Genomic DNA, 288,358 nt, shown 5'->3' with positions numbered 1-288,358 from the left:
CCCCCAGCCGAAAGGAAAGGCAGCAGAAGACCCTTCTCTCTACTATACTGCCTACTTAGAACAAAATGCAAACACAATGACTAAGTTTTTACAAAGTAGCAAATGTCACACACACAACTTTTTGGTGGATTCCACACCTTGGATGCACAGCAGTACGACAGCGGCAACTTGCGATCCCAGGCGACAGTTTCAACGGCACAAACTTCCCTCACTCTCACTCGTCACGGCCAGTAGCTTATGGCCCCCTTCTTCTCAGGATCCTCTCCCTCTCATGGCGTTAATTCCTCTCCCTCTCTTCTTCTCAGTCTGCGTAACCCTCTGACCTGGCAACTGTAGCGTCACGGCTCCTTACTCCTTTTCTTTCACGGCCAGCAATTTACGGCCCCCCCAATCAGCAGCGTAACGCTCTTTCGTCCACCTCCTTTTTCCTCTACGGCAGCATCAGCAGTGTGATAGCTTCCCTCCTCCTAGTCTCCTCCCACAAGATTTTATAGCTGAGGGGAGGGGATCCTCCCTCCCCCACGCAGTTCAATGCATGGGATTCACCCCCCTTATGGCATCCAGCAAGGATGCTCAGTCATCCTTGCTATGCCCCTCTCCTCCAGCATGACTATTGGTTGGGGGAGAGAGGGATAATTTTTTAAAAATTTGCCATTATTCCTAAAATTTATCCTTTTGGCCTCCTAAGAGGAGGTTCATATGAAGAATGTGTTTTTTTAGGAATCGGAATTATTACAATTTTAGTGGAAGAGAAGTAATTGAAAGTAAGGACATCACGACCATGAAATTCTTTCACAGGGTTTGACAAACTTGATAGCACACATGATGAATGTAATGAATAAAGTGTTCATGAAATTCATACCATATCTTATTATGCCTCTTTTAGTTGATGTAGGGATCAAGGACTGGGCATAGGATGAGAATAATGAAGAATTGGATGCTCACATGAGAGTTTGTTGCAAAACATATAGCTAATTGTGAGAAGATATTAGCAAGCTTAGAAGAAGTGCACTTGACTATTTTAGGGCACAAATCTACGTTTGGAGTTGAGGATGTCTTCTTTCATTATAGTTGTCTAGGAAACATTATAGGTTAGAGAGGAGAGTTGGATGCATATGAGCTCATGAACTCTTTGGTCCGTTGGGAATTAAACTTGCATCGAGTTCAACATATAATCTTGAAGGTAATGAGAAGAGTCATAGGAGCACCTGCCTATCATTAAAGCACTACCAAATTCATGTAGAGGAAGAATAAAGGAGTGGCCTTGTTTATTGCCATAAGATTTATGGGGCTAACAAGATGAGTAGTAACTAGGTACATGCCTATTAAATTGATGTATGGACAATAGCCCATCATGTCTATTGAAAAGGTGGATGGAGGGCTCAATAGATAGAAAAATAGGAGACATTGAGAAAATAATGTAGATATTGCAGGCCAGCAACACTTCAGAGTAAGAAAAGGTTTGATAAGAGGTACAAAGTCATACCAAATGCAATACATGAAGATGATTGGGTGTTGATCTATGATAGCGACTTAGAGAATCATCCTAGCACTATTGGAAAGGCCTCTAAATGGTGATTTGTTCCATATCTTATCTATTTACTCATTGCATTGGATGGGATAGCATTGAGAGTTCCTATTGTGGGAAATCAAATCAAGATCTTCAAGAGATGTGAGGCTCATGAAAATGAGGTACATAGATTGGAGAAAGGTACTACTCATGTTAGTGATAAAGAGGAGGTGAGGATGAAACAAAGGTGAAGGATGAGGGCTTTGAACTTGTAGAAGCATGACAGTTTTGCACATGGCAAAGGATGTGCAACTTTAGAGGGGGTGGATATCAATTTTATATCCATAATATGAAGACATATGATATCCAATAACTTTATATATTTACGATTCTATACACAAGACATGACAAGGCAAGCTATAAGAGATCTAGAGATATTGACAAGTTCATACTCAATGGTTTTATAACATTTTACTCATAAGTAATGAGATTTAACTAAAGAGTAGAAGAAAATTTCAAATAATTTTTTGACTATCAATAAGAAGGCATGTGATCGTATGTAGGGGGTACGTAGGAAACTTATGGGACTTTCTTGTAGGGTGGAAAGGGAGAAAAATAGAGAAAAGGGAACATCATTTCAACAAAACTTGTAGGGAAAAATAGGGAAGATCTAGCCTAGAAAAAATGTGGAGAAGAAGGGGGTTGAAAACTCATGCAAGTTGGAGGCTTTGGTGAAGAGAAACATGGTTGAACACTCCTAGACCTTCAAGGTAGGATCTAGGGCAACAAATGAGTGAGTTTATAGCTCAAATAAGCTATGGAAGACATGGTAAATTAGAGTATTGAGACTACATATTAGTGTTCGAAATTTTCAACACAAATATTTGAACACAAGGATCAATATCAAATGCATATGCTTATCTACAGTGAGTATATGCTTAAATTATATGAATAACCCTATTTAGGGTGTTTTTGGGGCAATGTAAAAGAAGTTTTTTATGCTTTATCGTAATAATAAAATAGGGCTAAATTTATATAAGTTGACCCTTATAGAATTTTCTTAAGATTCAAAGCTTACCATCACTTACTTTTATGCTTGATTGATGGTTGTAACTAGCTGCTACAAATTTATATAAGTTGACCCTTATAGAATTTTCTTAAGATTCAAAGCTTACCATCACTTACTTTTATGCTTGATTGATGGTTGTAACTAGCTACTACAAATTTATATAAGTTGACCCTTATAGAATTTTCTTAAGATTCAAAGCTTACCATCACTTACTTTTATGCTTGATTGATGGTTGTAACTAGCTACTACATATTTTCTTGGATTACAGATGATATTTGAAGCTTTCGTGGTTGCATAAATCCTATGGATAGTACTGTTCTAATCTCCTCTTATTGTTGGCCTATTGAGTTTGAGTTGATCAATTACCTCAACAATCATTGTGTTGATAATGCACTATTGTACTAGCCAAGAATACAAAGGCTCGGCTTTAGATTCATTGAGTGTGTATTTTTTTGCTTCTTTCTTTCTTCTTCATCTCTTGAACCAACACTCTCTACACCCTTATTTTTGAAACCCCTATGGTTTTGACTTTCATCCCTTTATCACGTGACAACGAATTCCTTCTAGTGGATCTCTTGTCACTATTGGTCAATAGTTTTCTTACCTTACACTAATCTTTTATAAGTTCTTTCAAGAATCTTACGGTGGGGGGACTTGCTTGAGCTATTGTGCCAAACACACACCATACACATAAGAGAAAACTCACTCAAGAACACAAGAAGAGAGATGGAAGCCAAAACTTTTTTTTGCTAGTTTTTTCTTCTTTTCTCATACACAATACAATGTACACAAAGTATAGATAAGATAGAACATAAAGGAATGTAGCCTAGTAAGTCAAACACTACATAACTAGCTATACTAATCAACTAGTGCTATATATATGCCAGTTGAAGGTAGGTGTAATAAACTAAATATAATAAGTGATAAGTCATTGGCCATGTGAGGATCATAATGATTACTAATGTGCTAAGTGTAGACGTACAGACCCATCTAGCTAGGTGGTCCATCATGAATGTATGCATGTGTTGAGCTTGCCATCTCAACACTCCCCCTCAAGCTCAACTGTATCTCTGCAACACTAAGTCAGCTTCAAAACTTTCGAAGCTTCTCTGCACCCAATGCCTTTGTAAAAATTTTAGCTATATGATCTTTTGTGCTGACATATACTAAGTAAATCTCTTCTGTAAGTATCTTCTCTCTCACAAAGTAGTAGTGCATCTCAATGTATTTTGTGCTAGCATGAAACACTAGGTTCCTAGCTAGCTATATGATCTTTTGTGCTGACATATACTAAGTAAATCTCTTCTGTAAGTATCTTCTCTCTCACAAAGTAGTAGTGCATCTCAATGTATTTTGTGCTAGCATGAAACACTAGGTTCCTAGCTAGCTATATGTTGCTTATGTTATCATAGTGAGTGACAATTGGACTATCTCCCTACACATCCAAATCACCCAATAACTTTTTGTAGTTATACCACCTCACATGCTGCCATAGCAATACCTCTATACTCAACCTCTATACTACTCAATAAAGCAACTCCAAGTTGCTTTTGCTGCTCCATGTAAGCGCTGTACTACTAAGGAAAAACATGAATCCAATGTTAGATCTTTTGTCTCATATGCTACCACCCCAATATGTATCTATGTATCCAAACACTTGTACATACTTACCTTCCTCATTAAAAAATCCATAATCTAAATTGGACTTCACATATCTCAAAAGGTGTTTAACTGCATCCAAATGAGGCTTTCTACGCATCTACATAAACTAGTTGACAAGGTCAATACCATAGCTCCAGTCTGGATATGTGATAGTCATGTAGATCAAACTCCCTATTATCCTCATGAACATAGTAGGATCTTCTATCTTATCCTCGATATCAAAACTCAACTTCACATTTTGCTCCAATGGTACTGAAAGAGGCTTAAATATCATCATACCATACTTGGATAACATATCTCAAGTAAATTACTCATGAATATATGTGTGCATCACATGGGTTCAAAATAAGGTATGTTGGAAATACAATTTTTATGCATTTTTTACCTATAAAAGAGTATAATATGAATGGGTTATTTATAGATTGAATAGAAAAGGGTTATGTTTTATTGAAGAAAGTTTTACAAATAAGGATATTTATAAATAGGCATTGAACGCACATGATGTAGAGGATATACATATAGTAACTTCCCCTAGTAACATATCTAAGCCATATTGCCTTTGGGATGGCCATATACCATCATCACATCTAATCACCTCAATACCAAGAAAGTATCTTAGCTTACTCAAATCCTTCATCTCAAACTTCCTCTTCAAAAGTTTCTTAACTTCAACGATCCCATTATCATTGTCACATGCAATAATCAAGTCATCCACATAGATGACTATGATGACCAAACCTCCATGTCCCTTTCTCACATAAAGTGAGTGATCAACATCAAAAATATAGAATTGAATATTGACAAGATACTCTCTGATCGAGTCAGACCATCCTCTAGGTGCTTACTTCTACCCATAGAGCATCTTATTAACCCACACACATATGTGGGATACTCTAAATTCTCATAAGTTGCTAGCTATTTTTCTTCGTTTTTTCCATGTGAATGTTGGTTTTTTTCCTCCTGAACATCTCGTTCATGTTTTCTATCATGTTCTTCTAGTCAACACGCCCACTCTTCCTTTTTGGGATACGTCAATTAAAGGCCTAGATATTTTCGAAAGAATTTTCTATGTGTTTTTCATATTATTGTGTCTGCATGTCCACGTGAACGCCTAGTTTTTTCCTTGAAATGCATGCAATGATGCCTTTTACAAGAGGAGGGTTTGTATTGAGGTGGAATTGTCAACATAATTCAATTAGCTACTCATCACGAGAGGAAGGAACAGAACAAGACAACCTTGATAGTGAGTTGTTGTATTAGTGTATTATATTTTAAGGTGGTGGCATGTTTTTTTAGCAAACAAAATCCTTAAGTCTTGTAAGAAAATAGAAAATGTAAGGAAAAGCATTTTATCTTTTTAAAACATGCATCATGTTGAGAGGTGGAAAAAACTATATAAACCCTTAAAGGGTTAGAATAGGGGAGCCCTGCCCTTTTTTTTGGGCTTAAGTCTTGATTGAAAAGAGAAGAGAGCAACATAAGAATTAAGTTGGATTGTAGAAAGGAAAGTTTCTTTTTTTGGTAGTACATATACCATTTGAATCTTTGAGCTTTGTGAAAATGACATCTTATGGACTTTGGAATATATGGACAAATTGAGGTAAGATTTTATGACATGGGTACTTTTTATTGCTTTGTGTGTTATATTCTATGTCTATAGGAGTCAACATTGTCTTTGGTTGTTAGATTTCGTCTTTGAATAAATTGAATAAATATATTGGCAGTCCTTATCTTCTTTTTGGGGGCTTGTGTGAGAGGATTATCTTTGAACACCATTCACAAAATAATGGGAGCTGACTTAAGTATTCCTATGCAATGCAAATGTTTCTTACAAATTACATCCTTTCATACATTTTCACCACATGAATCATCACCATATTGTGTTGAGAGGTGGAAAAAACTATATAAATCCTTAAAGGGTTAGAATACGGGGGCTCTTCTTTTTTTTCTCTTCAAGTCTTGATTGAGTCTTTGAACTTTGTGGATGTGACAAGTCTTATGGATTTTCGAATATATTGACAAATTGAGACAAGATTTTATGACATGGGTATTTATTATTCCTTTTTTGTGTGTGTTGTATTCTACATTTATGGGAGGCAACATTGTCGTTGGTTAACTTGTATCTGAAACAATTATTATTTTTAGATTCTATTTTTGAACAAAGTCAATAAATATGTTGGCACTCCTTATCTTCTTGTTTTCGGGTTGTATGAGAGGATTATCTTTGAACACCACTGGTGAAACATCTTTTTTGTTGGCCCTACTAAGAAGAAGTGCTAAAAATTGACTTTGTTTGAGATTTTTTGAATCGTTGTGCTTAAGACCATTTTCTAATGGTTAATTATTTTGTCAAAAACCCTCCCTAGAATGTACCCAACTTTTGGCCAAAACTAGAAACCTATAAGAAAAAAGAAAACCAAACCATAGAATTTTCCACCCTAGAATACACCAAACTTTGGGATCCTTGGAATACATAATTAGACCCAAGAGAGAAAGCACCCAAAATATTAAAATAAAACATTTTGTGGAAAATTTACAAGGAGAGGTGAGAATAAAATTAGAAATTAAAGAGCAAAGCACTTTTGAAGAAGCAATAATGTTAGCAATAGAAAAAGAGAGAAAATTTGAGAATATAAAAAAGAGAGAACCATGTAGAACACCAAACATAAAAAATAGGCACCAAACCTATCAAACGGGAGGGAGAAATTTTTTAGATTTTAGTGAGAGAACATGCAAAATTAGGTCTAGAAATTGAGGACGAATTGACTTGGCAAATGCAAAACATGAGGTTAGGAGCATTGAGGGGAAGAGCCTGGGGAAGAGAGAGTAGGGGACTTGTAGGACAACTAATCAAGAAAATATGAGACGAGAAAGAGGAGGAAATAGAAGATGATATTTTAGAGGACCATCAATTTGTTATTCCTATGGGGAGATAGGTTACATAAGCAAAAATTAGTTGAACCCACCAAGAGCAGGAGGGGATATGTATCATTTACCTCAAAATCTTACCAATAGATAGAACAATTATGGAATAGAAATTAAAGACCTTACTTCTTCTCAAACACCAAAGTCAATGGAAGAAGAAAAAGGAAAGACTACCATAAATTGTATCCTTGTTGAAAAAAAGGGTGAGGAAAACAAAACGGTAGATGTGATACCAACAATCAAAAGGAGGAGAAATGTAGAGAGAGATGAACTTGAGACTAGTAAGGTTGATGAAGAAAGAGAAAGAAAATTTTAAAAAGGGGAAAAGAACAAAGGAGAAAAAAAAAACTAGAAAAAAATATCATGCTTCTAATGCCCCTTTAGGAGAAAGGAAAAGTGACTATGATCTAAGCTAGGATTATGTAGGTAGAAAAGTAGATATAACATTTGCTCAGTTGATGGAGTTGTGTCCGAGGATGAGAGGATAGTCGACAAAAATAGTAAATCCAAAAGAGAGAGAAAGAAGAAAATGAACATTAAGAATTTTGAGTGTAGAGGAGTTACTTGATATTTGTCTTATGGTTGATGTCTAGTATAAAAATCAAAATATAGGAGAGGCGTATATTGATGGAGGAGTACGAGCTAGTATAATTTCGACTTCAAATAATTGCAGGATCAAGATTTTGAATCAGGCTTGCAAATCATGCTAAAGTAAAATGTACATGAATCATTGAGAATGTGGAGGTCAAGGTGTATGAAGTAGCTATAAAAATAACTCGTCATTTTATGCTAGCTTGTTTGGGTGCTTTTTACTTATCCCAGAACACCATATTGGGGAATATGGGAATTTCCCATAAGTTTGGGACACGTGGTCAAATCTTTGGATTTATCATAACTTAAACACTATAAATCCAAATTGAGCGCTCTATAGCTCAATAGATTCCATTTTTCAAGCGCTTTCCAATGATAGGTCACATCATATGGTTTTGAGAAACTTATGGGCATGTTATCCGGGTGCCACCTTTTTAGTATTCAAAAAATGGGAATTGGGAGATTCCCAAACTCACTAATATTGTGTTCCAGGTGGAACTTTGCTTAGAAAAGCAAGCACAATATGGGATTGGGGAAGAGGAATAATCACGATTTATAACTATAGAGAAATAGAAAAGAAGTTTGATATGGCTTTAAGAAAGGAAGTGGTGAATGAGGATGATAGTCAAGAAGAAGAAGAGAAAGAAAGTGATAGTTCTGAGGAAGATAAAAGTGAGGATGAGAGTTCAGAAAGTGACTCAACCCCAAAGGTTTCATCAATTTAAATAGAGAAAGTGAATGGAAACAAAATCCTTAAACACCAAAGAGAAGCCAATAATACATTTTTGTCGATCAATAAATTTGAGAGTATATGCATTTTTAAAAAAAGATAGAATACTTCTTTCAATAAAAGAAAAATGACTTTTACTTTTGCTAAACGATGAAGAATTATCATATGAAGAAGAACTTTCAAATAATATAGAAAAAGAAAATATAAGAGTTCAAGTTATAAAAATAGAAAAGGAAGAAGTTCAAGAGAGCATTATGATTAGAGGAGATGAAGAAGGGAAACTAGAGGAATTAGGAAAATTGATGAAACGACCTCAAGTTTCAGCACAAAAAAGAGATTTGTTGGAGAAAATGTTGATTCTTGACTTGATTGAAGGAGAGAAAAAATAATACCAAATAGTTATCAATAAATATTGAAATCTCTTTGTAACCACTTACACAGAAATCAAAGGTCTACAAGTGGAACTTAAGGAAGATGCAAAGCCAATTTGCAAAAACTAAATCCCTTGGCTTTGGAACAAATATTTGTTTTGAAATAAGAGATCAAACTTATTGCAATTAAGATCTATTTATGCTATTGAGCATTCTGAATAGGTAAGCACAATAGTCATAACACCAAAGAAAACTAGAGGTTGGCAAATTTGTGTAAACTATAAACTTCTAAATGTAGTCACAAAGAGAGTTTATTATGCATTTCCTCTCATTGATGAGATTTTAGATTCGATTGTGGGATATGAAAGGTGTAATGTTTGTGATAGCTATTCAGTATACTTTCAATTACCCATTACTCCTCAAAATAAGAGGAAAATAACTTTTATAACACCTTGGTGATTTTTTTGAATAGAGTTCTACCTTTTGGACTCAATAATAGGCTAGCATGGTTTCAAGGGAGGGTAAATGAAGTGCGAGCTCCTTTCCTAGGGAATTTTGTGAGAGATTTCATTGATGATATCTGTGTACATAGTACAAGACTTGAACATTATGAAAAGCTAAATAAAGTGTTCACAAGAATAGATGATTATGATTGTCAATTAAATTCAAAAAAATTGTAAGATAGCTCAATCAAAAGTGAAACTTCTTTGTCATGTGGTTTTCAAAAATAGAATTGAGCTTGATCTTCAAAATGTTAAAGCTCTGGTTACCTTAATATCACCTACAAATAAAAAGGAGTTTATGACATTCATAAGATAAGAGAAGGATCCGCTACAAGGATACGGAGGCATAGCGATGGCACTTTCTGACGCAACTTAGTGGCATCGCTATTTGCGTCAAAAATGTGACGTAAATTGCGATGCAAATAGTGACGGTACTCAGACTAAAAAACCTCTGGTCGAAATCCGAGCGTGTTATTTTGCGAAAGAGAGAAAGAGAGGAAATGAGAGAGAAAGAGAGGAAATGAGAGAGGGAGAGGAAGAGAGAAAAGGAAAGAAGGAACGAGAGAGAGAGGGAGAAAACATTAAACATAATAGGGAAAGAGAGAAAGAGAGGGAGAGGGAGGAAGGGAGGGAGAGAGGGAGGGAGGGAGGGAGAGGTTGTTGTTATTGTTGTTATTGTGGTAGTCATAGTAGTGGTAGTGGTAGTGGTAGTGGTAGTGGTAGTGGTAGTGGTAGTGGTAGTGGTAGTGGTTGTTGTTTAATTTCTTATTTTCTTGTTTATTGTTGTTGTGGTAGTGGTAGTAGTAGTAGTGGTAGTGGTAGTGATAGTAGTACTTGTTGTTGTTTAATTTCTTCTTTTCTTGTTTGTTGTTGCTGTGGTAGTTGTAGTGGTGGTTCGAGTCGTGATTGTAGTAGTAGCACTAGTAGTAGTAATAGTAGTTTTCTTGTTTGTTGTTATTGTAGTTGTAGTAGTTTTTTTTTCTTTTTTTGTTTATTATTGTTTAGTTTTCTTTGTTGTTGTTGTAGTAGTAGTAGTAGTAGTAGTAGTAGTAGTAGTAGTAGTAGTAGTAGTAGTAGTAGTAGTAGTAGTAGTAGTTTTTTCTTCTTTTCTTGTTTGTAGTAGTAGTAGTTGTTGTTGTTGTTGTAGTAGTAGTAGTAATAGTAGTAGTACTTGTTATTGTTTTTTCTTCTTTTCTTGTTTATTGTAGTGGTAGTGGTAGTGGTAGTGGTAGTGGTAGTGGTAGTGGTAGTGGTAGTGGTAGTGGTAGTGGTAGTGGTTTGTTGTTGTGGTAGTTGTAATCGTAGTCGTAGTCATCGTAGTCGTGCTTGTAGCAGTAGTAGTAGTAGTTTTCTTGTTTGTTGTTATTGTTGTAGTAGTAGTTTTTTTTCTTTTCTTGTTTATTGTTGTTTAGTTTTCTTTTTTTCTTTTTTTTGTAGTAGTTGTAGTAGTAGTAGTAGTTATTTCTTCTTTTCTTGTTTGTTGTTATTGTAGTAGTAGTAGTTGTTGTTGTTGTTGTTGTTTTTTATTCTTTTCTTATTTATTGTGATGGTAGTGGTAGTAGTAGTGGTAGTGGTAGTGGTAGAGAGAGAGAGAGATGTTTTGTTAAAGGAAATTGATAGTAGAGAGAGAAAGAGATGTTTTATTAAAGGAAATGAGAGAGGGAGAGGAAGAGAAAAAGAAATAAGGAACGAGAGAGAGAGAGAATAAACATACAACATAATAAAGAAAGAGAAAAAGAGAGAGAGATGGAAGGAGAGAAGATAATGAATGAATTAAAAAACAAAGAGAGAGTGGTAGCGAGGTCCAATGAGGTCCAGTGCAATACCACGAGACAAGAAACACTCCGACATACGTTAATTTGTGGGTGGGTGGAGACTTTACATACGGTAAATTTTTTGAGTTACAAGAGAAGAAATCACTTTTCAAACAATTTAAGAAAGAAAAAAAGATTGATAACAAAAACAAATTATTTGTCGTAACATAGACCAAAGCAAAAATGATGAAGGTTGTGATGTTCAAGATCGTGAGGCGTATCTTAATCAGCGTGTCCCATGTCCTTACTCTCAATGTAAGCTGTCAATTAGACAAAAATTTTGACTGTCTATAAAACACGTACAATGCTTCGGTGAGTTTCAATCTGAGATCATTGATCAAGCGATCTCAGATTTTGAGCAAATGGTAAGAAAAGTGTATATCAATCATGCATTGTACTCGCAACCTAATTAAATACCATATACAAAAACATTGTATGTGGCTGGAAAATTTTCTATCCATGGAGGTGATGTCTCATCCCAAGGAGGAGTGCACCCTTTGTGGCCAGTTAGAAGAGTTCGTGGGCGTGCGATGGATGGAGTGCCTGAGCCAATCCACCACTTGGAAGGTACTACCCAATCTATACCGTCAATACCAGAGGAGACAAGCAGCCTTCCAAACTTACCTAAAACCTTGGAGCCTGAGATGGAGGCAATGACCAGTGCATTGCTGCCCATGGATGTCGATACTTCTGATCTGCTTAGAGAGGAAGTATCCATACCATTATATGATGGGTTCTGAGTATGTCGCCTGAAGATACTGCTTACACTACAACAAAAAGGCTCCATAGATGTGCTTATAGACACAATATTTGAATTGTGTTTAAAAATATCGGGCACATTTATTACCGCATCTACAAGAGTGTCTAAAATTTCACGTCTACAAGTGCGCTTATAGTGAAAACTACACACACATATAGACGCGAAAACAGACACAAATATAGACACGGCTATTGATGCACTTCATAAATATATAATCATATTTATAAAAAATTAGATATATTCATATTCTGCATCTATAGAGGCATGCAACTGCGCGTCTAAAAAGACGTGTACTCTGTAATTTTTTGACGATTATAGACGCGTATTTTTCCTGAAATTTAGACACGCGAATAGACGCGCAAAACAGAGTATGAAAAAAAAAACAAAGAGCCACATGCTCTCTGGTTTTTTTTTCCCCATCAAATTTTATGCTTAGGAAAAATAGAGAAAGATTATTATACTGAAAGCAAAAGAATGTGGAGAGCCAAAGTCCATATATTGATAATAACACATGATGAGTATACTATGCTGAAACATTTGTACATATTTCGAAGATTTTTGTACTGAAAACAAAACAATGTAGAACACAAAATTTCATATATAAAGATGAAATGTTTTTACATGACGAGTTTTAGTGCTTGTGACCTCAAGCATGGTCATGGTCGCAAGTAGTAACTGAAAGTAATACATATCAAAAATGAAAACTACAAGGCCAAGGGGAGGCATGCATGCACAGGGCTCCTCTACATCTCCTCAGAAGAGACATCATCATCGCTACCACCACCGCTGCCGCTGCCGCCACTGCTACTGCTAGTCCCCCCTTCGCTATCCTTGACTGCATCAGGGTTCGCCTACACAAAGGATTAAGGTATATGAATACCATTACAAACAATAAATTAGAGTTACCTATACTTTTCATGTAAAAAATAAAACATACCTCTTCTAGCTATGGAATCCTCATGGCACAATTGTATTACTCCTCCGTGATCAATCCATCCTCGTAGAAATGCTACCAAGTGGACTGGTTATGACCTGGAATGGTAGCCTACCTCTCTAGGAGTAGGCATCCTACCAATGATATGATACTACAAAACAATTTTAACATACAACGTATTAGAACACACTACATAATGAATTGAAATAAATTACAAATTTTAATTTAAAATAATAAAATAAATAATACTTACAAACTCAGCCTCCCATGACTCCCTACCACCCAATCCATAATGCGACAATCCCATGGTTGCCATCTCGATACGTTGCGCCTCTGTATGTTGGCGACTTATCCTTTTCTCTATTGCTCTCTTCTTGGCCTCTTTCCGCTCCCTATGGTGGAAATTGGGTGGTTGGCCATATCCAGGGCGCCCCTACTCTTGTCTCTGCAGTGACTCCTTGGCGCATGTCATAAGTGAGGCCTCTTGTTATGAAGCACGTTTCTCACTTTTGACCATCCCCAATCATCTGAGAATCATGAATTCTCGGGATTAGGGTACCTTCTATATACTGCCCTTAGCACCTCTTTCCACAAACTAATTTTTTGGTGCTTGAAGAAAATCATATAATCTTTGTATGTGGCATACACGACACTCCTCAAGTAGGCTATCACTTCCCTCCCCTTGAGGGTTATGCAAGATACCACCAACATCTGTGACAGAGTAGTACATTTGTGGAGGCTCACCTCTCTCATTTCCTAGTGAGGGTGATCGAAAGCCACCTCCTAGGCAACCCCCACAAAGCCCTCGACCTCCTCGTCCTCCCGCATGACTCTCCCTCCTCCCTCGACGGGCACTACCCTCTACCTCACTCGGTGCACGTGCTTCTGCAGATGCACTAGAGGTGTACCAAGGTTTGGTGTTTGTGCGGCAGTGCTAGGAAAAGATGTGATAGGTGTCCTGGACATGACACTAAAAACCTCCTCTCATTGGGAGGGCGACCAAGATAATTGGTCATCTCCCCCATGAATTGCTCCTTGTTCGGAAAACCTCTAAAAAAACTACTAACACCTCTAGAAAGCTCCGCCAACATGTTGTTCATGCGTTTCAACTCAGGATCAGTGCTAAAAGATCCAGGGTTCCAAATCTACACAAGCAAAAATCCATTACTACCTGCGTCACCTGCGTCTATACCAGTGTCTATACCTGCGTATGTTAGCGCATCCATATACGCATCTAAAAATGCGTCTAGACTGTCAGCTAGATGCGCCTACAGACGCGTAAAGTCAAACCATATTTTTCCAAACTGTTATAAAAAATGCGCAAAAAACCTCCATAGATTGTCTGAAGCATATAAAGAGCGAGAGAGAGAGAGAGAGAGAGAGAGAGAGAGAGAGAGAGAGAGAGAGAGAGAGAGAGAGAGAGAGAGAGAGAGAGAGAGAGAGAAACAGACAAAGAGAAAGCAAAGAAGATTAAGAGAGAGAAGAAGAACTCACCTTCTTTGCTTGTTCCGACAGGTGGCGGCTAGGTTGTAAGCTCCTTGTCCTCCTCCTCCCTTCCCTTGGTAGGTTGCTTGATTCTTCTTCTCTTCCTTGTTGTTTGGCTCTTGTTCTTTACTCGTCGTCGCTGGCTCTTCCTTCCTCCTCTTTTTACTCTTATTTTCTTCCCTCATTGCCTTCATGAAGTGATAGATAGACATGATTAGTGATGTCGATCTTGAACTATAGAAAACACACAAAAAACATAGGAAAGTACTGGTTTGAAAAGAAAGCCACAACTTTTTTTAAAAAAAATTATATTCGCGTGGCGCATCTGTAAGTGTGTGTAATTGCATGTCTATATGCGTAAATAAAACATATTACACGCACTGATAGACGCGCAATTACAATTAAACTTATTAAAATGCTAGCTTATGGTTGTTTTTGGATCAACATGACTTTCCTAATATCTCAATATCAAAATGTTTGTCTCCATGCAGTTGTAAGTATCAAAATATTTAGGGAATATGACATATATGCCAAATGAAATCATGTTGTCCTTATGATTCAGGTGTAATTATGTCGTCATCTTCTACTAGTATGGGACATGCTGAGTCAACAAATAGTATATCCTCCACTGAAGACAAGACATTGCATCTTCACAATCGAGACGCTTGGCTATGACGGAAAATCAAATGCATGTGTGATCGTTGTCAAGGATGTTTTTTCGAGCATCTCGAATCACAATGTCACACCTCAGCATGTACGGAGAGTGGGATCAAGAAAAAGACCCAGTAATTTTTACTACTTTATTTGCACAAATATTATTGGTCTATGTTGCGTCTTCACCATTAAACAAAACCTCATTTTTTTAATTGAGGAGGATGCAGTACCACATCCTCAAATGGTCTCTCCAGGGAGTCGAGAGGTTGCGAAGTGTCAACGCGAAGAGGCAAAGTCCTCAAGAAGAGTAGAGACTAATGATGATGATAACAGCCCTCTTCAAATGCCCCATCAAGTTTTTGAGGAAGAGATTTTGGATAACATTGTGCATGATTTATTTTCCCATGAGGTTTGGGGGGAGGGTGCCACTAGAGAGACAGATGACCCGCTTCACATAGCATCGAAAACTCCATTGTACGAAGGTTACACATACTCCGTTCTATGTGCATCTCTCGAGATACTAAACTTACAAACCATTTATGGATGGAGTAATGCTAGCTTGAATGCATTATTGAAGTATATATTATTTGATATTAATTCATGAATGCTTCTAGATAATATTCGCGGTTTGTTAACTCTGTTTGCACAATATATGCAGGTTATTGTCACAAATGCTTCCAAATGGAAATAAATTACCAACTAGAAGGGAGCAAGCAAGGTGTTTCTTGACATCTCTTGGAGGTCTCAATTACGTTAAAATCCATGCATGTGTCAATGATTGCATCTTATTTCGTGGGGATCATGCATCTGCACGATAGTGTCCTATTTGTGGTGAACCAAGATACAACCAGGAGATGAAATCAATGGATGTGCCTCGTAAGGTTTTGCGACATTTTCCTATTATTCCACGTATTCAACTTATATTTAAGTGTGAATCTATTGCAAGAATCATGTCATGGCATGCTAGTTACCATTCAAGTGATGGAAAATAGAGAATTTATTTAGACACACCAGCTTGGCAACACGTAGACAATTTTTGGCCTACTTTCAAAGAAGAGCCCAGAAATTTGAGATTTTGTCTAGGATTAGATTGAATAAATCTATTTGGCATCAAAAGCACCTCATATAGTGTATGGCTAGTGGTATTGGTGAACTATAATATCCCTTCGGCCATGGCAATAAAAAAAGGACATGTAATGCTGTCCCTTTTGATTCCTGGAAAACACAAAGTAAAAAACATGGACGTTTACTCCTTTGATCGAGGAGCTAGAAATGCTATGAAGAGGTATTGAGGTGCAAGATGCGAGTGTATCATTGTCCTCTAGAGATTTCACTTTAAAGGACATGTTGTTGTGGACCATGCATGACTTTTCAGGCTATGGAGAGTATTCAGGTAATTGCGTACTCTATTTTATTCATTATTACCCTTAATCAAATATATGTCATCATTAACCCACTTGTTTCTATAGGTTTAACTACATCAGGATATCATGCATGTCCAATTTGCGGTCCCTATCTAGTTTCTTCTAAACCGACACGCTTGAAGAAGGTTATCTATGACAATCATCATCGTTTTCTTCCTATTGACCTCCCCAAATATACAGCCCCAAATAATGGAAGAACTCCACAATCTCTAACCATTCAAGATTGGAAGGACACTTGGACACACGCCAATGATCATCCTCCACTGGGCATGAGCCAATAACTAGTTTACTTCTTTTGTTTGTCTTTAAATTACACTCCATTATGAGAACAAGAAATAATATGTTGTTTGTGCCTTAGATTCTCTATATTTTTACGTCTCCCATATTGGACTGAACTTAAGATCAATCACCTGTTGGACCCCATGCATATATTCAAGAATGTTGCCTCTACATTATGGGATCACTTAATCGGGGCTCGTGATTCTGTCAATGTAAGGGAGGAATAACGTAGCATTGGATGTATGAGACGAGCTCGGCCACGTATCCAACCCAGAGAAAAGATTGAGTTACCGCGTGCACCTTGGATGTTGTCAAAAGTTGGTGAAGCAGCAGATATGTAGCTTTAAAACTTCCACTGGATATATGAGATGCCTCAAGGGAGCCTTCATAAAGAAAAAGAAAAGAGGTGTGGAGCAACTATCCGGTTTGAAGTCTCACAATTGGCACAAAATGATTCAGGTAAGGATTTTCATAGCCATAAATATATTAATTAGTGGAGTAACTATGTAGACTAATTAACAATGTGTGAATATTTACATACAGTTCATCCTTCTTGCTAGCATATCCCATTGTGTTTTAAAAGATGTGTGTGATATCATTTACAAGATGGGTGAGCTCGCAAGGTATGTATACTTTATACTTATTGTCTTTCATAACAATAGCAAGTTCATAACTGATTTTAGTTTACATATTACGTACATCACGTAGTAAACCCGCTTGAATTTATGGACAAAACTAATCATCATTCTCAATTTCATGTTGGTAGATTTGTGAGTTTGAAGGAAATCGATCCAAATACATTGCAAGAGGCTCGAGTATTGTTCATTGAGGTGGCTTTTTTGGTGGAGGAAACTTTTCCTCATTCCATTTTGACTACTCAAGTACACTTACTCGTACATCTGATTGATGAGATCACAATTTGTGGGGTAGTTCATGCAAGGTGGATGTTTTTTCTAGAGTGCTTTATGAAAACCCTAAAAGATTTTGTAAGGAAAAATGCACGGCCCGAGGGAAGCATGGCTGAGGGTTGGTTATTGCAATCATCCCTTGTACAAATCTCTGAATATCTTGCTAAAGTGGACCCCTCTTTACCACAACTATGGAAAGATGATGAAGATTTGAGGATGACCTCTATAATACCTCAAGGAAAAGGAAGGAGCAAAGTGCTAATGAAAGAGGAACTTCGTAAGTTAAATGTATTTTGTGTGCTTAACAGCGAAGTAATGAGCAAATGGGTGACACTATATAAAGAAGCAAGGGCAAGAAAAGTAAGCAAAAGGCAAGCATTTCGTGCTAGGCATGGACGTAATGTCCCATATCCAGAACATTTAAGTGCGCTTTCACGTTATATTAATATAGATTTGCTACATGAAGAAATGGAGAAGATGGAAAAAGAGGAGGCGATGGATATATCGCAAGAGGAGTGGTAATACGCACGAGGTTGCTTATCAAAGGTGAGACATACTTATAATTAAATTATCTTTAGTTATATATGATATAATAATTTCACATGTTTCATCTTTAACTAAATCATTAGTATGATCTCAACAATGCACTACTAGTGCACATTGTTCAATGCTATTTGGTGTGAAGGCAAACATTTTCGAACTCAACATATAGATGATAAAAGAAATACCCAAGATTGTGGTATCCTTGCAAACTTCCAGGATACCAATGGCACCATGGAAAGTTATTGTGGCTTGATCTAAGATATTTTGAAGCTTGACTTTAGGCAATTTTTTATATATGTACTAGATGTGAAGTGGTTTAAAGAATTAGTAACAACGGGTGAGCATGGCACAATGAGACGTCATCCAAGTGGTATTGTAGTGATTGACTCTACAAAATTTCACCAAGGCAAGAATGACACATTCGTACTACCTCAACAATGCGAGCAGGTATATTAGAAGCTATTTATTTTCATATATATTAGTTCTTGATACACTCTCAAAATACAATAAATATCTAAGTTACTTACTTTTTATTTTTTAAATGCAGGTTGTGTATCACCCAATGGTAAACAATAACCGATGGTGGCACGTCATCCCCATATCTAATCGTTCAAAACAAATATATGGCAATGCTACCAACATAGAGATAGTTGATGACAATCCAATAATCAATGATTATGTACGTGATGATGCCACAATCGATGATATACATGATGCAGTGCAAGATGATCTCCACGAGGATGTTCAAGGAAGCGCAGAAGAGGATAACAATATGGTTGCAGATGATGATGAAGAAATTGAGCATAGCAATACATCTGATAGTGGGATAGACTTATTTGTTTCATTGCCTATTGGTTACATAGATCTAAAGGTACATAGTCTAGCAAGGGCCGATCTCATTGAAGATGAGATTGATCATTCATTGTAGCATATAATTAGCTTTGAATGATTGGATGTATATTTGTAATACTCAGAAACAACTAAAATATCAATTAAGAGTCATTTACTTTTGTGATACATATAACATTTGTTGTGTTATAGTATTAGAATTGAATGCGCACATCCAAAGAACAATGCACCAAGATGCACAAAGAAGTACAATTGGGTAAGCTATATTAGACCACAAAGAAGTAAAGTTGGTAATGTATTCCAAAAAATACTAGCTGTTAAGATGTTTAATCATATTTAGGGACTTTATGAGAAATGAAAAATCTGTGCGTTTATTTTTGCATCTATAAGCGCGTTTAAAAATGCGGGTATATAGATGCGTTTTTTGCGTTTATATACTAGCACCAATAGACGCGCTGATAAATGTGCCCGCTATTTTGCGTGTACAATGCGCGTCCATAGGGCCTTTCTCTTGTAGTGTTGCACCCTTAAGTCTGCAAGCAAAATACGGGTGGAGTGATGCGAGTGTGACCAAGTTATTCAGGTACCTTATACGTACACTTCATTGATTTCTTTTCGGTACTATCATTAAAAACATTTGTACTTTTTCAAGGTGTTTTATGATTTTTTTTCAGGTTACTAAAGTATCATATATTACCACTCACAAATACCATGCCTAAGTCTCGTAATGATGTGTGACATATTTTACGAAAGGTTGGCATGGACTACAATAGTATCCATACATGTATTAACGATTGCATACTATTTCGAGGAGAATATGAGACTATGGAGACATGTCCAAAGTGTGGTGCTCACAGGTATTGATAGTACTTGCAAGGGAAAACCATTCCTCAAAAAGTTCTTAGACACTTTTCGCTTATCCCCAATATAAATCACATGTTTCGTATGTTCGACATGACAAGCTTGACAACATGGCATGTGCAGAATAGGTCCACAGATGGAGTTCAACGAATATCAGCAGATTCACGTGCATAGAGCCACATTGACTCTACCTTCCCACGCTTTGCCTAAGAGCGAGCCAAGGAATCTTTAGCTTGGTCTTGCTATGGATGGCGTGAACCCATTCGGTCTGCGCTCAACTTCTTACAGTGTGTGGCCTATAGTCCTTGTCAACTACAATATCCCTCCATGGCTTTTTACAAAGAAAGTACATCTCATCCTTAGCTTGCTCATTCCAAGCCGCTACAAAGTCAAAAATATAGACATGTATCTTCGTCCATTAGTCGATGAGCTTAAGATTTTGTGGGAGGAGGGGGTCACTGTGCAAGATATGAGCAAGTGCAATGGTCGACAGTCCGCTAATATTCGAGTCATTCTCATGTGGATCTCCAGCACAGGTAATATCTATCATAGCTCGTTCAAGTTTGTATTCATTGGATAGAGATGTTGGGACAGGTCTCGTTACCTCAGGTTATTATGCATGTCCATTGTGTGGGCCACAATTAGACTCCCAAAGGTCACGAACCATGAAGAAGATGGTATATCCAGGACACGTTGCTTTCTTGCCAGAGGGTCATAAACTCAAGGAAGGTTTTCTTGGATGACCTCCAACACGTATGAATGCCCAAAGTTGGTATGAGCTGAAAATGGTCCACACAGAGTCACATCCAAATGGAATGCGACGGTTCTCAGTTTTCTATGAGTTACCATATTGGACCTACTTAAGATCCAACCACTTACTGGATCCCATGCATATTTTCAAGAATGTGGGCAGCTTGCTATAGGACCACATCACAGGAAAGAGAGACACTATAGGGACATGAATGGATTTGAAGGAGGTAGGCAAAATGGAGGCACTTTGGCTGGAGTCGATTGTGCTGATGGTCGCTTGCAGCTACCTCGCGCTCCTTGGGTTTGGTCCACTAAAGAAGAGCGCATTTTGAAGAAAATAGTCAAGTCTATTTGCACTCTGACAGGTATGATGCATTCTCTCAGGTCCACGTTTTCTAAAGATGACCAATTATCAAGGCTAAAATTCCATGATTGGCATAAGATATGTTAGGTTTGTACTACAAATGGATTGTAAGTGGCCTGCGTATTTTGCTATTTGGAGTGTAGTCGTTGTTTATAATGCTTCCTCATTTGTGGCAGTTTATACTACCGATCACGATCGCAAGATGCCTTACCCCAAAAATATACGAGGCGGTTTACAGGTTGTCGACTTTAGTGCAATGGATCTCACAGAAGGAGATTAAGAAGTCCTCTAATGAATCCGCAAGGCGAGAAGCAATGGAGATGGTTTGTCTCTTTGATAAATACCTGCCTACTAGCATGCTCATGATATAAATCCACCTTATTGTGCATCTTGTAGATGAAGTGGAGATTGCTAGACCTGTCCATACGTGATGGATGTTCTTCTTGGAGCACTTCATGAAAACCTTGAAATGCTTTATGCAACAACAAGCTCGGCCAGAAGATTGCATGGATGAAGGTTGGTTGGTATCTGAGGCGTTAGTGAATATTTCATAATGACTACCAATGGTGGATTCAGACAACAATATGCTATGGTCACTGAAGGACGATGATAGACTGACCGTAGATGTGGTGGTTGGAAATGAGGTAGAAAAAAGAATGGATGCTGCAATGGAGGAGAAAGTGAATCACTTTTGTATATTGCACCATGCCTCTATGGAGACGTGACTCGCTAGGTACTAGCAAGCTAGGAAAAATCAAGAGGAAGCATGATCTGAATTTCAACGTAGTATGCACCATCGACCGATTCGATGTCCCGAGAGCATGGATGAGATACCACGGTTTATGTCAACACGATGGTTGCATGGAGTTTTGACCATAGCGTCTCGCGAAGGGGCGGAGGTCTCAACCGAGTAGTGGAAATTCTCGAGGGAATGTAGTCCAAAGGTGATGATATATTTAGGGTTTATCGTATCTATATTTTATATTCGACAACTAATTGAGTGTTTCAATGTACAATACTAAATATATAGTGCGGCATGGTCACGTGGGCAGTATTTCCACGTGGAGCGTATTGACAAAATGCACTCCACAATAGATTGTGGTATCATGGCAAGGTTCGAGCAAGAGAGCCGAGGACAAGCAACGGATCAAAACACGATTATAGATGAGATGGAGTATTTTGGAAACTTGCAAAGTATTGTCACAATGGATTACCATAGCTTCTCCATGATCCTATCCGATGTGCAGTGGTTCAAAGTGGTACTTGAAAGAGCTAGTGTAATAGTTCGATGAGGTCCATCTGGATTTCTCGAAATAGATTTCGAAAAAAAATGAACGTATTTGCACGACACGTTTGTGTTGCCGGCCCATTGTGAACACGTGCATGAACTCATGTGTTTTTTAATTGTATTACGATGTGGTACATGTCATAATAGTATAATCTCTCTTGTACATAATTGTGAACAGGTAATGTTCTATCCAAACCCCCGACAACCTTGATGGTGGTACGTTATACCTTCAGCTCTCTGAAGTGCAAGAGTATATTATCAGAGCAATGTTCGGAGAATAGATGAAGACAGTATGCAAATAGAGGGGTCGATATTGCAAGGGCTGGAGGCCACTAAAAGCTTGGAGTATGTAGAGGAGCCATCATCGAGTAAAAATGATGGAAATACAGGAGTCCAAGAATTCTTTGAGAACGAGGTGGACTCATCCTTTTCTGGTGACATGTCTATCCACCTTCCAATGTATGAGGAGTTGTGTGAGGAGATTGACATGGGACCATAGGGTACTTCATACTTGGAGCATCCACCTACTCAATTCGTTGACGAATTACTTATAATGGTCCATAAGATATGCATTTTAAGTAAGATCATTTTTTTAAGACTTATATTACCATGCTTTGTATGATTTATATTGATTATGCTAACATCAGTTTTTGTACGTTGTCGTCGCGTTAAGAGTTGAAGGTCTACCACCGGGGCTTTTAGTGCAGAAGAAGAGTTTAGGATTCAAGATTCGGGAAGGGAAAATGGATTGGGGTTTAATAAGATCGGGATTTAGAAATGATTTAAGTACGGAAGAAGAGTTCAAGCCTTTTCACTATGTACTTAGCATACATGAACAGAAGGAATAAGACTTACTTGATTACATCAAATGCCTCTGGATACATACATCATATCATAAAGGATATTTTCAGATTCTCAATTCATTTATGAATGTCAAATGCAAGCTCTAATGGCATTTATTTCAAGTACATAGATGGATTTCAACCCTTTGCTTCAAGTATATTGTTGATAGATTCAAATGCATCCATGATTTGGGCCAAAGATACATGAAATGAATTGAAAAAGTATAATTTTAGCTTCAGCCCTGTTTTAAAACAGAAAATTCCAGCCCATAACCAAGTTCAAAATGAGTGCATTGTTAGATATGATCAATGCCCCACCCTCATTAGGTGCTACCAATGATCCATGGTGCTCAAAGTTGTAAGGCCCCCATTATGAGGAGAAGCCAAGTGTGAGCCCGGACATTGGTGGAGTCCTGACTTGTATATCAAATGAGGTCTATGTGACCGGATGGCAAAAAGGTGACCATTGTGGGTCTAATCTTTGGGTTAGACGGAGAGGTTAAGTTGGTAGAAACTCGAGGCACATTGCATTGAGTTGCGTGGTAAGGGAGTTAAAAGGGGCCCCTATTGTGGGGTCCGGGGGCTGCGGAAGCGGCCCCTGGCTGGGGGGTCCCAGGGGGGACCAGCAGCCCCCTTGGCGGGGGTCCGGGGGCAGCGCCCCTGGCCCGATAGTAAAGGGAATATTCCCTAGAATATTCCCTGGCCGACTAGTGGAGGCTCATATGGTAGGTCGGTCAGCAGGCCAACCTAACGACCTTCGCAGGCTATAAAATCTAAACCCCTTCGTATCCCTAAAACACTAATCTTTCACCCAATCATAGTTGTTGTTCCAGCTAGCCTTAAGCTCTTCACCTATCTTCTGTCTAGATCGCCATCTAAGCTTCACACAGTGGAAGCGCACGGGTGGACAGAGCCATCTTTGTATCAGTTGTTTGAAGTTAAAGAATTTATTGATTCTCCTCTTATCTGTTGTTTACTCTCTATCTCTTTCTCAGATTCTGTTCGCTACGCCGTGTAATATTTTACATGGTATCAGAGCCCAGGGGGCTCTAGAGATTGGAGAGCGTGCAAGAGGCAACGGCTTCAGCAGAAAAGAGAAACTATGTCGACTTCTGGAAGCGGTGCAGGAGGTGGTGTTGCTATACCGGCTATTCAAACACTGAGGATTCGTCCACCAACCTTCAGCGAAGGCAAGTTAGATGGTACAAAATACACCTTGTGGAAGCTCAAAATTACAACTATCCTTGATTCTTATGAGCTTCTGGAGACCGTGCTGGGGACTGACGCAGAACCATAGCCTACCCCCGACCCATCAAATCCTAGTGTGATGATTCCTCTGAATGCAGATCTTCTACGAGCTTGGAAACGAAGGAATGCAGATGCATTGTGTGCCTTAGTTACAAGCTGTTCTGACAGTGTTTTGACTTTGATTCAGCATATAACCAAAGCGTCAGAGGCTTGGAATGTGCTAAGGAGTCAGTATGAAACACGAAACCAAACAAGGATTCAAAACTTGGAGAATCAACTAACAGCGGAGAAGTTTGCTGAAGGAGAGACGGTTGAAGCATTCCTCACTCGGATTAAGAGTCTACGCGACCAGATGGTTGGCGCTGGGATACAAAAGACTAGCGAAGAGCTAGCTCGGAGGTGTCTTCGGATTTGTCCACAAAAGTTTGATGGACTAGTAACTGCCCTTAATACTCAGGTGAGACCTCAAGCTTTGACTTTTGAGGAGTTTTGTGCATTATTAATGGAGGAGGAGTTGAGGCTGAAAGCTCGAGAAGGAAGCAACAATGGAGATGCTGCATTCTCTGTCAATGCAAAAGGCAAAGGTTTCTCCTCCACCAAAAATGATGGTGACAAAAAGAAGAATGGCGGCAAGAAGAAGTTTCAAGGAGAGTGCTTCTACTGCAAGAAGAAAGGACATGCAATTGCAGATTGTCGTGTCAAGAAGGCAGATGAAAAGAATGGTACCCTTAAAAGTAAAGGGAAAGAGACAGCCAATACGGCTGAAGCAGAGTTGGAATTATTCATGGCGACCATTGAGGAAGTGTGCTCCTCGGAGCAAGAAGAATCTACCACTGACTCATGGGTGTTGGATAGTGGGGCCTCCCGTCACATGACCAACAAGAAAGGTCTATACAATTCTATGCAGCCTCTACAAGAATCCATCACTGTGACGGTTGGAAATGATGCTAAATGCCCTGCTGCGGGCACATGTACTATTTTTTTTGTTGCTGCAAATGGTGAAGTCAAAAAGCTTTCAAATGTGTTGTATGTTCCTGAAATCAGGAGAAATCTCTTATCAGTTGCTGCCATAACTGATCTTGGTCATGAAGTGAGGTTCAAGAAGACAGGTGCAGAAATTATTGATAGTGCTGGCACAATTGTTGGCAAAGGAGAAAGAAGGAACAACCTGTATGAGCTAAGTGCTCTTACAGCCACCGCTGGAGTGGGCACAAGTAAGCTTTGGCATGAAAGGTTTGGACACATCGGATTTGCAGTATTGAAGGAGATGCAAAAGCAAGGTATGGTTGCTCACCTACCTACAATAACTGAATTGAAGGAACCATGTGAAGCTTGTATGATGGGCAAGCAATAGAGAAAGGCATTTCCACAAGAAAGCAAGAATAGAACACAGGCTCCTCTAGAGTTGGTGCATGCTGACTTGTGTGGTAAGATGCCTACACAGGCCTTCGGGGGATCTTCTTATTTTATGTTGATTGTCGACGACTACAGTAGGAAGATGTGGGTGTACTTCTTTCATGATAAGGCTCAAGCTTTTGGTAAGTTTAAAGAATGGCTAATACTTGCTGAGAATGAAACAGGGAAAAGTGTGAAGAAATTTAGAACAGATGGTGGTGGTGAGTTCAACTCAAAGGAGTTTGAAGGCTTTTGCAAGAGCAAAGGGATCAAGCGTCAATTGACGACGCCTCACACACCTCAGCAGAACGGTGTTGTGGAACGCAGGAATCGCACCATTGTGGAGATGGCAAGATGCATGCTAAAGGGCAAGGGATTGCCTAACCATTTTTGGGCTGAAGCTGTTAATACTGCAGTCTACATTCTAAATCGGAGCTATACAAAGGCTCTCAAGGGAAAAACACCTCATGAGGCTTACACTGGTAAGAAACCATCTGTCTCACATTTCAGAATTTTTGGATGTGAATGTTATGCACATATTCCAGATGAGAAGAGAAACAAGTTACAACCAAAAAGCAGAAAATGTATCTTCTTGGGTTATAGTGATGAGTAGAAGGCTTACAAATTATATGACCAAGAGGCAAAGAAGATCATCGCGAGCCGTGATGTTGTGTTCAAGGAGGAGCCGCATACAGTGGAGGAGGAGAAGGCAAGCTCTTTCACTTTATCATCAAGCGAAGAAGTAGTCCACTATGAACCTGTCCCGAGAGCTATCCCTATCCTTAAGGAGGAGGAAGCATCATCTTCAGATGATGAGGAAAAAGTTCACCAACCTGACATCACCCCACCGGAAAAGCCATTGCCGCGCTGGGTGAAGCAGCTCTATGACCACAATAATCCTATGCCTGCATCTGTTGAGGAGAAGGCAGACGGACCAAGGAGGTCTCAGAGAATAGAGGAGCAAAGGAGGGCTTCTGCTCACATAGTCAATATGGCCTTGATGGTTGAGATTATGAGAGAAGTAAAGGAGCCAACTGACTTAGAAGAAGCACTTGCAGATCCATCATGGAAGGATGCTATGCAGGCGGAGTATGACAGCATAATGAAGAATGACACTTGGGAGCTAGTGGATTGACTAGCAAAGCGAAAGATTATTGGTACCAAGTGGATCTGGAAGGTAAAGTACAAGGCTGATGGTACCTTAGAAAAGTACAAAGCTAGACTGGTTGCCCAAGGATTTTCACAAGTTGAAGGGTTTGATTTTCAAGAATCATTTGCCCCAATTGCCAGAATGACCACTATTCGCACAGTACTTGCAGTGGCTGCCCACAAGAAGTGGCCAGTGTACCAAATGGATGTTAAGTCAGCGTTCTTAAATGGTGACCTCAAGGAGGAGGTGTACGTGGCTCAGCCACAGGGTTTGAGGCCCCCCATTCTAAGAACAAAGTGTGTAAACTGAAGAAGGCATTGTATGGGCTGAAACAAGCCCCCAGAGCATGGTACCAGCGGATAGATAGGTTCTTTTTAAACCTAAACTTCAAAAGATGTGCCTCAGATGCTAACTTGTATGTTTACAGGGATGGTAAAAAGACTGTAGTGATTGTCCTATATGTGGACGACCTTCTTATTACATGTGACTATGAAGATATGATCAACCAAACTCGAAAGGCTTTGAGTTCTGAGTTTGAAATGACAGACTTGGGCTTGCTACACTATTGTTTGGGGATTGAAGTTTGGCAAGAGCCAGGAAAGATCTTCATCTCTCAGAAGAAGTATGCATGGGAGATCTTGAAGGCATTTGGCATGACCGAGTGCAAGGAGATAGCTACACCTATGGAGGTGAATGCAAAGTTATCCGTCGAGGATACATCAGCACTAGCAGACATTGGGAGGTATAGGAGGTTGGTCGGCAGTCTGATCTACTTGTGTAATACCAGACCAGATATCAGTTTTGCTGTTGGTGTTTTGAGCAGGTTCTCAAACAAACCTCATGAGAGTCATTGGAAGGCTGGGATGCGGGTGCTCAGATACTTGAAGAAAACTCTTGACTATGGTATCACATACAGTTTCAGAACTTCTCTTGTGGGGAACTGTGACTCAGATTGGGCAGGAGAGATTGATTCCAGGAAGTCAGTTTCTGGTTATTGTTTCTCTTTGGGTTCAGGAATTTTCTCTTGGATTAGTAAGAAGCAACCAACAGTGGCATTGTCTTCTACCGAAGCAGAGTACAAGGCAGCTTGTTTTGCTGCATGTGAGGCCGTATGGTTGAGAAGGATTCTATGGCATATGGGAGTGCAGGATGAAGAATCAACTGTGCTGAGATGTGACAATCAGAGTTGCATCGCCATTGCCAAAAATCCAGTGTTTCATGCATGCAACAAACATATAGAGATCCAGTATCACTATGTGCGTGATTTGATGGAGGATGGGATAGTGGAATTGGTCTACTGTCCAACAGAGGAGAATGGAGCAGATATCTTCACCAAAGCACTTACGAAGGATCTGCTTCAAGTTCATCTTCAGAGACTCGGCATTGGGCCAAGGAGATAGTTCACCTATGGGTGGACATTGAGGGGGGGTGTTAGATATGATCAATGCCCCACCCTCATTAGGTGCTACCAATGATCCATGGTGCTCAAAGTTGTAAGGCCCCCATTATGAGGAGAAGCCAAGTGTGAGCCCGGACATTGGTGGAGTCCTGACTTGTATATCAGATGAGGTCTATGTGACCGGATGGCAAAAAGGTGACCATTGTGGGTCTAATCTTTGGGTTAGACGGAGAGGTTAAGTTGGTAGCAACTCGAGGCACATTGCATTGAGTTGCGGGGGGGGCCAGCGGCCCCCCTGGCGGGGGTCTAGGGGCAGCGCCCCCGGCCTGATGGTAAAGGGAATATTCCCTGGAATATTCCTTGGCCGACTAGTGGAGGCTCATATGGTAGGTCGGTCAGCAGGCCGACCTAACGACCTTCGCAGGCTATAAAAGCTAAACCCCTTCGTAGCCCTAAAACACTAATCTTTCACCCAGTCAGAGTTGTTGTTCCAGCTAGCCTTAAGCTCTTCACCTATCTTCTGTCTAGATCGCCATCTAAGCTTCACACAGTGGAAGCGCACGGGTGGACAGAGCCATCTTTGTATCAGTTGTTTGAAGTTAAAGAATTTACTGATTCTCCTCTTATCTGTTGTGTACTCTCTATCTCTTTCTCAGATTCTGTTCGCTGCGCCGTGTAATATTTTACACGCATAAACTCAAGAGGAAGCACTTCTAATCATTCATGAACAATGTCCTGAAGAAAAGAGGTCATTTCCTTCCATTGCAACCATTAAAAAACCCATTTTTGCTCATAAAAATGGACCATAACAGTGGGCTGCCCTGTTTATGATTGGTTATTTCAGCCCATAACAGCCCATAAGTCTTCAATATCCTCACCCTTTGCTTGCCTCAAAGTCACTCAAGTACTTGGGTACAAGTCGGGCTTCATTGGACCAAGAATAAGGTAAACAAAATGAGAGAAGTCGTGCATAAGAGCAGGCTGAAATCTCTTCTCTCAGATTTCCCTCTTTTATAGACTGTTTCAGCATGCATTTTCGTCAGACCAAAGAGGCAAAGAAGTGGAGCTCTCACCATGTTTACATCTTCAGTAGTTGGGCCTATTGTTCTTCAGTTTGCATGCTTCATTTCATACACCATAGCTCCAGCTCTCTCTAGTTTGCCTGAGACAGTGCAGCCCGCATTTTGTGCCGAAAAACGCGGGCTGCTCCCTGCTCAGTCCTTGGTCACTTTTTGACCAGCCTAGGTCACTTGCTGGTCACTTAAGTCTGTTACTCCTGGTCCCATGTGGACTTAGTGGACTTTTGGCAGTTTTTGGCATCTTTCTTGGGTTCTGACCATATTTTTGTACCTGAATTAATGTGATTTATCCTACAGACTGTCAATTCCTTCCAGATGACCAAGTTATAGGTTCCCATAGACTTATTTTTTATAAATATACATGGTATAAAAATTATATGCTAAATACAAAAGAACTTGTATAACTAAGGTGGTTATTGGATAACAATGTCTGAATTTTGTATGCAAATTTTCTCATATAACTTTCAGTGAAGCTCTTCTGTGTTCATAAGAATCCCATGATTTATATTATGAACAGTAAACTCTTTGACATTCACCCCCTCCTAACCTGCACATCCTCTGGCATGTGCCATTTCATAAGATTACAGGTCAAGGAGGGTCTTCTTCTTCATCTTCATTCTCTAAGTCTTTTTCCTGCATGTCTTCAAGTAGAGGACTTATATTTAAGTCATCAAGTTCATAAGTTAAAGATTCTCTTCGTTTGAAGAGTTTGATTTGTTTCCCAGCTATTGAAATCTTTATCATGGTCCCATCCATTTCAGCCAAAGAGTAAGTAGTATTATTATGTACTACTTTTACAACATATGGTCCAAACCATCGCTTCCTCCTCTATAACTTTGGGTAGGGAATCTCCTTGGACCAAAATTAGGACTAGAATATCTAGGATTTGGGCTGATATCTTGGGTTGCCATATTGGATTCTAGCAGGTTGAACCTTGCTTCGTCATCTTTCTGGATCTTTCATACATCTCCTTCAAATAGTAGATATTCTCTATGCAATTCTTTCTTAGGCACTATGAATAGAAGGCTCTAACCAGTCTATATAGTGATTACAAAGACTTCTCAAACCCTTCTACGAGTACTTCAAGAGAAGAAAATTTGAAGGACTATTTGTCCAATTCAATTGCAAGCGTCGAGAAAGAGTTGATGGATGTGACTATAGAATAATTATAGACACTAGAAGTGAATACCGCTAGCATATCTAGTATTGTAGGAGGTGGAAGAGATGTGATGCAATCAAACACATGGTACAAAAAGTACCATCAAGCAGAACATTTAGCCACTAGATGTACCCAAAAAACCAACTATAGCAATACTTTGAGAGATACAAGGGATTTTGTGATTGACAATCCATTATTACTGCAACCATTTCCAATGGCCAAAGGCATACGAGCCCAGATTAGAACATAACATTCCATGTGTACATTGATGCATCGAAGTTTGCCCTGGGTGTTGTTTTGTGCCAGCTTGGTGAACACAATCTTGACTATTTGGTGAGCTTTGCTAGTAGACAACTCACGAATACAGAGATGAACTACTCCAGAACAGAGAAGGAAGGCCTAGCCATGGTAAAAACAAGGGAGCCACGCAAGAATTAAATTGATTGCAGAAAAAACAATTTCTTTTTTTAGTAGTGTCTTATGTGAGTCACTATGATGCAAAACAAATTGAGATTAAAGCGTAGACACTCAATATCGCTTTAATGTGACCAAGTGATGAAGGCTAGAAGATTTGACTGTCTCTTGACTTGATTTGCTCCATCAGAATGTCAAACAAACATAAAACCCCAAGCGCTCTGCCGTAGCCTTTCTGATGGTCTCTATGACCAAGTGATATAGGCTAGAAAATATCTCGAGCAGACCTAAAGCTACAAGCACTTTTTTAAAGCATTTCCATGGGTCACTATGACGCAAATAAGGATCTACTGTAAGGTGTTTATACCCTATATCGCTTTATTGTGATCAAAGCCTTGGGTCACTATGACCCGAAAAGGGATCCAATGGAACGTGCTTGCACCCCTTGTCGCTTTGTTGTGATCAAGTGATATAGGCTAGAAGATGACTATCTCTAGAGGTTGCATGCTCTTCCCTAAAGGCCTCTCTATGGTGGGTCACTACGACGCGAATAAGAATAATATGTAAGGTGTTTACACCCAATATCATTTTACTGTGACCAAATGATAATAAATGATAAAGGTGTTTTTAAGCCTTTTTGTGGGTCACCATGACCCGATAAAGGATCAAATGGAGCGTGTTTGCACCCCATATCACTTTAGTGTGACCAAGTGATATAGGCGAGAAGATATATTGAACAAACACCTAAGGCACCGGCGGTTACTATGACGCAAATACGAATCTAATGCAAGGTTTTTATGCCCCATATCGTGTTGTGTTATCGTGACTCGAGAGCAGGCATCTAATGCAAGGTGTTACACCCCATATGGCTTTATGTTTACGAAGTGATACAGACCTAAGGGACTATGATTCTATAGACATCACCAGACGGTTGAGACCCCAGACTAGACGTCGAGTCAGAATGACACGAAAGAGGATACATACAGAAGGCTGACTTATCTATTTGCTTTGATGTGACTTATTCTAGATTTTTTCGTGGAAATCTGATTGCTTTGTTATGTGTAGACGCCCCAAAGAAAGTCAGCCCCGACGAAGGCAAAATACTTTGCTAGCTCAAAATCAAACAAAACACCACGCTGCGGTAAAGAGGCAAAGATACATTGCCCACAGGTCTATGTTGGCAGAGCTTCGCAGGATAGACAAGCACATGCAGTCTGCGATTTCTAGGCTGCCTTTCCAGAGAGTCGTGAGGCAGATCGCGACAGAGTTTCACATTAAGTTGCCGTGGCCGTGGACTCCATCTGCCCTTCTGTGTCTCCAGGAAGCTCTGGAGGATTGGCTTGTGGAGTTTTTTGAAGACACATATTTTCTGGCGGCTCATGCTCACAGGGTCACTATATTGCCAAAGCACTTCAACACCCTCCGCTTAATTCGTTACAAGCATAACCGATTTTTTGAGCCAGTTTTGTCAGGTGATAAAAAAATGTTTGAGATTTTAACTCTACCGCCTCTCCATCCTCGCCGTGCAGCTCAAGACCGAGCCCCAGTAAGGCACGACAGAAATACACGCGGCTCACAAAGAGAGAAAACCAAGAGAGAGGATGCTCCTATAATCACTGAAGTTCTTGTTGAGGATGTTCCTGCTGAGGATGTTTCTGAAGCGCCGCCAACTGTTGACAACCATCAGGAAGGAACATTACGAGATAGACAAACAACAATCCAGGAGCAAGAAGCTGTGAACTCGATCGCACTCAATAAATACACTATGTCCAATCGAATAAGAGTTGCCTTCATCATCGCAGGAGAGAGAGAAGTGGAGACTCTTAGAAGAGAAGACCTCGATGTCTTCAGGAATGGTAACAACATGATGACAAATATGGCAGTGAAAGTTGTTCTCTGGCGAGTTTTTTGTGTCACTATGACCCATTACTATTGACCCGTTACGTTGTATTTCGTACAATATGAGAATGTAATCCTTAATGACCCATCACCTTGTTTTTCTCTTAGGATGATAATATCTGAGCTGAACGCGGAATTACAAAACCAGATAGTGTTGCTGGACCCTATTGTGTCGTCCTACTTGCGAAACCCTCAAATGTCGTACTTGGTATTTGTCCAAGCACATTCAGGGTTCCTTTGACGTTTAATGCATGGTGACACCAGATTGGTTATTCTCTCATATCACCAGAAGTAAGTTGGGATTTCTTGTGATCTTGGCCAAATTATTGGTTTCTCTTGTTTGACATGATATAATTTTGTAGTGAGCACTTGAGCATAGCTGTCTATGATATCCAAACGAGCATTTGCTACTATTCCAATTCAGTTGTTGGTTACCATGGTCAAGTTAGATAGTACGTAAAACAGTATACCTCTTGCAATTATCTATTTTTGTTTCAAATGGCTTATCTGAAAAAAAAAATTCAGTGCCATCCAAAAGCTTGTGCATTGCATAGAGCTTATACTTTTTGAGTCTAATTTGGTGAATCGCATCACGAATAGGAGAGTAAAGGTTAGCCCCCAGTATGATGGTATCTCGTGTGGGTGGAGAGTCTGCTTAAATGCAATACTTTTGGTGAAGTCAATTTTTGACATCCAGGTATTCTTTTATCTCTATTATCAATCCAAAATATTTTCAACATGCAAGACATCATGAACGAAGCTCAAAGGCGTTTCTGCATGCAGGATCCTCTAGATATTGCCAATTACACTGATCTTGATCTAAACGAGTTCAGAGTCAGTTGGACACCAAAGCTAGTGACCGCTATCCGAGAACGCATAGCAAAAGAGGTGGCAATGGCCTCTACTTGGGAACAACAACAACTTGACCGGATACGGAGAACAAACGAGGAGAATGAAGCCAACCTGCGAGACTTTCATAGGGCTAGAGAAATTTTTGTGTAGAGTCAAAGAGAAGTAGACGAGTGGGTTGAGAGTGGAAGAGGATCCCAGAACGAAGATCAATGAGTACACTTGTAATTTATTGGCACTTGGAAGCCACTTCTTGATTATATTGTACTCAAAGGTGTTATCACTTGATTTTAATGTGCTCAAATTTTTAGTGATTTGAGTTTGCAATGTGTTTCAAATGGCAAGCTGATCAAATGGATGACCTTTTCCTAATCATATGCTATTTCACCATTTTGTACATCGTCAACAACCTCATTGCGCACCCACATACATCCAATCCTTAATCGATTTTGCCTCCACATAGTATGCCTTTCTCTTGCAAAAGAGTTTCTGTAAATTGAACGCTTGCGAGCGAACCTATCTATAGCTGCTACATCGACCACATGAGCTGCTAACTGTGCTTTCTTTTGAAAACGTATCTCCAGTCTTCTATACCACCATTGCAACAATTGAATCATAGGGTTACTAGTAGCGTTATGTGAACTTCCATCTTCAGTAGGTACCTGTATGCCTCGTCCACCTCCATGATTAGTAGCCCTTTGAAAACCACAACGTGCTTGCCAATGAGACTTCTCCATCCCTTGAGTAGACCATATTGCTAGACTATCCTCTTTTGCAAAGTATGGTCCATGTACCTTTAGGATGTGCATGTACGGGGTGATATTATGAGCCCCCAACCATCTACCATTGCATTGTAGAAAGCATCAATAGTATTTTTGTAATCGTCGCCATCACTTGGTCCAAAAAATAATTTTTGCAGTAAGAGGGCAAGCGAGTTTAGTTCTAACCATGCACGAGCTTTTGCTATGCATGTTACACCATTGTTTTTGTCCAGTCTGGTACTACATAATGGACTTTCTTTCATCCATCAAATCTTTGTGCAAATCTAGTGGTAACCTCATCTTGCTCATCACGTGGCGCAGCGAGAAATTTTCTTGCCTTTGCACCACCAAAACAAGGTTTGCATGATGGTATGTCACCTGTAGCACCAGACTTTTTTTCATCCTTCTTTATGTGCACATTGCCGCCATGCAATCCAATTTCCGACAATACTTTCTCCAATTCCTTGCAAGTTTTTTCTGATTCCTCTTTAGGCTACATGGTGTAAGCAAAGCAAATGTATGCATGCACAATTTTTTCCACTATACGCACAAAGCCATGTAGTGTACAAAAGTGAACCCTCGCTAATGGTATAGGAAGAATGGGATTCCAATTCGCATCCTTCGGCACCCAGTCGCCACCGACCTTTATCCTACCATTGCGTGATGGAGCAACATTGTTTCCAGTACCACTATCCCATACATTTCTACCTGAACTCTCTTTTGTCCGACCATGCATGCAATACAAAATGGAAATTTGGCATTTGCAGCATTAGAGACACCGTACATGCACTTTAAAGTTTTCAAGTCTCCTACAAGATGCCACTCCACATTAAAATCTCCATAGCCATCCACATGTAGAATCTCACCATTACTTTGTCTCCTGATAATCTCAGGAATTTCAGTCAAGTTGAAGAAAGCCTTAAGAATAGCATGATCTTATTTTGCCACTTCAAACGCAGCTAGCCACCATATATCATTTTCTGATTGGACACTGAAATATTTTGGGTCTTTTGGAGTTACACGAGGATCCAAAGCTCTGTTCATTAAAGTTAAACTAACACGCTCCATTTTTTTACCTTTGACAATCTCACTCTCATCTAGCTTTATCGCAAACTTTAGAATCCCATTGCATTCCTCATGCGTGATGTCATAGAATTGAACCATTGTGGATTGTAGCCTCTCCAAACGTAGCACAAAATTGTTTCTTTCATGCAACTAAAACCGTACTTCCTTCAATCTATTAGCACTTTGATTTGACAGTGTTCCTAAGCTGTCATCTGAAGGCCCCTTTGCATTTGTCATTGGTCTACTCCTTGCACCTAGCTGTCTAGATGTGATACCGCATCTTGGATTTTGATTGGGGGCCTCGTTAATAGGTACATAATACACATGGCTATAAGTGATGTGATATGGCTCACCAATGCGCTCTAGAATTTTAGTGTTTAGGAGTTTGCGAGCTTGTCTCACTTAAATGGCTTTGGCAATGGCAAAACCCTCTTACATGCAAACACTTTTGAAAAACCTGCATCCAATTGCTTGTAGATCATAGCATAAGACTTGGTACTTAATCCAATCTGATCACATATACCTTGTGCATCCAAGGATGTGAAGCTAGCGCCAACTTGTTCTACGCAATCCCTCTTAATGTCATCTGAAATTGTCTTGAACTTTCCAGATTGGAGCGCCAATTTGACCATATTTTTTGTCAATACATTTGCAATGCATAGGCTCACCTTATCACCATTAAGCACATCCACATTAAACTTCTTGCATGTCTTAATACGTAGCTTTCATTGTCCACCGCCAACAACTAAATTTTCTAAGGGCTTTAACTTGCGCACTTGGTCTCTAAGCCCAAAAGGTGTATGGTCTCTTCTAGTCCTTAGATTTTGCTCCAAGCATTGTATACTCTGTGTAAGCTCTATATTCTGAATTGTCATGTCGTGAATGACATCCTGCAAACCTTGACACTCTGTTGCCTTCATATCACGTTCAACCTTCAGGTCTACTATCTCACAGTCCTTTTGACGTAGCATTCTTTGCATGTGCATATAAATTTGTTAGGACTGGTTTCCAAGTCTGCACAAGTAGCCCCATAGACCATTTGTACCCTCACAAACATATTTCAAAAATGATGTGAGCCTCAAAAATCGAGGCGGCAACTCTAAAAGAGCATCTACAGGATAAATAGACCCGTAGATCCACAAATCAATATTTTTAGCTCACATTGGACATTGCAACTCCATAGCTTGCTGAATTGCAGGTTGATCTTCTTTAGAGGTACATGTTCTCTTGAACAAGGGAGCGTACTCCTCATCGAGCTGTAGATGTATATCACGTTTCATTCTTTAGATGTAGAAGATGTATGCAAGTTGAAGCTCAAGGCCTGAGAGAGAGAGACAGAGAGACAAACACACACACACGCACACACACACATGCATACAAAGGATAGGAGGAGGGAGAGAGAGAGACCCACACACATGTACAAAGAGGACAAGGAAAAGGATATGGAGGGTGTTTTTGAATTTTCGAGAGTGACTGTGGTCCCGAAATCTTCTCTTTTTGTACTTTTAGAGCATAACTCTTACACATTCGGCCTTGAAGTTTAACTACAGCTGCCATGCCAATAAAGAGACAATTCTTTATTTTATTATATTTTAGAATCTTTTTTAAGAGAGAAAGTGAAGAGAGAGAGTGCCTTACATGGCCCTTTTTGGGTCCAAATTTTTCCTAATGTTTTTTGACATATTGAAAGTAAGAGGAAGGTAGGTCCAACTAGATCTCAAAGTAACTTCAACTTATTTCCACAAATATATCAAGTTAAAACCCTTTTATAATTATATTTTAGTATTTTCTTTTTAAAAATGCTTGAATAAAGATAATAGACTATCCCTATTGTTGAAGGTTTGACCACTAGTTTTGACAGCCAAACCCAACATTTTTGTCCATATAGCTTACCCATATTAACTCTTTCCTTATTCATTGAAAGTTTGACCTCTAATTTCAACCAATGTCAAATCCAACATTTTAATCCACATTGGCTCTTTTCTTATTCATTATTTAAGCATGAAAGATAAGTAGCCATTTATTGACCCATCCTTCCCCTAATGATGTTGATGCTTTTCAAACCAAGTTTCCCTAAGACCAACTCAAGGTCTTGGAAGCAACAGCTTCCCAAGAGGCCACTCGTCCCAATGATGTCATTGTGCATATACCTTTGACTGTGTTTTTTCACAAATTGGTCTAACAATCTAAGCCTCAAAACCTTAAAGTGTTAAAGACATCCAATCTAACCAATTCACGCAACCATCATAGTTAGGTACCACTTTGTTACCACATGTTTGGCTTACACCAACAACACTAGAGAGAGAGGAGAGGGAAGAAAACATTTGCCATGGAACAATGTAAATTACAACTTTGATCTCATTGAGCCCAATTTTTGGCTTTCGATGTGAAGCACAAGCTTAGAATTAACAACGATCTTACTTGAATAAATATTTATACAAAACAAGGCTTGACTTTTTTGAGATCTATTATGTAGTACTTTTTCATCTTTTTGTCTTGGTCTTTATTTTTGTTGACCAACACTCCCTCATGCTCACTTCACATGTATTGTACGATCAACATGCATTGCACAATATTGAGTTTCATATTGTGTGAAAATTCAAGAGAATCTCATGTTGGATTTTGATACTTAGTAGACCCTAAGGTGAATAATATGTATAATTTGTTGTTCATAAATAATACATGCATTACAATTCTCTATAACCTATAGTTATTTATACTCATCCTGTTGTGGCAATGGTTGGTTTGGGGAGTGTAGCATAGGCTTTGAACTAACCATGATCTAGCTTGTCCAAACCATGAACTAACCATGATCTAGCACAGGCTTTGAACTAACCATGATCTAGCTTGTGCAAATAGTTGTAAGAAAACAAACATGAGAACAATTATTGAAAGCCTACTAAACCTCTTTGTCTTTACTTTCTTTTTGCTAACATTACCCCATGCATTACCCAAGGGGGCTAGCTTAGTTAGAAGAGGGTTGGACTTGCATCACGAAGGTGGTGGGTTCAACCCCCACTAAGCGCCCTTGGAAAGTACCTGCAGAACCCTTTGTTGGGGGAGGTATTGCCAAAAAAAAAAAACCTTGCCCCATGAATACTTCAAGCTCGATCTTCAAAATCACGTAATCTTCTTATCGCCTATACACATGTATCTTACACTTTTTGCATCATCAAAAATTTAATTTGCAAGATTTGGTAGAAGGCTCGAAGAACCCCTTCTTGGATTTTGTTTTTAAGAAGAATCTAGGCTAGTGATATGTATGATCTTCTATTGGCAAATAATTTTAGTATGGGGATTCTTGGAAATGTACACTTATACATGCTTTGTTGCAAAGTGAGAGCATCTAGGCACAAAAAGGGCGACAAGAACACTACTTGCAAGCATGCCTCTTGCAAGAGTGCTACACGCGCACACGCATACACACACACACACAAGAAAGAAACAAAGAGGGAGAGAGACGAATGACAAACAAGAACATACAATCGAGATAAAGGTTACTCCCCTTCACATTAGTCCATGAGAGAACGCCCCTAGACACTTATGTGAACTTATTTTTTAGATAATTGAGAGCCTACAATGACAATAGTCTTTTAAATAGAGGGTTCATGTTGTGCACGCGTTTGTAGTCTCATTTAAACCTAGTGGTTTCTCAACCACCCCAAAAAAAATTTCAGTACCTCTTTAATTAGGTTTTCCATATGTACACGTTACACTTGTCCATTCTAGAATCACTCCTAACAGAAAGATTAAGTGGTGGTTGAGACTTGTAAAAGATTTAGACATTGCCCTAGCAATCAAATATAACCGAGTCGGTGTCAACAAAGATCTGATATCTAAGTCAATTAGGTGTTCCTCACTCACCACTTCCCTGCACCAAGAGGCAGTTGACTGTTAGTGAAACCCTCTACCTTGTTGCCACATCAGCAGAAGAGAGTGAGAGACCAAGACCTTGTACATTCTTGTAAGGTAGCACGGACTCTCGGAAGGAAGATAGAATGCTGCAAGGTTTGAGATGGTCAAGGATGGATTTGTATTCCTCAAGATGGTACAACGAATAGAAGCTTTGCCTGTCAATTTAACGTGCAGGGAGAGCTTTTAAAGATCATAGGCATCACAGACGAGGAGGCCAATGGCACTTTGAACTGCTGACAGTAGCAACTAATGAAGAAGATCTCATATCTCCATTTCGAACTACTGGAGTAGCAACTAATGGAGACGATCTCATATCTCCACTGCATAAATCCAAAAAAAGTAGCTTACGCATAATAGATCTTTCAAGTTATCAAGTGTAAACCTGAGATCTGTTTCAATGTGCATCCTCTCATACCAGCAATGTCGTTTCATGTTTGAACTCTTTATTGCATTCATCAAAAGTAAACCAAGTAGCTGCCAGTCTTGTTGTACTTTGCAGCGAAGGTCTTTCCCTCTAGAGTAGGTTGGGAAAACGCACATTGGTGCGCACCAAGAACTAAACCATAAATGAAAGATGACCTGAAAGGAAAACCCTGCTTAGTGTAAGAAGCAGGCCTTCTGATTTTCCAACAAGTGAGCCTATGGTATAAATCGCTCACCTGACCGCATCTATAAGCTTCGTGGCTATGCCTCGTCTCCGGTCTGGTTTGCTCACCCACAAGGCCATGATGCCGCAAACTGCAACAACTGAGGATTTTGTACAGAATGTGGAACTTTCAGCAACAGGAGTTGCTAAAGTTCTTTTGCATCTCTTGTTATGTGTTTTCTCTCTTTGAAATTTAACATCTCCAAACACCAAAGTTCTTGAATCACCTCCCAACTCGAAGCTTCTTTTTGTGCATAGGGATAATTCAGTACTATCCGTAGAGCACCTCCTCACTGTCAGTAGTGTGGGGTTACAATTGCCTTCTTTAGGGGCCAAGCCATCGTAGGCCTCAAATGACTGTAAGTCTTGTCTGCTATCCAACTGAGAATCACCAGAACTTAAGGAGACCTTCATCGCCTTGAATGATGATACAGGATAAGCTTGACTAATGCTTTCTGTTACAGCACATCCAGCCACCTTCTTCAAAGATACATACATATACACCCGTTCATTCAACTCTCTCTCTCTCTCTCTCTCTCTCTCTCTCTCTCTCTCTCTCTCTCTCTCTCTCTCTCTCTCTCTCTCTCTCTCTCTCTCTCTCTCTCTCTCTCTCTCTCTCTCTCTCTCTCTCTCTCTCTCTCTCTCTCTCTCTCTCTCTCTCTCTCTCTCTCTCTCTCTCTCTCTCTCTCTCTCTCTCTCTCTCTCTCTCTCTCTCTCTCTCTCTCTCTCTCTCTTTCTGCCCACCCCTCTCCCCTGCCCCGACTTGCACCCTCCCTGCCTCTATGCCCTTCTGCCTTGCCCTTGCCGTCACACCCTCCCCTCCCTACATACACACACACACTTTTTTTTGTAAATGTCTTTGATCAATTTACAAAGGGGACACCTCAAGATGAGAAAAACCAATCAAAAAGTCATATACAAACAGAAGAATACAGAAGTGTTCCCATGGGATAAGGGTTTAGAAACAGTCAAAGAAAATCATGTAAGCATCAAAGGAGATATCTCCAGCCTCATAAGCATAGTGTGACAAATGACCAAGCAACAATTTGAAGAAGTGATAAGGATCAGCAAGTGAACGACAAAAAATCTTCAAGTTACGATGGTGCCATAATGCCCATAAAGCCCAAAATCTGACCCAACTGAAGAAGACCTCAAACTAAGTGTGCTCAGGCTAAGGTTGGAGCACTCCAAAAAACCAAACTCGTCTATGAAAAGTTGTTGAGGGGAAACAAAGTCGAAGAGCATCCAAGAGATGGTGATAAAAGTTGTGAGGGTGAGACCACTACCAAAGCAAGTGTACTACAAATTCCTCAACAGCATTGCATCGAGCACATAAAAAGGTTGTAATATGTCATGCATGCAAAAAACGACCAACTAGTAGAGCACCCACAAATATCACCATAGAAAAATATGCTCCTTCAATGGCAAGTGATTCTTCCAGATCCAAGATAGCGTTTATTTCCACCACATATGAGATTTTTGAAGTGACCACAAGTGATTGCCATGCTACACTATCCACACATCAAATTGTAAGAATGCATATTTCCACCACAAATGAGATTTGTGAAGCAACCACAAGTGATTGCCATGCTGCACTATCCACTCATCAGATTGTAAGAATGCATATACATTTGCAAACGACATGAAAGAAAAACTGATCGTCAAAAGGTGCCAATCTAGCAAGCGGAAATCCATCATGCATGGAGGTATTGAGGGTGATACAACAAGCATGGATTGAATTTCCTTCCAAGCCGATTGATAATGAGGTCCTAACCAAAGCGTTGAGCCGCATCATGAAAGGAAAGAAATGCCCATCACAATCAGCCACATTAGAAATCTGGCACAATCCTGTTTGAGAACGAAAGTATGCCTAGTGAGGACTTAGAAGAGCGTTGAGCCAGAGTAGACGAAAAGACTCTACTCTAGTGGATACTCTCCAATCAGCAATCAAGAAGCACATAGGCAACCAGGAATATGACCTTCAAGTTTGCCGAACATAGCTTCCCAATATGATGGATGCCAGCGATGACCAAAAGCAAGCATGACAATATGATCACATAAACAGGAGAACATGAGAGTCCAAGGTTGCTATTGGGCGACCAAAACTCGCAATAACATAGCTTTCCTAGCATAAACATTTTGCTGCAAATCCAAGATATTCAACCCTCCAAGACGTTTAGGAGTACATAGCTTGTTCATAGAAAAAGCCTCAGGCCCTTGAGATGAGTGACATGATACACTTTAATCGTTGTTGTAGCCAAGATAAAAGGGGTAGATAACACTGCATGAATGCAATCAAGATGCTTTGAACAATTCTAAGGTGTACATGTAATGGCCAGGTAGAGAATTTCCAGTAATGTAATTTGGATTGCAAACATTGTCACACCCAATCAAATTTGAGATTAGCAAGTACACTCCAACCGAGCGGATATCCCACGTGACGCACCAAAGTGTGGAGGGAGATAATTTCATCCAGCCATAATAATATGTGCCATTCATAATTATTAAGAGAGCAACTCGGATTTGATGAGATTCACACACACACACACACACACACACACACACACACACACACACACACACACACACACACACACACACACACACACACACACACACACACACACACACACACACACACACACACACACACACACACACACACACACACACACACGTTATGACATAAAAACATGCCGCACCTTTTTGTCAAAACATGTGACACAAAAACATGCCATATGTTCATATGTTTTTGTCTCCTTTTGTTTTTTGGGCCTCCTCTCCTCCCATACTCCAGTCTCCACCTCCTTTTATCCCTTTTCCCCTTGCCTGCATGCTCTCCTTTTGGGCAGTTTAATGAGAGTCGAGACATATAAATAGCCCCAAATCATCCTACATGGCCTTTCTTGAGGAAAACAAGAAGAACCTCCACACACAAATCTCCATGCTATAAGCATCTTTGCCTCTCTCCCATCAAGAGAGAAAGACGAGATAGTCGAGGCAGACATGGAGGCCGTTAAAGCAGAGATCACTAAGGTGATCATCATGGAAAGCCTCGACGAGCAATTGAAGCCAAAAAGAATGGATAGGTGGAGGTGGTCAAGAAGAACATCCAGACGGAAGTCAAAGAGGAAACACAGAAATAAGTGGTACTCGTGGTACACAACACCCTTGAAGAAGAGAAGGTGAGGCAAGCCCGATGTTGTCAATCAACACCATTATAAAGAAGTGCTACAATATCAAGGATTGCACGAAGCTATGCAAGAAGCTCAACTAAAAAGACGAAGAGATTCCTACTTTTAAGGCAAGATGAGTAGGGAAGGATTTTATCAAAAAGAGGGTCGTAACCTCCAATTTCCCAAATCAAGAGTCAGACACCACCTTCCTACATAAGAGGGCCATCTTGAAAAGACTCAACGGGTCCCCCAAATACCTCAACGATGACCTTACCATGATGCAAGTGGCACACCGACAAGCATGTATACAAAGAATATACAAAGCGCATAAGGAGGAGGGAAAAGCCTTATAAAAGGATGGCCGGGTCATCGCCAAGGGTTGGACCTTCACATAGGGACCTACGGCCTACGGAACACACGAGGAGATCCACAATGTGGTTTGAAACTACAAGGAAAATCTATGGATAGTGGACATGCCTAGAGAGAATTGAGGAGTTGATGAGCATATGAGATTTCATTCTATTGACAAATACACATGAGAATCTGAAAAGGAGCTTGCATAAGATCCAAGGATTCCAATGGCAATCTTTGTATGGGGGATGTAAACACCAGTACACTACATGAGGATCGGAAGGGATGGCTATACTTTTTAGACAGGGACTCCAAAGGAGGATACACATTGTTGCACGAAACCCACAAGCCTGCTACCTTTTTGGATCTGCTCTGGGCTATCACGAGACACGATCATCTATATTCTCTTTTCTACTTCGCCCACTCAAGCTCCAAACTTGTACTACCAAAATGGAGAGGGATGGGGAAGAAAGACTATCCCCATATGCATGCTAGTCTGATGAGACTATGGAGAATTCTACATTGGGGAAAGTCCTAGGAGACTTCAATGCCAAGACATGCAATGATGAGTGCAAGGCATGATATAGAGGATCCAGTCGCATTACACGCCATGCAAGAAGAGGCTACCATTAAAGACTCAACAAACACAACTCGGATCATAAAGTATAGTCATCCTTTGCTCACATTAGGCTCTCAACATCATTTGGCTATTTATAATGGGATGGCCAATGGCCCACTTCAGGGGGGCTAACATGCATACCACATGGAGTTGCAATCTGGGGGGATGGGGGACACCATGGACAACATCATGGGATCCAAAGAGACCACCACCTCATTAGCTCCTTCACCATCTCGCCCATACCTATTGGAGCCGACCACACTTATCTTTGCACTCTTCCTCACTAGAGACGCCACACCATCCACATCCACAACATCCACCCCACATACCACAATTCATTTCACACATGAGCTAGCCCTCTTATACTCAATGTAGGTCAAGAAGGGACTCCTCTTACTACACCCCTCTATACCACTACCCATGCAAACCACCCACATCACATCTATCCTTCAAATGTCAGGCATTAGCTCTTTCTCGAACACCATCGATAGTACAAGCCACCCCCCCCCCAAAAAAAGACTATGTGCCATAGAATTGCCGGTATCATGAAGAGTGCAAAGACCTTTATTGCTGGCTATTTGCACATTAGGGCCCTTAGAGAGATTACCGAGAGCATAGGCCAAACTCCAAATGATGAGACTCACACACCATAAGCAACGAGCTTTCAAGAAGGCAGAGGAGTTAGACCTATACTATCTATTAATGAACATGAACATAGCCACAACATGGCACATGCCACACCCTTCAAGAGCCACAACCGACTACCTCTACTAAGGATATACCTTCATAAGTTCAGAGAAATTCAAGCTTACAAATTATAGAAATGAAATGAAGAAACACACACACACACACACACACACACACACACACACACACACACACACACACACACACACACACACACACACACACACACACACACACACACACACACACACACACACACACACACACACACACACACACACACACACACACACACACACACACACACACACACACACACACACACACACACACACACACACACACACACACACACACACACACACACACACACACACACACACACACAAACACACACACACACACAAAAGAGCAAAGCATTACAATCAAAGAGGAAAAAAAAAGAAACAAATTTAAGAACAAAAAAAAAACAAAATTCAAGTGAAATTTGAAGAGAAAAACTAACCAAAAAAACCAAAAACAAAAATAAAAGAAAAACAAAACAAAAAACCGGCTCAGCCATTGATTCCACAACTACTTGGACCTCGACCCATAAGCTCTTCCTTCTTCATAGCACATATGGTCGAGAAGGATATCTGCTAGAACATATACCTAGATAAATCTGGGAAAAGCCCAAATTCACCCATGAGAGAACAATGCAGTTGCAAGCTCATGACTGTCAACCACAAGACTATGTAATCATCAACTTCATTATGCATAGTATTTAGAACATACTACGTCATCCCCACTAACGTCGTCAATGCCCAATAGTGGGTGTAGAACTTAGTATAAATATATGCTCCCACACACTGACACACTCCACACACACACAAGAGCACATACTCATAAAAAGCTTTGCGAACTGAGTTTCTGTCATTGCTCTAGAGATGTAGGGCAGACTCAGCCATAATCAAGCCTAGCACAAACAAATGCATATTGATAGAAAGAATTACACCAACAAAAGCATAGTTGATAGGGCTAAGCACCTATCAACAAGTCGCAACTCAGACGAAGATTTCACCTTGTAAAATCTGCATGTCCGCTAATACGACTCAAACATATACCTAGATGAATCTGGGAAAAGCCCAAATTCACCCATAATAGAACAATGCAGTTACAAGCTCATGACTATCAACCAAAAGACTATGTGACCATCAACTTCATTATGCATAGTATTGACAACATACTACGTCATCCCCACTAACATCGTCAATGCCCAATAGTGGGTGTAGAACTTAGTATAAATATATGCTCCCACACACACACACACACACAAGAGCACATACTCATAAAAAGATCTGTGAACTGAGTTTCTGTCATTGCTCTAGAGATGCAGGGCAGACTCAGCCATAATGAAGCCTAGCACAAACAAATGCATTATGATAGAAAGAATTACACCAACAAAAACATAGTTGATAGGGCTAAGCACCCATCAACAGGTCACAACTCGGACGAAGATTTCACATTGTTAAATCTGCATGTCCGCTAATATGACTAGAACATATACCTAGATGAATCTGGGAAAAGCCCAAATTCACACATAAGATAACAATGCAGTAACAAGCTCATGACTGTCAACCACAAGACCATGTAACCATCAACTTCATTATGCATAGTATCGACAACATAGTCATATAGCAATTTCACAAGCCAAACTGCTTCATATGCTGCTAAGGCTGTACTCCTATATTCTGCTTCTATACTAGATAAAGCAACGATCAACTGCTTCTTACTACTCCAACTAATCATATTGTTTCCCAAACTCAAAGCATAACTAGTGGTTGACCTCCTATCATAGAGAGAACTAGCCCAATCAACATTGGTATAACCTATCAAGTTGAATGATTTTCCATGCTTATAAAACATCCCATAATCAGTAGTATCTTTCATGTACTACATATCCTCTTGATTGCATCTAAGTGTGGCTTATGAGGTTTCTGCATAAATTGGCTAATCAGCACCACTGCATAACTCAAGTCAGCATGTGTAATAGTATTTGGGCGCATACACAACACAAGCGGCACACATAGTCAAGTGAAGGCACATGTGAATATACACAATTAGCAAGTTGAGCGCGCAGGTCGTCATCATCAATGCATCAAATTTGCATTGCCATTAGAATGGCAAGAATAAGCAATGATAGCATCTGGAAATCAATTGTGCACACATGGTAAGGCGTGCTCAAGCAAGTCATATTACTGTACTGTGTGTGTAACTGACTTGAGCACACAAAGATTGTGTGTGTGAGAGCTACTAGACAGCTGCACAATGAAAATTACAAAATCACAATACTGTTATAAGCCTCACAGGAATGCTCATTGACAGCTAGGAGTGCAGACACGTGCCCAAACACAAACATGAAGTCTAGGCAAGCACCACATATACTCGCTAGTAGTAGATACATATGCAAATCAGTGAAGATATATGAGCATTGGGACTTGGGATCCATATATATACCTTGTGCACACATAACTAATTAACAATTTCATCACTAATCTAAGGGAGATAGAAAACCATTGCAAGACTTGCAATGATGACCCCAGCAATCTATAAGCCCAAAAATAGCATCAATATTCTCTATTAGGCATTAAGCCCTGAGTAGTGCAATCAAGATTTGAGAAATTTGAGGGAACCTTGCTACTGGTGGAGCTCATGGTGGTTGAGTTAGTGTCGGTGATGGCTTGTGGAGTTTGCACTCCCATTGGCAAGATACTCAATCTAAAAAAGTAAAGAACAAAGTGAAATCACATTATGCCAATGAAAGAAATCCACTCACTTTGTAAATCATTGATTATTCTTGGATCTCGTTGTTGAGTATGCTTTGACATTTGGATGCCCATCGTATGGCCTTGATTTTGTTGCCGAACGATATATTCCAACATTTGATGCTTCTCAAAATTGATACAATAAATGTTCTTACTTCCAATGGGAGTTTAGTGCATTTAAATTGATGCATCTTGGTGCTCTTTTGAGAGTGAATCAATCATTCTCTTGAGACCGATTATTCCACAGGGATTCTTGTGCATTGCCTCTTGTTTATGCGCACTCACAAACTCGTGTACATTGAGTTGCGGATACTACCTACATATGTCTTTGTGGAGCTTATTTTGGCTAGATTTTGTCAGTCATGCGGTTGTTTCTAAGACTCAATCTGAAAAAGCCCTTTTTGAGACTATGGCTAGCCATAAAGAGTCTGTTGAACCTTTTAGAGGGCCCTGCATGATCTTTTCTTTGAGCTGGGGTGTTCTCGGAAGTATGAGACACCTTTGGTGATACAAGTCATTGGAGTTCCCCTCTTTGTATCCTCGCCATAGGCCATGTATGCCAGTGATCTATAGGTCCTTGTGACGTCTAGTTGGCAATTTTGACAGTTTATGCTCATCGGTGATAGTTTTATGCTATTTGCTATTGCTTTTAAACTTTCTTGTGAGTTTATGCACTTAAAAACCACACTTTTGACTTAAGTTTTGACTCATTGTACAAAGGAGACTCTGTCAAATTTTTCTCACGAGTCATCTAGTCTCTCTTTTGGTAGACACATTTGTTTTTTAGCTGAATTTTACATGGAGATTTTACTCTCCATACAAAGGAGACTCTCTCAAAATTTTTCCAAAATCTCACCATAAATCCTAGTATCATAATCTTGCATTAAAGCATGGCTGGCTCATTTGAGAAGGACTCTTACATCAAGAAATTCAATGGTACAAATTTCACAATATAAAAGCAGAGAATGCTAGATGTTCTTGTCAACAAAGGTCTCTTAAGCACCTTTGGAAAGAGTGCAAAGAAGATGCCTATACGGATGACCAGTGGGAAGATCTCGATGCTAGAGCTATGGCCACTATTTGTTTGCATTTGCGAGAGTCCATTTTCTTCACAATTATGAACAAGACTACTGCTAAGGAGTTATGGGAGTCTCTATGCTCAGCTTGGGATGGCAAAACAACTTCTAATAAATTTTTCTTGATAAAGAAACTTATGAAGCTAAATATGCATGAAAGCAGCAATGTGAGTGCTCATTTAAATGAGTTTAATAGCATTTTCTCATAGCTCACATCAAAGGGACTAAATTTCAATGACAAAATGAAAGCCATTTTCTTGCTATGCTCTTTGCCCTCATTGTGGGATACCTTTTGTACAACCACTAGTGACTTCACACATGGCATGACTCTTTCTTTTGGTGATATTACTAGTGCGCTTCTTATTGAAAAGATTCGGTGTCAATCTCTTCATGCTAGTGATCATGGTGATGTGTATACTACTAGAAGTGATAGATAGAGGCAAAGAGGTCGTAGTCATGATCATAGTAGATCACAGGATTACAAGAATGTTTGTGGCAAGAGTCGTAGGTGTGACATGAAGAATATAGAATACCATTACGACCATAAAAACGGCCATATAAAGAGAGACTTTTGCTTGTTGAAAAGAGAGAAAGAAAAGTCTATTGCAAAGTCTAACAATCCCAAGAGCAACGTAAAGATTGAGGAGCTCAATGTAGTTGAATCTCCACCTATAAAAATTATTTTTGATGCACCACAGGCGTCAGATGTGTTGATCATTACTTCAAATATAAATTTTGATGCATTATTGGCTCTTGATGAGTGCTATGCACAAAATTGGATCATAGACTCAAGCGCAAGATTTCATGTGACTCCTCATAAGGAGTAGTTCTCCACCTATATGCCTACACATGGTTCTGTAAAGCTTGGAGATGCCTATCAGCTTGATGTTTGTGTTATTGGAGACATGAAGCTTTGCATGGCAAATGGGACTAAATTTAGGCTTAAAAATGTCAAACAAACTTGCTAAAAGTTTGATGTCTATAGGCCACCTTGATGATCTTGGATACATTACAGTGTTTGGCTATAGATCATGGGTGATTTGCAAAGGTAATTTGGTCATCATGAAGGGCCCAAAATATGGCTCATTGTACACCATGTTTGTCTCTCATGTTCGAGAAAATTCTATCTATGTAGCGAGCTGCCTTCTACTGAGTTGTGGCATAGCCGGCTAGGTGATATGAGTTATAAGGAAATGAAACAAATCCAACTTTTGGGCTATTTAGATGTCTTACCCTATAGTGATTTTTCTCTTTGTGAGTATTGCATATATGGCAAATAAAATAGGATGTCCTCTAGATTTAGTGCATAGCAATCTATGCGGGCCTATGCTGCATAAGTCTCTAGGGGGGGCGTTATATTTCCTTATGATCATAAGTGATTCTACTTGAAAGGTGTGGATCTACCTCTTGAAGAGGCAAGACAAAGAGGTGTTTAATACTTTTCAAAACTTCCTTGCTATGGTAAAGAACCAGTCAGGCGAGAAGCTCAAGGTCTTGCGCATTGACAATAGGGAAGAGTACACTTCTTCAGAATTCAAGAATTTCTATAGCAAATGGGGTATTAAACATGAGTACCCCTTACACACCTACTCAGAATGGTGTTGTTGAGCTTATAAATTGCAGAATTCAAGAATGGGTTACATCTATGCTATCGATGGCAAATTTACTGTCAAAGTTTTGGGGGGAAGCTGTAATGACAGCAGTGCACATTATTAATCAACGACCACCTACTAGTACACCATTGAATTTCAAGATTTTGCAGGAGATGTGGATTGGCAAGAAGCCAGATTATGAGAGATTATGTGTATTTGGGTGTGAGGCCTTCCTATATGTTCCAAAAGATTTGCACCAAAAGATTTGCATAAAAAATTGGATCCCAAATCACACAAATGCATCTTCATTGGATATGGTGTAGACAGAGAGATGGGATATCATCTCTAGCATCCAAAATATGGCCGAGTCATTCATAGCTCACAAGTCATTTGTAATGAATCCAAAACGCACAAAAAGCCCATCAAAAAAGAGGTGAAATATCATCGAGTTATATTTGAAGATGTAATGCCTCTTGATTTTAAACAAACAACTCAGTCTACTAGTGATATGCTTGAGACTAGTAGTGCTCCAAAGAGAGTAGAGTCTAGCAATTAGGCACTAAGGAGATCTACATGTATATCTCATGCCCCTGAGAGCATTTTTATCCAAGACTATTTGCTAGTCACTGACTGCAGAGAACCCACTTGCGATGATGAAGTTATTCAGATGGATGATAGTGGCAAGTGGGAGTAGGTCATGGAATCTAAGTATAACTCTATAATGGCCAATGAAACTTGGGAATTGATAGAGTTGCCAGAGGGCAAGCACGCCTTACTTTGCAAATGTGTTTCTATGAAAAAATCTATAGTTGAAGATCCCGAGCCTAAGTATAAGGCTAAATTGGTTGCTAAAGGTTTCAAGCAAAAGAAAGGCACGATTTTGATGGGATCTTCTCTGCAGTAGTCAAGATGACTACTTTGCACCTTGTGCTTGGATTAGTAGCCACAGAGGACATGGAGCTTGTCCAATCGGATGTGAAGATCACTTTTCTTCATGGGGATCTTGATGAGAATGTCTACATGAAATAGCTAGAGGGTTTTGAAACTAAACCTGAAAAACCTCTGCGTACGCATTGTTTTCTACACTAAAAAAGGCATTTTATGGCCTAAAGCAAGGTTCAAGGTAGTGATATAAAAAATTTGATACATATATGCGATCCCAAGAATATGAACGGAGCCAAGAAGATCATTTCTTATACACTCACAAGCTCAATGACAATTCGATTACCATCTTGATACTCTATGTAGATGATATGCTTATTGCCAAGAAGTCTAAAGATGACATTGAAATGCTGAAAAAGTTCCTTAGCACTCAATTTTCCATGAAATATTTGGCCATGCGAACCACTTTCTTGGTATGCGCATCAAGAGAGCGTGATAGTGTGGTATACTTGAATTTTCTCAAGAAAAGTATATCCACAAGGTCTTGCAACATTTTAATATGCATGGGGGGAAGGCTTGATTGAGTGCCCCAATGCAAGCATATGCAAAACTTAACAAGAGGGATGTTCCCAAATCTAATGCTGAGAAAGAGAAAATGGCTAAGGTGCAATACTTTCCAGTTGTGTGCAATTTAATGTATGCCATGGTAGCCACAAGGGCAGACATCACATTTGTAGTGGGAGTGGTTAGCAAATTTATGGCAAATCTTGGCAAGAAACATTGGGATGCAGTGAAGCTTGTGATGAGATAACTAAAAGGTACATCAAGCAAGTGCTTACACTTTGGAAATAGTGTTGCGTCCATCATGGGTTACACAATGCAGATTATGCGGGTTGTGTGGTGTAGAAATCCACATCTGGATATGTATTTCTCTTTGCTGGAGCAGCCGTTTTGTGGAGATTATGTCTCCAAGATTGCACTTTGTCTTCCACTACACAACCTGAGTACATTGACACATCGGGAGCTAGCAAAGAAGCTGTGTGGTTAGCTCATCTAGTGAGAGACCTGGTGGTTCAAACTCCAATGTCGCATTGTGATAGCAAGAGTGCTATAGCATTAGCTACCAAGAATCATGTGTTTCATTCCAAATCAAAACACATGGAGGTAAGATATCATGCCATACATGATATATTGGCTAACAAGCATGTTGAGCTGGTTAAGGTTCACACTGGTAACAACCCTACATATGCTTTTACTAAGAACCTATCCTCATAGCGGTTTCCACATTGCATAGATAGATATGATGGGTATAGGGTGAAGCTTCTTGGCACTTTACCATTGTATATATCCACTTGGTCCACATTGGCCTTCAAGTGGGAGATTGTTAGGACTGATTGATGGCTAACTCATGGAACCTATACACTAACTCATATTATCATTATTATTGGTTCAGTAGAAGAATAAGGAAGCTCTCTATGATTTATAGAGTGTAGCTTCCCCCAAACCCTAGGTGTGCTCCCTCTCTCGCTCGCTCTCTCTCTCTCTCTCTCCTCTCCACACACACGCATGACTCATTGCTCACATCGAGTAATTTATAGTATGCTATGAGTATATAAGTGCAACAAACTAGCTAGGAGCTTTTTTGCCCATCCTAGAGTTTGTTTACACATACTCAAGCAAGGTAACTATACATTTTTTATATATTTACCTTCATGCTATAGCAAATTAAGGATTTTTAGAATGATTAAAAATTTTACTCATCATTGGTTGTCTAAGAAGCTTATGCTTGGTAATCAACGCTTAGTAATCCAAGATACTTTCAAGGAAAATTATTAAGGGTTTCCGACATGATACTAACCAAGTATCTATTTTGTTGCCATATGCAAGAGCCTTTCATGGCATAACAAATTGACCTCTCAAAGATCACCTAGATCAAATGGTCCCTAGGGAGAGATTATAAAAAAGTTTCTATGTTGTTTTCTTCGAGGGGAGAGTAATGTCAAGACACATGTCCTAAGGGCTAAGAGTCTAAGGCAAGGTGAGCAAGGGCTTGGATTGCTACAAGTCATGGAAACAAGACTTATGGTAAGGGGCTTCTAAAAATAGGCACCCAAAAGAGTCTATATAAGAAGATGGTTTATTTGCCTTGGCCTCTTATATATGCCATGCAAGATAAGCAAAAATGATGAAAAGGCAACATGCATATTTCAAATAATAAAATAACTTCTACTTTTGTCATTGTTATCTTCATTACTAACAGCTTTGCCAACACAACAAATCAATGAAAGCCATCAAAAGCTTCTTGTCTATGATACCAAAATGATAACAATTTAACTTGAGAAAGGTTGATTTGTATCGAGTCCTTTGTCATTATCAATGGTAAAAAATTGAATATCCTCTTTAACTATTTACTTGCTTTTACTTACTCTTACAATCAAAAGTCTAATATTTCCAAGCAATCGCATGTAAATTTCCCAACAATAATGGCTTGGTAGCATTGCGAGACCTTTTCAAGTGCAACCTAGAGTAAATACTACTCCTCATGGAGTAGGGGGCTCTTAGAGAGTGGACGGGACCCCATATGGTGTCCCTCTTCCTCTCTCTCTTGTCTCAACTTTGGTGTTTCCTCTCAACACTAAGACTAAAGAACTTAAAAGAAGTGTATATTTGTCTCTAACTTGTGTGAAGCCACCCTTTTTGGCATAGTTAATAACAATTCTATTGTACCTAATAGTGAGATGGGCAAAGCTCCCCATCTCATCTACTTTGTGTAGTGCAATGTCAATCACACTTATAAGTCAAAGATCAATAAGCCCAAGTTTGACCTTGTCCATCTTTGTAGCTCCAAAGCAAATCCCTCAAGTTGAGCCCTCATGGCCATGTATGAAGACCTAATAGGAGGTGATACAAACTATGAAGAACAACTTTGACATGCTAAGCTTTGTGAGAGGGCTCACATCCTACCACATATGAGTATGTACACATTGTATGTGCCGATTGCACATGTTTGTTTGAATGAGGTTGGCCACCTCTCCTCCATTCGTGCATGCTTTTATGTGAATAGAGGGCAGGTAGGTCTCAAAGGCCTCAATAGGAGCCCTCCCCAAACAGGCACTTCAAGCTCAAACATAGAAGAGGAGGTGCCCCGAGCTAGCTCCTTTCTGCATTTCACTAGCCCTACTCTCTTGCTTCAGTCCCCTCGCCTTCTCATGTTCTCTTTTGCTTTAGTGCTAGCTTGACCTTCAATAAAGTAATGTATTCTTCTCATCCCTCATCAAAGTAAGTTATCCTTTGTCTGCCTTTGTTGTGCATTTTCTATGAGCAGACATTCTCATACTAGATTTTGAAAAAAGGCCTATCCTTGCAATCAATATTTGTATTTGGTCATGCCCTTTGTGAACTTTCATGTTTGTTGTCTACTATAACATACAACGAGCATGTGCAAATATGTGTGTGAATAGATTGTGTGTATATAAGCTTTCATTCGTGCATGTACATGCACATGTGGAATGGTTTGCACAAAACATCCCTATGGAAATTGGCCCGTGGAGATTTGAAAGTATTGAACATGATTTGAGTTTTTTCTTATTGCAGGTTGAATTCCCTACTGCAAGCATGAATTGATGTGATGTAGCAGGTTAGCAATTCATCTCATAGGGTGGTTTTCTTACTTTGAACTTAGGTTGGTTTCACAGTGGACGGTAGCAGCCATGTCCAAAGGAGCATATCACTTTGTTGTCATATAACCATTGGCTTGCATTGGGAAATGTATTTTTGGGTCTACCTCGTCTTTAGGCGAGCCCCCCCCCCCCCCCCCCTTGGAAGCCCACCTCTACCGAGGCTAAAAAGTGAAATTAGAGGTCCACATTGGACTAAAACTCGCACGCGTCCAATACCAACCTACCACGATCTAAGTTCACCACCCCACCAATTCCTGTATCATACCCTACCATCACCTTGTGTGAAACCTTAAGCAAGTGGCACGAAAAGCAGGCATGTCTATCGCCGCCGTGTTGTGAAACCACCCTTAGGGTGGAAGACTCAACTTATGGAGGAGAACTCACGTGCAAAACTATGTGAACCAATCTCGTTAAGCATGAGAAAGTAGATAATGAAAATGTTCTCTCTCTCTCTTACACTTTCCTCTTTCCCTTTCTTGACTTTTGCGTGGCTATGTATGTTGTGCTCTCATTTGCAAAGCGCACTCATACATCTTCTACCTACCTAGCCTTCCTCAAATTCCTCACGTTTTCACTCTCTTTTTTTTGGCCATCCCTGTGAATAGAGAGAGCCTAAGAATGTGCAATTTTGTGAAGGAGTTCCGTGGAATTTAGGGCCGATTCACAAGACGGTGGCGGCACATGAGCCTGTGTTCTCTGCTGCCTGTCTACCATTTCACAAGAGGCGATGGAAATCAGGTACACAATGCCACCACAATCCTAAACATGGCTCACGTTAGCGCTCTGTCCAATTTCGATTGGATTTCGAACTCCTTTCAGGCAACATAGCCAAGCTTTTGAGCGGGGGTTTGCCAAGGGCATAGTAGGTCCGCAGATACTGTGCAAAAAAAAAGACCAATGCAGCTTGTCAAGAAGCTTGTGCTCCCAACACAACCTTCTAACTGCACCTACATAGTGGAGCTAGTTGACGGCAAAGGTACATAAGTGTGGGATTAAGTGATTGGCCTTCCATTTCAGATCTAGTCCTAGGTGGAGAGATTGGATTGGTCATGTCTTGATTGCTTCAACCTTAGTAGGATCCATTCCAACATTGTCTTTTGAAACAATATGCCTAAGGAAGTGAATTTCGTATCAAAGGAATTCATTCTTCTTGCCGTTATGAGCAATGTTTGCTTTGATCTCATTGAATACTATTGCCAAATGCTCTCTTGGCTCTATCTATTTCTTTGAAAAGACCATCATATCATCAAAGAATGTGCCAACAAAGTTTCCATGTGAATGAAATATTCTGTCCATTCGTAAGTCTAGATGGCATAACCAAAACTTCAAGAAGTCTAAACGAAGTTCGGAACACAATCTTATGAACATCCTCAAGCTTAATTCTTATATGATGATAAGATTTATCTTGCTAATATTATAAGCTCCCTCTAATCTATCTAGAATATCATCAATTCTCCGTATTGAGAATGTGTTCATAATGGTAGTCTTGTTCAACACATGGTAATCAATGCACACGCATCAAGAGCCATCCTTTTTCTACACTAACAAGATTGAAGAACAAAATGGTGATGAACTTGGTTGAATTAGTCCGTTCTCTATCAACTTGTTGGCCTAAGTCCTAATCTCCTTTGTTAAACTGCACTGACCCTATATGGAGATCTATTTGGTGGACACCATCTTGGCACTAAATCAATGCTATGATCCTCATGTCTCTTTGGTGGTAACTTACCAGGAAGTGATTCATAAGAACATTCACCAAAAGACTTTGGAAACTCTGTCCGATCTTTATTTAGTGCAGATACATCAGTTTCGACTTCACTATCTTTAAGCTTTATAGCAAGAACATGTTCACAAAAGTATGATTCTTTATTACCGTGGAAATAGCAGAAGCTAAAGCTAACTATTGGAACATACTCACCATGAAATTTGACATGCAAAATGTGAGTCTTTCTGCTTTGTACAAGAGTGATTTTTCTATTAAAGGTGTCCAAAACACCATGAACAGTGTGTATTCTAGGCATATGCAACATATTATCATCCTCTTCCAAAACATGATAAACAATGTGCATTCTAGGCATGAACAATGTGCATTCGAGGCATACACAACATATTTTTCTATTAAAGGTGTCCAAAACACCATGAACAGTGTGCCTTCTAGGCATACGCAACATATTATTATCCTCTTTCAGTGGCATAATATAAAACTCTTGGCTATCCACATAACTTGGAATGTGAATGGAGAGTTTTCCAATGATGGGAGTTTGGGGCTCACCATGGCGAGGACATGTGATTCGTGCCTCATGCATTGGTCCCATCTTTTCTACCCTTATAGACAGCCTAGCTATCAATTCTATAGTAAAGAAATCAGCATGAGCTACAACATTAAAGAACACTTAAGTTGTCTAATATATGATCTTATCCCAAGCTTTGCACAATTCATTGGACTCTCTACTTACATTTTTTGCAATCATATTTGGAACAAGTCCAATTCTTGGCTTTGGCTTTTTACCCTTTCTATCTTGTTTATCTTCTACATCCCTATTTTGCTTATGGGAACGATTCTTTGTAATATGTCCTTTTTCATGACAAAGAAAGCAGTTTCCTTCATCTCTCATGATCTTCAAATCATTAGGAGGCTTCTTTCCTTTTAAATTTCTTAAACTTTAGCTTACTTTTGTAACAATCTTGTTTGTTTAATCATTGCTAGCCTTATAAGACTACCCGGTAGTATTCTAATTTCTTTATTGGTCATCTTACATACTTTTTAGCTTTACTTGCATTACTCTTCTTACATGGAGAGAATGTGCCACTAGAATCTCTCCTAGAAGTCAAGGATCTTTTCACATTCCTATGTGTCATTGTCTCCTCTCCTAGCCTATTAGATACCTGTCTCCCTCTTTCGTTCCTCTCTTGAGTCCTTGCAAAATTCTCCCTATGTCTATCTTTAAAAAATGCCCCTTTCTACACGCTATTCGCTACAATAGCACTTTGTCTTACTAACATAATCTTTGAGTTCGTTAGGTAGATTGCAACAATACCTCTCTATGTTCTATATCTGATATGATAATGACATGCGTCTAAATAAGGGAACTCAAAACAGAGCTTTCAAAGACATTTGATTATACTCCTATAGAATGTTACAATTCTTTGAGTCCAATTCATTTCAAGGGGTGTATACATCAATTTCAAAAGTATTTATAAGCCATTACGTGGCAAACATATGCTTGAACTAAACTCGAGAGGTGGATACTAGATACAAATCCTTGCATTTGCAAGGTGAAATCTTCGTCCAAGTTGCAACCTGTTGATAGGTGCTTAGCCCTATCAACTGTGTTTTTGATGGTGTAATTCTTTCTATCATAATGCATTTGTTTGTGCTAGGCTTCATTATGGCTAAGTCTACCCTGCATCTCTAGAGCAATGATAGAAACTCAGTTCGCAGAGCTTTTTATGAGTATGTGCTCTTGTGTGTGTGTGTGTGGAGTGTGTGTGTGTGGGAGCATATATTTATACTAAGTTCTACACCCACTATTGGGCACTAATGACATTAGTGGGGATGATGTAGTATGTTGTCAATACTATGCATAATGAAGTTGATGGTTACATAGTCTTGTGGTTGACAGTCATGAGCTTGTAACTGCATTGTTCTCTTATGGGTGAATTTGGGCTTTTCTCGGATTCATCTAGGTATATGTTCTAGTCGTATTAGTAGACATGCGGATTTCACAAGGTGAAATCTTCGTCCGAGTTGCGACCTGTTGATAGGTGCTTAGCCCTATCAACTATGTTTTTATTGGTGTAATTGTTTCTATCATAATGCATTTGTTTGTGCTAGGCTTGATTATGGCTGAGTCTGCCCTGCATCTCTAGAGCAATGACAGAAACTAAGTTCACAAAGCTTTTTATGAGTATGTGCTCTTGTGTGTGTGTGTGTGTGTGTGTGTGTGTGTGTGTGTGTGTGTGTGTGTGGGAGCATATATTTATACTAAGTTCTACACCCACTATTGGGCACTAACGACGTTAGTGGGGATGACCTAGTATGTTGTCAATACTATGCATAATGAAGTTGATGGTTACATAGTCTTCTGGTTGACAGTCATGAGCTTGTAATTGCATTGTTCTCTTATGGATGAATTTGGGCTTTTCCCGGATTCATCCAAGTATATGTTCTAGTCGTATTAGCGGACATGCGGATTTCACAAGGTGAAATCTTCGTCCAAGTTGCAACCTGTTGATAGGTGCTTAGCCCTATCAACTGTGTTTTTGATGGTGTAATTCTTTCTATCATAATGCATTTGTTTGTGCTAGGCTTCATTATGGCTAAGTCTACCCTGCATCTCTAGAGCAATGATAGAAACTCAGTTCGCAGAGCTTTTTATGAGTATGTGCTCTTGTGTGTGTGTGTGTGGAGTGTGTGTGTGTGTGGGAGCATATATTTATACTAAGTTCTACACCCACTATTGGGCACTAATGACATTAGTGGGGATGATGTAGTATGTTGTCAATACTATGCATAATGAAGTTGATGGTTACATAGTCTTGTGGTTGACAGTCATGAGCTTGTAACTGCATTGTTTTCTTATGGGTGAATTTGGGCTTTTCCCAGATTCATCTAGGTATATGTTCTAGTCGTATTAGCGGACATGCAGATTTAACAAGGTGAAATCTTTGTCTAAGTTGCGACCTATTGCTAGGTGCTTAGCCCTATCAACTATGTTTTTGTTGGTGTAATTCTTTCTATCATAATGCATTTAGTTGTGCTAGGCTTCATTATGGCTGAGTCTCCCCTGCATCTCTAGAGCAATGACAGAAACTCAGTTCACAGAGCTTTTTACAAGTATGTGCTCTTGTGCGCGTGTGTGTGGAGTGCATGTGTATGGGAGCATATATTTATACTAAGTTCTACACCCACTATTGGGCAATGACAACGTAACTGGGGATGAAGTAGTATGTTGTCAATACTATGCATAATGAAGTTGATGGTTACATAGTCTTGTCATTGAGAGTTATGAGCTTGTAACTGCATTGCCCTCTTATGGCTGAATTTGGAATTTTCCCAGATTCATCTAGGTATATGTTCTAGTCGTATTAGCAGACATAAGGTGAAATCCTCGTCTGAGTTGTGACCTGTTGATAGGTGCTTAGCCCTATCAACTATGTTTTTGTTGGTGTAATTCTTTCTATCATAATGAATTTGTTTGTGCTAGGCTTCCTTATGGCTGAGTTTGCCCTGCATCTCTAGAGCAATGCTAGAAACTCAGTTCGTAGAGCTTTTTATGACTATGTGCTCTTGTGTGTGTGTGTGTGGCGTGTGTGTGTGTGGGAGCGTATATTTATACTAAGTTCTACACCCACTATTGGACACTGACGACGTTAATGGGGATGACGTAGTATCTTGTCAATACTATGCATAATGAAGTTGATGGTTACATAGTCTTGTGGTTAATTGTCATGAGCTTTGTTTATGGGTGAATTTATGCGTTTCCCAGATTCATCTAGCTATACGTTCTAGTCGTATTAGCGGACATGCAGATTTCACAAGGTGAAATCTTCGTCCGAGTTGTGACCTGTTGATAGGTGCTTAGCCCTATCAACTATGTTTTTGTTGGTGTAATTCTTTCTATCATAATGCATTTGTTTGTGGTAGGCTTCATTATGGTTGAGTCTGCCCTACATCTCTAGAGCAATGACAAAAACTCAATTCGCAGAGAATTTTACCACTATGTGCTCTTGTGCGTGTGTGTGTGTGGAGTGTGTGTGTCTGGGAGCATATATTTATACAGAGTTCTACACCCACTATTGGGCACTGATGACATTAGTGGGGATGACCTAGTATGTTGTCAATACTATGTATAATGAAGTTTATGGTTACATAGTCTTGTGGTTGATAGTCATGAGCTTGTAACTGCATTGTTCTCTGATGGGTGAATTCAGGCTTTTCCCAGATTCATCTAGGTATATGTTCTAGTCCTATTAGCGGACATGCGGATTTCACAAGGTGGAATCTTCGTTCGAGTTGTGACCTGTTGATAGGTGCTTAGCCCTATCAACTATGTTTTTGTTGGTATAATTCTTTCTATCATAACGCTTTTGTTTGTGCTAGGCTTCATTATGGCTGAGTCAGCGCTGCATCTCTAGAGCAATGACAGAAACTCAATTCGCAGAGCTTTTTATGAGTATGTGCTCGTGTGTGTGTGTGTGGAGTGTATGTGTGTGGAAGCATATATTTATACTAAGTTCTACACCCACTATTCGGCACTGATGACATTAGTGTGGATAACGTAGTATGTTGTCAATACTATGCATTAATGAAGTTGATGGTTACATAGTCTTCTGGTTGACAGTCATGAGCTTAAAACTGCATTGTGGTCTTATGGGTGAATTTGGGCTTTTCCCGGATTCATCTAGGTATATGTTCTAGTCATATTAGCGGACATGAAGATTTCACAAGGTGAAATCTTTGTCCGAGTTGCGACCTGTTGATAGGTGCTTAGCCCCATCAACTATGTTTTTGTTGATGTAATTCCTTCTATCATAAAGCATTTGTTTGTGCTAGGCTTCATTATGGCTGAGTTTGACATGCATCTCTACAGCAATGCAGAAAGTCCGTTCGCAGAGCTTTTTATGAGTATGTGCTCTTGTGTGTGTGTGTGGGAGCATATATTTATCCTAAGTTCTACGCCCACTATTGGACTCTGATGACGTTAATGGGGATGATGTAGTATCTTGTCAATACTATGCATAATAAAGTTGATGGTTACATAGTCTTGTGGGTGACAGTCATGAGCTTGTAACTACATTGTTCTCTAATGGGTGAATTTGGGCTTTTCCCAGATTCATCTAGGTATATGTTCTACTCGTATTAGCGGACATGCAGATTTCACAAGGTGAAATCTTCGTCCGAGTTGCGACTTGTTGATAGGTGCTTAGCCCTATCAACTATGTTTTTGTTGGTGTAATTCTTTCTATCAAAATGCATTTGTTTGTGCTAGGCTTCATTATGATTGAGTCTGCCCTGCATCTTTAGAGAAATGGCAGAAACTCAATTCGCAGAGCTTTTTATGAGTATGTGCTCTTGTGTGTGTGTGTGTGTGTGTGTGGGAGCATATATTTATACTAAGTTCTACACCCACTATTGGACACTAACGACGTTAGTGGGGATTACGTAGTATGTTGTCAATACTATGCATAATGAAGCTGATGGTTACATAGTCTTATGGTTGACAGTCATGAGCTTGTAACTGCATTGTTCTCTTATGGGTTTATTTGGGCTTTTCCCAGATTCATCTAGGTATATGTTCTAGTCGTATTAGCGGACATGCGGATTTCACAAGGTGAAATCTTCGTCCGAGTTGCAACCTGTTGATAGGTGCTTAGCCCTATCAACTTTGTTTTTGTTGGTGTAATTCTTTCTATCATAATGCATTTGTTTGTGCTAGGCTTCATTATGGTTGAGTGTGCCCTGCATCTCTAGAGCAAAGATAGAATCTCAGTTTGCAGAGCTATTTATGAGTATGTGCTCTTGTGTGCGTGTGTGTGGAGTGTGTGTGTGTGCCTGCATATATTTATACTAAGTTCTACACCTAGTATTGGGCACTGACGACGTTAGTGGGGATGACGTAGTATGTTGTCAATACTATGCATAATGAAATTGATGGTTACATAGTCTTGTGGTTGACGGTCATGAGCTTGTAGCTGTATTGTTCTCTTATGCGTGAATTTCGACTTTTTCCAGATTCATCTAGGTATATGTTCTAGTTGTATTAGCGGACATGCAAATTTCACAAGGTGAAATCTTCGTCCAAGTTGTGACCTGCTGATAGGTGCTTAGCCATATCAACTATGTTTTTGTTGGTGTAATTCTTTCTATCATAATGCATTTGTTTGTGCTAGGTTTCATTATGGCTGAGTCTCCCCTGCATCTCTAATGCAATGACAGAAAGTCAGTTCAGAGAGCTTTTTATGAGTATGTGCTCTTGTGTGTGTGTGTGTGTGTGTGTGGGAGCATATATTTATACTAAGTTCTACACCCACTATTGGGCACTAACGACGTTAGTGGGGATGACGTAGTATGTTGTCAATACTATGCATAACGAAGTTGATGGTTACACTCTTGTGGTTGAGAGTCATGAGCTTGTAACTGCAGTGTTCTCATATGGGTGAATTTGGGCTTTTCCTAGATTCATCTAGGTATACGTTCTAGTCGTATTAGCAGACATGCGGAATTCACAAGGTGAAATCTTCATCCAATTTGCGACCTGTTGATAGGTGCTTAGCCCTCTCAACTATCTTTTTGTTGGTGTAATTCTTTCTATCATAATGCATTTGTTTGTGCTAGGCTTCATTATGGCTGAGTTTGCCCCGCATCACTAGAGCAATGGCAGAAACTCACTTCGCCAAGCTTTTTATGAGTATGTGCTTGTGTGTGTGTGTGTGGAGTGTGTGTGTGTGGAAGCATATATTTTTACTAAGTTCTACACCCACTATTCGGCACTGATGACGTTAGTGGGGATACTGTAGTATGTTTTCAATATTATGCATAATGAAGTTGATGGTTACATAGTCTTCTAGTTGCCAATCATGAGCTTGTAACTGCATTGTTCTCTTATGGGTGAATTTGGGCTTTTCCCAGATTCATCTAGGTATATGTTCTAGTCATAGTAGCGGACATGCAGATTTCACAAGGTGAAATCTTCGTCCGAGTTGCAACCTGTTGATAGGTGCTTAGCCCTATCAACTATGCTTTTGTTGGGGTAACTATTTCTATCATAATGCATTTGTTTGTGCTAGCCTTCATTATGGCTGACTTTGACCTGCATCTCTAGAGCAATAACAGAAAGTCAGTTCGGAGAGATTTTTATGAGTATATGCTCTAGTGTGTGTGTGTGGAATGTGTGTGTGTGGGAGCATATATTTATACTAAGTTCTGCACCCACCATTGGACACTGACGACGTTAGTGGGGATGACGTAGTATGTTGTCAATACTATGCATAATGACGTTGATGGTTACATAGTGTTGTGGTCGACGGTCATGAGCTCGTAACTGCATTGTTCTCTTATGGGTGAATTTGGGCTTTTCCGACATTCATGTAGGTATATGTTCTAGTCATTTTAGGGGACATGCAGATTTCACAAGGTGAAATCTTTGTCCGAGTTGCGACCTTTTGATAGGTGCTTAGCCATGTCAACTATGTTTTTGTTAGTGTAATTCTTTCTATCATAATGCATTTGTTTGTGCTAGGCTTCATTATGTCTGAGTCTGCCCTCCATCTCTAGAGCAATGACAGAAACTCAGTTTGTAGAGCTTTTTATGAGTATGTGCTCTTGTGTGTGTGTGTGTGTGTGTGTGTGGGAGCATATATTTATACTAAGTGTTAGTGGGGATGTTAGTGGGGATGACGTAGTATGTTGTCAATACTATGCATAATGACGTTGATGGTTACATAGTGTTGTGGTTGGCAGTCATGAGCTTGTAGTTGTATTGTTCTCTTATCGGTGAATTTCGGCCTTTTCCAGATTCATCTAGGTATATGATCTAGTTGTATTAGCGGACATGCAGATTTCACAAGGTGAAATCTTCGTCCCGGTTGCGACCTGCTGATAGGTGCTTAGCCCTGTCAACTATGTTTTTGTTGGTGTAATTCTTTCTATCATAATGAATTTGTTTGTGCTAGGCTTCATTATGTCTGAGTCTGCCCTCCATCTCTAGAGCAATGACAGAAACTCAGTTCGTAGAGCTTTTTATGAGTATGTGCTCTTGTGTGTGTGTGTGTGTGTGTGTGGGAGCATATATTTATACTAAGTTCTACACCCACTATTGGACACTGACGACGTTAGTGTGGATGATGTAGTATGTTGTCGATACTATGCATAATGAAGTTGATGGTTGCATAGTCTTGTGGTTGACAGTCATGAGCTTGTAACTGCATTGTTCTCTTATGGGTTTATTTGGGCTTTTCCCAGATTCATCTAGGTATATGTTCTAGTCGTATTAGCGGACATGCGGATTTCGCAAGGTGAAATCTTCGTCCGAGTTGCAACCTGTTGATAGGTGCTTAGCCCTATCAACTTTGTTTTTGTTGGTGTAATTCTTTCTATCATAATGTATTTGTTTGTGCTAGGCTTCGTTATGGCTGAGTTTGCCCTGCATCACTAGAGCAATGACAGAAACCCACTTCGCCGAGCTTTTTATAAGTATGTGCTTGTGTGTGTGTGTGTGTGGAGTGTGTGTGTGTGGAAGCATATATTTATACTAAGTTCTACACCCAGTATTCGGCACTGATGACGTTAGTGGGGATACTGTAGTATGTTTTCAATGTTATGCATAACGAAGTTGATGGTTACATAGTCTTTTGGTTGCCAATCATGAGCTTGTAACTGCATTGTTCTTTGATGGGTGAATTTGGGCTTTTCCCAGATTCATCTAGGTATATGTTCTAGTCATATTACCGGACATGCAGATTTTACAAGGTGAAATCTTTGTCTGAGTTGCAACCTCTTGATAGGTGCTTAGCCCTATGAACTATGTTTTTGTTGGTGTAGTTCTTTCTATCAAAATGCATTTGTTTATGCTAGGCTTGATTATGGCTGAGTCTGCCCTACATCTCTAGAGCAATGATAGAAACTCAGTTCGGAGAGCTTTTTATGAGTATGTGCTCTTGTGCGTGTGTGTGTGTGTGTGTGGCAGCATATATTTATACTAAGTTCTACACCCACTATTGGGCACTGACGAAGTTAGTGGGGATGGCGTAGTATGTTGTCAATACTATGCATAATGAAGTTGATGGTTACATAGTCTTGTGGTCGACGGTCATGAGCTCGTAACTGCATTGTTCTCTTATGGGTGAATTTGGGCTTTTCCGACATTCATGTAGGTATATGTTCTAGTCATTTTAGGGGACATGCAGATTTCACAAGGTGAAATCTTTGTCCGAGTTGCGACCTTTTGATAGGTGCTTAGCCATGTCAACTATGTTTTTGTTAGTGTAATTCTTTCTATCATAATGCATTTGTTTGTGCTAGGCTTGATTATGGCTGAGTCTGCCCTTCATCTCTAGAGGAATGACAGAAACTCAGTTCACAGAGCTTTTTATGAGTATTTTGCTCTTGTGTGTGTGTGTGTGGAGTGTGTGTGTGGCAGCATATATTTATACTAAGTTCTACAGCTAGTATTGGGCACTGACGACGTTAGTGGGGATGATGTAGTATGTTGTCAATACTATGCATTAATGAAGTTGATGGTTACATAGTCTTCTGGTTCACAGTTAGGAGCTTAAAATTGCATTGTTCTCTTATGGGTGAATTTGGGCTTTTCCCGGATTCATCTAGGTATATAATCTAGTCATATTAGCGGACATGAAGATTTCACAAGGTGAAATCTTCGTCCGAGTTGCGACCTGTTGATAGGTGCTTAGCCCTATCAACTATGTTTTTGTTGATGTAATTCCTTCTATCATAAGGCATTTGTTTGTGCTAGGCTTCATTATGGCTGAGTTTGACTTGCATCTCTACAGCAATGCAGAAACTCAGTTCGCAGAGCTTTTTATGAGTACGTGCTCTTGTGTGTGTGTGTGGGAGCATATATTTATCCTAAGTTCTACGCCCACTATTGGACACTGATGGCATTAATGGGGATGATGTAGTATCTTGTCAATACTATGCATAATAAAGTTGATGGTTACATAGTCTTGTGCTTGTCAGTCATGAGCTTGTAACTACATTGTTCTCTAATGGGTGAATTTGGGCTTTTCCCAGATTCATGTAGGTATATGTTCTAGTCGTATTAGCGGACGTGCAGATTTCACAAGGTGAAATCTACGTCCGAGTTGCGACTTGTTGATAGGTGCTTAGCCCTATCAACTATGTTTTTGTTGGTGTAATTCTTTCTATCAAAATGCATTTGTTTGTGCTAGGCTTCATTATGGTTGAGTCAACCCTGCATCTTTAGAGAAATGGCAAAAACTCAGTTCGCAGAGCTTTTTATGAGTACGTGCTCTTATGTGTGTGTGTGTGTGTGTGTGTGGGAGCATATATTTATACTAAGTTCTACACCCACTATTGGGCACTGACGACGTTAGTGGGGATAAAATAGTATGTTGTCAATACTATGCATAATGAAGTTGATGGTTACATAGTCTTGTGGTTGACAATCTTGAGCTTGTAACTGCATTGTTCTCTTATGGGTTTATTTGGGCTTTTCCCAGATTCATCTAGGTATATGTTCTAGTCGTATTAGCGGACATGCGGATTTCACAAGGTGAAATCTTCGTCCGAGTTGCAACCTGTTGATAGGTGCTTAGCCCTATCAACTTTGTTTTTGTTGGTGTAATTCTTTCTATCATAATGCATTTGTTTGTGCTAGGCTTCATTATGGTTGAGTGTGCCCTGCATCTCTAGAGCAAAGATAGAATCTCAGTTCGCAGAGCTATTTATGAGTATGTGCTCTTGTGTGCGTGTGTGTGGAGTGTGTGTGTGTGCCTGCATATATTTATACTAAGTTCTACACCTAGTATTGGGCACTGACGACGTTAGTGGGGATGACGTAGTATGTTGTCAATACTATGCATAATGAAATTGATGGTTACATAGTCTTGTGGTTGACGGTCATGAGCTTGTAGCTGTATTGTTCTCTTATGCGTGAATTTCGGCTTTTTCCAGATTCATCTAGGTATATGTTCTAGTTGTATTAGCGGACATGCAAATTTCACAAGGTGAAATCTTCGTCCAAGTTGTGACCTGCTGATAGGTGCTTAGCCATATCAACTATGTTTTTGTTGGTGTAATTCTTTCTATCATAATGCATTTGTTTGTGCTAGGTTTCATTATGGCTGAGTCTCCCCTGCATCTCTAATGCAATGACAGAAAGTCAGTTCAGAGAGCTTTTTATGAGTATGTGCTCTTGTGTGTGTGTGTGTGTGTGTGTGGGAGCATATATTTATACTAAGTTCTACACCCACTATTGGGCACTAACGACGTTAGTGGGGATGACGTAGTATGTTGTCAATACTATGCATAACGAAGTTGATGGTTACAGTCTTGTGGTTGAGAGTCATGAGCTTGTAACTGCAGTGTTCTCATATGGGTGAATTTGGGCTTTTCCTAGATTCATCTAGGTATACGTTCTAGTCGTATTAGCAGACATGCGGATTTCACAAGGTGAAATCTTCATCCAATTTGCGACGTGTTGATAGGTGCTTAGCCCTATCAACTATCTTTTTGTTGGTGTAATTCTTTCTATCATAATGCATTTGTTTGTGCTAGGCTTCATTATGGCTGAGTTTGCCCCGCATCACTAGAGCAATGGCAGAAACTCACTTCGCCAAGCTTTTTATGAGTATGTGCTTGTGTGTGTGTGTGTGGAGTGTGTGTGTGTGGAAGCATATATTTTTACTAAGTTCTACACCCACTATTCGGCACTGATGACGTTAGTGGGGATACTGTAGTATGTTTTCAATATTATGCATAATGAAGTTGATGGTTACATAGTCTTCTAGTTGCCAATCATGAGCTTGTAACTGCATTGTTCTCTTATGGGTGAATTTGGGCTTTTCCCAGATTCATCTAGGTATATGTTCTAGTCATAGTAGCGGACATGTAGATTTCACAAGGTGAAATCTTCGTCCGAGTTGCAACCTGTTGATAGGTGCTTAGCCCTATCAACTATGTTTTTGTTGGGGTAACTATTTCTATCATAATGCATTTGTTTGTGCTAGCCTTCATTATGGCTGACTTTGACCTGCATCTCTAGAGCAATAACAGAAAGTCAGTTCGGAGAGATTTTTATGAGTATATGCTCTAGTGTGTGTGTGTGGAATGTGTGTGTGTGGGAGCATATATTTATACTAAGTTCTGCACCCACCATTGGACACTGACGACGTTAGTGGGGATGACGTAGTATGTTGTCAATACTATGCATAATGACGTTGATGGTTACATAGTGTTGTGGTTGGCAGTCATGAGCTTGTAGTTGTATTGTTCTCTTATCGGTGAATTTCGGCCTTTTCCAGATTCATCTAGGTATATGATCTAGTTGTATTAGCGGACATGCAGATTTCACAAGGTGAAATCTTCGTCCCGGTTGCGACCTGCTGATAGGTGCTTAGCCCTGTCAACTATGTTTTTGTTGGTGTAATTCTTTCTATCATAATGAATTTGTTTGTGCTAGGCTTCATTATGTCTGAGTCTGCCCTCCATCTCTAGAGCAATGACAGAAACTCAGTTCGTAGAGCTTTTTATGAGTATGTGCTCTTGTGTGTGTGTGTGTGTGTGTGTGGGAGCATATATTTATACTAAGTTCTACACCCACTATTGGACACTGACGACGTTAGTGTGGATGATGTAGTATGTTGTCGATACTATGCATAATGAAGTTGATGGTTGCATAGTCTTGTGGTTGACAGTCATGAGCTTGTAACTGCATTGTTCTCTTATGGGTTTATTTGGGCTTTTCCCAGATTCATCTAGGTATATGTTCTAGTCGTATTAGCGGACATGCGGATTTCGCAAGGTGAAATCTTCGTCCGAGTTGCAACCTGTTGATAGGTGCTTAGCCCTATCAACTTTGTTTTTGTTGGTGTAATTCTTTCTATCATAATGTATTTGTTTGTGCTAGGCTTCGTTATGGCTGAGTTTGCCCTGCATCACTAGAGCAATGACAGAAACCCACTTCGCCGAGCTTTTTATAAGTATGTGCTTGTGTGTGTGTGTGTGTGGAGTGTGTGTGTGTGGAAGCATATATTTATACTAAGTTCTACACCCAGTATTCGGCACTGATGACGTTAGTGGGGATACTGTAGTATGTTTTCAATGTTATGCATAACGAAGTTGATGGTTACATAGTCTTTTGGTTGCCAATCATGAGCTTGTAACTGCATTGTTCTTTGATGGGTGAATTTGGGCTTTTCCCAGATTCATCTAGGTATATGTTCTAGTCATATTACCGGACATGCAGATTTTACAAGGTGAAATCTTTGTCTGAGTTGCAACCTCTTGATAGGTGCTTAGCCCTATGAACTATGTTTTTCTTGGTGTAGTTCTTTCTATCAAAATGCATTTGTTTATGCTAGGCTTGATTATGGCTGAGTCTGCCCTACATCTCTAGAGCAATGATAGAAACTCAGTTCGGAGAGCTTTTTATGAGTATGTGCTCTTGTGCGTGTGTGTGTGTGTGTGTGGCAGCATATATTTATACTAAGTTCTACACCCACTATTGGGCACTGACGAAGTTAGTGGGGATGGCGTAGTATGTTGTCAATACTATGCATAATGAAGTTGATGGTTACATAGTCTTGTGGTCGACGGTCATGAGCTCGTAACTGCATTGTTCTCTTATGGGTGAATTTGGGCTTTTCCGACATTCATGTAGGTATATGTTCTAGTCATTTTAGGGGACATGCAGATTTCACAAGGTGAAATCTTTGTCCGAGTTGCGACCTTTTGATAGGTGCTTAGCCATGTCAACTATGTTTTTGTTAGTGTAATTCTTTCTATCATAATGCATTTGTTTGTGCTAGGCTTGATTATGGCTGAGTCTGCCCTTCATCTCTAGAGGAATGACAGAAACTCAGTTCACAGAGCTTTTTATGAGTATTTTGCTCTTGTGTGTGTGTGTGTGGAGTGTGTGTGTGGCAGCATATATTTATACTAAGTTCTACAGCTAGTATTGGGCACTGACGACGTTAGTGGGGATGATGTAGTATGTTGTCAATACTATGCATTAATGAAGTTGATGGTTACATAGTCTTCTGGTTCACAGTTAGGAGCTTAAAATTGCATTGTTCTCTTATGGGTGAATTTGGGCTTTTCCCGGATTCATCTAGGTATATAATCTAGTCATATTAGCGGACATGAAGATTTCACAAGGTGAAATCTTCGTCCGAGTTGCGACCTGTTGATAGGTGCTTAGCCCTATCAACTATGTTTTTGTTGATGTAATTCCTTCTATCATAAGGCATTTGTTTGTGCTAGGCTTCATTATGGCTGAGTTTGACTTGCATCTCTACAGCAATGCAGAAACTCAGTTCGCAGAGCTTTTTATGAGTACGTGCTCTTGTGTGTGTGTGTGGGAGCATATATTTATCCTAAGTTCTACGCCCACTATTGGACACTGATGGCATTAATGGGGATGATGTAGTATCTTGTCAATACTATGCATAATAAAGTTGATGGTTACATAGTCTTGTGCTTGTCAGTCATGAGCTTGTAACTACATTGTTCTCTAATGGGTGAATTTGGGCTTTTCCCAGATTCATGTAGGTATATGTTCTAGTCGTATTAGCGGACGTGCAGATTTCACAAGGTGAAATCTACGTCCGAGTTGCGACTTGTTGATAGGTGCTTAGCCCTATCAACTATGTTTTTGTTGGTGTAATTCTTTCTATCAAAATGCATTTGTTTGTGCTAGGCTTCATTATGGTTGAGTCAACCCTGCATCTTTAGAGAAATGGCAAAAACTCAGTTCGCAGAGCTTTTTATGAGTACGTGCTCTTATGTGTGTGTGTGTGTGTGTGTGTGGGAGCATATATTTATACTAAGTTCTACACCCACTATTGGGCACTGACGACGTTAGTGGGGATAAAATAGTATGTTGTCAATACTATGCATAATGAAGTTGATGGTTACATAGTCTTGTGGTTGACAATCTTGAGCTTGTAACTGCATTGTTCTCTTATGGGTTTATTTGGGCTTTTCCCAGATTCATCTAGGTATATGTTCTAGTCGTATTAGCGGACATGCGGATTTCACAAGGTGAAATCTTCGTCCGAGTTGCAACCTGTTGATAGGTGCTTAGCCCTATCAACTTTGTTTTTGTGGGTGTAATTCTTTCTATCATAATGCATTTGTTTGTGCTAGGCTTCATTATGGTTGAGTGTGCCCTGCATCTCTAGAGCAAAGATAGAATCTCAGTTCGCAGAGCTATTTATGAGTATGTGCTCTTGTGTGCGTGTGTGTGGAGTGTGTGTGTGTGCCTGCATATATTTATACTAAGTTCTACACCTAGTATTGGGCACTGACGACGTTAGTGGGGATGACGTAGTATGTTGTCAATACTATGCATAATGAAATTGATGGTTACATAGTCTTGTGGTTGACGGTCATGAGCTTGTAGCTGTATTGTTCTCTTATGCGTGAATTTCGGCTTTTTCCAGATTCATCTAGGTATATGTTCTAGTTGTATTAGCGGACATGCAAATTTCACAAGGTGAAATCTTCGTCCAAGTTGTGACCTGCTGATAGGTGCTTAGCCATATCAACTATGTTTTTGTTGGTGTAATTCTTTCTATCATAATGCATTTGTTTGTGCTAGGTTTCATTATGGCTGAGTCTCCCCTGCATCTCTAATGCAATGACAGAAAGTCAGTTCAGAGAGCTTTTTATGAGTATGTGCTCTTGTGTGTGTGTGTGTGTGTGTGTGGGAGCATATATTTATACTAAGTTCTACACCCACTATTGGGCACTAACGACGTTAGTGGGGATGACGTAGTATGTTGTCAATACTATGCATAACGAAGTTGATGGTTACAGTCTTGTGGTTGAGAGTCATGAGCTTGTAACTGCAGTGTTCTCATATGGGTGAATTTGGGCTTTTCCTAGATTCATCTAGGTATACGTTCTAGTCGTATTAGCAGACATGCGGATTTCACAAGGTGAAATCTTCATCCAATTTGCGACGTGTTGATAGGTGCTTAGCCCTATCAACTATCTTTTTGTTGGTGTAATTCTTTCTATCATAATGCATTTGTTTGTGCTAGGCTTCATTATGGCTGAGTTTGCCCCGCATCACTAGAGCAATGGCAGAAACTCACTTCGCCAAGCTTTTTATGAGTATGTGCTTGTGTGTGTGTGTGTGGAGTGTGTGTGTGTGGAAGCATATATTTTTACTAAGTTCTACACCCACTATTCGGCACTGATGACGTTAGTGGGGATACTGTAGTATGTTTTCAATATTATGCATAATGAAGTTGATGGTTACATAGTCTTCTAGTTGCCAATCATGAGCTTGTAACTGCATTGTTCTCTTATGGGTGAATTTGGGCTTTTCCCAGATTCATCTAGGTATATGTTCTAGTCATAGTAGCGGACATGTAGATTTCACAAGGTGAAATCTTCGTCCGAGTTGCAACCTGTTGATAGGTGCTTAGCCCTATCAACTATGTTTTTGTTGGGGTAACTATTTCTATCATAATGCATTTGTTTGTGCTAGCCTTCATTATGGCTGACTTTGACCTGCATCTCTAGAGCAATAACAGAAAGTCAGTTCGGAGAGATTTTTATGAGTATATGCTCTAGTGTGTGTGTGTGGAATGTGTGTGTGTGGGAGCATATATTTATACTAAGTTCTGCACCCACCATTGGACACTGACGACGTTAGTGGGGATGACGTAGTATGTTGTCAATACTATGCATAATGACGTTGATGGTTACATAGTGTTGTGGTCGACGGTCATGAGCTCGTAACTGCATTGTTCTCTTACGGGTGAATTTGGGCTTTTCCGACATTCATGTAGGTATATGTTCTAGTCATTTTAGGGGACATGCAGATTTCACAAGGTGAAATCTTCGTCCCGGTTGCGACCTGCTGATAGGTGCTTAGCCCTATCAACTATGTTTTTGTTGGTGTAATTCTTTCTATCATAATGAATTTGTTTGTGCTAGGCTTCATTATGTCTGAGTCTGCCCTCCATCTCTAGAGCAATGACAGAAACTCAGTTTGTAGAGCTTTTTATGAGTATGTGCTCTTGTGTGTGTGTGTGTGTGTGTGTGTGTGGGAGCATATATTTATACTAAGTTCTACACCCACTATTGGACACTGACGACGTTAGTGTGGATGATGTAGTATGTTGTCGATACTATGCATAATGAAGTTGATGGTTGCATAGTCTTGTGGTTGACAGTCATGAGCTTGTAACTGCATTGTTCTCTTATGGGTTTATTTGGGCTTTTCCCAGATTCATCTAGGTATATGTTCTAGTCGTATTAGCGGACATGCGGATTTCGCAAGGTGAAATCTTCGTCCGAGTTGCAACCTGTTGATAGGTGCTTAGCCCTATCAACTTTGTTTTTGTTGGTGTAATTCTTTCTATCATAATGTATTTGTTTGTGCTAGGCTTCGTTATGGCTGAGTTTGCCCTGCATCACTAGAGCAATGACAGAAACCCACTTCGCCGAGCTTTTTATAAGTATGTGCTTGTGTGTGTGTGTGTGTGGAGTGTGTGTGTGTGGAAGCATATATTTATACTAAGTTCTACACCCAGTATTCGGCACTGATGACGTTAGTGGGGATACTGTAGTATGTTTTCAATGTTATGCATAACGAAGTTGATGGTTACATAGTCTTTTGGTTGCCAATCATGAGCTTGTAACTGCATTGTTCTTTGATGGGTGAATTTGGGCTTTTCCCAGATTCATCTAGGTATATGTTCTAGTCATATTACCGGACATGCAGATTTTACAAGGTGAAATCTTTGTCTGAGTTGCAACCTCTTGATAGGTGCTTAGCCCTATGAACTATGTTTTTCTTGGTGTAGTTCTTTCTATCAAAATGCATTTGTTTATGCTAGGCTTGATTATGGCTGAGTCTGCCCTACATCTCTAGAGCAATGATAGAAACTCAGTTCGGAGAGCTTTTTATGAGTATGTGCTCTTGTGCGTGTGTGTGTGTGTGTGTGGCAGCATATATTTATACTAAGTTCTACACCCACTATTGGGCACTGACGAAGTTAGTGGGGATGGCGTAGTATGTTGTCAATACTATGCATAATGAAGTTGATGGTTACATAGTCTTGTGGTCGACGGTCATGAGCTCGTAACTGCATTGTTCTCTTATGGGTGAATTTGGGCTTTTCCGACATTCATGTAGGTATATGTTCTAGTCATTTTAGGGGACATGCAGATTTCACAAGGTGAAATCTTTGTCCGAGTTGCGACCTTTTGATAGGTGCTTAGCCATGTCAACTATGTTTTTGTTAGTGTAATTCTTTCTATCATAATGCATTTGTTTGTGCTAGGCTTGATTATGGCTGAGTCTGCCCTTCATCTCTAGAGGAATGACAGAAACTCAGTTCACAGAGCTTTTTATGAGTATTTTGCTCTTGTGTGTGTGTGTGTGGAGTGTGTGTGTGGCAGCATATATTTATACTAAGTTCTACAGCTAGTATTGGGCACTGACGACGTTAGTGGGGATGATGTAGTATGTTGTCAATACTATGCATTAATGAAGTTGATGGTTACATAGTCTTCTGGTTCACAGTTAGGAGCTTAAAATTGCATTGTTCTCTTATGGGTGAATTTGGGCTTTTCCCGGATTCATCTAGGTATATAATCTAGTCATATTAGCGGACATGAAGATTTCACAAGGTGAAATCTTCGTCCGAGTTGCGACCTGTTGATAGGTGCTTAGCCCTATCAACTATGTTTTTGTTGATGTAATTCCTTCTATCATAAGGCATTTGTTTGTGCTAGGCTTCATTATGGCTGAGTTTGACTTGCATCTCTACAGCAATGCAGAAACTCAGTTCGCAGAGCTTTTTATGAGTACGTGCTCTTGTGTGTGTGTGTGGGAGCATATATTTATCCTAAGTTCTACGCCCACTATTGGACACTGATGGCATTAATGGGGATGATGTAGTATCTTGTCAATACTATGCATAATAAAGTTGATGGTTACATAGTCTTGTGCTTGTCAGTCATGAGCTTGTAACTACATTGTTCTCTAATGGGTGAATTTGGGCTTTTCCCAGATTCATGTAGGTATATGTTCTAGTCGTATTAGCGGACGTGCAGATTTCACAAGGTGAAATCTACGTCCGAGTTGCGACTTGTTGATAGGTGCTTAGCCCTATCAACTATGTTTTTGTTGGTGTAATTCTTTCTATCAAAATGCATTTGTTTGTGCTAGGCTTCATTATGGTTGAGTCAACCCTGCATCTTTAGAGAAATGGCAAAAACTCAGTTCGCAGAGCTTTTTATGAGTACGTGCTCTTATGTGTGTGTGTGTGTGTGTGTGTGGGAGCATATATTTATACTAAGTTCTACACCCACTATTGGGCACTGACGACGTTAGTGGGGATAAAATAGTATGTTGTCAATACTATGCATAATGAAGTTGATGGTTACATAGTCTTGTGGTTGACAATCTTGAGCTTGTAACTGCATTGTTCTCTTATGGGTTTATTTGGGCTTTTCCCAGATTCATCTAGGTATATGTTCTAGTCGTATTAGCGGACATGCGGATTTCACAAGGTGAAATCTTCGTCCGAGTTGCAACCTGTTGATAGGTGCTTAGCCCTATCAACTTTGTTTTTGTTGGTGTAATTCTTTCTATCATAATGCATTTGTTTGTGCTAGGCTTCATTATGGTTGAGTGTGCCCTGCATCTCTAGAGCAAAGATAGAATCTCAGTTCGCAGAGCTATTTATGAGTATGTGCTCTTGTGTGCGTGTGTGTGGAGTGTGTGTGTGTGCCTGCATATATTTATACTAAGTTCTACACCTAGTATTGGGCACTGACGACGTTAGTGGGGATGACGTAGTATGTTGTCAATACTATGCATAATGAAATTGATGGTTACATAGTCTTGTGGTTGACGGTCATGAGCTTGTAGCTGTATTGTTCTCTTATGCGTGAATTTCGGCTTTTTCCAGATTCATCTAGGTATATGTTCTAGTTGTATTAGCGGACATGCAAATTTCACAAGGTGAAATCTTCGTCCAAGTTGTGACCTGCTGATAGGTGCTTAGCCATATCAACTATGTTTTTGTTGGTGTAATTCTTTCTATCATAATGCATTTGTTTGTGCTAGGTTTCATTATGGCTGAGTCTCCCCTGCATCTCTAATGCAATGACAGAAAGTCAGTTCAGAGAGCTTTTTATGAGTATGTGCTCTTGTGTGTGTGTGTGTGTGTGTGTGGGAGCATATATTTATACTAAGTTCTACACCCACTATTGGGCACTAACGACGTTAGTGGGGATGACGTAGTATGTTGTCAATACTATGCATAACGAAGTTGATGGTTACAGTCTTGTGGTTGAGAGTCATGAGCTTGTAACTGCAGTGTTCTCATATGGGTGAATTTGGGCTTTTCCTAGATTCATCTAGGTATACGTTCTAGTCGTATTAGCAGACATGCGGATTTCACAAGGTGAAATCTTCATCCAATTTGCGACGTGTTGATAGGTGCTTAGCCCTATCAACTATCTTTTTGTTGGTGTAATTCTTTCTATCATAATGCATTTGTTTGTGCTAGGCTTCATTATGGCTGAGTTTGCCCCGCATCACTAGAGCAATGGCAGAAACTCACTTCGCCAAGCTTTTTATGAGTATGTGCTTGTGTGTGTGTGTGTGGAGTGTGTGTGTGTGGAAGCATATATTTTTACTAAGTTCTACACCCACTATTCGGCACTGATGACGTTAGTGGGGATACTGTAGTATGTTTTCAATATTATGCATAATGAAGTTGATGGTTACATAGTCTTCTAGTTGCCAATCATGAGCTTGTAACTGCATTGTTCTCTTATGGGTGAATTTGGGCTTTTCCCAGATTCATCTAGGTATATGTTCTAGTCATAGTAGCGGACATGTAGATTTCACAAGGTGAAATCTTCGTCCGAGTTGCAACCTGTTGATAGGTGCTTAGCCCTATCAACTATGTTTTTGTTGGGGTAACTATTTCTATCATAATGCATTTGTTTGTGCTAGCCTTCATTATGGCTGACTTTGACCTGCATCTCTAGAGCAATAACAGAAAGTCAGTTCGGAGAGATTTTTATGAGTATATGCTCTAGTGTGTGTGTGTGGAATGTGTGTGTGTGGGAGCATATATTTATACTAAGTTCTGCACCCACCATTGGACACTGACGACGTTAGTGGGGATGACGTAGTATGTTGTCAATACTATGCATAATGACGTTGATGGTTACATAGTGTTGTGGTCGACGGTCATGAGCTCGTAACTGCATTGTTCTCTTACGGGTGAATTTGGGCTTTTCCGACATTCATGTAGGTATATGTTCTAGTCATTTTAGGGGACATGCAGATTTCACAAGGTGAAATCTTCGTCCCGGTTGCGACCTGCTGATAGGTGCTTAGCCCTATCAACTATGTTTTTGTTGGTGTAATTCTTTCTATCATAATGAATTTGTTTGTGCTAGGCTTCATTATGTCTGAGTCTGCCCTCCATCTCTAGAGCAATGACAGAAACTCAGTTTGTAGAGCTTTTTATGAGTATGTGCTCTTGTGTGTGTGTGTGTGTGTGTGTGTGTGGGAGCATATATTTATACTAAGTTCTACACCCACTATTGGACACTGACGACGTTAGTGTGGATGATGTAGTATGTTGTCGATACTATGCATAATGAAGTTGATGGTTGCATAGTCTTGTGGTTGACAGTCATGAGCTTGTAACTGCATTGTTCTCTTATGGGTTTATTTGGGCTTTTCCCAGATTCATCTAGGTATATGTTCTAGTCGTATTAGCGGACATGCGGATTTCGCAAGGTGAAATCTTCGTCCGAGTTGCAACCTGTTGATAGGTGCTTAGCCCTATCAACTTTGTTTTTGTTGGTGTAATTCTTTCTATCATAATGTATTTGTTTGTGCTAGGCTTCGTTATGGCTGAGTTTGCCCTGCATCACTAGAGCAATGACAGAAACCCACTTCGCCGAGCTTTTTATAAGTATGTGCTTGTGTGTGTGTGTGTGTGGAGTGTGTGTGTGTGGAAGCATATATTTATACTAAGTTCTACACCCAGTATTCGGCACTGATGACGTTAGTGGGGATACTGTAGTATGTTTTCAATGTTATGCATAACGAAGTTGATGGTTACATAGTCTTTTGGTTGCCAATCATGAGCTTGTAACTGCATTGTTCTTTGATGGGTGAATTTGGGCTTTTCCCAGATTCATCTAGGTATATGTTCTAGTCATATTACCGGACATGCAGATTTTACAAGGTGAAATCTTTGTCTGAGTTGCAACCTCTTGATAGGTGCTTAGCCCTATGAACTATGTTTTTCTTGGTGTAGTTCTTTCTATCAAAATGCATTTGTTTATGCTAGGCTTGATTATGGCTGAGTCTGCCCTACATCTCTAGAGCAATGATAGAAACTCAGTTCGGAGAGCTTTTTATGAGTATGTGCTCTTGTGCGTGTGTGTGTGTGTGTGTGGCAGCATATATTTATACTAAGTTCTACACCCACTATTGGGCACTGACGAAGTTAGTGGGGATGGCGTAGTATGTTGTCAATACTATGCATAATGAAGTTGATGGTTACATAGTCTTGTGGTCGACGGTCATGAGCTCGTAACTGCATTGTTCTCTTATGGGTGAATTTGGGCTTTTCCGACATTCATGTAGGTATATGTTCTAGTCATTTTAGGGGACATGCAGATTTCACAAGGTGAAATCTTTGTCCGAGTTGCGACCTTTTGATAGGTGCTTAGCCATGTCAACTATGTTTTTGTTAGTGTAATTCTTTCTATCATAATGCATTTGTTTGTGCTAGGCTTGATTATGGCTGAGTCTGCCCTTCATCTCTAGAGGAATGACAGAAACTCAGTTCACAGAGCTTTTTATGAGTATTTTGCTCTTGTGTGTGTGTGTGTGGAGTGTGTGTGTGGCAGCATATATTTATACTAAGTTCTACAGCTAGTATTGGGCACTGACGACGTTAGTGGGGATGATGTAGTATGTTGTCAATACTATGCATTAATGAAGTTGATGGTTACATAGTCTTCTGGTTCACAGTTAGGAGCTTAAAATTGCATTGTTCTCTTATGGGTGAATTTGGGCTTTTCCCGGATTCATCTAGGTATATAATCTAGTCATATTAGCGGACATGAAGATTTCACAAGGTGAAATCTTCGTCCGAGTTGCGACCTGTTGATAGGTGCTTAGCCCTATCAACTATGTTTTTGTTGATGTAATTCCTTCTATCATAAGGCATTTGTTTGTGCTAGGCTTCATTATGGCTGAGTTTGACTTGCATCTCTACAGCAATGCAGAAACTCAGTTCGCAGAGCTTTTTATGAGTACGTGCTCTTGTGTGTGTGTGTGGGAGCATATATTTATCCTAAGTTCTACGCCCACTATTGGACACTGATGGCATTAATGGGGATGATGTAGTATCTTGTCAATACTATGCATAATAAAGTTGATGGTTACATAGTCTTGTGCTTGTCAGTCATGAGCTTGTAACTACATTGTTCTCTAATGGGTGAATTTGGGCTTTTCCCAGATTCATGTAGGTATATGTTCTAGTCGTATTAGCGGACGTGCAGATTTCACAAGGTGAAATCTACGTCCGAGTTGCGACTTGTTGATAGGTGCTTAGCCCTATCAACTATGTTTTTGTTGGTGTAATTCTTTCTATCAAAATGCATTTGTTTGTGCTAGGCTTCATTATGGTTGAGTCAACCCTGCATCTTTAGAGAAATGGCAAAAACTCAGTTCGCAGAGCTTTTTATGAGTACGTGCTCTTATGTGTGTGTGTGTGTGTGTGTGTGGGAGCATATATTTATACTAAGTTCTACACCCACTATTGGGCACTGACGACGTTAGTGGGGATAAAATAGTATGTTGTCAATACTATGCATAATGAAGTTGATGGTTACATAGTCTTGTGGTTGACAATCTTGAGCTTGTAACTGCATTGTTCTCTTATGGGTTTATTTGGGCTTTTCCCAGATTCATCTAGGTATATGTTCTAGTCGTATTAGCGGACATGCGGATTTCACAAGGTGAAATCTTCGTCCGAGTTGCAACCTGTTGATAGGTGCTTAGCCCTATCAACTTTGTTTTTGTTGGTGTAATTCTTTCTATCATAATGCATTTGTTTGTGCTAGGCTTCATTATGGTTGAGTGTGCCCTGCATCTCTAGAGCAAAGATAGAATCTCAGTTCGCAGAGCTATTTATGAGTATGTGCTCTTGTGTGCGTGTGTGTGGAGTGTGTGTGTGTGCCTGCATATATTTATACTAAGTTCTACACCTAGTATTGGGCACTGACGACGTTAGTGGGGATGACGTAGTATGTTGTCAATACTATGCATAATGAAATTGATGGTTACATAGTCTTGTGGTTGACGGTCATGAGCTTGTAGCTGTATTGTTCTCTTATGCGTGAATTTCGGCTTTTTCCAGATTCATCTAGGTATATGTTCTAGTTGTATTAGCGGACATGCAAATTTCACAAGGTGAAATCTTCGTCCAAGTTGTGACCTGCTGATAGGTGCTTAGCCATATCAACTATGTTTTTGTTGGTGTAATTCTTTCTATCATAATGCATTTGTTTGTGCTAGGTTTCATTATGGCTGAGTCTCCCCTGCATCTCTAATGCAATGACAGAAAGTCAGTTCAGAGAGCTTTTTATGAGTATGTGCTCTTGTGTGTGTGTGTGTGTGTGTGTGGGAGCATATATTTATACTAAGTTCTACACCCACTATTGGGCACTAACGACGTTAGTGGGGATGACGTAGTATGTTGTCAATACTATGCATAACGAAGTTGATGGTTACAGTCTTGTGGTTGAGAGTCATGAGCTTGTAACTGCAGTGTTCTCATATGGGTGAATTTGGGCTTTTCCTAGATTCATCTAGGTATACGTTCTAGTCGTATTAGCAGACATGCGGATTTCACAAGGTGAAATCTTCATCCAATTTGCGACGTGTTGATAGGTGCTTAGCCCTATCAACTATCTTTTTGTTGGTGTAATTCTTTCTATCATAATGCATTTGTTTGTGCTAGGCTTCATTATGGCTGAGTTTGCCCCGCATCACTAGAGCAATGGCAGAAACTCACTTCGCCAAGCTTTTTATGAGTATGTGCTTGTGTGTGTGTGTGTGGAGTGTGTGTGTGTGGAAGCATATATTTTTACTAAGTTCTACACCCACTATTCGGCACTGATGACGTTAGTGGGGATACTGTAGTATGTTTTCAATATTATGCATAATGAAGTTGATGGTTACATAGTCTTCTAGTTGCCAATCATGAGCTTGTAACTGCATTGTTCTCTTATGGGTGAATTTGGGCTTTTCCCAGATTCATCTAGGTATATGTTCTAGTCATAGTAGCGGACATGTAGATTTCACAAGGTGAAATCTTCGTCCGAGTTGCAACCTGTTGATAGGTGCTTAGCCCTATCAACTATGTTTTTGTTGGGGTAACTATTTCTATCATAATGCATTTGTTTGTGCTAGCCTTCATTATGGCTGACTTTGACCTGCATCTCTAGAGCAATAACAGAAAGTCAGTTCGGAGAGATTTTTATGAGTATATGCTCTAGTGTGTGTGTGTGGAATGTGTGTGTGTGGGAGCATATATTTATACTAAGTTCTGCACCCACCATTGGACACTGACGACGTTAGTGGGGATGACGTAGTATGTTGTCAATACTATGCATAATGACGTTGATGGTTACATAGTGTTGTGGTCGACGGTCATGAGCTCGTAACTGCATTGTTCTCTTACGGGTGAATTTGGGCTTTTCCGACATTCATGTAGGTATATGTTCTAGTCATTTTAGGGGACATGCAGATTTCACAAGGTGAAATCTTCGTCCCGGTTGCGACCTGCTGATAGGTGCTTAGCCCTATCAACTATGTTTTTGTTGGTGTAATTCTTTCTATCATAATGAATTTGTTTGTGCTAGGCTTCATTATGTCTGAGTCTGCCCTCCATCTCTAGAGCAATGACAGAAACTCAGTTTGTAGAGCTTTTTATGAGTATGTGCTCTTGTGTGTGTGTGTGTGTGTGTGTGTGGGAGCATATATTTATACTAAGTTCTACACCCACTATTGGACACTGACGACGTTAGTGTGGATGATGTAGTATGTTGTCGATACTATGCATAATGAAGTTGATGGTTGCATAGTCTTGTGGTTGACAGTCATGAGCTTGTAACTGCATTGTTCTCTTATGGGTTTATTTGGGCTTTTCCCAGATTCATCTAGGTATATGTTCTAGTCGTATTAGCGGACATGCGGATTTCGCAAGGTGAAATCTTCGTCCGAGTTGCAACCTGTTGATAGGTGCTTAGCCCTATCAACTTTGTTTTTGTTGGTGTAATTCTTTCTATCATAATGTATTTGTTTGTGCTAGGCTTCGTTATGGCTGAGTTTGCCCTGCATCACTAGAGCAATGACAGAAACCCACTTCGCCGAGCTTTTTATAAGTATGTGCTTGTGTGTGTGTGTGTGTGGAGTGTGTGTGTGTGGAAGCATATATTTATACTAAGTTCTACACCCAGTATTCGGCACTGATGACGTTAGTGGGGATACTGTAGTATGTTTTCAATGTTATGCATAACGAAGTTGATGGTTACATAGTCTTTTGGTTGCCAATCATGAGCTTGTAACTGCATTGTTCTTTGATGGGTGAATTTGGGCTTTTCCCAGATTCATCTAGGTATATGTTCTAGTCATATTACCGGACATGCAGATTTTACAAGGTGAAATCTTTGTCTGAGTTGCAACCTCTTGATAGGTGCTTAGCCCTATGAACTATGTTTTTCTTGGTGTAGTTCTTTCTATCAAAATGCATTTGTTTATGCTAGGCTTGATTATGGCTGAGTCTGCCCTACATCTCTAGAGCAATGATAGAAACTCAGTTCGGAGAGCTTTTTATGAGTATGTGCTCTTGTGCGTGTGTGTGTGTGTGTGTGGCAGCATATATTTATACTAAGTTCTACACCCACTATTGGGCACTGACGAAGTTAGTGGGGATGGCGTAGTATGTTGTCAATACTATGCATAATGAAGTTGATGGTTACATAGTCTTGTGGTCGACGGTCATGAGCTCGTAACTGCATTGTTCTCTTATGGGTGAATTTGGGCTTTTCCGACATTCATGTAGGTATATGTTCTAGTCATTTTAGGGGACATGCAGATTTCACAAGGTGAAATCTTTGTCCGAGTTGCGACCTTTTGATAGGTGCTTAGCCATGTCAACTATGTTTTTGTTAGTGTAATTCTTTCTATCATAATGCATTTGTTTGTGCTAGGCTTGATTATGGCTGAGTCTGCCCTTCATCTCTAGAGGAATGACAGAAACTCAGTTCACAGAGCTTTTTATGAGTATTTTGCTCTTGTGTGTGTGTGTGTGGAGTGTGTGTGTGGCAGCATATATTTATACTAAGTTCTACAGCTAGTATTGGGCACTGACGACGTTAGTGGGGATGATGTAGTATGTTGTCAATACTATGCATTAATGAAGTTGATGGTTACATAGTCTTCTGGTTCACAGTTAGGAGCTTAAAATTGCATTGTTCTCTTATGGGTGAATTTGGGCTTTTCCCGGATTCATCTAGGTATATAATCTAGTCATATTAGCGGACATGAAGATTTCACAAGGTGAAATCTTCGTCCGAGTTGCGACCTGTTGATAGGTGCTTAGCCCTATCAACTATGTTTTTGTTGATGTAATTCCTTCTATCATAAGGCATTTGTTTGTGCTAGGCTTCATTATGGCTGAGTTTGACTTGCATCTCTACAGCAATGCAGAAACTCAGTTCGCAGAGCTTTTTATGAGTACGTGCTCTTGTGTGTGTGTGTGGGAGCATATATTTATCCTAAGTTCTACGCCCACTATTGGACACTGATGGCATTAATGGGGATGATGTAGTATCTTGTCAATACTATGCATAATAAAGTTGATGGTTACATAGTCTTGTGCTTGTCAGTCATGAGCTTGTAACTACATTGTTCTCTAATGGGTGAATTTGGGCTTTTCCCAGATTCATGTAGGTATATGTTCTAGTCGTATTAGCGGACGTGCAGATTTCACAAGGTGAAATCTACGTCCGAGTTGCGACTTGTTGATAGGTGCTTAGCCCTATCAACTATGTTTTTGTTGGTGTAATTCTTTCTATCAAAATGCATTTGTTTGTGCTAGGCTTCATTATGGTTGAGTCAACCCTGCATCTTTAGAGAAATGGCAAAAACTCAGTTCGCAGAGCTTTTTATGAGTACGTGCTCTTATGTGTGTGTGTGTGTGTGTGTGTGGGAGCATATATTTATACTAAGTTCTACACCCACTATTGGGCACTGACGACGTTAGTGGGGATAAAATAGTATGTTGTCAATACTATGCATAATGAAGTTGATGGTTACATAGTCTTGTGGTTGACAATCTTGAGCTTGTAACTGCATTGTTCTCTTATGGGTTTATTTGGGCTTTTCCCAGATTCATCTAGGTATATGTTCTAGTCGTATTAGCGGACATGCGGATTTCACAAGGTGAAATCTTCGTCCGAGTTGCAACCTGTTGATAGGTGCTTAGCCCTATCAACTTTGTTTTTGTTGGTGTAATTCTTTCTATCATAATGCATTTGTTTGTGCTAGGCTTCATTATGGTTGAGTGTGCCCTGCATCTCTAGAGCAAAGATAGAATCTCAGTTCGCAGAGCTATTTATGAGTATGTGCTCTTGTGTGCGTGTGTGTGGAGTGTGTGTGTGTGCCTGCATATATTTATACTAAGTTCTACACCTAGTATTGGGCACTGACGACGTTAGTGGGGATGACGTAGTATGTTGTCAATACTATGCATAATGAAATTGATGGTTACATAGTCTTGTGGTTGACGGTCATGAGCTTGTAGCTGTATTGTTCTCTTATGCGTGAATTTCGGCTTTTTCCAGATTCATCTAGGTATATGTTCTAGTTGTATTAGCGGACATGCAAATTTCACAAGGTGAAATCTTCATCCAAGTTGTGACCTGCTGATAGGTGCTTAGCCATATCAACTATGTTTTTGTTGGTGTAATTCTTTCTATCATAATGCATTTGTTTGTGCTAGGTTTCATTATGGCTGAGTCTCCCCTGCATCTCTAATGCAATGACAGAAAGTCAGTTCAGAGAGCTTTTTATGAGTATGTGCTCTTGTGTGTGTGTGTGTGTGTGTGTGGGAGCATATATTTATACTAAGTTCTACACCCACTATTGGGCACTAACGACGTTAGTGGGGATGACGTAGTATGTTGTCAATACTATGCATAACGAAGTTGATGGTTACAGTCTTGTGGTTGAGAGTCATGAGCTTGTAACTGCAGTGTTCTCATATGGGTGAATTTGGGCTTTTCCTAGATTCATCTAGGTATACGTTCTAGTCGTATTAGCAGACATGCGGATTTCACAAGGTGAAATCTTCATCCAATTTGCGACGTGTTGATAGGTGCTTAGCCCTATCAACTATCTTTTTGTTGGTGTAATTCTTTCTATCATAATGCATTTGTTTGTGCTAGGCTTCATTATGGCTGAGTTTGCCCCGCATCACTAGAGCAATGGCAGAAACTCACTTCGCCAAGCTTTTTATGAGTATGTGCTTGTGTGTGTGTGTGTGGAGTGTGTGTGTGTGGAAGCATATATTTTTACTAAGTTCTACACCCACTATTCGGCACTGATGACGTTAGTGGGGATACTGTAGTATGTTTTCAATATTATGCATAATGAAGTTGATGGTTACATAGTCTTCTAGTTGCCAATCATGAGCTTGTAACTGCATTGTTCTCTTATGGGTGAATTTGGGCTTTTCCCAGATTCATCTAGGTATATGTTCTAGTCATAGTAGCGGACATGTAGATTTCACAAGGTGAAATCTTCGTCCGAGTTGCAACCTGTTGATAGGTGCTTAGCCCTATCAACTATGTTTTTGTTGGGGTAACTATTTCTATCATAATGCATTTGTTTGTGCTAGCCTTCATTATGGCTGACTTTGACCTGCATCTCTAGAGCAATAACAGAAAGTCAGTTCGGAGAGATTTTTATGAGTATATGCTCTAGTGTGTGTGTGTGGAATGTGTGTGTGTGGGAGCATATATTTATACTAAGTTCTGCACCCACCATTGGACACTGACGACGTTAGTGGGGATGACGTAGTATGTTGTCAATACTATGCATAATGACGTTGATGGTTACATAGTGTTGTGGTCGACGGTCATGAGCTCGTAACTGCATTGTTCTCTTACGGGTGAATTTGGGCTTTTCCGACATTCATGTAGGTATATGTTCTAGTCATTTTAGGGGACATGCAGATTTCACAAGGTGAAATCTTCGTCCCGGTTGCGACCTGCTGATAGGTGCTTAGCCCTATCAACTATGTTTTTGTTGGTGTAATTCTTTCTATCATAATGAATTTGTTTGTGCTAGGCTTCATTATGTCTGAGTCTGCCCTCCATCTCTAGAGCAATGACAGAAACTCAGTTTGTAGAGCTTTTTATGAGTATGTGCTCTTGTGTGTGTGTGTGTGTGTGTGTGTGGGAGCATATATTTATACTAAGTTCTACACCCACTATTGGACACTGACGACGTTAGTGTGGATGATGTAGTATGTTGTCGATACTATGCATAATGAAGTTGATGGTTGCATAGTCTTGTGGTTGACAGTCATGAGCTTGTAACTGCATTGTTCTCTTATGGGTTTATTTGGGCTTTTCCCAGATTCATCTAGGTATATGTTCTAGTCGTATTAGCGGACATGCGGATTTCGCAAGGTGAAATCTTCGTCCGAGTTGCAACCTGTTGATAGGTGCTTAGCCCTATCAACTTTGTTTTTGTTGGTGTAATTCTTTCTATCATAATGTATTTGTTTGTGCTAGGCTTCGTTATGGCTGAGTTTGCCCTGCATCACTAGAGCAATGACAGAAACCCACTTCGCCGAGCTTTTTATAAGTATGTGCTTGTGTGTGTGTGTGTGTGGAGTGTGTGTGTGTGGAAGCATATATTTATACTAAGTTCTACACCCAGTATTCGGCACTGATGACGTTAGTGGGGATACTGTAGTATGTTTTCAATGTTATGCATAACGAAGTTGATGGTTACATAGTCTTTTGGTTGCCAATCATGAGCTTGTAACTGCATTGTTCTTTGATGGGTGAATTTGGGCTTTTCCCAGATTCATCTAGGTATATGTTCTAGTCATATTACCGGACATGCAGATTTTACAAGGTGAAATCTTTGTCTGAGTTGCAACCTCTTGATAGGTGCTTAGCCCTATGAACTATGTTTTTCTTGGTGTAGTTCTTTCTATCAAAATGCATTTGTTTATGCTAGGCTTGATTATGGCTGAGTCTGCCCTACATCTCTAGAGCAATGATAGAAACTCAGTTCGGAGAGCTTTTTATGAGTATGTGCTCTTGTGCGTGTGTGTGTGTGTGTGTGGCAGCATATATTTATACTAAGTTCTACACCCACTATTGGGCACTGACGAAGTTAGTGGGGATGGCGTAGTATGTTGTCAATACTATGCATAATGAAGTTGATGGTTACATAGTCTTGTGGTCGACGGTCATGAGCTCGTAACTGCATTGTTCTCTTATGGGTGAATTTGGGCTTTTCCGACATTCATGTAGGTATATGTTCTAGTCATTTTAGGGGACATGCAGATTTCACAAGGTGAAATCTTTGTCCGAGTTGCGACCTTTTGATAGGTGCTTAGCCATGTCAACTATGTTTTTGTTAGTGTAATTCTTTCTATCATAATGCATTTGTTTGTGCTAGGCTTGATTATGGCTGAGTCTGCCCTTCATCTCTAGAGGAATGACAGAAACTCAGTTCACAGAGCTTTTTATGAGTATTTTGCTCTTGTGTGTGTGTGTGTGGAGTGTGTGTGTGGCAGCATATATTTATACTAAGTTCTACAGCTAGTATTGGGCACTGACGACGTTAGTGGGGATGATGTAGTATGTTGTCAATACTATGCATTAATGAAGTTGATGGTTACATAGTCTTCTGGTTCACAGTTAGGAGCTTAAAATTGCATTGTTCTCTTATGGGTGAATTTGGGCTTTTCCCGGATTCATCTAGGTATATAATCTAGTCATATTAGCGGACATGAAGATTTCACAAGGTGAAATCTTCGTCCGAGTTGCGACCTGTTGATAGGTGCTTAGCCCTATCAACTATGTTTTTGTTGATGTAATTCCTTCTATCATAAGGCATTTGTTTGTGCTAGGCTTCATTATGGCTGAGTTTGACTTGCATCTCTACAGCAATGCAGAAACTCAGTTCGCAGAGCTTTTTATGAGTACGTGCTCTTGTGTGTGTGTGTGGGAGCATATATTTATCCTAAGTTCTACGCCCACTATTGGACACTGATGGCATTAATGGGGATGATGTAGTATCTTGTCAATACTATGCATAATAAAGTTGATGGTTACATAGTCTTGTGCTTGTCAGTCATGAGCTTGTAACTACATTGTTCTCTAATGGGTGAATTTGGGCTTTTCCCAGATTCATGTAGGTATATGTTCTAGTCGTATTAGCGGACGTGCAGATTTCACAAGGTGAAATCTACGTCCGAGTTGCGACTTGTTGATAGGTGCTTAGCCCTATCAACTATGTTTTTGTTGGTGTAATTCTTTCTATCAAAATGCATTTGTTTGTGCTAGGCTTCATTATGGTTGAGTCAACCCTGCATCTTTAGAGAAATGGCAAAAACTCAGTTCGCAGAGCTTTTTATGAGTACGTGCTCTTATGTGTGTGTGTGTGTGTGTGTGGGAGCATATATTTATACTAAGTTCTACACCCACTATTGGGCACTGACGACGTTAGTGGGGATAAAATAGTATGTTGTCAATACTATGCATAATGAAGTTGATGGTTACATAGTCTTGTGGTTGACAATCTTGAGCTTGTAACTGCATTGTTCTCTTATGGGTTTATTTGGGCTTTTCCCAGATTCATCTAGGTATATGTTCTAGTCGTATTAGCGGACATGCGGATTTCACAAGGTGAAATCTTCGTCCGAGTTGCAACCTGTTGATAGGTGCTTAGCCCTATCAACTTTGTTTTTGTTGGTGTAATTCTTTCTATCATAATGCATTTGTTTGTGCTAGGCTTCATTATGGTTGAGTGTGCCCTGCATCTCTAGAGCAAAGATAGAATCTCAGTTCGCAGAGCTATTTATGAGTATGTGCTCTTGTGTGCGTGTGTGTGGAGTGTGTGTGTGTGCCTGCATATATTTATACTAAGTTCTACACCTAGTATTGGGCACTGACGACGTTAGTGGGGATGACGTAGTATGTTGTCAATACTATGCATAATGAAATTGATGGTTACATAGTCTTGTGGTTGACGGTCATGAGCTTGTAGCTGTATTGTTCTCTTATGCGTGAATTTCGGCTTTTTCCAGATTCATCTAGGTATATGTTCTAGTTGTATTAGCGGACATGCAAATTTCACAAGGTGAAATCTTCGTCCAAGTTGTGACCTGCTGATAGGTGCTTAGCCATATCAACTATGTTTTTGTTGGTGTAATTCTTTCTATCATAATGCATTTGTTTGTGCTAGGTTTCATTATGGCTGAGTCTCCCCTGCATCTCTAATGCAATGACAGAAAGTCAGTTCAGAGAGCTTTTTATGAGTATGTGCTCTTGTGTGTGTGTGTGTGTGTGTGTGGGAGCATATATTTATACTAAGTTCTACACCCACTATTGGGCACTAACGACGTTAGTGGGGATGACGTAGTATGTTGTCAATACTATGCATAACGAAGTTGATGGTTACAGTCTTGTGGTTGAGAGTCATGAGCTTGTAACTGCAGTGTTCTCATATGGGTGAATTTGGGCTTTTCCTAGATTCATCTAGGTATACGTTCTAGTCGTATTAGCAGACATGCGGATTTCACAAGGTGAAATCTTCATCCAATTTGCGACGTGTTGATAGGTGCTTAGCCCTATCAACTATCTTTTTGTTGGTGTAATTCTTTCTATCATAATGCATTTGTTTGTGCTAGGCTTCATTATGGCTGAGTTTGCCCCGCATCACTAGAGCAATGGCAGAAACTCACTTCGCCAAGCTTTTTATGAGTATGTGCTTGTGTGTGTGTGTGTGGAGTGTGTGTGTGTGGAAGCATATATTTTTACTAAGTTCTACACCCACTATTCGGCACTGATGACGTTAGTGGGGATACTGTAGTATGTTTTCAATATTATGCATAATGAAGTTGATGGTTACATAGTCTTCTAGTTGCCAATCATGAGCTTGTAACTGCATTGTTCTCTTATGGGTGAATTTGGGCTTTTCCCAGATTCATCTAGGTATATGTTCTAGTCATAGTAGCGGACATGTAGATTTCACAAGGTGAAATCTTCGTCCGAGTTGCAACCTGTTGATAGGTGCTTAGCCCTATCAACTATGTTTTTGTTGGGGTAACTATTTCTATCATAATGCATTTGTTTGTGCTAGCCTTCATTATGGCTGACTTTGACCTGCATCTCTAGAGCAATAACAGAAAGTCAGTTCGGAGAGATTTTTATGAGTATATGCTCTAGTGTGTGTGTGTGGAATGTGTGTGTGTGGGAGCATATATTTATACTAAGTTCTGCACCCACCATTGGACACTGACGACGTTAGTGGGGATGACGTAGTATGTTGTCAATACTATGCATAATGACGTTGATGGTTACATAGTGTTGTGGTCGACGGTCATGAGCTCGTAACTGCATTGTTCTCTTACGGGTGAATTTGGGCTTTTCCGACATTCATGTAGGTATATGTTCTAGTCATTTTAGGGGACATGCAGATTTCACAAGGTGAAATCTTCGTCCCGGTTGCGACCTGCTGATAGGTGCTTAGCCCTATCAACTATGTTTTTGTTGGTGTAATTCTTTCTATCATAATGAATTTGTTTGTGCTAGGCTTCATTATGTCTGAGTCTGCCCTCCATCTCTAGAGCAATGACAGAAACTCAGTTTGTAGAGCTTTTTATGAGTATGTGCTCTTGTGTGTGTGTGTGTGTGTGTGTGTGGGAGCATATATTTATACTAAGTTCTACACCCACTATTGGACACTGACGACGTTAGTGTGGATGATGTAGTATGTTGTCGATACTATGCATAATGAAGTTGATGGTTGCATAGTCTTGTGGTTGACAGTCATGAGCTTGTAACTGCATTGTTCTCTTATGGGTTTATTTGGGCTTTTCCCAGATTCATCTAGGTATATGTTCTAGTCGTATTAGCGGACATGCGGATTTCGCAAGGTGAAATCTTCGTCCGAGTTGCAACCTGTTGATAGGTGCTTAGCCCTATCAACTTTGTTTTTGTTGGTGTAATTCTTTCTATCATAATGTATTTGTTTGTGCTAGGCTTCGTTATGGCTGAGTTTGCCCTGCATCACTAGAGCAATGACAGAAACCCACTTCGCCGAGCTTTTTATAAGTATGTGCTTGTGTGTGTGTGTGTGTGGAGTGTGTGTGTGTGGAAGCATATATTTATACTAAGTTCTACACCCAGTATTCGGCACTGATGACGTTAGTGGGGATACTGTAGTATGTTTTCAATGTTATGCATAACGAAGTTGATGGTTACATAGTCTTTTGGTTGCCAATCATGAGCTTGTAACTGCATTGTTCTTTGATGGGTGAATTTGGGCTTTTCCCAGATTCATCTAGGTATATGTTCTAGTCATATTACTGGACATGCAGATTTTACAAGGTGAAATCTTTGTCTGAGTTGCAACCTCTTGATAGGTGCTTAGCCCTATGAACTATGTTTTTCTTGGTGTAGTTCTTTCTATCAAAATGCATTTGTTTATGCTAGGCTTGATTATGGCTGAGTCTGCCCTACATCTCTAGAGCAATGATAGAAACTCAGTTCGGAGAGCTTTTTATGAGTATGTGCTCTTGTGCGTGTGTGTGTGTGTGTGGCAGCATATATTTATACTAAGTTCTGCACCCACCATTGGACACTGACGACGTTAGTGGGGATGACGTAGTATGTTGTCAATACTATGCATAATGACGTTGATGGTTACATAGTGTTGTGGTCGACGGTCATGAGCTCGTAACTGCATTGTTCTCTTACGGGTGAATTTGGGCTTTTCCGACATTCATGTAGGTATATGTTCTAGTCATTTTAGGGGACATGCAGATTTCACAAGGTGAAATCTTCGTCCCGGTTGCGACCTGCTGATAGGTGCTTAGCCCTATCAACTATGTTTTTGTTGGTGTAATTCTTTCTATCATAATGAATTTGTTTGTGCTAGGCTTCATTATGTCTGAGTCTGCCCTCCATCTCTAGAGCAATGACAGAAACTCAGTTCGTAGAGCTTTTTATGAGTATGTGCTCTTGTGTGTGTGTGTGTGTGTGTGTGTGGGAGCATATATTTATACTAAGTTCTACACCCACTATTGGACACTGACGACGTTAGTGTGGATGATGTAGTATGTTGTCGATACTATGCATAATGAAGTTGATGGTTGCATAGTCTTGTGGTTGACAGTCATGAGCTTGTAACTGCATTGTTCTCTTATGGGTTTATTTGGGCTTTTCCCAGATTCATCTAGGTATATGTTCTAGTCGTATTAGCGGACATGCGGATTTCGCAAGGTGAAATCTTCGTCCGAGTTGCAACCTGTTGATAGGTTCTTAGCCCTATCAACTTTGTTTTTGTTGGTGTAATTCTTTCTATCATAATGTATTTGTTTGTGCTAGGCTTCGTTATGGCTGAGTTTGCCCTGCATCACTAGAGCAATGACAGAAACCCACTTCGCCGAGCTTTTTATAAGTATGTGCTTGTGTGTGTGTGTGTGTGGAGTGTGTGTGTGTGGAAGCATATATTTATACTAAGTTCTACACCCAGTATTCGGCACTGATGACGTTAGTGGGGATACTGTAGTATGTTTTCAATGTTATGCATAACGAAGTTGATGGTTACATAGTCTTTTGGTTGCCAATCATGAGCTTGTAACTGCATTGTTCTTTGATGGGTGAATTTGGGCTTTTCCCAGATTCATCTAGGTATATGTTCTAGTCATATTACCGGACATGCAGATTTTACAAGGTGAAATCTTTGTCTGAGTTGCAACCTCTTGATAGGTGCTTAGCCCTATGAACTATGTTTTTGTTGGTGTAGTTCTTTCTATCAAAATGCATTTGTTTATGCTAGGCTTGATTATGGCTGAGTCTGCCCTACATCTCTAGAGCAATGATAGAAACTCAGTTCGGAGAGCTTTTTATGAGTATGTGCTCTTGTGCGTGTGTGTGTGTGTGTGGCAGCATATATTTATACTAAGTTCTACACCCACTATTGGGCACTGACGAAGTTAGTGGGGATGGCGTAGTATGTTGTCAATACTATGCATAATGAAGTTGATGGTTACATAGTCTTGTGGTCGACGGTCATGAGCTCGTAACTGCATTGTTCTCTTATGGGTGAATTTGGGCTTTTCCGACATTCATGTAGGTATATGTTCTAGTCATTTTAGGGGACATGCAGATTTCACAAGGTGAAATCTTTGTCCAAGTTGTGACCTTTTGATAGGTGCTTAGCCATGTCAACTATGTTTTTGTTAGTGTAATTCTTTCTATCATAATGCATTTGTTTGTGCTAGGCTTGATTATGGCTGAGTCTGCCCTTCATCTCTAGAGGAATGACAGAAACTCAGTTCACAGAGCTTTTTATGAGTATTTTGCTCTTGTGTGTGTGTGTGTGGAGTGTGTGTGTGGCAGCATATATTTATACTAAGTTCTACAGCTAGTATTGGGCACTGACGACGTTAGTGGGGATGATGTAGTATGTTGTCAATACTATGCATTAATGAAGTTGATGGTTACATAGTCTTCTGGTTCACAGTTAGGAGCTTAAAATTGCATTGTTCTCTTATGGGTGAATTTGGGCTTTTCCCGGATTCATCTAGGTATATAATCTAGTCATATTAGCGGACATGAAGATTTCACAAGGTGAAATCTTCGTCCGAGTTGCGACCTGTTGATAGGTGCTTAGCCCTATCAACTATGTTTTTGTTGATGTAATTCCTTCTATCATAAGGCATTTGTTTGTGCTAGGTTTCATTATGGCTGAGTTTGACTTGCATCTCTACAGCAATGCAGAAACTCAGTTCGCAGAGCTTTTTATGAGTACGTGCTCTTGTGTGTGTGTGTGGGAGCATATATTTATCCTAAGTTCTACGCCCACTATTGGACACTGATGGCATTAATGGGGATGATGTAGTATCTTGTCAATACTATGCATAATAAAGTTGATGGTTACATAGTCTTGTGCTTGTCAGTCATGAGCTTGTAACTACATTGTTCTCTAATGGGTGAATTTGGGCTTTTCCCAGATTCATGTAGGTATATGTTCTAGTCGTATTAGCGGACGTGCAGATTTCACAAGGTGAAATCTACGTCCGAGTTGCGACTTGTTGATAGGTGCTTAGCCCTATCAACTATGTTTTTGTTGGTGTAATTCTTTCTATCAAAATGCATTTGTTTGTGCTAGGCTTCATTATGGTTGAGTCAACCCTGCATCTTTAGAGAAATGGCAAAAACTCAGTTCGCAGAGCTTTTTATGAGTACGTGCTCTTATGTGTGTGTGTGTGTGGGAGCATATATTTATACTAAGTTCTACACCCACTATTGGGCACTGACGACGTTAGTGGGGATAAAATAGTATGTTGTCAATACTATGCATAATGAAGTTGATGGTTACATAGTCTTGTGGTTGACAATCTTGAGCGTGTAACTGCATTGTTCTCGTATGGGTGAATTCGGGCGTTTCCCGAATTCATCTAGGTATATGTTCTAGTCGTATTAGCGGAGATGCGGATTTCACAAGGTGAAATCTTCATCCAAGTTGCGACTTGTTCATAGGTGCTTAGCCCTATCAACTATGTTTTTGTTGGTGTAATTCTTTCTATCATAATGCATTTGTTTGTGCCAGGCTTCATTATGGCTGAGTCTGCCCTGCATCTCTAGAGCAATGACAGAAACTCAGTTCGCGTGTGTGTGGAGTGTGTGTGTGTGCTTGCATATATTTATACTAAGTTCTACACCCACTATTGGGCACTGACGACGTTAGTGGGGATGACGTAGTATGTTGTCAATACTCTGCATAATGAAGTTGATGGTTACATAGTCTTGTGGTTGACAGTCATGAGCTTGTAGCTGTATTGTTCTCTTATGCGTGAATTTCGGCTTTTCCCAGATTCATCTAGGTATATGTTCTAGTTGTATTAGCAGACATGCAAATTTCACAAGGTGAAATCTTCGTCCGAGTTGCGACTTGTTGATAGGTGCTTAGCCATATCAACTATGTTTTTGTTGGTGTAATTCTTTCTATCATAATGCATTTGTTTGTCCTAGGCTTCATTATGGCGAGTCTCCCCTGCATCTCTAATGCAATGAGAGAAAGTCAGTTCGGAGAGCTTTTTATGAGTATGTGCTCTTGTGTGTGTGTGTATGTGTGTGTGTGTGTGTGTGTGTATGTGTGTGTGTGTGTGTGTGTGTGTGTGTGTGTGTGTGTGTGTGTGTGTGTGTGTGTGTGTGTGTGTGTGTGTGTGTGTGTGTGTGTGTGTGTGTGTGTGTGTGTGTGTGTGTGTGTGTGTGTGTGTGTGTGTGGAAGCATATATTTATACTAAGTTCTACACCCACTATTGGGCACTAACGACGTTAGTGAGGATGACGTAGTATGTTGTCAATACTATGCATAATGAAGTTGATGGTTACATAGTCTTGTGGTTGATGGTCATGAGCTTGTAACTACATTTTTCTCTTATGGGTGAATTTGGGCTTTTCCCACATTCATGTAGGTATATGTTCTAGTCGTATTAGTGGACATGCAGATTTCACAAGGTGAAGTCTTCGTCCGAGTTGCGACCTTTTGATAGGTGCTTAGCCACATCAACTATCTTTTTGTTAGTGTAATTCTTTCTATCATAATGCATTTGTTTGTGCTAGGCTTGATTATGGCTGAGTCTACCCTGCATCTCTAGAGCAATGACAGAAACTCAGTTCGCAGAGCTTTTTATGAGTATTTTGCTCTTGTGTGTGTGTGTGTCTGGAGTGTGTGTGTGGCAGCATATATTTATACTAAGTTCTACACCCAGTATTGGGCACTGACGATGTCAGTGGGGATGACGTAGTATGTTGTCAACATATATTTATACTAAGTTCTACACCCAGTATTGGGCATTGACGACGTTAGTGGGGATGACGTAGTATGTGTGTGGAGTGTGTGTGTGGCAGCATATATTTATACTAAGTTCTACACCCACTATTGGGCACTAACGACGTTAGTGGGGATGACGTAGTATGTTCTAAATACTTTGGGCACTTACGATGTTAGTGGGGATGACCTAGTATGTTGTCAATACTATGCATAATGAAGTTGATGGTTACATAGTCTTGTGGTTGATAGTCATGAGCTTGTAACTGCATTTTTCTGTGATGGGTGAATTTGGGCTTTTCCCAGATTCATCTAGGTATATGTTTGAGTCGTATTAGCGGACATGCAGATTTTACAAGGTGAAATCTTTGTCTGAGTTGCGACCTATTGATAGGTGCTTAGCCCTGTCAACTATGTTTTTGATGGTGTAATTCTTTCTATCAAAATGCATTTGTTTGTGCTAGGCCTGATTATGGCTGAGTCTGCCCTACATCTCTAGAGCAATGACAGAAACTCAGTTCGCAGAGCTTTTTATGAGTATGTGCTCTTGTGTGTGTGTGTGGAGTGTGTCTGTGTGTGGGACCATATATTTATACTAAGTTCTACACCCAGTATTGGGCACTGACGACGTTAGTGGGGATGACGTAGTATGTTCTAAATACTATGCATAATGAAGTTGATGGTTACATAGTCTTGTGGTTGACAGTCATGAGCTTGTAACTACATTGTTCTCTCATGGGTGAATTTGGGCTTTTCCCAGATTCATTTAGGTATATGTTCTAGTCGTATTAGCAGACATGTAGATTTGACAAGGTGAAATCTTCTTCTGAGTTGCGACCTCTTGATAGGTGCTTAGCCCTATCAACTATGTTTTTATTGGTGTAATTCTTTCTATTATAATGCATTTGTTTGTGCTAGGCTTCATTATGGCTGAGTCTGCCCTGCATCTCTAGAGCAATTGATAGAAACTCAGTTCGGAGAGCTTTTTATGAGTATGTGCTATTGTGTGTGTGTGTGTGGAGTGTGTGTGTGTGTGGGAGCATATATTTATACTAAGTTCTACACCCACTATTGGGCACTGACGATTTTAGTGGGGATGACGTAGTATGTTGTCAATACTATGCATAATGAAGTTGATGGTTACATAGTGTTGTGGTTGATAGTCATGAGCTTGTAACTGCATTGTTCTCTTATGGGTGAATTTGGGCTTTTCCCATATTCATCTAGGTATATGTTTGAGTCGTATTAGCGGACATGCAGATTTTACAAGGTGAAATCTTCGTCTGAGTTGCGACCTGTTGACAAGTGCTTAGCCCTATCAACTATTTTTTTGATGGTGTAATTCTTTCTATCAAAATGCATTTGTTTGTGCTAGGCTTGATTATGACTGAGCCTACCCTACATCTCTAGAGCAATGACAGAAACGCAGTTCGCAGAGCTTTTTATGAGTATGTGCTCTTGTGTGTGTGTGTGGAGTGTGTCTGTGTGTGGGACCATATATTTATACTAAGTTCTACACCCACTATTGGGCACTGATGACGTTAGTGGGGATGACGTAGTATGTTCTAAATACTATGCATAATGAAGTTGATGGTTACATAGTCTTGTGGTTGACAGTCGTGAGCTTGTAACTGCATTGTTCTCTCATGGGTGAATTTGGGCTTTTCCCAGATTCATCTAGGTATATGTTCTAGTCGTATTAGCATGTAGATTTCACAAGGTGAAATCTTCGTCTAAGTTGCGACCTCTTGATAGGTGCTTAGCCCTATCAACTATGTTTTTGTTGGGGTAATTCTTTCTATTATAATGCATTTGTTTGTGCTAGGCTTTATTATGGCTGAGTCAGCCCTGCATATCTAGAGTAATGACAGAAACTCAGTTCGGAGAGCTTTTTATGAGTATGTGCTCTTGTGTGTGTGTGTGTGTGTGGCAGCATATATTTATACTAAGTTCTACACCCACTATTGGGCACTAACGAAGTTAGTGGGGATGGCGTAGTATGTTGTCAATACTATGCATAATGAAGTTGATGGTTAGATAGTCTTGTGGTTGATGGTCATGAGCTTGTAACTGCATTGTTCTCTTATGGGTGAATTTGGGCTTTTCCCACATTCATGTAGGTATATGTTCTAGCCCTATTAGCAGACATGCAGATTCCACAAGGTGAAATCTTCGTCTAAGTTGCGACCTCTTGATAGGTGCTTAGCCCTATCAACTATGTTTTTGTTGGGGTAATTCTTTCTATTATAATGCATTTGTTTGTGCTAGGCTTTATTATGGCTGAGTGAGCCCTGCATATCTAGAGTAATGACAGAAACTCAGTTCGGAGAGCTTTTTATGAGTATGTGCTCTTGTGTGTGTGTGTGTGTGTGTGGCAGCATATATTTATACTAAGTTCTACACCCACTATTGGGCACTAACGAAGTTAGTGGGGATGGCGTAGTATGTTGTCAATACTATGCATAATGAAGTTGATGGTTAGATAGTCTTGTGGTTGATGGTCATGAGCTTGTAACTGCATTGTTCTCTTATGGGTGAATTTGGGCTTTTCCCACATTCATGTAGGTATATGTTCTAGCCCTATTAGCAGACATGCAGATTCCACAAGGTGAAATCTTTGTCCGAGTTGAGACCTTTTGATAGGTGCTTAGCCATATCAACTATGTTTTTGTGAGTGTAATTCTTTCTATCATAATACATTTGTTTGTGCTAGGCTTGATTATGGCTGAGTCTGCCTTGCATCTCTAGAGCAATGACAGAAACTCAGTTCGCAGAGCTTTTTATGAGTGTGTGTGTGTGTGTGTGTGTGTGTGTGTGTGTGTGTGTGTGTGTGTGTGTGTGTGTGTGTGTGTGTGTGTGTGTGTGTGTGGCAGCATATATTTATACTAAGTTATACACCCAGTATTGGGCACTGACGACGTTAGTGGGGATGATGTAGTATGTTGTCAATACTATGGCTAAGTTTGCCCTTCATCTTTAGAGCAATGACAGAAACTCAGTTCGTAGAGCTTTTTATGAGTATGTGCTCTTGTGTGTGTGTGTGTGGAGTGTGTGTGTGTGTGGGAACATATATTTATACTAAGTTCTACACCCACTATTGGGCATTGACGACGTTAGTGGGTATCTATTTCCTTTTCTTTGTTTCCTCTTTCTTTGTTTCTCCCCCCTCTCTTCTTCATTGTTTCTCTCAATTTGTCGACAACACTAATTCTATGATTACCAACGAAGATTCCTCAATCCAATGTTTTTGGAAAATATTGGATATCTTCTACATTGCTTTAGGTTTCAAAATTAGTCATTAGAAAATAGGTGTTTTTGCAAGTAGTCCCATTCAACAATGGCTGCTGGTTGCCAAGTTATCAAAGAAAATCAAGTGTTCAGACTTTTGAGAATCCCTATGGGATTTGGAGTCTCGCTCAAGCAAAGATGGGGTTGGGTTTTAAATAAATTTCAGACCAAAGTTAATAGAATTCCATTGCTGCCAAGATAATGGTCATCAATCATTTTATCTATTTGTACATTTTGTTCTTTTTATCGTGTTGGAGACCCCTAGCAATCCATTTACTGGAAATAGAAAAGATTTGTTAGAACTTTCTCTAGGCAAGAGATCCTTTCATCAAAAAAGCCAGCAAAGTACAATGGTCAATATGCTACCTCCCTAAAGCTAAAGGTGGTTTAGGACTTATGAATATCTCAGCTTTAGCATATAAAATTGCTTGTAAAACCATAGCCAACACTATTTCTGCTCTTGAGGAAGAATGTTCTATCCTATTATTTCACAATATACATAGGTTTTTGTTACTGGATCACTCAGGATGGTCAAGTCTCCCCAAATTTTTTGTATGTTTAGTCACTACCCCATCAAACCTGTCAGCTCCGACTTACTCAAATCCTTCTAAAATGCATGGAATTCTTGCAAAAAAACTATTTCACCCAAATGGAACTCTTAAAAATTTCACCAACTCCCAAAGGATGACTCCATTTGGTGGCCTATTCTCCAAATACCCCCTCCTCCTCCCAGTGATAGTCATATTTTGCTACGTATACATAATAAAGGTGTCAGGTCGGATATATGGGACAAAGTCAATCATCATTGAATTAGAGAAGATGAACTGAGAATCAAATTCAACCTCCTGCCTTGGGAAATTCTCAGAGTAACTCAAAGAATCAGCCTCTTTCCAAATTTGTTGAAGTGGACTCTCTCTAATGAGGACCCAACTGCATTGTCTAGGTTTCAGTGGTCCAGAGGGCTTTGTATTTTTCATCCCCTAACTATCTACCCTACTTCCATCCCCCCTCTACACGTCACTCTCAACAAAAGATGGAAGGTTAGCTTAACATGTCATCAATGGGTCCACAAATTTAAAAACATTTTGAGCAGACGCATTCAACCAAAACAATCCATTTTACTTTGGTTAATTCTACACAAAGTAGTCTAGACTGGTGTCAAGTTTCACAAAGCTAATCCTAGCTCTCCACTATGTAGAAGATGCAACAAAGAAAAGGAAGATATCTACCATCTTTTTATTAATTGTTCATTTAATAATTGCATCTTAAAACCATTGCTCAGTGCTTCGAATTGTAAACCAAATGGAAACATATTTCATTGGGTGATTTAGTGAAGGTGCCATCTATTTTTTGGAACAAAATTAAGGTTGAGTTTCTTTGGATTATTTGGAAGCAAAGGAATGCGATTCTTTATGAGGGCTTACCAGGCTTCAGTCTAAGAATATGGTTTTTACTTGTGAATTTACAGGACTACTAGCTATACACTGACCTCACTAGGATTTGGCATTGCAAAAATGCTGTGATGGAAGACCTCCACTACTACTACATGAACCTATAGAATGAGGAAAGAAAGGATGAAGTCCACACCAACCACCTTGGTCCTCCATGAATGGTGAACTGAAATCAATGATAAGATTGCAAGTTACATGGATGTTTTGTATCATGCAATATCCCTATTGGGTGGCTAGTGTGCAAGCCCAAATAGATAAAATGATGTAAATGGTCTTATGAGTTTTAGCATCACCCCCCCTTTTTTGGTCAATTTTGTAAATCCTACTCCAGAATGAGTAACCAGTTGTAATATGCCTCTCTCTTAATATAATCCGTGTGTTTATGGCAAAAAGAAGGACATTAAGACACAATTGTGCACAATAGACTAGACACACAGAGTAGTCACACACACACACACACACACAATTGTGTTCAAACTGAAGGCAAATAGACTAAACGCACTCATTGATCAATGATAACACACAACAAGTCATTAAGACAAGTGTACAAACAATACACACTAAGTCGGAGGCTCTTTGATTGGACATTGAGTGCACAACGTAGTTGCATACATAGGTCATGAGCAAACAAAGCATGAGCAAGAGCATATAAGACAATAGTTAAGGAACCAAGAAGTAGCCAATTCGACCTACACACAACTTTGAGAAGGACTAGAGCATATCAAAATTTGGGATGTAGAGCAATAGGCTTGCCTCATTGATAAAATTAGAATTCAACACAATCTTGATTTGCTTAAAAAGGTAGAGCCATTTCAAGGCGTGAGTTGGCACAAGCAGAGGTAGTGCCTTGCATTAATTTCAACGTGCAATTAAGTTTGTGTTTATGATTTTGAATAATTAGGCCCAAAAAACCTTATCGGATTGTCCAGTGAATGCCAAAAATGGGTCTTTGCTAACGTTTAGAGACCAAACACCAATGTATTGAGAATTGAATCTCTTTTGTTAATGTTGACAGATAGGTCACAGTAATTTCTCAACATCCAAGTTGAAGATTTAATGCCAGTGTTCTCGCACTAGGGAGATATTATAAACTTACTTATTTGTTATATGCTAGCAATCAAACACCTCATGAATGTTGTTTGTGAGCTTTGGTTTGCATAGCTTGAGTTAAGCTTAATATGCTCTACAAAGTGTTGCCATTGAGTTATTTTGGCACATCCATGATTGTGTTTTGATGCCACTTATTGAGAGTAGCCCATGGTGCCTCTTGGTCCCAAAATTCAAAGTTTGGAAATGATGTTCATGTGATGCAATAAGCATACTTACCTGCAGTGGGAGTTTGGTGCATAAAAACTGATGCGATTGGTGCTCTTTTGAGAGCATAATGACCTCTTTTGAGGTAGCATATCCTCATAGAGATCTTTGCACATTGCCTCTTGAATTTGGTGCTTGGTACATGGTCAATGACTCTTGTATGGTGTGTTGCAAAACTGCCTAAATACGTACTTGTGGAGATGATCCCAGCTAGATTTTGGTAGTCACTTGGATAATTCCAAGACTCGGACCGAAAGAGCCCTTTCTAAGATTGTGGCATAAGAGTCTGCTAAAATTTTTGGATGGCCTTGCATGAGGTTTTCTTTGAGCCGGAGTGTTCTGGAATGTATGAGACACCTTGGTGATACAGATTGCTAGAGTTTCCCTCTTTATATCCTCACCATAGGCCATGTATGCTAGTGGTTTATAGGTGCTTTTGTGATGCCTAGTTGGTAATTTGACAGTTGATGCACAATTTATGCTTGTTGGTGATAGTTTTATGCTCTTTGCTATTGTTTTACACTCTCTTGTGAGTTTATGTCCTTGAAATCTACACTTTTGACTTGAGTTTCGCTCATTGTACAAAGGAAACTCTACCAAAATTTTCTCGTGAGTCATCTAGTCTCTCTTTTTGCCAGATACATTTTCTTTTGGGGTGATTTTAGTTAAAATTTTACTCTCCGTACAAAGGAGACTATTTCAAAATTTTCTAAGAAATTTTGCCATAAATCCTTGCATCATTATCTTGCATTAAAGAATGGCTAGATCATCTGAGAAGGAGGACTATTACATCAAGAAATTCAATGGCACAAATTTCACAATTTGGAATGAGAGAATGCTCGACATTTTAGTAAAAAAAGGTCTTTTGGTGCTATTGAAATAATGCAGAGAAGATGCCTATACTGATGACCAGTCAGAGGATTTAGATGCAAGAGCAATGGCTACCATTCATTTGCATTTGGGAGACTCCATTTTATTCAACAAGATTATGGACAAGACTACTGCTAAAGAGTTTTGGGAGTCTCTATGCTCAGCTTGGGATGGCAAGACAACATCAAATAAAGTTTTCTTAAGGAAGAAACTTATGAAGCTGAATATGCATGAAGGCAGCATCAATGTCAATGCTCATTTGAATGACTTTAATAGTTTTTTCTCACAGCTCACATCCAACATCAAAGGGGAAAATTTTTGATGACAAAATGAAGGCCATTTTCTTGCTATGCTCTTTGCCCTTATCATGGGATACATTTTGCACATCCATTAGTAACCTTGCACCTGGTGGAACACTTTCTATTGGTGATGTTACTAGTGCGCTCCTTTTGGAAGATATTCAACATCAATCTCTTCATGCTAGTGGTTATGATGATGCATATACTACTAGCAATGATAGATAGAGGCAAAGAGGTTGCAGCAGTCGTGGTTGTAGTAGATCAAAGGATTGCAAGAATGCTTGTAGCAAAAGTCATGGGTATGACATAAAGAATATAGAATGCGATTACTGCCATAAAAAAGGGCCATATAAAGAGAGACTATTGCTTATTGAAAAGGAGAAAGGAAAGCTTGTTGCAAAATCTGACAATCCCAAGAGCAATGTAAAGATCAAGGTGCTCAATGTAGTTGAGTCTCTTCCTGCAAATATTGTTTTTGATGTGCCATAGATGTCAGATGTGTTGATCTTTACTTCATATGTAAAATCTAATGCGTTACTTACTCTTGATAAATTTTATGCACAAAATTGGATCATAGACTTAGGCACAAGCTTTCATGTGACTCCTCAAAAGGAGTTCTTTAGTTATATACCTACACATGGTTCTATCAAGCTTGAAGATGCCTATCAGCTTGATGTTTGTGGTATTGGAGACGTGAAGCTTTGCATGGCAAGTGGGACTGAGTTTAAGCTTAAAAATTTCAGTAGACATGTGCCAAAACTCACCAAAAGTTTTGATGTTTGCATGCCAACTTGATGATCTTGGATACACTACAGTGTTTGGTAGTAGATCATGGCTCATTTATAAGGGTAATTTGATCATCTTAAAGGGCCCAAAATCTAGCTCATTGTAAACCTTTTTTGTCTCTCATGTTCAAGAGAATTCGATCTATGTAGCCAAGCTGCCTTCTATTGAGTTGTGGCATAGCCGACTAGGCCATATGAGTTAGAAAATAATGAAAAAACTTCAACATTTGGGCTATTTACCTGTCTTATCCATTGAATTTCATATATGAGTTAGAAAAGAATGAAACAACTTCAACGTTTGTGAGAATTGCATATATGGAAAACAAACTAGGGTGACATCTTTGCCCTTGAACAAATAGTTAGGAAATCCTCTAGATTTAGCACATAGCGATGTATGTGGGCCTATGCCGCATAAGTCTCTAGAGGGGCATTATATTTACTAATGTTCATAGATGACTCTACTATAAAGGTGTGGGTCTATCTCTTGAAGAGAAAAGACAAAGTGTTTACTACCTTTCAAAAATTTCTTGCTATGGTAGAGAACCAATTAGGCAAGAAGCTCAAGGTCTTGCACATGCTGACAATGGGGGAGAATACACTCCCTCAGATTTTAAGAATTTTTGTAGCAAATGAGGCATTAGACATGAATTTACTACCTCTTATACACCTTCTCAAAATGGTGCTGTTGCGCATATGAATCACACAATTCAAGAATGAGTCACATGCTCTCTATGGCGAATTTAACCCCATAATTTTGGGGAGAAGCTTTCTGACAATGATGCATGTTATTAAACAATCACATAATACGCCATTGAATTTCAAGATATTGCAAGAAATGTGGATTGGCAAAAAGCCAAATTATGAGAGAAAATGTGTATTTGGGTGTGAGGCCTTCTCACATGTTCCAAAAGATTTACGCAAAAAGTTGGATCCCAAATCACACAAATGCATCTTCACTAGATATGGTGTAGATGGAGAGATGGGATATTGTCTCTAGCACCCAAAATCTAGAAAATTAATTCGTAGCTCACAAGTTATTTTCAATGAATATAAGATGCACAAAAATCCCGTCAAAGAGGTAGAATATCATAGACTTACATTTGAAGATGTAATGCCTCTTGATGTTAAACAAAATACTCAGTCTACTAGTGATGTCCCTATCACTAGTAGTGCTTTAGAGAGAGCAGAGTCCAGCCTAAGTTGCATTATATGTTATACGATATACATATAAAATGCATATAATGACTGTATTATACAAAGATATTGATTATAAGGATGAATTATTCGGTGCCACATCACCAAAAACGGCTATTTGGTTAATTTTACTAGCTTTTGATCGAATAATTTTTCAATCGAAAAGCTTTTTGATTGAAATTTTCTTAGATCGATTAAAATATTGTTCCAAAATTTAACTGATCAAAAAATTAACTATATAAACCACAAAATCAATTGTCCGTTTGCACATAGTAAAAAAAAGGTGGGTGGGTGGGTGTGTGTGTGTGTGTGTGTGTGTGTTGGGATAGCCCCCTTTTCCGGGGGTCCCCAACTTGTAAATTTGTGAGCACATAAATATACTACACTCGATATTACCAAAAAAATATGTGTGTGTGTGTGTGTGACTTTTTGATTGATAGTTTTAGAATTAAAAAAATGTTTTATTTGTAATTTAAATGTGAAATTTGTTTAAATAATAAAAATTCACTTATCATGTGTTCATTAAATTGACACTTGAAAGTGAAATAAAAAATTTAGAAAACACTCACCATGTGTTCATTTATTTGGCACTTGGGAGTGTAGTAGATAGATAAATTAAGAGTCACTTATCATGTGATCATTCATTTGGCACTTGATAGTGAATTTGATAGAATAGGAAACGCTTGCCATGTGTTCATTCATTTGACACTTGGGAGTGTATTGAATAAAATAAGAAACATGGATCGTGTGTTCATTTATTTGACACTTGGTAGTGTTTTGAATAAAGCAATATTTATTTATTGTATTTTTAATTAATTAATTTAATATTTTAATTTTAATATTATAAAATTAAATTTTTAAAAAATATTAAAAGATTATTTGATGCAGTTTTATTTGATTGATATTTTTTAGTGGATGTAACAAATGAAGCAACACTTGTCATCATGTGCTCATTCCTTTGACACTTGGAAGTGGTTTAAATGAATTAGGTTACACTTGAAAGTGTATTACATAATTTAGGGCTTATTTTGATGTGTAGAGTCTTGCTCTCACTTCAAAGAAAGCATAGATTGAAAATTTAGATGTACGTTTGATTTTGTTGTGCGAATATTTGTGATCAGTTTTTTGTATGCGTATATAACCTTAGAGCTTAAATTAGATTTTTTTTCCAAATGTAATTAACCAATTGTTTTTTTTATAGATCGCAAAGCACATTGAAGATAGTCTTTATCACATACTTCGATGACAAAAACGGTGAAGGGAGACGAATGGTTATATGTGGAAGAAATCAAGGCAGGCAAGACGTCTTCTCAATTGAGATGTAAGTCTTGTGGTCATCAATTTAGTGGCAATGCCACTAGAATTAAGCAACATCTGTTCAGGGTCCCAAGGGAAGTGGCTGGATGCAAAGCGCCTCCAAAGGATATCAGAGAAAATTTCCTAAGTATGGCAAGATCGCAGACATGATTTTAGAGATAAAAAGAGGAACCAAAAGAACTAATATCGATATGCAACTATGAAGAAACGATAGTTTGAAATGTAGAGGAGAACTCTCCTTTTGGGAGAAGCAATACTCAAACGACCAATGATGGACATGCATCAACATCAGCCGTCCGCACAGCAACTAGTGTAGCTCGAGAAACCAACGATTTCATTTGACCGTTGTTCAATAGCCAAACATTGCATCAAGCATTTGACAAAAAATGGTCGGTGGAATTGCATTTAAAGTGGACACATGCTTTTGTGGCGTGCAACATATCTTTCAATGTTATTTGAACTCCTATTTTTCAAGACGCTCTTAAGAGTACTGCCAAAAAAGGATTAGTCCTTCTAGATTACAATGAGATGCATACAGAATACTTGGATAATGTGAAAGATAGCTCTGTGAGTCAATTCTTAAGTAATTTGTGTTGGATTTAATTCCAGAATATGGATGTACCATAGCTTTAGATGGCTAAACAAATTTTCAAAAAAAGCCAATAATCAATGTCATGTTGATTAATCCCAGAGGCTCTTTGTTCGTCGAAGCTATTGACACTTCGTTGAAAGAAAAAACAAGTACATATTTAGCTAAAATATATGAGCAAGCTATATCAAAAGCAGGTGGATCATGTCCGAGTGCAGCAGTGCGGAAGCGTAGGACTGAGAGAGAGAGAACGTAGAGAGAGAAGAGAGAGAAAGAGACAGTGGAAGATGAAGATCTGCTGTATAAAGTGTGTTGTATACAAAGATATGCAGATATGTACACGGGCGCAGTGCGCTGGACTGCGTGTCTCCACCTCGACCATGCAACCTGTTGTTCACCTCGAAGTCCGTTGCAGTCTACACTGTCTCTTGTCAGAAATCTGCGAACAGAGACGGAATCTGCGCATGCCACCACTCTGTAATCTGCGAGCAGAAAAGTGTGTGAGACTGCTGAAGAACTCGACTATAAATAGCCAAAATCTGGGCGAAAAAACAGGCAGGTCGGTTGCATTAAATGCAACCGACTGGACTGCAGTCAGTCGGACTGCCACATGGCAGTCCGACTGGACTATGCAGTTCGGACATGCTATGATCTCTAACACCCCCTCTCAGAGCCTCGGCGGGGCAGAAGCCTGAGGGATCTTGAATGTCTCTAAAAGTAGAGCCTGGGGAAGTGCCTTCGTAAACCAATCTGCAAGATTGTCCTCCGTCTTATAGTACTCCACAATGATGGTCTCATCCAGAAGCTTCTCTCTGATGAAGTGGTACTAGATCTCTATGTGCTTCGTCCGAGCATGAAAAACAGGATTCCGTGCCAAGGCAATGCAATTCTCATTGTCACATTGCAGCAAAGTAGAACGAGTCTGGGGGCAGCCAAGCTCCTTCAACAATCTCCGAAGCCACACAGCCTTACATGTGGTGGAAGACGTGGCCCGATACTCCGCCTCAGTAGACAAAAGGGCTACCGTGGGCTGCTTCTTGCTACTCCATGAGATAACACCTGCACCCAAGTTAAAACAGTAATCTGTAGTAGACCGCATGTGGTCCACATGACCGGCCCAATCCGAGTCGCTCCAACTTGCAAGTACAAGATCTGAACCATCTGTGCCTGCTGGATAATGAATCCCTAAATCAGACGTCCCCCTTAAATACCGAAGTATCCTCTAAGCAGCCTGCCAATGCACCATCTGAGGTTCACTCATAAACCCTACCAAGAGCCCAACAACAAAACAAAGATCAACACGAGTGTTGAGGAGCCAAATCAATGATCCAATCAAATGACGATAGCGGGAAGCATCCGCCATGGAAGAAGCTGAATGGGAAGTGGCCTTCTAGTTCGGATCCATAGGAGTAGAAAGCATCTGACAATCCTCCATCGCAAAAGAAACCAAGAGCTCCTGTACATATCTCTGCTGAGAGATGAAGATCCCCCTCTGAGACTGATAAATCTCATGGCCCAAAAAGAAATGGAGTAGACCCAAGTCCGTCATCTCGAACGTCCGATGTAAAGCTGCCTTCGTCTCTTGGACCTGTTGTGCATGATTACCTGTGACAATCAAATCATCAACATACAACACAAAAAGCACACAACAATCCTCGGAAGTGTGAACATAAAGCTGCGGATCGGCATTAGAACGCCGATATCCCAACTGTGACTGAAGGAACGAATCAATCTTCTCGTTCCATGCATGCGGAGCCTGCTTGAGGCCATACAAGGCCTTCTTCAACCTATAGACTTTCCCATCTGAAGATCCAAAGCTAGGAGGCTGCTCGACATAGATCTCCTCCTTCAAATCACCATTTAGGAAGGCCGACTTCACATCCAACTGGTAGACAGGCCATCGCCTATGGCCAACCAAGGCAAGAACAGCTCGAATAGTCGCCATACGAGTAGTGGGGGCAAAAGTATCATGACAATCAATCCCTGGGTGCTGTGCAAAACCTTTAGCAACAAGGCGAGCCTTGTGCTTGTCCAAAGAACCATCGCTAAGGTACTTGGTCTTGAAGACCCATTTGACGCCAATCACCTTCTTATTTGGGGGGCGTGGCACGAGTGACCAAGTGCCATTCCTCTCAATAGCCTCCAACTCGGCTTCCATAGCTTTCTTCCATGGCGCAGACTGTAAAGCCTCCTTCACGGAGGTGGGCTCTCGATCCTGCATAACACAGGTCATCATACAATAGTTAGAGCAAACAAGCTCCGTAGAATGTGCCTGGTGCCTCCGTGACCGCCGCTGACCATCCTGCGGTCCCCACTCCTCAGGGCCCCCTCGATCCCTGAATCACAGAGTGTGTCACAGGCCCAACGAGGAGGAGGCCGGACCGCCCCTCGTCTCTCTCCATCAGCTGAAGACTCTGGAATATCCACCGGTGGTAACTCCTCGGGGGTGACCGGTGGAACAATAGACTCTGTGTCAGAAACAGAATCAGAATCAAAAGGCACGGGCTCCAAAGGAACTGTAGCAAGAGCCCAACTCTCCCCTGGATCTCCAAGAACAGGATGCTCCTCACCTGTTGATATGGCCGGAACCTCCACACACCGCACATCTCGACTAGTGTACACATCCCGCTTGACGGGATCATACAATCGATAGCCTTGGGACTGGGAGTTGTAGCCAATAAATACCTGACTTCGGGAAGCTGCTTCAAATTTATCACGGTGAGCCTTGGGAATGTGAACATAGGCATCACACCCAAAGACCCTAAAGTAAGAAACATCGAGCTTAGTCCCAAAGTAAGCCTCAAAAGGTGTCATCCCATCAACGGCCGAAGTGGGGGATCGATTAAGGATGTGGACTGCAGTAGCCACAGCCTCGGCCCACAGAAACTGAGGTGTCTCTCTGTGCTCCATCATGGTGCACGCCATCTCGATCACACTGCAATTTTTCCATTCAAGAATGCCATTTTCTTGAGGAGTGTTGGTATTAGCAAACTCCTGGTGAATACCTTTATCTGCACAAAAACGAGCAAACTCATTAGAAACAAATTCACCACCCTTGTTGGATCGCAAGGTCTTCGATCTCCGGCCTGATCGGTTCTCCTCAAAGAGAAGCCAATCCTTGAAGTGGGAGAAAGCTTCTGACTTCAATGCCAAGAAATAGGCCCATGTCATCCTGCTGTAGTCATCTACGATCAACATGAATTACGAGCTTCCTCGCAAGGACTCGTTCCTCATAGGGCCACAAAGATCCGTAGAGACAAGCTCCATCGGTGAAGTAGACCGCCGCGAAGCTTTGTGGGGAATGGCATCCCTATGCTGCTTCCCACGAATGCAGGAGACGCATGGCTACTGGCTCACCACTATATCCACCAACCCTCGAACAAGCTATCCACGTGACGCCCTCCGAAGATAATCATAGTTGAGGTGACCAAACCGAGCATGCCATAACTCTGACTGTGTCTGAGAGGTAAGAAGAAGAGTAGAGAGGGCGGTGGAAGACTTCAATTTATAGATGCCGTTCTCCTCATATCCGGATGATAGAACCTTCCTTGACCCATGATCAAGAACTCGCACCGAATCACTGTCAAACTCCACCAAAAGTCCAAGGGAACAAATTTTATGAACTGACAGAATATGATATTCTAAACTTGGTACATGCAAGACCTCTGAGGTATGGATACTGCCGCGTCCATCTGGAATAAGCTGCATCTCACCCCGTCCTGCAATAGATACTGAAGAGCTATCTCCAATGAGAATTTGCCCACACGAAGGTCGCAACTGGGCAACACCATCTGATGAAGGAGTCATGTGCTGGGAGGCACCACTGTCAACGATCCACTCTCGAGCCTGGGGAGCCGTCATCGCAGCATCATAAGCATTCGGTGAAGAGTCCTCAATGACAACTAGATGAAGAAATGCAGTTGATGAGGGTGCAACCACTGCTCCAGAATCCTTCGTGTCCTTCTTGTTGGTGTCCTTCTTGTCTTTGTCAGGGGAATCCTTCTTCCAATGGCCAGTCTTTCCACAAATATAGCATGTGGATTCTTTGTCCTTGTCCTTGTCCTTCTTTGACTTATTATCCCCTTTCTTCTTCTTTTGGTCCTTTCCCTTCTTCTGAGAGGCTTGACCTGTTAGTGCCTCCGACTTGGAAGCATTCTATCCCTTTAGTTGTTCCTCTTGGTCCAAGACCATAGGAACCAACTCTTCCCACCGAAGAGTAGACTCTCGCCTCGAAGCAATAAGAGTGGAGTAGAAAGTACCGAATCGTGGCGGCAACTAGGACAATAGTGTGATCGCCATGTCTTCGGAGGAAATTGGCTTCCCCGCATTGTGAACCTGCATCTGAAGCTGTCTAAGCTTGTTGATATGCTCCCGCAACGAAGAAGTCTTGTTTACGGACAAGGTCCGCATCTGAACCTCCAAAGAAACCCGCTTCATAAGGGTCATCCGGTTATACATATGATCAAGCTCCAGCCATATCTCTCAAGCCACCGTCAAGTGCTCGATGTGAGCTATCACGACTGTAGTACAAGACAGAAAAAGAAAGGAACGAATCCTGGCATTCAGTTTGTCCCAGTGAGACTGAGCCTTGGCCAACTCTGCACGAGCATCGGAAGAGAGTTTGGACTCATCTCTTACCGAGGGCCGGTCGATCTCCTCCTGTACAAGCTCCGCCAAATCATAGGACTCAAGGATGGCCAACATCATGACGCGCCAGATGCGGTAGTTGTCGCCATCGAGCTTCTGACCTGTAATGCCTTCACAAACGCAAAAGCAGCCCCCTCTGACTATGAAAACTCAGCCTGCTAGGGCTCTTCCACGTCCTAAAACTCCTTCACCCGCCGGAGGCGATGAAAAAACGTGCACTTGAAAGCTGAAAACTCAAACTTCCTCCTCGTCAAACAGAAATAAACAACAACAAATCCAACACCTGGACTCCTTTCTTGCACGCCCACGCTTGCTTCAGCCTTGTTCCGAGGCGCAGCCCTCCTGCCTGCCCTCAAACGCTGAAAACGCAGCCTTATGTCGCAATAGAAACTCCTCTTCAGGTTGGTTCTTCACTCAATCAAGCCCTTCAACACTGCTTTGATACCATGTCAGAGTGCAGCAGTGTGGAAGCGTAGGACTGAGAGAGAGAGAACGCAGAGAGAGAAGAGAGAGAAAGAGATAGTGGAAGATGAAGATCTGCTGTATAAAGTGTGATGTATACAAAGATATGCAGATATGTACACGGGCGCAGTGCGCTGGACTGCGTGTCTCCACCTTGACGATGCAGCCTGCTGTTCACCTCGAAGTCCCCTGTAGTCTGCACTGTCTCCTGTCAGAAATCTGCGAACAGAGACGGAATCTGCGTGTGCCACCAGTCTGTAATCTGCGACGAGCAGAAAAGTGTGTGAGACTTATGAAGAACTCGGCTATAAATAGCCAGAATTTGGGCAAAAAAACAGGCAGGTCTGCTGCATTAAATGCAGCCGACTGGACTGCAGTCAGTCGGACTGCCATGTGGCAGTCTGACTGTACTGTGCAGTCCGGACAGGCTATGATCTCTAACAAATCAAGACATGTGACTGCCATAGTAACAGACAATGCAAGTAATTTCAAGGGATGAGGAAAAGCGATTGAAGCAAAGTATCCAAAAATAACTTGAGTACCATGTGCAACTCATAGCTTGAATCTACTTCTAAAAGATATTGGCAAGATAACTTGTGTCAACAAGCATTGTTGGATGCAAATCATGTTGTCAAATTCATAAGAGAGCATCAATTTTTGTATGCTTTGTTTCATATAAAGTCACCCAATAAATATTTGCAGATATTTTGTGCAACCAAATTTGCAACAACATACTACGTTTTTGGCCACATTACAGCTAGTGAAAGCAGCATTGGTAGAAATGTGTGCAAATAGAAGATGGGATGCTTGGCTCATTAAATATCCCAAATATAATGATGGAGCTGCTCAATGGATGCAACTTGTAAATTCTCCAGTGTTTTGGCAAAATGTAGACAAGATAGTCACTATATCAAAACCTCTGGTGGATTTGTTGCATTTGGTTTTTACAAAGATTCTTTCATCTTTGGACGTGTATATTGGCACATGTCAAAAGCAATACGTAAGATGAAAGAATATATTGGATTTACATCAAGAGAGAAGGCTACTATAGTAGCTGTTACGGAAAAACAATGGGCTTAGTTACATACACCTTTGCATGATGCAGCTTTTGTTTTGGATCCAAAATATCAAATGCATGGCCAATTAGCAAAGAAAGAAGCAATGATCAATTTTAGAGAAGTATATGAAAAGCTTTTAGGACCAGAAGATGGAAAAGCAGCTTTTCACCAACATGTAGAATATGCTAACAAAATTGGAATGTTTCATGATTCATGGCATATTGATGCAGTTAATAAAATAAGTGCACCTCTATGGTGGAAAGAGTATGGAGGAGAGAAAGTAAAGTTACAACACATTGTAGTAAGGGTATTGTCAGTTGCTACATCAAGTGGAAGTTGTGAGAGAAACTGGCCAGCTTTTGATTTTATTCAATGCAAGCTTATATCCCTCCTTTACCTACTATACAAGCTAATCAAGATGTGAGAGTCATTAGCTTAGATGAGGAAGAAAAAGCTAAAGAAAAAGACAGTAAGGACAAGGGTAAGGAAAAGCTAGAAGTCGTAGATGCCATGCAGCTAAAGCAAGCCAGACACCATGAAGCATCTCAAACTGAGGAGCCTAGGAGAACCAGAAGGAAATCAAGTAAGAAGCTGTCTAGGCCATGACGTAAAATTGGCATTTCCAATTTTGTTTTAGGTGAGAGTTCTAGGCCATATGACCTAGCACAAGATGTGTCAGAGCAAGGTCCAAAGATCACTTGGCCACAACTACTCCACCTTGCACCAAAGATGAGAAGACAATGGAGCAAAATGGTAAGCACGAGGCGACCTAAATCAAAGATGACTGGAGCAATCTCTGGGAGGAATTTGGTAGACATTCTCCCCATTATGGATGCCCACATCAAGGGACAATGTGTCTCCAACATTTACATTGATGGAGGGGCTCAAATTTGTGTAATAAATGAGCAAATGATGCATTTACACACGGGGATGTCTTCACTTGGAGTGACGAAAATGAGCAGTAGTTTAATGAGGTAAAGGAGATTTTAGCCTCACGTCCTACTATATCTCCGCCTAATTGGGATGATCCATTTTATGTCAACCCAAGTTTTGGCAATGACACTCTTGGAGCTGTGTTACTCCAAAAAGATGCACAAACTTCTTTCATGTGGCCCATCTATTTTGCAAGTAGGGTAATGACTACACCCGAGAAGAAATTTACTACAGTGGAGCACATGGTCTTAGCACTCATATTTGCAACAACAAAGTTTCTCTCGTACTTGCTCCCAAGGAAGTTTATAATCCTCACTATTGAGAAGATCTTTCCATGTGTGTTGCAACACATGGATGTGTCACCTAGAATTGCTAAGCGGTTAATAAAATTACAAGCGTTTGATTACACCTTGCAGATAGAGAGCTCAACTCGAGCTAGTTAGGGAGGTATCTTAACACATCGTCACTTTAAGAGGAAGCTCAAAGACAAGCCAACTTTGGAAGTAGCACCCTTTACCTCTAACCCTCCTAAATTGGAGAATGCACACTCCCTCTATTTTGATGGAGCTTACAAAAGGACCACCAATAAGGCAGCAGCAGGTATTGTGGTTTTTGATGAGAAGGGCACAAAGCTTTTCTCATTAGGTAATCTATTGGACTCTCATTTCAATAGTGAGGCAGAGTATGCACCTCTTATATTAGGGCTAGAATGGTGTGTTACACAGGGAATTCAATGTTTAAATGCTTATGGTGATGGTAGTTAAGCAAGTACAAGGCACTTGGGCTTGTAAGAACCATGGATTATTGAAGTACCTTTGCAAGGTTAAAAGATTTATGGAAAGTTTTCAAGAAGTTCAACTACATCATGTATTTGGGCAAGACAATGAAGCAGATGTTTTAGCAAGTGAAGGTTTTGCAGAAGCTACAATGGGAGATATCAAATTGAAGCAACCTCTCTTTCAAGACAGTAAAGCTATGCTTAAACTAGGTGAATGTCCTAAAGGGTTCTCAACAAGGCACAACAAGGCAAGAAGAATGGTTAATTCAAAAGGCGACAAAGAAGAAGTACATAGGCGGAAGCTACCGGCTTTTGGACATCGACAATAGAAGATGTCCATCTTGAGCTAAAGACATGAATATCTCTAGCCTAGGGGGGAGGGCTAATGAGCATGGATTTTCCAAAATATAATAAAATAATAATAAAATAGTATATCTCCTCCCTCCGAATTCCCTCTCTTCCCTTCCCTCTCTTCTTTTCTTGTATGGGAAACCTCACCACAACAAAGGGTTTCCAAGTTTCGACACCGGTCTTGGCGTGCACATAAAATCCATGGGAACACCTCTCACTTACTGGGCTACCAAGGTGGCAAACACCATGGGTTAAGCTTGGAAACAACCCTTGGTTATGGACCTACAGCATAATATTTCTCAAAGGTAAAGTGAAGGCTTGCCCAAAAATTGATAAAATATGAGTTACGAGATTGGGGCTGATTTTTGTCAACATTTCTTTGTGGTGGATTGAATATGATGAATGGCCATGAGATCAACTGAGTTCCATGCTCTTCACTCATCCATCTCTTGTTTCTCACGATCTCATTTGATTGTTTTTCATATGACTTAAGTGATAATCATGACACACTCTCAATCCATGCATGTGTGTGCACCTACCCGCCATAGCTAGGTGGTGCCCCCACTGATTGCTTGCTAGTTGCATCCACCACCCCCCTTGGAGTGATCGTGGTTCCAGCTTGATGGAGGTGTAGAGGCCACCCTCATTGGGCTTCGATTTCCCACCATCAATAACAAACGATAAATATTGCATGCAATCAATTAATATAGATGAATAAAATGTAATGTAAAATAAAAAAGATATATAAAATACAATTTTAATTTTTAAGTTACTAAATCTTTGAGTTTAAACTCTATATAAGCTGCACCATGAAATTGTAAAGCATGAAAATCACATACAAACTATTTTGATTCCTAAACCTTCTCAGTGATCAAACAAGTTGTCTACACAAACTGAGAGAAGGTTACCACACTCCTAAACCTTCTCAGCATTGGTGAAACAAATTGTTTGCACAAACTGACACAACGTATCTACACTCCTAAATCTTCTCAGTGGTGAGACAAGTTGCTGCACAAACTGAGACAAGGTATCTATATATTCCTAAACCTTCTCAGCAGTGAGACAAGATGCTGCACAGACTAAGTCAAGGTATCTATAAACTCCTAAACCTTCTCAGCAGGTGGTGAGGTCAATTGTTGCACATACTAAGACAAGGTGCCTAGACCCCTAAACCTTCTCAACAGTGAGACATGTAGTTTGCACATGTTGAGACATGGCAATTCTAAATTCTATAAGTTTTCGAAGTGAGTTGCAATTGCACATCGTGAAACTTCCTATTAATTTAAAACTACTTGAAAGTAAGTCAGTTGACTGCACATCTCAAGCAATGAAACAATTTATTTAATTTACAAAATTGAGAAAAAAAATTACCTAGTAAGTGAGGAAGCAAAAACCAAAAGACTGGAAAGCGACAGCTGAAGGAGAGCTCGAAGAGTTTCGATCGAAAAACAACCAAAGGATCTTTCGATTGTGTTATATACACACACACACACACACACACACACACACACACACACACACACACACACATTTATATGATGAGATTTATATGGAGCAGCTTAAGGGCTTTGTAGAACCTGGCAAGGAGCACCTAGTGTGCAAATTGAGGAAAAGTCTTTATGGCTTGAAGCAGGCACCTAGGGAGTGATATCATAAGTTTGATGCCTTTATGCAGTCACAGGGCTACAGCCGGAGTGCTATGGATCCATGTCTTTACACGAAGAAAGCATGTGATGGTTCTTTATTTCAACAGAGCGTGAGACAAAGGGTGGGCTGAGTGTGACTGGTGTTTCTAGCATGGTGTTGACTTTGATAAAGTCTTATCTCCTATACTCAAGATGACTACCCTATGCTTGGTTTTGGTGTGTGTGTGTGTGTGTGTGTGTGTGTGTGTGTGTCTATATATGTATGTATGTATGTATGTATGTATGTGTGTGTGTGTGTGTGTGTGTGTGTGTATGTGTGTGTGTGTGTGTGTATAGTGAGATGCTCTACTTGTCTACGTTGGTCTTGGGCATGGTTGGACTCATTTGTCCCCATGTTGTTCTCCAACAAACCATTAGACGTTGTAGTGAACCATGGAAATTATGCACTACGCAGGTCTCCTAACAACCACTTACCTTAGTCACCCACATACGCTTGTTTCCCCATCAAGAGTGACGGGCTCCTAAGGATAGCTTACTAGACCTTGGGATTATCATTGAATGCTTTTTTCTCAGTTTATCAAATCACAGCCATCCATTGAATCTCCTAAGGTTGGGAGCTAATTTCTAAGACGTCCTAAAATGCTTATGCAGCAACGAAAAGCACTCGTAACATCTCGGGTCCATGTATCTGACGATCAGCTCAAAGCCAATCCCCGCTTTCCACCCCACACACACCTAGGGTTTGGTGTGTTTTAATTACTACCACGTTGTTATAATAGTTAAAATAATGATTCCTTAATACAACGTTCATAGGTTCATTCAATTAGTTTCTTTGGCAAACAATCTTTCATCAGCAGACAATTAGCAATGAACACACTTAAATCCATACACTTATCTCTAATCCACCCGCATCAACAGTGTTTAGTACAAACATAACTATTTCTAGTTGCATTGGCTACCTCCAATGCACAAAAAATTCTATGTTGCACCATCATGATGGTACTTTGGGAAAAACAACCAATGGGGATTAAACAATCTTTTGATCCAGACATTTTAGAGGAAAACAACATGAATTTGAGTTGGTAAGCCTTATTAATCAGTTTAGGATTCTTAAGCTATTTTCTAGGCCATGCTCTAGATACTAGATGCATTAACTGAACTTACTTGAGCTGGTGTTGCCGATGCTCTTGCCTGTTGTTGTTGCCTTGTGACCACAATTGGAGAATGGCTTGGTCAAGCCTTGCTATTTTGCTTGCTCCCCTTAGGTGGGATGCGTGCCATCTTAATTGCAGGTATCACTTCAAGGATTAGCATCTTCGGAGAACAATTCCCAAGGTTAAACCATTCATTTCTTTAGCTGTCCATGTAGCTTAGGGCAATTATAAGCTTAATGAGTTAGAAGCTTTAATCCTTCTACATCTTGACTACGAACATAAGACTTATCTAATTGGATTTCCATAATTATAAGATTAAGCTCTAAATGAGGGTCTCCTCGATTTACTTAGAGCAGCATTCCTAAGGGTCCATGGAGAATCTTATGACCGACTGTCCTTATCTTAGAGAAGCTATATCATTTGATTGATCCTTAGCTTATGTGGTGTTTCATAATAAGATCTCATACCCCCATAATTACCATGGAGAATCTTATGACCGACTGTCCTTATCTTAAGATCTCATACCCCCATAATTACCGACGCAATTCCAACTAATAAAACCTTATTAATTTGTTGCGGCCTACAACGGATGCAGATGCCGGAGGTCCCCTTCAATAAAACCCTTTGTAAAATCCCTTGTAATTTAGTTTTTTGATTATTTTTGTAACTTTTACGGGAATCAGGGCAACAGAGGGAAACCCTATCCTTTGTAAAAAAGAACTTTTAGTCTTCTAATTAACAAGAAACGAGTTGTGAGCAGTATCGTGCGTTCACCTCTTCTGTGTGTTTGTTTCCAAGCCCACACCGCACCGCACACTAATCACAATGAAAAACCGAGACCACCAGCGGATAGCTCTCGCAAAGAGCTACGAGCCTATGGTAAGCGTGCCCAGTATCGCGAAGATCGAAGCGGGCTCTCCATAAACCTTCCAGGTGAGTTATCTTGCAAAGGGAGTGTTGAAATGCCGTTCCGCTTGTTGTAGTGTAATCCCCATGCATAGAGCTACCTGTTAGGTGCATAAACACTAGATTTTACAGACCTTGATTTTCCACCAAAATAAGAGAATCGCGATTTTTTCTAGAGTCCTGGACAGGGATTTCTTGACGTGGTCGTGATCCTTATGGTCTTAGGAAACTCCTACTAAAGTTTGGTTGTAAACGGAGATGCCTAGCTAGGTCAACGGTGAAGAAAAGTTGATTTTAGAAATTTAAAGAAAAAAGGGCGTTTTATTTTGTAGAAGAAAAGGGCAATGCTCTTGCATGTGATAGCGTGCCGTTGTGTATGAAAGTCCTTTTCGGATTCACTCCCGTTGTCCGTCCGCCCAAGTATGAATGGAGCCATATTGGTCTGTTGCGAAACGTTCGGATTCACTCCTGTTGTCCGTCCGCCCAAATATGAACGGAGCCATATTGCCTGTGTGCCAAACTAGCCCCCGCCACAGGGGTTCCTTACGAATACCTGAGAGAGGTACTAACTCAGTTACCGAAGCTCATTTTCATAAACTCAGTGCCCCTCGGTCGAGAAGGAGGAGAGAGCGTCTTCCTGTTCGGTCAGCGTCTTCTCGTCTTCGGCATAACCCTATAGAAATCTTTGTAAGCAGTCTTCCAAACCCTCCGATCTGTGCTCTTCTTTTCGTATAGCGAATCGCAGTACAATGTCTTGGCTTCATGATATTTAACGCAGAGGATCCTCTGTGTTTCTTTCTTAGAAGGGTTGGGTTTTACCTTTGGTTTCTGAACCAAGGAACTGCTTTGTGCTGTTATGATGCTTGAAAGCAAGATATGCACGCCCGATGAAACCTCGTGGACATGACTTATGATGTTGCTTGTGGGTATTGCATTTTGGTGACGTTGCTGCAGTCATATGATATGCGAGTCTTTTAGGGATTGTTTGACTTTACGGTAGTGTTTTCTTGGCCTGCATAGGCAGGCTGGTTTCTGTTTTGTGGCCCTGCATCGTTAATTTGCGCTTGATGAAGTGATATACACGGACAATCCTTTAGCAGGTGATTGCCAAGTGTGGATCTGTCAACAGAAGCTGCTATTGAATTTGGGTAGAGACCTCGCAGTGTCCAGGCATTTGGGGGAAGCTTTTATGCAAAATGGAAGGAATTTGAAGGGATTGGCCGTGAGAAAGTGGAGAAGTGACTCCGTTACATTACTTGTGATGTGTGAATTTGCATCTCTGGGAACAAGGGGGCCAGGAATGTCTCAACTTGTGGAGACTTGGATGGTTTTTTTTTTTTGGTCACCTGATGCAAATTGTAGTGCATGTAGCTTATTGTTGAGTGAGACTTGCATGTAATCACAGCATTGAAATTGTTAATGAAGTGTATATCTGGGGGATACTTTGTATTTTAGCTTGGGGAACCTTCTTCTTGAGGTGTTATTGGTAGAATTTCATTGTCCTTGCAAAAAATAGCAGATAACTCGATAGAGATGCTGATTTTAGTTGGTTGATGCATCTTGATGTGTAATGTCCTGCAATTGAGTGGATCTAGCAAGTAGTCTATCTAACAAGTAGCTTTGATTTACATGCACTCTATATTGTGGATTGATTGCTCAGTTGATTAATGTAGCCTGAAATTTGCAAGTGATCATATGCACAATTGCATTTGACAAACCCCTTTTGCAAACTTTAACTCTGCTGCAGCAAATCAGTCCCAATTATGCTGCTGATGTGGCAAATCAATCTAGCTCTGCCCAAATGCATTTGCCCACGGTTGCTCTTACCAACACATTTCACGCCACAAAAGTGCCCAAAATGCTCACCAATAGGTGTCTATGTGCATCACCTATTGGCTGATAGCCTTGATAGGGATTGCATATCCTGTAAACCTTGCATGCATGTCGAGACCCTAATTTGGAGAAGAAAAACAGTTGTTGTAATTGCTTCCAAAGTTGTTGCACATACCACAACCACATGTTAGTTGATATACTATATCATGTAGTCAAAACCAATATAGATTCAACAAGACTGTTGTGAGAGAAGAAGAGTGAATAGAAAATCCAGCTCTGCTATGCCGTCACAGATAGCCACCATGATGCAAGGGAAGGTGTTTTGCTCTAGGTTTAGGATTTGATAAATGCTAATGACATGCATGTCTTCTTTGACATCCAAATAGCATCTCCCCAACAATCTCCTTGTAAACTCTAGAAACATAACTACAAACCAAGCACTTATTAAAAATCATGTTTTTCTTAGCCACCCATGGCCTCTCGAATCTCCAAGTTTGATGGTCAAGCTGTCATGTGAACAGTACGTTTACCCTATTGGGGTGGAGGATGACCTCCTCTTGGGTATGGAAGTAGGGTAGAAGAGTCCTCACTTGATGTGCTCGAGAGTCAAGTCTTGGGCGGACTACCCTTGGCCTTTTGAGCGACACTCGTCATCAAAGTGTCTGGCCTTTTGACAATTCTAACAATGCTTGTTCCTTTTGCAAATGTTTTACTAACTTGGTTTCAAATCTAGAGGGGTGCTACTTTGTGTCTCATTACTTGACTCAATCTTGGTATTGCTCTTGCTACTACCTTGCTTGACTTTTTGGGGAGTCAAGGCCCCCTCTAAAGAGGAAAATGGGTAGGTTTAATGAAATTGATTGAACAACCGAGCATAATGCAGTAGTTGATTTTCAAATGTAGACATAAGATTGTGCATTATCTTGACTATGGCTATGGCATTTTTGCTCTTCCAAGAGTGAATAACCTCATATAAGACTCACAAAGAATCTCAAAAACATTGTCAAATTATCATGTGACATGTCCATTTGTCATGAGCTCAACTCAACTGGCAAAACCAAACCGTAGTATAGTGAAAACCAAGCATAAACCATGGCTAAAACATCAATGGCATCATAGCATATGCTATTGTCCATGGATCTAGATGTAAACCATTGAAAACCGAGCATAATCTGATCATAAACAGATCACTTACTGATCTAAGAACTGATCACAAATTGCTGCAAATGTGACCCTAAATTGATCACAAACTCATTGCAAAAACTGACCAACAATGAGTGTAAAAACTGATGTAAAACTGATCCAAAAAGTGATCATAAAGGGTTCTCAAGTTGATCAAAAACTGAGGTGAATACCACTGAATATTAATGGTCATATGGTGAAAACCAACATTTGATAATCAGTCCGTGATGATCATTAACTGATGCTACACCAAGCATAACCGATGCCATACCAAGCATAACTGATTACACACCGAGTGTAACGGATGTAAATGTACAATTTAAAGCTACAGTGAAAACCATACCAATTTGCATTTTAAACATAGTGACTAGTACACTGAATAGTGATCTCCTGGCAAACATAGTGTTCAGCTACAATACCTTGAATGTATGCCGAATACATTCGAGATCCACTACTTCTAGAGCTGTCCATTATTGAGGAGCGGAGGTGCTAGCTCCCTCACAATCATCAGGTAATACTTTGGACCTCTGCTCTACTGAACGTGATTGAGCTCGAACTAAAGTCGGCTCTAACTAGAAAGCATCAAGGTAAAGTTGCTACAACTGAGGATGGTCTGCGAAGTCATCCTCTTCCATCCATTTGGCATCCATTGGTGAATAATTCTAAACTTACCAAGTATCCCCTCGAAACTTTACCTTCGACCTTTCTTTTCTTGTGTGCCAAAATCTGCTCAGGTACCAAAATCTCATCTAGCTCCTCAACCTCAGGCTGAATTTCAGCAGACATATTCTTTGGCACATCACCATGAAAAGGCCTCAACAAACTGACATGAAAGGCATTATGTATCTGGCAATGTGGAGGTAATCTTAGCCGACATGCCACATCGTTGATCTTCTTCAACATCTGGAAGGGCCCATAGTATCTCATACTCAATTTCAGATATAATCTCTCTTTCTTTCATCTTTTTCAGCCTTGCCTTTTCAAAATGCAGCAATACATAATCACCCTCTGCAAAGTGCAAAGCACGTCTGTGGCGATCAGCCTCCCTCTTTTGCTTCTCTTGCAATCTCTGAAGTGCATATTTTATCTTTGCATAGGCTACATTCAAGTTTTCCACATAACGATCAGCCTCAAAGATCTTATCCTTAGTTTGTAGAATAGATGGTACCTTCTTGCCACCCTCAACCACCTCAAATGGAGCTTTGCCCGTAGAACTATGCACTGCGTTGTTGTAAGCAAACTCAACCAAGGGCAAATACTACTCCCACCATGTCTTGTGGTCTAAAACATAGCACCTCAAAATATCTAACACTCTGGAATTTGCTTCCTCAGAGTGACCATCTGTTTGCGGATGGATGGATGATGAGAATTTCAGCATGGTGCCCATATTCTCAAACAATCCCTTTCAAAATAAATTGGTCATCTGGGGGGTTTCGATCACTAATGATTGACTCCGGCTTACCATGATACTTAAAGATGTGCTGCAAAAACAATCGTGCCATATAATCAACCTTTATTTTCTTCCTCACTGAAATGTAATGGGCTTGTTTGCTAAACCTGCAAATGATAGTCCATATGTCATCATTCCTTGTAGGTGTCTCAGGAAGCTAAAAAATAAAGTCCATTGCAATGCTCTACCAAGGCCTATCTGGAATAGGCAAGGACTACAACAAACCCGATATCTTTTGCCTATCATGCTTTACCTTCTGGCATACGATGCATGTCTTAACAAATTGTTTTACATCATGCCTCAAAGCTGGCCAATAAAAGAAATGCTCCACTGCCTTGACTGTGGCATCAATACCTCTTGTCCTGCATACAGAGGAGCATGACTTTCAGTGATAACTCTAGGTCTTAACTGCTTTGTGACACACAATCATCCATGCATCATCAGAAATCCCTCTCCTGACACAAAGTGTCCATGCCTTTGGCTATTGCAAAGTTGATCATAAACATTAGCAAAGTTCGAATCAACAAGATATTGCTCTTTCATGGTATCCAACTCAGTGTGATAAACCATATTGACAGCCGACAACTGAGGTTTATGTGACAGTGCATCACTTTTTCCCACTCTTTCTTTGTAATCTGATTCTCATTCCAGCCCTATTTCCAGATCTGCCCTGATTTTCAGTTTTATTTACAGCTTTACCCTTGTTCTCAGCCTTTGCCTCTTTGACATGTGACTTGGCATCATGATCGTGAAATTGTGCATCCTTTCCATGCAGCAATGTGCCAACTGTAGGAGCAATTTCTATAAGCCGAGACATGCTGGAAATAGTGGACTTCATGCAAAAATCTTGAATACCCTTTGGCAAACCACAAATATACTTCTCCACCTGGTCACGGAGGGGTACTATGCAATAAGAAGTAATTGGTAACAATGCATCCCAAAACTTCTTATTGTACTGATCCAAGTTCTTGCAATCTTTGGAATTCAACTAATTCCAAGCTGTCATAATGTCTACTTCAAAGGTACTTGTCAACCAATTTGAAGCAAACATTTGCTTGAAGTGGACCCAAGTGGTAGGTGACTTTCTTTGAATAAGAAGTGTAGTCCACCACTGTAATGCATTTCCCTTAAAAAATGTGGCTGCCGTGCGTATCTTAGATGCCTCTGTGAAGTTGCCTCCAAAATAGGCTGCATTAAACCGTTGAATAAAAACTAGTGCTTTCAGCCTATCTTGTGCACCATTGAAAGGCTTAAAACTTCACGCTTTTGCCACCTTCATCATAGTCCTTCGGCGGACCTATGGGAGTCAAGTTATCATGAATGGGCTGCTGCAAAAAGGGTGCATTGGGTGTATTTGCATAAAAACCAGCACTATCTGAAGCACCTACATGACCGGCACCAAACCCTTGTGCTCCAACAATCCCTGGGGGTGCTGATATATAAGCATATGGCCCGCTTTGTACCCCAAGCATCATGCCTATGTTGCCATACATGGGATAGGCATTCCACTTGCATTACCCGGATACATTGGGTGTTGTGAGCCATGCATTGACTGCTGCATACCATAGGCATTTGTGCCATACATTCCCATATGCGGTGCTTGTCCAATCATAGCATGAAAAATGGTACCACCACCAAAGTATCCTTGCTATCCCATGCTTGCATGTGCATAACTGCCTTGCTGCCCATGTTCCCGTGGATTGGCACTACCAAGTTGGCCATGCATTTGCACTTGCTGCCCCACGGATACCAACTATTTGTGCTCATCAGGCATTTTGGGCTATTCTAAAGAAGGCTTAGGCATTTCCTTCGGTTCTTGTGGCTGTCCCGAAGTTGTAGAAGGTGTCTCCTTCTTTTTGCCTTTGCTATCGTTTGGGGCATTCTAGAATCGAGTAAACTGGGGATCCTTTGCCAATTCAGCAAAAAGATTTGTTGTTGTACGCATTTAATCCTTGAAGCTATCATCAAATTCTTCAGCCCCTTGTTGGTCATCAGCCTCTTTATGCATTAAAGTGCCAACATTTGGGTCATTTCCCACATTTTCAGCATGCTGTCCATGCTGGGAACCATGCCCAACATCATTCATTGCATTTCCCCCTTCACCAAGTGATTGACCAAGGAGTGATGCATTCTCTCCACTTGATCCCTTATCACCATGTGAAGACATGCTTGCTGTAATTCACTGCTGAAAACAATTTCAGCAATAATGCAATAGTCCCAAGTTGCAATCAAGTACCATGGGCCCACCAATTCAAAGGATTTGATGGCATCTCGGCAGTGGAACCATGTAACCAGCCTTCCTTCCGTGGATGGGTGGTAAATCCTTGATTACAACTTAATTACAGCAGCAAACAATAAATGCAAATCTGAAAATACAAATTTACCTATTGATCTTGGACAATGCACACTCGATTGGCCCCAAAATTGGTGCCCCTTCCGGTATTTCTTTAGCTTTATTGAAGAAAAAGTTGATTCACAATGGGATTCTCCCAATCCCTTTCGGTATTTCAACTCCTCTTGCTGTCCAAAGTGGCCAGCAAGTCTTCAATCTATTTTTCCCCTTGATTTGGGTACTTAATTGGCCTTCACCCACTTCATGGACGATGGAAATGCCCCAAATTCAATGGCTGGCTAGTCCTCCACCTGAATCTAGCTGAAATTCACCTTCAGCCTTGAAAAATCCAAGTCTTGAAGCTTTCAATTTTTGGCACGCTTTTTGAGGTTGTTGCTAAACCCTAATTTTGGCTGTAAATTAGGGTTTACTGCCAGAGTGCAGCGGTGCGGAAGCGTAAGACTGAAAGAGAGAGAACGCAGAGAGAGGAGAAAGAAAGAGACAGTGGAAGATGAAGATCTGCTATATAAAGTGTGATGTATACAAAGATATGCAGATATATACACGGGCGCAGTGCGTTGGACTGCGTGTCTCCACCTCGACGATGCAACCTGCTGTTCACCTCGAAGTCCGCTGCAGTCTGCACGATCTCCTGTCTGAAATCTGCGAACAGAGACGGAGCCTGCACGTATCTCCAGCCTGGAATCTGCGTAGTACAGAAGTGTGTGGGAGACTGTTGGAAATCCCGGCTATAAATAGCCAAAAATTGGGCGCAATAAACAGGCAGGTCGACTGCATTAAATGCAGCCGACTGTACTGAAGCAGGTCGGACTGCCACGTGGCAGTCCGACTGTACAGTCCGACTGGACTGCAGTCTGCCGACTGGCTGCAGTCCGATTGGCTCTGATTGCTAACACCCCCTCTCAGAGCCTGGGCGGGGCAGAAGCCTGAGGGATCTGGCATGTCTCCGAAGTAGAGCCTGGGGAAGTGCCTTCGTAAACAAATCTGCAAGATTGTCCTCCGTCTTGTAGTACTCCACAGTGATGGTCTCATCCAGAAGCTTCTCTTTGATAAAATGGTATTGGATCTCTATGTGCTTCGTCCGGGCATGGAAAACAGGATTCCGTGCCAAGGCAATGCAACTCTCATTGTTGCATTGCAGCAAGGTAGGACGAGTCTGGGAGCAGTCAAGCTCCTCCAACAATCTCCGAAGCCACACAGCTTCACGTGGTGGAAGACGCGGCCCGATACTCCGCCTCAGTAGATGAAAGGGCTACCGTGGGCTGCTTCTTGCTACTCCATGAGATAACACCTGCACCCAAGGTAAAACAGTAACCTGTAGTAGACCTCCTGTGGTCCACATCACCAGCCCAATCTGAGTCGCTCCAATCTGCAAGTACAAGATTTGAACCACTTGTGCCTGTTGGATAATGAATCCCTAAATCAGACGTTCCCCTCAAATACCGAAGTATCCTTTGGGCAGCCTGCCAATGCACCATCTGAGGTTCACTCATGAACCCCGCCAAGAGTCCAATAGCAAAACAAAGATCAACACGAGTTTTGAGGAGCCAAATCAATGATCCAATCAACTGACGATAGCGGGATGCATCCGCCATGGGAGAAGCTGAATGGGAAGTGGCCTTCTAGTTCGGATCCATAGGAGTAGAAAGGGTCCGACAATCCTCCATCGCAAAAGAAACCAAGAGCTCCTGTACATATCTTTGCTGAGAGATGAAAATCCCCCTCTGAGACTGATAAATCTCATGGCCCAAGAAGAAATGGAGTAGACCCAAATCCGTCATCTCGAACGTCTGATGTAAAGCTGCCTTTGTTTCTTTGACCTTCTGTGCATGATCACTTGTGACAATCTAATTATCAACATACAATACAAAAAGCACACAACCAGCCTCGGAAGTGTGTACATAAAGCTGCGGATTGGCCTTGGAACGGCGATATCCCAATTGTGACTGAAGGAACGGATCAATCTTCTCGTTCCATGCACGCGGAGCTTGCTTGAGGCCATACAAGGCCTTCTTCAACCTGTAGACTTTCCCATCTGAAGATCCAAAGCCAGAAGGCTGCTTTACATAGATCTCCTCCTTCAAATCACCATTGAGGAAGGCCGACTTCACATTCAACTGGTAGACAGACCATCTCCTATGGCCAGCCAAGGCAAGAACAGCTCGGATTGTCGCCATACGAGCAGTGGGGGCAAAAGTGTCATGACAATCAATCCCTGGGCGCTGTGCAAAACCTTTAGCAACAAGGCGAGCCTTGTGCTTGTCCAAAGAACCATCGCTAAGGTACTTGGTCTTGAAGACCCATTTGACGCCAGTCACCTTCTTATTTGGGAGGCGAGGCACGAGATACCAAGTGCCATTCCTCTCAATAGCCTCCAACTCGGCTTCCATAGCTTTCTTCCATGGTGCGGACTGTAAAGCCTCCTTCACGGAGGTGGGCTTTCGATCTTGCATAACACGGGTCATCAAACAATAGTTAGAGCAAACAAGCTCCGTAGAATGTGCGTGGTGCCTCCGTGACCGCCGTGGACCATCTTGCGGTCCCCACTCCTCAGGGACCCCCTTGGTCCCTGAATCACGGAGTGTGTCACGGGCCCAACGAGGAGGCCGGACCTCTACTCGTCTCTCTCCATCAGCGGAAGACTTTGGGATATCCACCGGTGGTAACTCCTCGGGCGTGACCGGTGGAACAGTAGACTCTGTATCAGAAACAGAATCAGAATCAAAAGGCGCGGGCTTCAAAGGAACTGTCGCGGGAGCCCAACTCTCCCCTGGATCTCCAAGAACGGGATGCTCCTCACCCGCTGCTATGGCCGGAACCTCCACGAACCGCACATCTCGACTGGTGTATACATCCCGCTTGACGGGATCATACAAACGATAGCCTTGGGACTAAGAGCTATAGCCAACAAACACCTGTCTTCGGGAACCTGCTTCAAATTTATCACGATGAGTCTTGGGAATGTGAACATAGGCATTACATCCAAAGACCCTAAAATAAGAAACATCGGGCTTAGTCCCAAAGTAAGCCTCAAAAGGTGTCATCCGTTTAACGGCCGAAGTGGGGGAGCAGTTAAGGATGTGAACTGCAGTAGCCACAGCCTCGGCCCACAGAAACTGAGGTGTCTGTCGGTGCTCCATCATGGTGTGCGCCATCTCGATCACACTTCGGTTCTTCCGTTCAGAATGCCATTTTCTTGAGGAGTGTTGGTATTAGCAAACTCCTGGTGAATACCTTTATCTGCACAAAAATGAGCAAACTCATTAGAAACAAATTCACCACCCTTGTCGGATCGCAAGGTCCTCAATCTCCGGCCTGAGCGGTTTTCCTCAAAGAGAAGCCAATCCTTGAAGTGGGAGAAAGCTTCTGACTTTAACGCCAAGAAATAGGTCCAAGTCAGCCTGCTGTAGTCATCTACGATCAACATGAAGTACGAGTTCCCTCTCAAGGACTCGTTCTGCATAGGGCCACAAAGATCTATAGATACAAGCTCCATTGGGGAAGTAGACCGCCGCGAAGCTTTGTTGGGAATCGCATCCCTATGCTGTTTCCCATGAATGTAGGAGACACATGGCTGCTGGCTCACCACTATGTCCGGCAACCCTCGAACAATCTGTCCACGTGACACCCTCCGAAGATAATCATAGTTGAGGTGACCAAACCGAGCATGCCATAGCTTTGACTGTGTCTGAGAGGTAAGAAAAAGAGTAGAGAGGGCAGTAGAAGACTTCAATTTGTAGATGCCGTTCTCCTCATATCCTGATGAGAGAACCGTCCTTGACCCACGATCAAGGACTTGCACCGAATCACTGTCAAACTCCACCAAAAGTCTAAGGGAACAAATCTTATGAACTGACAGTAGATGATAACCTAAACCTGGTACATGCAAGACCTCTGAGGTATGGGTACCACCACGTCCATCTGGAATAAGCTGCATCTCACCCCGTCCTGCAATAGACACCGAAGAGCTATCTCCAATGAGAATCTGCCCACGCGAAGGTCGCAACTGGGCAACACCATTTGATGGAGGAGTCATGTGCCGGAGGTACCACTATCTACGATCCACTCTCGAGCATGGGGAGCTGTCATCGCAGCATCAGAAGCATTCGGTGTAGAGTCCTTAATGACAGCTAGATGAAGAAATGCAGCTGATGAGGGTGCAGCCACCGTTCCAGAATCCTTCGTGTCCTTGTCTTTGGCAGGGCAATCCTTCTTCCAATGGCTGGTCTTTTCACAAATATGGCAGGTGGATTCTTTGTCCTTGTCCTTGTCCTTCTTTGACTTGTTATCCCCCTTCTTCTTCTTTTAGTCCTTCCCCTTCTTCTGAGAGGCTTGACCTGTCAGTGCCTCCGACTTGGAAGCATTTTGTCCCTTCAGTTGTTCCTCTTGGTCCAAGACCATAGGAACCAACTCTTCCCACCGAAGAGTGGACTCTCGCCCTGAAGCAATAAGGGCGGAGTAAAAAGCACCGAATCGTGGCGGCAACTGGGACAAAAGTGTGATCGCCATGTCTTCTGAGGAAATCGGCTTCCCCGCATTGTGAACCTGCATCTGAAGCTGTCTAAGCTTATTGATGTGCGCCCGCAACGAAGAAGACTTGTTCACGAACAAGGTCCGCATTTGCACCTCCAAAGAAATTCGCTTCATAAGGGTCATCCGGTTATACATCTGATCAAGCTCCAGCCATATCTCCCGAGCCACCGTCAAGTGCTCGATGTGGGCTATCACGGCTGTAGTACAAGACAGAAAAAGAAAGGAACGAATCCGGGCATTCAGTTTGTCCCAATGAGACCGTGCCTTGGCCAACTCCATATGAGCATTGGAAGAGAGTTTGGACTCATCTCTTACCGAGGGCCGTTCGATCTCCTCCTGTACAAGCTTTGCCAAATCGTAGGACTCAAGGATGGCCAACGTCATCATGCGCCAGATGCGGAAATTGTCGCCATCGAGCTTCTGATCTGCGGGAAGAGTCAGTAAGACAGGCACCTTCCGGTCCATGATCGTTTGGAACTCCAAGTCAATCTCTGTAGACATCTTCACCTGTAATGCCTTCACAAACGCAAAAGCAGCCCCCTTTGACGGTGAAAACGCAGCCTGCTAGGGCTCTTCCGCGTCCCGAAACTTCTTCACCCGTCGGAGGCGACGAAAAAGCCAAACCTGCACTTTAAAGCTGAAAACTCAAATTTCCTCCCCGTCAAAGAGCAGTAAACACCAGGAAATCCACCACCTGGACTCCTTTCCTGCGCGCCTGCGCTCGCTTCAGCCTTGTTCCGAGGCGCCGCCCTCCTGCTTGCCCTCAAACGCTGAAAACGTAGCCTTGTGTCGTGATGGAAACTCCTCTTCAGGTTGGTTCTTCACTCAGTCAGCCCTTCTACACTGCTCTGATACCATGTCAGAGTGCAGTGGTGCGGAAGCGTAAGACTGAAAGAGAGAGAACGCAGAGAGAGGAGAGAGAAAGAGACAGTGGAAGATGAAGATCTATTGTATAAAGTGTGCTGTATACAAAGATATGCAGATATATACACGGGCGCAGTGCGTTGGACTGCGTGTCTCCACCTCGACGATGCAACCTGTTGTTCACCTCAAAGTCCGCTGCAGTCTGCACGATCTCCTGTCTGAAATCTGCGAAGAGAGACGGAGTCTGCACGTATCTCCAGCTTGGAACCTGCGTATAGAAGTGTGTGGGAGACTGCTGGCTAAACCCTAAACCCTAAGCCCTAGAACCCCCAAATTTCGGGGTTCAAATGTGCACAAATCATAGTGTAATTGGCTCAATTGAGCAAAATTTCACTTGTATAAGAAAAGCCCTTACTTTTTGAAGCTAATTCACACAATGTCTGCAATTTTTGGGTCAGAAGTCATTGTTGTGTATAACAACATCAAATTTGGGAAAATCCCCAAATTTCCAGGCATAAATCTGCATAAATCTAGGCCTTGTGCTTGTGCACGTGAATCCTCGTTAATGACACGGGGCCTGCTTGCAGGAAATTAAAAAAAAATGTCAAAAATGTTTGAATAGCGTCGAATAGCTCATCCGCTTACTGTCAATTAAGCGTGTGTTGTTGCTGCTGTCAATTGTGCTCGCAATTGGCCCTGCCAACTTGTTGTTTGTCGACTACAATTTGTGCCTTGTGAGCTACTCCCGAAAGTTGTTGCATGCAAAAAATTCTCATGCTTGTCTATCGCGAGCATAAAATTGTCATGGCTGCCCATTGCCTCAAGCGTGTTGGTCAAACTGACCACTGTAAAGAAAAATACCCTAACACAGAAACATAAATGGAAACCGTACAACAAAGCACAGACTGATAAAAAGAACACAGTTAGGGTTAGGGTTAGAGTAACTCAGAAACAATGAACACAGTGAATAAATGAAATGATATGACTACTAATAATACGATGCTCATGCAGCAAACACACTATGCAGTGAATTAATACTGAACCTTGAACTCTTGTATCTCTAGGATCAGGGCAAGGGTAATGAGTTGGAGAGTGTGTCGTACTCCGAACGGATCCCGAATTGCAGCAAGGCAGCCTCCGGATGTCGAACACCAGCAAACGCAACAATGAGAAGCTGGATCTGATGCAGACAGCAGTGAGGAGAGAGAAAGACTAAAAACGGAGCTTGCAGGGGAGAGAGACTAAAAACGTAGGTAGGACAGTCTGCAAGAGAGAGAAAGACTAAAAATGGAGCATGCAGGAGAGAGAAAGATTGAAAACGCAGGCAGGTTAGCTTGCAGGAGACAGAAAGACTGAAATTGACTGCAGGGAGGTGAGAGAAAGACTGCAGTGACTGCAGACAGGAGAGAAAACTGTCAGGGCGGCAGTTGGAGCTTGCAATCGCATCAGTTTGTTGGTGTGGCAGGCTGGACGACAGCAATGCAGATGAATAATAGTCAGTCGCCAGGCAGAAACAACAGCAATCAGTGTGTGGAGGGCTAGAAACAGGTGCCAGGCTGTAGGGAACAGTGATGGACAGCAAGGGCTGAGATGTCGTCCGTGACCGGGGTGTGGGCAGCAAGCTGGTAACACCTGAAACTTGCGAAAACGAGATTGTAAAAGAGTGGAAGGCTGGCTGTCAATTTATAGAAAATTAGGGTTCTAGATCCTCTTCCACTTAACTTTCTTGATCCACTCCCCGTTTTAGGGTTTTGGCTAAAACAAGCCTAAAATAAGCATATTTTGGGGCTGTTTAAGTGGCTAAGGGCATTTCTTAGCGCAACACCCCCTCTCAGTTCCAAAATAGGGCAAGAAAAGTAGACCAGCCTAAATTTTGATTTATCCCAAGGCATTCCACCCCAAAGCAGCCAGGGCATTGGACAAAAGGTGCACATCGGCTGCCTAGTGGTCTACCAAGACTATAGAGGCGATGGATATCTTACCAAGGGAGCCCAAGTGATCACCCCAGAGAGGTTAGGGCATCGGACCAAGGGTGCTCGTCGGCTGCCCAAGGCCCTACCAAGGCCTACAAAGGCGGATGGAATCAACAATGGACTTGTTTATTTTGTTTTGTTTTGTTTTTTTTTGGAAAAGTGTTTAAAAAATATATAGGTAATAGAGGGGCAGCGGCCGATTAAGTGACAGATAGGAAAAGATAAAGAGAGTTTTAAACCCAAATTATTCACAAAACTAGCAAGCCAATCTCTCGCACTGATGAGGATAAGTGTCTAAGGATGATAAAAGTGAGTGTATGTGCCAATCATGTGTTGAATATGTGAGAGGCAAAAAAAAAAACGGTGGGCTTAGCAAGACAAGCAAAGGAAGCAAGCAAGCAAGGGTAGGGAATCTGCCTTTAGGAGAACTGCCATGTGTTATGCTACGAATATGGTGGATCCTAGAGTTGACCACTCCAAAAGACCGAAAAGGGATAAATGCACACAGATGCATGTTGACATGAACAGAATGCTAATGCATAGGGTAATGCAAAGGGAGATGCAAGATGTCATGCTCATGCAATATGCTATGCAACGGTGCCACTGAGACAGTGCCCTCGCGGGGGAACTGTTCACTTGTCCAAGTGCCCTTTTACAATTAGGTCATCCTGATAGTGCGGATCAATCATCACTGTCACGATCAAGAGTAGGAGCCGCCCCCTCTCAAACTGGAAGGGAAAGCAAGAGGGAAGCACCCTCTCCCCGTGAAGCTGAAGAAGTAGGGGAGGGTGTATCCAAGCCGATCTTGGGTAACAGGTACTGAAGAACCGGTTGGTTGACCGCTTTGGTTAAGATATCTGCAAAATTATCGGATGAAGGCACAAACTCTAAGCGAATAGTGCCTAGCTCAACCTGCTCTCTGGAAAAGTAGAAGTGGACTCCCACATGCCGTGTCCGTGGTGTGATGATCAGATTGCCCGCAAGGGCAATGGTACTCTGGTTGTCGCAGTTGACAATTGTGGGAGAGTCACATGGACAATGAAGCGCCGCCAATAAACTCCTCAGATAGATGGCCTCGGTGGTGCCATCGAAGAGAGCCTGGTACTTAGCCTCAGCCGTGGAAGCCACCACCGTCTCTTGCTTACGGCTAGACCGAGAAATGGGAGCCGTGCCCAAGGTAAAGAGGTAGCTGCCATGGGAACTTCGGATTGCATTCACGAGCCTCTACTTTTGAGATCCAAGTGGCTTCTTTGAGAGGGTACTCTTTCCACTTGGCAAGCTACTTGGGGTAACTCTTGTGCTCTTGGTACCAAATGATTGCTTCTACTTTTAAGAGGCCATTGGAATGAAGTATTGGAACATGCTACTCCCATTGGGTGTCAAGATAGAACCTATGTAGAAGGTAGGTATGAGATACATTGTCGAGGTAGATGCTCTCTAGCAAGTCCAACTTGTAGGTGGCGTCATTTAGAACTTGGGAGATGTGATAATTTCCATAGTATTGATGGTTGTGAACCTGGGAGATGTGATAATTTCCATAGTATTGATGGTTGTGAACCTGGGGCTCATATTCTTTGGCAAGGATATATGCTTAGATCTGATGAGGACCATGTATTCTTCACTTAATAGTACTCCATTGCAATTCTTGTTGGTTTGTCTGGTTATAATGATCTTTATCTTTTCCAAACTTTTCTTGACTATTGCATTTCACTATCTCCAATTCTTTAGGAAGTCTTCTACATTCTGATCTTCTACTGTGGCGTCTCTTTAGGCTAAGGATAATGTTGCGATTACTTCTTTCCTTGTGCCTAACACAAGGGGGGTGTAATCTGTGCTCAATGGATTGAGCTATTACAGTGGACAAGGCCCAATATGCCTGCAAATGCAGCAGTTTGCTGGCGGGGCAGGCTGTATGACAGCAGTGCAGATGAACAACAGTCAGTCGCAAGGCAGAAACAGCAGCAATCAGCGTGTGGAGGGTTGGAAAGAGGCGCCAAACTATAGGGAACAGTGATGGACAGCAAGGGTTGAGATGTACTCCGTGACTGTTGTGTGGCAAGCAAGCTGGTAACACCTGAAACCTGCAAAAACGAGATTGTAAAAGAGTGGAGGGTTGGCTGCCAATTTATAGAAAATCAGGGTTCTAGATCCTCTCCCACTTAACTTTCTCGATCCACTCCCCGTTTTAGGGTTTTGGCTAAAATAAGTTTAAAATAAGCATGTTTTGGGGCTGTTTTAAGTGGCTAAGTGCATTTCTTAGCACAACCACCACCAATTGACCATGATTGCCCGTCTCTGTCCTTGGAAGCACACACTCTTTTGCCAATGCTATGATACCGGTTTGAAGGGCACGAGAGGAAGCATTCAAATAGTGTGCGTGTCAATTGAGGTGTGTTCAGCAGTGTAGTCCAGTGTAGTGAGAGAGTGAAGAGTCGAGAGATGGGTGTGTACTAGTGTGGTACACACAGAATAAAAGAGTGTATTTATACTTACGGTACGGTATACTTACACCCGCAAGGGTGTGTTCACATATGTAAATAAATATATACATGGGAGTAGCATAAGGGCCTTTACATCCAACAAGAAGAATCATAACTACATGTGAGAAATGGATAATCCTCCTTCACAAAGTTGGTTGAAGCATCACCATTTGCTAATTTGTTGGCTGATGTCTCTTGGACAACCAAACTACAATCCTTTTTCTTCTCTTTGGCCAATCTCTTTTTGCATTCATCAATATAGTGATCAGGGCTCTTGCAATAATGGCAGTTCCTCTTCTTTTTAGACTTTTTCGAGTCTTGAACAACCTCATTTTATGGCTGTTGCTACCAATATTATCCTTTGCTGATTTTTGCATTTTTCTTGACTTTGCCTTTGCCTTTTAACTTGGAAAGCGTAGCCACATCATGTGAACGCAATGCAACATTCTTCGAAGTGTATTTCACTTGTGACAAGAGGCCTTTCAAGTTCACAAACGCAACACCCCCTCGCAGGCCCAAAAAAGGGGAACAAGAGAAGAGAGAGGTGGAGATGCAATGCTATATACTGAAGAATGCTCATGCAATAGATGCCACTTGGACAGTGTTCTTCGTTGGAAATTGTTCATTTGCCCAAGCGTCCTAGTATAAAGATGATGAAAACATGCAATGCATAGGAGGAATGTCGGACTTTGTGTGGTGCCGAGAACCATAAGGATATGCCCGTCCTCGATCCTGGGAGTTGGCTCCATGCTAACCAAGGGACGAAGAAGATCCACCTTGTAATCTGAGAATACCACTTGAAAGGAGACCTTTGAAGATAGTCAGATGACTGGATGAGCTTTAGAACCTAAAACTCAACCTTGGGAGAGAAGCCACTAGCTCCATGACTCCATGTTGGAAGCAATTTGAAGGCCTAGCCACAAAGTCGCTGCTGAAGACCCAAGGGCCTCGATCTAGGTAGATCCTCTAGATCCTGGGTATGAGTAGAGGAAATGATTGCTCAAAGGAGTGCCACTCCTCGAAAGTGAAAGGTGGTGGTGTGTGAAGAACTTCATGGCACATAGGGTCCCTCTCTGAATCGGAAGGAGTAGAAGTAGGAGCCGCCTTTGAAGTTGAAGAAGAACTTGAAGACCCCTATGAGGGCGAAGCATAGAAACAAGGAACGCCCGTTCCGGGACTTAGAAACGGATTAACGCGTTCCGGGAGGTCCGAGCCCAGGAAACGCAGGCGGAACGTTCCAGCCCGTTCCCTGTCCCATTCCCACCCGTTCTAGGCCGTTCCTTGGCCGTTTCTTGGCCGTTCCGTGTTTGGAACGACCGTTCCAGTAGCGGGGCATTAAATTTTTTTAAAAAAATATTGATCGCATCCTGGCCCGCCTTGCGCCAATTGGCTTGACTCCCGTCTCTCGCCTACCTAACTTGCCTCCCGCCTCTCGTGCCTCTCTCGATTGCCTAGCCCGATTGCCTGGCGCCCGACTGCCAGGGCTACCTCTTGCGACTCCCACCTCCCTCGTCTGCCTGGCACCTCTCCCGCCTGCACATGTGCATGATATATATCTCTAGATGAGTCTAGGCTTAAGTGTTGAAACTTGACTCTCTCTATGCCGTTTCCTAACTTTGGGCGTTCCCTCCGTTCCGGGGGGTCCCTTCCCGTTCCCCGTTCCTGGTAACTATGGGGCGAAGTAAGAAAATCCCCCTCTGAATCCCAATCTCAGAGAGAAAGGGAATCCAACCACTCATGGCTCACAGGCTGCGAAGCATTTGATGACGAAGGAAGTGTTGCCTGTCGTGCCGAAGAAGGTATTTGGGGCTTAGAAGAAGAAGTCAGAAAGCACCCAGAAGGGGCTTCTCGAACCTGAGTGGAAGAGGGTGGGGAAGAAGGAGGCTCAAGATGAGCTAAGGGTGGGGAAGAGTGGTGGGATCTCAGAAGAGTGGATTGTGGAGGAGATGTGGGCCGTGGAAGCCATTGTACCTAGAAGTAGGTGGGGGAAACCTCCACGCAATGGGGTGGTCTACAGGAGGGCTTATTGCCTCATAAGGTCTTAGAGCCTCCATGTGCTTGAAAGGACTTAGTGCGCGTTGGTTGTGGCTTATTGCCTTGAGCATAATACTCTGATAGTTGATGTAGAACGATCTCTATGGCCCAGAAAGGAGAGGTGGCACAAGGAGTGCCTGGTGGAAGACGCATATACTCCGGAGGAGTGGGGAGCAAAGGTCGATATCGATAGTCATCGATGGAACGACCGTTCTTGCTACAATAGGAACGCCCAATAGATTGGGTGTTGGGGAAGAAGCCAAGAGTACTAGTGTGATTTGCTGAAGAAGGAATAGGTGGAAGAGGTCAGCCACGAATCACGAATTGCAATGTCCACCACAAGGGGTGGGAGGGCAGTGGAAGGGTTGGAAGTGAGTTGCCAGTGCAGGGAGGAGCTGCCAGTTGCAAACACAACTTGCAGTAGTCAGGGATGAGCTGCCAACAATTAGGGAGGAGCGGCTAACTGTCAAACAGTGGCAACAGTCAAGGATGAGTTGCCAACAGTTAGGGAGGAGTTGCCAGCTGGGTCAAATGCAGGCAACAATCAAGGATGAGTCGCCAACAGTTAGGGAGGAGCCGCCAGCAGTCAGGGAGGAAGAAGGTTGCTACTAGATATTCTTGGCTGAGATGCAAGCTGAAAAGGCAAGGGGAGGTGCTGTCGATGGCTGCCTGGCTGAAACGCAGCGGGGGGTAGGTGCTGGAATATTGCTAGGTGCAGCAAAAGAGATGCGAGTAGTAAACGCGGCAAAGGGGAAGTAGAGACGACAGTAGCAGCCTTGAATACAGGCTGGAAACCAACAAACACAGAAGGGAGCAGCCGCCAGTTAGGGTGTTGATGCAGAGGAAGAAGAGAAGTGGATGCCGAACCCACCACCGGTCTTTGCCTTCATTGGAGTGGAGGATCTTTGGCACTGTTTGAGGAGATCTAGCTTTGATACCATGTCAAAAGATGATGTACCAGTGAGATAGTAGGGATTGCGGGGAGGAACACGGAGTGAACTCGGTAAACACTGAGAATAGAAGAGAAGAGAGAAGAAACTCTAATGAATGGAATGATGAAGATTTGAATCATGGAGTGAATGTGATATAGGGAACAAGGGTGCCGTAACACAAGGAAGATGATGAAGATAGCCATGAACCACGAACCACGAACCACAAACCGCAATGTCCTAAAGGGGTGTGAGGGCAGTGGAGAGGTTGGAGAGAAGAGGTGATGGACTGAATGAATTAGCCGTGAAGAATGAGTGATAGAGGCAGCCTATAAATAGACAAGAGACTATCTAGGGTGGCGCCTGGAGGGAGAGCGCTGGTTGTCTAGGGTGGTGTCCCACTGTGTGCACCTAGCCCCTTTTTGGGGCTGTCCACTGTGAAACCTTGAATGTAAAACACAACCCTAAACATAAAAGGTAAAACACAAAACTACGGGTGAAGTTTAGGCCCTTTTTACGTCATAGATAACATCAAAGCGGTGCGGAAACCAAGATACGACTCTTGAAGAGAGTTTAGTGTGATATTCACCAATTTTGACATCTTGAATAATTTCATCAATATTGAGTAGCTGCTCATGCAAATCTTGTATGTGAGTAAGGTTATTTGTCATACTATCACCCTCATTCACGTTCACATTGGCCACTCTTTGGGAAGATAGGATATCTTGGTCTCATTGTGGACTGTAAACATACGCTCAAGTATGTCTCATGTTGATTTTGAGGTCTAACAAGATTGAATGTGTGGAATAATTGCCCTTTTATTATTGACAAGGCAATCAAAGAAAGATCTTGTGCATTCTTTGAATCCCATTTCCTTTGAATCCTCTATAGAGAGAAAGGATCTTGTGCATTCTTTGAATCCCATTTCCTTTGAATCCTCTATAGAGAGAAAGTAGGGGTAGCAGCAACTGTGAAGATATGCTAGGGTTTGCATTGAGGAAACATAGCATGTATGGTCAAGTTTGAAATACAAAGACTCAGACAGTGATAAGCAAAACTCAAACCTAAATGCAAAACACAAAAACACAAACACAAATACAAACAAAGTGAGAAGGAAAACTCTGAAGTGAATGAATCAATGCAGTAAATGAATGTAAGTGTACAGAATGCTCAAGGGCAAAGCAATACATTGTTGGAGTGTGACATCCACCCGAGACGGATCTTGAGTGCTGTAACTACTAGTTGGAAATGAGAGAGTGCTGAATAATGAAGGGCAGCAGGCTGGTCACGAAAACACAGCAGACAGAGGCCGAAATCTGGTAAATGGAGCAATGTACCACCAAAGAAGGCTGAAAACTGATCACTTGAGGCAAAGAACTCTTAGGAGACAACATGCGAGGTGTTTGCTAATGCAAGTGTGTTGGATAGAAAAAATACACGTACTACAGCAGTCACTAAGTGGGAGAGATGGTAGCAGCCTATTGCCTTGCACCATATGCTGAAAATGCAGATTGATCAGGTGCTATGCTGACATAGCTGAGAGACCTCCAAATAGCAAGGCGATGGGTGAAAACAAGCTGCCCAGGGCTAGGTAGTGATGGGCTGGAATCGGTGATGGTTGGATAGTAGATTGTAAGTGGCTGATGGCTGAAATTTGCACGGTAGAGTGAGAAACCTGCACAAAAGGGTAAGACTGAATGGTGGGCAGCTTGTCTATTTATAGGTGTTGAAGGGTACCCCAAAAATTAGGGTTTTGGGGAACCATTGAAACTCCCTTGAATTGCGCAACACCAATTTTGCACTGTTTTAGGGCTATTTGAAAATGCTATTCAATTGTAAAGCATGTTTTAGCTTAATAGTAGTAGTAGCAGCAATGTGTCCTCTAGCGTTATACTGAGGTGTTTGAGGTGCTAGACCTCTTGGTTGCTGCAAGCCACTTGTAACGTAGTCCCACAAGTCCTTCGCAACAAGAAGGTTGCGGACTAGAAAACTCCGTAACGGGTAGTTTGAGCCATCAAGTTTGTCCTTCTGAGTGAGGACACCAAGAATGCTGCTTTGATCATTATTCCCCTAACGTTCCATGCTATCAGTAATGAACAAAAATTTGTAGCCAAATACTTCAGTGCTGAATTATAGTGTGTGTACTCCTCAGAGTACCAAAAATCCCCACGGGATTAAGAAACAAGTACCAAATTGTCACATAAATGCCAAAGTGTGCACAATGTCACCTAAATCAGCACTCAGCCAAGAAATAACAGCAATGCATTGTTGTACAATACTTGCCTTGAAATACATGCCCACGAGTACAAATTACAATAATTTAATGGTGATTCTCACCAAATTTTTTTGAAATTTTCCAAATTTTTTTTTCTCAATCTGATTGTAGCAACAATTAAATGCTACTATACGGCTTGTTTCTTGCCTTGGAGTGCATGTAGGGCATAAGTCCCAAATTTCTTCTTGAAATTTCAAAGAAATTGAAGAAACTTATATGATGATGTGTGAATGTGCCCTCAGAGCATACTTGCCAAGAAACTTGTTTCATAAGGTTAGCAAACTCGTTTTTGTTAGCAGATATGTCAGCTCATGTTGAGTCTGCGCATATAGAGGCTTGGGACATTAATTACGATATTTAGGCATTTTATTTGTGCCATTTTATGGTCATATTGAGCATTTATTGCTGGCCGACCAGATCACATTGAAGACATATTTTTGTCCTATATATTCAGACTACTCCTCCTCACTGAGTGACTCATCTACCATCACACGTGTGGAGACTCCGTGGAAAGGAGCTAGTTTCGGTTCCCACACAGCCAGTGACTCACCGTTGTATGTGATTGTCTCGTGTTGGATATATGGATTCCATTTCCTGAGCATACATCTAAGTTCTCATCTGTATTGTGTTCTTCAGTGTTCTTTCTTTCCCTTTCTCTTTTGTCTTGTGTTTCAGCAGTTTATTGCAGTATAGGTTTATGCTTCCATTGTTGCTCCACTTCTGACATGGTATCAGATTTCAGGTTCTATGCTCCTGTTGTATTTTCTTTGCTGATTTTAGGAGTGTTTTGACCATTGCTGATGAGGCGTTTGCCACTCCAATATGGCGACTTGTTTTACTTGCGCATATCCGTACGGCTTGCATCAGCCCCTCTCCTGCTTGCGTGGCAGTTCCAGCGTGCATTTTGGTGTTTTTACATCTCCTCCTGGCTGGGCGATTGCATTATAGATTTTGGTGAATATTGTATGTGAACTTTCATTTTCTGCAGTCTGTGCTTGTGGTTTAGCTGTGTTCCCTCTCCAAATACTTTCTTTTCTCTCCTTCTCTTTTAAATCCTCTACAGATGGCTCTTCTGTGCACATCCACTGATAAGTTACATGGATCTGATTATCTTACATGGAGTGTTGTGATGAAGGCTTGGTTTATACAAAAGCGGTTATGGTACGTGGTTTGCGGAGCTATTGAACGTTCTCAATGGCCTTCTCTTGTTCCAGTTGATTTTGACGAAGACAACCACGAAGAAGGTGTGCTTACATGGGATTTTGATGGCGCACGCACTTACTCGGCCTTGCTTCGATGTATTTCTAAGGAAGTCCTCCTGGTAGCTACCTGCAGAACATCTTCTGAAGTATGGATGAAGTTGCAACTACTGTTCGCGACACCTTCCACCATGAGGCCAGCTACTCTTTATGAATAACTCCAACAAATTTCATTCAAGGCCAAATATACTATCTAGTCTTTTCTACTTCGTGTGACCCAATTCCAAGACCAACGAGGGCAGCTACTCTTTATGGAAAGCTCCAACAAATTTCATTCAAGGCCAAAGAAACTATGCAGTCTTTTCTACTTCGTGTGACCCAAATCCAAGACCAGCTTCAGCAAATGGAGTCTGTCCTTCTAGAGGCTCATCTTATTGGACTCATATTCTCCAAACTCCCTCCGGTGTTCGATGGAGTGGCAAATGCCTTGAGGGCGCATACATCATTGACTCTTGTCAGTTTTACACATATAACCTCCATGCTGCTTGAGCATGAGGCATGATTGCGGTTACAAGGAGAGGCTTTCATCAGGTTCTAGTGAGGCTCTTGTAGCTTCCGAGAGGGGTTTAAAGAGGAAGAAGTCAAAGACCTAGTGTTATCACTATGGGAGGAAATGTCATTTATAGAAGGACTTCCAAGAGTTAGCGGCTTCCAGGAAGAAGAAGGAGAAGAAGATGATGTGAGATGTGGACTCCTTCGACGAGTTCTCATGTGCCTCAGACTCAGACTCCGATCCTCTGGTCAAGGAGAAGTCCAAGGCACGGAAAGGATCAGCTTCTATGGATTGTCAGAAGGGCTTAATGGCTTCTTCCTCAACTGCTTTCTAGTGGTGGTGATGATAGTATTCCTCACGACTTTCCAGTGCCAGAGAGTGAGTGTGAGAGGGTGGTGAGATGGGGCAACTATGGCTAATCTATACATCTATACAGATGTATAGGATCCAGAGAGAGACTTCCCTGATGCATTGATTGAAGTTTGGTAGGTTCAAATCTTGGAGCTAGGATTGACATCTAGGTTCATAATGGGCTGTTTTTTTAACAGAGAACGGGTTTGGTTCCTAGTCATGAGCTCACATGAGGCGACACTTTGGCGGTTTGGCCAAAGGCGAGTGTAACGTGTCCCCTAGAATCATCCCGGACACGTCTTAGCAGTCCATCGGAAAGGATGTCTAGAAAGCTCCGCCCGGCACTCCCATGGAATGTTACGGGACTTGCGATCTAGGTCTTCCCGCGTCTGCCACGTAGCGGAAGTATCCTGGCCGTTCCCACTTAGGATCGACCTGAATTTGGGTTTTCCTGTTTGGTCATTACCTAGCAGCAACTAGCGTCAGACCCGAGCGAACTACTTTACGCAGAAACGCCAGGTCCGAAGCGGAATCACGCTGCACTTGGTTCAAGGAGAATGGGAACGAGAGGGATGCAAAACTCAACCACTCTGCCATAAGGCATAGTCCCATTCCGTTCCCCTAAAACAGCGTAAATTAGGTAAAACATAATTCTCGGTCATTGCTTTCGATGAACCTCCCGCTGCTCTTCGAGATTTTTGAGAAAAGTTCCCGGCTAACCGGGACCACCCATCCGTAGGACGGACCCATGGTCCATCCTCCGCACTTTCCTCGGTTTGTTTTAGTTATGTAATTACCTAACACATTAATTTTACATATAACAAACAGCTTCTTTGATTACCCCTGTTAAACACTGGTTCCTTCACGTAATCTTATCACGTGACATAGAAAAACAATGTCAAACAACTTCTTTATTATCATTTTATCCTTTTATCTTTGAAATACAAGGAGTTCCGCCCGTAGGCTTGTTCATAATCCGCCCGAAGGCTATCCAGTAATCTGCTAGGGATCACTAATCCAAGTTTCTGCCCGTAGACTAGTATGCGGGCCTCGAGATCCAATCCCGAGTCACGTTAGCCTCTTGTGCAGGACCCGGAAGGCGAGGGATTTACGGCCAGAGCCCCCCCTGGCACCCAAGCGTCCTCCTGCTCCAAGTAGAACTCAACGGAGAGACCTCTCACGGCGGGTTCGGTCCACGTTCCCGGCGTGGTCAACAACCCCCTTGGTTAGGGTCAGGTAGGCAGTCGGGGGTAACTGAAGCTGCCTCTCCCTTCAGGCCTTCAACCTGAAGTATTTAGATATCTTTTCATCCTTTAGTTCATTGAGCAAACAATGCAAACAGTGCTTTCTAAACTGTTACAAGCACAATCAATTTTAGCTGGCAAACTGTTAAGGAGTGACTCCTTCTCTCCGAATGCAACCCGCATTCGATCCGGAATCAATTGCAACTTGGCAAGATTCCTATCGTCCTTGGGTTAGTGTCATACCCTGCCAATACTTTAGTTTTTGTTTATGGTAGATTCCGGCGACCATGTCGCTTTAGTTTATTGACTAATCATTTGCGTCCAAGCAAATACCTAGCTTCCCTTAACTTGACAAATTTTCCCTAATGAGGATAGAGTAAGAGGATGACTACCCTTTCCCCTTGCAAGTTAAACTCACGCAAGAACCTGCCAACCTTAATCCACGGAATGGCAAAACTTCTTACGATCAACCCGCAAGGCTAAGTGACGTTGCAATTTACTGCACAAGTGTCGCCTCCATTCCAAGAGATCATTTCGCCTAATGAATGGCGTATTCAGGTCACGGAATTAACTTCAGACGAGAAGGAGGATTTAGGGTGTCTTTTTACCCACCCCATCCTTAGTTTCACTAAATCGACAACGTTTAGTCCTAGGGATCCAACTCAATTCGAGTTTCATCATTTTGAACGCTTGGTCCTTAAGGTAGGAATCCTAGATTATTGTTTACATGAGCATCCAATTAGCTCAACATTTTTGGGAATATGGTTAGGACTATTGGGTTTGAAGGTTTCGACTTAGCGACAATGGGAAAACTTGGCCGAATCCTTAACGTGCTAATCCCTAGTTAATGTTTGGGGTATCTATCGTATTGACTGAACCATACCCATGTGAATCCTTTGTGACTAGGTGATTTGGGTAATTCACTATGCTTGTCTCGCGACAAGGATGAATCCTTCCTAGAGATAATAAAGTAGATCTAAAGGAGGAAAAATAGTTGCAACTACCGCAATACATGTAAACATGTGATTCATTGCTTCTACGCATCACATGGTTCACAATAACTCTATCTTTCCTTGGTATAGTAAAAATGCATGATAATCTGGGTACTAACTTTCCTAGGACCTACTAGGACTTACATCAAATAACCATGCCTACAACCTTGTTGTCTACACTTTAGAATCTCATGCTTTGATAAACCATGCGACCTTTCTTAAATACGGCTCCTGATGAATGAAATTTCTGCATGATGACTATGCAACACACAACTTTTCCCTAGCTACAATGTAGTTAATGAAGTTCATACCAAACTAAAGCTAGTGTTAACTTATTCCATGTTACATGCTACTTGCAAGTCCATAAGATCATTTTCGTACTCTTCTATTTCTTTTCGGATAATATCTTATGGGTGTTAACTTTTCCTCATGAATCATTACAAGGAAGATGTTGCCTAAAATGCGGCACACGCTTATTCCCACCATGTCTAGTAACCAAATGCACTTATCAATTTCATTTCTTTGCCCTATATGTTTAGAGTCATTACTTTGATAATGTTCCAAAATAGCAACATGCAGCTAGTCTTCTAAGGCGGACAACTCTGGAAATGCAACTGTTTCAATTTCATGACATGCATCAACCTTGTCTAATGTTTAAAGAGATAATTTATCAAATGTATTTTTAACGCTGCCACATGCATTAAAAATAAGCGTAAAATGCATTCTCCCTTATGGAATTAAGCGTGCCTAAACATTTCTTTGTGTGAGAATAAACTCGAAAAAACCTGGACTTGTGGGCTCGGGGAGATATCCACTTGAATGCTTGGAGATGAACCTCCCGCAGGCGCACTTTGTGACTTTTTTGGGGCCATCGCAGGCGTGGTTTCGGCTTCTGGTTTGCCTTTGCGGTCTATGAATTGACTTGCCTTGGTATGCAGCCTCTAGACCTTTGCCTTTTTCCCTTGTACGCAGGAGATTCCTTTGCGGGACTTTGGATAAATGGTGCTTGGGGAAGAGGGCTTTATGAGTTCTTTAGGAAAAACCGGGTGGCTAGGAATGGGTTCACGGATGGCTTGTGGCCTTTGAAGTCTAATTACGGGAAGCCTCTTACGAAGGATCTTGCGGAAGGCTTTATAGCTTCTTCCTCTTCTCTTCAAAGTCCCGGGGGGGGGGGGGGTATGAATGGACTTATGGGGATCTAGTGGGAAGGGGGCTTAAGAAAGCCCCCTTAGAAGCTTCTTAAGAAGCTTCTAGGCTTCTGCAGCAACGTCGGGGGGGGGGGGGGTCGTGATCAAGGCGAGGTGGTGCCTTGGTATGCAGCCTCCAGACCTTTGCCTTTTTCCCTCGTACGCAGGAGATTCCTTTGCGGGACTTTGGATAAATGGTGCTTGGGGAAGAGGGCTTTATGAGTTCTTTAGGAAAAACCGGGTGGCTAGGAATGGGTTCACGGATGGCTTGTGGCCTTTGAAGTCTAATTACAGGAAGCCTCTTACGAAGGATCTTGCGGAAGGCTTTATAGCTTCTTCCTCTTCTCTTCAAAGTCCCGGGGGGGGGGGGGGGTATGAATGGACTTATGGGGATCTAGTGGGAAGGGGGCTTAAGAAAGCCCCCTTAGAAGCTTCTCAAGAAGCTTCTAGGCTTCTGCAACGACGTCGGGGGGGGGGGGGGGGTCGTGATCAAGGCGAGGTGGCGGCGGGCTGTGGCGGCCTGGCGGACCGTGGCGGCGGACTATGGCGGCTGGCGGCTTCTTGCACGGCGGTGACGGCACCCTGGTCTCCCTCCTTTCCCCAACGGCGGGGCAGCAGCGTCCCCTCCTCCCTCTCACAGCACCGTCCCTTTTTCCTTTTCTCTTCTCTCCCTAACGGGAGTTCATATAGGCAAGGGGGGGGAGGGAAGAGAAAGCCTCCACACACGTGGCCAGTGCATGGGTTCCCCCCCTCCCATGCAGGCCACGACTCATCCATGGGCCATCCCCCCACACTCCCTCTTCTCCAGCCATGCATTGGCTGGGGAAAAGGGATTAAAGTAAAAAAATTTGCCTTGAATATTCAAAATTGCCCCTCCCAAGAGGGTGTTTACGCGGGAATTTCGATTTTGAACCTCGGCTTGCTTTTTCCAATGCGAATGGTCTCGATTTCTCACGTGCAGGTTACACATTATACTACCGGTAGATCCAATATGTGGGATAACCTTTGTACAAGGTTTACGCAGTGTGCGGGAAGTCAATATTTACGGTACGCAGTGTGCGGGAAGTCAATATTCACGGTTGGGAATATTACAGCGAGGAATCCATGGTCACATATGTTCTAGATGCATTTTTGACAGGATGGTCATGTATGCTACTAAGAGACATTGAGATAAATACAAAGATATGCTGTGATCTTCTCTATTTTCAGGAGGTGTTACGATTGACATCGACATCATGTTCTCTCCAAGGCACCTTGTTGGTGGATTGGTCACCCAATACTTGGGTATCCATGGTTCTACTTGGTGGTTCTTGTAAAAAAGATGGATCTAGAGCATGGCAAGAGCTATGGAGGTTGGAGATGAATATAAGACTCATGATGACATAGACAATGGACTGACTGTTACACAAGTGAATTAGGTTGCAAGATGGAAGCTTGGACTCGTAAACACAATCTTGTGTAAGAGACTGACAATGACAATGACACTAATTGAAAGAAGAAAGCATCATGATATATTGCATTTAACTTTTGAAAGTGATAGTCAAGTACAATGCTTTATAGTAGTTGGATAGTAGCATTCTGCCTCATTGTGCTGATGGGATTCAGGGTATCTCTTCTTGGAGCATACATCATTTGTTATATCTTTCAACACCTTCTCTTAAATGATGAGTTTCTACATTTGCTGGCTTTTGTCTTCCCCCTTACATGATGACATGGTCCGGGAGACTAGCTCATAGGTAGCCTAGTCAAGTTAAAGCTTGAAACTTTACATCTTTGGTAAGGGTTAAAAAAAGAAGAAGCAAATACACTAAGAGAAAAATCCACTTTGGAAAAACACAAGATCCATTATGGGAAATATAATTTCTTCAAAACAATTTGTAAGAGTTGTCGATAGCGGAAGCATCTTCTTCATCTTCTTTATTCATGAACCGATTTTGATGGTTACCATTCTCCACGTGTTGTGCTCTATGGCCTATGGAAACATTCACTGGCATCTTCTTCATCTTCTTCATTCATGAACCGATTTTGATGGTTACCATTTTGCACATGTTGTGCTCTATGGCCTGTGGAAACATTCACTGGCAATGTGCCCAGTCTTATCACAATAATGATATGTGACATGATCCTTGTTATTGGTGTTGAATCCTTGTCCACGTCCTTTTGCTCCATAAGTTCCCTTGGTGTACAAGAGATTGTCCTTGGAGATGGACTCTTTTGCATCATTGTTTTTAAGTTTACTTTCTCCATCAAGTAGAGAATGGTCAATGTCTTTGAGTGAGAGATTATGAACATTACTTGGGGTAGACACAAGGTTCTCATATGGTTCTTGATTTACACTCGCTAGTAGCATCGCTATGGTTTCATCCTCATTTATGTTCTTATTTAAAGTTGCAAGTTGAGTTTTTAGGCTCTTAAACTTGTTAATGTGCATGGTCATAGAAGAACTATCCTTTACATTTAGCTTATAGAACTGCATGAGTAATTTTACTTTTGAGTTTTTAGCTTGAGTTCCAAAGATCCTGTCAAGCTCATCCCATGCTTTTCTTGCATCTTTGATACTGGAGATATGGTGCAATACATTGTTAGATAGTCCCCAGGCAATGATGCCTAAAGCTTTGCTGTTCATCTTTTTTCACTCTTTTGTCTTAACTGGACTTTTTTAATGAACTCGTCTTCATCATCTTTCTTCTTGCTATCTGCATCTCCTGTATCATCAAATAGATTCTAGAGGTCTTTTCTCATGAGATGGTACATTGTCTTTTCTTTCCAGGCGTGAAAGCCTTTACCATTGAATTTCGCTATTTGCTCAAGTTTAGACATTTTGATGGAGGTCTTACCGCGAGTATACTCGGGCAGTGTCTATCCTTTTATAATGAGATTGAGGCATACAAGGGATTTAGTCAGTTGGGCATTCCGCATTAAAAAAATCTTCATGTTTGTCATTGTGAAACCAGTCTTCCTTCCGTGGATGGGTGGTAAATCCCTGATTACAACTTAACTAGAGCAGCAAACAATAAATACAAATCTTGGACAATGCACACCCGATTGGCCCCAAAATTGGCACCCCTTTCGATATTTCTTTAGCTTTATTGAAGAAGAATTGATTTATAATGGGATTCTCCCGATCCCCTTCGCAATCCAAACTCCCCTTACTGTCCAAAGTGACTAACAAGGTTTCAATTTATTTTGCCCCTTGATTCGGACACTTAATTGGCCTTCACCCACTTCATAGATGATGGAAATGCCCCAAATTCAATGGTTGGTTGGTCCTTCATTTGAATTTAGCTGAAATTCAAATTCAGCCTTGAAAAATCCAAGTCTTGGAGCTTCTAATTTTTGGCACGCTTCTTGAGGCCGTTACTAAACCCTAATTTTTGCTGTAAATTAGTGTTTACACCAGATAAATTTGTAATTTCTCAGTCTCCAAGGGTCCAAATGCTGAGATCTTTAGAGCAAGGTTGTGAAATGGTTGGGAGATGAGAGAGAAAGTTGGATGCAATTGCCTAGCTGTGTAGGGTTTGAAATTGCAATCGCCTTCTCAAAACTCACTTGTGGCGGGCTGAAATGGCCGAAAATAGGCTGGCCATGGCTGCTCATAGCTCTCCCACATTTGCTATAGCAAGAATGATCTCGTGTTTTCTCTTCTTCAGTCTTTTACTAGCATGTATAGGCAAGTTTTCCAAGTAGCAGCCTTTTCAAATGGTTTTTTCAATATTATTCATCATTAAATATTAAATAAAAAATTATTTCAGTGCCTAGAAAAATAATCTTACTGGCCAATAATTAAATTGGCTAGGCATCCTCCACTCCCAAGTCTCTTTGTGCCATCTTCGACCATTAGATTGGCATTAGGCCACATCTCTAGTATCACCAATTGACACTTATGGCCAAATGAATGATCTAAGTCAACAATTGATACCAGATACCACCAAGTACCTGTGCAACATAAGTTATAACAACTTTTGCCATTGACATCCCGTGATTTTCTCGGGTCCGAAGCTTGTAAATTTACTTCAACCCCAGTTGCAACTCATATGTGCAACATTTACTTAATCATGTGATTAAAAATTAATCCACATGTTAAGTGAGGTTTCAAAAATACATGTCCTCATGACACATATCAAGAACTGAGGTAAATCCAACAAATGAGTTGTTCTTGAATGCTATAAGAATACAAGTGGCAAGAAGCACTAGGTTAGTATCAAGAGATACTAGCTTGATGTCAAGCTTTATGATGCTTGATTTTAGGTGGTTTTCTTGATCTTTTGGTGGACTGCTTGAGTTGTGGTGGGTTGCTCCAAATCTTCTTTTTGAGGTTTGCTTGTTGGAAACTTCAGATTTGAGTGAGAGAACCTTCAGTGTGTTGGAACCAGTGACAAAATGAAGTGGAAAAGAGCTTGAAGAGTACTTGGCTATGGAGTCTCTGCTTAGGGTTTTCTCCAGATTTGGTTTTTTGCTTGTAGAAGGAGCCCTAGTACATCATTTGAAGAATCCTCTGGTGGGGAGAGAGCTCATAGAATGGGCTTGAAATGCCCTTTACTCGTAGGATGTATCGCAGCGTGTAGAGGTAGATTAAGCCTTACGATAGTAAATAGGCGCAAATATGGCAGCGAAGATGAAATCATGCAGTGTTGGCTGCTCCGTGCATCAATCGACTCAATCTTTGTGATGGGATGAAGTGCTTGGATTGTAGAGCAACTCCTAGAAGAAATCAAGTTGAGATATGGCTTGTAGAGAGAGTTATGAAAGCTCCAAGTGTTGCTGGGTCTAGTCTGACTATGGCAGACAAGAAGGTAAAGTGGAGCTAGAGGTGGGAAATGAAACCATGAACTAACAATGAAGTGACCCGAGGTAAAGAGAGAGTGGAGGAGTAGAGTGGAGCTAAGCCATGCTCACTTGAGCTCTGATACCATGTCAAAAAGACGGATCTAGAGCATGGTAGGAGCTATAGAGGTTGGAAGATGAATACAAGACTATGATGACATAGAGAATGGTGAATTAGGTTCAAAGATGGAAAGCTTGTACTCATAAACACAATCTTGTGTAAGAGACTACCAATGACAATGACACTAACAGAAAGAAGAAAGCATTATGATATATTGCATTTAACTCTTGAAAGTGATAGTCAAGTACAATGCTTTATAGTAGTTGGATAGTAGCATTCTGCCTCACTGTGCCTATGGGATTCATGGCATCTCTTCCTGGAGCGTACATCATTTGTCATATCTTTCAACAGTTCTATGCTGTATGGTTTATGATTCATTCTCATTGTACCATTGTATTGTATCAGATCACCCATGATCTGAGAGAGGGCGTTAGCGGATATGTGAGCTTATGTGTGAGTTTGTGTATGCAGAGGCTGGGGACATTATGTAAGATATTTAGGCATTTTTATTTGTGTCATTTTATGGTCATATTGAGCATTTTTTGTTGGCGGACCAGCATTAAATGCTTGCCGACCTGATTATATTGAGGACATATTTTTTTCCTATATATTCAGGCTCTTCCTCTACACTCAGTGATTCATGTGCCATCACACGTGGAGACTACGTGAAGACAGGAGCCAATGCCAGTGTCCACGCAGCGAGTGACTCACTGTTATATGTGACTATCTCGTGCTGGATATATGGATTCCATTTCCCGAGCATACATCTGAGTTCTCATCAGTATTGTGTTTTTTCTTTCCCTTTCTCTTTTGTCTTGTGTTTCAGCAGTTCATTACAACGTATGTTTCGCTTCCATTGTTGCTCCACTTTTGACGGTTTCATAGCTGGGCGTTTTAGACACCCATGAAACACCTATTTTAAATTTCCAAAAAAGCCCTACTGTGAAAAATGCATTTGAACTTTTGTAATCAATATTTGTCAAAGATTCATTTGACACATTGACATGGACATTGACATTGATTGCAAGAATTTTTATTGAGTAGTTGCTATGATGCATGTAATTTGATGTCTTCTATAACTAAACCTAATATTGTCGTGGATAATGGACCATGATGCATGTATATGTTGATGCTATGTTGGATGCCCATCTGCATTGTATAGGATCATGAATTATGACGAATTACATCATATGAGTCATACTTTATATGTATAAAGTCTCATGATAGTTTTTTTCCATCTCAAATGAAACTTGTTTCTAATGTCTCATCGAGTCTAAGAGCATTTCACAAACCTTTGAAATGGGATATTTCAGAGGGGTCATTTGTTGTTTGACACCTTTAGAAACACTCAAAGGCAATGAAAGGTTCTGCCCGTTTCATATGGCAAAGGGGATATACTGATCAGTGGAATCCTACTGCATTCAGGCATTCGGTGCTGCCCACTGCTTCCTCAAGATGTAGGAAAACTAGTGTACTGGTTGGATTTTTACTAATTTTGGGTTGCTGTGGCGGTGATTTTGTTGTGAGTCCATTCAATTTCCTATGAAGAAGGTTCAAGGGATAATGTTGGTCGCATATGGTGCTGTAGTTGTTCGAGCATTGTTTGATGATTGTGAGTCAGTCTATAGAAGCATTACAACAACTAAGCAGCTTTGGCCCACATGTTCTAGTATCAGATGTGGATGTATATCCAGGCTTCACAATTGTGTTAGCGATTCTTGATGATTCTGAGTGGCAGGAGCTTTGCAATTGAAGTTTTACTTTGTTTCAAATTTTGAGGTTAAAAGAATTCTAACATGGATAGTGAATGTTTTCTGATGGAACCTAATATTTGTGTAGGGATTCTAAAGATGGTGAGGATGAGTGTGCTGAATAATGCACTCAAGAATCTGTATAATGCTGAGAGGCGGGGGAAGCCCTATTCAAAAGCAGCCACTAATTTTTTTACAGTCGGTAAGCACATGCTGCCATTTAATATATAGACAAGGTCCATTTCCATATTTCTGTTCCTTCCTTGGTTGTGATGATACATTTTTGCCATGTATGCTGTCTGAAATTGGGGATGAATGGTTTATCACATCGTTGTTAAACTCAAGCAATTACTTTATACTCCTGTGATTACTTTTCTCAACGTCTCTTTCTTTAGCCCTGTTTGAAACATGTTAAAGTTTTTCCTGAGTTTTTATTGCTATAAAAAATGGAATTTAATTCTGTATATGGTTACTCTGTGACATAGGTCTTGATGTATCCCCTTTTAGTTTTGGTTGCTTATGGTGCTTCAAAAGCTCATGAAGTCGATCCAGCTTTTTCTTTCCTTCTTTGGAGCATGCTGTCTCAATCACTCCCTTAGTGCTCTCGTTTCTCACCTCTGAGTCAGCTTTTTGTGTAGAGATGAATTTTTACATTCTATTTAATTGCATTCAATGATTGATTAGTTATGCACATAGTTTTCCCTCATCAAAGAAAACTTTTGCCTTTGCACACATTGTAAATAACCTTCCCAATGCTTTTTTGGAAATTTTTATTGAAAGTCATTTGTTTGTGCTTGTGTAGGTGGCAGGGGATTAACAAGTTCTTCGTATAAAAACCAAGGCTTGCTATCCCAACTTCACCACTTGCCAAACAGCATAGAGAGAGTCAACATCAGTTTGTTTGAAAGAGGGTGTGCTTTTCTGGGTTCAGGTTTGTGGAAATCTGTAACTGAACTACTATGGATCGCAAGTGAGTTCTGACATTTAGGAAGGTGGTTCAAACAATATAAATGCAATGTTTTTCAAATTTATTTATACATATTGTAGTAATCGTTATGGGTGAACTAATTTCTAAGGTGTGTCACTGTATATGCATGTTGTTCAACTTTTGAGAAATCATTAACAAGCAGTGAATATGTTTTCAGGAAACTGATCGCAAATCAAACATGCATTGATGATCAGAAGCCTAGCAATTGACTTTCATCTCTTGTTTGTGAGCTGAAGTGTTTAGGTCCTCGTTTGTTCTTGTAGCGGAAGTTTAATCAGCTTATCCTATTGGCTAATCTATTCTTCATCCATTTATATGCTTACTTGTACATCTGTCCATGAGTGTATCCAGATTGCATTGCCTCATTGTCTCTCTGAGCTACGTCTGGAAACCGGATGGATGATTTTGATTTTCCACGTGAACTTGTTACTTCAGCTTTCGGACATACATGTGCAAACCTGATGGATAATTTGGATTTTCCACATGAACTTCTTACTTTAGCTTTCAGACAATTGAGGAACACCAACTTAGACTGAATACAATTTTGGACTGCGGGTAAGGCAACAGCTTAGTGTATGGGGTTCCAGTCTTACATCTTTATCAATGGATACACCTTGCATAGCTAGTTTAACCAGAGTTATCAGCACTGTCCCTTGGTCGAGAACTGAGCTTCAGAGCTGAACCAGTGACCATAGTTGCGGTTCATCCACACTTGAAACTGTTCTGTGCAATCTGTACGGTACTACTTGGACGTTTATGATTCCAATGTCAATCTGTTTGAAAATATGGAGTGTTTTTTGCCTGTTGCTGGCTCAAAAAGGGACTGTTCCTGCACAATTTGTGCCAGTTTTTGACATTTTTTTGCTGTTTAAATTTGCACTGGGGGATATTTCAAGATTCATCCCGGTGCTTCCTTTTAAAAGAGGCTGCACATCGCTTATCACCCACCCCTTAGGCACCTGAACTCTCACCTCACTCTACCTCTAACTGTAAGCTTCAACACTATCCTTTTCCTCATTCCTCATTCCTCATTCCTCATTCCTATACCTCTACCTCTGCCTCTAACTGTAAGCTTCAACACTATCCTTTTCCTCATTCCTCATTCCTATACCTCTACCTCTTCCTCTAACTCTTGGCATGGTGAATATTGCACCAGCAGTGAAGAATTTAAATAGAGGGCATGCAGGTAGCCGTAGACAAGTCAACCATGTGCAATGTGAAACTTCCATTAAATTGAAAGTTTACACATTAGAATTAAGTTACATTGAATGCCTTGCCTAGCGGGAATAGAGAGATTGCAATGATAGAAGAGGAAGGAGAAAATTTGCGCTGAACTCCAAAATAATGTTAAATTACAAAGAGGACCAATCAGTCCTTGCACGCAGCCCAAGTCATCGGTGAGGGTATGGGATCAGGTTGATGATGGAAAGCAACATTGGAAGATGGAGAAGGATCCTTGAATGTGGGAGTGTATTGAAACTTGTAGCAGAATTGTGAATTACCAGTCCACATGGGGGAGGCTAGTTATAAATATGCCATGGGCTGAAAACTGGGAGATTGTTGCTAAAATATGCCCAAAGTGTGGCCAATAATTGAGAAAATATTACCACCATCATAAATTCTGGTTGCCCCATGTTGGCCAGCATGTGTTGGGTGTAAAGGCCCTTATGCTACTCTCGTGTATATATTAATTTACACATGTGGACACACCCTTAATGGGTGTAAGTGTACCGTACCTGAAGTATAAACATATTCTTTTATTCTATGTGTGTACCACACTAGTACACACCCATCTCTCGACTCTTAACTCTCTCACTACAGTGAACAGCAGCACACACCTCGATTGATGTGCACATTTCCCCAGTGCTTCCTTTCACACTCTTTATGCTGGTATCAGAGCATTGGAAAATGTGTTTGTGTTCTCGAGGATCGGAACAGGCAGTCATTGTCAGTCTAACCAATAGTCGTGACTAGTAGGCATAGGCAACTGCCAACAGGCAGGCATGACAGTTTGCATCTTGTTGACAATGTTTGCAGCAGGTGCAATCGTGACCAGGCTGGCAACAGTTGTTGATAGTAGGCGCATGTGACAAACAGGTCTGCAGTGCAGTTGACAGCCACGAATTGCAGCAGGTGAGTCAGGCGGCATTTAAAGCAGGTTGATCAACAGCAGGCACCACATCTGATGGACACGCGACCAGCGGTGCAGTCCCAGCAGCTGACACGTGCAGCCAATAGGTCACAAGTCAACAGTTGGGCCATTTGTCATTTTTCTGGCATTTTTTGACAATTTCAAATTCATTCCAGCAAGCAGGCCCCTTGATCATTAACGGGGTTCATGGGCGCAAGCACGGAGCCCAGATTTGTGCAGATTTATGCTTGAAAATTTGGGGCTTTTCGTGGATTTGATGCTGGTCATGCAAAACAGTGACATTTGATTCAAAAAGTGCAGACATTGTGCATATTTGCCTTGGAAATTTTGGGGCTTTTCATGTACAAGTGAAATTTTACTCAGCTGAGTCAATTTCATTGTAATTTGTTTACATTTGGACCCCAAAGTTTGGGGTTTTTGCAGAATTTGTGAAATTTCTGCAATAGTTGCCCGTATTTGACACTCCGGATGATGTATTGATGCAATTGTGGTAGATTTACCCCAAAAATTTTGGGGCTTTTCACATTGGTGATGCATTTTGAGCCGATTTGTGCTTTGACAGTGAAATTACAATAGATTCACTGTTGACTGGGAGAAATTTGGACTTGGGATGTTTCAAATGTTATAAAAGGGCAGCTTCTCTTGGTACATATATTGTTGAATGCTCATTATGGAGTGAAATAGTGGTATATATAGCACATGGGTTATTGCATTTGGGCATTATGGTGATGTATTATTGAAGTGGGAGTTGTCATCTATGCAAATGTATTAGATTTGATTCATGTAAATGCTCTCATCAGTACTTAAGGCTGAAATTGCAGCAAAACATCTACTTCTTGGACACTTTTGGAAGTACAAGTGTGTGTACTTGCTGTTATATACAACAACCTTGCTATTTGGCTGAAAGTATTCAACATTTTATGGTAGTCTTTTATTGCTGAAGATGGTTGGTATTGCATCTAAATCTGATACAAAGAATCTCTTTGAGATTTGTAAATTTGACGACTGTGGCTTTGATCTTTGGAAATATCGTATGCACAGTATACTTTTTTTGAAGGATTGTGATGATGCTTTGGCAAAACACAAGTCTGTTGCTTTGTTAGATGAGGATTGGGTTAAAATGAATAAGAAAGCCTTTACTTATATTAAAATGGTTGTCGTAGACAATATATTGGTTGATATCAAGGGACTTGCCACTACTTATGCAATTTGGGAGAAACTCAAAGCTACGTATGAGAATACAACTCTTGTCAATGAGGTACATCTCATGTGAAAGTTGGTCAACTTGAAGCTTGATGAGTCTAAGTATGCCTTAGAGCATTTAAATGCTTTCATTGGTATTTTGAGCGTGTTACAAGATATGGGCTTGCTAGCTATTGATCCTAAAGTGAGGGCTATCTTATTGCTCATGACTTTACTCGATTCATGGGAAGCATTGGTTGTATCATTGAGCAACTATCCCAACTTGACATTTGATGGTGTGCGTGGTTCTATTCTCAATGAAGAGATTAGATGTAAGGCAAGTAGGAAAAACAGTGGATTAATCTACAATGTAAGAGGACGAATTGAAAAAAGGTCAAATGTTGCAAATAAGAACAAAAGTCACAGCAAAATCAAGCAAAAACAACAAGATGTCACTTGTTATTAGTCTAGACAAAAGGGACATAAAAAGCCTGATTATAGGTACTATAAAAAGGAGCAAGAACGCAAGAAAGAGGCTAATGCAAAATGCAAAAAGAATGAGAAGGATGGTAGCTCTACCCCTAAAGAAACAGAAAAGGCAAATGTGGTATCCAATGTTGTCATTGAGTAGATAGAAGAAGATAAAGATACTGATTTGTTGATTGCATCTTTTGATGCACATGCTTTGACAGTGGAAGACATGTGTATCACTAAAAGGGATGTGATAGATGCCTTGTTGTTAGCTCATGATGGTTTGTCATAATCGTGGATTGTTGACAGTGGTGCTTCATTTCATGTAACTCCATGTTTAGAGTGTTTTTCTTCTCATGCAGAAGATAACCTTGGGAAAGTCTATCTAGGCAATAACCATGCATGTGATATTGAAGAAATGGGCACGATACACCCTTGGCTTTTGAAAGTGGTCAAGAATTGATTATTCATGATGTTAGATATGTACGTGGCATTAAGGAGAGCTTGCTTCCTGTTGGGCAGCTAGACAGCAGGGGTTACTTCACTATCTTTGGTGGTGGAATGTGGAAGATACAGAAAGGATCTATGCTAGTCACTAGAGGTGTTACAAAGGAAACTCTATATTATCTCTACTGAAAGACACTTCTTGGAAAGTTTGTTGCGGTTGTTGAAGTGCAGTCATACATGGAGTTACGGCACAAGCATCTTGGACACATGAGCCAAAAGTGTTTACATGCACTTTCTTTACTTGAAAGAGTTGATGTGAAAAACTCAAAGCTTGACTTTTGTGATGACTGTGTTTTGGGAAAACATGTAAAGAGTTCAAACTCTCATGGAGCCTCTAGTAAGGTATGTATATTGGATTTAGACCATTCTCATGTATGCACCATACCAATAAAAACTCATAGTGGTTTTCGTTATTTTGTGTCTTCTATTGATGACCATTCTAGAAATCTATGGGTTTACTTACTTAAGGAGAAAAGCGAGGCATTGGACACCTTGAAAAGGTTTTATGCATTTGTTAGTACTCAAAAGGATTTAAAATTAAAATACATAAGAACATACAACGGGGGAGAGAATGTATTAAAATAATTTAATAAGTTTTGTGATGTCAATGGGCTTAAACGAGAGCTTATAGCTCCTTATAATCCATCATGTAATGGTGTGGCTGAGTGAATGAATCGCACGTTATGTGAGAAGATTTGGTGCATATTGTCCACAACTAATCCCCCGCAATCGTTTTGGGGAGAGACACTTAAAATTTCGGTGCATATTTGCAGCTGACCTCCACACCTTGCACTTAAAGTGGCATCCTTGAAAAGGTTTGGTTTGACAAACCTGCTTCATATGACTCGTTAAGGGTCTTTGGCTATGAATGCTATGTACATGTACCTATTGATAGCATAACCAAACTTGACATGAAATCCCATAGAGGCATCTTCATGGATTATGGAGATGAAACTGAAATGGGCTATAGAGTTTGGGTTCCAAGCATAAAAAAGGTGTTACGCAGTCGAGATGTGGTATTTAATAAGTCAAAGTTGTTGAAAAATGCCACATTTAATGAGTTGGACAAAAAAAAGGTGAAACTTCAGCATGGTCAACCACTTGAACAGCCATGAGCCACCATTGAAAATTTAGCTCCATTTGATGTTGGTTATGATAATTAGCGTATCATCATTGAGCTAGATGAAAATGGATAGCAAAGGGATGCTGAAAACTAGTTTGGGCAACAAAATCAGCATGTTGAAAATGAATTTCAGTAGTTTGAAAATGTATTACAACAACCTAAAGGTGCAGTTCAACAGCCAAATAGTGAGGTCATTGACATTCCTTTGTATGTGGATCCATTACCTGATAACAGAGATCAATGGGTGAGAAGGTGTACACATGTTAGAAAACCTATACAAAGGTTTGATCACTCTTTGGAGTATTTTGCTCACAGACGAAGGTGAGCCTGTTACATATAAAGATGCATTATCATGTGAGTTAAAGAAAAAGTGGAAGCTAGCTATGCAGGAAGAAATGAAGTCATTGTATCAGAATGATACTTGGGATTTGGTTCCATTGCCCAAAGATAAGAAAGCTGTTCCTAATAAATGGGTCTATAAAATCAAGTGTGTGGATGGCAACTAGGTTTGTTGCTAGGGGCTATACACAAGAAGAGGGGATTGACTTTGAGGAAGTCTTTTCACCTGATGTCAAAATGACCACTCTTTGGGTATTGTTTGCTATAGTAACATCTATGGATCTTGAACTTGATTAGATGGATGTTAGAACTACATTTCTACATGGTGATTTGGAAGAAGAGCCGTACATGAAATAGCCAGAAGGCTTTGTTATGCCAGGAAAGGAGCACTTGGTGTGTAAACTTAAGAGAAGCTTGTATAGTTTGAAACAGGTTCCTAGACAATAATGGTATAAAAAGTTTAATGCCTTCATACTCTCACATGGGTTTAAAAGAAGCAATGTAGATCATTGCTTATATATATAGAAGGCTGATGATAAAAACCTTATTATACTTTTGCTTTATGTAGATGATATGCTTATTATTGGTAAGCGTAAAAGTCAGGTTAATGCATTGAAAAGACAGATGAATTCATCCTTTTCCATGAAGGACTTGGGTGCAGTTGAACACATTTTGGGCATATGTGTGACAAGAGATAGAGAGCAAAAACTCTTATTTCTCTCACAAGAAAAGTACATCAGCAAAGTACTTGATCGTTTTTCTATGGTAGATGCTTAGCCACTTGGTGTTCCTTTACCACCATACCTTAAGCTTAGCAAATTAGATTGTCCAAAAGACGATAAGGAGGCTAGGAGGTCAGCTCTATGAAGGGTGTTCCCTATACTTCAACTTGTGGTTCACTCATGTCTGCTATGGTTGCCAATAGACTTGACATTGCTCATGTAGTAGGAGTTGTGAGCAAGTTTATGTCAAATCCTAGCAAAGCACATTGGGAAGAAGTGAAATGCATCTTACAGTACCTCAAGGGCACACAAAGAAAATGTATTTGCTATGGAAAGGGTACATTAGATATGCAGGGATATTGTGATGCAGACATGGCAAGTGACTTGGATACTTGCAAGTCTACTAGTGGGTATATATTTACCTTGACTGGTGGGGCAGTTTCTTGGTGCTCTAGATTGTAAAAGATAGTAGCACTTTCTACCAGCGAGGCTTAATATATTTCAGCCACTGAAGCTTTGAAAGAAGCTGTTTGGCTTGGTCGTTTGGTCAAGGACTTTGGGCTGCCCACCAAAACACATGTACTTGGATGTGATAGCTAGAGTACTGTATGTGTGGCTAAGAATGCCATGTTTTATGCTTGTACCAAACATATTGATGTGCGGTATCACTTTAGTAGACAGGTTCTGGATGATTGTCTAGTCATACTAACTAAGATCAAAATACAAGATAACCCTATAGACGTTCTGACTAAAAGTCTTGCAAAGGCTCAACATGAGCATTGCATTCGACTAGTGGAAGTTGGTTAAAGGTCTGCTTAGGACCTTTAAGTGGGAGGTTGTTGGGTGTAAAGGCCCTTTGGGTTCTCGAAGGTCCATTCCATGGTTCATTCTAGGGATATATCATATCACCATCTTTTTGAAGGCGAGCTTGCGTTTGTGTCGAGGGGTACACATTACATTTTGGTTAGCTTTAATTTTTAATATAACGAGGTCGTTATGCACTGAAAACAATGATTAGAAAGGAGCAAACATGAAAATATATTAGATAATAATGGTAATTATGAGTGAGGAACATCAATCCCCTCTTGAAATGCATTCGGATCATGGATTTGAGTCACAAATGTTCAAAAAGTCTCAAGACAATGATTAACGAATGTGGTAGGTGAGCATGCAGCTCAAGCACATGCAAACCCACAAGGACAAGGTGCTCAGGAAGCAAATGCAGCGTTCAGGGCACAACTGGCAAGTGCTGTTATGAACTTGCAATAGTTGATTCAACAATCTCCAATTGTTCAATGAATATAGTAGTTTCTTGTTGTTAAAGGGAAAAAGGTTTTAGATAGCCAAGTGAGGCCTATGGGCAATCTTTTCGATCGAAAGTATTGCACATACTGATGCCTCTTATGGTCAATGTACAAGGAGCTCTAGTTGAACATGGTCCTCCATTAGGGGACAATGTGTAGCATGTTTCTTATAGACAGCAATCTTTTCCTTAATTTTGCTGGTTTTTAGTCACCTATGCTAGGTGCTTGAGGGAATTATCATGGAGCATTGCAGCCTAGAATGCATACTAGCCTGTATGGCAACATTGAGATGCAGCTAGGTATGCAACTAGAATGCTTGGTCAGTTGGGAGACCTTTCTGGGCATATGTTAATTGCATATGTAGAAATGGTGAGAGTGTGCAATGGAAGAGAGAAACAAACACTAAAGAGAAGGGAGAAGAGAGATTGAAAAGAATGCAAAGAATAGAAGGAATGGACAGAACTTATTTGAAAATGAATGCTCAGTACACGGCTGGATTGATCAGTCCCCATGCATTTGGTATGCATTAGTGAGGACATGGATCAAGTAGACAGATGAATAGGCAGCAGGCTGAGGACAAAAAGTGCTGGCCAGGATGATCGATGAATAGGTAGCAGCGGTGGGGGGGCAGCTGTTTGAATAGGTGCCCTAGCCCAAGACAGGTCGATCAGCCAAGAAATAGGCCGGCTAACAGCAGTCTGCTGCATTCAATGCAGCTGACCTGCATACAATGCTGCTGCCTTAGGCAAAATACCTTGGCCAATGTGAATGCAGTCTAAAGTATGATCATTGGGACCAGCGTGAGCACACCCAAAATAGACTTGCAGGCTTAAAAATGAAATGCATCGTCCATTAGAGCTTCAATATCTTTGTCAGGTTTTGACGAAGCCGACAACCAAGAGATGATGGACATGCATTGGGGCCATCATTTTTTCAGCCACTAGTGTATGGTAACTTGACACCTTTGGGTGAAGTCCAAAGAAGGTGAGACAACACACAAATTTGAGACCTTCAATAGGACATACAATATCTACTCGTTTTAGGTAAGTGAAGCCAAAGAGGTCTTGATTTAGATGGTTTTTTATTGCTCCCTTTTTCCTTCAATGAAGGAAGTTGATCATTAGTATACGATTGTGGTCCATGTTTAGGAACAACTGAGGAGGATGGGCCTGAGTCCAAGTGTCTAGATGATTCCTTTCCGCTCCTTGTTTCCTTCAATGAAGGAGGTGACTCATTAGCATAGGAGGGGGGTTCCAAGCTTTTGAATAACTAGGAAGGGTGTTACAGTGTGATGGAGGGGGATGCTTGACATGACCGAACTACATAGAATGGGAGAAATGGTAGCGACAAAAAATAGAGTTCAAAGTTTTGGTCAGTTTTGGAAACGGGGGGAGGAGTTTTGGATTTTAACATTAAATCCATACATAGGCACGCTAATATATCAATGCATATGACACCACTTACTTCAAATTTACACAAAACTTCAAGCCTTCATGCCACACGATCTTGTCTTCATCTTGTCTCCTTTTCTTATTTCAAAAGAATTGGGACAAGTTGAGGGATTCAAGATTTTGTGTCACTACTTATTAGCTATAAGTTGTTGGCAAGAGATGAGAGTTAGTACTACCTTCTTAGTTATGCAAATCTTTGTATGACAGCTTTCATACTTACTATAAATGATTTTAATGAAGAGAAGCAAGCATATAAACACATGCAATAGAAGTGTTTTTTGAAGGCTAGAATTGAAAGCAGAGAACTAAAATACATTGCTTTTTGGCCAAAAGCCGAAACATAAGTGGGCAAAATTCAAGGTCTCTCTCCCCTAAACAAAAACTTTGGTTTCACCACCCAAGTAGAAGGTTAATCTTGAAATATGTTTTGGAGTTTTGGAAACATTTTGGAAATGGTGTTAGGGGTTTAAAACTTCATTTCGATATACTATGCCGAACTAGGGGATAGAGTGTCTCATTTGTGGATATGTGGGAGGTGCATAGTACACTTGTGACATTCTTGACAACAAAGCACACGGGGAAAAGTGGTACACCTTTGAGTAGCTAATGATGGCCTAAAATCTAAATGTGGAGGGCAAAGAATGTGGGCTAAAATTGGATATCCTATGGTGGATCCTAATAAAGCTTCTAGATGTAGTATTGATGAATCTAAATGTGTACCTAAAGTGGGAGGGAAGGCTGGGAATTGTTGATATGAAGCACCAAAGTCATGCTCAAATGAAGCGAAAGGAACAATAGTACCTTTTGAAGCACTAATAATCACAAAGTTTTCTCCATTCCATAATGGTACTGATTTAAGTCTTTGCAGTGATTATAGTTGGTTTGTGCATAACAGAAGGAGCAACATGTACATGATTAGGATCACACAAAATAGAATATACGAATGTGCCACAAGGCTTGATTGAGATAAAGACTTTGGACTTCCTATTGTACCACAAGTGGATTGTTCTTCCTCAACTATGCCGTGTTTAATCTCGTCAAGTGAGTGCCCTAATTGAGAAGTGCCTTGTGAAGAAGGAATATGAGGAGGAGAGTTGGGCTTTAGCAAATGGTTCATAGATGAAAAAGTAGAAGAGGATAATAAAGTGTTGTTCTTTTCATTGATACCATAACGCCTCCATAGGTCCTCCATAGGTCCTCCATTGAAGGAGTGGCTTGAGAGGACAATAGAGGATCTCAAAATGGAGGAGTCTAAGCCATTATGAGTTAGATTTGTGTCACTCTTGGCATGCAAACCTGAAGGATAGTGCTTGGAAAAGCATCACGATACAATGTGAAGATAGACTAGGGTTTGCACGGAGGTGTTGAGAATAAAGTCTCACCATGCCTTTTATTGTGTTCAAGTGTGAACACACCCTTACACTTCTTGTACTTTATATATACTATCAAAACCTAAAAAGTGGTACACTAGTCTTTGTACCGAACATCAAAAGTCTGTCGTGCTCACTCTCCTCTCCACTACTCTCTACTCTCTTTGTGTGTTTTATCCGTTGCATTCACTCTCAGCTTAACAAAATCTCCGTCAAATTGGTATCAGAGCTCAAGGAGTGTACGCTTTTGAAGTTGGACAGGCTAGTTGGGCGACCTCAAGTGAGAGGTTGTCACAAGACTGTGACAACTATTACCTTTTTTGTTGATTTTTTTATTACATACTTTATTTGGTTTTTCTTTTTGGAAGGATCCCTCTTGAAATCTAAATGCCTGAGTTGCATGGCCAGTATGTGAAATGGACAGGAATGTCTAGTGAGTCAAGACTGGACAGTTAAGATCTAGTTCAAGTCTGGAAGAGACTGATGACACTGTAGATTGACAAGCCTGGAAGAGACTTGTGAAAGTGTATATGAACAAGTGTGTTGAAGAACTAGCCGGGAAGAGACTAGTTCAAAGTGAAGATGGTCAAATCTCCAAGAGATTAGTCCATGTGGGGTCATTAGTGGAAATCACTTTCAGGTGGGCTACATTACAGATTTGGATGTAGACATAGTTTGCAAAGATGGTCAGAAGACTAGTGGGGATGCAATGGAAGCAACTCCTAAAATTTAGGGAGTTACTATTTTTGGACCCCAGAATCTGTTCGCATCATTATCTTCGTTTTTATACGAGGATTAATCCTCTGGTCTGTGTTGAGGTTAAATTTTCAACCGAGAATGGAGAATTTTAGACCGAAAGGTTTAAACAGGAAAATTGTTACATGTATGCCATGTGTCACAATTTGGATATAAATTCCCAAAAGAGAGAGAGAGGGCAGCACAAAAACGAGTTTCAATGCATGGGGGGCTCATTTTGTGAAAGGGAGATGGATTGCTGCAGATGGAGAGCTCTTGAGAGCTGGTCTACCTTGTCTATGATGCACGGAGGGCTGAGCTTGCTTCCTACTCTCTATTTTCTCTCCCTGGCAGTATGGTTATGTTGCAGAATCAAGGGCCTTTCTTCTGATTCAGGTACAGCTGTGTGGAATATGCTGTTTTTGCATGAGGCAAGAGCCTCTTTTCTCCAGGAACAGGAGCAGTTGTTTGCTGCCCACAAGCAGGAATAGGTGAGGGTGGTAACCTCACCAAGCAAGTGTCTGAATCAGCATTAAATCATTCTGATTCTGGACTGTTCAGAGGTTATTTCAGAGCCCAATTGATGTCAAAATCAAGGGGCACTTGGCCTAGATGATGCAGGATAGTGCAGGGAACAATATGAGCTGAGAACAGGTGTCAGAACAGGTCTGAACCTGTAATTACAGTGGGCTGAACAATACAGGGAACAATATGAGTTGTAAACAGGTTTCAGAACTGGTCTGAACCAGTAAATACAGTAGGTTGAAATGGTCAATTCTGCACTCCCAGTATGTCTTCTTGATTCTGTGTCTTTAAGTTCAGGTAAAGTGGGCGACTGTTAAATTGGGTAAAAGCATTTATTTATTTTGGTTGTACACTACCGCCCTTCCTAGTGAACAGGCCAGTTACAGAGGTGTCGGCAGCAGTAGTCAGCGTTCAGTAGGTGCAGGAGAGGCAATCGAACCAATACACGTAGCGAGCAGAGGACGAGCAACAGCTTTGTCAACACCTACTGCAGGTGGCAGGCAACAAGTCGACGCAGGCCAAATGGGACTTGCACGCGACCAGAACTAGGCGGCAAACGACACGGGCTCAGCGGGTGCTCCGACGGGATTGGCGGTGAAATGTTCGATAGGTCACACGTGACCAGACGGGTCACGTGCCACGATTCGACAGTCAACGCTGTCATTTTTTAAATAAATATTTTAAATTTGTTCCCCTCCCACAATTGGGTGTTCGCGCACACGTGCATAGTGTGCAAACCTGACCTGAAAAATTGGGGCTCTTCTCGGATTTGGGACTTTAATGCAGAATTGGACAATCTGACTCAGATATTGTAAAATTGGTGCACATTTGCCCGGGAAGTTTTGGGGCTTTTCACATTTTAGTGAAATTCTTTCAATTTCACTGAAATTTGTGCACACTGGACCCGAGAAAATTGGGGATTTTGCAGAATTTCATAAATTTGTGCAAGAATTACTTGGTATATGCACTTGAGTACGTGTGTTGATGCAATCTGAACGGATTATCCTCTAAAATTTTGTGGCTTTTGATCATAATTGTCAAATTTGTGCGCAGGAATGTCTTTGAAGCAGAAATTGCAATGAAATTTTGGGGATTTCACATGTAACTGGTGGCTTGGTCTCCAAATGTGTCAAAAATTGCTTGAGGAGTGCAACAAAAGACACCTTTTAATTCTGAAAATCTATTTGCAGATCTGAAATTTCTGCAATCTTGGGATTTTCATTGCTGGTTGGTACTTTTGTGTACCGTGGTTACTTATGTTACATTTGGGCTTGCCTTTGGCGACTGGTTAGTCAATTCGGGACTTAATTTATGGTTGGAAACAGTGACAATAGTAATCTTTTGCACATTAAGAAGCTTGAGGATGCACATAATTTTGCAATTTGGCAAAAATAACGCTTCAATGCCTTGGTGCAGAAGAAACATGTAAAGCCCATCAAAACAAAGGGAATCAAACAAGCAGACTTGGAATGAGACGAGTGGGATGACTTGGATGAGCTTGCTCGCTCTACCATTGAGCTCTCAGTGTGAGAAAACTTGCTCTTTAACATTGAGAAGCTGAATTCAGCATATGCAATGTGGCAAATGCTTGAAGAATTATATACTAAAAAAAATGCAGCCAGCAAGGTGTATTGACCGAAAAAATTGATGGACTTTCGCGACAACTTTGAGTAATTCGAATGCTTAGCTGTTATACTTTGATGTGGAGAGTTCTTTGCTGATGAAAGAATTCAATAGGCAGAATAACTCAACAAACAAGTCTTCTAATGCTTTACACACTAGAGGCAGATTTCAGCATAAGAGCAGATTTGAAAATAGAGCATGCAACAAATCTCATGGAAAAAATATGGAGTGCTATCATTGTGGCAAAAAAGTTCACTACAAATGGGAGTGCTTTTAATTGAAGAAAGAGAAGCGCAAAAACAAAAACATTGAAGCCAACAAGGCTGAAAACAAGGACAGCCAGCCTACCAAAAAGAGCAATGTGAAAATCGAAGAGCAGCCTACCAAAAAGAGCAATGTGAAAATAGAAGAGGTTAATGTAGTCACTCATGATAATGACAGTGATGGTGATGTACTACTTGCTTCTTCTTTGAGTGCACATGCATTGATTGCAGATTCTGAGGATGATATGCGCACTTGGATACTTGATTCAGGCGTGTCCTTTCATGTCACACCACATCATGAGTGGTTCTCTGACTACAATGGTGGTGTACGTGGTGTTGTCTTCTTGGGGGATAACTATGCACGTAAAATTGTAGACATTGGCAATGTGAAACTGGAATTTCAGCATAACTCCGTGTTTGTTTTGCATAATGTGAGACGTATACCTTAGCTAAAGAGGAGCTTGATAAGTGTAGGGTAACTAGATGATGAAGGCTATCACACCACCTTTGGGGATAGTAAATGGAAAATTTGCAAGGGTTTTCGCATTGTTGCCAAGGGGTCCAAAAGTGATACATACATTGTATTCTTTGCATGTATCTAGTGTGCGTGACTATGTAGTCGCCATAATTGAGCAGCCAAGTGTTTATTTGTGGCATAGCTAGTTGGGACACACGAGTCAATGTGGAATGAAAGTGCTCTCTCATTTGGGTTATTTACCATCTTTGAGGTATGCTGATTTTGAATAGTGCGGTCATTGTTTTTATGGTAAACATGCTCAAACATCACACAAAAAATCTCTTTCTCTAAAGTCTTCATCCTTAGAGTTGGTACATTCGGATGAATGTCAAATACCAGGATTATCTTTAGGGGGAAAGAAATATTTCATTACCTTTGTTGATGATGTCACACCCAAAGTTTGGGTTTATCCAATCCGTAGGAAAGACGAGACCTTGGATAAATTTAAAAAATTCTTGGCACTTACTGAAAATCAAACCAGCAGCACATTAAAATGCCTTTGCTCTGACAATGGTGGGGTATATGTGTCCAAAGCCTTTCAAGTCTTTTGTGATAGCAAAGGGATTAAAAGGGAGCTTACTGCCCCTTATAATCCCCCCCAAAATGGTGCTGCAGAGCGTATAAACAGAACTATTCAAGACAAAGTTTGTACACTGCTGTCACATTCTGCTTTGCCCCATGGATTTTGGGCAGAGGTTGTTATGACAGCCGTACACTTTATTGATCAGTCACCAAACATGTCTTTGGGGGGGGGGGGGGAGCGGAGTCCCTCAAGAAGAGTCGTCGGGCAAGCCACCTTCTTGTATGCCTACTGCGTTTGGCTGTGAGGCATTTGTGCACATTCACAAGGAAGAACGCAACAAACTTGAGTCAAAGTCTTGTAAATGTATTTTTCTGGGATATGGTGATGAAGGTGAGATGGGGTATTGATTATGGGATCTCGAGGAAAGAAAAGTAGTACGCAGCAATGATGTCATCTTTCGGGAAGATCGCATGCCCAAACAGCCCAAAAGAAGAGAGGAGGTCAGAAGGGTTGTATTCCGGGAGGATGTACCAATAGGACAACAAAGAATGCTTGCTGGACAGCAGCAAATACTTGCTATAAATATACGCGAAAATGTAGGGAATGATGCTGAAAATGATCAGCAAGATCTTGCCCTTGATGTCCCACAAATTCAGCGAGAACATGTGCCTTTGGAACAAACTGAACCAGCTGTACAACATGCTGAAGCTGCAGAACAGCAAGCTGTTAATGCAGATTTGCATGCTAAACAGCCAACAAATCTTGATCATTGGGTCCGTAGGTCGACCAGAGTGCAAAAACAACCAGATAGACTTGTTCTTGGTGTAAACTATGTGGCTGATTATGTCATGTTAACAGATTGTGGTGAATCGTCATGCTTTCAGGAAACAATGGATAGACAGGATAGTAAGAAATGGCAATAAGCAATGCTATCACAGATGGAATCCCGCATGAAGAATGACACTTGGGATTTTGTACATTTGTCAAAAGGACAAAAAGTGCTACCCTGCAAATAGGTTTACAAAATGAAAGTCACTTCTGGCTCTTTGCCCAAGTACAAGGCACACTTGGTTGCTAAAGGGTAGAAGCAAGAACATGGAATTGATTTTGATGAAATCTTTTTTTCTATAGTCAAAATGATTACTTTGTGAACCATCTTGGGCTTGGTTGCATTTGGGGACATGGAACTCATACAGATGGATATAAAAACCGCCTTCTTACACGGTGATGTGCATTAGGAGATCTATATGGAGCAACCTAACGGTTTTGTTGCAAAGGGAAAAGAGCACATGGTATGTCAACTCCACAAGAGTTTGTATGGGTTGAAGCAAGCATCACGAGAATGGTATCACAAATTTAATACATTTATGCAATCTCAGGGATTTTATCGTTCTTAAGTTGATCACTGATTATATACCAAGAAGGCAGTAGTTGGCAAGCAAGGATGTTCATGCCTTGGACTCCTTGAAGCAGAGTCTACACAATAGCTTTGATATGTAAGATCTTGGTGAGGCAAATCACATTCTTGGTATGCGTGTACTCAGAGACAGTTCAAAGGGTCTTCTTTATCTGTCACAGGAGGAGTATGTTACGAAAGTTCTGCAGCGTTTTAATATGGAGGGAAAGCCATTAGTGTACCATTGTTTCCATATGTGAAACTTAGTGCAGATGATAGCCCTACATCAGATGATGGAAATGTTGAAATGGCCAAGATACCCTATGCTTCAGCTGTTGGTAGCTTGATGTATGTTATGGTTGCTACACGTCCTGACATTGTATTTGTGGTGGGAGTGGTTAGTAGATACATGGCATATCCTGGCAAAAAGCATTGGGAAGCTTTGAAGGATATCATGAGATACCTTAAGGGCACAAAGGATTTGTGTATTTGTTTTGATAAGTAGAAGTCATCTGTTGTCGGTTTCATGGATGCAGACTATGTTGGCAATTGTGACTGCAGGAAGTCTACTTCAGGATAGGTGTTCATTTTCAAAGGAGGAGCAGTCTCTTGGATATCTAGGCTATAAAAGTATGTTGCATTGTCTAGTACATAGACAGAATATGTGGCTGCCACTGAGGCATGCAAAGAGGCTTTATGGCTTTCACGTCTAGTGAGAGAGCTTGGTATTACAGAGGTTCCTATCCTCCACTGTGATAGTCCGAGTGCTATCATGCTAGCACAGAACCCTGTCTTTCACGCAAAGACAAAGCACATATAGGTGAAGTATCACTTTATTAGGGATGTACTTGACAGCAAGGGCATTGAGCTCATCAAGGTAGATACAGATGATAACCCTGCAGACCTTCTCACGAAGGGTTTCCTAGCACAGTAGTTTACTCATTGCCGCTAGATGGTGGGGATTGGATAGTATATGTGTATTTCAGCTTTGTACATACATAGACTTAGCTGATTCTTTTCTCTCCCTTCAGACACGTTGCCTCTAAGTGGGATGTGTTGTTGGGAATAAAGGTTCATCGTGCCTTTTACCGTGTTCGAGTATAAACACACCCTTACACTTATTGTACATTATATATATTGTCAAAACCTAAAAAGTGGTACACTAGTCTTTGTACCAAACATAAAAAGTGTGTCCTGCTCACTCTCCTCTCTACTGCTCTCTACTCTATATGTGTGTGTTATCCATCACATTCACTTTAGCTCAATAAAATCTCTGTTAAGAGGAAATACTTAAGAGCGTATAAACAAGACTAAAACATTGTGATTATAGCTAAGAATAAAAAAGAGAGGAGCAAGAATGTATGAAAGAATAAATATTGATGAAGCAATTAATGGATAGAATGTGATATAGATGGAGCTCAAGGAGAAGAGACTATCTAACAACTATCGTCTCTTACGGAAATAGATTGAGGGAGTGTGGGGGAAAATGTGGTCCTTTGAGAATAGATCCTTGAATACAACAGAACCATCAATGATGTAGAAGCAGTAGATTGGAGCCAAGGGTGATGGAACATAAATTTGATGTAGAGGGTCGAAATGCAACAATGTTTGGGGTCTTGAAAACACAGATAAATAATTGATGAAGATAAAATTGCAAGTGTCTATAGGATTGGGGTAAATCCCTTGGCAAGAAGCCTTGCCTTGTGCTTGTCCAAGTGAAACCAGCTTGTCTAGGGTGGTAATTCCTTGATGTGACATTAATGTGACATTAAAAGTGACATTTAATGTAACGTTAAGGTCACAAATATTGAATGTGACATTAAAGTGACATTTAATGTGACATTAAGGTAAATCTAGGGGAACATGCACGAGAATGACCGTCCGGGCTCTTGGGCGTCCAAACGGGGTTAAGGGGAGCCTAGAGAGTAAGAGAGTCCAAGGATAGTAGGACTCAAGAAAAGTTGACGGCTGGCAGAGGAAACGGGGAGAGAGGTGCTAGAACTTATCTAGGCGTGGTTGGGAGGAGAATACTCACTCGTGCTCAGGGTTTTCATCGTTTTTCTTTGTCTTTCCCGAAGCCATCTTTCATTGGTATCAGAGCCGTGAGGATTCCTGGAGGTCTTCAACGAAAGGGCAGTGACGGATTCTCAAGTGCCCGCAATCTGTTCAGTCGACAGACGATGGACCACGGATTCTCAAGTGTCCGCAATCTGTTCAGTCGACAACAGTCGATGGACCGTAAAGTCGTTGGTCAGAAGTGACGTGACACGTCATGAAAGTAAGTCGCTGGTCAGACGTGACGTTGACAACAGTCGACGGACCCGTAAGTCATTGGTCAGAAGTGACGTGACACGTCACGGAAAACTTAACTTGACGTGTAAAATTGGTCACGTAACGCATCAAAGGGCAGCCACTTTTTCACACCTGTTTGAAAAACGCATAAGCTGATCGTGAGCCATCGAATCTTGCCCACGCCTGTTTGTGAATGCTCCTCCATGAACACACCAACAAGACACGCATTCTTTTCCTTTTTACGGGCTGAAGTTGAAGTTCTTTTCTGATACGTGTTTGATCAGTCGACTGCGTGTTCGGACTTCTTCTTTTTAGCCTCGACTGTATTTATATCACAAGTACAGGTTCAGCAGGAAGCAAATTCAGGAAAGCGACATTGCTGACCAACGTGATTATTAAAGAAGGGGGCTGAATACTAGTCGTCCTGGAAAGAAGCTCCATTTTCTGCGTGACTGACTTTCTTCGGGCAATAAAATTTGTTCCTTACTCTTCGGATTTCTTTCCAAACCAGCAACCACTGCCTGCCATTAAAATTAGGGAAGTACTTTACTTTGTATGCAAATTTCTTATCTTTGCTTTCCAATTCCAATGTATTAATGGCAGAAAAAGGGAAAGAGAAAGTAATGGAAGGTTCTAGTTCTGGGGACCACCCTATGGTAGATCCCCAGGAACCAGAAATGCAAGAAGAACAGTGGGAAGAATTTTTTGCTACACGAGAGCAATTTGATGATCTTACTGCTCGTGTGCAAGCTCAGGGGGTTCAAATGGAATTTTTAACTCAAACACTCACTGAAATAAAATCTCAATTAACTTTATTGTTGGAAAGAGATAAAAATAAGATAGAAATCTCAGATGTTCCATCTTCATCGAAAGATTTAGATGTGACTATGCGAGATCCTAAGGAACCCCAAACTTACCATAAATTGAGGGATAATCCAGTTTTAAAGGATATGAAACCACCTCAATTTTACGGGGAGGAAAAAGATAGGAATAAAGACACAATCTTTAATTTCTTCCAAAAATGGGAAGATTTACATAAATTAAAAAATACCCCACCACATCTCCAAGCACTGGAGGCTAGTTTAACTTTGGGGCCCAAGGCATATAAGTGGTGGCGAACTTTAAAGGAGACGAATAAAATACCTGAAACTTGGGCTCAATTTGAATCTGTCTTTTTGAAAGAATTTCTTCCTGAAAATGAAATGGAAAGAAATTAGGAAGATTGGGATTATGTTAGACAAAAGGGAAGACCCCTGCTGATATATCTGGAGAAATATCGTGAGATAATCCTCAAACTGGAAGGAATAGATAAATTCCAAAAAACAAGAGGATTCATTAGGGGACTAGATAAAGCCTGTAAAAAGGAAGTAAAACGGAGTTTACCTAAGACGTTGGAAGAGGCAATTAAATTTGCATTAATCTATGAAGATAGTATGCGTCCAGGTACACTCACTAGTCTCACTGATACGGAGCCCAAGTCTAAGGAATTGGAAACCTCAAAATTTGTGGGCAAATTTAAAAGGAAAATGCCATTCTTTAAGGGTAAAAAACAACCTTTTGAAAAGAAACCATATGTGAGGCCAAAGTTAAGTCCTGATGACTTTGAGAAGGCCAAAAAAGAAAAGTTGTGTTTTAATTGCCTATCCCCTAACCATGCTGCTTGGAATTGCCCTCAAAAGAAAAAGAGGGAAGACAAAGGAAAGGATAAGGACAAGGACAAAGGAAAAGAAAAACAAATCCATGTAGTGCAGACCTTACAATTAAAGAGCCATGAAAAGTACAAATCTTTAGAGGTCTTGCATATGGATGTACAACTTAAGTGTTGTATGTCAACTTCTATGTGGCAGTCTACTTTTGGGCCACATGATTTACTTAGAGTACATGGATTGATAGCTGGAAAAAGGGTTAGAGTCATGATTGATGACTCTGCCACACATAATTTTATAAATTATGCACTTGTCAAAAAATTGAAACTTCCCCAACAAAAGAGTGGGCATCAATACGTTGTTCGTATGATGCAAGGCCAAGACAATAAAATTTGGGATACAATGGTATCCAATTTGGAAATTGAGATTCAAGAATATAAAGACAAACTCGATTTCCAAATAATGAACATGGAAAGAGCTGATATTGCTCTAGGGAGGGAGTGGCTATGGGAATTGAAACCATCCTTAAAACGTAGTTATCACCATAATACACTGGAATTTGAAAGGGATGGTAAGACTTTTGTTATTCAAGGTGAACATGAAGTATCTGATAATCCTTTGCTGTGTTCTACTGAAGTTCAGAAGCTGATAAAGAAGGAAGTTTGTGAGGTATATATGCTATGGTCTCTTCCTGTACAGAATACTTTTACTTTCTGTAATATAAAGCAACAATTTTCTTATGTTTATGAGTTGAATGTTAATAATGAATTGAATAGTTTGTTAGATGATTTTAAAGATGTGTTTCCTTCTGATTTACCAAGTGGCCTTCCACCAGATAGGGGTGATATAAATCACCCAATTGATATAAATAAGGATACACACCCAATTTCAAAACCACCGTATAGGTTAAGTGAAACACAGCTTCAAGAAGTTGAAAGACAAATTAAGGATTACCTGGATAAAAGGTTTATTCAACCCAGTAATTCACCTTGGGCTTCACCAATTTTATTGGTAAAGAAAAAAGATGGTTCTATGCGACTTTGTGTTGACTATAGAGCACTTAATAAAATAACGGTGAAGAATAAAATTCCTATGTCCAGAATGGAAGATCTTTTTGATCAATTACAAGGGGCAAAATTCTTCACAAAGATAGATTTAAGATCAGGTTATCACCAAGTAAGAATTAAGGCACAAGATGTTTCTAAGACAACATTTCGTACTAGATATGGGCATTATGATTTTTTGGTGATGCCTTTTGGCCTCACTAATGCACCAGCTACCTTTATGAAGCTGATGAATAGTGTTTTACAGCCCTATCTAGGACATTTTGTAGTAGTCTTCTTGGATGATATCTTGATCTTTAGTAAATTAAGAGAAGAACATTTGGAACACTTACAATTAGTATTCCAACTGTTAAGAACACATTTCCTTTATGCGAAGAAAACTAAATGTGAATTCTTTGCACAAGAGGTCAAATATTTGGGGCATATTATCTCGAAAGAGGGAATCAACATGGATCCAGAAAAAGTAAGGGCAATTATTGAATGGCCACCTCCAAGGAACCTGGAAGAGCTGCAGATCTTCCTAGGTTTATCTGGATTTTATCATAAATTCATTCGAGATTATGCCAAAATAGCTGTTCCAATGACAGACCAACTTAAAGGGAAAGGGAAAAGTTTTAATTGGGGAACAGACCAAAATGAAAGTTTTCAAAAACTTAAGGTAGCTATTGCTACAGCTCCAGTATTATTAATAGTGGATCCCAATAAACCATTTGTGGTTGAAGCTGATGCCAGTGATAAGGCGATAGGCACGGTCTTATTACAAGAAGGTCGACCAGTTGCTTTTGAAAGCAAGAAATTAGATCGTGCAAAACAGAATTATTCTGTTTATGAGAGGGAGCTGTATGCAATAGTACATGCAATGAAGAAATGGAGGCACTATTTGTATGGTGCCAAACTTTTGATTTTATCGGATCATGAAAGCATTAAGTGGCTTAATCATCAACCGGATTTACACGGGCGTAAAGCCAGATGGGCCGAACTCCTCCAAGAGTTCGACTATGAGATAAGATATAGAAAAGGAAAATATAATATAGTAGCTGATGCACTCAGCAGAATGCCCATCATTAATGAATTGAGTTTTACTCAGTTCACTTCCAATTTGCTTGAATCTTTAAAAGGGAAATGTCAGGTTGATCCGGCATATTCCAACATATGGGAAGCAATAAAAAATGGGGATCTAAATGAAAGTGCTTTTACTGAGGAAGGAATATCTGGGGATGTTTAACAAGGAAATGGAGCATCAGGGGTTGCTCAAGCTGGATTCAAGTGGAAGAATTTTACCATTGATAATGGTTATTTACTCTACAAGGGTAGGGTATGTGTCCCGAAAGATATAGAAATAAGGCGCCAGATACTCTTTGAGTGTCATGATACCCCTAGTGTGGGACATCCAGGAGTTAATAAGACTTATAGTCTTATTAAAAGGCAGTTCTATTGGCTTGGAATGAATAAGGACGTCCTTGACTATGTGGTCAAATGTAATAAATGCCAGGTTAATAAAGCTGAAAGATTAAAAATGGGAGGACTTCTCCATCCACTAGAGATTCCTTCGGGAAAATGGGAGAGTATCTCCATGGACTTTATTGTTGCTTTACCTAGAACACAGAGGGGGCACGACTCTGTGTGGGTAATTGTGGATAGGTTAACCAAAATGGCTAGGTTTATTCCAACTTCAACTGATGTTAAAACAACAGAATTGGCTAGATTGTTCGTAGAGAACATATACCGATTGTATGGCCTTCCAGCACATATAGTTTCTGATCGGGATAGAAAATTTGATAGCCATTTTTGGCGTGTGGTATTTAGGAAATTGGATACTAAACTTAGCATGAGTACGGCGGATCATCCGCAAACAGATGGGCAAACTTAAAGGGTTAACCAAATTCTTGAAGATATACTTAGGGCATATGTAAGTAAAAGGCAAACTAATTGGGAAGAGTATTTACCGATAGCAGAGTTTGCATATAACAGTGCCAAGCACTCTTCCACTGGATATAGTCCATTTATGTTAATGTATGGGTTTCAGCCTAGAGCTCCTTTTGCAATAGGACTGCATAAGGAAAAGGTTTAGGCAACTAAAGACTTTTTGGAGGATATGAATAGTATGTTAAAATTTGCTCAAGAAAATATTAAAAAAGCTCAAAATTGAGCTAGAGCATATGCAGATCCTCACCGAAGAGACATCTCCTTTGAAGAAGGAGAATTGGTCTATCTTAAGGTGCCTGAACAAACTAAAACTATGAAAAAGGGACAATGTCCAAAGCTTTCACCAAGGTATTGTGGTCCTTTCATAATACTTAAAAAGGTGGGAAAATTGGCTTACAAGCTCCAACTACCTGCTGGTAGTAAAATACATCCAGTTTTTCATGTAAGTAAATTAAGGAAGAAGCTGGGTGATTTGGATAATCTTATCTTAAATGATGATATTGAGGAGCTATTCAATGACCAATCTAATCCACATGAACCAGAAATAATATTGAATGTTCGTAATAGGCAAACAAGGAATACTATTTATCAGGAATGTTTGGTTAAGTGGAAAGATTGTTCAGAAGAAAGCTCAACATGGGAGCGAGTAAGTACTTTAAAGAAAAGGTTTTCCGATTTACAGTTAGACCTTCCAACTATCGTTTTCGAGGACGAAACCGATTCTTAAGGGGAAGGAAACGTGACATTAATGTGACATTAAAAGTGACATTTAATGTAACGTTAAAGTCACAAATATTGAATGTGACATTAAAGTGACATTTAATGTGACATTAAGGTAAATCTAGGGGAACATGCACGAGAATGACCGTCCAGGCTCTTGGGCGCCCGAACGGGGTTAAGGGGAGCCTAGAGAGTAAGAGAGTCCAAGAATAGTAGGACTCAAGAAAAGTTGACGGCTGGCAGAGGAAACGGGGAGAGAGGTGCCAGCACTTATCTAGGCGTGGTTGGGAGGAGAATACTCACTCGTGCTCAGGGTTTTCATCGTTTTTCTCTGTCTTTCCCGAAGCCATCTTTCACTTGATCAAACACTTAATTACAACCAGCAAATGAACATAACTTAAAATGCACAAATGACCTTAATAATCTTGGACATTGGCTACAAGCTGAGATTTACAATCTCCTTTGCTATTCCAAAAGCCTCTTCGCCGTAGCAACAATCAACAATCAACAATCAATTTGGGTCAATTGCCCCTTGATTTTTCACCTTTTCACCTAGAACTTGCGCGAGTGGAACCTCTAATTGGTCAAATGCTGCCCCAAATTACAATGAATGGATTGACTTCTGAATTCCTTGATCATTACATAAAATTTAGGTGCTGAATTCAGTACACAATGCCTTCACTATTTGGCATGGGTTTCGAGGTGACTGTCAAACCCTAATTTTTGTAGAAATTTAGGGTTTACAATAGAGATCTCTTTATTGTCCATCAAATTTAGTTGAGATCTACTCAAAATGGCTGATAAGTGTAGAGATCTATTGAGAATGGGTTAAAGAAGGTGAGAGAAAGCCAAGATGAGAGAGAGATTTTATTTTCTTTATGAGAAAACCCTAAATTATGCCTATTGCTTGCATTTAATGCAATCACCTACTGCAAGGCACCTCCAAAATGGTGTTGCTTGGCAAAACTTGCCTATGCAAGTGGAAAAAACGTTTTTAGGGGTTGGTGGAAGTCTATTCTTGCCATTGTGAGAGAGAAGGAGACTGTTAGGGAGTAAGGAGATGCTGTTGATGTGGTTTGCAGCCACTATGGATCAGTTCTATAGCAAGAGACAACAATTTCGAGCCCTTCGGGAGTTGGCGAAAGCAACCCAAGGTCCTTTTGGTGCAATTGATAACATACATGAGGGGATAGTAGTCTTTCTCGTGGTCCTAAGCTATAGGTGTCAACTTCCATGGTTGTTTGAGTAGAGCAACAACAGTTCTTCAGCATTTCTCTTCATGAAACTTTGAAATTTCTCTCTCTATAGTATTCTCTCTTATCTCCTAGCCACTTCTCAAGTTATGTCGGCATTTTCTAGCAGTTTGAGCCATTAGAGGAAGAGATTTTAGTCAATCTCTTTTCTAAAACCTAATTTATAGCAAAAATTAAGGTTTTGACAGTTACCTCGAGATGTGTGCTTAGAATTGAGAGCTTAGGATTTGAATTCTAGGAGCTGAAATTGAGAAATTTCAAGAAGATTTAATAGGTCAGCCAGCCAATATCAGATTTGGGGCTGAATTTGTTGTTTAAGAAGCAGGGTAAAGGCCAATCCTCGAGCAAACAAAGGGGTGAATTGGTTTGGAGATTTATTGGTTAGTTTGACAGTAAGAAGCACTTGGATTAGCGGAGGAGATCAGAGGATCTTAGTTCTACTTGTTCCAATTGCAATATAAGATAAAGAAATATCGCAAGTAGCATCAGTTTTGGGCCAACGAGATGTCCAATGTCCAAGATTTAAGTGATAAAGTGTGCATTTTCAGTTTATGTGAATTTTATGCTTGTTGTAATTAGTGTTGAATCATGTTATTTATCACTCTATCTGAGGAGGAAGGCTGGTTTCATGGTTGCATCTAAGGCACATGATTGAAGGTGAGAAGCTTTGTTTTAGTGTTGAAATTGTATTCAGTTGAGCATTACAGTAAGAATGTCTTCAGATAGTGAGATGGGATTAAGTAGGGATGATGCCTCTCAATTTGAAAGTTCACGAAGTGTTGGGAAAAATGCAATGCTTGATCCTAGACAAGGCGCGTAGCATAGACAAGAAGCTGATAATATTGGTTTAGACCAAAATGTGGGTCCAAGGTCTTTAAAAGCTGATGGCTAGCAAGAGTAAGAGCAATTTGATGGCCAGTTTAAAGATCATCCCGAGTTCATGCGCTTTTGAATCCATTAAAAGAGGGTAGTAAAGGCAAGAAGAGAAAATCGTCTTGAGAGCTTCAAGATAGCAAGATGTATCGAAGGAAGAGCCAATACAACAACATAATGTTTCAAACTTGGGTACTGAGCATAAGCAAATGATTATGGTGGTGCAGTTGATGCATATGCAAGGCCAACTTGGAAGTGCCAATCCAATGCTTTTTGGATAGCAGGGCATGCATACAATGATGGGGTAGCCATGATACTTTGGTGGTGTCACTAGTTTCCATTGCTATGGTGGGTTAGGGACCGCATATGGGGATGCATGACACAACTCCTTGTCATATGCAACAAACAATGTGTGGTGTGCAAGGCCCAATGTATCCGGGTATGGTTGGTAATATGCATAACCCCATGTATAGCAATGTTGGCATGATATTGGGACACAAAGTGGTAAGTTTGACAATGCATATATGCAATCCACGGTATTTGGGACTCTATTAACAGTGCATAAACAAATGCTCCGTATAGTATTGGTCATGAGGAAAAATGTTGCTAGTAATGTATGCAATGTATAGGAAAATGTATCTTGGTATGGTTGGTAGTATGTAAATATCCATGCACGATCGCATTGCAATGGTTCAAAGTATGCAAACAAGAATATTTTCTTATGCATTTGGTGCTCCTAGCATGTTAGATACACATGAGGGGCTAGTCAATTGGATGCAATGTTGTATATTAGTTAAGCTGCAATTGTAACAATGTGAAAGTATAAAGCATTGGAATGCTTAAGGGAAAGAAAGGCCTACAACAACCTAGTGGAGGTTTTAAGGCAAGTCAAGTTAGAGGTAAAGTTTCCATATGCTTTTTGGTGAATCTTTAATATTGTTTTAGCAATAGATGCAAAGTGGATGACTTGGCAGACCATCCTCAGCTGTTGCAACTTTATCGAGATGTCTTTCAGTTAGAGCTAACTTTGGTTCGAGCTCAGTTAGGTTTAGCAGAGGAGGGGTCCGGAGCATTGGCTGATGCTCAAGGGAAAGGTAGCACTTTCACTCCATCAGTTGTGGACAACTCTTATATGTAGTGGATCTTGGATGTATTCAGTATGCATCCAAGGTACTATGGTGATAGTATGTCTACCATGAGGTCACTACTCATTGTACTAGTCACTATGAGATATATATAGATAGAGTATGAGTTTCACCCGAGCTCTAAGACTATTCTTTTGCATCAATTTGGGATCATTTCATAATCAATTGAACACGAAATTTTGCCTAAATTTTGAGATCAATTCATGATCAATTTTAGCTCAGTTTTTGATCAGTTTGATAATTGTATATAGCTTAATAGCAAGGGAAAGGGAATGAGATGTCTTGGAGGAATGGGAATAGGGACCTAGGGAGAACGAGAATGTGAGGGGGAATGACTTTTATTGTTTACATAATATATATGTCTAAATTTATTGATTTATTGTGAGGTGGAATGACACAAGTTGTGTATGTGTGAGAGAGAGAGAGAGAGAGTGCATGCGCGTGCGCGTGCGCGTGTGCGAGTTGTATACCTATTTCAGTGAAATAATTGGTCCATGTATATGACTATGTGAGGGGCCAAAAGCAATGGTGTATAGACATCCAACACGAGTGAGTTTTTTTCTTCTTTTCCAACAATTAACAATAAAGTCCTAGGTTTCCCTTTGGTGGAATGGCAGTCTTGACATTTTCCTTCACGTTCCCCTCGTTCCCCTAGCAAGCAGTTTGTCTTGTTGGACGTTCCTCCGTTTCCTAGCCTTTTTTAGGGGGTAGAATGTGTTTCCCCAGTCCCAAAGGGGTGGAATGGTGTTTTCTTGCTACTATGGTTTATGGTCACTTTTGGGATCAGTTTTGAATTAGTTATTGATTAGTTTTCGCAATTAGCTTGTGATCAATTTGGGGTCACATTTGCAGCAGTTTGTGTTAGTTCTCAGATCAGAAAGTGATAAGTTGATACTATGTTGTCAATGGTTTACAGCTAGTTCCATGGATAACAGCATGTTGCCATTGACAGTTTCAGCCATGGTTTATGATAAGAATATACTTTGCTGTGGTTCCAAAGTCAGAATAGTTGAGAAACATGAGTTATGGATGCATCCAATGGGTTTCTATCATCGGTTTTGGACTAATTTTCAGTTTTATGTTATGTATATGTTGGTTGGAAATTTTCAGCAAGTTTGGGGCATATGGCATGGTTGGACAACTGTGGTCAATGTTGTGACTGTGATGTCTTACGGAAATTCCAGTGCAGAATGCTTTTCCTTTGGCACAATGCCGTTCAATCGAGGACGATTGTAGGGATTTCAAGGGGGAGTTCTGTCACGGGGATGTGAAATTTTGAGATGCTCTAATCTTGGCGATAACATTTGATTAAGATATTACTCAAATGTGCAAGGTTGTTTAGCACATGTGATACACATGGCAATTATTTCATGGTAACATGCTAAGGACCTTGAGGATGCAGTGTATGCTAGAGGCAAAAGTTGTAATAAGTTACGCCTGACAAGTACTAGGTGGTACTTGATATCAGATTTTAGTCTAGACTAATTTATTGACCACTAATGTCGTTGGTGACATTAGAGACCAGGCATTAATTAATTAATTAATTAATGTTGGTCTAAGGGTCAATAACTGCTTAGGGATACTTAGAAAAATTGGCCTAGCCAATTTAATTATTGGTTGGTGAAATTAATTTTTTGAGCAGTAGAATAAGTATTAAATTCATTTTTAGAATTAATATTTTGAAAATTAATTTAATAAGCTTGACAATACTGAAAATAAAATTAGAAGGCTGCCACTTGGTAAAACCTACCAATGCACGTGGGAAAAACGTTTTTACGGGCTGATGGAAGTCTATTTCAGCCATTGTGAGAGAGGAGGAGGCTATTAGAGAGCAAGGAGATGCTACTAATGTGATTTGCAATCATCATGGACTAGTCGTACAGCAAGGGACAGCAATTTGGAGCCCTCTTGGAGCACGTGATAGCAGCCCCAGGCCCTTTTGGTACAATTGACAGCATACAGGATGGGGCAACAGTCTTTCTCGTGGTTCTAAGTTGTAGGTGATAGCTTCCATGGCGGTTTGAGCAAGAAAGTAGTAGTTTTTGAACATTTCTCGTGATGAAACTCTAAAATTTCTCTCTCTACAGCATTTTCTCTTACCCCCTAACCATTTCTCAAGTTAACTTAGCATTTTTCAGCAGTTTGAGTCATCAGAGTAAGAGATTTTAGTCAATCTTTGCTGTAAACCCTAATTTATAGGAAAAATTAGGATTTTGACGGTCGTTTTGGGATGCTTGCTTAGAATTCAGGGTGTAGGACATGAATTTGAGGAGCTGAAATTGAGGAATTTGAGGGAGATTCAAGAGGCCAGCCAACCAATATTAGATTTGGGGCTGAATTTGTCTTTCAAGGAGCAGGGTGAAGGCTAATCCCTGAGCAAACCAAGGGGCAAATTGGTTTGGAGGCTTGCTAGTTAGTTTTGACAGCAAGAGGCACTTGGATTAGCAAAGGAGATTAGAGGATCTCAATTCTACTCCTTCCATTTGCAATGTAAGATAAAGAAATACTGCAAGGGTGTCAGCTTTGGGGCCAACAAGGTGTCCAATGTCCAAGATTTAGGTGGTAAAGTATGCATTTTTAGTTTATGTGAATTTTATGCTTGCTGTAATTAGTGCTAAATCAGGTTATTTACCACCCTATTTGAGGAGGAAGTTTGGTTTCATGGTTCCATCGTTGGTGTACCATCAATTCCCTCGAATTGGTGGGCTTGAGGGATCTGATTGAAGGTCACAAGCTTTGTTCTAGTGCTGAAACTGTATTTAGGTGAGCATTACAGCAAGAATGTCTTCAGATAGTGAGATGGAATCAAGCCGGGATTATGCCACTCAATCTGAAAATTCACAAAGTGTTGGGGAAAATGCAATGTCTAATCTTGGACAAGGCGTGCAGTATGTATAGCAAGCTGATAATGCTGGTTTAGACCAAAATGCGGGTCCTTCTAGGCCTTAGAAGCTGATGGCCAGCAAGAGCAAAAGGAATATTTTGAAGGGGGTGAGCTCAGTAGTAGAGAGTGCAGAGAGTGTAAAGACTTGAGTTGGATGCATATCAATGTGGTGCACACAAAGGATAAAACAATGTATTTATACTTAAGGTACGATACACCCCTACCCGCAAGGATGCGGTCACATGTACAAGTAAATATATACACGGGAGTAGCGAAAGGCCTTTACACCTAAGAATCTCCCACTTAAAGGTCATGAGTGAACCTTTAACCAACTTCCACTAGTCGAATGCAATTCTCATGTTGAGCCTTTGTAAGAGTCTTAGTAAGAAAATCGGTAGGCTTATCTTGTGTTTTGATCTTAGTCAATGTGACTAGAATATGTTTGGTACGTGCATGAAACATGGCATTCTTAGCTAAGCATACAACACTCTGGCTATTACATCCAAGTACATGTGTTTTGGTGGGCAGCCCAAAATCCTTTACCAAACGACCAAGCCAAACAGCTTCTTTCGAAGCTTTAGTGGCTGAAATATATTGAGCCTCAATGGTAGAAAGTGCTACTATCTTTCTACCGTTGAGGCTGAAATATATTCAACCTCAATGGTAGAAAGTGCTACTATCTTTTGCAATCCAGAGCACCAAGAAACTATCCCACTAGTCAAGGCAAATATGTACCCACTAGTAGACTTATGAGTATCCAAGTCACTTGCCATCTTTGCATCACAATATCCGTGCAGATCTAATGTACCCTTTCCATAGCAAATACATGTTCTTTGTGTGCACTTAAGGTACCATGAGATGCATTTCTTTGCTTTCCTATGTGCTTTGCAAGGATTTGACATAAAGTTGCTCACAACTCCCACTGCATGAGCGATGTCAGGTCTAGTGGCAACCATAGCATACATGAGTGACCCATAACCTGAAGCATAAGGAACACCTTTCATAGAGTTGGTTGCCTTGTCATCTTTTGGGCAATCTGCTTTGCTAAGCTTAAGGTATGGTGGTAATGGAACACGAAGTGACTAAGCATCTGCCATAGAAAAACGATCAAGTACTTTGTTGATGTACCTTTTCTTTGAGAGAAATAAGAGCTGTTGCTCTCTATCTCTTTCACATGCATGCCCAAAATGTGTTCAGCTGCACCCAAATTCTTCATGGAAAAGGCTGAATTCAGCTGTCTTTTTAGTGCATTAGCTTGGCTCTTATGCTTACCACCAATAAGCATGTCATCTACATAAAGCACAAGGATAATAAAAGGCTTCCATCATCAACATTCTTTATATATAAGCAATGATGCGCATTGGTTCTTTTAAGCCCATGTGAGAGCATGAAGGCATCAAATTTCTTATACCATTGTCTAGGAGTCTGTTTTAAACCATCCAAGCTTCTCTTAAGCATGCACACCGAATGCTCATTTCTTGGTATAACAAAGTCCTATGGCTGTTTCATGTACAACTCTTCTTTTAAATCACCATGCAAGGATGCAATTCTAACATCCATCTGATCAAGCTCAAGATCCATAGATGCTATAATAGCAAACAATATCCGAAGAGTGGTCATTTTGGCAACACGTGAAAAGACTTCTTGAAAGTCAATCCCCTCTTTTTGTGTTTAACCCTTAGCTATTCAAGGATACCACTTTCAAGTACAAGATGTGGACATTAGTTGCAAATATGCACCGCGGTTTTAAGTGTCTCTCCCCAAAACGTTTATAAGGGGCTATAAGGTGCAGTTTAATCCCATTTACATCACAAAACTTGTCGAATTCTTTATATATATACTCTCTCCCATTGTTAATTCTTATGCATTTTAATTTTAAACCCTTTTGATTACTAATAAATGCATAAAACGTTTTAAAGGTGTCCAATGTCTTACTTTTCTGCTTAAGCAAGTAAACCCATAGCTCTCTAGAAGTGACATAAATTAAAGACACAAAATTATGGAAACCACCATGAGTTTTTATTGGCATGGTAGATACATCAGAGTGGATTGAATCCAAAATACATGCCTTCCTAGAGGCTCCATGAGATTATGAACTCTTTACATGTTTTCCCAAAACACAGTCATCACAAAAGTCAAGCTTTGAGTTTTTCACATCAACTCTTGCAAGTGAAGGAAGTGCATGTAAACTCTTTTGGCTCATATGTCCAAGATGCTTGTGCCATAGCTTCATGTGTGACTGCACCTATACGACTGTAACAAACTTTCCAGAAAGTGCCTTGTAGTGAAGATAATATAGAGTTTCCTTTTTACCGCCTATAGTGACTAGCACAAATTCTTTCTATATCTTCGATATTCCACCACCAAACATAGTGACGTAACCCTTGTTGTCTAATTGCCCAACAGAAAGCAAGCTCTTCTTAATGCCATGTATATTCCTAACATCATGAAGAATCAATTCTTGACTATTTTCAAGAGCCAGGTGTATGGTGCCCATTCCTTCAATATCACATGCATGGTTATTGTCTAGGTAGACTTTTCCAAGGTTACCTTTCCTTTTTGTGGGGACTTCTTTTCTTTGTCATTGAGCCTCTCGTTCTTGCTGCTTGACCCTTGTCCATCTTTGTTGAAGGCCTCTTTGTTTCCATTCCATTTGGTGGCCTTTGGTTTGATCAGATTTTTATATGGAGAGGGTGTCTCGCTTCTTGGTTGGATTTTTTCATCGACAGACTTCAACGGTATTGATACTCTTCTTGCGACTCTCGGGTTCACATCTTCTTTGACCTTTTGCCACATCCGAGATTTGAGAGGGGGTTTTAGTAGTCATATGTGTGTTGTGTGGGCATCTTCTACCTATGAGGCTTCGTCTAAGTCACACGAGGTCATTAGGAGCTCTGATATTGTATTTGTTTGTCATTTTATGTGCTTCAGGTACTTTAGATGGAGGATACATTAGTGCATTTCTTTTTGGGGGCTTTTGGCTGTCTTGGGCGTTCATATTTTGGGCTTGGCCACTTTATTACTAGTTGTGGCACTAGTTTGCCTATATATAGGCGGCTTAGCCTCCTACTCTGATTATCCATCATTAGTCCTTTGTGATTAGTGAGCCCTCCTCATTCTCTCATCACCTTGCTACTATTTGGCGCCTACACTGATGCTTAGAGTTGCATGTTGGTGCTGACTATTATAGCTTTGTATCTTCAACCATTGTAATCATATTGTTTTTACCCTCATCTACATTCTCTCTTTCTTTTCTCCTCTTCGTGTTCACTTTTCTATTTTCTGTTGAGTATTCTCATAGATGGTTCCTGCCAATATTTGACAATCCATACAAGTTGGTCATGAGTTGCCTTTTGAAGGTACTCATAGTTGTAGTGGCCGTACCATGCATGCTATAGCTTGGACTGAGATTGAGATGTAAGAAGAAGAGAAGTAAGGGTTGAAGAATTCCACATTGTGTCCCTGGCAAAGCACCTGCCTTGTCTTTCCATCAAGAAATTGAAAGAAATCCTTGTGAAACTCAACTGTGATGCCTGGTCCACAAATCTTGCTCACCGAAAGGAGATGATAGCTGAAGCTTGGAACATAAAGAACCTGTGAAGTGTGAGCACCGTCAAGCGCATCTAGTATTAGATGCATATCACCCTTACCTTGTGTAGGAATTGAAGAACTATCACTAATTAGAATATGCCAATCTATTAGACACATATGAGCAATGTTGAGCTAAGAAATGCATTACATGCTATGTAGCCTCTCAAACAGTCCCAAAATATGCTTATTTAATGAAAAAATGCAAAACGATGCATGGTTCGAGAGAGTTTCCGTGGAACCCTAAATTGGGAGGATCCATGCACATATAAATAGACATGCTGCCCCCTTTTAGTCTTATCTCTTCTGTGCAGGTTTCTCATCCTTGAGTGCAGATTTCGGCCTTTAGTCTCCTTTCATGTGGCGGTGTAGCCTTCACAATTGCTGCCATCACTGCTCCAGGTGCTCCAACTTCTGGTGACTACTTCTTTTGGTGCCGCCTCCTATTTGGTGTCACTTCCATTGCTGCGTTTGACACTCCACAGTCGTTGCTAGCCTGTAGAAGGTCTCTAGTAGCTTGCGTTGATCTCCATCAGCTAGGCAACAGGTTTTTCTTCAATAGGCGGCTGCTCCATGTTGTGTTTGTAGCTTTTGGCTATTACTTCACATCATCAGCTCCTTCCGAGTGTGCATTTGTAACAGGAAGTTGTTGCTTGCCTCCTCCAACATCTTCTCTGTTGTTGCGAGGTTCTCTAGCCTCCACTAGGATATGTGCTTGACAATTTTCTCCTCCAACACTTTGTCTGGTAGTTACAGTACTTGGGATTTGTCTTCGATGGACGTCACTTTCCGACTCTACTACTTTGCCCTTTGACACTTTGTACACTCTCCATTCATTTATAGTTTTCATTCACTTCAGAGTTGCGTTTTTTCTCTCTTCTTTTTCTTGTGTTTGTTTTTGTGTTTGAGTTTTGAGTTTTGAGTTTTGACTTTAGGGTTTGAGTTTTACATGTCTGTGTTTGTATTGTTGTGTTTTTGTCGTGGTCGTACACTGTGTGTTTCCTCAGTGCAAGCCCTAACAGCCACTCCATAGTTTTCTTCACATGGTATCAAAGCGAGTGCTCTTGTAAAGAATATCTTGTGCGCTTGGTTTTGTGCAAGGCACATGAACAACTCATAATTGAATTACAATGTCTCAGCCACCTTTTTCTCAGGATCCAATGCTGTCTTATGAGGCTTCTCCATCAATGGGAGGTCCTCAGGAGGCATTATGGACTTGGCGAGGAAGATAACAACCCACATTCATTTTCACCTTCTTTGTTTTCTCCTATTCTAGATTTTAGTCTCATGATAGAGAAGCTTGAAGAGTATTTGCACATGACATACAATCGATCTTACACCCCACCTAGCAATGTTTCTACACCATCTGGACTGGTTAGTGAGGCTGGCCACCTCTTCGATCACAGAGGACATACGACATTTGAGACGATTGGCGACCCATCTTCTTCATCTTAGCCAAGCCCAATGTCAGGTTCGTACGACCCCTTCGAGACGTATGAATCAAAATCCTCTCCTGTTTTTTCTTTTGTTGTGCAAGATCTTGATGACTTTTTGTATATAAATGGCAATAGAGGGAAAGACTAGAAGAAGAGAACTAGGAGCTGGTTGGAAGGCAAAGGGAGTACAAGCTCCTGGTCCTACACCAGGCAGAGCTTAAAATGTGTATGAGAAGGCTCTAGGAGGACATGGAAGAGCTCACTGCACTAGAAGCAGAGAGAGCACAAGAAAAAATGGAACATCAAAGAGAGAGGGAAGAAGGGAAGTATAGAGTGCAAAGGGAGATAGCTTGTAAGAGGCCTCTAGCTTGTCCTATTGTGACTACCAAGTGAAAGAAATAAAGAGGATTAAACTTACAAAAACAAGGGATCACATGAACCAAGTAGTAAGCATCAAAACTTTCAACCATTATACCATTACCAACCATTGTTACAATGACCATCAATTTATCAAATGTACCAAAGTACATTATTCATTAGGTATATCTACATCTTTTGTTTCATTTGAGCATGTAAGCCACTATTCTCAAATCTCTCCTATCCCATCCACTTATTCTCCACACCTTGATTTTCTTGCTTCATTCCAAAACCTCAGATTATATCCCACATTCGCATCCTCCATAGTGGCAGTTGGAACCTTTGTTTTCACTCTGAGCACATTCTCATTCTCCATTTCATATTCATACTTCTCGATGACTTTACATCACAATATATCATTAGGGTGAATGCCACCTTTAACACTGTACCTTCCACATATCCGCCCTTGAGTACTTCTTTTCACCTTGGGATGGTGGTAATGGATATCCCCTTCACTTTCCTCGGACACTACTTTCCCATTCATAGACCGTTTAGACGCATGGATTTCCATCCTTTGCTTATGGAGCATCATCATACATTTCTTGCGTGACTCCTATGCAGGGATTTTCATCCTCTGCCCTGTGTGTCCCTATCCCTCCTTCATGGACTCCTAATGCAGTTACCATGTCTATGTCCTCATTTGGATCCATTGTGCATATTTTGCGCATGAATGGTGGGCACTTTGGGATTCCTTCCAAAGTATACTCCACTCCCCTACCCTATCCACCCTATCTCCATTACACACCTTATCCATCTCCTAGCATTACCACTCTTGTTGCAATGGCCAAGAATGCATTCACGAATAAGACTCGTTTTAACGTGTTGAATTTCATTTTTTGGTTGAGCTTCATGCAAGAAGTGTTTGAATCTCAAGGAATTTGGAACCTTGTTGTTGGCCGAGAGTCTATGTCAAACCCTCGATTACTCACCTTGATTACATCCATCAATGGAGAGTGCACAATGCCACAACCAATATTGAGTTAATGTAGGGGTTGCTTCTTGAGTTCTACTCTCAGTTACAACATTTTCTTGTTGTGTCCAAGTGTTGGAGTCATCTCATTTACCGCTATTCAGTCCAAGATCACACTTGACGTATCAATCTCGACTTTGAGCTTTAAGAGTTTTCCATTAAGGAGGGGATGATTTGAAAATCAAGTTGACCGAATATCGGTAGTTACTTGTTGAGTTTGCTATTACTGGCTCCCCAAAGTCAAACGGCAATTAGTTCATGTTCTTTTTGAACAAGTTGCTCGAAAAATACTTCCATTTTTTCCAGTACATTATCTCACTCCTAGATTGCTAAGCTTCTTGGAGTTTAAGTGCTAGTTCTTGCATTATGCAAGGTTGCATAATCAAGTCTACAAGAAAGTCATTATTCTATCTTCCTTTGAGCAGAGGGGGTTGGTTGCCTCTTCTTGGAGAGCAAAAACCAACTGTGGTAAGAACTTGCAAGATGTGAAGGCAAGTTATTCAAAGGGTGACGTCTCTTTCTCCATCTCGAATGGAACCAAAGAAACCAAACCCATTTGACATCGACTTTCAAAGAAAAATATGCTTTGCACACACTGTTGGAGATTGGGTTGTATGGACAAGGAGTATTGTACTGAGATCAAGGGTCTTTCACCTAGAAAACCACAGGTTGATCGTTGTGACGACCTCCACTTCGTCGGTTGGCTAGTCCATTGGGGCTATGCCTCCTGCTACTGCACCATCAGCTCCGTCTGTCCCAGTGGCTACTGGACATGTGACATGTGGTTATCCTCAGCAACCTATATCTTTCACTATTCTTGAAGGATTAGTTGATTGGTCTGCTAGTACCGATTTCATTGCACTTTATACATCCACTTGACATTCACCTCCATGTAGGCTTTTCTCGCTATCTTGTCAGTCATTGGCAGAGCCTTGCTAGTGGGTGTACATGCTGGTGGCCACATCCTTAGATTTGCTTCATCTTCACACTCTTAGGTCTTTAGGCTATTGAGTTGGACCCATAAGATGTTATTCTTATATTTTTATTCATAAGTCTTCCATTGCATTTACACACATACACACACATACACAGACACATTTGCATCATTGCATTGATCATGGAGTTAGCTTTTCATTTCAGTTTTGTTTTGTTTTTTGAAGCATCTCACTATTGATCTCTGTGCTTCGAGACCTTGTAAGTTATTGGCAGAGCCTTGCTAGTGGATGTATGTGCTGGTGGCCACATCCTTAGATTTGCTTCATCTTCACACTCTTAGGTCTTTAGGCTTTTGAGTTGGACCCATAAGATGTTCTTAGATTTTTATTCTTAAGTCTTCCATTGCATTTACACGCATATACACACTTATACAGACACATTTGCATCATTGCATTGATCATCGAGTTAGCTTTTCATTTCCGTTTTGTTTTGTTTTTTGAAGCATCTCACTATTGATCTCTGTGCTTCCAGATCATCTCTTTTGTAGGGTTTTGTTTTCAGTGTAGGGCTAACATGTAGGTTTGCATTTGTCCTACTTGGGCTGGAGAATTGGGACCGCATTGTTTCATTCATGGTTTCATCATCGTAGGAGTTTTTGCTCTTCTACCAGTATGGAAGCCTCTCGTCATTGTGTAGCATCTCTCTTGATGTTGTCATGGAGGCGACTTCTATCTTGTTATTCCCGTTGGGATGCTTTCTTATATCTTGGATCTCAGCACCACACAAAGACCAACATCTGACTCCTCTTTCTTCTTCAACATTGGCATCCCCATGGTTGAGAGGGGGTTCCTATCCTTCTTGGTATTCTATAGGTTTTGACACTTATCTTCTTCATTAGCCTTTTCCTCCTTGTTGCACCTCCTCCTTTTGCATTGCATGATTTCATCATCTTTATAAAGGGCGCTTGGGCAAGTAAACAATTTGCCGACAAGGGACACTGTTCAGGTGACACTTGTTGCATGAGGATTACATAGTATGTAGTATTCTCATGTACAGAGTGTTACTTAGCTGATCCTAAGCTGTTTCCACAAGCGGTTTGAAAACCACATCACCATTACTTCATCACCCTTTCCTCGTCATTGACATCCTTGAGTGGATGGTAGCTTATCTATTTTGTGATGGGTTGAACCAAAACCATCCCTTCTCATTCTCGCGTATCGTACAGTTAATTGACTACAAACCTCCTCTCCGAACACCTTTAAAAATATTATCTGTTTAAAAAAAGCCACAATTCATTGTGGCTATGTTCGCCTACGTAGGACTTGGTAGGCCATTGGACAGCTGACAAGCACCCTTTTTTCGATGCCCTGTCCTCTTTGGGGTGACTACTTGGATTCCCTTGGTAAGATAACTATCCCCTCTATGGTCTTGGTAGACCACTGAGCAGCCACTGTGTACTTTTTGTCCAATGCCTTGATTGTGTTTGGGTGGGACGCCTTGGGTCCCATTCCCTGTTTTGGGCTTGAGAGAGAGTGTCAAGCTAAGAAATGCATTACATGCTGATTAGCCTGTTAAATAGCTCCAAAACATGTTATTTAATGAAATCCACGAAACGGTGCACAGTTTGGGAGAGTTTTTGTAAAACTAATTTGGGAGGATCTATCCACATCCATAAATAGAGGGGTTTCCCCCATTCAGTCTTCATCCCTTTTGTGGAGGTTTCTCACCCCGGCGTGTAAATTTTGGTCTTCAATCCCCTTCCATGTGGCAGTCTAGTCATCATGATTGCCACCATTATTCCTCCAGGTACTCTAGCTTTTGGCGACCGTTTCTTCTGCTATTGTCTCTTGCTTGGTGTCACTCCCGTTTCTGCGTTTGACACTCCACAGTCATCGCCTACCTCCGTAAGGTCTCCAGCAGCTTGCATTTGATCTCCATCTTTAGGTTACATGTTTTCCTTAGTCAGGCGGTTGCTCCACTATTATGTTTGAAGCTTCTAGCTGTTGCTTGATATCATGACCTCCTTCCCGGCTTGCATTTGCAACTTATGGCTGCCGCTTGCCTCTTTTAGCATCTTCTTTGCTGTTGCCAAGTTCTTCAACCTCCACTGGAATTTACGTTTGACAGTTTTCTCACCTGCGACACTCTGATTGGTGGTCACAGTACTGAGATTTGTCCTAGGTGGACATCACTCTTTGATACTACCACTGTGCTCTTGAGCATTGTGTACACTCTTCATTCATTTAGAGTTTCATTCACTTCAGAGTTGTGTTCTTTCTCTCCTTTTAGTTTTTTCTATGTTTGAATTTTGAGTTATGCTTTTAGGGTTTGAGTTTTAAATGTTTGTGTCTATATCATTGTGTTTGTATCGTGGTTGTACATTGTGTTTCCTCAATGCAAACCCTAGCATTTGCTCCAGAATTTTCTTCACAAATACCATTTGGAGGAGTCATGTGGCATGAAGCACCATTGTCCACAATCCACTCTTAAGAGTGTGGGGCCCTCAATGCTTCATTAGATGGATAATCTGAGGAAGGCTCGATAACCTCCAAATATAGAAACATTGCTGATGATGGAGTAGCCACTACTCTTGAGTTCTTTGTAGTCTTCTTTTCCTCCTTGGTAACTTTCTTATCCTTATCAAGACAATCTTTCCTCCAGTGGCTTGTCTTACCATAGATATGGCAAGTAAACTCCTTGCCTTTCTTGTTTTTGTCTTTCTTCTTTTGCTTTTGCGTCTCCTTCTTTTGGGAAGTCTAGCTTTATAAGAGCTTGAGATATCTGTGAACCTTCAGTTGTTCCTCTTGGTCGAAGACCATAGGAACTAACTCCCATTTAAGGGCAGACTCATTAAAGTGTAGAAATGTCTCATCCTCTAACCAGTTCCCAAGTTACCTTAGCAAAATCTTGCCATCAGCCATAAAAGGTGGGGATTTTGGTTACTTTCTATTGTAAACCCTAATTTACAGTAGAGATTAGGGTTTGACAACTGCTCGGATGTGAGCTCAGAATTAAGAGTCTAGGACTTGAATTCGAGTAGCTAAACTTGAAGAAATTCGAAGAGATTCAAGAGGCCAACTAGCTAGCCTGAAATCTGGGGCTAAAAGTGTCTCGCAAAGAGTAGGGTGAAGGGCAATCTCTAAGCAAACCAAGGGGCAAATTGGTTTGAAGGCTTGTTGGTCGCTTATGACAGCAAGAGACACTTAGATTAGAAGAGATTAGAGAACCTCAATTCAACCGTATCCATTTATAATTGAAGATAGATAAATACCGCAAGGGATGCGAGCTTTGGGACGAACAGGCTGTCCATTGTTCAATATTAAAGTGATAAAGTGTACATTTCAGTTTATGTGATTTATTTCCTTGCTATAATCATTGTTAAATGAAGTTATTTCTATCCTCTTCAAGGAGAAAGGCTATTTATCATTCCATTGTTGGGATACCATAAAATCCTGTGACTTGGTTGGCTTGGGGCACCTAATTGAAGGTGAAGTTTTACGTAGTACTGAAATTGTGTTCAATTGAGCATTTACAACATGTATGTCATGTTATAATGAGATGGGAACAAGTAGTTAGGATGCATCTCATTTTGAAAATGCATATAATGAAGTGCAAAATGCAATGGTTGATCTTGGAACAAGCTTACAACATGGACAATAAAGAGAAAATGTGGTTGTTGACTAAGAAGTGGGTTCTTCTAGGCCACAAGATGCAAATGACTAGCAAGGAGATGAAGAATATGATGACTAGTTTAAGTCTCATTTAAGGTAGTAGTTGACATCTTTGCTCAATTGGCCAAAGATCCTTAGATTGAGAGATTTTTGAATTCTCCCAGTAAGGACGGCAAGGGGAAGAAGAAGATTACATTAAATTTGGATGCTTTGCTTAGCATTTGATTAAAGTGAATCAAAGAGGGACTTGGATAAGTGGAGGAGATTAGAGAATCTCAGTTGTACTCTATCCATTTGCAATATCTTCACTCCATCTTTTTGCAATTGAAGATAAAGAAATACCGAAAGTGGTGCCAGTTTGGGGCCAATCGGCTCTCCATTGTCCACGAATTCAGTTTCTATGATTTACTTGCTGTAATTATTGTTAAATCAGGATATTACCAGCGTCTCTGAGGAGGAAGGCTGTTTCAATCGCCCTTTGGATGAAGTAGGATATCTGAAAGTATGTGAAGCATTGTTTTGTATGCCAACTTCAGAGTTGATACTTGCAAGCTGGCTGGTTTGATTTTGCTACTGATTCTGGAACTAACTTGAGAGGAGATGTCCGAGGATTTATTTGTGGCATGCTTGTCAAGAGTAGTTCCCTGCCAGTGGGCACATCCAGCATAATTGTGAATTGTGGACAGATTCAGCAAGCAGGTTCACTTGATCCTTGTAAGTCAGGCATAGATGCTTGAAGATTATTTGTTAATTTGGGATATCTTCAAGCTGCATGGTTTGTTCACCAATAGCTTTTGGGGTTTGGGATTCTTCTCTGCAGGCTGTATTCTCTTTTTATTCGAATGTCGTTGAATTGATGTGGCTGCCAGTAAAAGAATCTGATGCCAATGAAATTTCCTAAAGTTTTACTTTACTCATTCTGTGTGCTGTCTTGTTAGGTATATCTTTCCTTGAAAACACTTAATCTAATGGTGCTGATCAGCTTCCTCATTTTCAAACAGGTCGACAGGTCACAGAGTTATTGCGCCCTTATGGCATTCCGAACAGTCTCCGATTGATATCTTCTACTCCGGGTATTTGATATTTCTTTGGAGTCTTTGTTTCATACAAAGGTTTTCACATGGGGATGAACTAGTTCTTGGTGAATACTGCGAAACTGGGAACAACAGCTCTAATTTTAATTTTACCATCCGATCTCATAAAATGTTGTCTTGACTTTAAGATGATGCAAAGCACTTGTAGGCAAAGTCAGGTTATTCATATGAGCTAAAAATTGGGTTATTTTGTGCATACTGCTAATTATAATGCCATAAAATTGAATGAAATATGAACTAGCTGAAAGACTGCATTAGGCAAAGCATGTATAAGCAAATGTTTTTGGAGCTGATCTTGCAGGAAGGGTCCATCTAAGCTCAACAAAGGGTAGACTTGGCTTGGCACTTCTAGGCTTGTTTTCGTGGGCCATTCCATTTATGCATTTATTTGATTATTTGTGAAGCAGAGAATTATAAGCTACAGAGGAATTGTCAAATTTCCTAGTTGACTGTTAATTTAGCAGTTATTGGCTTTCATTCATTTTTGGTTTTTTGTTCTGTGCAGCGATTCAGCATCAAGAAATTGGCATGCCTTCATTGTCACCTACCATGACACAGGTGAGTTGCAAGATATTACTGTTTCCTACATGTCATTATCAATGATCTCATCTTGGCATACAAAGTCTTTTGCATCTAGTAACTCTTTAGAAAAAAACATCATGTGCCTTTGGAGAATCAAATCTTTATCTTTATGTTCTTTTACAGGGAAATATTGCCAAATGGCGCAAAAAAGAGGGGGATCAAGTTGCTCCAGGAGAAGTGTTATGTGAAATAGAAACTGTAAGCCACTGTAGTTACCTCATTGATCATTGCATTTCTTGGATCTTACCTCCATATTCTTACAAAAGGTAGGACAAATGATGAGTACTTGCTGACCCTTATGCAGAGTTTTGGCCTTTTCATTTTCTTTGACTTTTCTATGAAGGAGCATGTAAAGATCTTGCAGAGCGTAGAATAAAACCAATATGGTTTGAATTTGGTACCCTGAAGATATTTGCCTAGGGCATGTATAACTCTATGTCACATACTTGGCCTTTTGAGGATGATTTCAGAAATAAATCCGAAAACTGTTTATGTCATTGGAATAAAAATTGCCTCAAAGAAGAAAATAGATTTTTTAAATTAGAAATTTGAATTCAATGACATGAAAAACACCAATCGCCCCCCAAAAAACTCATCCTACTTCTAAAAATATGAAAATCCTAAAAGGATTCTTATCAGGTAAAAATTCCTAATGACTACAATTTCTTTTGAATTGGTACCAAATATGCATAAAAGGGATAACTTGGGCCTCCAGGTTGGCCTCTCCAATGGGTAGCCACATGCATGGTGCAACTAATTTTTGGGCTGTGCATTAAAAAAACTGTATTCGTTTTTTATAGTTTTGTGTGTGGGGTGAGGGCATAAGAAGGAGAGGGGAAAAATTGACAGCCTGTGATTCTAATGAACCTTGGCTGTCTTGAGGATATAAGAGGTCCTAGCTCTCAAATATGAAGGAGACCCCCTGCCACTTCCTTATGTTCTTTAGTCTCCTTCGGAGCCCTCCATATGTCAGTTGGCCTTGGCATATTTGCTGATTGCAATCACATAACTCAACATTTTATTTGCACATCAAATCATAAGGCATTTCTATGTGCGCTTTGCCAAGATTGGGGAAAAGCCCTCATGTTCTTTAATCTCGTTTGGAGCCCTCTATATCTCAGTTGGCCTAGGCATATTTTCTGATTGCAATCAGATAACCCAGCCTTTTATTTGCACTTCAAATCATAAGGCATGTCTATGTGCACATTGCCAAGATTGGGGCCAATCTCATCTTTGGGGCTCAATGTGTCCTCCTTGTCTGTTGTATTGGTTGTCAATGATGATACTTGTGTCTAACAAGTCCATTATTGTGATGCTGTATGCATGCTGCACAGATTTCTTGATTTGATTAGCGTTTCTATCAAGGTTTAGAGTTCCAGTGAGGTCTTTTGTTGGTTCCTTGATAAAATACATCGTTGTAGATGGGAAGAGTGTCGTGTGCATGTGGACTACTCTTGACTACACAAATACTTGGTGTCAGGGTTAAATTTTTTTTTTGACTTGCTTTAAGCTCTATTTGACACCAGGGTCATATTTAGGAGGCTAGGCTCCATGGGTCTGTACATTGTTCAAAGGGCAAAGGTATGACACTAATGATTCTAGGGCTCTTTAAAGATGCGTATTGGTCAATAGAGCTGAGAAAGAGCAATGTAGTTAAGTGATTGGACGAGAGACTGCAAATCCTTCATTCCTGGTTTAGGTCTTAGTGTTGCCTACTCTAGGCTTTTCCAAATTTACTGGAATAGACTCTTCTTGTCATTGGTTTACATACAAATTGAGATGTCCATAGGTTCATTATTGCCTATGGCACTGGATATAGCGGAATATGACAACACTCCCAATGTGTAGCATATTGAATTTTGAGGAGCTGAATAGGTCTCAAAATTAAAGATCTCAGTGCAGGCGCTTGGTCCAATCTATCAATTCAATAGTTCTTCTTACCCGAGGAAAAAGGGGGTTACAACTTTGGCTTAAATTGTTGTATTTGAATAGTTAGATAACATATGAATCAAGGGCCATATGGGTCCTCAAAACACATATCAAAACTAGAATAGACATGGACCTAGTTACTAACAAGTGTCACTACTGCTAGCATAGCGACGGGTAGATAGTCAAACATCAAGTCAAAAGTTAATTTGTTGGGCCTTATCCATTGTTGCCCGTAGGACAATGTCCAAACGACATAATCAGGTGCTCTCCAAAACATATGAGATAGTCAGAAATTATATGGCTCACCAACTTAAGATTTGGATAGTAAGAATGGAGCTGTCTTAGAAAGAGATACAAAACCCCATATTTTCATGATGCTATTTGGTCAACCTCCTAGCCATGCGAGGAAGATATGAAAAAAGGAGATGCAACAGGTGTCCTTTTCCCGACTTAATATTATAGGGTGTTTCCTGTCGAGATTGATGTTTTGGCCTTTGGAAACATTTGAGATTTTGCCTTTGTTCCTAAAACAATCCTCTTTTATGAGTAACAATTTTACAACCGGTGCTTGCTTGCATGAAAATTCATTGACGTGCTTTGACTTACTAAAAGTCCAAAGTTTCTGAAAGTAGATTATTGCTCTTTAAGACAATTTTGCTGCCGTTTTACTGCTATATATTGGTTTTGTGAACTCCATGTTTTGCTAGTACAGTAAGTAAATCTTGCAGGGATATTTCAAAATTCAGGAATATGATTGGCTGCAACATGTTGAAGTTGTTGCAAGAATACTGCTCTGCTTCCCCCCCTAAAAGTTGTACCTCATACATCTCATGCTAGGTTTATAGTGTTTGTTTTACAAGCGATGCTGTTGTAGTTTCTCAAATGTTTTGATGAAGTTTAATGTTAAGGCTTAACCAATAAAGAAAATTTTGAACCCTTAATGTAGGACAAGGCAACCTTAGAAATGGAGGCCATGGAGGAAGGATTTATTGCAAAAATTCTTTGCGGTGATGGTTCCAAGGACATACCTGTTGGCCAGGTACTCTCTTTATGTCTTCATGAGTACAGCTATGCCTATATGAGGCAAGGTTGGCCGGATTATTCTATCAAGAAAGAGTGTTCTCTCCTTTTTCATTGTGTTATGGTCATTAAGGTCTTCTGATGTGTTGGCTTGTAATCTAGGTACTTGTAACAGACTTTACTATGATGTTTAAAGGAGTGTTCGTTTTCAAAGTTTGTTGGATTAGAACTCCTACTCAATATCTATAAGCTTGTCACTAAGATACATGTTATTCAGCCATAGATTTTTAAGAATTCCATCATTACAGCACAGAAATATGGTTGCTTCATGGAAAATCCCTACTTTATATAATAGTAAAGCATAGATTTCCTGCTGCAAGGTTTCTTAAATCTGCTGGAAGTCCTGATTTGTAGCATACTTGTCACATCCTCTGATATCATTTGTTGATATGAGAGAATTCACCTGATATAAATGTGTAGGTTGTAACTCATTGTTAGTCACCTAGCATTCCACTTGGGACTTGTCTAAAGGTGAAATGTTTTAGGGTGAACATGTTTTAGGGGTGAAGCATTTTGGGGGTGAAATGTTTCCCAGTTTTTTTGTGTTTGGCTGAAGGCAGAGCTGTCATGGCTTTTGTGAAGGCTGCATTCTGCAGCTTAGTGCTGAAAGGCTGTGTGTGAAATGTTATGACTTGTATCGTATGAGATGTGGGCTGCACATTGTTGGCTGCACCGATACAATACAATGTTCAACGTTTTTGTGATCATGTGTTGGGTATTGTCACAGAGATCAAGGTTTCCCTACCCTGCAAGTAGTGGTCATATACCACTAGATTAGAAGGTTTCCAAGTGTTAGCTTGCCTATGTTAGTTCTTGGGAATAAAGGGCCATCGTGCCTTTTATATGTGCACGGGTGTGAACACACCCTTAGCACATTTCATATATATATCTATCTAAAAACCTAAAGTGACACACTCGTCATTGTACCCACAAGTCGTGCTCACTCTTCTCACTACTCTGCACTCTCTCTCTGTCTCTGCTGCTGTGTGTAAGCACTGTGTGTCTTGATCCTCGCGCCACCGGGCGCAACAAACTGGTATCAGAGCTGGCAAGGAGCGCATGCTCCCCGAGACAACTTAGGAGTTGCAAGTGTCGTAGGTGGGCAGCAATCGGCAGATTTGACAAGCAGCAGATGACAGTTTGTAGTCGTCACTGCAGGGCACACGACATGTCGTGGATGCTGGAGAGTAGGCGACTGTTGCTGCAGGCATTGCGGGCGCAACAAACGAAGTCAGACAAGCAGAAACTGCGTTAGGCGAAGTCAGATGAGCTGACGACACGCAACCAGGCGGACGGACAGTGGGCACGTCGATAGGAGCCACACCTCGGTTTGTGTCACGGCGGAACCAACAGGGCACTGACGCATGGGGCAGCGGATAGGAGCCACACGATAGGCTGGAGACACCAGTGCGACCCAAGCCAGCGGATCAACGCACCCCCCTTCCCATCACATTTTTTCAAAAGTCAGGTAAAAAAAAAATCTATTTTATCCCCTTTTCCCTCTGACATGGTTTCACGCGTGGAAGCATAGAGTGCAGATTGGTGCAATGTTGGCCCGGAAAATTGGGGCTTTTCCTGGATTTGGGAATTGTGATGCAGAGCAAAGACCCTTTATCTCGAAAATTGGAGAAATTTGTGACATTTTGGCTCCGACATTTGGGGCTTTTCATGTACATGCAAAAATTGGGCTGAAATTTACCCAATTTCTTGACATTGATGCACATTGGATCCCGTGCAATTTGGGGATTTTGCAGTTTGGGCAAAATTTGTGCAGCATTTGGTCATTTTATGTACACGCAGGTTAAATTCCGCGCAATTTGGACATCAACACTTGGTAAAATTTGAGGGTTTTTGCTAAAATTGCTTTATTTTGGCAAAATTGGATTGTCCTATGCATGACAGAGGAAATGCAGATGTGTGTTTGATGCTTTGAGCTCAAAAATTTGGGGCTTTTGACCGTTCATGTCAAATTTATGACCGTGGGTACATGTACAACAGAAATTGCAGCTGAAATTTTGGGATTTCTCATGTAATGTGATGCACATGCCCTTGGAATAGCTGTAATCAGTTGGATAATGTTGTAGAACATGGTTTGGTGCTTCTGAAAATTTAATTACAAATCTGAAATCTGTACTTTTGCATGGTCATTCATTGCTCAATTGGTACTTGTTTGTACCTTGGTCACTTGGGTGACAGTTTGGATCTGCATTTGCTGGTTTTTTGGTCACATTTGGGCTGAAAATCATGGCTGGCAGCAATGACAGCAGTAATTTGATGCACATAAAGAAGCTTGAAGGCACAAAAAACAGTGTTATAATATCCTATTACAAAAGAAGCAGGTAAAGCCGATCAAAACCAAAGGGGCAAAGCCTGCGGACATGGATCAGGACGATTGGGATGAGTTGAATGAGCTTGCACGCTCAACCTTAGAGCTATCGATTTCTGATGCCTTGCTCTTCAACATTGAAGGTTTGAATTCTGCAAATGCTATATGGACTAGACTGGAAGAACTGTATGCACAGAAGAGTGCTGCAAGCAAAGTGTATTGGCTGAAAAAGCTTATGGATTTGCGGATGAAAGAAGGTACAACAATGTCTACTCACTTGAAGCATGGTCGGGCAAGCCACCTTCATATACTCATCTGAAAGTATTTGGTTGCGAGGCTTTTGTGCACATTCGTAAAGAAAAACGCAGCAAACTTAAGCCAAAGTCTTGTAAATGCATTTTCCTAGGAGATGGTGAGGAGGTTGAAATGGGGTATAAATTGTGGGATCCTGAGAAAAGGAAAGTAGTATGCAGCATGACATTATCTTTCGGGAAGATCGCATGCACAAATAGCCTAAAAAGACTGAGGAGGTCCGTAGGGTTGTATTCCGGGAAGAAATACATTTTGGACAACAAAATGTGCCTTTTGTACAGCAACAAATACCTGCTGTAAATGAATCTATAAATGCAGGAAATGATGCTGGAAATGATCAGCCAGCTGTTTCCCATGAAAATGAGCCATTACATGTGCAGGAATAGCTACGACAACAAGCTGTTAATGCTGATTTGCAGGCTGAAATGCCAGGACAGCATGCTGAAAATGGAAATTTGCAGGAACAGCAAGCAAACAATGACCATTGGGTTAGGAGATTGTCTAGGGCTACTAGACAACCTGGCAGGTTTGTTCTTGGTGCAATTAATGTGGCTAATTATGTCATGTTGATAGACTTGTGAACCGTCTTGCTTCAAGGAAGCAATGGACAAATAGGACATGAAGAAATGGTATAAAGCCATGCTATCAGAGATTGAATCTCTTGAAAAGAATGGCACTTGGGAGTTGGTGCAGTTGCCTAGAGGGCAGAAAACTCTTCCATGCAAATGGATTTACAAGATGAAAATCACTTCTGGTTCCTCACCAAAGTACAAAGCAAGATTGGTTGCAAAAGGGTACAAGCAGGAGCATGGAATTGACTTTGATGAGATTTTCTCTCTTGTAGTCAAGATGACTACATTGAGAACCATTTTGGGCTTGGTTGTAGTTGAGGATATGGAGCTCATATAGATGGATGTAAAGGCTGCGTTTTTACATGGTGATCTGCATGAAGACATATATATGCAGTAGCCTAAAGGGTTTATTGAACAAGGGAAGGGAAAAATGATATGTAAACTCAAAAGGAGTTTTTATGGGCTGCAACAAGCACCAAGAGAATGATATCACAAATTTGATACATTCATGCAGTCCCAAGGCTTTCATAGAAGTGGATCATTGCTTGTATGCCAAGAAGGCAGCAGATGACAACTTGATTATCTTGGTTTTGTATGTTTATGACATGCTGATTGCTGGCAGTGATACTCATGCCTTGGACTCACTCTTTATGGTAGCTTTGACATGAAGGATCTTGGTGATGCAAATCACATTCTTGGCATGCAAATACTTAGAGAAAGATCGAAAGGCTTACTCTATCTCTCAGCAGGCGTATATCTCCAAAGTTTTGCAGCGTTTCAATGCAGAGGGGAGAAAACACTTGGGGTTCCATTGCCTCCATATGTGAAACTTAGTGCAGAGGACAACCCTACATCTGATGATGCGAAGGCTGAAATGACCAAGATACCATATGCTTCAGCTGTTGGCAGTTTGATGTATGCCATGGTTGTTGGACGTCCTGACATTGCCTTTGCAGTGGGAGTGGTTAGCAGATACATGGCAACCCCTGGTAAGAAGCATTGGGATGCAGTGAAAGGTATTATGAGATATCTCAAAGGCACAAAGAAGTTATACTTCTGCTTTGGAAAGCATAAAGCATCTGTTGTTGGCTTTATGGATGTAGACTATGCTGGTCATGCGGATCGTAGGAAGTCCACTTCTGGGTATGTGTTTACTTTTACAGGAGGAGCAGTCTCTTGGATCTCTAGGCTACAAAAGTGTGTTGCATTGTCTACTACAGAGGGAGAGTATGTGGCGTCACTGAGGCATGCAAGGAGGCTTTATGGCTTTCACGTCTGGTGGGAGAGCTTGGCATCACATAGTTACTTGTTCTCCATTGTGATAGTCAAAGTGCTATTATGCTAGCACGGAATTCTATTATTCATGCAAAGACAAAAGCACATACAGGTGAAGTACCACTTTATTAGAGATGTACTTGACAGCAAGAGCATTGAGCTTGTCAAAGTGCATACTGATGATAATCCTGTAGACCTTCTCACAAAGGGTCTTCCAGCAGAGCGGTTTGCTCATTGTCGATAGATGATGGAAGTTGGATAGATATATTTATTTCAGTTTTGTACATACCTAGACTTAGTTGATTCTTTTCTCCTCTTAAGGCACATTGCCTTTAGGTGGGAGGTTGTTGGGAAAAAGGGCCATCGTGCCTTTTATATGTGTACCGGTGTGAACACACCCTTAGCACATTGTACTTTCATATATATATCTATCTAAAAACCTAAAGTGACACACTCGTCATCGTACCGACAAGTCATGCTCACTCTTCTCACTACTCTGTACTCTCTCTGTCTCTGCTGCTGTGTAAGCACTACATGTCTTGATCTTTGCGCCACCGGGCGCAACATTAGTTATGTTAGTCAGTCATCTCTTGGTTGTGAGCTCTTGTCAAAGTCTGACGGAGACATAGGAACTCTGGTAGTTTCGGTGCATTTTCTTCATTTGTTGGCTTCCTATGTGCATTCCTAGGCCAATTATTGCTTTCCACAATCTGTCTACATCTGCCAAACATTGTCATTGTCATGTAGGATTTTTCGGGGTCACTCCTATTTTTTTGAGATTTTTTACTTAAGTGACTAGCATTTATGGCCCCTACAAGAGCAAGTTGGCCAATTTTTTGGGGATTTGGCTATTTATAGCCAGCTTCTCCCACTTAGTAGATGCATACGCTCTTCAGTTGTTGGTCTTCCCTTTGTAGGTGCACACTCTGACAGTGCTTGGTTTTGCCATCACTCTCATATGCTTTCCACATAAGCACGCAACCAAACGTACAAGAGGAGGCTTGTCTGGAGGATCTATATAGAGACTAGGAGTGAGCATGGTGGACTATCTATTAGGGCCCTTATCTCTCATTCCCATCGTACAACCCTTTAGAGTGTCCCCTTGTCCACTAGTAGTGGTAGCTGACCATGCCTACCTACAATTTACCATCACTTGTAGACATGATGTGGTCCCCCCCCCCCCCCCCCCCCCAGTGAACAACTACTTGAGATCCCCTAGATACTATTTCAGTAGATTGACAGCGAGTGCCTACTTAGATCATGTCCATTGGAGCTTGCATGAGATGGATCCCCATATATCCTTGGATGATTTTACAGCATAGCTTGCTAGAGCACTTCACACCTTAGCCGCCATGTATTTTCCCCTCACAAATTCTCATGCCACCCCTCTAAGCTAGAATGTCCCACAAAATGATTGGTATGATAAGGAGTGCATGGTCTTCATCTCTGGCAAGGCAAAACACAAGGTACACACATAGACAGACACACTTAATCTTTCGTCGCCTAGTCGGCAAAAGAAGAGGACTTATTTATCCAGATTGGAGCACAAGTTCTACCAGCTATTCGTGGGATAGGACAACAAGAGGTGTGGAAGGCATTCTAGGAGCCCCGAGCCCATATACCCATTTACCTCCCTAGATACGTGGCATGCATATGCTACTTCACTATATTAGGTAACTTGGCAGACCCCGTTGCTCGGACCACTAGAGGACAAACCCAGATACCCATTACCTCCCTAGATACGTGGCATGCATATGCTACTTCACTATATTAGGTAACTTGGCAGACCCCGTTGCTCAGACCACTAGAGGACAAATCCATATACCCATTACCTCCCTAGATACGTGGCATGCATATGCTACTTCACTATATTAGGTAACTTGGCAGACCCCGTTGCTCGGACTACTAGAGGACAAACCCATGTCGTCTACCTTCTTCAGCATAGGGTGGGTTTGCGATGCCATCGAAAGCTCAGGACCATGATGGACTAGTAGTAGAGCACCTATCACATGCTAGAGATATACTCACACCCATTCTAGCCGACCTGTTCAATAGGGCCCTATGTGAAGGTTTCCCTGTTGGTTGGTTAGCTAATACTATAATACCAATCTCGAAAGTTGGAGACCCCATGGTTCGTATGAACTATAGAATGGTCATGGTTGGCCACGTACTAGCAAGCTTTATGGATTGATACTAGAGTATGAGTTGAGTAAATGGGTAGAGAAGCACCAATATTGGGCATGCGTACATGGAGAGTTTAGGAGGGGATGCTCCATCATTGATCATATCCTCATAGTTCGAGCCATCATTGAGGAGAGTAGGGCACATGGGCAGTGGATATACTGTTGCTTTGTGGATTTTTGTAAGGTCTTTGACAAAAACCACATACAAAGCTTAGACTATAGGATTTGGGTGTCTCGATGGAGATGAGTTGGGGGGGGGGGGGGGGTAATAGCACTGTATGAGTGTGTCACAAGACAGATTCCAACACCACGAGGGCTGTCGAAGGAGATGACAAGCACCATTGGAGTGGAACAGGGATGGAACCACATCATTAGGATTTACATTATTCAGATAGACACAACCAAGATGTGGGTGATACCTACTAAGGATTTGGGGAGAAAGATGGCTTTCTACTAGAAGCGTCTTCTCCACATATCCCTTGATGGCTTTGTTATTCGCCTGAGACACATGGATGCACACCTCTCTCATGGTGTATGATGCTCCATTGGACAGCTTTGTACATCCTCACACTAGCTACGGATCAAGATAGGTAGATATGATTCCCTCCTCTAGAGGCCAGTATTTGATTGTGTTAGCTCGAGCCAGAGGCATAAGAGCACTACTTATGTAGCTGTCCAGTGTATTATGAGATGAAAGGGTGTTCCCATTGCCTATTTAGAGAGGGATTTGGGCCACTACCCAAGGTGATGGATTTCCCATATTAGAGATGTCTTGGGCTATTCTTACTGGAGCTACGTTGTTGCAGAGCACCCCTCTTACGGACCTCGTAGCAGAGATAGGGAGCTATACACCAGTGCACACTCACAAAGCTCTAATGAGCATTGACTACCACACCCCCCCCCCCCCCCCCCCCCCCCCCCCCCACTTTAGAGCCCTCCTCGGATTGATTGGCAGCACCACCATGGGGAACCACCCTTGACATAGCCAGAGAGAGGTGCTGAGCCCGTCGTTCACATCTAGCTGATCCACACCCTTGTAGGAGGCATCACGTATAGATATAGAGGATACTACGCCATCATCGGGGGACCATACCTTGTTGGTTTAGCGCTTATATTTACATAGACCCATGAGAGAGATCTTGGGATGAGAGTGCCTCCTATGCAGTTCCACATGTATCTAGCTTGGATATCATTTTGTACTTATCAGCCATGTATTGTTTATTGTTTATTTTCCACTTAGTTAGTCATAGAATTAGATGACAGCTATGTTGGGACTTGGGAAAATTCCTTGACTTTTTAGATGTAACATTTTGGTCTCATAGACTGATTTGGCCTTTTGTAGACGCTTTTAAAAAAACGGTTTTTTTTCGACTCCTCTTCTTCTCTTTCTTTTGCATTTTCAATCTTGTAATGATCATGTATGATGTAAGTTGTAATATGTTTAAACTTCGGGAATCATGCAACATGAAGGCTTGAAGTTAGGTGTGAAATTCGAGTAAATATTTTGTGGACATTGATATATTTAAGTGCCTATGTATGGATTTAATGTCAAAATCTAGAACTCCTCCACTTCCAAAACTGACCAAAACTCCATTTTTTTGTTGTTTCTGTTTTCCTTGTTTTCAAAACACCCTTGTACTATGGACTACCTCACACTCTGCTTCAGCTGATCCAAGCTGAAGCTAGTCATGTGGGTCCATATTCTTAGGGTTGGGAAATGAAAGACTTGGATCTAGTTGCCTCTCCCTCTAGGATTGAAGATGGAGTTTTATCGAGAGCCACTTCCTACACCCTTGAGGATGGATTTTTTCTTTGGCCGCAGTTTATGAGCATAAACCCAAAATTCAAGTTGCTATTAGATAGATTTGCTCCTCCTCTTGGAGCTTGAGGACAAAGACAAGTAGATGGATAGATATTGTAATGGGGACAGGTTATGTGAGCTCTGTGGCCAAGAGCATGAGAAGGAGCACTACATATGTAGATGTACAATGTACAATGTACTATGACATCCAAGGAAGGTGTTATCCTGCCTTTTGTGAGGACTTTGGACCTCTTTGCCATGTGATGGAGTACGAGGACTAGAGATTTCTTGGGCTTTTCATCTTGGAATTGTAGAGGCACTGCACATCACTACCAACCTACCTAGAGAGACCCATGCAGAGAGTATTTACAAATTTTTTCCATAGCCCGGATTCTATAGACACCATTAGTTCAACAGACAGAATTATTTAGCTAGATTGCACTTACCCCGCACTGTGGAGTCACAATAGACAGGGCCATTGCACTTGCAGGCACGACATTCTTGACCATGGAGTCCATGACCAAGGGGCCCATGCTGTAGGTAGATCAAAGTCATCATTGCGAGGCATAGGGGAGTCGTTCCTAGGTATTCTTAGATGACATTATGGCCGGGATCATGTGTTGCCTTGAGATCTTGAAAGGCAGTAGCATTATCTAGATATTTGGTACATAAAAATCTTAGACTTAGAGATTTTTCAGATACTAGCCTTATAGCAGGATGTTATCTTTCCATTTTCATGATGAAATGGTGTTTGGCATGGATGCCCTTTGCTTTTGTCTTCATAGTCCACATTAGCCTTTTGTAGATGTTAATATGTCTTTCTTTCTTTGTTTCTTTCTCTCTCTTAACAAGGAGATTACAACCAGGACTGTTCATAGTATACTGCATTCTACATGATGTATCAGATTGCAGTAAATATTTTGTAACACCTATATTCTTGAAGACTCTTCAAGAAACTTCAAGTTTAGAAATGCCATGTAGGAAGTTTTGATATTGTTTGGAGGCTTATATTCTAGAGCTTTATCATTAGTCATATAGGTAAAGCCCAAAGAATACACAAGGTTATTTTATTTGGAGATTTCATCTATACAGATTCTATGGTCCATAATATTTAGTGTGTGTAAGAAAGGTCATTGAGATGTTTCTTAAAAATTAATATCTTGGGAAACTTGTTTCTTGACTTGTCATTTTTGAGACCTTTGGCGTGAATCTTAGCATACCAATCCTCATCTAGCACCAATTCCTCTAGGTGCTCAATAATCCTATTCATAGCCTCGTAGACCTTGCCAATATATGGCTGTATCACATCTACGAGACGTAATAAATGTATAATGGGCTGAACCATGGCATCAATCCTCATTACCTCATTCGAAATCCCATGTCCTCAGCTATGTCTGTGCATGAAACCCTTGTAGGAGTAGAAGCCAAAGGAAAACTCTTGAAGTCATCATTGATGAATACCTCTCTCAATGCACCTTGCGCTTTCTCAAGTGGCCCAACATCAAGAAGTCATAAGCAAAGCAAGTCTCAGAGTACTTGAGGAGAATCTTTTTAGAGTTCTTTGAAAATTCAAGGCAAACATATTGATGGTTAAGCCCAAGGGTCACCATGCTCCCAATCTTTTGTATATCAATTATTACTAAGACATATTGACTCAATGATTCAAATTAATTTGATGCTCATGTACTTTGAAAGGCGATTTGCATTATTTGAGTGTTTGAAAATATGATTAAATGTTCATCTTTTTATCTAAGGGTGGCCAATGGTTAGAATGCCTTATAATTATATTTGGGTTGTCATTGATGAGATGCCCAAGAGAAGTTAAAAGTTTAGCTGAGTGGTCAGGTTGATCAGAAAGCTTAGATGACTAAAACTTTTACACTCAGATAGTCACATTAACTAGAAGCCCATATAATGAGTGGTTTCAGAAAGTGAAAGCCCTTGCTGTGGATTGTCCTTGGCAGGATTGGGACCTTGCAGGCCGGTTGAGTCTGAAAAAGGCCTCTGCTAATCAAGTGTATCATCTTCTGATTAAAGATCATCAATGGTTGGGTGTTAAAGCTAATACTGTATGGCGATTGCGGAAATCTCAGTCATGGTGGAAGGCAACTGTGATGGAGGGCTGGTTGAATAAGACACCTTTCAAATGTAAGGTCTTTCTTTGGCGGGTGATGATTGGTGGTCTTCCTCTTGCCTCGGCCCTTTCCAAGCGTCGAATCTCGAACGGCAATTGTTTCTTCTGCACCACTACTGTGGAATCGGCCCGACATCGATTTATTTCTTGCCCGCTCGCTAAGAATATCTAGTCGCTCTTGTCACAGGTTTGGCGCGCGGTGGTGGGGTCCTCACTAACCCCTTTCGATTGGGTTTTTGTGCACCCAAGATACCCCACGCCACCACAGTTGCATATGAAGATCTTATTCCACTTTTTTAGATACTGGGGATGCTGGCACAATTGGACCACTCGGATTGCCTTTCTTTTTGATTCGGCTTCTAATGTACCGAGACACATTGCCAGGCTTAAAGGTCTCTTGCATTGGCAGATAGATCTCATTCGGCACTCGGACTTGCTCCCTCGGGAGGACTTACTTCCCTGGCATATGGCAATTTCCTTTGGGTCTTTGCCATGACTTGTGTAACTTTTTCGTGGCTTTGTACTGGGATTTTACACACGTTGGCTTAGAGCCCTCGTGTATCTTGTAATCATGTAAACTTGTATCTTTTTTTCGTAATTAATACAATTACCTTTTACGAAGAGAGAGAGAGAGAGAGAGAGAGAGAGAGAGAGAGAGAGAGAGCAGGCAGCAGGCAGCAGGCAGCAGGCAGCATCAGTCAGACTGTTGAGGCAACGGGGGCAGAGGCTGAACTGTTGGGAGCAAAGGCAGGGGCTGCGGGCAAAGGTGAAAATGTGGGGGTCACAAAAACATCGCATGGCGTCCAGGTAACTAGCACCTAACCTGCTGGAATGTCCTGTTCTTGACATGGGACGGGCAGCTCGAAATGTTCCAGTACGAGAACATCGTGGGATGCTGGGCAGGGAACGTTCCAAGCCTAGGGAATGCGTTTTGCGTTTCCTCCCATTAGGGAATGTTGTTATGGTGTTCCAAGGCCTTGTTCCTCCCGTTCCATGTGGCTATGGGTTGAAGGGAACTCAGAAGAGGCTGCCTCATCTTCTTTGCAATTGTGGTCGGTGGTTGGTGAAGGCTAGATGTTACTGATCTCTAGGCTCTAATGATGGCAACTGTGAATTTGACCTCAAAGGCTCAAACCCTGTCCCAAGATCTCTGGCCCTAATCTGTTGGAAGATCCAAGGGTTGCCAGGGTGCCATCGTTCTGCAAGTCCAGGTGTAATGGACACTAATATTTTTTGCCAGGTTGCCAGAGCAGAAAATTTATGTTCAATCTCATCATCCTTAGCAAAGGCGTTAATTATGCACCATGGGTTTTTAGTAGGTTGACAAACTAGCATACAAGGCAGGCATTTGGGAAGATGCACTGTTAGCACATGTTATTCCATGGAATCCCTACTTTGACCTAGCTAAAGCATCTCATATCTTATTGACTGATATTAGTTCCACTAAAAGTCTGGCCTTTTTGTTTCATTCACATGTATAATCAGTGGCATTATAATCTGATATCTGCCTGAAATGTGCTGGTATGTTCACTTCTCTTTTTTATCGTTGCTATACATGATTGTGTCTAGCTTAATGGTATGTGTACCAGAAATGGTATATTCACTGCCCTCTTTTATGGTTGCTATACATGTTTTTGTGTCTCTAGCTGTAAGTTAAGTGTTGTCCTGAGATAGATATTTCCCGATAAATATTGAGAATGCTCGAACAAAGATTTTGGATCCTAGATAGTTTCTAACTATCTAGGACCTTTAATCTCTAGCTGAGATTTGACACGACAAAGCATGTGTGTGGTTCCCAGCTCAATAAAGGCTAAAAAAAAAAGAATCCTCACTGAACTAAAACCTCACCAAATCGTTTGGGTTCCTATCCTGGGATTAATGGGCATTTTCAATTGATGGAATTTGAAAGGTATGAAAAGCTTGGATAAGGAAAACGTTACTTGTAGAGGGTCTTTAATCACCCTAGGGCTGCAGGAGTATTAGAGTTTCCGCCTTTGGTATTGGTGCCACAGGGAGTCCCATTAGCATTTTTCTTGATCTTCCAGAGGACTCTTGAGATGGAGGAGCTTTTCTTGCTCGTCTTGGTTTATGATGACAGAAGGCAATGATCCTGGATTTCTTAATGTCAGCACCCAAAAATTCCCCCCCACCAAAACCTAGAAGAAAAAAGGAAGCTATCCACATGGTATGCAGTGATAGAAATTCTCTCCCTGGACTTGGACAGTACAGAATAATGGTATATTATCTTGCAAAGTAGATCAGTTGCAGACACAATTGGCTTGACAGTTAAGATTGAAAATTTTCAGCTTCTCAGCCCATCAGTTTCAATATGCTTTGCCGTTGTATTTTACTTGACAAAATGCCAGGTTTTCTACTCAAATATTTATTGTATGCTTTTGGTCAAACCCAGTCTGAATTATGTTGTTGTTGTCTGAATATCAGCCTATCGCAGTTATTGTCGAATCAGAGGATGAGATTGCAAATTTTAAGGATTATAAAGCAGCTGGTGGTGAACCTCCTCCCTCACCACCTATGAAGGAAGATGCACCGAAAGCAGATACACCTAAACCCACCACCACACCTCCTAAAACAGAGACAGTTGAAGATACACCTAAACCAAGTCCAACTGCAGGTGTAGAGGATCGTTTTTTTGCTAGTCCTTTGGCTAAGAAAATTGCTGAAGAAAAAGGCGTAAGTGTCCTCTTGTTCACAACAGACTTGTCTTTTTGTACTTCCTCTCTTTTTCAAGTTGCGACTGACACAAATAGTGCTGACACCCATCTTTTGACACTTGAATGCAGGTACTCCTCTCAAACCTGAAAGGTACTGGCCCCAATGAACGTGTCATAAAGGCCGATGTTGAAGAGTTTTTAGGTTAGGTTTTCCTTTTCCTCTTTGCACCATCATTGAAAGCTGGTTTTGTGGTGCTCTTTTATTTTTGAAGGACTTGATGAGGTGCATGTTGTTCATGATCATGTGTTTTCCATTGTAGCTTCTGGTGCTCCAGCTCCCGCAAAATCAGCTGAGAAGCCACTGGAGACTCTTGGCTATACAGATATTCCAAATACTCAAATTAGAAAAGTAACAAATCACTCCTCTCAGTGGTTTTCTTCTATGACAAGTTATACCTGGTCCCTTTGCAAGTTATTGAAATGCATTGTCAGAGGGAGTCATTGCAACAACAATTTTACTTGGTGTCCATCTGCAGATCACTGCTCAGAGACTACTTCTATCTAAGCAGACAATTCCTCATTATTATCTGACTGTTGACACACGTGTAGATAATCTGCTATCGTAAGTGATGCTAATTTATGTGAGGTCTTTGATCATTAATCATAGTGGCGCTTTGGGTTATTTTAATACTGGATTCTTAACTGGCTTCAGTTTGAGGAGTAAGCTGAACAATCTGCAGGAAGCCTCAGGTGGAAAGAGAATCTCGATTAACGATTTTGTGTTGAAAGTATGTCTTGAGCTCCATCATACACATGCCATTTTCTGCATAAAATTTTCTGGTTTCATGATCCTAAATGTGTATACATGTAGGCTGCAGCAATGGCGCTAAATAAAGTACCTGAGTGCAATAGTTCTTGGACAGATGAGTTCATCCGACAGTAAGAACGTTGCTTATTGTAATTCAGGCACTTTTGGCAGGAATAAGGACATCTGTGGAGCTTAAGGAACATTTGTCTGATGCTTTATGGCAGGTATCATAACATCAACATTAGTGTTGCTGTGCAGACTGACTATGGTCTGCTTGTACCTGTTGTGCAGGTATGCCTGATAGCTCATTGATTCTGCTTCTCTCTGGCTACAATCTTGGGCTTCCTTTCTTGTTATTTGAAGGGTTTACAGTTAGTTGAGATTTTTTGGTTAAACATACTGATTGCAGTTTGTTACAAGATTTTTCTCAGCTTTTGGATGCATGTGTGTTTTTTTGCCGATGGATCAATCGGTTTAGAATGTCGACAAGAAAGGTCTGGCAACCATTGCAGAGGACGTTAAGACTTTGGCAGATAAAGCAAAAAAGAATAGCTTAAAGCCTGCTGATTACGAGGTAAGATGAATACATTGCAAATTCTTTATTTTAATGACTTCAAATGCTCTGCTTCATAGTACCGAGTTTGTTGTTGCAGGGAGGAACTTTCACCGTCTCAAACTTGGGTGGCCCATTCGGAGTCAAACAATTCTGTGCTATTATCAATCCTCCTCAAGCTTGCATTCTTGCAGTGGGCACAAGTACGTCTTTATTTGTAGTATCATATATGTCATGGCAGAGTGAATTGTATGTCCAATGTCAATTTGCAGTATGTTATCGAGTTGTCTGTGTCTCCATGTTGTTAAGCCGAAGTGTAAGCATTGGTTCTCTGCATGCAATCGACAACAATGCATGGGGGTTTGTGATATATCAACAGAAACCTCCGTAATTTACACGAGTTAGGCTCTCAAGGTTCTGAAGGACGGTTTCTCATGTCCCCTGTATCTTTCGCTAAACCAGCGGGAATGTGTTTTACCCTGCACTGAAATTGCCACCCAACTTCAAGGGTTTTCCTGTATCTTTGGCTAAATCAGTGGTAAAGGGTACTTAACAGTGAGGGTTTTTTTTTTTTTTTTTTTTTTTGTTTGTACATTTGTTTTGATTTGTTTTGTTTTGTTTTGTGGTTGGGTAAACCAGTGGTAAAGCATTTCTCCCTCAACTGTATTTGGCCCCCAACCTTTGAGAGTTTCCTGATTCTCTCTAAGGTGGAGTGGAGCCATGAATGAGATGTCTCCCTGTTCCTCCAGTCGCCAGGTTGAGATCTGGAATTTTGTCTCAGTTAGGCTTCTTTCGATCAGGATTTGTGTAGGGTTTGATCCAATGAACTTTCTTCTCCCAGCAAGTATCTTCAGTTCATACTGTTCCCTCTAATTTTAGTGTCTTTCTTTATACCTGTTGGACATTGATTTGACTAGCTCCTGGTTAAAATGAGCTTAATGGGAAATGACAACATAGCTCCTCTCTGTTATAATAGGATGGGAAAGTAGCCAGAGTATGTGTCAAAATGAGAATTAGAAATAGAAAGTTCCTTGTGCGGATGTACAAAATTCAAAGCGTAGGATGTGGTGTTTTCCAAAATTGAAGCAACTTTGCTGTATGTTGATCAGCACTTCCATCTAGAAATCGACATAGTGCTGCATGGAAACTGGTGTTCAGTCTGAAATAATTGGCTGTAAACAGAATGTGTCCAATCAATGTGTAGAGCAGAAACATCTTCACTACATATGGCTGTCTTTGTTGCCAAGTTCAAATCAATGCTTACTGGAAAGTTAGTGGGTTAATGTTAACAGAGATTTCTCCAAGTTGTTGGAACTGATCTGCTTATGAACATTGTTGTCAGCTGAGAAACGGGTGATAGCTGATAGTGATGGTGGATTCACATCAGCAACTTACATGTCAGTGACACTCAGCTGTGACCACCGGGTTGTTGATGGTAAGTGATTCTTTTACAATTTGCACTGCCTTGCAAAACCATTATTTCTCGAACCTCCTCTGCTGACGTATATTGGATTTGCCATATGTATCAGGTGCTATTGGAGCTCGATGGCTTGGTGCCTTTAAGGGCTATATGGAAGATCCAATCACTCTACTTCTTTGAAGAACCCCACCTGTAACAATAATAGAACCCTGCTTGTAATACAGTTTTGCAGTTACACAAGGCTCTTGTGCATTAATCAAAAGCAGCCATCCATTCGGATCTGTAATAACTTCTTTAATTTGATGAGTTCTGCCAAGTTGGCTCATAGGTTCAATAAATATCTTGCTCAGCACTGGAACTTTCACAGTGAGGAACTTCCACTCAACACCAAGCCTTAGAGGAACAAAAGAAGTAATTTACCACTTGGTGATTTACTATGCTTATCTTGCCATTGTATCTGTAATACCTCGACACATTGAATCTCTTGGAGTTGATATTATTGTGTAACATTATACCCCTTTCAAGAAGGTGCTAACTACTAAAGCTCCCAATGTGCAACTAGGTATGTGGCTACTCACTGGGTGATTGACCTGTGCAAATTGTTACGAGCCTTCTTTTTGCCTTTCTTCTTTGCCAACTTTTATATATGCCTTGAATGTTCTCCAAATGGTGGGATTCCATTTCAATACCACCCCTTCGGATAAGATATTTGATGTTAGAGGCTATTGGGACAATAATGTGTGTCCACCTTGTCAAACCTATTGTATGGAGTTCTCCAAGGGATATGGTGATTCCATTTTAATTGACACTATGAGGTCTCCTTCTATGGATGAATGGCCATTCAGTCCTTGAAACACCTAGGTCCCCCAAAACTAAATGGTTCTCATGTCCAGGAGGCCTCCAGCACTTCTTTTCATCTTCTAGCTAAGAGAGTGATATTTTCTTGTGCTTCTTTGATCCATTCATTTACCTTTTTTGTGATCTATAGGTGATGAGTAGGATCAAGGTGTTCTCTAACTTGTGTAGGTATTCCTATGGCCTCTTAAGGATTTATCGTATTGCTTTAGGCACTTGGTAGGTTCATTAGGCTTAGTGAACTGGGTAGTCTCATTCTTACACACGGTTTAACTCATCAGATGTGCTTCCTTTAGACCTCTCCTTTCCTATAAATAAACCCTTGATCCTTGAGGGTTCTAACAAGCTTATTCTAGTCATCTTACTTTATGCTCTTTAGATGATATTGAGAGTATCAAGCTCGACTCTTTCTTGACCATGCACAATTGAATAACTCAAATGGTGCTGAATGTATAATAGCTTTCCTTGTTGAGGCCATCATATGGATAGTCAAGTTGCATGTGTGATGCTACTCATAACATCTTTGGTCTGCATTATTATCGTTTTTCCTTTATGCATCTTTGGGGTACTTTAAGAATATGTTTCCATGTTGGTTGCAACTCTTAACAAGTCATTTACTTGCAAGGCTAGCTTGTGCCTCTTACTTCATCCTCTTCATAACTCCATGACTTACTCTTTGTTGCTAGTTTCTAAGCTCTAGGTTGTTAAGCACATGTGTAGCTAAAATAGCAGTAGCCTCTATATAGTAGTCTTTCCAAGGAGAAATTTTGGGATAAGGTCAGTGGTTGTTGAAGTGCTACGGATCCTTGAATTGGTCATTAATTTCTAGATAGCTTCTATCTTGACTTTATTTCTTTGAAGCTTATATTTGTTCGATTATACTATTGTGAGGGTATTGAAGTTTTGGATTATCATGTTTTAAATTTGTTCCTTTAACTATTGCACAATCTTTCCTTCTAGATTTTTGGGCCTCATCTCATGAAACACTCTAATGGAGTTCTTGCATCCTTTAAGATTGGATGTTTTCCAAGAGATCTTGCGATCTAGTAGATCGTGGAGCTTTCCACTAGTTCATATGTGGGTGACACTAATTGTACACCTCCCTCTCCATATTACTTGATTCTTGTAGAGCATGCTCTAGTTTAGCTTCACCATTCCACAGCTACATTCCTACTCTTACTTTCCTATATCTTTAGCATGCCTACCTTTCGATAGTGGGACCATCTCTAAAAGCAACACATTGCACCTACAAGCACAATGCTTGATTCTTGTAGAGCACACTTGTCTAGCTTTACTATTCCATAGCTACATTCCTACATCTTTAACATGCCTACCTTTTGGTAGTGGGACCATCTCCAAAAGCAACACATTGCACCCACAAGCACTTTTCATTGAAGTTGAGATATGCGTGTTTTGTGGTTTTTTGTGGCATTTTTGCTCCTAGCTTGTCTTTTGTAGGTTGGCACTATCCCTTTTATGACATTGATTAATTGGAGCAAAGACTTGGATAGTTTGGTGCTCCTTGGTTGCCCTTGTTGGGGCTTTGGAGTCTAGACCAAGGAGTCTTTTCCTCCCAAGCCAAGTTCTTGCCTTCCTTGAGCCAAGTGCTTGGGCAAGTGAACAATTTTCCTATGAGAGCATTGTCCAAGTGTCACAATTGCATAGCATTTTCCATGAGCATGATGATTTGCTTGGCCTACTTTATAACCCCATGCATTAGCATTCTATTCTTGTAAATATACATTTGTGTGCATTTATCCTTTTTTGGTCTTTGAAGTGGTTGGCTTTAGATCCACCGTATTCATGCCAACTCATATGGTAGTCTCCTAAGGAAGTCCCCTTTACTTACTCAACTTGCTTAGCTTACTTTATTTTTCCTTCCCCAACATACCCTCCATAGATTTTATCATTGGCACCCAGTGGTGATTGGGTTAGCTTGTTTATTTTATGAAGATCTTAGGTCTAACCATCTCTTTATTCTCCCCAAAAGAACAAAAATTACATAATAGGATGAAAACTTATTGAAAACCCTCACTTAAAGCTAAATCCATTCAGGAACAATCAATAGCTTTTGCTAAAAAGAACAAAATCTTCTATGGTTCCATTTACCTTTATAGGTCTTGGTAGGCGATTAGGTAGCCAATGAGCACCCTTTGTCTGATGCCTTGGAAATCGATATCTTAAACTGCTTATGCTCTAGTCCTAGGTCATGCAACTAGACTTCCACCTTATCATTCTCTTCAATACTCACAACAATAGAGGCCAATGATTCACACATGTTCTTGTTTTCTAATGTGTAGTTGGTTGATTGATAGTTGTTTCTTCTCAAGTGTATTGAGCTCAGTTTTTAACTACAACTTTCTTGCCTTAGTGTTTGTAACATCCAAGGATATTAGATTGTCCCGTGCCTCCTTTGGAGTCTTTGCATCTTGAATATGCCCAATCATGCTATCCGTAAAGTTGTTGGATAGCTAATACATAATGTTTCGTGCGCCATGGTTCCAATCCTTGAAGACTTTTAACGTGGTGAGGAGTAGGATTCTCCTTGGGCACATATGGTGCATCCTTTTGATCACCATCAATGTTCTTTGAGTAGCCTTTTCCCATTAAGAAGTTGGTCATTCTCAACTTCCAAGCATGGAAGTTATTCGTATCCAACTTCTAAATGACCACCTGGTTAATTCCATTAGCACTAGACATGTTTGCAGAAAATAAAAAATCTACATAACACTTGAAGCAAACTAGCACAATGTAAATCTATCACCACCAATGACGACAATGTGCTTACAACCACCGAATATATCACCTAACACTACTTTATAGTTTTTGTGACAACCATGGTGAAAACCATGTTTCTTTTCACAACATTAGAATGTGAAGTCTACAAAAACCGTACCTGATTGTTAGTGCATGCAAACACCCTCTAACTCAAAAAGAGTGGCCACAATGCACCCGTCATAAATTTGGCCACAAAATTGCAGTCTTATAAGAATTACACAACACCAAGATGAGCCTTCTCTAACAAGAATTGCCTCAAACAAAGATTCTTGATGGGTCTATTGCAAGTCTCCTAGGGATGTAGCACCAACACAGAGGGGGGGGGGGGGATCGACACAACAATGTTCCACAACCTCTTCTTCCACTAATCTTGCTTGCCAATCCAAGCTCCTTAGCCACAACCAAGCTTTGATACCATGTAAAGAGAGGAGGAGGAGAGCTTGAGCTCTTGCAAGCGCACACATGCACACAAGAAAGCACACATGAAGATGGAGGAAATAGTCTTCTTCTTCTTCTGCAACACACACGATAACAAAAGAGAGTACAACATAAAATGACTCTATGTACAATGGTCAAGTTTGAACCGCTAGTGAGTGAGCTAGTAAAGTAATTGTACCATCACTCTAGTAGGTGGATTGTGACAATGTAGTCGAGCTGTTGTGTCACTAGTGAATATCCTCATATCCACCACACATGCAAGTGATAATGACTATCAATGATAGTCATCCTGGAGAAGCATATATTGAGCTTGATATCTCAATATATAAGACATACATACTAATCTCAAAGGAGCCACCACCACCTATGTGGATATGTCAAGTCTTTGAAAATGAGGATGATTCTAATGAAACAACCACAAGCAGTCTCACATCAGAAGAAGACTATATTCTAGATCTATTTGAAGAAGAAGAGTTTGAACCATTTGGATGGCAAGATGTCTTAGCCACTATTGATGCATGATAGAAAAAACTCTAATAGTCTTTTGTGATAATGAAGGCTTTGATATTGCACCAATCCAAATTATAAGTATGATCCATGAGGGCCAACTTTCATCGCAACTTCCATTGAATTGCACTAAGTGAACAGAACAAGTGTGGGGAGCATGATGCCACCAAAGATCCTAGTATGAGTGGGTATTAGAGAGTGGAAGATCAATGTCGAAGAGTTTGCAAAAACTGGTGCAAACTAGTGTTAAAAATGGGCATAAGTGAGTTATCAAATCAGTTCGAACTTCAAATGTTGATACATGAAAGTTAAAACTCTACACAATGAAGTTGAAAACGAGAAAATTTGAAAAATGTCAAAATTTGAGCCAAAGAACATATATGGCTTCCAAAACAGTTGGTGGATGTACAATCCAATCAAGACTACATATGGATAACCAAGGTAAGTGCACCCACAAACAAAAGCCTTAGTCAATAGAGGAGAAAGTCCAAAAGGCCAAAGACGAATAGACCAAGATGAGCTCACTACCCAGCAAGACAACAATCCAAGACATAACAAATGTGGATTCCCAAATCCTATTTGAAAATTAGACTTTTGATGGCTAGGTGTTTATGTCCCAAAAGTTTTACTTCAACAAGGTGCTACACACACGATCAAGTAGATTAGGTGCCAATAGGGTTTACAAGCAGCCTACAGTGGTGGAGATCTAATGGGGAACAACATGCAAATCCACTCAGGTTTGGTTGGTTCTCACTCTGATGTCAACATCATCTCAAAAGCGTGGCCTACAATAAGATAAATCCAAAGCCATAGTTGATGGCATTGGGCAGACCACAAATAATATATTTGGGAACAATTTATGCGAATTTCTAACAAGAAGGCAGGCAACAGCCATGTATATTCCATGTCTCATAATTGATAAAAGTGAGCACCCTATAATTTTGGGCAAGACATGGATATGTGGTTATCAGGCCACTAATTCAGAATAGACTTAGAAAAATGAGTACCCTATAATTTTGTTGCCCCACCTAAAATGCAACAAAGTTACAAAGATATGGAGAAGCCATATAAACAACCAATTCCATTGTTGCAACAATCTACACCAAAATTTGACAAATTGAGATATAACAATCAATGAAAAATGACATGATTGACAAGTCACAAGGGGCAACCATTCAGAAAAGAGCACTGTATCTTCAAAAGTTGCTCTTTGGCGGATTTTCTTATACTACCAGCATCGAGGGCTAGATTCCATTGACGAATTGCACCGATTGTCCTAAACAAGTGTGGGGGAGGGCCAACTTTCATCGCAACTTCCATTGAATTGCACCAAGTGAACAGAACAAGTGTGGGGAGCATGATGCCACCAAAGATCCTAGTATGAGTGGGTATTAGAGAGTGGAAGATCAATGTCGAAGAGTTTGCAAAAAATGGTGCAAACTAGTGTTAGAAATGGGCATAAGTGAGTTATCAAATCAGTTCGAACTTCAAATGTTGATACACGAAAGTTAAAACTCTACACAATGAAGTTGAAAACGAGAAAATTTGAAAAATGTCAAAATTTGAGCCAAAGAACATATATGGCTTCCAAAACAGTTGGTGGATGTACAATCCAATCACGACTACATATGGATAACCAAGGTAAGTGCACCCACAAACAAAAGCCTTAGTCAATAGAGGAGAAAGTCCAAAAGGCCAAAGACGAATAGACCAAGATGAGCTCACTACCCAGCAAGACAACAATCCAAGACATAACAAATGTGGATTCCCAAATCCTATTTGAAAATTAGACTTTTGATGGCTAGGTGTTTATGTCCCAAAAGTTTTACTTCAACAAGGTGCTACACACACGATCAAGTAGATTAGGTGCCAATAGGGTTTACAAGCAGCCTACAGTGGTGGAGATCTAATGGGGAACAACATGCAAATCCACTCAGATTTGGTTGGTTCTCACTCTGATGTCAACATCATCTCAAAAGCGTGGCCTACAATAAGATAAATCCAAAGCCATAGTTGATGGCATTGGGCAGACCACAAATAATATATTTGGGAACAATTTATGCGAATTTCTAACAAGAAGGCAGGCAACATCCATGTATATTCCATGTCTCATAATTGATAAAAGTGAGCACCCTATAATTTTGGGCAAGACATGGATATGTGGTTATCAGGCCACTAATTCAGAATAGACTTAGAAAAATGAGTACCCTATAATTTTGTTGCCCCACCTAAAATGCAACAAAGTTACAAAGATATGGAGAAGCCATATAAACAACCAATTCCATTGTTGCAACAATCTACACCAAAATTTGACAAATTGAGATATAACAATCAATGAAAAATGACATGATTGACAAGTCACAAGGGGCAACCATTTAGAAAAGAGCACTGTATCTTCAAAAGTTACTCTTTGGCGGATTTTCTTATACTACCAGCATCGAGGGCTAGATTCCATTGACGAATAGCACCGATTGTCCTAAACAAGTGTGGGGGAGGGCCAACTTTCATCGCAACTTCCATTGAATTGCACCAAGTGAACAGAACAAGTGTGGGGAGAATGATGCCACCAAAGATCCTAGTATGAGTGGGTATTAGAGAGTGGAAGATCAATGTCGAAGAGTTTGCAAAAAATGGTACAAACTAGTGTTAAAAATGGGCATAAGTGAGTTATCAAATCAGTTCGAACTTCAAATGTTGATACACGAAAGTTAAAACTCTACACAATGAAGTTGAAAACGAGAAAATTTGAGAAATGTCAAAATTTGACCCCCCCCCCCCCCCCCACATACGCAAAATGCTAACTACTTTTGTAGAAAATTGAGCACAGATACTCATGTAGCTAGTCAAAAGAATGACATGGCTAGATATGGATGCAAATGAGCACTAAGCATGCCAAGGCCAGTAAGTCAAGAAAACACTCACATACAAACACAAAATATCATAATTTCAAGTCATTTGTGTATTTTGAGAGAGAGAGAGAGAGAGAGAGAGAGAGAGAGAGAGAGAGAGAGAGAAAGAGAGAGATGACAAGTTTGTGCAAGATTTGGATGGTAAAACTCAATCAGAATGCATGAAATCATTTTCTCAAACCCTAGTGCAAAAGATTAATTTTGACAAGTTGAAAATGATCAAAATCACCCATAAACCTAGCTAGAGGTTTATCATGATGTGAGGAACAAAACTAACCAAGTCAATTTTCAAGATCTTGAACTATACGAAATCGCCGATTACATGAGGCTCACAATTTCATGGATTTGACTACTCTCACATATTCCCTAGGTCACAAGGAGTGTTCTCATGTGAAAATTTTCATGTTTGGCAAACAAAATTGCAAAAAATGAGAAAAACTTGCCTTTTTTGCTTGAATATCACCGAAAATAGTCTAACTCACACATGGTTTGACCAAATCATGCAAATTTGCATGAATGAGTTTCCTAAGCCGTAAAACACACAACCATTTTCAAAAATGTCAAAACCTAAAATGCATGAAATTGTCGATCTCATGCAAAAATGACAAAAATCACAAGAGAATTTGCTGAAAATCGGATGAAATCATCACATTTGGAAAAATGGTGAAAATATTGAAAAGTTGCCATAAAATGCGTATTTGACATCAAAATAAGCCAAAAACCACACCATAAGATGCATGTGGCATACCAACCCAAATTGTGTTTTCAAAACATATGGGTGTGAAGAACACATGAAATTACCAATTTCATGCAGTTTAAGATTTGGAAAATTTGATAACGCTGGCATGATGTACACATCAAGGGCATTCTATTGACATAAAATATGCACAATTTGGGGCATGGATAACTCGACTCAATCCATCATTTGCTCGCGCTCGATTAAAGTGCAAAGTATAAGCAAACATGACTTCGGGTGAAAATGTAAGGATTTTGTTGATGTGTTTTGTCATACAAGCAGCCATGGGAACAATCCACACACTCAAAGCGCACCAACATTAGTTTCCTCGACATTGAAACTTTGTAAGAACATGATGCTGCAGTATGAAAAGGCACGTTTGTCAGGAGCACGGGGGAGGAGGTACAGTACAAGTAGAAATCCTCCCCGTCGAGAGCTTTTTCAAAGTGTGCTATGCGATCCTCGGTATATGAAAATTTCAGCGTACTGGGATTTCGAGATTTCTACGAGTTGCTTGCTTAGGGGATAGATGCCCAGGCTTACCAAGCCTTCTGGGCAATCGACAAGTTACCAGTTGTATTAGCATTAGTTGTAGTTGTTCTTCTTGAATAGCCAAAGCTAGAAAATTTTGAGCATTCCTTAATGATTTGCTTCCCTTTGGATGAGACCTACAAAAAGAAAATCATAATTAAAACCCTACAAAGGATCTACATTAACCTATTCAAAAATAGATTTGTTTCTACTGATCTAGATTTGCCATAAATATGTGTAGGGTAGAAAGGGGCTAACAATATACTTGCAAAAAATTCAACAGTTTCTAGTTAGCAGTACATTTTAGGAATAGCTCTGAGATTGTTTCTAGATCTTTTTTGCAATACTGGGGACAAACACCATCTCCTAACCCAATTCTTTTTGCTTTGTAATTGGTCCATAGTGCCTTCAATAAGTTGAGCCACATGAGGCACGAGGCTTTAGGCTGCATGCATTAGCTCCACATCATTTGGAAATTATAGTCCCATTGATATATACTCCAAGTTCGGCTCCATCTTTTATTTAGTTTGCTTGTTAGTTTGTTCCTTTCTTTAGAGAGCTCCCAAATGGGAAGGAGGGGATTATCATTATTCTATTAGATTTCCCTTATGTTAAATGGTTTATTAAGCTATATTGCTTTCCTAAGGTTGGACCCCCAACAATTCATTCTGTTTTGAATGAGTATTGTATCAGAGTTGGTGAGAGCTAGTCTCTATTCCAGCTCCTCAATGTTCTTCCAATCCCCTCTTTCATAGTCCCAAAAGTCCCTTCGATGTTTAACTCCTTTCCTGTTTACTTTAAAGGATTGGGTAGCTACTTCATATGAAAACATTCCTCGGAATATAGTGTGCCATATAAAGTTAGAGGCTGACCATGTCAGGGTAAAATTTTGGTTGGGGGACAGGTAGGTGAACTCTTTTATGTGAGAACCAAGCATTGCATATGCTCCTAGCTAGATCTCATCGATCTCTAATTTTGAATTTATATTTGTTAAACGTTGTTGTAATTGCCAAATATTCTTTCCATTGGCAATATCCTTCGACTGTGAATTGTTAATCTTTTAGAGTAGTATAGACCAATCTTACTTTTCCAGGTAGAAAGCCCACACTATCCATTTGGATGCTAGTCTTCCTGTTATAGCTGGGGCCGATTAGGGAGGCCTGGTCCTCCTTCCTCCTTAGGTTGTATACATTGCTCCCAAGCCACCTTAGGTACCTTGAATGTTTCATTGTTTCCAACCCACAGAAACCTTCTAGCCATAGCCTCCAGCTTTGTAAGCCTTGTCTTGGTAGGCTTCCAAGAGGAGAGGAAATATATGGTTGAAGGAATGTGTATGTTCTTTAACACTACTAACTTGCCATCAAATGAACACTGGAGACCCTAAAGATGCTCATGTTTCTTTTTGAATTTATTTAGGGCCCATTTCCATATTTGTTTGAGGGTCGCCCCAAATCCCATTAGAATGCCAAGAAGTTTGAAGATCTTACCATTTTCTATTTGTCTATAGCGTTCATTGAGCAACCCCACTAGAGGGGAATTTGGAGACCCAAGAGGAACACCAAGAAAATTGGGGAATCTATTGCAAGAAAATCTATATTGTACTCATCAACAAGCATGTTTTTAGTACCTTGGAATTGCAATCAATAATCCTCTCTTGGTCATGGATATGCCTCCTAAGATGAAGAGTCACTAGAGCCACTACAGTGTCCTTGAGAGCTCACTACTATCAATGTCACTGTAGTCTTCACTTTAAATCTTCTTCAACTACTTCTTCTACTTCTTTGAGCTATTTTGAGCTTGTATTCTTCCTCTTCCAAGATTGCAAAACATTTTCCAAGCTAAACATCCTGTTGAGATATCGAGCTCCACTCGTGATACGCCAGGGTGACCGTTGTGCATTTATGTCATCGACTTGTTAGTTGCAGATGCGGTTGGTATACCGCCCATGAATAATAGCTAGATGACAGCTATCCTTATCTACTCTAGTTCGTGGCTCAGTTAGTATGCCACCTTAGTTAGTTGAGTTTGGTTTGAGACCTATATATAGGGTGCTTCTATTTCTATGTACTTGAGTTTTTTCTGGATTATACAACTAAGAAGAGAAAAACAGTTTTCAGCCTCCACCTTTGTGTGTATTCCCCCATTGTGCAAGCAAGAAAGCTACAAGTGAGACTCCTTCCTTCTCTCCCATAATCTTGACATGGTATCAGAGCCTTGTTCATGGTAAGGAGCTCAATAAAGCAAGCCAAGTTCGCGGTGTTCTGGTAAGAGGACCAGTGTTGCTTTCATTCTTCTATTTTGGGAGCAAGTCTCTGCAGGTAGCACAGCCGAAAAGTGCAAGAGTGCATTGTCTCAGATTGAGACGCCCTTCGCGGTGTAGCAAGAGGGTAGTATATGCTGCGGGCTAGGGCTTTAGCCCTAGGTTGCTCTGTTTTTTTTATTTGAGGCCATTTCGGGGCCTATTTTGGAGGCGGAAGTTTTCTGCACAGACTCAGGAAAAGGTCTTGTTTTGTGCTGTGCGACCACTGTTCTACAGGTCGGTGAAAAATTACTGTAGAAATTGCATCGTATGCTTGTGCGCAGAGACATTAGGAGTTACAGCATCATCCTTGTTGCCTGTGTTGAGATATCGAGCTCCACTCGTGATACGCCAGGGTGACCGTTGTGTATTTATGTCACCGACTTGTCAGTTGCAGACGCGGTTGGTACACCGCCCCTGAATAATAGCTACATGATAGCTATCCTTATCTACTCTAGTTCGTGGCTCAGTTAGTATGCCACCTTAGTTAGTTGAGTTTGGTTTGAGACCCATATCTAGGGTTCTTCTATTTCTTTGTACTTGAGTTCTTTTGGCTTACACAACTAAGAAGAGGAAAACTGTTTTCAGCCTCCACCCTTGTGTGTCTTCCCCCATTATGCAAGCAAGAAAGCTTCAAGCGAGACTCCTTCCTTATCTCCCACAATCTTGACATGGTATCAGAGCCTTGTTCGTGGTAAGGAGCTCAAGAAAGCAAGCCAAGCTCGCGGTGTTCTGGTAAGGGGAGCAGTGTTGCTTTCATTTTCTGTTTTGGGAGCAGATCTCTGCAGGTAGCACAGCCGGAAAGTGCAGGAGTGCATTGTCTCAGGTTGAGACGCCCTTCGCGGTGAAGCAAGAGGGCAGTATATGCTGCGGGAGATGGCTTTAGCCCTTGACGACCTTGTTTTTTTTATTTGAGGCCATTTCGGGGCCTGTTTTGGAGGCGGAAGTTTTCTGCACGCACTCAGGAAAAGGCCCAGTTTTATGCTGTGCAACCACTGTTCTACAGGTCGGTGAAAAGTTACTGTAGAAATTGCATTGTATGCTTGTGCGCAGAGACATTGGGAGTTACAGAATCATCCCTGTTGCCTGTTGATGCAAAATCGTCACTAGGAAGTGACTGTGTGGTCAAATACCACTTTCGCCACTTTTGCAGATTTTCCCTTGTGAGGGTGAAGCTGTGTTTTTTGCAGTGACAGAATTTTTTGCAGTGTTCTGTAATGGCATCTGATTCTCTTTCACAGATTGTCACTGAAAAGCTTGACAAGAACAACTTCCAAGCATGGAAGTTTAGAATGACGAATTTCCTTGTGGGAAAAGGATATTGGAAATTTGTTGCAGGAAATGAAGAAGAACCAGTTCTTCCTGATGTTCCCAATCAACAGCAAATGCAGGCATTCAAAGCATGGCATGAGAGAGCCAGGAAAGTTATGTACTGGCTATCTATCAGCATTTCTGACTCTATGATTGTGCATATTCAGGATGCAAGTACGCCAAAGGAGGCATGGGATACTTTGTCAAAAATGTATAGCACAAATACGCAAGCCAGGAAAATGCGGCTCAAGCAAGAGTTGCACAATGTGCAAAGAGAAAATATGAGCATCAACGACTACCACATGAAGGTGAAGAAGATTGCAGATGCACTTGCTTCCATTGGGTCACCAATGGAAGATGATGATTTAGTTTCTGTGACCTTGAATGGTCTAGGAAAGGATTATGCACAGTTTCGGACATCCATTTCAGTTCATGAAAGATTTCCTGATTTTGAGGAGTTGATTGCTCTTCTAATTTCTAAGGAACAGAGAAATGGTGGTGCATCTTCTTCAGGAGGAACTTCAAAAGAAGCTGTCTTCTACTCAAATGCTGGAAGAGGTAGAGGCAGAGGTAGAGGAGGCCGATTTGGAGGCTGTGGTAGAAATCCAAATATGCAGCAAACTCAAGAAAACCAGTCCTATGGAGGAGGACGTGGTAACTCTAGAGGCAGGGGGAGCCAAAGAGGTCGTGGTGGATGGCAAAGAGGCCAAAATGCAAACAATAATGTTGAATGCTATTACTGTGGTAAAATGGGTCATATGGCTAAAGACTGCTATAAAAAGCAGAATGACATCATGAATGGAAAACTGCAACAAGGGAACTATGCATCTTCTAGTAGACAGGGTGATGACAGAAATGAGCATTTGTTTATGGTGCAGCACATGAATAATTCTGTGACAAGTGCTGAAGAAAGCAATGATGTATGGTATGTTGACTCAGGTGCATCAAACCACATGACAGGTCATGCAGAATGGATGGAGGATGCAAGGAAAATGGAAAAACCAGGATTTGTGGAGACTGGTGATGATACTGCACATCTTATTGTGCAGATTGGAAAAATTCCTTTGTCTATGCAGGATGGGAAAAAGAAATACCTGTCCGATGTATTTCATGTCCCGAATATCACCAAGAATCTGGTTTCAGTTGGTCAAATGGTTGAACAGGGCTTGCAGGTCAGATTTAATCCTCATGGATGCTTTGTTGAGGATACGAAAAATAAAGGTCGCTTGATAGCAAAAGGAAAGAAGAAGAGCAGAATGTTTACATTGGATGCAGACATGTCTGAATTGAGTGCAGCAATGTTTGCACATGGGACCGGTGTAGTTGCAGATATTGATATCTGGCATAAACGCATTGGTCATGTTAATGTACAGCGACTTAAATCAATGCAGGCACAAAATATTGTTGCAGGATTGCCCAAATTCAAGGTTGGAGAAATGCATAAGGTATGTGAAGCTTGTCAGTTTGGAAAACAAGCAAGGAAACCATTTCCTAGACATGTTCAAGAGAGTGAGAAGCCATTGGAATTAATCCACTCTGATGTGTGGACTACTAAAGGTGCATCTCTTGGAGGCTGTCATTATTTTGTCACTTTTATTGATGACTATAGCAGAAAAGTTTGGGTGTATTTTATGAAAAAGAAAAGTGAAGTTTTTGGGCATTTCAAAACCCTTAAAGCTATGGCTGAAAAAGAAACAGGTCTGTAAATAAAATGCCTAAGGTCAGATGGAGGGGGAGAGTACCTCTCAAATGAGTTTGCAAAGTTCTTGCAGGAGCATGGCATAAAGCAGCAATATTCATGCAGCTATACCCCACAACAAAATGGAATTGCAGAAAGGAAAAACAGGCATATTGGAGAGGTATCTCGTGCCATGTTCAATGAAAAAGACTTGCCAGATTTTTATTAGGCTGAAGCAGTTGCTACAGCAGTCTACATAATGAACAGGACTCCCACTGCAGCAATACATGGAATGACTCCAGAGGAGAGGTATACTGGTAGGAAACCAGATATTTCTCATTTGAAAATTTTTGGTTGCATTGCCTATATACATGTGCCAGATGAGTTGAGATCCAAGTTGGATCCAAAAGCTGAGAAGTGCATCTTTATTGGTTACTCTCTGCAGCAAAAAGGGTATAGATGCTATAACCCTTCTACTCAGAAGTTTACAGTGAGCAGAGATGTTGTTTTTGATGAGATGAGTAGCTGGTATAAACCAGTAAATGTGATTGATGATGTAGATGCACAAAATGGTAATGCTGCACAGAATTCACAGCAGCAGTCACAAAATATTAGTGGACCTGGAGCGTCTCCTAGCAATGGTTCACATTCTTCGCCATGGACAGGCAGATTGAGATCAGGAGAATCTTCTCAAGGCAGTGCAAATAGTGGTATGCAAGTGTCACGAAAAGGAAAAGAGAAGGTAGATCAGCCCATGTTTGATGTGAATGCAGGTCACTCTTATGTAGATGGTGAATCCAGTGGCTCAGAACAGAGCATTGATGATGAGTTGGGTATTCCTTCTATTGTTACACCTGGAGTAAGGAAGACCAGGGATGTTTTGAGAGCACCTGGGAGTGAACCTACTTTGCGCAGGTCTACGAGAGCTAGGTATCCTGTGGATAGGCTGAAATATGATGGATTTACAGCCATTCACTATGCATATATGGTTAAAGTGATACAGGAACCAGAACCCACTTCTTTTGAGGAAGCCATGGGAAAAGAAAAATGGGAGAAAGCCATGGATGAAGAAATGGATGCCTTGGAAGCAAATGCTACATGGGAATTGGTACCTTTGTCTAAAGGTAAAAATGCAATTGGCTGTAAGTGGGTTTATAAGGTGAAGCACAATGCAGATGGTTCTGTGAATAGATACAAGGCAAGATTAGTAGTCAAGGGGTATGCACAAACATATGGCATTGACTATGAAGAAACATTCAGTCCGGTTGCAAGGATGGCAACCGTAAGAGTAGTCATTGCTATGGCTGCATCAAAGGGATGGTCTTTACATCAGATGGATGTAAAGAATGCCTTCTTGCATGGTGATTTGCAAGAAGAGGTCTATATGGAGCAACCACCAGGTTATGTGCATGCTGTTCATCTTGAGTTTGTTTACAGGTTGAAGAAAGCCTTGTATGGCTTGAAGCAAGCACCTAGAGCATGGTCTGACAAGATAGGACAGTATCTTGTCACTATTGGCTTTCAGATTTCCAAGGCAGATTTCTCACTTTATGTGAGAAAAACAGAGAAAGGTATTATGCTACTTGTCATTTATGTTGATGATTTGATTATGACAGGTGACAGTGATGAAGATATCCTTCATGTGAAAATGCTATTGAAGCAGAAGTTTGAGATGAAGGATTTGGGAGAGCTGCGTTATTTCTTGGGCATTGAGGTGATTAGGTCACCAAGTGGGATACAGCTCTTGCAGAGGCAGTATGGATTGGACATGCTGTCCAAATATGGGATGACAGGCTGTAAGCCTATTTCAGTTCCTTTGGAGCAAAATGTAAAGCTGAGCACAGATGCATGTGAGCTTCTAGAAGACCCTACTATGTACAGACGCATAGTAGGAAGTTTGATTTATATGACTATTACCTGGCCAGATTTGAGCTATGCTGTTGGATTGGTAAGTCAGTTTATGCAGGCTCCAAGGAAACCACATTTGGATGCGGCTAGACGCATACTCAGGTATGTGAAGTCCACATTGCAGTATGGACTATTTTATGAGAATGGGGTTCAGATACAGTTGCATGGATACACTGATGCTGATTGGGCTGGTAGCATTTCTGATAGACGATCTACCAATGGATATGTGTTCTCTTTGGGAGTGCTGCAGTCACTTGGAGCAGCAAGAAACAACCTACAATTGCCTTGTCGAGCACAGAGGCTGAGTACAGGGGTGCAGCAATGGCTGCATGTGAGGTAGCTTGGTTGCATAAGCTACTTTATGATATGCATCAGTCTATAGATGGACCAGTTGTCATTTATTGTGACAACATGAGTAGTATACACTTGGCAAATAACCCAGTCTATCATGCTAGAACAAAGCACATTGAGGTGCATTATCACTATGTGCGAGAGAGGGTTTTACTAGGTCTTATTGATCTAGTTTATGTCAGCACAGAGGATCAGGTAGCTGACATATTCACGAAGGCATTGGGCGCAGAGAAGCTGCGCAAGTTCAGAGACCTGCTTGGTGTGCAGGAATTAGGATTGAGCTCGAGGGGGAGTGTTGAGATATCGAGCTCCACTCGTGATACGCCAGGGTGACCGTTGTGTATTTATGTCACCGACTTGTCAGTTGCAGACGCGGTTGGTACACCGCCCCTGAATAATAGCTACATGATAGCTATCCTTATCTACTCTAGTTCATGGCTCAGTTAGTATGCCACCTTAGTTAGTTGAGTTTGGTTTGAGACCCATATCTAGGGTTCTTCTATTTCTTTGTACTTGAGTTCTTTTGGCTTACACAACTAAGAAGAGGAAAACTGTTTTCAGCCTCCACCCTTGTGTGTCTTCCCCCATTGTGCAAGCAAGAAAGCTTCAAGCGAGACTCCTTCCTTCTCTCCCACAATCTTGACAGCCTGTTGATGCAAAATCGTCACTAGGAAGTGACTGTGTGGTCAAATACCACTTTCGTTAGTTTTGCAGATTTGCCCTTGTGAGGCTGAAGGTGTGTTCTTTGCAGTGACAGAATTTTTTGCAGTGTTCTGTAATGGCGTTTGATTCTCTTTCACAGATTATCACTGAAAAGCTTGACAAGAACAACTTCCAAGCATGGAAATTTAGAATGACGAATTTCCTTATGGGAAAAGGATATTGGGAATTTGTTGCAGGAAATGAAGAAGAACCAGTTCTTCCTAATGTTCCCAATCAACAACAAATGCAGGCATTTAAAGCATGGCATGAGAGAGCCAAGAAAGTTATGTATTGGCTGTCTATCAACATTTCAGACTCTATGATTGTGCATATTTAGGATGCAAGTACGCCAAAGGAGGCATGGGATACTTTGTCAAAAATGTATAGTACAAATACGGAAGCCAAGAAAATGCAGCTCAAGCAAGAGTTGCACAATGTGCAAAGAGAAAGTATGAGCATCAATGACTACCACATGAAGGTGAAGAAGATTGCAGATGCACTTGCTTCCATTGGGTCACCAGTGGAAGATGATGATTTAGTTTCTGTGACCTTGAATGGTCTAGGAAAGGATTATGCACAGTTTCGAACATCCATTTCCGTCCGTGAAAGATTTCCTGATTTTGAGGAGTTGATTGCTCTTCTAATTTCTGAGGAGCAGAGAAATGGTGGTGCATCTTCTTCAAGAGGAACTTCAAAAGAAGCTGTCTTCTACTCAAATGCTGGAAGAGGTAGAGGCAGAGGTAGAGGAGGCCGATCTGGAGGCCGTGGTAGAAATCAGAATATGCAGCAAACTCAAGAAAACTAGTCCTATGGAGGAGGACGTGGTAACTCTAGAGGTAGGGGGAGCCAAAGAGGTCGTGGTGGATGGCAAAGAGGCCAAAATGCAAACAGTAATGTTGAATGCTACTATTGTGGTAAAATGGATCATATGGCTAAAGACTGCTATAAAAAGTAGAATGACATCATGAATGGAAAATTGCAACAAGGAAATTATGCATCTTCTAGTAGATAGGGTGATGACAGAAATGAGCATTTGTTTATGGTGCAGCACATGACCAATTTTGTGACAAGTGCAGAAGAAAGTAACGATGTGTGGTATGTTGACTCAGGTGCATCAAACCACATGATAGGTCATGCAGAATAGATGCAGGATGCAAGGAAAATGGAAAAATCAAGATTTGTGAAGACTGGTGATGATACTGCACATCCTATTATGCAAATTGGAAAAATTCCTTTGTCTATGTAGGATGGGAAAAAGAAATACCTGTCGGATGTATTTCATGTCCCGAATATCACCAAGAACCTGGTTTCTGTCGGTCAAATGGTTGAGTAGGGCTTGCAGGTCAGATTTAATTCTCATGGATGCTTTGTTGAGGATATGAAAAATAAAGGTCACTTGATAGCAAAAGGAAAGAAGAAGGGCAGAATGTTTACGTTGGATGCAAACATGCCTGAATTGAGTGCAGCAATGTTTGCACATGGGACCAGTGTAGTTGCAGATATTGATATCTGGCATAAACGCATTGGTCATGTTAATATACAGCGACTTAAATCAATGCAAGCCCAAAACATTGTTGCAGGGTTGCCTAAATTCAGGGTTGCAAAAATGCATAAGGTATGTGAAGCCTATCAGTTTGGAAAATAGGCAAGGAAACCATTTCCTAGACATGTTCAAGAGAGTAAGAAGCCATTGGAATTAATCCACTCTGATGTGTGGACTACTAAAGGTGCATCTCTTGGAGGCTGTCATTATTTTATCACTTTTATTGATGACTATAGCAGAAAAGTTTGGGTGTATTTTATAAAAAAGAAAAGTGAAGTTTTTGGGCATTTCAAAACTCTTAAAGCTTTGGTTGAAAAAGAAACAAGCCTGCAAATAAAATGCCTAAGGTCAGATGGAGGGGGAGAGTATATCTCAAATGAGTTTGCAAGGTTCCTACAGGAGCATGGCATAAAGCATCAATATTCATATAGTCATACCCCACAGCAAAATGGAATTGCAGAAAGAAAAAACAGGCATATTGGAGAGGTATCTCGTGCCATGCTCAATGAAAAAGACCTGCCAGATTTTTACTGGGCTGAGGCAGTTGCTACAGCAGTCTAGATAATGAACAGGACTCCCACTGCAACAATACATGGGATGACTCCAGAGGAGAGGTATATTGGTAGGAAACCAGATATTTCTCATTTGAAAATTTTTGGTTGCATTGCCTATGTTAATGTGCCAGATGAGTTGAGATCCAAGTTGGATCCAAAAGCTGAGAAGTGCATCTTTATTGGGTACTCTTTGCAGCAGTAGAAAGGGTATAGATGCTATAACCCTTCTACTCGTAAGTTTACAGTGAGCAGAGATGTTGTTTTTGATGAGATGAGTAGGTGGTATAAACCAATAAATGTGATTGATAATGTAGATGCACAAAATGGTAATGCTGCATAGAATTCACAGCAGCAGTCACACAAGATATTAGTGGACCTGGAGCGTCCTCTAGCAGTGGTTCACATTCTTCGCCATGGACAGACAGATTGAGATCAGGAGAATCTTCTCAAAGCAATGCCGATAGTGGTATGCAGATATCACGGAAAGGAAAAGAGAAGGTAGATCAGCCCATGTTTGATGTGAATGCAGGTCACTCTTATGTGGATGGTGAATCCAGTGGCTCAGAACAGAGCATTGATGATGAGTTGGGTATTCCTTCTATTGTTACACCTGGAGTAAGGAAGACCAGGGATGTTTTGAGAGCACCTGGGAGTAGACCTACTTTGCGCAGGTCTACTAGAGCTAGGTATCCTGTGGACAGGCTGAAATATGATGGATTTACAGCCATTCACTATGCATATATGGTCAAAGTGATACAGGAACCAGAACCCACTTCTTTTGAGCAAGCCATGGGAAAAGAAAAATGGGAGAAAGCCATGGATGAAGAAATGGATGCCTTGGAAGCAAATGCTACATGGGAATTGATACATTTGCCTAAAGATAAGCATGCAATTGGTTGTAAGTGGGTTTATAAGGTGAAACACAATGCAGATGGTTCTGTGAATAGATACAAGGCAAGATTACTAGTCAAGGGGTATGCACAAACATATGGCATAGATTATGAAGAAACATTGAGTCCGGTTGCAAGGATGGCAATTGTAAGAGCAGTCATTGCTATGGCTGCATCAAAGGGATGGTCTTTACATCAGATGGATGTAAAGAATGTCTTCTTGCATGGTGATTTGCAAGAAGAGGTCTATATGGAGCAACCACTAGGTTATGTGCATGCTGTTCATCCTGAGTTTGTTTTGCAGGTTGAAGAAAGCCTTGTATGGCTTGAAGCAAGCACCTAGAGCATGGTCTGACAAGATAGGACAATATCTTGTCACTATTGGCTTTCAGATTTCCAAGGCAGATTTCTCACTTAATGTGAGAAAAACAAAGAAAGGTATTATGCTGCTTGTCATTTATGTTGATGATTTGATTATCACAGGTGATAGTGATGAAGATATCCTTCATGTGAAAATGCTATTGAAGCAAAAGTTTGAGATGAAGGATTTGGGAGAGCTGCGTTATTTCTTGGGCATTAGTTCACCAAGTGGGATATGACTCTTGCAGAGGCATTATGGATTGGACATGTTGTCCAAATATGGGATGACAGGTTGTAAGCCTATTTCAGTTCCTTTGGAGCAGAATGTGAAGCTGAGCGCAGATGTAAGTGAGTTTCTGGAAGACCCTACTATGTACAGACGCATAGTAGGAAGTTTGATTTATATGACTATTACCAGGCTAGATTTGAGCTATGCTGTTGGATTGGTAAGTCAGTTTATGCAAGCTCCAAGGAAACCACATTTGGATGCGGCTAGACGCATAATCAGGTATGTGAAGTCCACATTGCAGTATGGACTATTTTATGAGACTGGGGTTCAGATACAGTTGCATGGATACACTGATGCTGATTGGGTTGGTAGTATTTCTGATAGACGATCTACTAGTGGATATGTGTTCTCTTTTGGGAGTGCTGCAGTCACTTGGAGCAACAAGAAACAGCCTACAGTTGCCTTGTCGAGCACAGAGGCTGAGTATAGGGCGCAGCAATGGCTGCATGTGAGGTAGCTTGGTTGCATAAGCTACTTTATGATATGCATTAGCCTCTACAGATGGACCAGTTGTCATTTATTGTGACAACATGAGTAGTATACACTTGGCAAATAACCCACTCTATTATGCTAGAACAAAGCACATTGAGGTGCATTATCACTATGTGCGGGAGAGGGTTTTACTAGGTCTTATTGATCTAGTTTATGTCAGTACAGAGGATCAGGTAGCTAACATATTCACGAAGGCATTGGGCGTAGAGAAGCTGTGCAAGTTCAGAGACTTGCTTGGTGTGCAAGAATTGGGATTGAGCTCAAGGGGGAGTGTTGAGATATCGAGCTCCACTCGTGATACGCGAGGGTGACTGTTGTGCATTTATGTCACCGACTTGTTAGTTGCAGATGCGGTTGGTACACTGCCCATGAATAATAGCTAGATGATAACTATCCTTATCTACTCTAGTTCGTGGCTCAGTTAGTATGCCACCTTAGTTAGTTGAGTTTGGTTTGAGACCCATATATAGGGTTCTTCTATTTCTATGTACTTGAGTTATTTTTGGCTTACACAATTAAGAAGAGGAAAACTATTTTCAGCCTCCATCTTTGTGTGTATTCCCCCATTGTGCAAGCAAGAAAGCTACAAGTGAGACTCCTTCCTTCTCTCCCATAATCTTGACACATCCATCCATCAAAATAGATACATAAGCAAACAAAGGCTTACAGAATAGAGCAGCTCTACAGAACACTATAGAGGGTCAATAGAACATATAAAAACCATACACCTCAAACCAAAACCACTTCAAACCATCCAACATACTCTCACTTATTCCTCAAAAGACTTATTCACAATGCCAATCTCACAAATAGAAAGAAATTAGATCAAGGCAAAGGCAAAACAGACCCTATTAGAACAATCAGACTCATTATAGAACGTGTACCAGAACATAAAATCTCAACCAAAAACCATTATGAGCTTCTCAAACATACTCAACCCATCCCAAAACATTCCAAAATACTTCCAAATAATCCAAAATCAATCAATAAACCCTTAGAATCAACCATTCAACTTAAAAAAACAACAAAAATCAGCCCAAAAAAACAAGTGAGTTCAGCGCTTAATATATCTCCACACAATCACAGGGAGCATCCTCGTGACCTTGAAACAATGAAGAATACTAAGCCCAAAACTAGATCATCACTACTTTCTTAAGTATCGATCAATTAACATTCACCAATAAATCTTGACCCCATCAATCTCTAAAATATATTGGATCTATTAAATAGATTGATGAAAGAAAAACACCTTAAAGTATAAACCAATTCTTAATTTTCAAACTAGAACCAAAAAAATTAGTAAAGGATATGAGAGTTTTTTGCATTGCAGCATATAGTCTCTTTTACAATATTTAACTTCAACCTCCAACTAGCTTTGATAAGCTTCAGCTTCAATATTTTTCAATAGCAATTTCATCGTCTCCACATGATAAAGATAACACATATACACCACACACATCACAAAATATAGAATACAAAACTCATAAATATAGAATAAAATGTAGCTTGAATGGCACTGGTCCCCGAAAATGGAGAGCTAAAAATAAAGAGAATTTTTATTAAAAAGATGATACATCCAAAAACTATGCCATTGCTATGTAGGATGAAGATATTTCTTCTTAAACTTCATGCTAAGCTTGAGATGTTATAAGGCTTTACTCTTATCTACAAAGTGTATGGGCACGTTCTGGACGAACTACAAAGAATACATCTTTTTTAACAAGATAATTAATCTAGTAGGAAAAGCCTATGCAAAATAGTACAACATATCCATTTGAGCAACTATCACATCCTCGTTAGGATTTATTGTCATATGTGGAATGGTCTTCCGAGTGTTTAGATTGGACAGTTGATGCATGGAGGAAAGATACCAACAAAAATATGTAGCAAGACATACAGAAGCATCCTCAGATTGTGCATGCATGTGAGAAAATTGAAGATAGGAGTTTGAACATGTTGAGGAAGTCTCCCAAGACCCAAGAATGAGAGGCCAATTAAAAAATGATCATGTCATTGAATCATGTAAAGTCTACTACCATCATGATGACGAAGGATGTCATTATCAAATCTAGGAGTATCTAATACATACTAAGGTGGAAGATTGATATATTCCGTAGGAGGTGGAATAGGAATGAGGGTAGAACATTGAAGAGGTGGATATGACAGATCATAGAAGGAGGGAAAGTGTAAGGATAATGATGTTGGAAATGGAGGAAATAATACTAAAAAGGCACTAAGTGATTTTGAATAAAAGGTGGAAGAAATAGGAGAAACAACAAGAGAAGGATCTGTAGGAGGAGAAGAGGTAATAAGATCAGCAATAAAAGAACACAAAGTAAAAATTGGAGTATGAGGGGATAAAGCAAGGGTCAAAGATAAAATAGGAATGGAATTAGGATTAGTAGTAAGAAGATAAATATAAGAAGAAAGGTGAAAAGCAATGAGGGATTAGGAAATAAGATCATGAGGATAAATAGAACAACAGATTTTAAAATTTTAGAAGAACTCCTTAGTAAACAAGGGATTACTAGCAATGTGTTGCAACACTTTAGCACACAACTCATTGGACATCAAACTTATAGAAAGTACTTTGTTGATGGCATGGACCCATGATAGCATCATCCAAAGGAGGATGCCAAGCATCTCCTCTACACCATGACATGTGTTGATGAAAATTTTGTAGACCATCCGCAAGATCTAACTCCATAGAATGTACTTACAATATGGCTTGCAAAACCACATCCCCCACATAAATATTCAAAGCATCCTCATTTGGAATTTGCAAATCCCCTTTAATATACATGAAAGAGAGCAATCTGACTTGAGGGTCAAGCATGTCATCCAAGGCTCTGTCAAACATTAATTTGAGCAAATCACTTGACCAAAGATCCTACCAATCGTCCTCTAGAGGCTATACATCCACATTGCTCAAAGAGATATATAAGGCCAACCTCTACTGATGATATTTAAGCCAAAAAGAGAATGGAGGGGAGACAAGTTCATTGTAATGAGTAAAAGCTTCCTGCACACAATCCATATGATATTGTAACCTTTCCACCTTGGCAACAACAAAGTTATCACCCAACCTAGCCTATTCTTGTAAATTCTCCAGTTCCTCCTTAGAAGACACAATACAAGGAATAATAGGAGTAGGAGGGGGAATAGAAGGGTAACTATTTTAGACTATAACTCATTAATATGCTTCTCTTGAGATTCCATAGTCACTTGGGCATGTTTTAATTCTTTACACTCACAAACACTAAGCTTCGTAGCTAAAGTAAGCATATCTGCCAAAGCATCATCCTTCTCTTTAGCAATGGACACCTTATTTTCCTCTAAGCTTGCAACTATAACTTCCAACTCTCTAATAGTAGCTTTCTGAGAATACATCAAAATAGTAGCTCCTTGCATTTTCTTGTGTATGCCACTTAGGGCAAAGCTTTCTAAAGCCAAATCTTCTAGTGCCTTGCTCAATTGACAGATTAAGGAATCCACCTTGGTCTACAAAGAGGTAGAAACTCCTATGTAGATAGACTGGAGACAAGAAGTCAAAGTTGTTTCCATTGTAGCTTGGACATTTAACACATGTTGGGAAAACAGGGTGCTAGCAATTTATGTCTTGAGGGATGAAGGAATTTGTGAATCTAGTGTAACTTCCTGTTGTACTCTAGACAAATTAGGACATGCAAGGAACATGTAAAGGGAGCTACCAGACACCTGAGGTATCAGAGTGTGTACCACAAGCGATGGAACAGGGGTAGGATTCGGAGGACCTTGTGTGCGATGCTTCTTACAAATGAACTTGGAAAGAGGCACATAGGCTTGAATCAGAGTTGGGTTGCATAGGAGGAGGAGAAGGAGCAGAATGAGGAAACTGTTGAGGAAGTGGAGTAGGATGAGGCACAAGAATTGCCACCTGGGGAGGTGCCAATTGAGTCATTTTTTGTAGAAAAACCTCATAGGAAACAATACTGAGATGAACTTTCTTTACACTTGAAAGTGTTGATCCATCTTAGCCAATAGAAATGTTGTCCAATTGAACTTAATCCCCTCAAGGATTCTGATTGACGCAATGAGAATAGCTCCCTAGATAAGCACTTGGATGTAGGCTTTCTCAATATAAATTGGTCCTAGGAAAACTTGCATAATTGCTTCTATAGGGAAGAGAAAATATGTGCCACTAATACTCTTGAATTGGTGATAATCTTATTCGCTACCAAAGGAGTAGAGGTCTCCTTCTACAAAATAGGGCAATAATTTCTACAATGGATAATAAATGATTACCACTAGGCATAGGGGAAGCTACAAAGGGCAAGAACATGGCCTCATTAATAGTGGTTGGTAGGGGATAATTAGAAAAAACGACCATAAACCAAGCCCGAATGCTTCTTGTAAGTTTCCAAAAAAGAGTAACAAAGTTTCACATCCACCACCACTAGAGGGAACTTCACAACCACAAAAAGATGAAGACCAATCTTACGAATGCAATCAATATCCAGCAAGAGAGAATAATCATAGACCGGAAGGGAAAGATGCTGAATCACAAGCGTAAGAGGTTCATGAGGTGCCATTTAGACTATTCAGGCAAAAACACACAGAACCAGGAAAACAAAGTAGGGAATCCCTACAAAAAACCAATACAGAGATCACAACCGAGATAGAGATAATTTATGAAAGAATAAGACTAACGAGACTAAACTAGACAACCCCAAGCAAACCACAGCCTATGGAAAAATTTCAACATGACCTATACACACATGCGATTGATAGCTTTGTAATATGTGGACAAACAAGCACCCTAATCCTCTATTAATCAAGAAATCAAATAAAATATAAGCACAATCATGCTGCATCCTCGACACTGACTAGACCAAACAGATCAAAATGAACTCATAATAACAGATCCATTGATTAATACCCAAAATAGATATGGACTGATAAGTCCAATATATGGCGCATAAATCCCATCTGCGTAAGCATAGTTCATCAACCTATATTGTGGTGATGTGGACGGGTGAAAACTACATGGATTCCTCTTAGCAGATGATATTAGCAATAATTTATTATTAAATTATGCCCTTAATGCACAATGAGTCGTAGTTCACAACCCAAAACCCACGTAGACTGGACTTGACTAGATGATGGTCGCTACAAATGCACTTTCTTGTTATAAATTAGATGATGTTTGGTGGCAAAGCACATGCATATGACGGTAGGGAATTCATTTTTATTTACAATTTAAATGTGTCTACACCACATGTGCTCATGCACTATGAACATTAGGGGTTAATTTTAATTTATAAAATTATGTGGGTGATTGTCCAAGGTACGCGTGTAATGATAGGATTCCTTTTATAGATTTATAGCTGATTCATTTTAAATTGAAAATTTTATGGAGTGCATTCTATTAATTTGGTGTGTATATAATAGTCGAAACGGCCAATTCGTGCATAAAAAAGACGAGCTATAGAAAGGAAAAGTGTCTGAGGAAAAGGGCCTTAAGGTCAAGGCTATAATGTCAAACTGCAGTTTCGACGTGAGAGAGGTGCATTCGTATGGAAACATGTCCAATTCACATAAAATTCTGAAAAAATTAATAACTAATAAATCGTTACTTGAAACAAAGAACAATACAAAGGAAAAGTGGCCAATTTGAAGGGACAAACAGGGCTATAAGGACATATTAAGGTGGTTGCATATGTGGCATGTCCAAAGAATGTGTAGATTCAGAGGGGATTAATATCATGTGGATTATCATCCTCTATGTGTGTCAAGACCAAAACTGGGCCGACATTAGCTCTAAGGCTCTAATCGAGCCTCTATGCTAAACCAAAACATTCCATGACCTCGTGGCTAGGAGCATCTGGAGGCTACACACACACCGATCTAACTTAGACATGCCTTTGTATCGTTTATAGTCCAATGGATCCCTTCCCAACTCCTCACAGGGAGTACCCAAACATAATGATACTTGGTACCTCGTGTTACATACACAGAGAGCACCCCTTGGCCGATCGCTGTGGCCTCACTACGACTCTCCTACACCTCCAAGATTGGCCCTAAGATGCATTGTTCAAACATATAGCACATACGACACAATCCTCTCTTATCATCGATCATTCTAGGAGATAGTTTGTATCCTCACTTTATTAGTTCCTAAAGAAATGAATGTAGTAAACCCTATAGCTTGGGACTTTTCACACTCTCAATGTAGGTCAACATGTAGACAACCAAGTGTTATACAATCCACGAGTTGATACACATTTGATACTATGTATGTGGAATGCAATGCAAAGGTGAATGCCCATGAGTGCACAAACAATTTATTTCATCCAATTGGCAACATGGATGTGCAGAATCACTTCTTTCCATGATTTTATACTACTAACATATTTGTGGCGTTGCATAGGGATAGCACTGAGCGTACTCATACTATAAAACCCTTTAACTTTTAAAATAAACACATTCTATATGCAAAATGCATGAGAAAAAAAAACAAATTTGACCTATATTCATTACTCACAAATTCCCCTCTCCCTACCATTTAATGTTATGCTTGCGATGGTAGGTGTAAAGAGTGTTTCATGTCATTTTCTTATCTAGAAAGCAATAAGTCATGCATCATAACATGGAGATGGGACTAAGATGAGACTAAACCTCATACCTTAGACCCATCATACATCCATACACACATTTATAAAATTTTTTAAATTTTTGACACATAAAAACTAATTTTTTCATTAAAAACTCATTTAATTAATAAATTACTATTATTTTTTAGTTTTTTAATTCAACTTGATTAGGATTATTAAAATTCATCATTATCTTTCATTTCATTCCATAAAAACATGATTTTCTCATTCGAAACGAAAGAAAACCTTATTTTTTCACTTAAATATCGCATGTTAAGAATTAAATTATTAATAACAACCACATTTAATTACAAGTTTTTGCATATTATCACTTACATCTCTCAACAAAGACATGCCAAACAAGGTTCATACAAAATTTCACACTATATACACTTCATTTTGATAATAAACTGTGAAAAATAAGCAAATTTTGTTCTTAAAATAGACATATTACTAAATTTTGGATCATGGAAATTGAATGCTAGACAACCATCAGACCCGCCATTGATCTCTACACAGCACTTGATATCAATTATTAGCATCCTCTTGATGTTACATCAATTTGGTGCATGCCAGATAAGCATTCTTTATCCCATTCTTCTCTTTCTTTTGTCCACATGAATGGACTCTTGGAGGAGAGAGAGGAGAGGAGAGAGAAATACTAAATTTTCATCTTTGTATCCACGTAACCATTCCTCGCACGCAAAGACTCGAGGTGGGGAGCAAAAAATTGAAGGATTAGCTGGTATGACTGAAGTAGTGGCTTGTTTTGCGTGTCTGTCTTGAAGTCTTGAACTGCAGAGAACTTGTCATGCTTTGATCTGGCACCCAAAAAAATTATGAAAAATCTGCAATCACTATGAAGGTTAGTCTTTTGAAGTAATTTGAATTCCCGTCTTTCATGGCCACTTAAAATTGTCAGATCTATATCTTTCACTTTTGTTAGTCTTTAAATTCCGCCCTAAAGTTGCATCATTTGCCACTTATCTAGCATTTTTTGGGTGTTTAAATCCCGCTCTCATCGGCGACGACGGGATAGAGTGACTTGGTCCATTGAATCCACGAATTGGTCTGCACATAAAGAACCTATCAAGAGCATCAAGAACTGGTCTGCACATAAAGAACCTATCAAGAGCATCAAGCTACTTCAAAAGATAATACACAACAAAACACAAACACAACTCTCACCCTACCTCCTAACAAAATCAAGGCATGAAACCCACAAGGGATAGGCCAAGTATAATATGATAGAGATCCAAAGCTAGTCGCTAACCAACTGCTCCAACATGATAGACAAGCTGAAAAGAACTACCAAAGAAGTCATCCTACATGGTGGTCTGAAACTACCTACCTACCCTAGGATAACTAGACCAGGAACTCCTACTAGGTGAGGACTCCTATAGCTTGGTCTTTCATTTTCAAATACTTTTAATTCATCTCTTTTGAATACTTTAGGACTTTAGACTCCGGTGTGTAAAAAGGAGGGAGCTGAGCATATGGACCCAAGGAGAATAGGGCATCGGTCTCAGGTTCATTGTCCTGACTCATTACCCAAGAACCTACCAAGCCCTCACAAGGCAACACTTAATTTTTTTCTCTTTTCACTCACTTTGATTTTCGCTCCAACCATCATTATTTATTTTTTTCGGCTAGACATCACCCCCAAGAAGACAAGGCATCGACTGACTCGTCCCTAGAAACCTAGCAGGCATTCACAAGGCAATGATTATCTGCCCTTTGATTTTTCTTTTGTTTCATTTCTTTTTAAAAAAAAAGGGTTAGAACCCATTTTTACACACCTCTGTATACTATAGGCTTCAAATATATGCATTATTTCTTCTCTTTGTTTTATTTGGTAGGCTTCTCTAGCCGCCTCACAACTAACAGAAACTCCTAGGAATAGCTAACCTAGTAGGCTAGCAGGACATCACTAGGACTACCTTCTAAAACAGTACTTGGAGTGCTTGAAAATATCTTCATAAGAGGTAGACAGCTACTTAGACATCCCCAAACACACATTACCTAACCTTTTGGACTTCATGCCTTGATTGCTAGTCCCCAACAAAAGGAAGAAAAATCCCCACATATACATGACCATTTAGCACAAAGGGAAAGGAGTTGTAAAGGAAGGAGATCACCTAGACTTGGCCACAAGAAACATCAACGTAGCAAAGGCTCCCTCCAAGCACTCTGTCAGACTTGTTTTGTACAACACTAAAACAAACAAGAAAACATTAACTACACTTGCACCAATGATAACTAGGAAATCAATGCAAATAAAGGCACTAAAATGTACTCAACATGGGAATATCTTTTGCAAAAATACATTTTACTTTTGTACTCTCTTGTAAAAAAAATATATTTATGAAGCAATGTAACAATGTGGGTCCTTAGGCTCACACCTTAAAATATGGAAAGGAAAAGGACGGTCAACCCCTTTTGTCCCATTTCAAAAATTGAAGGGTCTTTAGACCTTAGCCAAAATGTATGCAACCCAATTTTTATAATATCAAGAAAAGAAAAGGAGGATGCTTGTCGGGTGATTTGGGGAGGTGGGAGGTTGAGGTGGTTACACCCTCTCTCTTCCTTTATCTTATCCTCTCATGCTTCATTTCTTTCTCTCCCATTTTGGCACAACAGTTACCTTCTTGTTCTTGCTTCTTTCTCTTGTGCTTCATTGCCAAATCTAATGGAGAGTGAGGAAGAGGAAGAGGGTGAGGATGGAATAATTTCTCTTAATTTCTTGTGTGCCTCTTTCTTGTGTGTTTTTGGAGCAATGGTTCTTGGTGAAGAAGAATGTACTTATAGGTTTTTGTGGCTAGCAAGTGTACTTGCAGCCTCTCTTGGCTAGTTCATGGTTCTCATGGTGCCGTGGCAGGGTGCTCTTCATTTGGTGCACTGGCCAGGAAAGAGGTGGCTATGGAGCTTCTGAGAAACAAGGAAGGGCAAGGAAGATGGAACCATTTCGTTTTCACCAATCTCCTTGACCTTCCCATCATTTCACCTTCCAAAATCCATGGCTACCATAATACCTTCCATCTTTGTAGCCTTTATGTGCATATCTCTCTCTCTCTCTCACCAGAGATTAAGATATGGTTGTTTTCTATCAACACCTCACTACCCCCTACAAGACCGCCTCCTCGCTCCCTTCTAGCACCTTCCTCTGTACCTCCCATGGTAGGTCCACCACCCTCATGTACAACTGGCCAAGAGCTACAGGTCACCTGAGTCGGGGTCCATTTGGGCCGTGCAGTTGAAGTGCGACAAGATGCACGGCCACCGCTACATTACTAGACACGCGTCACCTGCCTCGACTGACGTCAAAGACGATATCGAGTTCTTCCTCCTGGACGCCTGGGGCATTGTTGTTTAGAGCAGTTAGAGTCTTCCTTCCACCCGTCTTGCTCCACTATCCTCTCCTCTTCCTCTCCCTCCGACTTGGACTCTCACACAACAACTCGTATCCTCTGATCTCCCCGCCATTCTTTGGGCTCTCCCTGCATCATCCCTGATATGGATATGGCTCTAGCTCCTCTGCATTCATGAATCCTCACATCTAGCCAATGTCTCTGTCATCTCCATCTTCCCATGCCTCTTCTGCGCCATACGATTTCAAGTTGCAGTTGTCTTCCAATCTTTTTACGTGGCATTTCAGATGTTTGAATCATTTTCTTACCTTATCCTCCATTAGGTGGTGAAAGGAAAAGAAAAATTATATAAATATTTGACATTAATCAACTATTTTTGCATATAACTCGTTGCTCACATGTTTCAATTCTTCTCAATCCCTTTTTCACACCAAGAAATCTCTTACTCTTTCAAACATACAAGACCTTTTGTTGTTTTTTCTTATATCCTTAATAAAGCCCATCTCTCTTATTCCTTTCCAAAAGCAATCGGGTGGGAGAACTCTAATGCAAAATCTTACGTAGGGGTGTGCTTTATTATTATTATATCCTTTTTGGGTTTTCTTATGTGCTTCATTGGTGTTTATCTTTTAGCCTATGTTGAGTGTGATACTCATCCTTGTATGCAAATTTGTTGAAAAACCCTATCTTTTATGATGTGTATCTATTACTTACTGTGCTTGCTACCTAGGCAAATACGACCTAGTTGTGCAATTTCTTTCTATGTGATGTGTGTTCCATTTCTTTCCCCCTTCAAGGAAAACAAAAGGTAATCATGAAAACGAAGAACAAAGATCAATGATGAAGATCGATGATGAAGATGAAGATTTTTTCAAGTGCCGATCGTGGTTCTTCTTCAAATTTGTTTGCGAGGATACTTCACACTTAAGCATGGGAGGAATGATAACCAGGAAATCAATGCAAATAAAGGCACTAAAATGTACTCAACATGGAAACATCTTTTGCAAAAATACATTTTGCTTTTGTACTCTCTTGTAAAAAAAATTCATTTATGAAGCAATATAACAATGTGGGTCCTTAGGCTCACATCTTAAAATATGGAAAGGAAAAGTATGGTCAACACCTTTTGTCCCATTTAAAAAATTGAAGGGTCGTTAGACCTTAGCCAAAATGTATGCAATCCAATTTTTATAATATCAAGAAAAGAAAAGGAGGAGGCTTGTCGGGTGATTTGAGGAGGTGGGAAGTTGAGGTGGTTACACCCTCTCTCTTCCTTTATCTTCTCCTCTCACGCTTCATTTCTTTCTCTCCCATTTTGGCACAATAGTTGCCTTCTTGTTCTTGCTTCTTTCTCTTGTGCTTCATTGCCAAATCTAATGGAGAATGAGGAAGAGGAAGAGGGTGAGGCTGGAAGAATTTCTTTCAATTTCTTGTGTGCCTCTTTCTTGTGTGTTTTTGGAGCAATGGTTCTTGGTGAAGAAGAAGGTTCTTGTAGGTTTTTGTGGCTAGCAAGTGTACTTGCAGCCTCTCTTGGCCAGTTCGTGATTCTCATGGTGCCATGGCAGGGTGCTCTTCAACCAAATAGATACATGGTTCTCTTGGTCTAATGTAATATAACATTTCATAACAAACAAGCTAGCCCTCTTGGCCTAAAGTAAAAAATCAATACAACTTATACATAACTCTCCTTGGAGTGGTAGTAACATACAATAAGACGCTTTATTCCAAGGAGAAAAGAGGGCTCCCAGCTCTAAACTAGATGCGTCAGATTATGACCCATACCTCCTGCATATACATCAAGAGATATATGCATAAAATGTCATTTGATCACTCTATGGGTCCAAGATAACAATGATAAATGGATCTCATCTACTCTTTGCATTACCTATATTAACTATCACCTGCCATATAAAGCATGCTCTGATAAAAGTCTCCATAATCAACCAGGTCCTATCTCATCATCAAGGGGGATATCTAACTAGGACCACAATTGATAAAAAGGTCTTCTTCATAAGCATAATTTGCTAATGAATCAGCAAACTAATTCCAATATCGTGGAATTAGCTGAAGAGACACTCTCTCAAACTCGTCAATCAAGTTCATAGCAGTGTAAAAATACATACAGAGAATGGGATTTTGTATTGTGTGCATCCCACTTAATTGATTCAAAACCAACTCGGAATCTCCTTTTACTAATAACTCGTGAACACCACCTTTCTTAGCAATATTTAATCTTATGATCATGACTTTATATTTCGCCATATTATTAGTAAATCTTGTCCCAAGGTAGATAGCTGATTTCATCGTAATTCTACGTCGCGGATCTCTAGTGACTACCCGAATACTCCCTTTCTTATTAGGACCCCTGGATGCTCCATCAAAATATAATGTATATGTCCATAAAGGGTTCACACATTTGGCCATCATTGGCTCCTTTATTCGTAAGTATGATAGTCAAAATTTAGCATATTTAGAGGATGAACCAAAGGCTCTATCCCTTCTTCTTCATTGAATCCAACAAGGATGCTCTTCAAGATCCTTAAGCAGTGATGGTAGAAGACTTTGATCTCCCAAACAAATATTCTGTCCTCTTGCTCAATCACTTTATAACCTATACTCCACCAAACAATTCTTCCCTGAAAGGTATCTTTGTTTCAAATATGGGTATTCTAAATAGGGAATCAACCACCCGATCAACCAACTTTCAGCCTCTCCTGCATGTTTTAAAGGAGTCCAACTTGGATTTGCAAGACAATTATCTCATCAGTATGCTTAAAGATAATAAGGTTTAATCTTATTTAGATTAACCTTGTTTTTAAACTCCACTCCCTACAAATCTTCTAGTAATGTTGTGGACTTATTTTTTCCAATTCGAACAATTTTGTAGGGACCATCCCACATAGGCTCCAATTTCTCAAGAAAGAGCTCCTTATGTGCATCATAGTATTAAACTAACCACCATTTCTTGAATGTATACTTCTTTGCTTTTAAATCATGAAGCTCCTTCATTCGATACTTAGCTACCTTATGATGTGACAAAATTTGCAATTTGAGCTCATCAAGATGTGCTAATGTCATAAAGCACTCAAAGAGTGCACTTTTGTTCCCCAAAGAATGGTTAATTGCAAATCTTGTAGTCAGTAACTCAATCTCTAGGGGTAGTACACACTCGCTATAAACTAACTTGAATGGGGTGTAGTTGGTAGCTTTCTTAAAGGTCGTATTATATGCCGACACAGCCACATATAGCTTCTTATCCCAATCTTGTTTCTTCTCTGATACTATCTTTGATAGAATACCCACTAGCTATTTATTAATACTTTTAATGGATTATAAGGTTGTGGGAGCTTTTGATCGACCACCAAGACCCACGGACCGCTTATTGCTTCAAGCGTTCCAAGCCGAGCACTATCACATAGTCGACGCGCCATCCATCTCTATGGGTGTAGTGAGCTTACCTCCATGTCAATTGAGTTTCCTCCTCTTCCACACACTTCAGTAGCTCCACAATCCAAGTGCAAGATTCAAGAAAGCTCCACGCTTCAAGCTCCATTACTGCGAGCAAGAGAAGAGAAGAGAAGAGAAGAGAAGAGAAGAGAAGAGAAGAGAAGAGAAGAAGAGAGGAGAAGATGGAGAGCTTCTCCTCCCTAGTCCCTCACCGTCACACTCTCACATCCTCTGTCAAGCATAAGCTCAAGCAAGCAACAAGAAGAAGAAGAAGAAGAAGAAGAAGGAGAAGAAGAAGACAGCCACCTTTGGCCACACACAAGAATGAGCTTCTCATTCACTTTTCAACTTTATATACAAAACCCTAAATCCCTTTTGGGTGGTCATCCCCTTATCCCCTTTTTTACATGGCCCTTTTTTTCATTGTCCTTCTATCTTCCTAGCTTCCTTCCTACCGCCCATCTACCTTTACAAATTGCACGGGTGAAACTCGGCACTCTTAACATAAATCATGGTGCACCTCGCGCTTTTTCTCGTGCGCCTTTTTCCTTGATTTAGGACTTTTCTGTGCTTCTTGTGTTTCCAAATTCTTCTTAGTGTGCCTTCGTCTTCTATTTCACTTTTACCTTGTCCTTGTCTTCTACTTTAGATTTTCCAGCTTTTTCACCTTGTTCGTTTGAGGGTTAACATTACCCCCCTCCTAGACAAGTGCCACTCCCATGGCACTCACAGTCATAGGTAGCAGGCTTTAGCATGCACTAAAGACGTGGGTGGCAAGGACATCTGTGGTTGCCTTGGAGGATTTTTGGTGGTGGGCAGATGAAGGTTGTTGGGGCCACATTGTTGGCGTGGGTGGCTAATGGTAGGGTGGCTGGAGTTGGGGGTAGGGTTGTTTGCTATTGGGAATCGCGCTAGGCTGGAACATGTATTGGTTTTTGGGGATTCTACACATGACGATTCTTGGCGGGCTTGCAGGATGATAAAGGATAAGAATTCAGATTTGAGTGTTAATGAAGGGCAAATGACACTCTCGTTGGAGTCTTCAATACCTGCAATTGAAAACCTCTCATATGTGGTCTCTCCCTCGGGGTAGTGCTAGTCTTCTTTATCATGCATAAGACGTAGTTCAATTAGTTTGGGAGACATGTCAAACTCTTAGAAAGCTGAGAGTATTGTCCTGCACTTGAGGACCCAAACTTTATATATATTTTGATGCAGATATTATGTGAGTGCTCGTGCATACTTGGATATTATGTAGTTAGAATACCGCGGCTGGTTTCTCGTAACAACGTGTGGATGAAGCAAAGCTATCCATGTTGAGAAGAAGTACATGTGAAGCTGTATGAGACATCCTTTGAATTGTGACTGCATGACGTAGCATAATTGAACACAGGGACACCGCAATTTTGGTAGCTGGTAGCTATTGGACTTGCTTGATGAGGACAATGTACTTTTCATGGCCATTTGTGCGGTGCTTACTACGATTGATTGCAATGGTATTAAGGCAGAGTGCAAGAGGGAATCGTGTGAATGGGTTAGGGTGATAGGTCTAACCATAGGCGAGACAAGCTCCCGGGGTATGTCCTGCCCTTGATGTGCCCTGAACAATTGTGGGTGATGCGAAAGGGCGAGGGGACTAGGGACGGAGCTAGCCGACCAAGGTCACTGGACATACCTAATTTGAGTACCCCTAGGTGCTGTGCTGTGATTGTGGGTGCTTCTTATGTTTTTGTCTCTTTTCTTTTCTTTTTTCCTTTTTCTTTTCCTTTTTATTTTCTTTTTCATGTTCTCTTTTTTTGTTTTTTTTTTGGACTTGCCTGAGTACAACCATTGCAATATGTTGAGGCTATAAGCCTTTCAATAGGTTGGGAAATGCCGAGCTTCGAAGGCTGTGGGAGCTTTCGCTCAACTGCCAAGACCCACGAACCGCTTATTGTTTCAAGCGTTCCAAGCGAGCTCTAATGACTATCTCTCACCTAGCCGACGCGCCGTCGATCCTACGAGTGTAGTGAGCTTACCTTGATGCTTGATCGAGTACCCTTCTCTCTCTTGCACTCCGGTAACTCCACGATCCTTGATGCTAGCTCAAGCATCCTCCATCTCCAAGCTCCATCCTCCATAGCCACGCGCGCGATAGAAGAGAAGAGAAGAGAAGAGAAGAAGAGAAGAGGAGATGGTCAAGAGCTTCACCCACTTGATCCCTCACTCCCATACACTCACTCCCTCACACTCTCACACTCCCTCTCTCAAGAGCACACACAAGCAAGAAGGTGAGAAGAAGAGAGAAGAAGAAGAGAGCCACTTTTTGCCACACACAAGAATGAGATTTTCATTCACTTTTCAACTTTATATACAAAACCCTAAATTCCTTTTGGGCGGTCATCCCCTTTTTCCCTTTTTTTACATGGCCGGCCGTAGCCTAGGCCCTTTTTCCCATTTCCCACCATTCTAATTTTATCCTATTCCCAACTAAAGCGTACAATTTGCACAGGAGCGAGCCTGGCGCTCTTTTACAAGGATTCGGGAGTGCTTCCATATTTAATGGTGCGCCTTCTACTCTTTTGTTGTCTCGGGGCGACACTGAGACTTTCTGAGGGTCGTGCCCGAACATTTAAATTTTTCAGGGTCTGGTTACCGGTCAAGGCGCCTTTTTCTGCTTTTATCCTGCGCCTTTTTTGCTATTTTCTTTTTTCCATTTTTTGCTCCTCTATGCTGTGGGAAACACGGTAACATTACCCCCTCCTAGCCAAGTGGTAGTCCCATGGCACTGTGGTGGAAAATAGTGGCTAGTTAGGTCTGCTGCTAGGCGGAACTGGTAGGTGGATGACACTGCTTCCAAGATGGTTGTGTGAATGAGAGGTGATGGAGTTTAATGACGATGATCAGGAGAGATTCCGGCGTGCTTTCGGCTTCATGAAGATGTTCGTTGCATCTTTCACACAGTTGTGGCGTCCATTATGTAGCCGGTCGTCCCTTGAGCATCAGAAACACTTGAAGCAATAAGCAATCCCTTAGGAGGATGGTATTGGATGGATTTATCGTGGAGAAGCCCCCCCCGAACTCTGTCTTGACAATGATATGATTTGTCTTCGTATTGAAAATCTATGTCTTTGATTTGAAGATCTTTGTCTTTGAGTTGAAGGTCTTCAGTGCTGCGTTGAAGATCTTCAACCTTGCATTGAAATTCTTCAGGCTTGTGGAATCAATAAGCGATCCATAGATCTTGAGGCGTTGGGCATGCATCTTTGGAAGATGAGGTTCCAAGATCTATGCCAATGGCAGATCTATTACTAAGTACTCCTTTTGCTTGATTTGGTTCAATCATGGTAGCCATCAGCAGGCAGATGGTTGGTAGGAGGAAACTAAAGGTGAATGGATCCTTTCCTTATTCTTGTATCTCCCACAACACCAGTTCTGCGTGGAATCCTGCAGGGAGATCATCAGGGCACAGTGGGAGAGGTGCGGACGATAGCATGTATGGTTTGGCTCTTAGCTGTTTCCTAGCTTCCTCTACTAGCTTTCTGCATCTTTCCCTAGAGGCGGCTTTTCTTTCCGCAGATGGGTCCTCTTGTGGTGGCTCTTGAGAATGCGGCGAGGGGGTTTGTGGAACTACATCCTCCCTGAATCGGTTCATGTCAATTTCAAGTTCTGCTTCCTCCCCCTGCCGTTCTCCCTGTGCTGCTTCTTCTTCGAATCCGAGGGCGTCAATTTCCTGGGGGTTAGGTCGGCCATCAATAGGTATTTTCGTTGCTCATCCAAGCTCAGCCTAACCTCCGCAGGTAAGGGTGGCATTTGCAATCCAGTGTGTAAGGCTCTCCGTGCCATGCCGAGCTTTCTCTGCATCACCTCCAATGACTCTCCTTGCGCTGCGTGGGTGGTGTCCAGGATGGTGTCAAGAAAGGCCTTTTGTTGAGTGCTGAAGGCCCCTTGGGCAGCTTCTGCCTTGCTCTCTACGATGATTTTCTCCTCTCTGCTAGAGCAAGGCACCGCGCCAGTGTCTTCACCCTCTTTTCATTATGCGCAGCCCACTCCTCTGCTCTTTTGTTCATCTCTTCCAAGCTCTCTCCTTGCTTTAGGGTTAGCATCATGAGTTTCTGCTCATAGTCTTCCAACTCCCTAACCAGCCTCTCTTGCTCTTCTTTTCCAGAGTTTAGTTGATCTGTCAGGTGCTCGATCTCCTCTTGATGCTCCTTTATGCCTTGTTTTCTCTCCTCGTCCCTGGCATTTAGCTCAGCCACAAGTGCATCCACCTGAGCAGATTTCGTAGCGAGCTCATGGTATTGCACTATCAGGAGCATGAGCTCTCTTTGCATTTTGACTAGTTCATGTGTCTTTTTTTCAAGCTGCTATCTCCAGTGCTCCTCCCTATCATCCTTAGCCTTCATTTCTTGTTTGAGATTTGCGATCTCCCTCTGTTGCATGGCTATCATCCTTGTTTTATCCAACTAGAAGGTGGCCACTGATTCCTTCTCGGCTACCAACTCAACCATGGCTATCTTGCGTTCCTCCTTAGCTTTCTCCAATTGGGAGAGTAGTTCAGCGATATACTCGTCGTAATTAGCCGATGGCGTCATCGTTGTGTGGATGGGCGAGGTTGAGGCTTCTACCTTCTGCCTTTTGGTCTCTTGCCTGGATTCCGCATCCATAGCTGGTCTCTTTTGTCCTGTGGCCGTGGTTTCTGTGCTCTGTCCCTGGCCCATCTCTTTGTTGATGAAGTATTACATCCACGCCACGAAGTTTGACACATCGGCACTGGTCGGGATGCTAGGGGTGATGGTAGTGGGTTCAGTGGGAGGCACCAGGAGGGTAGGAATTGGATGAATCGGGGCCTTGCCCTTGCCCTCAGGGACTGGAGGTGGCACAAACTCCGGCACTTGTGTGCTAGACCTTGGCCCTTCTTCTCTATGCGGGCTTAGGTTTCCCAATTCCTCTGCTCAGCTTTATTGCTCGATGGACCGGCTTGTGGCTTCCGCTAGGTCCTCTTCCTCCTTCCTATGTAGCTCTTCCTCTTCCTCATCCGCCTTTCTTTTCCTTTCCTCCTCCGCTTTTCTCTGCTCTTCCTTCTTTTTCCCTTTTTCTTCTTTTTTCTTTCTTTTCTTCTCCTCTGCTTCTTGTTTCGATGCCTTCTTTGCTTTCTATAACTCTTCTTGTTTTCTCTCTCTCCTTGGTCTCCTTTAGGGACTCTTTCTTTGCCCTTTCTAAGTCTTCTCTCTCCTTCTTTCTGCCTTCATCATCCTTCTTCTTTCTCTGCATTGTCTTCTTCTTGGGTTTCCTGGTTGTCCTTTTGCTTGTCTGTCTCTCCCCCTCTTCTTCTGTCTCAATTCTATTGGTGGACCTATCCTTGTCCTGGTGAAGAGGCGACCTTTCTAGCATTTCTCCTTCTCCTTCTTCCGCGTCCTATGCTTCCTTTACTGCCTCCTGGATGAGGCAGTCAAGACGCCTCCATACCTGATAAAGGAGGCTTTGGATGAGACTTTCTTTCTTTCTGTAACTTTAGAGGCCGGAGATTCTCCTCCTGCTGGTACACTTCCTAGGGCCAATGCTTTGACTGCCTGATCGATTGTTTTTCGCACGTACCCATTCCAATCTACTTCGTCTAGGGTATGGGCTGCTACATTCTCCAGCACCAGTATGCTAATTCGATGCATCAAGGAATTGTAACGCTGGCTGGAGAAGAGCACATGTATCAGCTTGGCCTGCATCCTGGGCTTCTGTGTCAGGGATATCCTGGATGCTTATGTCGTCATTTGTAAGCACATCTTCCTTCTTCATTTTCAACATGGCATAAACATCCCTTTTTTGTTTCCTCTCCGTCTTTGGTACCAATTCCAAAGCCTTCTCCACCAAGGTTGGGTCTAAACGGACATGTACCTACTTTGCATCTTCTCCTCTGCCCACTGTTACAATACCACATTCTTGATCAAGGTTGTATGTTCTGAGGAACTCCATGCACTTCAGGTGGTCCGGCTCGTGCAAGAACTTTTCAAGGTACTTCGTGAGGTTGCATTGTTCAACCACCCTCCTGGCTGCTTCCTCCTTGGCCACCACGACTTCTATATTGTGGATAGTTCGAAATTTGAGCTGGCTGAAGGCGCGATTCTCTAGATGGATGCGATATTGCTCCATTTCCTCATCTGTGAACAGGAGTCGATGGGCCTGGTCTTGCTGCGACATTTTATGCTCCTGCCATAAATCGTAACTTTCATTAGTACTTTCCACATATCAATTCGTTGATTGCTGGAAAAGAAAAACTCTATGTTTTTTGAATGAATTCATTAGGAAGCCATGTAGATTTTCCTTTTTAGACTTGGACTTTTTGCCCTTTACTTTAAAGTTTTCCTACCCATTTTCCTATCCCATCTGTTTTTTCATACTACCTGTCTATGCTTTTCGCTAATTTTTCTTTGATTTATCCCCTTTGATTCATTTCTCATCTGATTCATTCCACCTTACCCCCTCCCCTTCCATCTTGAAAAGAATCCTTCCTAGGATTGAGGGTCAAAAGGTTAAGGGCTTTTGGCATGTTGGGGTAGGAGTTACTTGTGAAGGAGCCAAGTATAAAAATTTGGATTGTATTCCAGTTGAGCTGCGCGGTCCAAATCAAAGGGTCAAATTCCCACGTGCGTGATGTATGTGAGAACATCTGTGAGGAAGTCACCAGAGTCGACCCGACTTGCAATGTGGAGTTCTTCCTCTGTTAAGAGGTGGTCAAGGTAGGGATGCCCCTTGATGTGCTCTTCCATGGGTCGGCCCCGAAGAGTGGTTAACACTCTATACGAGGTGGGTGCGACGTAAGTGGGATCATACTCTGCTATTTTGATGGTGCGGCGTTGCTTGGAATTGGTCATTATGAGACATCCTTCAACTGCCCATTGCAACCTAAGAGCGTACCACTGCCTCAAGAAAGGTGATCCAGTATCAGCAAGGTGTGATAACTCCACAATTTCCTAGTCAGTGATAGCAGAAGTGGTTTGTGGATTGTATGACGTGATAAGGCGCTGTTTGATGGCTTGCTCCTTGGAGATCTTGCTATTAATCAACTCAGCAGCGGAGCGAGAAGCTTTTGCAAATGCGAATTCAAAGGTCTCCCAAGAGCAAGGCATATTGCACACTTCTGTTGCAAAGGGTTCTTCCAACAGACCTAAGTCCAAGCGGTCGTAGTTGAGGGCTAGTGACACGAAGGTGGCATCGAGTCGTTTAATGCATTCCACCATGTCATCCCCGGTGTCCTTTGCAAGGTCAACAGCTAGCATTATGAAGGATTTTCATTTGTAGGAGGGCGTAAGGCTGACAGGTGGTTGAGGTTTGACAGAACAAGCACTTTTGACAACGAAGAGGGGTGGTTGGGAGTTTCCTTGAGCCTGCAGTTGGGTTGTTTGGAATATGGGTGGATTAGGGTCAGCCACAATAGATGTACTGCTGCATTCAAGTTTGCTTTGGGGAGTCGGATTGACTTGGTCGGATAATGCCTCTTGTGACGGTGGTTGCTACTTGGGCCGATAGGTCTGTGTGACTCTCTTGGCCCAAAGTGTAGATGAGTCGGATGGCTGGGGCTCTGGAGAGCACCGTGGCTTATGGTTTTGAGGTGTCATGGTACATGGGCTGATCAAGCTTGAGGGTGGCGTACGAATAGTGAGTTTCGCGGTGGGGGCCTTAGGGATCCACAGCCAGGTATTTCCCTTGTAGTAGCCTTGCGCATACAAGAGGGCTTTAGGGACCCATCTTTGCTTGATCACGCTGCGCTTCCTGTGATTGCGTCTTGGCTTCCTAGGTTTAGAGTTCTGGGTCTTCTGAGGGCAAGAGTGTCGACTCCCAGGCGGTTGTTGCGGCTGTTTAGGCACCCATTGAAGGTGAGGTTGTTGGGCCTTAGCTTTGGCTGCTGCGGGTTGCGGTTTATGGAAGTGGGGGAGTGGTGGCCGCGCACTACCCCCCTCCTTAGTCTTGCCTACGGATGTTTCTACTGGCGGCTTTGCGGTCGGTGATGGTGCCGCGCAGCCCTTGGTGAAGGCTATGACAATGCGCAGGTTGCCTATTGCTAGGTGGATGCGGTGCGACTCATAATCAACATTACAATGAGTCTGCTTTTTGAAGGTTTTCCCCAGTAGTGACTCCGTGCCTGCGTCTATAGCACTTGGCAATACGTAAAAAAAGCGTTGGAACAGTCTCAGACTCGATAGAAATGATGACTCTGCATTGCCGAGAGGTGCGTATGAGTGGGCCCGGTATGGGTTTAATTTGGCAGTTGTGGGTTGAAGTAGTGGTTTGCCAAGTTGGATCTAATGACTGTGGGTTAAGATGTTGAAGTCTGATCCCTCATTGATCAAAGCATTGAAAGCGTATGTTTGCTTGGCAGTGACCGTGATACGGAGGTAAGCGGGTTCTATGGTTTCCTCATCCTCTTCGTTGATTTCAATGATTGTAGCTACTCGTACTTTGACCGGCAGTTCTAACAATGGTGGCTCATGCAAAGGATGCGTGGGAGGGAAGTACTTCTTGACACGACTGCCATTGAAGAAGCCTATTCCCTCACCATCTAGTGTCTCAAGCTTGACATTGCTAGTTCGAACCTTGAAGGGTCCGAGACCTCTGAATTTCAATTTTTGCTTATGCCCCTTAACTGAGTAAAGGAGCACTAAGTCACCCTGTTCGAATTCGCGCTGCTTGACATGCTTATCGAACCAGCTTTTGCGTCGGGCTTTCTCACAGATAAGCGCGTGGGTGGCTAGAAGACGAGTTTCTGATAGGCCTTCAAGCTCGACCAGGCGTTGCGTCCATGCCTCCTTCCCTTCCCATCGTTCTTGAAGTGCTATTCTCAGGCTAGGAACGAAGAATTCTAATGGTAGAATTGCCTCAGTTCCATAGGTCAGCCTAAAGGGGGCTTGGCTGACAGTCGTTTTATAAGCTGTGCGGTAGGCCCACAAGGCTGCCACCATCAGCTTGTTGTCCCAGTCGCTGCGTGAGGCTGAGACTACTTTAGTCAGGACATTGATAAGAATCTTATTAGTTGATTTTTCCTAGCCATTCGCCTGATGGTAGCATGGTGAGGATTTGCGATGGATGATGAGAAAGGTGGACAGGAGATGTGCTATCACTTCGTTGATGAAGTGCATGCCTTGGTCACTAACCAATTCAATGGGGCAGCCGAAGCGCAAGATCACTTGCTCCCATAAGAACTTGGTAGTCATCCTTGTGTCGTTTTTTCGTGTGGCTCTTGCCTCTGCCCATTTTGTGAGGTAATCCGAGGCCACAACAATGTACTTGGCTTGTGAGTACTGTGCCGCAGGGCTGACGGGCCCTATGAAGTCGATTGGTGAGCAATAATTGGGGTCAACTCCATTTGATCCTTGTGAATCGGTACTTTTGTCCGTTGGCACTCGTCACAATGCTTGACGAATCGCTTGGCGTCGCGGAAAAGCGTGGGCCACCATAGTTGAGACTGCAGCACCTTTCGTGCTGTCATGTCTCCACTAAAGTGTCCTCCCGCAATGCCGCTGTGCGCCTCCGAGAGCACATTGTGCATCTCATGCTCACACATGCATCTACATAGCAATCCATCTTGCCCCAGCCTATAAAGTTGGCCTGCAATCAGCTAGTAGGACTGGATCTTCAGGATCAAGCGCCTAAGTCGGGCTTTTTCTATTGGTCGCTCTAGTAGTCCATGCTCGAGCACTTGGACTATGTCATCCGCCCAATATGGCATTAGATCAGCCTTAAATAAATCTCTCTCGCTGGACAGGTGGAATAGGTGGGCGTGGGGTAACTGGTCAACGATGCCTTGTCCAGCGGGTTCTCCTGTGGGGATGCGTGACATGTGATCAACCATGTAATGCTATTTTCCCTTTCGTACTACCACGGAGAAATCGAACTCTAGAAGCAGGAGGAGCCATCGAGCTATGCACCCTATAGCACAGGGTTTGTTTACTAAATAGAGCAGAGCTTGATGATCCACGAAAAAGATGAAGGATGTGGCCAATAGATAATGCCGGAATTTCTTCACAGTGAACACCATGGCTAATCCCTCCTTTCTGTTGTCGAGTAGTTCATCTCCATCTCAGTGAGTTGTCTGCTAGCAAAGCTCACTAGATAATCTAGGTTGTGTTCGCCAGGTTGGCACAACACTGCCCCCACGGCAAACTTAGGAGCGTCGATGTGCACGTGGAAGGTAATGGTCCAATCTCGGGCTCGTAGAATTGGTGCTATTGTTAAAGCCTTTTTCAATTCTTCATACGCTTGTTGGCATGCCTCGGTCCACTCGAAGACAATCAACAGCTTGTACAATGGTCTGGCGATCAGTGCGTAGTTCAGTACAAACCACCGATAGTATCCTATATGGCCTAAGAAGCATTGAACTCCCTTGTAATTAATTGGGGGTGGAAGTTTAACACTAGCCCTGACATTCGAGAAGTCAATGGCAATGCTGTTCTTCGACACCACGTGTCCTAAGATGCATCCGTGCTTTACCCAAAACTGACACTTCAAGGGGTTCAAGGAGAGACGATATAAGCGACATCGTTCAAAGACTGCGCGGAGTTTGTCTAAGTGTTTGATCCAGGTCGAATGGACACACAGGTCGTTGACAAAGACCTCTAACTCCTTGCAAAGCATGTCCTTAAAGATAGTGCACATGAGACGTTGAAAAGTGGCGGGGGCATTGGTCAACCCGAAGGGCATGACTATGTCTGCAAAGACGCCCCACTCAGTGGCAAAGGTGATCTTGTGCCTCTGTCTGCAGGATGCACTTGCACCTGGTTGTACCTTGAGAAGCCATCCAAAAAACTATAGGCTTCCTTGCTTGCCACCCTCTCAAACACGTGCTCGGTGTACGGCAATGGATAGTTGTCTCTCTTCGTAGCAGCGTTCACCTTCTTGTAATTGACTCACACTCAGATTTTTCCGTTCTTCTTCATCACAATGACTATGGGTGATACCCAGTCTATGTGCTCAATTTCATAAATGAATCCAGCTCTCATTAGCTTGTCAATTTCCTCTTTGATAGCATGAGCGTGTTTTGGATTCATAGGGTACGGTCACTACTTGACCGGCGTTGCGTTCGACGTCATGGGTATGTTGTGAGTCACAACACTCGGATCTACCCCCTATAGCTCCTCTAAGGACTAGTCAAACACGTCTATATACTCTCGCAAGAGAGCGACACGACTCATTTCTTCTTCACCAGTCAAGTCATCGGCAATGAATACTGGTCGGGGTGTTTCCCCTTCCTGGGCTAAGTCTACCTCCTTGACTTTGGCTGGTCCCTTGATTGGTTTGCTAGTCTGCCCTTGACGTTTGGCACCTAACAGAACTACTACCCTATCCCCTTTTTTGAATTTTGTGAAGCGTTTAGGGAGGTCCTGCGGCTTTCGCTGTTCTTCTATTCGTGTATCCATGGGTTGCTTTGCCTTTTCCTGCCTTAACCGTCTGCACCTCAGGTGGATGGGTAGGTCCCCCTTGGTACGTCTGGTCGTGGACGGCCTAGGGATCTATGGATCACTATCTGAACTAACTTCTGATTCAGAGTCAAACCCTTGATCTTCACTAGAAGAGGTGGTCTCCCCTGGTGGCCGCAGTTCAGATGGTGATTCGGTCCTAAGTATTGATGTTGTTCCTGGCTGGGCTAGGTCTGCTTGCTCCAGGTCTACGGCTCCTACGCGTTCCAACCAAGCGCGATCACATTCCATGCGCATGACTCCTCACTCTACTCTAAAGGTCTGCCTTTTCTGCGGCTTGGCGTCTCCTCGTATCTGCTTAATTTCTTGTTCTTCAGTGTCGTATTCTACGGTATCTACTTCACCCTCGCTCCCATCACTGAAGGATTGGCAGTCTTCGTATTCGTCGCTAGAATCTTTGTCATCCAACTGCTTGTCATCTCCTAGAGTTTGGTATACCTCGTGTCGTTGGTCAGGAACTAGGGCCCAGTTATACATGAGGTTTAGATTGTGCACCCTGGTCCATTGCCACTTGGATTCCTCTAAGAGATCCTGGAGTGGTTTGAAGTTTACAGCTGGATTGCCAGCTAGCTTGTTCGTTAGGTATTCTAGTATCCCCTGGAGTTCCCTTTTGTTGGATGGTATGTGGAAGGTGACATGCTTAGGCTTTCCATAGAGGCTTCCTGCCATCATGCAGACTGGTGTAGAGAGTGCTTTGTTAGACTTGCCGATCATTTTGATGGCTTGCTCATACGCCTCGTGATTTGAGAATGGCAAGTTGATTGTAGCGAGAACGTGCATCCAATCTCGCTTATCCTCTGGGCATGGGATATACTTGGTCAGGGGCCCATAGGGCTTCTTGACCTGAGTGTTCCCCTTGAGCATAGCAGAGATGGCATCTAGGTCGACTGGTGAGGTCTTCCAAGTGTCCATCTCTACTCTTATGGCGTCCGTTCTATTGCGAAGGAAGATTAAGCCGTTACCCCCATCTTCAATGACTCTAGCATTGCATATCCAGGGTCAGCCTAATAGGATATCGTAGTCCACTCCCTTCATGACTATAAAGTCAACAGAGAACTGGACACCTGTGATCTTCACTGGCCAATTCTTAAGTACCCCGAATGGCTTCACTCTTATACTGTTTGCTAACGTGACATTAAACCTAGCAGTTTCGACAGGCAGGTTTCTCCAAGTCTGGAGCACTGCGTGGCTAAGCACACTAACCCCAGCTCCCGTGTCTACAATTCCCTTTCTTGTTGTGTCACCTAGGGCTAGGACCAATAAGACCACGTGCATCTCAGAGCCTTCCCAAAAGGCATAGACGTGTAAGGATTTAGGCATAGAGTGCAGTGTCAAACTTGGTAATTGCATTTCTGCATCATGGTCTTGGCGGTTTGCCATGACATGCTCTTGTGATCCTTCGATCCACTGCTTAAGATCTTGCCATAGGGTAGGATGCTACTTAAGTAGATCTCCCAGGCTAAGTGTTACAGGGGTGGTCACTAGCATGGTCAGGAGATCGTTGGATACTCGTCCTTCCCCTAACCTAGATTGTTCGAGCCAATGGCCGCAGCTGATCTGCGGCTCTGTCGCGTCAAGGCTTGGTCTTAGCGGCACTGATTGTGGCGCTGTCGCTTCTGTCGACTTAAGTTGAGGTGGTCACATCGGCATGCTCACGTTGGAGAGGTCATCGATCTCGTCCTCTACGATAGGCTCAGCGTCTTTGAGGTGCTCTTGAGCCTCCTTCACCCATTCCTTCACCTTTTCTATGGCCTCTAACTGTCGCTTAGGATGCGGGTATTCCCCTACCTTAGCGCTTCCCTTTTCGACCGTCTTAGGGGCTGAAGTCTCTGCCTCTGCGTCTGAAACCTTCTTTCCAGCGAGTAGAGTTGTAGCACTCTCGGTCTTTAGTGCAACCTTAGCTTCCGATCTCTTCTTTTTTCGTATGTGGCTTTTCTTCCCTATCAAGGTTGCGTCAAGATTGCTAGGTCCTGGCAGAGAGATGCCGGCGTGCTTCGTTTGGGCTTGGGTCATGACCGGCAATGGAATAGGTGTGGCCTCCCCATCGAGGTTTTTGACACCAAACAGCCCCAATGGGACAGATGGCAAGTTGGCTGAGCTAGAGGATGGCTTTCGCTTTGGGAAATCTATGAAAAGATGGGTGATTCCACACTTTGTGCACCTTTGATCAGTCTTGTCTCTGTTTTGCTGCTCTCTTTCAGGGCAGCGTGATGAGACATGACCGGGGTGACCACAAGTCCAACAAGTGACTGGATCCTGCAGCTGCCCTCCTAGGCCTCTACCTCGTCCTCATCCTAACGCCATCACCGGCACGGGTTGATAATCCATGAGGACCACGTTGCCCTTGTCATCATGCGAGATGTAAGGGTATATGTAGGTCTCTTCATCGTTTGGCTCCTCCACGTAGTGTATTGGAGCGTCGCTTGGTGGGTGGGTCACGTAAGGACCACGCGGTCTAGGAATGCTGGTAGAGTTGATATCCATTCTAGGGATGGTTGGTTTCATATCGTTAGGTGCGGGAAGAGCCAATGGAGCTCCCCTTCCGAAGAATGGCTGCGGCCTGTTCGCCAGATAAGGCTAGCCATAGGGTTGCGAGTATGGAAGTCTTCTTGGTAATCTACAATGCGCGACATCATGGCCGAACCTACCGCAGTTAGCACAAAGTCTTGACCTAGGGTCTTGACACTCGGCTAGCAAGTGGTTTCTGCCACAGTACACGCATTGGATGTGCGGGCGCATAGGTCGTCTCAACATGTCTTGCAACTTGGCTAATTCCATCTTGACCTCAGCCAAGCCTTGGTCTGTCTCGGTGGCCTTCCCCTTATCTTGGGATGATGGGATTGACCGCTCACTAGAGGTTGATGTTTTCTCTGAGCTTCGTGAGTTGCTCTCCTCTAAATTTGAGCTCCTGGAGCTCCGCTCTTTCAGCTGATCATCGACTCTGATGGCTTCCTCAAACACTCTAGCCACCGCGTCCCGCTGCAAGCTTGAATTGCCTGCCAAAGCCTTATATAACTCCTCGTCTTGAGTTTCATTGATGAATACAGTCAAAACTGCTCTGTCAGTCGGTCGCTCGCCCAGAGGGATTCTCTTAAAGAGACTCCTCACATGGGTCACGTAGTCGTGGATGTCCTCCTTCTCTTTCTGTTTGATGTTCATCAAGCGTACTAGCAGGTTATCAGAGCATCTGGGCTCGGCGAATCTCTTGATGAAGAGATCCTTGAGGTCATTGAATTTGGCTCACTCTGCAGCATCTAGGCTTGTGTACCACGTCCTACCCTTGTCGCCTAGGCAAAGCCTGAATGCTTGCGAGCATTGAGTTTGGTCGTTGAGGCCGTTGGGTTCGCAAACTTGCTCAAACTGCTCAACAAAGCTGTATGGGTCGTTGTGAGGTTGGTACTTATCGAGTTGCTTGGCAACAATTGGTATCTTGGCCTGGCTCTTTGAGCCTTGGTTCACCCCTAATCCTGCGAGCAGCGACGTAGCTAGTGCGGTGGCACGCTGCTCTACTGCTGTATTATCGAGCAGCCGTTTCATGAGAAGCTTGCTCAACGTCAAGTCTCCCTCTAGTGCTCTCTCATGGTCCGTTCGATTTCGGCCAGCCAAGTTCAGCACTCGCTGCACCTCATGCAGCTCCATGCTTTGCCTTTGGCTCCTAGCCTGCTGATCCCTATTGTACTCGGCTATGCCTTGCAATGCTTTGCGGGCTAGCCTTCTCTCCTCTTCTAGATTTTCAATGATTGCATCTGCTATCCTGTCGCGGTGCTTGTACCGAGCGTGCACGTCATAACTACTCACTAGGTTGCTGAATAGCATCTGGGAATACATTCAAATCGAGCTCCTCATTAGACCGATGGTCTGCTTAATCTGTCATGGTTGAGTTCTCGCGCTCCACTACACTGTCAATCAGGTTGAATAGACTTGACAGATCCTCGTCGTTGGCGCTCCTTGCTTGGTCCTACTCTGCGCTTTGATGGTTTGTCTATGTATTGGGTCCTCTCCTATTGGTGGGTTTCTTGAGTGGTTCATCTGAGTGAGTTCCTTTGGTTATTGAATATAAATCTCAATTTATGGTCACTTGGTGCGTGTGTCGTTTTGCGTGCACTTGTGCCCAATCAGGCTTTCAGCTTTCTTAAGTGTACTTCAAGTGCGAAGATTCAATGTGAGTGCAGCAAGCAATTCCTCAGCGTCTTACACACTCTCGCTTGTTTCGGGCCTGATAGGCTTGTAGATCCATTTTTTGGCCGTTTTGTCAGGGTTTAGGGTTTCCTCGTATGTTGCCTTGTTCGTTTTCTTGGGTCTAAGTCCTTGGGTCTCGCAATTGCCCACTTCTAGCTGCCCAGCGGCTGCGCACTTATAATTTTTCTTATTACGTGTGACAGAATCAAGTTCTCAGGGCCCGAAGGGTTTTGATAGTTTGCGCTGCTGTGTATTTGCTAGGTCAAGTCAATTTTTTGAAAAATTTGATAAAAAGTTACACTCGGACCAACTGGTCCGAATTGCAGGGTCTGAGTAGGTCACTCGAACAGGTTGAATGGCACAGGGCCGAGGGCCGAATTTTGGGGATAGACTCGGACGGTTTTGATTCAGACGGGCCGAATGGTGAATTTGGACAAGGTGATTCGGACGAGCCGAACGGCACTTGGGCCAAGGGCCAAATTTGAGACTCGGATGGGCCAAGGCCAAATGTGCCAGGTGGCAAAAAGTTTTGACTCGGATGGTCGAATAGGTTGACTTGGACCGTTTGCCTCGGACAGGTCCGAGGGGGCCGATGAGTGGGTCGAGTGACAAGGGCCGAGGGCCGATTCTGGGACTCGACCCAAGAAAGGCCACTCGAACGGGCCGAATGCGGTGCGCGTAACCCGCGCGAATACGATTTCGATCGATTCACCAAATGTAGGCCGGCATCATGGCCATGCACTTCCAGATCCTATCTACGGAAGTAGAGGGAGAGATTCGTATACCTGAACGGGCCGGTAAGTGCGTCGGTGATGCGATCGAATCGATACAGGCTGGAGCTCTCTATCTCTCTCTCTCTCTATCTCTCTCCCTGAAATGGCACAAATGAGCTCTCCCTTGGCCTCCTGGCTCTTATATCCCTTCCCAAGTGTGCGAGATGAGAACATCTCGATTCCTCTAAGGGAGAGAAGATGTAATATTTTCGCACGGAATATTAATAATTTTAAACCCCACACACACCACACAGTGAGCAATTTCAAGTGACCTCCCCACAACAAAAAGACCTTGGCTAAGTACTTACCCCATGTGCATCATCAAATTCTAGCCCGCATTGCACATAGAGAGACCGTGGCTTGAAGACTGCAAGCCCATGCATGAACACCCTTCATGGGGAAAAAGGGGGGGATAATGGTTAAATTTTGTGCAATTTTTTTATTATTAACCCCCTCCCCCAAGCCGATGCATGGCCGAGAGAGGGACTGTAAGAGGGCTTGAGTTATGTGTTGGAGAAGCATGGGGGGAGGAGGCATGCAAGTAAGCCACATGGGTGGCTATCTCCCCCCCCCCCCCCCCCCCTCTCCCCCTACTATAAGACCTCCCCCTTGGAGCTTGGGAAGGGGGAGGGAAGAGAGAGAGTCGTGTTGCTGCAGGAGAGGAGGGAGATGCCATCCGCCACGCTATCGCCACCAGGCCACTGCTGCGCCACGCTGCCGCCTTCATCGACGTCACCACCATCATCATCATCATTATCATCATCTTCATCATTATCACCATCATCGTGATCTCCTCCATCCTCTCCCAAATCGTTTCTCTCTCCACGTCACTTCTCTGATCACAGAAGCTTGGAGGCTTCTTTAGAAGCTTCTAATTTTAAGCTTCCTTAAGCCCTGTTCTCCCGTGCCTTTTCAAGATTTTTAAACCCAAGTCTCCAAGGACCGTGTCATGCACGGGAGAGGGAGATCGCAAATTGTGAGTCTTCGAGGGAGTTGCTGCGACAAAAGACACTGCATAAATGGCTCCGAAGCTAAAGATGCAAGGCGCACATGCGAGAGCTTCCAATCCAAGTTCGCGTGTGGACAACACCTCGAACCTCAATGCCCAGGTTCTTAAAAATTGATTCCGCATGAAAAGAATGCACTAGGCATGTCCAATTCTTGTAGGCAAGTTTAATCACATTTGGAAATTTTTATTGCTCGGATTTACAAGATTTAGTTGCATGATGTGCATTTGAAATTTCTTGCACTTCCAAGTTGCAATCCTAAACGCATATTGCATGAGTTAAAAGGTGGAGTTGTCTAAATGCATCCTTGATTGCCTCGCGAAAAACAACAACGCATAATGCATTTAGGTAATAATTTCCTAGCTATGTTTCGCATATAAAATCATCATAGATGCCCATTGAATGATGTCCAAAGAATCGCAATGCATGGAAAGGAAAGTATGAACTTTGTCAATTGCATGCAAGGATGCTTGCATTTTTAGATGGGTTAAGTGCTAAAGGAGGGATTAATTAAATGTCAGACTCATGGTATTTTGCTCATGCATGGACTTCTTTTATCGAAGTTGTACTTAGGAAAGGATGCCTATTTCATATTAAAGCTTAAATTCATTACATTAAACGAAGGGTTTATAGGCATAGTTCTTGATGTAAATCAACGTATGGATTATATGAGTTAGCCCTAAATTGTCAATCCTTATAGTTTAGGCAAGGAAAAGAAATGGTAATTGTAAATCTTATAGTTGCATAGAAGGAAAAAGTCTATGAATCGCATATTTGCATGGAATGTTGTATTTTAAAATTATTCACATCTTTTTTGGAAAAGTATTTGCATCCCTAAGGAGAGATCACCTCTTGTCACAAGACAATTAGATAGATTTAGGTAAATTGCCTGTAATGGCAAAACCCACATGGGATTCATAAAAGCATAAATAGTTAGTACGACGAACACCTCAAAGTGCTAGGTAGGGTTTAGTTACGTTAAAAATTCTACCTAGTATCACACTTGGGATGCCAAGTCCAGACTTCCAATCCCAAAGATTGTACCCACATTCACGGAATGTTAGGGTTAGTTAGACGCCCATGCAATAATGACCTAGGGTTTCTACCCTAGGGTAAATTGGCCTAATACTAGACTTCCACAGGGAGATTGGAAACCCTAGGACTAAGCGTTATCGGCCTAACAGGGTTAGGGTTGGGTTGGGTCAAGAAGACTCCCAAACCTTACATCTTGACTAAAGTATTCTTGACCCAGGAATACCGTTTGATGGGAGAAATGATGCCGCAAGTTAGGTTCGACACTTGTCTTGTGCAACAAGTTGCAACGTCGCATGATTTTGTGTTAAATCACAAAATGGTATTGCCATTCCTTAGAACAAGGTTAGTGATTTCTAAGTACAAGTCTAATTTTCTAGAGGATGAGTAGACATCCTGCTACATCACCCTTCTGTGAGGATGAGTTGCCAAGTTAGGGTAATTATGAATTGCCTAGCAAGCAATTGACCAATCAAGTTAGGGTGACAAGGTTGTCAAGATTGTGGGAGAGAAGGAAGGAGTCTCACTTGTAGCTTTCTTGCTTGCACAATGGGGAAATACACACAAGGGTGGAGGCTGAAAACAGTTTTCCTCTTCTTAGTTGTGAAAGCCAAAAGAACTCTCATACAAAGAAATAGAAGAACCCTATATATGGGTCTAAGGTGGCATACTAACTGAGCCACGAACTAGAGTAGATAAGGATAGCTGTCATCTAGCTATCATTCATGGGCGGTGTACCAACCGCATCTGCAACTGACACGTCGATGACATAAATGCACAACAGTCACCCTGGCATATCACGAGTGGAGCTCGATATCTCAACACTCCCCCTCGAGCTCAATCCCAATTCCTGCACACCAAGCAGGTCTCTAAACTTGCGCAGCTTCTCTGCGCCCAATGCCTTCGTAAATATGTCAGCTACCTGATCCTCTGTGCTGACATAAACTAGATCAATAAGACCTAGTAAAACCCTCTCTCGCACATAGTGATAATGCACCTCAATGTGCTTTGTTCTAGCATGATAGACTGGGTTATTTGCCAAGTGTATACTGCTCATGTTGTCACAATAAATGACAACTGGCCCATCTGTAGGCTGATGCATATCATAAAGTAGCTTATGCAACCAAGCTACCTCACATGCAGCCATTGCTGCACCCCTGTACTCGGCCTCTGTGCTCGACAAGGCAACTGTAGGCTGTTTCTTGCTGCTCCAAGTGACTGCAGCACTCCCAAAAGAGAACACATATCCACTGGTAGATCGTCTATCAGAAATGCTACCAGCCCAATCAGCATCAGTGTATCCATGCAACTGTATCTGAACCCCAGTCTCATAAAATAGTCCATACTGCAATGTGGACTTCACATACCTGAGTATGCGTCTAGCCGCATCCAAATGCGATTTCCTTGGAGCCTGCATAAACTGACTTACCAATCCAACAGCATAGCTCAAATCTGGCCTAGTAATAGTCATATAAATCAAGCTTCCTACTATGCGTCTGTACATAGTAAGGTCTTCCAGAAGCTCACCTGCATCTACGCTCAGCTTCACATTCTGCTCCAAAGGAACTGAAATAGGCTTACAGCCTGTCATCCCATATTTGGACAGCATGTCCAATCCATACTGCCTTTGCAAGAGCTGTATCCCACTTGGTGATCTAATCACCTCAATGCCCAAGAAATAACGCAGCTCTCCCAAATCCTTCATCTCAAACTTTTGCTTCAATAGCATTTTCACATGAAGGATATCTTCATCACTATCACCTGTCATAATCAAATCATCAACATAAATGACAAGTAGCATAATACCTTTCTCTGTTTTTCTCACATAAAGTGAGAAATCTGCCTTGGAAATCTGAAAGCCAATAGTGACAAGATATTGTCCTATCTTGTCAGACCATGCTCTAGGTGCTTGCTTCAAGCCATACAAAACTTTCTTCAACCTACAAACAAACTCAGGATGAACAGCATGCACATAACCTGGTGGCTGCTCCATATAGACCTCTTCTTGCAAATCACCATGCAAGAAGGCATTCTTTACATCCATCTGATGTAAAGACCATCCCTTTGATGCAGCCATAGCAATGATTGCTCTTATGGTTGCCATCCTTGCAACCGGACTGAATGTTTCTTCATAGTCAATGCCATATGTTTGTGCATACCCCTTGACTACTAATCTTGCCTTGTATCTGTTCACAGAACCATCTGCATTGTGCTTCACCTTATAAACCCACTTACAACCAATTTCATTCTTACCTTTAGGCAAAGGTACCAATTCCCATGTAGCATTTGCTTCCAAGGCATCCATTTCTTCATCCATGGCTTTCTCCCATTTTTCTTTTCCCATGGCTTGCTCAAAAGAAGTGGGTTCTGGTTCCTGTATCACTTTGACCATATATGCATAGTGAATGGCTGTAAATCCATCATATTTCAGCCTATCCACAGGATACCTAGCTCTCATAGACCTGCGCAAAGTAGGTTCACTCCCAGGTGCTCTCAAAACATCCCTGGTCTTTCTTACTCCAGGTGTAACAATAGAAGGAATACCCAACTCATCATCAATGCTCTGTTCTGAGCCACTAGATTCACCATCCACATAAGAGTGACCTGCATTCACATCAAACATGGGCTGATCAACCTTCTCTTTTCCTTTTCGTGATACCTGCATACCACTATCTACATTACTTTGAGAAGATTCTCCTGATCTCAATCTGCCTGTCCATGGCGACGAATGTGAACCACTGCTAGAGGACGCTCCAGGTCCACTAATATTTTGTGACTACTGCTGTGAATTCTGTGCAGCATTACCATTTTGTGCATCTACATCATCAATCACATTTACTGGTTTATACCAGCTACTCATCTCATCAAAAACAACATCTCTGCTCACTGTAAACTTACGAGTAGAAGGGTTATAGCATCTATACCCTTTTTGCTTCACCGCGAAGGGCGTCTCAACCTGAGACAATGCACTCCTGCAATTTCCGGCTGTGCTACCTGCAGAGATCTGCTCCCAAACCAGAAAATGAAAGCAACACTGCTCCTCTTACCAGAACACCGCAAGCTTGGCTTGCTTTCTTGAGCTCCTTACCACGAACAAGGCTCTGATACCATGTCAAGATTGTGGGAGAGAAGGAAGGAGTCTCATTGTAGCTTTCTTGCTTGCATAATGGGGGAATACACACAAGGGTGGAGGCTGAAAACAGTTTTCCTCTTCTTAGTTGTGAAAGCCAAAAGAACTCTCATACAAAGAAATAGAAGAACCCTATATATGGGTCTCAAACCAAAGACAACTAACTAAGGTGGCATACTAACTGAGCCACGGACTAGAGTAGATAAGGATAGCTGTCATCTAGCTATCATTCATGGGCGGTGTACCAACCACATCTGCAACTGACACGTCAATGACATAAATGCACAACGGTCACCCTGGCATATCACGAGTGGAGCTCGATATCTCAACAAAGGTTGCCAAGGAATTGTTGACCTTAATATAAGGAAACCTAAGGTGTTTATTAATTGGGTTAACAGGGTATAAACCCTAACCCAAGGTTAAAAGGGTAAACAAGCAACGAAACCCTTGGGGAACTTGCCAAGTTGCAATTGATCCTGGATCGAATACTAGATGCATTCGGAGAGAAGGATTCACACCTTAGCAGTTGGCCAAACAAATGACCACTGGATTGATTGTGTTTGTACAGTTAGGAGCACTGTTTGTAATTCTTTGCTCAAGGAATCTAATGCTGGAAAAATAATTAATGCTTCGGGTTGAAGGCCTGGAGGGAGAGGCAGCATCAGTTACCCCCGACTATCTGCCTAACCCTAACCAAGGGGGTTGTTAGCCGTGCCGGGTACATGGACCGAACCCGCCGTGAGAGGTCTCTTCGTGGGTGCTACTTGGAGCAGGAGGACGCTTGGGTGCCAGGGGGGCTCTGGCCATAAATCCCTTGCCTCTGGGCCCTACACAAAAGGCTGACGTGACTTGAGATTGGATCTCGAGGCCCGTATACTAGTCTACGGGCAAAAACTTGGAATAGCGATCCCTGAGGATTGCTGGAATCGCCTTTGGGCAGATTATGGAATGGCCTTCAGGCTAGATTATATGATGTATTCCAAAGATTGATAAATAATATCAATTGATGAGAAGGAACTTGCTTGACATTGTTTTTCTATGTCAGTGTTTAAGTTACGTGAAGGAACCGGTGATTAATTGGCCAATTAAGGAAGTTGTTTTTACTTGTTAAACTAAATATGATAGGTAATTAGACAACTAAAGCAACCCTGAGGAAAGTGCGGTGGATGCGACCATGGGTCCGTTCTATGGAAGGGTAGTCTTGGTTGGCCGAAAACTTTTCTCAACGGAAATGATAGTGAGGTCACAGTGACCTAAAATCTAGGAAGCTAGAGTTTCGATTTATACTATTTTAGGGGAACGGAATGGGACTATGCCTTATGGACAGAGAGGTTGAGTTTCACATCCCTCTCGTTTCCCATTCTCCTTGAACCAAGTGCAATATAAATCCGCTTCGACCGTGACGTTTCTGCGTAAAGTAGTTATGCTAGTTACCTTCGAGGAACTTGACCATTAGGGAAACCCCGATTCAGGTCGATCCTAAGTGGGAATGGCTGGAATGCTTCCACTTCGTGGCAGACTCGAGAAGACCTAGATCGCAAACCCTGTGACATTCCGTGAGAGTGTCGGGCGGTGCTTTCTGGACTCTCTTCCCGATGGGCTGCTAAGACGTGTCCTACGAGTGAATAGGTGGACACGTTACAATTCCACATTAGCAAGAGTCACTAGGACTTTGGTAAGGCAACCTTCACGTTGCCTTTAAACTATCATCAGCCATTCGGAGAACTATGGTGGCATCCTTTTGGATTTCCAACCCTAATATTTCCATCAATTCTGAGCTCATAATGATGAAGGATCTTATATCTACAATGGCATGTTCCACTAATATGCCATCAATATAACTTAATCAACTGTAGGAGATTCACCTTAGGCTTTACTTCGCAAAGTGAACTCACCAAATCAAATTCATGATAGCTAGCAATGGTTCTCTTCTCTCACCAGACCATTCTTTCTCTTGGTCTAAATAGGCCTTGGTGCCTCTTTCTTAGCTTTTACCTTCTTCTTTGGTAGCACCTTATTGGGGTTGGCTTTGCCATCATCAACAACTTTTAGAGGGCCAGCTTCTAACCTTTTGTCCTCTTGTAATGGCTTCTAAATTGGAAGCCTCAGTGGTGTTAACATGCACAACTTTATAAGACTGACACCACTACCACTCGATAGCTCTTCTACAATAGCTTTTCCTCTTTGTAGCATTTGTTTTGGTCCTTCATCCCATTGAAGGTTGTTCCCTTGTACTCGATGGTCTATTGGACCTATTTGCTTACTCCCTTGCAAAAGAGAGTTGATCTTACTCTAGCACGTACTAGCTAAATGATCGAACTTCCCACATATGTCACATTTAATATTAGGGAGTTTTCTAGAAAAGTGCTGACCACCACACCAATTAAAATTGAATTGTGGAAAACCACCCTCTTTAGTGCATCAACTTTCTATCAAGTTATGTTGCTGCTTTAGAAAATTAACATCTACGGCTATTTGTCTATACTGCTCCATTATCATATCAGTATACTGCTTCACTTTGTCCTTGACTTTGCCAAGAACATTTGATGCACTAGACTCATAGCTGCAATTCTCTACTTGCCGTTTAGTTAGTCTAACCAGTTAATTAGGGGTCTATTGTTGCTGATTAATTGGAATGACATTAGGGTTTGTCATTTGACTTCCATTATTTAGTGGAGCCATCTGACTAGCTATGGGCATGGTCACATTAGAGGGAGCTGGTAACATAGGCACACTTTGTATTATGCTTTCTCTTCCATTCAAATTGGTTAGGGATATTCCTTGATTTCCACCAGTCAATGCCAAATTATTTCCAAGCCCCTAGACTTGAATTCAAGTTTGGCCTGGAGGTATAGGCCGCTTGCAATCACAACTCTACCCCTACTCATGTAATGGTAGTATCAATGTCGGCAAGAGTAACACTGCTCAACTACACCTGGATATTAAAGTCTAGCCCATGCAAAAAGTATTGTAGTTGAGCAGTGGCTGGAATGGGAATATAAGTTTGCAATTTACAAAACACTTCTTTCAGTTTCTTGGCATACCCTCAAACATTCTCATGAGGTTCTTGACATGTTACATTGAGAACACGTAGCTTATACTAATTGCCTCTTTTAGGGGCAAACTTTCTTCGAAAGGCCGTAAAAAATAGATGAATTATTGTTATGGTTCCAACTTCTAGGTTGTGATACCATACTGTAGCTCTTTCTTTTAGAGTCATATTAAAGAACATCATCAGACGTCCCTTATCTCGGATTCAACAGTTGAATGTTAACTTTTAGAACCCATTAATGTGAAGTTCTGTATCTTTCTTTGCTAACCCATTAAAAATGGTTAGAGGGAATCCTAAGGCTAGCAGATTTGGTGTCCCTATAGGGATTACAATGGGTTGTGCCATGACGACAACCAGATTCTCTAAGGGTATCTGAACTATTGAAACTATTACTCCACTTAAAGTGGGCTGATCAATTGGGAGAGGGAAAGTACTAGAGCTTCCTTTGCCTCTTGAAGAACTGCTCATAGAACTAGGGTTGCTACGACCCCTCCCTTGTAGGGATATTGGGCCACTCTATTGAGGAGAATACCCCCTAATAATTTCGGCTTGCCCTCTAACCCTTTTAGCTATTTCTTGCTTCTAAATCTCAGCTTGATGTTCTTTGCTACCTTTTGGCATAGACTAATTAACTGGTTCATATCGACCAAGATTCGAATACCAACACTTATTAGTAGTTCTCTGCAAAATGCAAATTGGGCGCAATACTTGCTCTAAGGCTCTAGATAGCGGGCCTTTACACTCAACCAAAACACCCTACAACCTTGTGGCTAGGAGCATCTGGAGGCTACACGCACTAATCTAGCTTAGACACGTGTTTATATTCTTTATAGAGTCCAAAGGATTCATTCCCAACTCCTTACAAGGAGTACCCAAACATAATGATGCCTAGCACCTCATATTACATACACAAAGAGTACCCTGCGCAACCGACTGCCATGGCCTCACTATGGCTCTTCTACACCTCAGGGATTGGCCTTATGAAGATGCATCATTTAAACATATAACACATAGGACACATAGTCCTCTCTTATCATCGATTGTTCTCCAAGAGATGGTTTGTATCCTTAGTGACACTTTATTGGTTCCCAAAGAAATGAATGTACTTAACCCTACAGCTTGGGACTTCTCACACTCTCAATGTAGGTCAATATGTAGGCAACCAAGTGTTAGGCAATCTAGAAGGCGATACTCGTTTGATACCATGTATATGTAATGCAATGCAAAGGTGAATGTCCACGAGTGCAAAAATAATTTATTTCATCAAATCAACAATGTGGATATGCACAACCAAAATTTTCCATGATTTTATACTACTAGCATATTTGTGGCATTACATAGGGACATCACCGAGTGTAGTCGTGCTACTGAACTCTTTAACTTTTAAGATAAACACATTCTATATGCAAAGTGCATTAGAAAAAAATCATATTTCGTCCTATATTCAACACTCACAAATTCCCCTCTCCATACCGTTTAATGTTATGCTTGCGATGGTAGGTTTAGAGAATGTTTCATGTCATTTTTTAATCTAGAAAGCAATAAATCATGCATTATAACATGGAAATGGGGCTAAAACGATCTAAACCTCATGCTTTTAGGACTATCATGTCCACACATACATTTATAAGTTTTCGTAAATTTTTGGCACATAAAAACTATTTTTTTCATTTAAAGTCTATTTTTTAAAATTTTCTCCATTTATTTATTAATAAACTATTTTTATATTTTATTTTTTTATTGAACCTAATTAAGATTATTAAAATTCATCATTATCTTTCATTTCATTTCATAAAAACAAAAATTTCACCTAAAACAGAAGAAACTCTGATTTTTTCACTTAAATACTATATTTTGGGCTTTAATAATTAATAATGACCACATTTAATTATGAATTCTACACATTATTACTTGTAGCTCTCAAAGATATGTCAAACAAGGTTCATATAAATTTTCATACCATATGTACTTCATTTGGATAATAAACTCTAAAAAACAAGCAAATTTTCTTCATAAAATAGACATATTGCTCACAGAAATTGAAAGCGTGGACAACCATAAAACTCGCCATCAATATCTACACATCACTTACATCAATTCTCATAATCCTCTTGATCTTGCATCAATTTGGTGCATGTCGGACAAGCATTCTTCATCCCGTTCTTCTCTTTCTTTTGTTCGCATGATTGTTCTCTTAGAGGATAGAGATAGGAGAGGAGAGAGAAAGACTAAATCTACACCTCTACATCCATGCAGCCATTCCTTGCATGAAGACTCGAGGTAGGGAGTAAAAAAATTGAAGGATCAATTGGTATGATCGGAGTAGTGGCTTATTTTACATCCCCAATCCCTCCTCTTCATCAATCATCATGGCGTGGGGGTGTATGTTGATCATGTCATTTTTTTCAAACCCCCCCACCCCCTCCTTCACATGAAATTTTTCAGGGCCATTGGGCCCCAAGGCCCATGCTCATGGCCACAATTTGACCGTCCAACTGTGCTGACCTCTAGTTCCTCTCGCATCTGAAAAATTCTATGCATTCATCTTGAAGTCATGAACTGTTAGAACTTGACCTACTTTGATCCGATACCCATAAAAATTATGAAAAATCTGCAACCATTGTGAAGGTCGGTCTTTTGAAGTGATTTTAATTTTCGTCTTCCACGGCCACTTGAAATTTTCGGATCCATGTCTTTCACTTCTGTTAGTCTTTAAATTTTACTTTAAATTTGCATCATTTGACACTTATCCAGCATTTTTTGCATGTTTAAATCTCGCTCTCAGTGTGAAACCTCTGAATGCTTCATGTGATGGAGTAACTTCTAGGATGATTGTTCTTCTTGCATGTAAGAAGCTAGGAATAAGGATTTAGTGTAAATAATATTGATATTATGCCATGTCACACTGACATTGGTATAAAAGGAGAGGACATGTAAATTTTCACATCTTTTTGACACATTAATACAATTATAGTCTTTCTCTCCCACCTTGCTCACAGCTTCTATGGCTTCTCCCTATTTCCTATCTTTCTCTCTCCAAATCTAGCCTTTCTCTCTCCTCGTCACTCTTCTTCTCTCTCTTCGTGCAGTCTTTCTCTCTCTTCTGCAGTTTTCTCTCTCCTCTTTCTCTCTCCCTAGTTCTCTCTCTGACAAGTGGTATCAGAGCTTTAGTTTTGATCCATTTAGTTACTTTACATGCTCAGTTACCATCATTTTCAGTTTTAAAATCCAAGAAGCTTCAGGTACACTGACATGCACAAAAATGGAGGAGCACTGAAGAGCCACAGGTCAAGGACCAAGAGGACAACAGTTAGGAGCATTAATGGAGTCCTTGGACCAAGATTGGAGACTCGAACACCACATTTAATAGGTCGTGGGCCATTTTTGGCCAATTTTGAAGGTATTTTCCTAAAAGACATTGGTAAATGGAGTAGAATATGGTAAAGTCCTGGTTACTTTTCAGGAAGAGTCTTCTCTCTCTTCATTCTCTTCATTTTCAAGCTTCAGCCAAGCTTCCATGGAGAAAAACCAGTCAGGATCTTTCTTTCGCCTTCTTCTTCGTCATCATCCTGTGCTTCCTTTTGCTCTTTCTTGTATTTGTCCTCGCCAGTGGATGTAATGGTGCCAAAAGGGAGAGATCTGATGCAACGTCGTGGCATTGAGGGGGGGGTAGTTCCAAAAATCAAGATCGAGCTGCTAGCCTCTCGGGAAGAAGACATGCCTTGCCCAGTCATCAACATCACATCTGAGTTCTCAAGACAGACAACCACATGTACAGTGGAAATGACCAGACATCAAGGCACAGACGTGCCATTGTTGAATGAGGAGCTTTCCATAAGGATCACACGTGAGAATCTGGAAGGGTGGATGCCTTTGTTGCCTGCCCAATCGCTGTACCATTCCCTGTATTGGTAGTAGTTTGAGTCGGATTCCAAGGATTGGGAAGTGGCACTATATTTGGAGCAACGGTTCGAGCTAATGCTGTCGTGGTATCAGTAAAGGCCCCTCCACTGTCTCATACATGCACCTTAGCATATTGAATCCTTCAGGTGTTGCTTCGATGTTGCTCATTGCACGATCTGTGTTTCTCATCATCTCATGCATGAGCTCAGGGTTCTTGGTTGCATCAAGTGTCTAGCGTAATGTACCTGGATCATTGAGGATGTGGGCCAAATAAGGATTCCTATCAATAATGTCCCTCATCTCATCCATTTCACACAATGGTCCAAGCTTTTGACCCTTCCAGTTAGAGTTCTCAGAATGGCTTTCTTTGCTTGCGGTAAAGCTTGAGGAACTACAGGTTGGACTGGGGGGGAAGTGCACTTGATGCTAATGAAGGAGTATTTGGAAGTGGCAACTCCTGGTTATCGTTAGTCGAAGGCCTACTGAGATCACCCAGCGATTGCAAGTGCAAGGGGATGGATATGGTGGTGTCACTCTGTGTGTTGTCAAAACAGGAACATGAAATGGTGAAATAGCATGCTAGCCCGCTCCACTTGAATCATCTTAGGAAACAGTTTGATTGTGCCATTTTCATTCTCGACAATAAAAAACTCTTCTGGCTTAGCCATGCGGTTGATCATGAGAAGCCTGAAATTCGACATTGGCAACACATAAAGTTGTTTTCACTATGACAACTGAGATCCAAATCCATCTACAAAACCAGCTACCAAGGGTACTTGCAAACCCATAGTTGCAGTTGCAGGATTCTCAACATTGCATTCAAACTGATATAGGTCACATACAAGTGAATTCCAACAGTCCAGACACACCTTAAATAGCTCTATGCCGTTGACATAAGAGATTCCAATTAAATACTCTAGTCCAGTGCAACTCGATTTTCCTGTGTTCCTTCCAGAACACCTACATGTGCCTTGAAGAATGATGTGAAGAAGAGAACCAGATTTTGAATAAATGCCTGGTCATCATCAGATCCATTTGCAAATGCAACTAGAATATTTGTTCCTGGAGGTAGAATAAGTTGCAGTTGCACCATGAATATAAGTGTAAAGCTTCATAAATTGCGGGTCATACATTTCACCAAAACTTAAGATGACAATCTCTGTTAAGCACTGTAGGGCCAGATTTATGTAAGCCACCATAGGGAAAAGCTTTAGCAGTGTGTCTAGCAGTAGAGATTCAAATATGTAGCCAAATGGTATCCATGACAAGAAGGTCGTGAAAGTTCAGGGGTAGGGAATAGACAGCCCTGAGGTGGCATGTGATGTTGGTCTGACATGGCATGGAAGTAATGTTAATGGTTTGATGTACTGCTAATGCTGGTTTGATGTGGTGACATGATGCTGGTCTGATTGACGATGCTGGTATGATGTGCCGTTAATGCTAGTCTGATGTGACGTTTGTAGACCTGGTGTGATCGACTACATGCAATACTAGTCATGTTGCAAGGGGTGAGAGCGAAATTTTGGTGCCGAGAAGTGCTTAAAAATAGCTAAAAATTATGAATATCAAGGGAAAAATATTCAACGTCGAAAGCGGCGGCTCAATCTAGGACGATTTTAAGCGCCAAAGTGCTTTAAAGGCGCCCGAGCGACACTTGTTGATTTTTCATAATTTTTCAGACAGTCGTGTGGGTTGAGACGAGTTACCGGCCAATGCAGGATGCCAAGTCGGATGCCCAGGATTTTTCAGAGCTCAATTCCGAGTCTGGACGGGGAAATGGCCAAGAATTGGTCAAGATTTGAAAGGGTGGCCACAACATGGACCAAAGGGGGGGTGCCCTCTGGGGAAATTTTAACCCCCCAACCAAAAGGCATGCAATTTGAAGAAGAGAAATCGTGGGATGAGGAAGAAACGTGGCCAACGGAGGGCACTGAATTTTGCGCATTGGATGGAGAGGAGCAACTTGCCTGCTGCAAACAACCACTATAACTGATCATTGCCCTTGCTTCCCTCTTGGATGCCAATCATATCGCCGCCTCTCGCCCGAGAAATGGTGGTCTCTGTGAAGAATTCTGATTTTAGTCTTTCTCTCTCCTCCCTCTCTCTCCCCTAAAGGCAGATTCATGTGGTGAAGAAGAAGAAGAAGAATGGATGATGGATGCTTGTCCAATGAAGATCGGATTGCTCCATGGTGCAAGAGGAAGGAAGATTGCTATTTGTGGACTGTCATGAGCATTAATGGTGGCTGGAAATCAGTCCCGAGATATGGCAAATAAAAACCCGCAACCCGAAAAGAATGGTAATCTCAGTTTTACAAAGGAAAATGGTGTTTTTATGCAATTTACTTCATGAATACTTGTTCCCATGAGATGATTATACATTATAATGTTCTTTGCAATGTCTTTCAACTGTTTATGCTTAGAAAATCAGAAAATCATAAGTGTTGTGGATGAAATTAGTAGTGAAAAACTCGTAAATATGCAAAATATGAGAAAATTGGGTGTTTTTGAGATATCAATGGAAAATATAATAAGACACACCAACTAAACTGGTCTTTTTGCTACAAATGAACCTAAGGGCCACAACCCATAACTCATTTTGAATTTTCAATCATTAAATATTGCAAAAAAATACAAGAAAAATAGGAAAAAACTACTAAAAATAGGGGAAAAATGAATTTTGAGTGCCGAAAAATAAGGAAAAATAAGATTCGTGTTTGTGGATGTATGGGGGGTCTGAAGTATGAGGTTTAGCCTCAGTTCAGCCCTACCTCTATGTTTTAGTGAGTTTTTATGGCTTTTTATACAATAAAAATGTCAAAAATGAACCCTAAACCTATGCACCATGCACAATCTAAACGGGCGAGGGGGTAGAGTGTATGAAAGGTATTTAAATGCTGGAGGAAATGATGAAAAGCTTGCTGGTTTTGATGCATATCATATAGATCGGTTGATAATTAAAAATTAAGGACCTAGTAGCACGAGGGTTTCTCGGTGCTAGGTTCATGCAACGCTGCATACGAGTAATAGTTGAAATCATTGAAAGAAATGTTTTCCACATGTGCATCAATGCTGATTTTCTTAATTGTTTGAGCACGTGGACATTCACAATTTGCATGAAGCATGAAATTTAAGAAGTATCAGATAATACCTCCTGGATGCATGGCAATTGTTTTCTAGGAATATGACCAACGTTGAGTGAGTAAGGTTGTCCAAGCTGTAGGCTAGGCATTGGGTCTAGGGGAAAGTAAAGTGAGGAAGTATCTCCTGGAAATACGCGAATCATAAAAGAGAGAAGTTTGTGTGCGTGTGTTATATATATTTAGCGACGCATCGAGGGGCCAATCCCCAAGGTGTAGGAGAGTCGCAGTGAGGTAGCGGCATTCAGCCGTTGGCGGACCTCCTATGTTTGTGTTTGTACTCCGTGCTATTTGGCAATGTGCTGGGACTCCCTCTGAGGAGTGCTAATTGGGTTAGAGTTGGACTATGAGACGTGATACAAACGCAAGATGTTTAGGAAGATGATGTATGTGTCGCTCCTAGCCGCGAGGCCGTGGGGTTGTTGAGCGCATGATAGAGGTCCGGCTAGTGCATGAGCCAGTGCCGGCCCGTTTTAGATCCCATCAGTGGTGCGTCTGTCTGGAGCCGCTTAGAAGTGGCGGTCCTTGAATCCTGGTTGTCTAGGGACCAGTTGGCAATTTATGCCAAAGGATACTGAGATTGATCCATTATTCATCGATAAGCATCGTCTAGCAGAAATCCAAAAGCAAGAGAGAGACGAAAGAGCTAAGCGACGTGCTGAAATTTTTAGGAGATATTCCCCTAAGCATAGCGGTGCTGAACCCTTACGAGAGAGTGGATCTAGTGGTCTTGGTGCCACAAGCAGTAAGTTAGGAGAAGGTGGAAGCTCTAGTGCTCCCCTTTTTTCCATAAGCCAGTCTACATCAAGTACAGGAGGTGTAACCCCATCGTCCCCTATTTCTAGTGCAAATCCAATTTCCGTCATGGCGCAGCCTATTGCAATTCCTGTAGGAACGACGGATTTGCCGGCTCTAGGTTACCTGCTACCCATTTTTAATGGGCTAGTTGAGGAAGATACGGAGCTCCACATCAGGGAGTTTCAAAAGCTGATGTTTAATTGTCACATCCAAGAAGAAGGACATTTAATGATGTTCTTCAACATGACTCTCAAAGGAAGAGCTACCATATGGTATCATGGGTTAGAAGCCGGAACCATATTGAATATTAATGCATTTTATGGAGCTTTTCGAAGGGAGTTTGCCCCTGAAAGGGGTGCACAATATTGGTTGCGTGTACTCAACGTAACCCGCCAAGAACCACACGAGGATATTCGTGCTTATGCAAAGAAAATAAAAGAGGTTTTCCGTAAGTTGGACACCTCTATTCCTATCCCCACAGCTGCCCAATTGTAATATTTCCTACATGGTTTGGACTTTAATATTCAGTTGCAGTTGAGTAGTGTCCCTTTGGGGGATATAGATACTGCCATTACAAGAGCACAAGAAGCAGAATCCCGACTACAAGCAGCCTATGCCTCTCGAGGCAATTCGAATATGGGTCTAGCATTGGGAAATAATATGGCGATGGCCAATGGCAGTAATAGCCAAGGGATAACGATGGCTAATCCTAATGGGAGAGGGAACATGATGCAGAATGTGCCTTTATTACCAGCTCCCCCTAGCATGTCGATGCCTACGAGCAGTCAAATGGCTCCAAATGGTGGAAGCCAGGTTGTTAATCCTAATACCATGCCTGCAATTCAACAACCAGTGCCTAATTGAATTGTTAGGCCGATGGAACGACAGGGTAATGATCAAGGCTACAAGTCAAGCGCTTCCAATGTTCTTGGCGAGGTTAAGGACATGATGAAGCATTATACCGACATGATCACAGAGCAGTACCGAAAAATTGTCGTTGATGTTAACTTCCTTAAAAAACAACAAAATTTGATAGGAAGTAGATACCCAGATGAGGGTGTACCTTCGAGGTTTAGCTGCAAATGGTATGGTGGACAACATTATCCAAGAAATTACCCAAATGTCAAGTGCGACATTTGTGGGAAATATGGCCATTTAGCAGCCACTTGCTGGAGTAAGATTAGTTCTCTCCAGCGAGGTAGTCGGCAACCGGGGCCTGTTAATCATCGTGCGCAAGGAAATGATTCCAGCGAGAGGACGGACCTAAACAAATACTCCAACGACCAAAGACTACAATGGAGGAGCTGCCTAGTGGTAGTGGGGTTAGTTTGATTGAGGCTGTGCATGTTAATGACGCTGTAATCTGCAAGCTGTCCTTACAAGAGGTCAAAAGGGTAGAGAGGCCAACAAGGATAAGCCTGTCGACGAAAACCCTAAACAAGGCGACAAAGGAACGCAAGTTCTGGATCCTACCATGGAAGGGGGACCTCTGAAGCCCATGGAGAGTAAAGTCGATGTTAAGAAGGATAAGGAACCACCGAGGAAGAAGGTGAAAGTTAAAAAAGAGGCAATAAAGCCGGTTCAACGACCTAAAGAGCGGATGGTTTGGCGTGAAAAGCGAACTCTACCGAACTATCATGAATTTGATTTGGCGAGCTCGCTTTGCGAAGTCAAGCCCGATGTGAATCTTTTACAGGTTATTAAGCTTTCCCCAGTAGTACGCAAGGAATTTAGAAAGATCCTGCATACCGGGTATATCGTAGAACCTTTGGGTATTGCGCAAGTTGGTGATGACTGGTTCGAGCATGCTGAGAAGCATTGCTCAAGGGTTGCAGCCTATGTCGATGGGATATTAGTAGATTATGCCATTGTCGACACGGGATCATCTGTTAACATTATGAGTTCTGAACTGATGGAAAGGTTGGGTCTTGCGATCCAAAAATATACCTCCACAATTCTCAGAATGGCGGATGATAGTTTGAGACAGCCGGAAGGTTGCATTACTAAGGTCCATGTCACTATTGCAAATGTAGAATGCCTGTTGGAATTTAGGGTGATTCGTTTTGTAGGGCGTCCAAGTTACCAAGTATTACTTGGACGACCTTGGATCTTGCAAGCGGACTGCCAAGTAGATATACCTGCCGGTCGGCTGATATTCAGCACAGGTGCCCAGTGCATGGTGGTTGATGCCTACCCTGAGTCTCCGCAGAGTGAGAGAGCTCCTCTATCTTCTACAGAATTGGAGACATTAGAGGATTTATCCGCCAGTGAGACATCATCGAGTGATGAGTCCAAAGAGGGATCCACCATGGAAGATGTCTATCAGATCACTCTGAACGAGCCGATAGAGGCCCAAGATCGTATAAGAGATGCAGATGTTATCGAGTTAGACCTTGGCACGCCAAATGATTCGCGGCCAATTAAATTAGGTTCTATGCTCAGCTCAGCAGAAAGGGAGGACTATGTGTCCTTGATTCAAGAATTCTGCGATATCTTTGCCTGGAGTTATGATGAGCTGAGAGGCATTCCTCTCAGTCTCGCCATCCATACAATTCCTGTAAAAGAGGGCAGTCGTCCTGTGCATTAGAAAGTAAGGCGTATGCCTTTCGAACTGAGGGACGGGCTATTTGAGGAGTTACAGAAGCTTAGAAAAGCGGGTTTGATCTTTCCTGTGCAACACACGGAATGGTGTTCACCAGTTGTTATCAGGAAGAAGAAAAATAATCAGATCCGATTATGTGTGGATTTTAGGAAGCTGAATAAGCAAACGGTTAAGGACTACTACCCGTTGCCATTCATTGACCAGATTTTGGATCAATTAGCAGGTAGGGAGATATATTCGTTTATGGATTGCTTTGCAGGATACAACTAGATGGCAATTGCAGAAGAGGACAAGTTGAAAACAACTTTTATTATTGTCTTTGGTACTTTTGCATACCATGTGATGGCCTTTGGTTTATGCAATGCGCCTGGTTCGTGGCAACGAACAGCAGATAAGACCTTGGGTGACATATCTCCTGAAGAGTTGAAGGTGTTTATTGATGACTTAGGGGCCGCCACTGTGAGGGAAAGACAGTTGATCATTTAAAGAAAATGTTTTGAGCGCTGTAGACAATTTTGTATCGCTCTAAACCCACGGAAGTGTGTTTTTGGTGTACCTTATGGGCTCTTGCTGGGCCTTGTGGTCAGTTCGATAGGAATTGCGACAGATCCCGAGAAGGTCAAAGTCATTGTTGCCATGGGTCCACCACGCACTCCGAAAGAGGTTCATAGCTTTTTGTCTTCGGTTGGTTATTACCGTAGATTCATAAACGCCTTGGCAGAAAGAACGTTGCCGCTTACAAATCTATTGTCCTTTAGCTGTTTGTTTGTATGGGGTGACCCCTGTAAGGTAGCATTCGAGGATGTGAAGCAGGAGCTAGTAAAAGCTCCCGTTTTAAAAGCACCTAAAAGAGGTGAGGTGTTCTATATATTTTTAGCAGAGCCACCATGCATAGCATCAGCTGCTGTTTAGCCCAAATTTGGAAAGAGAAGTGGTATCATCTGATAGCCTTTGCTAGTCGAAAATTGGGCATTTCAGAGATCAATTATACCTACATGGAGAAGTTGTGCCTTGCGATGGTCTTTGGGACCAAGAAATTCAGGCATTATATTCTCTATGAGAAAGTTGTGCTTTATACGAAGGCGGAGGGGCTTCGATTATTGATGAATAAGTTGAAGTCGCCTGATCATCTAGCGAAGTGGTTAATCACTTTGCAGGAGTTTGATTATGAAATTAGGAGTAAGCCAGCAGGGTTGCAAGGCATCGTGGAATGTCTTGTGGACTTTGGGGAGTCGAAAGAATCTGTGGCTGAAGGTAGTGACATGGAGTTGTTATTTAAAATAGATACGGCGTCTATTCCCTCCTGGTACGCTGCAATAACGCATTATTTATCGATAGGAGAGGATGGATTTGAACTATCTAAAGCTGAGAGAAGGAAAATTAAGCACCAGGCGTTAAAGTTTGCCTTGATTGCAAGTACATTATATTGACAAGGGGTTGATGACATCTATCGGCGGTGTGTGATGCCTGACAAGGTGCCATTCATTTTGGAAGAGTGCCATGATTTCGCTTGCGGAGGTCATTTTGCTGGATGGCTTACAGCACAAAAGGCTTTAAGAGCAGGATACTGGTGTCCTGCTATCTTCCAGGATGCGGTTGCGTATGTTAAGAGATGCGATATTTATCAAAGACATGATAGTCGAGAGAATAGGAAAAGACCACTCACCCCTATTATGGCGATACTTCCATTTGAGAAGTGGGGAATAGACTTTGTGGGTCCTATTACTCCGTCGTCGACTGCGCAAAAGAGGTATATTATTGTAGCAACTGACTACTTCACAAAGTGGTCAGAAGCACGTGCAACAAGGAAAGATGATGCTAAAGAAACTGCTAGTTTCCTTTTAGAGCAGATAATATGTCGTTTTGGTCCACCGAAAGAATTAGTGTTGGACCGTAGAACCCATTTCCTGAATAAGGTGATCAAAAGCTTGAATGAGGCTTGGCAAATCAAGCACAACAAAATGACTCCTTATAACCCACAGGCAAATGGGCAGGTTGAAAGCACCAACAAGCAGCT

The 288,358-nt window shown here is 41.2% G+C and overlaps 3 protein-coding genes across 4 annotated transcripts; 2 read left to right on the top strand and 1 right to left on the bottom strand.

Moving 5' to 3' along the window:
• Positions 1-32,593: 32,593 nt before the first annotated feature.
• Positions 32,594-34,002, top strand: LOC148016825 (uncharacterized). 2 transcript variants are annotated; one of them, XR_015687894.1, is made up of 3 exons: positions 32,594-33,311; positions 33,385-33,556; positions 33,643-34,002. XR_015687894.1 is itself a non-coding variant. In XM_087663163.1 (3 exons), exons 1-3 carry the CDS (start codon positions 33,107-33,109, stop codon positions 33,859-33,861), a joined length of 435 nt encoding a protein of 144 aa, XP_087519289.1. In that variant the 5' UTR covers positions 32,594-33,106; the 3' UTR covers positions 33,862-34,002. The 2 variants fall into 2 exon arrangements, 1 of the variants encoding a protein (XP_087519289.1); XM_087663163.1 differs by having other exon boundaries at positions 32,594-33,150.
• A 5,858-nt stretch (positions 34,003-39,860) lies between these two features.
• Positions 39,861-40,593, bottom strand: LOC148016824 (protein CHROMOSOME TRANSMISSION FIDELITY 7-like). The gene is made up of 2 exons (XM_087662360.1): positions 40,109-40,593; positions 39,861-40,028 (listed from the first exon to the last, which is right to left on the bottom strand). The coding sequence occupies exons 1-2, from the start codon at positions 40,591-40,593 to the stop codon at positions 39,905-39,907; spliced, it is 609 nt and encodes a 202-aa protein (XP_087518486.1). The 3' UTR covers positions 39,861-39,904.
• Positions 40,594-119,713: 79,120 nt separating this feature from the next.
• LOC148016823 (dihydrolipoyllysine-residue acetyltransferase component 2 of pyruvate dehydrogenase complex, mitochondrial-like) lies at positions 119,714-217,228 on the top strand. Its single transcript, XM_087662535.1, has 18 exons — positions 119,714-119,907; positions 154,037-154,150; positions 154,751-154,879; positions 196,962-197,033; positions 197,560-197,612; positions 197,760-197,834; positions 200,512-200,604; positions 213,691-213,939; positions 214,050-214,122; positions 214,241-214,329; positions 214,457-214,542; positions 214,633-214,708; positions 214,792-214,859; positions 214,953-215,019; positions 215,207-215,302; positions 215,382-215,484; positions 216,624-216,716; positions 216,811-217,228. The coding sequence occupies exons 2-18, from the start codon at positions 154,048-154,050 to the stop codon at positions 216,879-216,881; spliced, it is 1,596 nt and encodes a 531-aa protein (XP_087518661.1). The 5' UTR covers positions 119,714-119,907; positions 154,037-154,047; the 3' UTR covers positions 216,882-217,228.
• The last annotated feature ends 71,130 nt before the right edge of the window (positions 217,229-288,358 follow it).

This window comes from Lygodium microphyllum, chromosome 22 (genome assembly GCF_053477565.2).
Source record: "Lygodium microphyllum isolate KBCC chromosome 22, Lygodium_microphyllum_v1.1.10, whole genome shotgun sequence".
Taxonomy (NCBI): domain Eukaryota; kingdom Viridiplantae; phylum Streptophyta; class Polypodiopsida; order Schizaeales; family Lygodiaceae; genus Lygodium; species Lygodium microphyllum.
The sequence above is the reverse complement of the archived record's forward strand: the minus strand, read 5'-3'. Positions and strand labels throughout refer to the sequence as shown.

What these genes read in the sequence shown, in the direction of transcription:
- LOC148016825 (XM_087663163.1), top strand. Translation starts at nt 33,107, where the DNA reads ATGCATGGTGACACCAGATTGGTTATTCTCTCATATCACCAGAA. An exon ending in ATTCTCTCATATCACCAGAA is followed by an intron (nt 33,151 to 33,384) that starts GTAAGTTGGGAT and finishes AAAAAAATTCAG; the next exon opens with TGCCATCCAAAAGCTTGTGC. An exon ending in AGTCAATTTTTGACATCCAG is followed by an intron (nt 33,557 to 33,642) that starts GTATTCTTTTAT and finishes TTCTGCATGCAG; the next exon opens with GATCCTCTAGATATTGCCAA.
- LOC148016824 (XM_087662360.1), bottom strand. Translation starts at nt 40,593, where the DNA reads ATGTATGTATCTTTGAAGAAGGTGGCTGGATGTGCTGTAACAGAAAGC. An exon ending in AAGCTTATAGATGCGGTCAG is followed by an intron (nt 40,029 to 40,108) that starts GTGAGCGATTTA and finishes TTTTCCTTTCAG; the next exon opens with GTCATCTTTCATTTATGGTT.
- LOC148016823 (XM_087662535.1), top strand. Translation starts at nt 154,048, where the DNA reads ATGGTGAGGATGAGTGTGCTGAATAATGCACTCAAGAATCTGTATAAT. An exon ending in GTGTGCTTTTCTGGGTTCAG is followed by an intron (nt 154,880 to 196,961) that starts GTTTGTGGAAAT and finishes ATTTTCAAACAG; the next exon opens with GTCGACAGGTCACAGAGTTA. An exon ending in CAAATACTCAAATTAGAAAA is followed by an intron (nt 214,330 to 214,456) that starts GTAACAAATCAC and finishes GTCCATCTGCAG; the next exon opens with ATCACTGCTCAGAGACTACT.